At 31.8% G+C, this 288,358-nt stretch overlaps 21 protein-coding genes across 41 annotated transcripts; 10 read left to right on the top strand and 11 right to left on the bottom strand.

Moving 5' to 3' along the window:
- Window positions 1–87,782: 87,782 nt before the first annotated feature.
- LOC141459748 (EH domain-binding protein 1-like) lies at window positions 87,783–108,549 on the bottom strand. The gene is made up of 24 exons (XM_074139146.1): window positions 108,308–108,549; window positions 107,842–107,948; window positions 105,993–106,200; window positions 105,705–105,886; window positions 105,118–105,215; window positions 104,273–104,380; window positions 104,037–104,148; window positions 103,306–103,372; window positions 102,012–102,214; window positions 101,007–101,182; window positions 100,524–100,668; window positions 100,248–100,431; window positions 100,040–100,140; window positions 99,447–99,507; window positions 99,220–99,342; window positions 98,916–99,017; window positions 98,635–98,731; window positions 98,202–98,311; window positions 97,474–97,593; window positions 97,127–97,247; window positions 96,929–97,028; window positions 89,349–89,422; window positions 89,149–89,263; window positions 87,783–88,504 (listed from the first exon to the last, which is right to left on the bottom strand). Exons 1-24 carry the CDS (start codon window positions 108,311–108,313, stop codon window positions 88,423–88,425), a joined length of 2,802 nt encoding a protein of 933 aa, XP_073995247.1. The 5' UTR covers window positions 108,314–108,549; the 3' UTR covers window positions 87,783–88,422.
- Window positions 108,550–111,490: 2,941 nt separating this feature from the next.
- Window positions 111,491–122,685, bottom strand: mi (cyclin E-interacting protein minus). 3 transcript variants are annotated; one of them, XM_074139149.1, is made up of 12 exons: window positions 122,360–122,685; window positions 122,018–122,224; window positions 121,159–121,219; window positions 119,968–120,111; window positions 119,743–119,871; window positions 116,633–116,743; window positions 115,655–115,847; window positions 114,720–114,881; window positions 113,866–114,245; window positions 112,933–113,007; window positions 112,769–112,852; window positions 111,491–111,795 (listed from the first exon to the last, which is right to left on the bottom strand). In XM_074139149.1, exons 1-11 carry the CDS (start codon window positions 122,409–122,411, stop codon window positions 112,795–112,797), a joined length of 1,572 nt encoding a protein of 523 aa, XP_073995250.1. In that variant the 5' UTR covers window positions 122,412–122,685; the 3' UTR covers window positions 111,491–111,795; window positions 112,769–112,794. The 3 variants fall into 3 exon arrangements, with proteins under 3 accessions (XP_073995250.1, XP_073995248.1, XP_073995251.1); XM_074139147.1 differs by having other exon boundaries at window positions 112,769–112,833; XM_074139150.1 differs by lacking the exons at window positions 111,491–111,795; window positions 112,769–112,852 and having other exon boundaries at window positions 112,940–113,026.
- A 3,057-nt stretch (window positions 122,686–125,742) lies between these two features.
- On the top strand, window positions 125,743–129,182 carry LOC141459747 (uncharacterized). Its single transcript, XM_074139145.1, has 2 exons — window positions 125,743–126,011; window positions 128,737–129,182. The coding sequence occupies exons 1-2, from the start codon at window positions 125,843–125,845 to the stop codon at window positions 128,982–128,984; spliced, it is 417 nt and encodes a 138-aa protein (XP_073995246.1). The 5' UTR covers window positions 125,743–125,842; the 3' UTR covers window positions 128,985–129,182.
- A 759-nt stretch (window positions 129,183–129,941) lies between these two features.
- Window positions 129,942–139,926, top strand: Arglu1 (Arginine and glutamate rich 1). Of its 2 annotated transcripts, XM_074139143.1 has the most exons (6): window positions 129,942–130,101; window positions 130,185–130,298; window positions 130,404–130,541; window positions 132,064–132,289; window positions 137,304–137,387; window positions 138,459–139,926. In XM_074139143.1, the coding sequence occupies exons 1-6, from the start codon at window positions 130,085–130,087 to the stop codon at window positions 138,621–138,623; spliced, it is 744 nt and encodes a 247-aa protein (XP_073995244.1). In that variant the 5' UTR covers window positions 129,942–130,084; the 3' UTR covers window positions 138,624–139,926. The 2 variants fall into 2 exon arrangements, with proteins under 2 accessions (XP_073995244.1, XP_073995243.1); XM_074139142.1 differs by having other exon boundaries at window positions 130,025–130,298.
- Window positions 139,927–143,047: 3,121 nt separating this feature from the next.
- Window positions 143,048–146,394, bottom strand: icln (chloride nucleotide-sensitive channel icln). Its single transcript, XM_074139144.1, has 5 exons — window positions 146,149–146,394; window positions 145,810–145,955; window positions 144,544–144,720; window positions 144,380–144,457; window positions 143,048–143,307 (listed from the first exon to the last, which is right to left on the bottom strand). The coding sequence occupies exons 1-5, from the start codon at window positions 146,265–146,267 to the stop codon at window positions 143,210–143,212; spliced, it is 618 nt and encodes a 205-aa protein (XP_073995245.1). The 5' UTR covers window positions 146,268–146,394; the 3' UTR covers window positions 143,048–143,209.
- Window positions 146,395–147,208: 814 nt separating this feature from the next.
- On the top strand, window positions 147,209–153,780 carry LOC141459724 (origin recognition complex subunit 1-like). 2 transcript variants are annotated; one of them, XM_074139089.1, is made up of 15 exons: window positions 147,209–147,511; window positions 147,633–147,777; window positions 149,098–149,241; window positions 149,324–149,408; window positions 149,512–149,583; window positions 149,936–150,019; window positions 150,158–150,295; window positions 150,471–150,658; window positions 150,851–150,959; window positions 151,044–151,208; window positions 152,011–152,160; window positions 152,685–152,800; window positions 152,905–153,063; window positions 153,258–153,382; window positions 153,478–153,780. In XM_074139089.1, exons 1-15 carry the CDS (start codon window positions 147,502–147,504, stop codon window positions 153,633–153,635), a joined length of 1,848 nt encoding a protein of 615 aa, XP_073995190.1. In that variant the 5' UTR covers window positions 147,209–147,501; the 3' UTR covers window positions 153,636–153,780. The 2 variants fall into 2 exon arrangements, with proteins under 2 accessions (XP_073995190.1, XP_073995189.1); XM_074139088.1 differs by having other exon boundaries at window positions 147,210–147,511; window positions 149,089–149,241.
- A 946-nt stretch (window positions 153,781–154,726) lies between these two features.
- Sap130 (Sin3A-associated protein 130) lies at window positions 154,727–173,868 on the top strand. Of its 3 annotated transcripts, none has more exons than XM_074139085.1 (16): window positions 154,727–154,900; window positions 155,217–155,307; window positions 161,907–162,030; window positions 162,912–163,007; window positions 163,656–163,776; window positions 164,366–164,654; window positions 165,215–165,445; window positions 166,783–166,888; window positions 167,987–168,313; window positions 169,492–169,587; window positions 169,720–169,864; window positions 170,876–171,247; window positions 171,784–171,872; window positions 172,419–172,639; window positions 173,311–173,436; window positions 173,585–173,868. In XM_074139085.1, the coding sequence occupies exons 2-16, from the start codon at window positions 155,218–155,220 to the stop codon at window positions 173,732–173,734; spliced, it is 2,583 nt and encodes an 860-aa protein (XP_073995186.1). In that variant the 5' UTR covers window positions 154,727–154,900; window position 155,217; the 3' UTR covers window positions 173,735–173,868. The 3 variants fall into 3 exon arrangements, with proteins under 3 accessions (XP_073995186.1, XP_073995185.1, XP_073995188.1); XM_074139084.1 differs by having other exon boundaries at window positions 167,975–168,313; XM_074139087.1 differs by lacking the exon at window positions 167,987–168,313.
- On the bottom strand, window positions 156,283–160,780 carry Cep135 (Centrosomal protein 135kDa). Its single transcript, XM_074139083.1, has 2 exons — window positions 160,600–160,780; window positions 156,283–159,819 (listed from the first exon to the last, which is right to left on the bottom strand). Exon 2 carries the CDS (start codon window positions 159,585–159,587, stop codon window positions 156,549–156,551), a length of 3,039 nt encoding a protein of 1,012 aa, XP_073995184.1. The 5' UTR covers window positions 159,588–159,819; window positions 160,600–160,780; the 3' UTR covers window positions 156,283–156,548.
- A 1,471-nt stretch (window positions 173,869–175,339) lies between the features above and the next one.
- Window positions 175,340–184,617, top strand: LOC141459726 (endoplasmic reticulum-Golgi intermediate compartment protein 3). The gene is made up of 11 exons (XM_074139093.1): window positions 175,340–175,832; window positions 175,994–176,155; window positions 176,232–176,348; window positions 176,953–176,978; window positions 177,058–177,149; window positions 177,228–177,390; window positions 177,888–177,945; window positions 178,769–178,903; window positions 182,423–182,529; window positions 182,672–182,766; window positions 182,841–184,617. The coding sequence occupies exons 1-11, from the start codon at window positions 175,742–175,744 to the stop codon at window positions 182,971–182,973; spliced, it is 1,179 nt and encodes a 392-aa protein (XP_073995194.1). The 5' UTR covers window positions 175,340–175,741; the 3' UTR covers window positions 182,974–184,617.
- Window positions 179,419–181,430, bottom strand: LOC141459736 (reactive oxygen species modulator 1). The gene is made up of 3 exons (XM_074139114.1): window positions 181,272–181,430; window positions 181,035–181,188; window positions 179,419–179,870 (listed from the first exon to the last, which is right to left on the bottom strand). Exons 2-3 carry the CDS (start codon window positions 181,160–181,162, stop codon window positions 179,762–179,764), a joined length of 237 nt encoding a protein of 78 aa, XP_073995215.1. The 5' UTR covers window positions 181,163–181,188; window positions 181,272–181,430; the 3' UTR covers window positions 179,419–179,761.
- Window positions 184,082–193,690, bottom strand: LOC141459733 (uncharacterized). 3 transcript variants are annotated; one of them, XM_074139110.1, is made up of 4 exons: window positions 193,551–193,690; window positions 185,924–186,090; window positions 184,977–185,139; window positions 184,082–184,590 (listed from the first exon to the last, which is right to left on the bottom strand). In XM_074139110.1, exons 2-4 carry the CDS (start codon window positions 186,081–186,083, stop codon window positions 184,308–184,310), a joined length of 606 nt encoding a protein of 201 aa, XP_073995211.1. In that variant the 5' UTR covers window positions 186,084–186,090; window positions 193,551–193,690; the 3' UTR covers window positions 184,082–184,307. The 3 variants fall into 3 exon arrangements, with proteins under 3 accessions (XP_073995211.1, XP_073995210.1, XP_073995209.1); XM_074139109.1 differs by lacking the exon at window positions 193,551–193,690 and adding an exon at window positions 190,506–190,645; XM_074139108.1 differs by lacking the exon at window positions 193,551–193,690 and adding an exon at window positions 186,862–188,324.
- LOC141459725 (integral membrane protein GPR180) lies at window positions 191,918–203,075 on the bottom strand. 2 transcript variants are annotated; one of them, XM_074139092.1, is made up of 7 exons: window positions 202,469–203,074; window positions 202,188–202,353; window positions 201,504–201,737; window positions 200,591–200,728; window positions 199,408–199,663; window positions 198,352–198,571; window positions 191,918–197,105 (listed from the first exon to the last, which is right to left on the bottom strand). In XM_074139092.1, the coding sequence occupies exons 1-7, from the start codon at window positions 202,957–202,959 to the stop codon at window positions 197,087–197,089; spliced, it is 1,524 nt and encodes a 507-aa protein (XP_073995193.1). In that variant the 5' UTR covers window positions 202,960–203,074; the 3' UTR covers window positions 191,918–197,086. The 2 variants fall into 2 exon arrangements, with proteins under 2 accessions (XP_073995193.1, XP_073995191.1); XM_074139090.1 differs by having other exon boundaries at window positions 191,918–198,571; window positions 202,469–203,075.
- Window positions 203,076–203,385: 310 nt separating this feature from the next.
- On the bottom strand, window positions 203,386–208,105 carry LOC141459730 (succinyl-CoA:glutarate CoA-transferase-like). 5 transcript variants are annotated; one of them, XM_074139103.1, is made up of 4 exons: window positions 207,963–208,105; window positions 205,930–206,038; window positions 204,990–205,151; window positions 203,386–203,633 (listed from the first exon to the last, which is right to left on the bottom strand). In XM_074139103.1, exons 1-4 carry the CDS (start codon window positions 208,041–208,043, stop codon window positions 203,518–203,520), a joined length of 468 nt encoding a protein of 155 aa, XP_073995204.1. In that variant the 5' UTR covers window positions 208,044–208,105; the 3' UTR covers window positions 203,386–203,517. The 5 variants fall into 5 exon arrangements, with proteins under 5 accessions (XP_073995204.1, XP_073995206.1, XP_073995205.1 ...); XM_074139105.1 differs by lacking the exon at window positions 203,386–203,633 and adding an exon at window positions 204,190–204,492; XM_074139102.1 differs by lacking the exons at window positions 203,386–203,633; window positions 204,990–205,151 and adding exons at window positions 206,896–207,194; window positions 207,288–207,467 and having other exon boundaries at window positions 206,001–206,798; window positions 207,963–208,094.
- Window positions 208,106–208,254: 149 nt separating this feature from the next.
- Window positions 208,255–211,166, top strand: LOC141459732 (probable RNA-binding protein 18). 2 transcript variants are annotated; one of them, XM_074139106.1, is made up of 5 exons: window positions 208,255–208,389; window positions 208,692–208,788; window positions 209,675–209,886; window positions 210,122–210,195; window positions 210,313–211,166. In XM_074139106.1, the coding sequence occupies exons 1-5, from the start codon at window positions 208,369–208,371 to the stop codon at window positions 210,527–210,529; spliced, it is 621 nt and encodes a 206-aa protein (XP_073995207.1). In that variant the 5' UTR covers window positions 208,255–208,368; the 3' UTR covers window positions 210,530–211,166. The 2 variants fall into 2 exon arrangements, with proteins under 2 accessions (XP_073995207.1, XP_073995208.1); XM_074139107.1 differs by lacking the exon at window positions 208,255–208,389 and adding an exon at window positions 208,394–208,539.
- mRpS25 (mitochondrial ribosomal protein S25) lies at window positions 210,554–212,382 on the bottom strand. The gene is made up of 4 exons (XM_074139111.1): window positions 212,067–212,382; window positions 211,891–211,997; window positions 211,724–211,811; window positions 210,554–211,437 (listed from the first exon to the last, which is right to left on the bottom strand). Exons 1-4 carry the CDS (start codon window positions 212,201–212,203, stop codon window positions 211,266–211,268), a joined length of 504 nt encoding a protein of 167 aa, XP_073995212.1. The 5' UTR covers window positions 212,204–212,382; the 3' UTR covers window positions 210,554–211,265.
- A 154-nt stretch (window positions 212,383–212,536) lies between these two features.
- On the top strand, window positions 212,537–216,067 carry Tom20 (translocase of outer membrane 20). Of its 2 annotated transcripts, none has more exons than XM_074139113.1 (4): window positions 212,537–212,761; window positions 212,951–213,051; window positions 213,733–213,906; window positions 214,263–215,241. In XM_074139113.1, the coding sequence occupies exons 1-4, from the start codon at window positions 212,632–212,634 to the stop codon at window positions 214,266–214,268; spliced, it is 411 nt and encodes a 136-aa protein (XP_073995214.1). In that variant the 5' UTR covers window positions 212,537–212,631; the 3' UTR covers window positions 214,269–215,241. The 2 variants fall into 2 exon arrangements, with proteins under 2 accessions (XP_073995214.1, XP_073995213.1); XM_074139112.1 differs by lacking the exon at window positions 214,263–215,241 and adding an exon at window positions 215,935–216,067 and having other exon boundaries at window positions 212,538–212,761.
- Window positions 216,068–216,481: 414 nt separating this feature from the next.
- Window positions 216,482–228,777, bottom strand: Hmbs (porphobilinogen deaminase-like protein l(3)02640). Of its 3 annotated transcripts, XM_074139098.1 has the most exons (8): window positions 228,631–228,777; window positions 222,616–222,760; window positions 221,843–221,915; window positions 221,577–221,760; window positions 221,256–221,341; window positions 221,000–221,178; window positions 219,808–220,118; window positions 216,482–219,302 (listed from the first exon to the last, which is right to left on the bottom strand). In XM_074139098.1, exons 4-8 carry the CDS (start codon window positions 221,753–221,755, stop codon window positions 219,140–219,142), a joined length of 918 nt encoding a protein of 305 aa, XP_073995199.1. In that variant the 5' UTR covers window positions 221,756–221,760; window positions 221,843–221,915; window positions 222,616–222,760; window positions 228,631–228,777; the 3' UTR covers window positions 216,482–219,139. The 3 variants fall into 3 exon arrangements, with proteins under 3 accessions (XP_073995199.1, XP_073995198.1, XP_073995200.1); XM_074139097.1 differs by lacking the exons at window positions 222,616–222,760; window positions 228,631–228,777 and adding an exon at window positions 221,994–222,134; XM_074139099.1 differs by lacking the exons at window positions 221,843–221,915; window positions 222,616–222,760; window positions 228,631–228,777 and adding an exon at window positions 221,994–222,132.
- LOC141459727 (endoplasmic reticulum-Golgi intermediate compartment protein 2) lies at window positions 222,414–226,163 on the top strand. Of its 2 annotated transcripts, none has more exons than XM_074139094.1 (7): window positions 222,414–222,549; window positions 223,449–223,604; window positions 223,689–223,914; window positions 224,249–224,499; window positions 224,591–224,713; window positions 225,420–225,557; window positions 225,968–226,163. In XM_074139094.1, exons 1-7 carry the CDS (start codon window positions 222,432–222,434, stop codon window positions 226,120–226,122), a joined length of 1,167 nt encoding a protein of 388 aa, XP_073995195.1. In that variant the 5' UTR covers window positions 222,414–222,431; the 3' UTR covers window positions 226,123–226,163. The 2 variants fall into 2 exon arrangements, with proteins under 2 accessions (XP_073995195.1, XP_073995196.1); XM_074139095.1 differs by lacking the exon at window positions 222,414–222,549 and adding an exon at window positions 222,781–223,145.
- Fib (rRNA 2'-O-methyltransferase fibrillarin) lies at window positions 228,030–232,362 on the top strand. Its single transcript, XM_074139100.1, has 6 exons — window positions 228,030–228,182; window positions 229,355–229,627; window positions 230,011–230,153; window positions 230,267–230,440; window positions 230,544–230,789; window positions 231,933–232,362. The coding sequence occupies exons 1-6, from the start codon at window positions 228,170–228,172 to the stop codon at window positions 232,098–232,100; spliced, it is 1,017 nt and encodes a 338-aa protein (XP_073995201.1). The 5' UTR covers window positions 228,030–228,169; the 3' UTR covers window positions 232,101–232,362.
- A 2,457-nt stretch (window positions 232,363–234,819) lies between these two features.
- LOC141459769 (WD repeat-containing protein 82-like) lies at window positions 234,820–278,669 on the top strand. Of its 3 annotated transcripts, none has more exons than XR_012461611.1 (2): window positions 234,820–235,176; window positions 277,404–278,669. XR_012461611.1 is itself a non-coding variant. In XM_074139180.1 (2 exons), the coding sequence occupies exon 2, from the start codon at window positions 251,355–251,357 to the stop codon at window positions 252,303–252,305; it is 951 nt and encodes a 316-aa protein (XP_073995281.1). In that variant the 5' UTR covers window positions 234,911–235,176; window positions 251,056–251,354; the 3' UTR covers window positions 252,306–253,145. The 3 variants fall into 3 exon arrangements, 1 of the variants encoding a protein (XP_073995281.1); XM_074139180.1 differs by lacking the exon at window positions 277,404–278,669 and adding an exon at window positions 251,056–253,145 and having other exon boundaries at window positions 234,911–235,176; XR_012461610.1 differs by lacking the exon at window positions 234,820–235,176 and adding an exon at window positions 277,164–277,260.
- On the bottom strand, window positions 235,213–244,055 carry LOC141459770 (ras-related and estrogen-regulated growth inhibitor-like). Its single transcript, XM_074139181.1, has 5 exons — window positions 243,814–244,055; window positions 243,362–243,450; window positions 243,190–243,246; window positions 237,998–238,074; window positions 235,213–237,659 (listed from the first exon to the last, which is right to left on the bottom strand). Exons 2-5 carry the CDS (start codon window positions 243,441–243,443, stop codon window positions 237,147–237,149), a joined length of 729 nt encoding a protein of 242 aa, XP_073995282.1. The 5' UTR covers window positions 243,444–243,450; window positions 243,814–244,055; the 3' UTR covers window positions 235,213–237,146.
- Window positions 278,670–288,358: the final 9,689 nt, after the last annotated feature.

The raw sequence follows: 288,358 nt of genomic DNA, 5'->3' as shown, positions 1-288,358 counted from the left end.
TAATTGTGTAAAATATAGTAAAAATCTATCGAGCAGAAATGGAGATATTTAGTGTTAAAGTTTGCTTCCGTTTTACAAAGTGAAATCTTTGCTTTCAAATATTTCGTAAACTACTCGATAGATTTTGTTTATATTCCATCTGTATATGCAGACTATTATTGTCCATAATTGTGTAAAATATAGTAAAAATCTATCGAGCAGAAATGGAGATATTTAGTGTTAAAGTTTGCTTCCGTTTTACAAAGTAAAATCTTTGATTTCAAATATTTCGTAAACTACTCGATAGATTTTCTTTATATTCCATCTGTATATACAGACTACTATTGTCCATAATTGTGTAAAATATAGTAAAAATCAATCGAGCAGAAATGGAGATATTTAGTGTTAAAGTTTGCTTCCGTTTTACAAAGTAAAATCTTTGATTTCAAATATTTCGTAAACTACTCGATAGATTTTGTTTATATTCCATCAGTATATGCAGACTCTTATTGTCCATAATTGTGTAAAATATAGTAAAAATCTATCGAGCAGAAATGGAGATATTTAGTGTTAAAATTTGCTTCCGTTTTGAAAAGTAAAATCATTGATTTCAAATATTTCGTAAACTACTCAATAGATTTTGTTTATATTTCATCACTATATGCAGACAACTATTGTCCATAATTGTGTAAAATATAGTAAAAATCTATCGAGCAGAAATGGAGATATTTAGTGTTAAAGTTTGCTTCTGTTTTACAAAGTAAAATCTTTGATTTCAAATATTTCGTAAACTACTCGATAGATTTTATTTATATTCCATCTGTATATGCAAACTATTATAGCCCATAATTGTGTGAAATATAGTAAAAATCTATCAAGCAGAAATGGAGATATTTAGTGTTAAAGTTTGCTTCCGTTTTACAAAGTAAAATCTTTGATTTCAAATATTTCGTAAACTACTCGATAGATTTTCTTTATATTCCATCTGTATATGCAGACTATTATAGTCCATAATTGTGTAAAATATAGTAAATATCTATCGAGCAGAAATGGAGATATTTAGTGTTAATGTTTGCTTCCGTTTTACAAAGTAAAATCTTTGATTTCTAATATTTCGTAAACTACTCGATAGATTATCTTTATATTCCATCTGTATATGCAGACTATTATTGTCCATAATTGTGTAAAATATAGTAAAAATCTATCGAGCAGAAATGGAGATATTTAGTGTTAAAGTTTGCTTCCGTTTTACAAAGTAAAATCTTTGATTTCTAATATTTCGTAAACTACTCGATAGATTTTCTTTATATTCCATCTGTATATGCAGACTATTATAGTCCATAATTGTGTAAAATATAGTAAATATCTATCGAGCAGAAATGGAGATATTTAGTGTTAATGTTTGCTTCCGTTTTACAAAGTAAAATCTTTGATTTCTAATATTTCGTAAACTACTCGATTGATTAACTTTATATTCCATCTGTATATGCAGACTACTATTGTCCATAATTGTGTAAAATATAGTAAAAATCTATCGAGCAGAAATGGAGATATTTAGTGTTAAAGTTTGCTTCCGTTTTACAAAGTGAAATCTTTGATTTCAAATAATTCGTGAACTAATCGATAGATTTTGTTTATATTCCATCTGTATATGCAGACTATTATTGTCCATAATTGTGTAAAATATAGTAAAAATCTATCGAGCAGAAATGGAGATATAATGATATATAAATATAATATAATATACTTTATTAAAAAACACAAAATAAACATTTCTACAGCAAAACTGAAATCACTTGTGCAGAAATGGAAATATTTAGTGTTAAAGTTTGCTTCCGTTTTACAAAGTAAAATCTTTGATTTCAAATATTTCGTAAACTACTCGATAGATTTTCTTTATATTCCATCTGTATATGCAGACTATTATAGTCCATAATTGTGTAAAATATAGTAAAAATCTATCGAGCAGAAATGGAGATATTTAGTGTTAAAGTTTGCTTCCGTTTTACAAAGTAAAATATTTGATTTCAAATATTTCGTAAACTACTCGATAGATTTTCTTTATATTCTATCTGTATATGCAGACTACTATTTTCCATAATTGTGTAAAATATAGTAAAAATCTATCGAGCAGAAATGGAGATATATAGTGTTAAAGTTTGCTTCCGTTTTACAAAGTAAAATCTTTGATTTCAAATATTTCGTAAACTTCTCGATAGATTTTGTTTATATTCCATCTGTATATGCAGACTCTTATTGTCCATAATTGTGTAAAATATAGTAAAAATCTATCGAGCAGAAATGGAGATATTTAGTGTTAAAATTTGCTTCCGTTTTGAAAAGTAAAATCATTGATTTCAAATATTTCGTAAACTACTCAATAGATTTTGTTTATATTTCATCACTATATGCAGACAACTATTGTCCATAATTGTGTAAAATATAGTAAAAATCTATCGAGCAGAAATGGAGATATTTAGTGTTAAAGTTTGCTTCTGTTTTACAAAGTAAAATCTTTGATTTCAAATATTTCGTAAACTACTCGATAGATTTTATTTATATTCCATCTGTATATGCAAACTATTATTGTCCATAATTGTGTAAAATATAGTAAAAATATATCGAGCAGAAATAGAGATATTTAGTGTTAAAGTTTGCTTCCGTTTTACAAAGTGAAATCTTTGATTTCAAATATTTCGTAATCCACTCGATAGATTTTGTTTATATTCCATCTGTATATGCAGACTATTATAGTCCATAATTGTGTAAAATATAGTAAAAATCTATCGAGCAGAAATGGAGATATTTAGTGTTAAAGTTTGCTTCCGTTTTACAAAGTAAAATCTTTGATTTCAAATATTTCGTAAACTACTCGATAGATTATCTTTATATTCCATCTGTATATGCAGACTACTATTGTCCATAATTGTGTAAAATATAGTAAAAATATATCGAGCAGAAATGGAGATATTTAGTGTTAAAGTTTGCTTCCGTTTTACAAAGTAAAATCTTTGATTTCTAATATTTCGTAAACTACTCGATAGATTTTCTTTATATTCCATCTGTATATGCAGACTAGTATTGTCCATTTTTGTGTAAAATATAGTAAAAATCTATCGAGCAGAAATGGAGATATTTAGTGTTAAAGTTTGCTTCCGTTTTACAAAGTAAAATCTTTAATTTCTAATTTTTCGTAAACTACTCCATAGATTATCTTTATATTCCATCTGTATATGCAGACTATTATTGTCCATAATTGTGTAAAATATAGTAAAAATCTATCGAGCAGAAATGGAGATATTTAGTGTTAAAGTTTGCTTCCGTTTTACAAAGTAAAATCTTTGATTTCAAATATTTCGTAAACTACTCGATAGATTATCTTTATATTCCATCTGTATATACAGATTACTATTGTCCATAATTGTGTAAAATATAGTAAAAATCTATCGAGCAGAAATGGAGATATTTAGTGTTAAAGTTTGCTTCCGTTTTACAAATTAAAATCTTTGATTTCAAATATTTCGTAAACTACTCGATAGATTATCTTTATATTCCATCTGTATATGCAGACTGTTGTTGTCCATAATTGTGTAAAATATAGTAAAAATCTATCGAGCAGAAATGGAGATATTTAGTGTTAAAGTTTGCTTCCGTTTTACAAAGTAAAATCTTTGATTTCAAATATTTCGTAAACTACTCGATAGATTATCTTTATATTCCATCTGTATATGCAGACTGTTGTTGTCCATAATTGTGTAAAATATAGTAAAAATCTATCGAGTAGAAATAGAGTTATTTAGTGTTAAAGTTTGCTTCCGTTTTACAAAGTAAAATCTTTGATTTCAAATATTTCGTAAACTACTCGATAGATTATCTTTATATTCCATCTGTATATGCAGACTGTTGTTGTCCATAATTGTGTGAAATATAGTAAAAATCTATCGAGCAGAAATGGAGATATTTAGTGTTAAAGTTTGCTTCCGTTTTACAAAGTAAAATCTTTGATTTCTAATTTTTCGTAAACTACTCGATAGATATTCTTTATATTCCATCTGTATATGCAGACTACTATTGTCCATAATTGTGTAAAATATAGTAAAAATATATCGAGCAGAAATGGAGATATTTAGTGTTAAAGTTTGCTTCCGTTTTACAAAGTAAAAACTTTGATTTCAAATATTTCGTAAACTACTCGATAGATTTTGTTTATATTCCATCTGTATATGCAGACTATTATAGTCCATAATTGTGTAAAATATAGTAAAAATCTATCGAGCAGAAATGGAGATATTTAGTGTTAAAGTTTGCTTCCGTTTTACAAAGTGAAATCTTTGCTTTCAAATATTTCGTAAACTACTCGATAGATTTTGTTTATATTCCATCTGTATATGCAGACTATTATTGTCCATAATTGTGTAAAATATAGTAAAAATCTATCGAGCAGAAATGGAGATATTTAGTGTTAAAGTTTGCTTCCGTTTTACAAAGTAAAATCTTTGATTTCAAATATTTCGTAAACTACTCGATAGATTTTCTTTATATTCCATCTGTATATACAGACTACTATTGTCCATAATTGTGTAAAATATAGTAAAAATCAATCGAGCAGAAATGGAGATATTTAGTGTTAAAGTTTGCTTCCGTTTTACAAAGTAAAATCTTTGATTTCAAATATTTCGTAAACTACTCGATAGATTTTGTTTATATTCCATCAGTATATGCAGACTCTTATTGTCCATAATTGTGTAAAATATAGTAAAAATCTATCGAGCAGAAATGGAGATATTTAGTGTTAAAATTTGCTTCCGTTTTGAAAAGTAAAATCATTGATTTCAAATATTTCGTAAACTACTCAATAGATTTTGTTTATATTTCATCACTATATGCAGACAACTATTGTCCATAATTGTGTAAAATATAGTAAAAATCTATCGAGCAGAAATGGAGATATTTAGTGTTAAAGTTTGCTTCTGTTTTACAAAGTAAAATCTTTGATTTCAAATATTTCGTAAACTACTCGATAGATTTTATTTATATTCCATCTGTATATGCAAACTATTATAGCCCATAATTGTGTGAAATATAGTAAAAATCTATCAAGCAGAAATGGAGATATTTAGTGTTAAAGTTTGCTTCCGTTTTACAAAGTAAAATCTTTGATTTCAAATATTTCGTAAACTACTCGATAGATTTTCTTTATATTCCATCTGTATATGCAGACTATTATAGTCCATAATTGTGTAAAATATAGTAAATATCTATCGAGCAGAAATGGAGATATTTAGTGTTAATGTTTGCTTCCGTTTTACAAAGTAAAATCTTTGATTTCTAATATTTCGTAAACTACTCGATAGATTATCTTTATATTCCATCTGTATATGCAGACTATTATTGTCCATAATTGTGTAAAATATAGTAAAAATCTATCGAGCAGAAATGGAGATATTTAGTGTTAAAGTTTGCTTCCGTTTTACAAAGTAAAATCTTTGATTTCTAATATTTCGTAAACTACTCGATAGATTTTCTTTATATTCCATCTGTATATGCAGACTATTATAGTCCATAATTGTGTAAAATATAGTAAATATCTATCGAGCAGAAATGGAGATATTTAGTGTTAATGTTTGCTTCCGTTTTACAAAGTAAAATCTTTGATTTCTAATATTTCGTAAACTACTCGATTGATTAACTTTATATTCCATCTGTATATGCAGACTACTATTGTCCATAATTGTGTAAAATATAGTAAAAATCTATCGAGCAGAAATGGAGATATTTAGTGTTAAAGTTTGCTTCCGTTTTACAAAGTGAAATCTTTGATTTCAAATAATTCGTGAACTAATCGATAGATTTTGTTTATATTCCATCTGTATATGCAGACTATTATTGTCCATAATTGTGTAAAATATAGTAAAAATCTATCGAGCAGAAATGGAGATATAATGATATATAAATATAATATAATATACTTTATTAAAAAACACAAAATAAACATTTCTACAGCAAAACTGAAATCACTTGTGCAGAAATGGAAATATTTAGTGTTAAAGTTTGCTTCCGTTTTACAAAGTAAAATCTTTGATTTCAAATATTTCGTAAACTACTCGATAGATTTTCTTTATATTCCATCTGTATATGCAGACTATTATAGTCCATAATTGTGTAAAATATAGTAAAAATCTATCGAGCAGAAATGGAGATATTTAGTGTTAAAGTTTGCTTCCGTTTTACAAAGTAAAATATTTGATTTCAAATATTTCGTAAACTACTCGATAGATTTTCTTTATATTCTATCTGTATATGCAGACTACTATTTTCCATAATTGTGTAAAATATAGTAAAAATCTATCGAGCAGAAATGGAGATATATAGTGTTAAAGTTTGCTTCCGTTTTACAAAGTAAAATCTTTGATTTCAAATATTTCGTAAACTTCTCGATAGATTTTGTTTATATTCCATCTGTATATGCAGACTCTTATTGTCCATAATTGTGTAAAATATAGTAAAAATCTATCGAGCAGAAATGGAGATATTTAGTGTTAAAATTTGCTTCCGTTTTGAAAAGTAAAATCATTGATTTCAAATATTTCGTAAACTACTCAATAGATTTTGTTTATATTTCATCACTATATGCAGACAACTATTGTCCATAATTGTGTAAAATATAGTAAAAATCTATCGAGCAGAAATGGAGATATTTAGTGTTAAAGTTTGCTTCTGTTTTACAAAGTAAAATCTTTGATTTCAAATATTTCGTAAACTACTCGATAGATTTTATTTATATTCCATCTGTATATGCAAACTATTATAGTCCATAATTGTGTGAAATATAGTAAAAATCTATCAAGCAGAAATGGAGATATTTAGTGTTAAGGTTTGCTTCCGTTTTACAAAGTAAAATCTTTGATTTCAAATATTTTGTAAACTACTCGATAGATTTTGTTTATATTCCATCTGTATATGCAGACTATTATTGTCCATAATTGTGTAAAATATAGTAAAAATCTATCGAGCAGAAATGGAGATATTTAGTGTTAAAGTTTGCTTCCGTTATACAAAGTAAAATAATTGATTTCAAATATTTCGTAAACTACTCGGTAGATTTTGTTTATATTCCATCTGTATATGCAGACTATTATTGTCCATAATTGTGTAAAATATAGTAAAAATCTATCGAGCAGAAATGGAGATATTTAGTGTTAAAGTTTGCTTCCGTTTTACAAAGTAAAATCTTTGATTTCAAATATTTCGTAAACTACTCGATAGATTTTCTTTATAATCCATCTGTATATGCAGACTATTATAGTCCATAATTGTGTAAAATATAGTAAAAATCTATCGGGCAGAAATGGAGATATTTAGTGTTAAAGTTTGCTTCCGTTTTACAAAGTAAAATCTTTGATTTCAAATATTTCGTAAACTACTCGATAGATTTTATTTATATTCCATCTGTATATGCAGACTACTATTGTCCATAATTGTGTAAAATATAGTAAAAATCTATCGGGCAGAAATGGAGATATTTAGTGTTAAAGTTTGCTTCCGTTTTACAAAGTAAAATCTTTGATTTCAAATATTTCGTAAACTACTCGATAGATTTTCTTTATATTCCATCTGTATATGCAGATTATTATTGTCCATAATTGTGTAAAATATAGTAAAAATCTATTGAGCAGAAATGGATATATTTAGTGTTAAAGTTTACTACCGTTTTACAGAGTGAAATCTTTGATTTCAAATATTTCGTAAACTACTCGATAGATTTTGTTTATATTCCATCTGTATATGCAGACTATTATTGTCCATAATTGTGTAAAATACAGTAAAAATCTATCGAGCAGAAATAGAGATATTTAGTGTCAATATTTGCTTCCGTTTTACAAAGTAAAATCTTTGATTTCAAATATTTCGTAAACTACTCGATAGATTTTCTTTATATTCCATCTGTATATGCAGACTACTATTGTCCATAATTGTGTAAAATATAGTAAAAATCTATGGAACAGAAACGGAGATATTTAGTGTTAATGTTTGCTTCCGTTTTACAAAGTGAAATCTTTGATTTAAAATATTTCGTAAACTACTAGATAGATTTTGTTTATATTTCATCACTATATGCAGACAACTATTGTCCATAATTGTGTAAAATATAGTAAAAATCTATCGAGCAGAAATGGAGATATTTAGTGTTAAAGTTTGCTTCCGTTTAACAAAGTAAAATCTTTGATTTCTAATATTTCGTAAACTACTCGATAGATTTTCTTTATATTCCATCTGTATATGCAGACTACTATTGTCCATAATTGTGTAAAATATAGTAAAAATCTATCGAGCAGAAATGGAGATATTTAGTGTTAAAGTTTGCTTCCGTTTTACAAAGTAAAATCTTTGATTTCTAATTTTTCGTAAACTACTCGATAGATTTTCTTTATATTCCATCTGTATATGCAGACTATTATTGTCCATAATTGTGTAAAATATAGTAAAAATATATCGAGCAGAAATGCAGATATTTAGTGTTAAAGTTTGCTTCCGTTTTACAAAGTTAAATCTTTGCTTTCAAATATTTCGTAAACTACTCGATAGATTTTGTTTATATTCCATCTGTATATGCAGACTATTATTGTCCATAATTGTGTAAAATATAGTAAAAATATATCGAGCAGAAATGCAGATATTTAGTGTTAAAGTTTGTATCCGTTTTACAAAGTTAAATCTTTGCTTTCAAATATTTCGTAAACTGCTCGATAGATTCTGTTTATATTCCATCTGTATATGCAGACTACTATTGTCCATAATTGTGTAAAATATAGTAAAAATCTATCGAGCAGAAATGGAGATATTTAGTGTTAAAGTTTGCTTCCGTTTTACAAAGTAAAATCTTTGATTTCTAATTTTTCGTAAACTACTCGATAGATTTTCTTTATATTCCATCTGTATATGCAGACTATTATTGTCCATAATTGTGTAAAATATAGTAAAAATATATCGAGCAGAAATGCAGATATTTAGTGTTAAAGTTTGCTTCCGTTTTACAAAGTTAAATCTTTGCTTTCAAATATTTCGTAAACTACTCGATAGATTTTGTTTATATTCCATCTGTATATGCAGACTATTATTGTCCATAATTGTGTAAAATATAGTAAAAATGTATCGAGCAGAAATGCAGATATTTAGTGTTAAAGTTTGCTTCCGTTTTACAAAGTTAAATCTTTGCTTTCAAATATTTCGTAAACTGCTCGATAGATTCTGTTTATATTCCATCTGTATATGCAGACTATTATTGTCCATAATTGTGTAAAATATAGTAAAAATCTATCGAGCAGAAATGGAGATATTTAGTGTTAAAGTTTGCTTCCGTTTTACAAAGTAAAATCTTTGATTTCAAATATTTCGTAAACTACTCGATAGATTATCTTTATATTCCATCTGTATATGGAGACTACTATTGTCCATAATTGTGTAAAATATAGTAAAAATATATCGAGCAGAAATGGAGATATTTAGTGTTAAAGTTTGCTTCCGTTTTACAAAATGAAATCTTTGATTTCAAATATTTCGTAAACTACTCGATAGATTTTCTTTATATTCCATCTGTATATACAGACTACTATTGTCCATAATTGTGTAAAATATAGTAAAAATCAATCGAGCAGAAATGGAGATATTTAGTGTTAAAGTTTGCTTCCGTTTTACAAAGTAAAATCTTTGATTTCAAATATTTCGTAAACTACTCGATAGATTTTGTTTATATTCCATCAGTATATGCAGACTATTATTGTCCATAATTGTGTAAAATATAGTAAAAATCTATCGAGCAGAAATGGAGATATTTAGTGTTAAAGTTTGCTTCCGTTTTACAAAGTAAAATCTTTGATTTCACATATTTCGTAAACTACTGGATAGATTTTGTTTATATTCCATCTGTATATGGAGACTATTATTGTCCATAATTGTGTAAAATATAGTAAAAATCTATTGAGCAGAAATTAAGATATTTAGTGTTAAAGTTTGCTTCCGTTTTACAAAGTAAAATCTTTGATTTCACATATTTCGTAAACTACTCGATAGATTATCTTTATATTCCATCTGTATATGCAGACTACTATTGTCCATAATTGTGTAAAATATAGTAAAAATCTATCGAGCAGAAATGAAGATATTTAGTGTTAAAGTTTGCTTCCGTTTTACAAAGTGAAATCTTTGATTTCAAATATTTCGTAAACTACTCGATAGATTTTGTTTATATTCCATCAGTATATGCAGACTATTATAGTCCATAATTGTGTAAACTATAGTAAAAATCTATCGAGCAGAAATGGAGATATTTAGTGTTAATGTTTGCTTACGTTTTACAAAGTGAAATCTTTGATTTCAAATATTTCGTAAACTACTCGATAGATTTTCTTTATATTCCATCTGTATATGCAGACTATTATTGTCCATAATTGTGTAAAATATGGTAAAAATCTATCGAGCAGAAATGGAGATATTTAGTGTTAAAGTTTGCTTCCGTTTTACAAAGTAAAATCTTTGATTTCAAATATTTCGTAAACTACTCGATAGATTATCTTTATATTCCATCTGTATATGCAGACTACTATTGTCCATAATTGTGTAAAATATAGTAAAAATCTATCGAGCAGAAATGGAGATATAATGATATATAAATATAATATAATATACTTTATTAAAAAACGCAAAATAAACATTTCTACAGCATAACTGAAATCACTTGTTCAGAAATGGAAATATTTAGTGTTAAAGTTTGCTTCCGTTTTACAAAGTAAAATCTTTGATTTCAAATATTTCGTAAACTACTCGATAGATTTTCTTTATATTCCATCTGTATATGCAGACTATTATAGTCCATAATTGTGTAAAATATAGTAAAAATCTATCGAGCAGAAATGGAGATATTTAGTGTTAAAGTTTGCTTCCGTTTTACAAAGTAAAATATTTGATTTCAAATATTTCGTAAACTACTCGATAGATTTTCTTTATATTCTATCTGTATATGCAGACTACTATTTTCCATAATTGTGTAAAATATAGTAAAAATCTATCGAGCAGAAATGGAGATATTTAGTGTTAAAGTTTGCTCCCGTTTTACAAAGTAAAATTTTGGATTTCAAATATTTTGTAAACTACTCGATAGATTTTGTTTATATTCCATCTGTATATGCAGACTATTATTGTCCATAATTGTGTAAAATATAGTAAAAATCTATCGAGCAGAAATGGAGATATATAGTGTTAAAGTTTGCTTCCGTTTTACAAAGTAAAATCTTTGATTTCAAATATTTCGTAAACTTCTCGATAGATTTTGTTTATATTCCATCTGTATATGCAGACTCTTATTGTCCATAATTGTGTAAAATATAGTAAAAATCTATCGAGCAGAAATGGAGATATTTAGTGTTAAAATTTGCTTCCGTTTTGAAAAGTAAAATCATTGATTTCAAATATTTCGTAAACTACTCAATAGATTTTGTTTATATTTCATCACTATATGCAGACAACTATTGTCCATAATTGTGTAAAATATAGTAAAAATCTATCGAGCAGAAATGGAGATATTTAGTGTTAAAGTTTGCTTCTGTTTTACAAAGTAAAATCTTTGATTTCAAATATTTCGTAAACTACTCCATAGATTTTATTTATATTCCATCTGTATATGCAAACTATTATAGTCCATAATTGTGTGAAATATAGTAAAAATCTATCAAGCAGAAATGGAGATATTTAGTGTTAAGGTTTGCTTCCGTTTTACAAAGTAAAATCTTTGATTTCAAATATTTTGTAAACTACTCGATAGATTTTGTTTATATTCCATCTGTATATGCAGACTATTATTGTCCATAATTGTGTAAAATATAGTAAAAATATATCGAGCAGAAATGCAGATATTTAGTGTTAAAGTTTGCTTCCGTTTTACAAAATAAAATATTTGATTTCAAATATTTCGTAAACAACTCGATAGATTTTCTTTATATTCTATCTGTATATGCAGACTACTATTTTCCAATATTGTGTAAAATATAGTAAAAATCTATCGAGCAGAAATGGAGATATATAGTGTTAAAGTTTGCTTCCGTTTTACAAAGTAAAATCTTTGATTTCAAATAATTCGTAAACTTCTCGATAGATTTTGTTTATATTCCATCTGTATATGCAGACTCTTATTGTCCATAATTGTGTAAAATATAGTAAAAATCTATCGAGCAGAAATGGAGATATTTAGTGTTAAAATTTGCTTCCGTTTTGAAAAGTAAAATCATTGATTTCAAATATTTCGTATACTACTCAATAGATTTTGTTTATATTTCATCACTATATGCAGACAACTATTGTCCATAATTGTGTAAAATATAGTAAAAATCTATCGAGCAAAAATGGAGATATTTAATGTTAAAGTTTGCTTCTGTTTTACAAAGTAAAATCTTTGATTTCAAATATTTCGTAAACTACTCGACAGATTTTATTTATATTCCATCTGTATATGCAAACTATTATAGTCCATAATTGTGTGAAATATAGTAAAAATCTATCAAGCAGAAATGGAGATATTTAGTGTTAAAGTTTGCTTCCGTTTTACAAAATGAAATCTTTGATTTCAAATATTTCGTAAACTACTCGATAGATTATCTTTATATTCCGTCTGTATATGCAGACTACTATTGTCCATAATTGTGTAAAATATAGTAAAAATCTATCGAGCAGAAATGGAGATATTTAGTGTTAAAATTTGCTTCCGTTTTACAAAGTAAAATCTTTGATTTCAAATATTTCGTAAACTACTTGATAGATTTTCTTTATATTCCATCTGTATATGCAGACTATTATTGTCCATAATTGTGTAAAATATAGTAAAAATCTATCGAGCAGAAATGGAGATATTTAGTGTTAAAGTTTGCTTCCGTTTTTCAAAGTAAAATCTTTGATTTCTAATATTTCGTAAACTACTCGATAGATTTTCTTTATATTCCATCTGTATATGCAGACTATTATAGTCCATAATTGTGTAAAATATAGTAAATATCTATCGAGCAGAAATGGAGATATTTAGTGTTAATGTTTGCTTCCGTTTTACAAAGTAAAATCTTTGATTTCTAATATTTCGTAAACTACTCGATAGATTAACTTTATATTCCATCTGTATATGCAGACTACTATTGTCCATAATTGTGTAAAATATAGTAAAAATCTATCGAGCAGAAATGGAGATATTTAGTGTTAAAGTTTGCTTCCGTTTTACAAAGTGAAATCTTTGATTTCAAATAATTCGTAAACTAATCGATAGATTTTGTTTATATTCCATCTGTATATGCAGACTATTATTGTCCATAATTGTGTAAAATATAGTAAAAATCTATCGAGCAGAAATGGAGATATAATGATATATAAATATAATATAATATACTTTATTAAAAAACGCAAAATAAACATTTCTACAGCAAAACTGAAATCACTTGTGCAGAAATGGAAATATTTAGTGTTAAAGTTTGCTTCCGTTTTACAAAGTAAAATCTTTGATTTCAAATATTTCGTAAACTACTCGATAGATTTTCTTTATATTCCATCTGTATATGCAGACTATTATAGTCCATAATTGTGTAAAATATAGTAAAAATCTATCGAGCAGAAATGGAGATATTTAGTGTTAAAGTTTGCTTCCGTTTTACAAAGTAAAATATTTGATTTCAAATATTTCGTAAACTACTCGATAGATTTTCTTTATATTCTATCTGTATATGCAGACTACTATTTTCCATAATTGTGTAAAATATAGTAAAAATCTATCGAGCAGAAATGGAGATATTTAGTGTTAAAGTTTGCTCCCGTTTTACAAAGTAAAATTTTGGATTTCAAATATTTTGTAAACTACTCGATAGATTTTGTTTATATTCCATCTGTATATGCAGACTATTATTGTCCATAATTGTGTAAAATATAGTAAAAATCTTTCGAGCAGAAATGGAGATATATAGTGTTAAAGTTTGCTTCCGTTTTACAAAGTAAAATCTTTGATTTCAAATATTTTGTAAACTACTCGATAGATTTTGTTTATATTCCATCTGTATATGCAGACTATTATTGTCCATAATTGTGTAAAATATAGTAAAAATATATCGAGCAGAAATGCAGATATTTAGTGTTAAAGTTTGCTTCCGTTTTGAAAAGTAAAATCATTGATTTCAAATATTTCGTATACTACTCAATAGATTTTGTTTATATTTCATCACTATATGCAGACAACTATTGTCCATAATTGTGTAAAATATAGTAAAAATCAATCGAGCAGAAATGGAGATATTTAGTGTTAAAGTTTGCTTCCGTTTTACAAAGTAAAATCTTTGATTTCAAATATTTCGTAAACTACTCGATAGATTTTGTTTATATTCCATCAGTATATGCAGACTATTATTGTCCATAATTGTGTAAAATATAGTAAAAATCTATCGAGCAGAAATGGAGATATTTAGTGTTAAAGTTTGCTTCCTTTTTCAAAGTAAAATCTTTGATTTCACATATTTCGTAAACTACTGGATAGATTTTGTTTATATTCCATCTGTATATGGAGACTATTATTGTCCATAATTGTGTAAAATATAGTAATAATCTATTGAGCAGAAATTAAGATATTTAGTGTTAAAGTTTGCTTCCGTTTTACAAAGTAAAATCTTTGATTTCACATATTTCGTAAACTACTCGATAGATTATCTTTATATTCCATCTGTATATGCAGACTACTATTGTCCATAATTGTGTAAAATATAGTAAAAATCTATCGAGCAGAAATGAAGATATTTAGTGTTAAAGTTTGCTTCCGTTTTACAAAGTGAAATCATTGATTTCAAATATTTCGTAAACTACTCGATAGATTTTGTTTATATTCCATCAGTATATGCAGACTATTATAGTCCAAAATTGTGTAAACTATAGTAAAAATCTATCGAGCAGAAATGGAGATATTTAGTGTTAATGTTTGCTTACGTTTTACAAAGTGAAATCTTTGATTTCAAATATTTCGTAAACTACTCGATAGATTTTCTTTATATTCCATCTGTATATGCAGACTATTATTGTCCATAATTGTGTAAAATATGGTAAAAATCTATCGAGCAGAAATGGAGATATTTAGTGTTAAAGTTTGCTTCCGTTTTACAAAGTAAAATCTTTGATTTCAAATATTTCGTAAACTACTCGATAGATTATCTTTATATTCCATCTGTATATGCAGACTACTATTGTCCATAATTGTGTAAAATATAGTAAAAATCTATCGAGCAGAAATGGAGATATTTAGTGTTAAAATTTGCTTCCGTTTTACAAAGTAAAATCTTTGATTTCAAATATTTCGTAAACTACTTGATAGATTTTCTTTATATTCCATCTGTATATGCAGACTATTATTGTCCATAATTGTGTAAAATATAGTAAAAATCTATCGAGCAGAAATGGAGATATTTAGTGTTAAAGTTTGCTTCCGTTTTACAAAGTAAAATCTTTGATTTCTAATATTTCGTAAACTACTCGATAGATTTTCTTTATATTCCATCTGTATATGCAGACTATTATAGTCCATAATTGTGTAAAATATAGTAAATATCTATCGAGCAGAAATGGAGATATTTAGTGTTAATGTTTGCTTCCGTTTTACAAAGTAAAATCTTTGATTTCTAATATTTCGTAAACTACTCGATAGATTAACTTTATATTCCATCTGTATATGCAGACTACTATTGTCCATAATTGTGTAAAATATAGTAAAAATCTATCGAGCAGAAATGGAGATATTTAGTGTTAAAGTTTGCTTCCGTTTTACAAAGTGAAATCTTTGATTTCAAATAATTCGTAAACTAATCGATAGATTTTGTTTATATTCCATCTGTATATGCAGACTATTATTGTCCATAATTGTGTAAAATATAGTAAAAATCTATCGAGCAGAAATGGAGATATAATGATATATAAATATAATATAATATACTTTATTAAAAAACGCAAAATAAACATTTCTACAGCAAAACTGAAATCACTTGTGCAGAAATGGAAATATTTAGTGTTAAAGTTTGCTTCCGTTTTACAAAGTAAAATCTTTGATTTCAAATATTTCGTAAACTACTCGATAGATTTTCTTTATATTCCATCTGTATATGCAGACTATTATAGTCCATAATTGTGTAAAATATAGTAAAAATCTATCGAGCAGAAATGGAGATATTTAGTGTTAAAGTTTGCTTCCGTTTTACAAAGTAAAATATTTGATTTCAAATATTTCGTAAACTACTCGATAGATTTTCTTTATATTCTATCTGTATATGCAGACTACTATTTTCCATAATTGTGTAAAATATAGTAAAAATCTATCGAGCAGAAATGGAGATATTTAGTGTTGAAGTTTGCTCCCGTTTTACAAAGTAAAATTTTGGATTTCAAATATTTTGTAAACTACTCGATAGATTTTGTTTATATTCCATCTGTATATGCAGACTATTATTGTCCATAATTGTGTAAAATATAGTAAAAATCTATCGAGCAGAAATGGAGATATATAGTGTTAAAGTTTGCTTCCGTTTTACAAAGTAAAATCTTTGATTTCAAATATTTCGTAAACTTCTCGATAGATTTTGTTTATATTCCATCTGTATATGCAGACTCTTATTGTCCATAATTGTGTAAAATATAGTAAAAATCTATCGAGCAGAAATGGAGATATTTAGTGTTAAAATTTGCATCCGTTTTGAAAAGTAAAATCATTGATTTCAAATATTTCGTAAACTACTCAATAGATTTTGTTTATATTTCATCACTATATGCAGACAACTATTGTCCATAATTGTGTAAAATATAGTAAAAATCTATCGAGCAGAAATGGAGATATTTAGTGTTAAAGTTTGCTTCTGTTTTACAAAGTAAAATCTTTGATTTCAAATATTTCGTAAACTACTTGATAGATTTTATTTATATTCCATCTGTATATGTAGACTACTATAGTCCATAATTGTGTAAAATATAGTAAAAATCTATCGGGCAGAAATGGAGATATTTAGTGTTAAAGTTTGCTTCCGTTTTACAAAGTAAAATCTTTGATTTCAAATATTTCGTAAACTACTCGATAGATTTTCTTTATATTCCATCTGTATATGCAGACTATTATTGTCCATAATTGTGTAAAATATAGTAAAAATCTATTGAGCAGAAATGGATATATTTAGTGTTAAAGTTTACTACCGTTTTACAGAGTGAAATCTTTGATTTCAAATATTTCGTAAACTACTCGATAGATTTTGTTTATATTCCATCTGTATATGCAGACTATTATTGTCCATAATTGTGTAAAATATAGTAAAAATCTATCGAGCAGAAATGGAGATGTTTAGTGTCAATATTTGATTCCGTTTTACAAAGTAAAATCTTTGATTTCAAATATTTCGTAAACTACTCGATAGATTTTCTTTATATTCCATCTGTTTATAGAGACTACTATTGTCCATAATTGTGTAAAATATAGTAAAAATCTATGGAACAGAAACGGAGATATTTAGTGTTAATGTTTGCTTCCGTTTTACAAAGTGAAATCTTTGATTTAAAATATTTCGTAAACTACTAGATAGATTTTGTTTATATTTCATCACTATATGCAGACAACTATTGTCCATAATTGTGTAAAATATAGTAAAAATCTATCGAGCAGAAATGGAGATATTTAGTGTTAAAGTTTGCTTCCGTTTTACAAAGTAAAATCTTTGATTTCTAATATTTCGTAAACTACTCGATAGATTTTCTTTATATTCCATCTGTATATGCAGACTACTATTGTCCATAATTGTGTAAAATATAGTAAAAATCTATCGAGCAGAAATGGAGATATTTAGTGTTAAAGTTTGCTTCCGTTTTACAAAGTAAAATCTTTGATTTCTAATTTTTCGTAAACTACTCGATAGATTTTCTTTATATTCCATCTGTATATGCAGACTATTATTGTCCATAATTGTGTAAAATATAGTAAAAATATATCGAGCAGAAATGCAGATATTTAGTGTTAAAGTTTGCTTCCGTTTTACAAAGTTAAATCTTTGCTTTCAAATATTTCGTAAACTACTCGATAGATTTTGTTTATATTCCATCTGTATATGCAGACTATTATTGTCCATAATTGTGTAAAATATAGTAAAAATATATCGAGCAGAAATGCAGATATTTAGTGTTAAAGTTTGCTTCCGTTTTACAAAGTTAAATCTTTGCTTTCAAATATTTCGTAAACTACTCGATAGATTTTGTTTATATTCCATCTGTATATGCAGACTATTATTGTCCATAATTGTGTAAAATATAGTAAAAATATATCGAGCAGAAATGCAGATATTTAGTGTTAAAGTTTGCTTCCGTTTTACAAAGTTAAATCTTTGCTTTCAAATATTTCGTAAACTACTCGATAGATTTTGTTTATATTCCATCTGTATATGCAGACTATTATTGTCCATAATTGTGTAAAATATAGTAAAAATCTATCGAGCAGAAATGGAGATATTTAGTGTTAAAATTTGCTTCCGTTTTACAAAGTAAAATCTTTGATTTCAAATATTTCGTAAACTACTCGATAGATTTTGTTTATATTCCATCAGTATATGCAGACTATTATTGTCCATAATTGTGTAAAATATAGTAAAAATCTATCGAGCAGAAATGGAGATATTTAGTGTTAAAGTTTGCTTCCGTTTTACAAAGTAAAATCTTTGATTTCAAATATTTCGTAAACTACTCGATAGATTATCTTTATATTCCATCTGTATATGGAGACTACTATTGTCCATAATTGTGTAAAATATAGTAAAAATATATCGAGCAGAAATGGAGATATTTAGTGTTAAAGTTTGCTTCCGTTTTACAAAATGAAATCTTTGATTTAAAATATTTCGTAAACTACTCGATAGATTTTGTTTATATTCCATCTGTATATGCAGACTATTATAGTCCATAATTGTGTAAAATATAGTAAAAATCTATCGAGCAGAAATGGAGATATTTAGTGTTAAAGTTTGCTTCCGTTTTACAAAGTAAAATCATTGATTTCTAATATTTCGTAAACTACTCGATAGATTATCTTTATATTCCATCTGTATATGCAGACTATTGTTGTCCATAATTGTGTAAAATATAGTAAAAATCTATCGAGCAGAAATGGAGATATTTAGTGTTAAAGTTTGCTTCCGTTTTACAAAGTAAAATCTTTGATTTCAAATATTTCGTAAACTACTCGATAGATATTGTTTATATTCCATCTCTATATGCAGACTATTATTGTCCATAATTGTGTAAAAGATCGTAAAAATCTATCGAGCAGAAATGGAGATATTTAGTGTTAAAGTTTGCTTCCGTTTTACAAAGTAAAATCTTTGATTTCAAATATTTCGTAAACTACTCGATAGATTTTCTTTATATTCCATCTCTATATACAGACTACTACTGTCCATAATTGTGTAAAATATAGTAAAAATCAATCGAGCAGAAATGGAGATATTTAGTGTTAAAGTTTGCTTCCGTTTTACAAAGTAAAATCTTTGATTTCAAATATTTCGTAAACTACTTGATAGATTTTGTTTATATTCCATCAGTATATGCAGACTATTATTGTCCATAATTGTGTAAAATATAGTAAAAATCTATCGAGCAGAAATGGAGATATTTAGTGTTAAAGTTTGCTTCCGTTTTACAAAGTAAAATCTTTGATTTCACATATTTCGTAAACTACTGGATAGATTTTGTTTATATTCCATCTGTATATGGAGACTATTATTGTCCATAATTGTGTAAAATATAGAAAAAAACTATCGAGCAGAAATTAAGATATTTAGTGTTAAAATTTGCTTCCGTTTTACAAAGTAAAATCTTTGATTTCTAATTTTTCGTAAACTACTCGATAGATTTTGTTTATATTCCATCTGTATATGCAGACTATTATAGTCCATAATTGTGTAAAATATAGTAAAAATCTATCGAGCAGAAATGGAGATATTTAGTGTTAAAGTTTGCTTCCGTTTTACAAAGTAAAATCTTTGATTTCTAATATTTCGTAAACTACTTGATAGATTTTCTTTATATTCCATCTGTATATGCAGACTACTATTGTCCATAATTGTGTAAAATATAGTAAAAATCTATCGAGCAGAAATGGAGATATTTAGTGTTAAAGTTTGCTTCCGTTTTACAAAGTAAAATCTTTGATTTCTAATTTTTCGTAAACTACTGGATAGATTTTCTTTATATTCCATCTGTATATGCAGACTATTATTGTCCATAATTGTGTAAAATATAGTAAAAATATATCGAGCAGAAATGGAGATAATTAGTGTTAAAGTTTGCTTCCGTTTTACAAAGTGAAATCTTTGCTTCCAAATATTTCGTAAACTACTCGATAGATTTTGTTTATATTCCATCTGTATATGCAGACTATTATTGTCCATAAATGTGTAAAATATAGTAAAAATCTATCGAGCAGAAATGGAGATATTTAGTGTTAAAATTTGCTTCCGTTTTACAAAGTAAAATCTTTGATTTCAAATATTTCGTAAACTACTCGATAGATTTTGTTTATATTCCATCAGTATATGCAGACTATTATAGTCCATAATTGTGTAAAATATAGTAAAAATCTATCGAGCAGAAATGGAGATATTTAGTGTTAAAGTTTGCTTCCGTTTTACAAAGTAAAATCATTGATTTCTAATATTTCGTAAACTACTCGATAGATTATCTTTATATTCCATCTGTATATGCAGACTATTGTTGTCCATAATTGTGTAAAATATAGTAAAAATCTATCGAGCAGAAATGGAGATATTTAGTGTTAAAGTTTGCTTCCGTTTTACAAAGTAAAATTTTTGATTTCAAATATTTCGTAAACTACTCGATAGATATTGTTTATATTCCATCTCTATATGCAGACTATTATTGTCCATAATTGTGTAAAAGATCGTAAAAATCTATCGAGCAGAAATGGAGATATTTAGTGTTAAAGTTTGCTTCCGTTTTACAAAGTAAAATCTTTGATTTCAAATATTTCGTAAACTACTCGATAGATTTTCTTTATATTCCATCTCTATATACAGACTACTACTGTCCATAATTGTGTAAAATATAGTAAAAATCAATCGAGCAGAAATGGAGATATTTAGTGTTAAAGTTTGCTTCCGTTTTACAAAGTAAAATCTTTGATTTCAAATATTTCGTAAACTACTTGATAGATTTTGTTTATATTCCATCAGTATATGCAGACTATTATTGTCCATAATTGTGTAAAATATAGTAAAAATCTATCGAGCAGAAATGGAGATATTTAGTGTTAAAGTTTGCTTCCGTTTTACAAAGTAAAATCTTTGATTTCACATATTTCGTAAACTACTGGATAGATTTTGTTTATATTCCATCTGTATATGGAGACTATTATTGTCCATAATTGTGTAAAATATAGAAAAAAACTATCGAGCAGAAATTAAGATATTTAGTGTTAAAATTTGCTTCCGTTTTACAAAGTAAAATCTTTGATTTCTAATTTTTCGTAAACTACTCGATAGATTTTGTTTATATTCCATCTGTATATGCAGACTATTATAGTCCATAATTGTGTAAAATATAGTAAAAATCTATCGAGCAGAAATGGAGATATTTAGTGTTAAAGTTTGCTTCCGTTTTACAAAGTAAAATCTTTGATTTCTAATATTTCGTAAACTACTTGATAGATTTTCTTTATATTCCATCTGTATATGCAGACTACTATTGTCCATAATTGTGTAAAATATAGTAAAAATCTATCGAGCAGAAATGGAGATATTTAGTGTTAAAGTTTGCTTCCGTTTTACAAAGTAAAATCTTTGATTTCTAATTTTTCGTAAACTACTGGATAGATTTTCTTTATATTCCATCTGTATATGCAGACTATTATTGTCCATAATTGTGTAAAATATAGTAAAAATATATCGAGCAGAAATGGAGATAATTAGTGTTAAAGTTTGCTTCCGTTTTACAAAGTGAAATCTTTGCTTCCAAATATTTCGTAAACTACTCGATAGATTTTGTTTATATTCCATCTGTATATGCAGACTATTATTGTCCATAAATGTGTAAAATATAGTAAAAATCTATCGAGCAGAAATGGAGATATTTAGTGTTAAAATTTGCTTCCGTTTTACAAAGTAAAATCTTTGATTTCAAATATTTCGTAAACTACTCGATAGATTTTGTTTATATTCCATCAGTATATGCAGACTATTATTGTCCATAATTGTGTAAAATATAGTAAAAATCTATCGAGCAGAAATGGAGATATTTAGTGTTAAAGTTTGCTTGCGTTTTACAAAGTAAAATCTTTGATTTCACATATTTCGTAAACTACTCGATAGATTATCTTTATATTCCATCTGTATATGCAGACTACTATTGTCCATAATTGTGTAAAATATAGTAAAAATCTATCGAGCAGAAATGAAGATATTTAGTGTTAAAGTTTGCTTCCGTTTTACAAAGTGAAATCTTTGATTTCAAATATTTCGTAAACTACTCGATAGATTTTGTTTATATTCCATCAGTATATGCAGACTATTATTGTCCATAATTGTGTAAAATATAGTAAAAATCTATCGAGCAGAAATGGAGATATTTAGTGTTAAAATTTGCTTACGTTTTACAAAGTGAAATCTTTGATTTCAAATATTTCGTAAACTACTCGATAGATTTTGTTTATATTCCATCTGTATATGCAGACTATTATTGTCCATAATTGTGTAAAATATAGTAAAAATCTATCGAGCAGAAATGGAGATATTTAGTGTTAAAGTTTGCTTACGTTTTACAAAGTGAAATCTTTGATTTCAAATATTTCGTAAACTACTCGATAGATTTTGTTTATATTCCATCTGTATATGCAGACTATTATTGTCCATAATTGTGTAAAATATAGTAAAAATCTATCGAGCAGAAATGGAGATATTTAGTGTTAAAGTTTGCTTACGTTTTACAAAGTGAAATCTTTGATTTCAAATATTTCGTAAACTACTCGATAGATTTTGTTTATATTCCATCTGTATATGCAGACTATTATAGTCCATAATTGTGTAAAATATAGTAAAAATCTATCGAGCAGAAATGGAGATATTTAGTGTTAAAGTTTGCTTACGTTTTACAAAGTGAAATCTTTGATTTCAAATATTTCGTAAACTACTCGATAGATTTTGTTTATATTCCATCTGTATATGCAGACTATTATAGTCCATAATTGTGTAAAATATAGTAAAAATCTATCGAGCAGAAATGGAGATATTTAGTGTTAAAGTTTGCTTACGTTTTACAAAGTGAAATCTTTGATTTCAAATATTTCGTAAACTACTCGATAGATTTTGTTTATATTCCATCTGTATATGCAGACTATTATTGTCCATAATTGTGTAAAATATGGTAAAAATCTATCGAGCAGAAATGGAGATATTTAGTGTTAAAGTTTGCTTCCGTTTTACAAAGTAAAATCTTTGATTTCAAATATTTCGTAAACTACTCGATAGATTATCTTTATATTCCATCTGTATATGCAGACTACTATTGTCCATAATTGTGTAAAATATAGTAAAAATCTATCGAGCAGAAATGGAGATATTTAGTGTTAAAGTTTGCTTCCGTTTTACAAAGTAAAATCTTTGATTTCAAATATTTCGTAAACTACTTGATAGATTTTCTTTATATTCCATCTGTATATGCAGACTATTATTGTCCATAATTGTGTAAAATATAGTAAAAATCTATCGAGCAAAAATGGAGATATTTAGTGTTAAAGTTTGCTTACGTTTTACAAAGTGAAATCTTTGATTTCAAATATTTCGTAAACTACTCGATAGATTTTGTTTATATTCCATCTGTATATGCAGACTATTATTGTCCATAATTGTGTAAAATATGGTAAAAATCTATCGAGCAGAAATGGAGATATTTAGTGTTAAAGTTTGCTTCCGTTTTACAAAGTAAAATCTTTGATTTCAAATATTTCGTAAACTACTCGATAGATTATCTTTATATTCCATCTGTATATGCAGACTACTATTGTCCATAATTGTGTAAAATATAGTAAAAATCTATCGAGCAGAAATGGAGATATTTAGTGTTAAAGTTTGCTTCCGTTTTACAAAGTAAAATCTTTGATTTCAAATATTTCGTAAACTACTTGATAGATTTTCTTTATATTCCATCTGTATATGCAGACTATTATTGTCCATAATTGTGTAAAATATAGTAAAAATCTATCGAGCAAAAATGGAGATATTTAGTGTTAAAGTTTGCTTCCGTTTTACAAAGTAAAATCTTTGATTTCTAATATTTCGTAAACTACTCGATAGATTTTCTTTATATTCCATCTGTATATGCAGACTATTATAGTCCATAATTGTGTAAAATATAGTAAATATCTATCGAGCAGAAATGGAGATATTTAGTGTTAATGTTTGCTTCCGTTTTACAAAGTAAAATCTTTGATTTCTAATATTTCGTAAACTACTCGATAGATTAACTTTATATTCCATCTGTATATGCAGACTACTATTGTCCATAATTGTGTAAAATATAGTAAAAATCTATCGAGCAGAAATGGAGATATTTAGTGTTAAAGTTTGCTTCCGTTTTACAAAGTGAAATCTTTGATTTCAAATATTTCGTAAACTAATCGATAGATTTTGTTTATATTCCATCTGTATATGCAGACTATTATTGTCCATAATTGTGTAAAATATAGTAAAAATCTATCGAGCAGAAATGGAGATATAATGATATATAAATATAATATAATATACTTTATTAAAAAACGCATAATAAACATTTCTACAGCAAAACTGAAATCACTTGTGCAGAAATGGAAATATTTAGTGTTAAAGTTTGCTTCCGTTTTACAAAGTAAAATCTTTGATTTCAAATATTTCGTAAACTACTCGATAGATTTTCTTTATATTCCATCTGTATATGCAGACTATTATAGTCCATAATTGTGTAAAATATAGTAAAAATCTATCGAGCAGAAATGGAGATATTTAGTGTTAAAGTTTGCTTCCGTTTTACAAAGTAAAATCTTTGATTTCAAATATTTCGTAAACTACTCGATAGATTTTATTTATATTCCATCTGTATATGCAGACTATTATAGTCCATAATTGTGTGAAATATAGTAAAAATCAATCAAGCAGAAATGGAGATATTTAGTGTTAAGGTTTGCTTCCGTTTTACAAAGTAAATTCTTTGATTTCAAATATTTCGTAAACTACTCGATAGATTTTGTTTATATTCCATCTGTATATGCAGACTATTATTGTCCATAATTGTGTAAAATATAGTAAAAATCTATCGAGCAGAAATGGAGATATTTAGTGTTAAAGTTTGCTTCCGTTATACAAAGTAAAATAATTGATTTCAAATATTTCGTAAACTACTCGATAGATTTTGTTTATATTCCATCTGTATATGCAGACTATTATTGTCCATAATTGTGTAAAATATAGTAAAAATCTATCGAGCAGAAATGGAGATATTTAGTGTTAAAGTTTGCTTCCGTTTTACAAAGTAAAATCTTTGATTTCAAATTTTTCGTAAACTACTCGATAGATTTTCTTTATATTCCATCTGTATATGCAGACTATTATAGTCCATAATTGTGTAAAATATAGTAAAAATCTATCGGGCAGAAATGGAGATATTTAGTGTTAAAGTTTGCTTCCGTTTTACAAAGTAAAATCTTTGATTTCAAATATTTCGTAAACTACTCGATAGATTTTATTTATATTCCATCTGTATATGCAGACTACTATTGTCCATAATTGTGTAAAATATAGTAAAAATCTATCGGGCAGAAATGGAGATATTTAGTGTTAAAGTTTGCTTCCGTTTTACAAAGTAAAATCTTTGATTTCAAATATTTCGTAAACTACTCGATAGATTTTATTTATATTCCATCTGTATATGTAGACTACTATAGTCCATAATTGTGTAAAATATAGTAAAAATCTATTGGGCAGAAATGGAGATATTTAGTGTTAAAGTTTGCTTCCGTTTTACAAAGTAAAATCTTTGATTTCAAATATTTCGTAAACTACTCGATAGATTTTCTTTATATTCCATCTGTATATGCAGACTATTATTGTCCATAATTGTGTAAAATATAGTAAAAATCTATTGAGCAGAAATGGATATATTTAGTGTTAAAGTTTACTACCGTTTTACAGAGTGAAATCTTTGATTTCAAATATTTCGTAAACTACTCGATAGATTTTGTTTATATTCCATCTGTATATGCAGACTATTATTGTCCATAATTGTGTAAAATATAGTAAAAATCTATCGAGCAGAAATGGAGATATTTAGTGTCAATATTTGCTTCCGTTTTACAAAGTAAAATCTTTGATTTCAAATATTTCGTAAACTACTCGATAGATTTTCTTTATATTCCATCTGTATATAGAGACTACTATTGTCCATAATTGTGTAAAATATAGTAAAAATCTATGGAACAGAAACGGAGATATTTAGTGTTAATGTTTGCTTCCGTTTTACAAAGTGAAATCTTTGATTTAAAATATTTCGTAAACTACTAGATAGATTTTGTTTATATTTCATCACTATATGCAGACAACTATTGTCCATAATTGTGTAAAATATAGTAAAAATCTATCGAGCAGAAATGGAGATATTTAGTGTTAAAGTTTGCTTCCGTTTTACAAAGTAAAATCTTTGATTTCTAATATTTCGTAAACTACTCGATAGATTTTCTTTATATTCCATCTGTATATGCAGACTATTGTTGTCCATAATTGTGTAAAATATAGTAAAAATCTATCGAGCAGAAATGGAGATATTTAGTGTTAAAGTTTGCTTCCGTTTTACAAAGTAAAATCTTTGATTTCTAATTTTTCGTAAACTACTCGATAGATTTTCTTTATATTCCATCTGTATATGCAGACTATTATTGTCCATAATTGTGTAAAATATAGTAAAAATATATCGAGCAGAAATGCAGATATTTAGTGTTAAAGTTTGCTTCCGTTTTACAAAGTTAAATCTTTGCTTTCAAATATTTCGTAAACTACTCGATAGATTTTGTTTATATTCCATCTGTATATGCAGACTATTATTGTCCATAATTGTGTAAAATATAGTAAATATCTATCGAGCAGAAATGGAGATATTTAGTGTTAAAATTTGCTTCCGTTTTACAAAGTAAAATCTTTGATTTCAAATATTTCGTAAACTACCCGATAGATTTTGTTTATATTCCATCAGTATATGCAGACTATTATTGTCCATAATTGTGTAAAATATAGTAAAAATCTATCGAGCAGAAATGGAGATATTTAGTGTTAAAGTTTGCTTCCGTTTTACAAAGTAAAATCTTTGATTTCAAATATTTCGTAAACTACTCGATAGATTATCTTTATATTCCATCTGTATATGGAGACTACTATTGTCCATAATTGTGTAAAATATAGTAAAAATCTATCGAGCAGAAATGGAGATATTTAGTGTTAAAGTTTGCTTCCGTTTTACAAAGTGAAATCTTTGATTTCAAATATTTCGTAAACTACTCGATAGATTTTGTTTATATTCCATCTGTATATGCAGACTATTATAGTCCATAATTGTGTAAAATATAGTAAAAATCTATCGAGCAGAAATGGAGATATTTAGTGTTAAAGTTTGCTTCCGTTTTACAAAGTAAAATCTTTGATTTCTAATATTTCGTAAACTACTCGATAGATTATCTTTATATTCCATCTGTATATGCAGACTATTGTTGTCCATCATTGTGTAAAATATAGTAAAAATCTATCGAGCAGAAATGGAGATATTTAGTGTTAAAGTTTGCTTCCGTTTTACAAAGTAAAATCTTTGATTTCAAATATTTCGTAAACTACTCGATAGATATTGTTTATATTCCATCTGTATATGCAGACTATTATTGTCCATAATTGTGTAAAATATCGTAAAAATCTATCGAGCAGAAATGGAGATATTTAGTGTTAAAGTTTGCTTCCGTTTTACAAAGTAAAATCTTTGATTTCAAATATTTCGTAAACTACTTGATAGATTTTGTTTATATTCCATCAGTATATGCAGACTATTATTGTCCATAATTGTGTAAAATATAGTAAAAATCTATCGAGCAGAAATGGAGATATTTAGTGTTAAAGTTTGCTTCCGTTTTACAAAGTAAAATCTTTGATTTCACATATTTCGTAAACTACTGGATAGATTTTGTTTAAATTCCATCTGTATATGGAGACTATTATTGTCGATAATTGTGTAAAATATAGTAAAAATCTATCGAGCAGAAATTAAGATATTTAGTGTTAAAGTTTGCTTCCGTTTTACAAAGTAAAATCTTTGATTTCAAATATTTCGTAAACTACTCGGTAGATTTTGTTTATATTCCATCTGTATATGCAGACTATTATAGTCCATAATTGTGTAAAATATAGTAAAAATCTATCGAGCAGAAATGGAGATATTTAGTGTTAAAGTTTGCTTCCGTTTTACAAAGTAAAATCTTTGATTTCTAATATTTCGTAAACTACTCGATAGATTTTCTTTATATTCCATCTGTATATGCAGACTACTATTGTCCATAATTGTGTAAAATATAGTAAAAATCTATCGAGCAGAAATGGAGATATTTAGTGTTAAAGTTTGCTTCCGTTTTACAAAGTAAAATCTTTGATTTCTAATTTTTCGTAAACTACTGGATAGATTTTCTTTATATTCCATCTGTATATGCAGACTATTATTGTCCATAATTGTGTAAAATATAGTAAAAATATATAGAGCAAAAATGGAGATATTTAGTGTTAAAGTTTGCTTCCGTTTTACAAAGTGAAATCTTTGCTTTCAAATATTTCGTAAACTACTCGATAGATTTTGTTTATATTCCATCTGTATATGCAGACTATTATTGTCCATAATTGTGTAAAATATAGTAAAAATCTATCGAGCAGAAATGGAGATATTTAGTGCTAAAATTTGCTTCCGTTTTACAAAGTAAAATCTTTGATTTCAAATATTTCGTAAACTACTCGATAGATTTTGTTTATATTCCATCAGTATATGCAGACTATTATTGTCCATAATTGTGTAAAATATAGTAAAAATCTATCGAGCAGAAATGGAGATATTTAGTGTTAAAGTTTGCTTCCGTTTTACAAAGTAAAATCTTTGATTTCAAATATTTCGTAAAATACTCGATAGATTTTCTTTATATTCCATCTGTATATACAGACTACTATTGTCCATAATTGTGTAAAATATAGTAAAAATCAATCGAGTAGAAATGGAGATATTTAGTGTTAAAGTTTGCTTCCGTTTTACAAAGTAAAATCTTTGATTTCAAATATTTCGTAAACTACTCGATAGATTTTGTTTATATTCCATCAGTATATGCAGACTATTATTGTCCATAATTGTGTAAAATATAGTAAAAATATATCGAGCAGAAATGGAGATATTTAGTGTTAAAGTTTCCTTCCGTTTTACAAAGTAAAATCTTTGATTTCACATATTTCGTAAACTACTGGATAGATTTTGTTTATATTCCATCTGTATATGGAGACTATTATTGTCCATAATTGTGTAAAATATAGTAAAAATCTATCGAGCAGAAATTAAGATATTTAGTGTTAAAGTTTGCTTCCGTTTTACAAAGTAAAATCTTTGATTTCACATATTTCGTAAACTACTCGATAGATTATCTTTATATTCCATCTGTATATGCAGACTACTATTGTCCATAATTGTGTAAAATATAGTAAAAATCTATCGAGCACAAATGAAGATATTTAGTGTTAAAGTTTACTTCCGTTTTACAAAGTGAAATCTTTGATTTCAAATATTTCGTAAACTACTCGATAGATTTTGTTTATATTCCATCTGTATATGCAGACTATTATTGTCCATAATTGTGTAAAATATAGTAAAAATCTATTGAGCAGAAATGGAGATATATAGTGTTAAAGTTTGCTTCCGTTTTACAAAGTAAAATCTTTGATTTCAAATATTTCGTAAACTTCTCGATAGATTTTGTTTATATTCCATCTGTATATGCAGACTCTTATTGTCCTTAATTGTGTAAAATATAGTAAAAATCTATCGAGCAGAAATGGAGATATTTAGTGTTAAAATTTGCTTCCGTTTTGAAAAGTAAAATCATAGATTTCAAATATTTCGTAAACTACTCAATAGATTTTGTTTATATTTCATCACTATATGCAGACAACTATTGTCCATAATTGTGTAAAATATAGTAAAAATCTATTGAGCAGAAATGGAGATATTTAGTGTTAAAGTTTGCTTCCGTTTTACAAAGTAAAATCTTTGATTTCAAATATTTCGTAAACTACTCGATAGATTTTCTTTATATTCCATCTGTATATGCAGACTATTATAGTCCATAATTGTGTAAAATATAGTAAAAATCTATCGGGCAGAAATGGAGATATTTAGTGTTAAAGTTTGCTTCCGTTTTACAAAGTAAAATCTTTGATTTCAAATATTTCGTAAACTACTCGATAGATTTTATTTATATTCCATCTGTATATGCAGACTACTATTGTCCATAATTGTGTAAAATACAGTAAAAATCTATCGGGCAGAAATGGAGATATTTAGTGTTAAAGTTTGCTTCTGTTTTACGAAGTAAAATCTTTGATTTCAAATATTTCGTAAACTACTCGATAGATTTTATTTATATTCCATCTGTATATGTAGACTACTATAGTCCATAATTGTGTAAAATATAGTAAAAATCTATCGAGCAGAAATGGAGATATTTAGTGTTAAAGTTTGCTTCCGTTTTACAAAGTGAAATCTTTGATTTAAAATATTTCGTAAACTACTAGATAGATTTTGTTTATATTTCATCACTATATGCAGACAACTATTGTCCATAATTGTGTAAAATATAGTAAAAATCTATCGAGCAGAAATGGAGATATTTAGTGTTAAAGTTTGCTTCCGTTTTACAAAGTAAAATCTTTGATTTCTAATATTTCGTAAACTACTCGATAGATTTTCTTTATATTCCATCTGTATATGCAGACTATTGTTGTCCATAATTGTGTAAAATATAGTAAAAATCTATCGAGCAGAAATGGAGATATTTAGTGTTAAAGTTTGCTTCCGTTTTACAAAGTAAAATCTTTGATTTCTAATTTTTCGTAAACTACTCGATAGATTTTCTTTATATTCCATCTGTATATGCAGACTATTATTGTCCATAATTGTGTAAAATATAGTAAAAATATATCGAGCAGAAATGCAGATATTTAGTGTTAAAGTTTGCTTCCGTATTACAAAGTTAAATCTTTGCTTTCAAATATTTCGTAAACTACTCGATAGATTTTGTTTATATTCCATCTGTATATGCAGACTATTATTGTCCATAATTGTGTAAAATATAGTAAAAATCTATCGAGCAGAAATGGAGATATTTAGTGTTAAAATTTGCTTCCGTTTTACAAAGTAAAATCTTTGATTTCAAATATTTCGTAAACTACCCGATAGATTTTGTTTATATTCCATCAGTATATGCAGACTATTATTGTCCATAATTGTGTAAAATATAGTAAAAATCTATCGAGCAGAAATGGAGATGTTTAGTGTTAAAGTTTGCTTCCGTTTTACAAAGTAAAATCTTTGATTTCAAATATTTCGTAAACTACTCGATAGATTATCTTTATATTCCATCTGTATATGGAGACTACTATTGTCCATAATTGTGTAAAATATAGTAAAAATCTATCGAGCAGAAATGGAGATATTTAGTGTTAAAGTTTGCTTCCGTTTTACAAAGTGAAATCTTTGATTTCAAATATTTCGTAAACTACTCGATAGATTTTGTTTATATTCCATCTGTATATGCAGACTATTATAGTCCATAATTGTGTAAAATATAGTAAAAATCTATCGAGCAGAAATGGAGATATTTAGTGTTAAAGTTTGCTTCCGTTTTACAAAGTAAAATCTTTGATTTCTAATATTTCGTAAACTACTCGATAGATTATCTTTATATTCCATCTGTATATGCAGACTATTGTTGTCCATAATTGTGTAAAATATAGTAAAAATCTATCGAGCAGAAATGGAGATATTTAGTGTTAAAGTTTGCTTCCGTTTTACAAAGTAAAATCTTTGATTTCAAATATTTCGTAAACTACTTGATAGATTTTGTTTATATTCCATCAGTATATGCAGACTATTATTGTCCATAATTGTGTAAAATATAGTAAAAATCTATCGAGCAGAAATGGAGATATTTAGTGTTAAAGTTTGCTTCCGTTTTACAAAGTAAAATCTTTGATTTCACATATTTCGTAAACTACTCGATAGATTTTGTTTATATTCCATCTGTATATGGAGACTATTATTGTCGATAATTGTGTAAAATATAGTAAAAATCTATCGAGCAGAAATTAAGATATTTAGTGTTAAAGTTTGCTTCCGTTTTACAAAGTAAAATCTTTGATTTCAAATATTTCGTAAACTACTCGATAGATTTTGTTTATATTCCATCTGTATATGCAGACTATTATAGTCCATAATTGTGTAAAATATAGTAAAAATCTATCGAGCAGAAATGGAGATATTTAGTGTTAAAGTTTGCTTCCGTTTTACAAAGTAAAATCTTTGATTTCTAATATTTCGTAAACTACTCGATAGATTTTCTTTATATTCCATCTGTATATGCAGACTACTATTGTCCATAATTGTGTAAAATATAGTAAAAATCTATCGAGCAGAAATGGAGATATTTAGTGTTAAAGTTTGCTTCCGTTTTACAAAGTAAAATCTTTGATTTCTAATTTTTCGTAAACTACTGGATAGATTTTCTTTATATTCCATCTGTATATGCAGACTATTATTGTCCATAATTGTGTAAAATATAGTAAAAATATATAGAGCAGAAATGGAGATATTTAGTGTTAAAGTTTGCTTCCGTTTTACAAAGTGAAATCTTTGCTTTCAAATATTTCGTAAACTACTCGATAGATTTTGTTTATATTCCATCTGTATATGCAGACTATTATTGTCCATAATTGTGTAAAATATAGTAAAAATCTATCGAGCCGAAATGGAGATATTTAGTGCTAAAGTTTGCTTCCGTTTTACAAAGTAAAATCTTTGATTTCAAATATTTCGTAAACTACTCGATAGATTTTGTTTATATTCCATCAGTATATGCAGACTATTATTGTCCATAATTGTGTAAAATATAGTAAAAATCTATCGAGCAGAAATGGAGATATTTAGTGTTAAAGTTTGCTTCCGTTTTACAAAGTAAAATCTTTGATTTCAAATATTTCGTAAACTACTCGATAGATTTTCTTTATATTCCATCTGTATATACAGACTACTATTGTCCATAATTGTGTAAAATATAGTAAAAATCAATCGAGTAGAAATGGAGATATTTAGTGTTAAAGTTTGCTTCCGTTTTACAAAGTAAAATATTTGATTTCAAATATTTCGTAAACTACTCGATAGATTTTGTTTATATTCCATCAGTATATGCAGACTATTATTGTCCATAATTGTGTAAAATATAGTAAAAATATATCGAGCAGAAATGGAGATATTTAGTGTTAAAGTTTGCTTCCGTTTTACAAAGTAAAATCTTTGATTTCACATATTTCGTAAACTACTGGATAGATTTTGTTTATATTCCATCTGTATATGCAGACTATTATTGTCCATAATTGTGTAAAATATAGTAAAAATCTATCGAGCAGAAATGGAGATATTTAGTGCTAAAATTTGCTTCCGTTTTACAAAGTAAAATCTTTGATTTCAAATATTTCGTAAACTACTCGATAGATTTTGTTTATATTCCATCAGTATATGCAGACTATTATTGTCCATAATTGTGTAAAATATAGTAAAAATCTATCGAGCAGAAATGGAGATATTTAGTGTTAAAGTTTGCTTCCGTTTTACAAAGTAAAATCTTTGATTTCAAATATTTCGTAAACTACTCGATAGATTTTCTTTATATTCCATCTGTATATACAGACTACTATTGTCCATAATTGTGTAAAATATAGTAAAAATCAATCGAGTAGAAATGGAGATATTTAGTGTTAAAGTTTGCTTCCGTTTTACAAAGTAAAATCTTTGATTTCAAATATTTCGTAAACTACTCGATAGATTTTGTTTATATTCCATCAGTATATGCAGACTATTATTGTCCATAATTGTGTAAAATATAGTAAAAATATATCGAGCAGAAATGGAGATATTTAGTGTTAAAGTTTGCTTCCGTTTTACAAAGTAAAATCTTTGATTTCACATATTTCGTAAACTACTGGATAGATTTTGTTTATATTCCATCTGTATATGGAGACTATTATTGTCCATAATTGTGTAAAATATAGTTAAAATCTATCGAGCAGAAATTAAGATATTTAGTGTTAAAGTTTGCTTCCGTTTTACAAAGTAAAATCTTTGATTTCACATATTTCGTAAACTACTCGATAGATTATCTTTATATTCCATCTGTATATGCAGACTACTATTGTCCATAATTGTGTAAAATATAGTAAAAATCTATCGAGCAGAAATGAAGATATTTAGTGTTAAAGTTTGCTTCCGTTTTACAAAGTGAAATCTTTGATTTCAAATATTTCGTAAACTACTCGATAGATTTTGTTTATATTCCATCTGTAAATGCAGACTATTATTGTCCATAATTGTGTAAAATATAGTAAAAATCTATCGAGCAGAAATGGAGATATATAGTGTTAAAATTTGCTTCCGTTTTACAAAGTAAAATCTTTGATTTCAAATATTTCGTAAACTTCTCGATAGATTTTGTTTATATTCCATCTGTATATGCAGACTCTTATTGTCCATAATTGTGTAAAATATAGTAAAAATCTATCGAGCAGAAATGGAGATATTTAGTGTTAAAGTTTGCTTCTGTTTTACAAAGTAAAATCTTTGATTTCAAATATTTCGTAAACTACTCGATAGATTTTATTTATATTCCATCTGTATATGCAAACTATTATAGTCCATAATTGTGTGAAATATAGTAAAAATCTATCAAGCAGAAATGGAGATATTTAGTGTTAAGGTTTGCTTCCGTTTTACAAAGTAAAATCTTTGATTTGAAATATTTTGTAAACTACTCGATAGATTTTGTTTATATTCCATCTGTATATGCAGACTATTATTGTCCATAATTGTGTAAAATATAGTAAAAATCTATCGAGCAGAAATGGAGATATTTAGTGTTAAAGTTTGCTTCCGTTATACAAAGTAAAATAATTGATTTCAAATATTTCGTAAACTACTCGGTAGATTTTGTTTATATTCCATCTGTATATGCAGACTATTATTGTCCATAATTGTGTAAAATATAGTAAAAATCTATCGAGCAGAAATGGAGATATTTAGTGTTAAAGTTTGCTTCCGTTTTACAAAGTAAAATCTTTGATTTCAAATATTTCGTAAACTACTCGATAGATTTTCTTTATATTCCATCTGTATATGCAGACTATTATAGTCCATAATTGTGTAAAATATAGTAAAAATCTATCGAGCAGAAATGGAGATATTTAGTGTTAAAGTTTGCTTCCGTTTTACAAATTAAAATCTTTGATTTCAAATATTTCGTAAACTACTCGATAGATTTTATTTATATTCCATCTGTATATGCAGACTACTATTGTCCATAATTGTGTAAAGTATAGTAAAAATCTATCGGGCAGAAATGGAGATATTTAGTGTTAAAGTTTGCTTCTGTTTTACGAAGTAAAATCTTTGATTTCAAATATTTCGTAAACTACTCGATAGATTTTATTTATATTCCATCTGTATATGTAGACTAGTATAGTCCATAATTGTGTAAAATATAGTAAAAATCTATCGGGCAGAAATGGAGATATTTAGTGTTAAAGTTTGCTTCTGTTTTACGAAGTAAAATCTTTGATTTCAAATATTTCGTAAACTACTCGATAGATTATCTTTATATTCCATCTGTATATGTAGACTAGTATAGTCCATAATTGTGTAAAATATAGTAAAAATCTATCGGGCAGAAATGGAGATATTTAGTGTTAAAGTTTGCTTCTGTTTTACGAAGTAAAATCTTTGATTTCAAATATTTCGTAAACTACTCGATAGATTTTATTTATATTCCATCTGTATATGTAGACTAGTATAGTCCATAATTGTGTAAAATATAGTAAAAATCTATCGGGCAGAAATGGAGATATTTAGTGTTAAAGTTTGCTTCCGTTTTACAAATTAAAATCTTTGATTTCAAATATTTCGTAAACTACTCGATAGATTTTATTTATATTCCATCTGTATATGCAGACTACTATTGTCCATAATTGTGTAAAGTATAGTAAAAATCTATCGGGCAGAAATGGAGATATTTAGTGTTAAAGTTTGCTTCTGTTTTACGAAGTAAAATCTTTGATTTCAAATATTTCGTAAACTACTCGATAGATTTTATTTATATTCCATCTGTATATGTAGACTAGTATAGTCCATAATTGTGTAAAATATAGTAAAAATCTATCGGGCAGAAATGGAGATATTTAGTGTTAAAGTTTGCTTCCGTTTTACAAAGTAAAATCTTTGATTTCAAATATTTCGTAAACTACTCGATAGATTATCTTTATATTCCATCTGTATATGCAGCCTACTATTGTCCATAATTGTGTAAAATATAGTAAAAATCTATCGAGCAGAAATGGAGATATATAGTGTTAAAGTTTGCTTCCGTTTTACAAAGTAAAATCTTTGATTTCAAATATTTCGTAAACTACTCGATAGATTATCTTTATATTCCATCTGTATATACAGATTACTATTGTCCATAATTGTGTAAAATATAGTAAAAATCTATCAAGCAGAAATGGAGATATTTAGTGTTAAAGTTTGCTTCCGTTTTACAAAGTAAAATCTTTGATTTCAAATATTTCGTAAACTACTTGATAGATTTTCTTTATATTCCATCTGTATATGCAGACTATTATTGTCCATAATTGTGCAAAATATAGTAAAAATCTATCTAGCAGAAATGAAGATATTTAGTGTTAAAGTTTGCTTCCGTTTTACAAAGTAAAATTTTTGATTTCTAATATTTCGTAAACTACTCGATAGATTTTCTTTATATTCCATCTGTATATGCAGACTATTATAGTCCATAATTGTGTAAAATATAGTAAATATCTATCGAGCAGAAATGGAGATATTTAGTGTTAATGTTTGCTTCTATTTTACAAAGTAAAATCTTTGATTTCTAATATTTCGTAAACTACTCGATAGATTAACTTTATATTCCATCTGTATATGCAGACTACTATTGTCCATAATTGTGTAAAATATAGTAAAAATCTATCGAGCAGAAATGGAGATATAATGATATATAAATATAATATAATATACTTTATTAAAAAACGCAACATAAACATTTCTACAGCAAAACTGAAATCACTTGTGGAGAAATGGAAATATTTAGTGTTAAAGTTTGCTTCCGTTTTACAAAGTAAAATCTTTGATTTCAAATATTTCGTAAACTACTCGATAGATTTTCTTTATATTCCATCTGTATATGCAGACTATTATAGTCCATAATTGTGTGAAATATAGTAAAAATATATTAAGCAGAAATGGAGATATTTAGTGTTAAGATTTGCTTCCGTTTTACAAAGTAAACTCTTTGATTTCAAATATTTCGTAAACTACTCGATAGATTTTCTTTATATTCTATCTATATATGCAGACTACTATTGTCCATAATTGTGAAAAATATAGTAAAAATCTATCGAGCAGAAATGGAGATATTTAGTGTTAAAGTTTGCTTCCGTTTTACAAAGGAAAAAGTTTGATTTCAAATATTTCGTAAACTACTCGATAGATTTTCTTTATATTCCATCTGTATATGCAGACTATTATAGTCCATAATTGTGTAAAATATAGTAAAAATCTATCGAGCAGAAATGGAGATATTTAGTGTTAAAGTTTGCTTCCGTTTTACAAAGTAAAATATTTGATTTCAAATATTTCGTAAACTACTCGATAGATTTTCTTTATATTCTATCTGTATATGCAGACTACTATTTTCCATAATTGTGTAAAATATAGTAAAAATCTATCGAGCAGAAATGGAGATATTTAGTGTTAAAGTTTGCTCCCGTTTTACAAAGTAAAATTTTGGATTTCAAATATTTTGTAAACTACTCGATAGATTTTGTTTATATTCCATCTGTATATGCAGACTATTATTGTCCATAATTGTGTAAAATATAGTAAAAATCTATCGAGCAGAAATGGAGATATATAGTGTTAAAGTTTGCTTCCGTTTTACAAAGTAAAATCTTTGATTTCAAATATTTCGTAAACTTCTCGATAGATTTTGTTTATATTCCATCTGTATATGCAGACTATTATTGTCCATAATTCTGTAAAATATAGTAAAAATCTATCGAGCAGAAATGGAGATATTTAGTGTTAAAATTTGCTTCCGTTTTAAAAAGTAAAATCATTGATTTCAAATATTTCGTAAACTACTCGATAGATTATCTTTATATTCCATCTGTATATGGAGACTACTATTGTCCATAATTGTGTAAAATATAGTAAAAATCTATCGAGCAGAAATGGAGATATTTAGTGTTAAAGTTTGCTTCCGTTTTACAAAGTGAAATCTTTGATTTCAAATATTTCGTAAACTACTCGATAGATTTTGTTTATATTCCATCTGTATATGCAGACTATTATAGTCCATAATTGTGTAAAATATAGTAAAAATCTATCGAGCAGAAATGGAGATATTTAGTGTTAAAGTTTGCTTCCGTTTTACAAAGTAAAATCTTTGATTTCTAATATTTCGTAAACTACTCGATAGATTATCTTTATATTCCATCTGTATATGCAGACTATTGTTGTCCATAATTGTGTAAAATATAGTAAAAATCTATCGAGCAGAAATGGAGATATTTAGTGTTAAAGTTTGCTTCCGTTTTACAAAGTAAAATCTTTGATTTCAAATATTTCGTAAACTACTCGATAGATATTGTTTATATTCCATCTGTATATGCAGACTATTATTGTCCATAATTGTGTAAAATATCGTAAAAATCTATCGAGCAGAAATGGAGATATTTAGTGTTAAAGTTTGCTTCCGTTTTACAAAGTAAAATCTTTGATTTCAAATATTTCGTAAACTACTTGATAGATTTTGTTTATATTCCATCAGTATATGCAGACTATTATTGTCCATAATTGTGTAAAATATAGTAAAAATCTATCGAGCAGAAATGGAGATATTTAGTGTTAAAGTTTGCTTCCGTTTTACAAAGTAAAATCTTTGATTTCACATATTTCGTAAACTACTGGATAGATTTTGTTTATATTCCATCTGTATATGGAGACTATTATTGTCGATAATTGTGTAAAATATAGTAAAAATCTATCGAGCAGAAATTAAGATATTTAGTGTTAAAGTTTGCTTCCGTTTTACAAAGTAAAATCTTTGATTTCAAATATTTCGTAAACTACTCGATAGATTTTGTTTATATTCCATCTGTATATGCAGACTATTATAGTCCATAATTGTGTAAAATATAGTAAAAATCTATCGAGCAGAAATGGAGATATTTAGTGTTAAAGTTTGCTTCCGTTTTACAAAGTAAAATCTTTGATTTCTAATATTTCGTAAACTACTCGATAGATTTTCTTTATATTCCATCTGTATATGCAGACTACTATTGTCCATAATTGTGTAAAATATAGTAAAAATCTATCGAGCAGAAATGGAGATATTTAGTGTTAAAGTTTGCTTCCGTTTTACAAAGTAAAATCTTTGATTTCTAATTTTTCGTAAACTACTGGATAGATTTTCTTTATATTCCATCTGTATATGCAGACTATTATTGTCCATAATTGTGTAAAATATAGTAAAAATATATAGAGCAGAAATGGAGATATTTAGTGTTAAAGTTTGCTTCCGTTTTACAAAGTGAAATCTTTGCTTTCAAATATTTCGTAAACTACTCGATAGATTTTGTTTATATTCCATCTGTATATGCAGACTATTATTGTCCATAATTGTGTAAAATATAGTAAAAATCTATCGAGCAGAAATGGAGATATTTAGTGCTAAAATTTGCTTCCGTTTTACAAAGTAAAATCTTTGATTTCAAATATTTCGTAAACTACTCGATAGATTTTGTTTATATTCCATCAGTATATGCAGACTATTATTGTCCATAATTGTGTAAAATATAGTAAAAATCTATCGAGCAGAAATGGAGATATTTAGTGTTAAAGTTTGCTTCCGTTTTACAAAGTAAAATCTTTGATTTCAAATATTTCGTAAACTACTCGATAGATTTTCTTTATATTCCATCTGTATATACAGACTACTATTGTCCATAATTGTGTAAAATATAGTAAAAATCTATCGAGCAGAAATGGAGATATTTAGTGTTAAAGTTTGCTTCCGTTATACAAAGTAAAATAATTGATTTCAAATATTTCGTAAACTACTCGGTAGATTTTGTTTATATTCCATCTGTATATGCAGACTATTATAGTCCATAATTGTGTAAAATATAGTAAAAATCTATCGAGCAGAAATGGAGATATTTAGTGTTAAAGTTTGCTTCCGTTTTACAAAGTAAAATCTTTGATTTCAAATATTTCGTAAACTACTCGATAGATTTTATTTATATTCCATCTGTATATGCAGACTACTATTGTCCATAATTGTGTAAAATATAGTAAAAATCTATCGGGCAGAAATGGAGATATTTAGTGTTAAAGTTTGCTTCTGTTTTACGAAGTAAAATCTTTGATTTCAAATATTTCGTAAACTACTCGATAGATTTTATTTATATTCCATCTGTATATGTAGACTAGTATAGTCCATAATTGTGTAAAATATAGTAAAAATCTATCGGGCAGAAATGGAGATATTTAGTGTTAAAGTTTGCTTCCGTTTTACAAAGTAAAATCTTTGATTTCAAATATTTCGTAAACTACTCGATAGATTATCTTTATATTCCATCTGTATATGCAGCCTACTATTGTCCATAATTGTGTAAAATATAGTAAAAATCTATCGAGCAGAAATGGAGATATATAGTGTTAAAGTTTGCTTCCGTTTTACAAAGTAAAATCTTTGATTTCAAATATTTCGTAAACTTCTCGATAGATTTTGTTTATATTCCATCTGTATATGCAGACTATTATTGTCCATAATTCTGTAAAATATAGTAAAAATCTATCGAGCAGAAATGGAGATATTTAGTGTTAAAATTTGCTTCCGTTTTAAAAAGTAAAATCATTGATTTCAAATATTTCGTAAACTACTCGATAGATTATCTTTATATTCCATCTGTATATGGAGACTACTATTGTCCATAATTGTGTAAAATATAGTAAAAATCTATCGAGCAGAAATGGAGATATTTAGTGTTAAAGTTTGCTTCCGTTTTACAAAGTGAAATCTTTGATTTCAAATATTTCGTAAACTACTCGATAGATTTTGTTTATATTCCATCTGTATATGCAGACTATTATAGTCCATAATTGTGTAAAATATAGTAAAAATCTATCGAGCAGAAATGGAGATATTTAGTGTTAAAGTTTGCTTCCGTTTTACAAAGTAAAATCTTTGATTTCTAATATTTCGTAAACTACTCGATAGATTATCTTTATATTCCATCTGTATATGCAGACTATTGTTGTCCATAATTGTGTAAAATATAGTAAAAATCTATCGAGCAGAAATGGAGATATTTAGTGTTAAAGTTTGCTTCCGTTTTACAAAGTAAAATCTTTGATTTCAAATATTTCGTAAACTACTCGATAGATATTGTTTATATTCCATCTGTATATGCAGACTATTATTGTCCATAATTGTGTAAAATATCGTAAAAATCTATCGAGCAGAAATGGAGATATTTAGTGTTAAAGTTTGCTTCCGTTTTACAAAGTAAAATCTTTGATTTCAAATATTTCGTAAACTACTTGATAGATTTTGTTTATATTCCATCAGTATATGCAGACTATTATTGTCCATAATTGTGTAAAATATAGTAAAAATCTATCGAGCAGAAATGGAGATATTTAGTGTTAAAGTTTGCTTCCGTTTTACAAAGTAAAATCTTTGATTTCACATATTTCGTAAACTACTGGATAGATTTTGTTTATATTCCATCTGTATATGGAGACTATTATTGTCGATAATTGTGTAAAATATAGTAAAAATCTATCGAGCAGAAATTAAGATATTTAGTGTTAAAGTTTGCTTCCGTTTTACAAAGTAAAATCTTTGATTTCAAATATTTCGTAAACTACTCGATAGATTTTGTTTATATTCCATCTGTATATGCAGACTATTATAGTCCATAATTGTGTAAAATATAGTAAAAATCTATCGAGCAGAAATGGAGATATTTAGTGTTAAAGTTTGCTTCCGTTTTACAAAGTAAAATCTTTGATTTCTAATATTTCGTAAACTACTCGATAGATTTTCTTTATATTCCATCTGTATATGCAGACTACTATTGTCCATAATTGTGTAAAATATAGTAAAAATCTATCGAGCAGAAATGGAGATATTTAGTGTTAAAGTTTGCTTCCGTTTTACAAAGTAAAATCTTTGATTTCTAATTTTTCGTAAACTACTGGATAGATTTTCTTTATATTCCATCTGTATATGCAGACTATTATTGTCCATAATTGTGTAAAATATAGTAAAAATATATAGAGCAGAAATGGAGATATTTAGTGTTAAAGTTTGCTTCCGTTTTACAAAGTGAAATCTTTGCTTTCAAATATTTCGTAAACTACTCGATAGATTTTGTTTATATTCCATCTGTATATGCAGACTATTATTGTCCATAATTGTGTAAAATATAGTAAAAATCTATCGAGCAGAAATGGAGATATTTAGTGCTAAAATTTGCTTCCGTTTTACAAAGTAAAATCTTTGATTTCAAATATTTCGTAAACTACTCGATAGATTTTGTTTATATTCCATCAGTATATGCAGACTATTATTGTCCATAATTGTGTAAAATATAGTAAAAATCTATCGAGCAGAAATGGAGATATTTAGTGTTAAAGTTTGCTTCCGTTTTACAAAGTAAAATCTTTGATTTCAAATATTTCGTAAACTACTCGATAGATTTTCTTTATATTCCATCTGTATATACAGACTACTATTGTCCATAATTGTGTAAAATATAGTAAAAATCAATCGAGTAGAAATGGAGATATTTAGTGTTAAAGTTTGCTTCCGTTTTACAAAGTAAAATCTTTGATTTCAAATATTTCGTAAACTACTCGATAGATTTTGTTTATATTCCATCAGTATATGCAGACTATTATTGTCCATAATTGTGTAAAATATAGTAAAAATATATCGAGCAGAAATGGAGATATTTAGTGTTAAAGTTTGCTTCCGTTTTACAAAGTAAAATCTTTGATTTCACATATTTCGTAAACTACTGGATAGATTTTGTTTATATTCCATCTGTATATGCAGACTATTATTGTCCATAATTGTGTAAAATATAGTAAAAATCTATCGAGCAGAAATGGAGATATTTAGTGCTAAAATTTGCTTCCGTTTTACAAAGTAAAATCTTTGATTTCAAATATTTCGTAAACTACTCGATAGATTTTGTTTATATTCCATCAGTATATGCAGACTATTATTGTCCATAATTGTGTAAAATATAGTAAAAATCTATCGAGCAGAAATGGAGATATTTAGTGTTAAAGTTTGCTTCCGTTTTACAAAGTAAAATCTTTGATTTCAAATATTTCGTAAACTACTCGATAGATTTTGTTTATATTCCATCAGTATATGCAGACTATTATTGTCCATAATTGTGTAAAATATAGTAAAAATATATCGAGCAGAAATGGAGATATTTAGTGTTAAAGTTTGCTTCCGTTTTACAAAGTAAAATCTTTGATTTCACATATTTCGTAAACTACTGGATAGATTTTGTTTATATTCCATCTGTATATGGAGACTATTATTGTCCATAATTGTGTAAAATATAGTAAAAATCTATCGAGCAGAATTAAGATATTTAGTGTTAAAGTTTGCTTCCGTTTTACAAAGTAAAATCTTTGATTTCACATATTTCGTAAACTACTCGATAGATTATCTTTATATTCCATCTGTATATGCAGACTACTATTGTCCATAATTGTGTAAAATATAGTAAAAATCTATCGAGCAGAAATGAAGATATTTAGTGTTAAAGTTTGCTTCCGTTTTACAAAGTGAAATCTTTGATTTCAAATATTTCGTAAACTACTCGATAGATTTTGTTTATATTCCATCTGTATATGCAGACTATTATTGTCCATAATTGTGTAAAATATAGTAAAAATCTATCGAGCAGAAATGGAGATATATAGTGTTAAAATTTGCTTCCGTTTTACAAAGTAAAATCTTTGATTTCAAATATTTCGTAAACTACTCGATAGATTTTATTTATATTCCATCTGTATATGCAAACTATTATAGTCCATAATTGTGTGAAATATAGTAAAAATCTATCAAGCAGAAATGGAGATATTTAGTGTTAAGGTTTGCTTCCGTTTTACAAAGTAAAATCTTTGATTTGAAATATTTTGTAAACTACTCGATAGATTTTGTTTATATTCCATCTGTATATGCAGACTATTATTGTCCATAATTGTGTAAAATATAGTAAAAATCTATCGAGCAGAAATGGAGATATTTAGTGTTAAAGTTTGCTTCCGTTATACAAAGTAAAATAATTGATTTCAAATATTTCGTAAACTACTCGGTAGATTTTGTTTATATTCCATCTGTATATGCAGACTATTATTGTCCATAATTGTGTAAAATATAGTAAAAATCTATCGAGCAGAAATGGAGATATTTAGTGTTAAAGTTTGCTTCCGTTTTACAAAGTAAAATCTTTGATTTCAAATATTTCGTAAACTACTCGATAGATTTTCTTTATATTCCATCTGTATATGCAGACTATTATAGTCCATAATTGTGTAAAATATAGTAAAAATCTATCGAGCAGAAATGGAGATATTTAGTGTTAAAGTTTGCTTCCGTTTTACAAAGTAAAATCTTTGATTTCAAATATTTCGTAAACTACTCGATAGATTTTATTTATATTCCATCTGTATATGCAGACTACTATTGTCCATAATTGTGTAAAATATAGTAAAAATCTATCGGGCAGAAATGGAGATATTTAGTGTTAAAGTTTGCTTCTGTTTTACGAAGTAAAATCTTTGATTTCAAATATTTCGTAAACTACTCGATAGATTTTATTTATATTCCATCTGTATATGTAGACTACTATAGTCCATAATTGTGTAAAATATAGTAAAAATCTATCGGGCAGAAATGGAGATATTTAGTGTTAAAGTTTGCTTCCGTTTTACAAAGTAAAATCTTTGATTTCAAATATTTCGTAAACTACTCGATAGATTATCTTTATATTCCATCTGTATATGCAGCCTACTATTGTCCATAATTGTGTAAAATATAGTAAAAATCTATCGAGCAGAAATGGAGATATTTAGTGTTAAAGTTTGCTTCCGTTTTACAAAGTAAAATCTTTGATTTCAAATATTTCGTAAACTACTCGATAGATTATCTTTATATTCCATCTGTATATACAGATTACTATTGTCCATAATTGTGTAAAATATAGTAAAAATCTATCAAGCAGAAATGGAGATATTTAGTGTTAAAGTTTGCTTCCGTTTTACAAAGTAAAATCTTTGATTTCAAATATTTCGTAAACTACTTGATAGATTTTCTTTATATTCCATCTGTATATGCAGACTATTATTGTCCATAATTGTGTAAAATATAGTAAAAATCTATCTAGCAGAAATGAAGATATTTAGTGTTAAAGTTTGCTTCCGTTTTACAAAGTAAAATTTTTGATTTCTAATATTTCGTAAACTACTCGATAGATTTTCTTTATATTCCATCTGTATATGCAGACTATTATAGTCCATAATTGTGTAAAATATAGTAAATATCTATCGAGCAGAAATGGAGATATTTAGTGTTAATGTTTGCTTCCGTTTTACAAAGTAAAATCTTTGATTTCTAATATTTCGTAAACTACTCGATAGATTAACTTTATATTCCATCTGTATATGCAGACTACTATTGTCCATAATTGTGTAAAATATAGTAAAAATCTATCGAGCAGAAATGGAGATATAATGATATATAAATATAATATAATATACTTTATTAAAAAACGCAACATAAACATTTCTACAGCAAAACTGAAATCACTTGTGGAGAAATGGAAATATTTAGTGTTAAAGTTTGCTTCCGTTTTACAAAGTAAAATCTTTGATTTCAAATATTTCGTAAACTACTCGATAGATTTTCTTTATATTCCATCTGTATATGCAGACTATTATAGTCCATAATTGTGTGAAATATAGTAAAAATATATTAAGCAGAAATGGAGATATTTAGTGTTAAGATTTGCTTCCGTTTTACAAAGTAAACTCTTTGATTTCAAATATTTCGTAAACTACTCGATAGATTTTCTTTATATTCTATCTATATATGCAGACTACTATTGTCCATAATTGTGAAAAATATAGTAAAAATCTATCGAGCAGAAATGGAGATATTTAGTGTTAAAGTTTGCTTCCGTTTTACAAAGGAAAAAGTTTGATTTCAAATATTTCGTAAACTACTCGATAGATTTTCTTTATATTCCATCTGTATATGCAGACTATTATAGTCCATAATTGTGTAAAATATAGTAAAAATCTATCGAGCAGAAATGGAGATATTTAGTGTTAAAGTTTGCTTCCGTTTTACAAAGTAAAATATTTGATTTCAAATATTTCGTAAACTACTCGATAGATTTTCTTTATATTCTATCTGTATATGCAGACTACTATTTTCCATAATAGTGTAAAATATAGTAAAAATCTATCGAGCAGAAATGGAGATATTTAGTGTTAAAGTTTGCTCCCGTTTTACAAAGTAAAATTTTGGATTTCAAATATTTTGTAAACTACTCGATAGATTTTGTTTATATTCCATCTGTATATGCAGACTATTATTGTCCATAATTGTGTAAAATATAGTAAAAATCTATCGAGCAGAAATGGAGATATATAGTGTTAAAGTTTGCTTCCGTTTTACAAAGTAAAATCTTTGATTTCAAATATTTCGTAAACTTCTCGATAGATTTTGTTTATATTCCATCTGTATATGCAGACTATTATTGTCCATAATTCTGTAAAATATAGTAAAAATCTATCGAGCAGAAATGGAGATATTTAGTGTTAAAATTTGCTTCCGTTTTAAAAAGTAAAATCATTGATTTCAAATATTTCGTAAACTACTCAATAGATTTTGTTTATATTTCATCACTATATGCAGACAACCATTGTCCATAATTGTGTAAAATATAGTAAAAATCTATCGAGCAGAAATGGAGATGTTTAGTGTTAAATTTTGCTTCTGTTTTACAAAGTAAAATCTTTGATTTCAAATATTTCGTAAACTACTCGATAGATTTTCTTTATATTCCATCTGTATATGCAGACTATTATAGTCCATAATTGTGTGAAATATAGTAAAAATCTATCAAGCAGAAATGGAGATATTTCGTGTTAAGGTTTGCTTCCGTTTTACAAAGTAAAATCTTTGATTTCAAATATTTCGTAAACTACTCGATAGATTTTGTTTATATTCCATCTGTATATGCAGACTATTATTGTCCATAATTGTGTAAAATATAGTCAAAATCTATCGAGCAGAAATGGAGATATTTAGTGTTAAAGTTTGCTCCCGTTTTACAAAGTAAAATATTTGATTTCAAATATTTCGTAAACTACTCGATAGATTTTGTTTATATTCCATCTGTATATGCAGACTATTATTGTGCATAATTGTGTAAAATATAGTAAAAATCTATCGAGCAGAAATGGAGATATTTTGTGTTAAAGTTTGCTTCCGTTTTACAAAGTAAAATCTTTGATTTCAAATATTTCGTAAACTACTCGAAAGATTTTGTTTATATTCCACCTGTATATGCAGACTATTATTGTCCATAATTGTGTAAAATATAGTAAAAATCTATCGAGCAGAAATAGAGATATTTAGTGTTAAAGTTTGCTTCCGTTTTACAAAGTAAAATCTTTGATTTCAAATATTTCGTAAACTACTCGATAGATATTGTTTATATTCCATCTGTATATGCAGACTATTATTGTCCATAATTGTGTAAAATATAGTAAAAATCTATCGAGCAGAAATGGAGATATTTAGTGTTAAAGTTTGCTTCCGTTTTACAAAGTAAAATCTTTGATTTCAAATATTTCGTAAACTACTCGATAGATTATCTTTATATTCCATCTGTATATGCAGACTACTATTGTCCATAATTGTGTAAAATATAATAAAAATATATCGAGCAGAAATGGAGATATTTAGTGTTAAAGTTTGCTTCCGTTTTACAAAGTGAAATATTTGATTTCAAATATTTCGTAAACTACTCGATAGATTTTGTTTATATTCCATCTGTATATGCAGACTATTATAGTCCATAATTGTGTAAAATATAGTAAAACTCTATCGAGCAGAGATGGAGATATTTAGTGTTAAAGTTTGCTTCCGTTTTACAAAGTAAAATCTTTGATTTCTAATATTTCGTAAACTACTCGATAGATTTTCTTTATATTCTATCTGTATATGCAGACTACTATTGTCCATAATTGTGTAAAATATAGTAAAAATCTATCGAGCAGAAATGGAGATATTTAGTGTTAAAGTTTGCTTCCGTTTTACAAAGTAAAATCTTTGATTTCTAATTTTTCGTACACTACTCGATAGATTTTCTTTATATTCCATCTGTATATGCAGACTATTATTGTCCATAATTGTGTAAAATATAGTAAAAATATATCGAGCAGAAATGGAGATATTTAGTGTTAAAGTTTGCTTCCGTTTTACAAAGTGAAATATTTGATTTCAAATATTTCGTAAACTACTCGATAGATTTTGTTTATATTCCATCTGTATATGCAGACTATTATAGTCCATAATTGTGTAAAATATAGTAAAAATCTATCGAGCAGAGATGGAGATATTTAGTGTTAAAATTTGCTTCCGTTTTACAAAGTAAAATCTTTGATTTCTAATATTTCGTAAACTACTCGATAGATTTTCTTTATATCCTATCTGTATATGCAGACTATTATTGTCCATAATTGTGTAAAATATAGTAAAAACCTATCGAGCAGAAATGGAGATATTTAGTGTTAAAGTTTGCTTCCGTTTTACAAAGTAAAATCTTTGATTTCAAATATTTCGTAAACTTCTCGATAGATTATCTTTATATTCCATCTGTATATGCAGACTACTATTGTGCATAATTGTGTAAAATATAGTAAAAATATATCGAGCAGAAATGGAGATATTTAGTGTTAAAGTTTGCTTCCGTTTTACAAAGTGAAATATTTGATTTCAAATATTTCGTAAACTACTCGATAGATTTAGTTTATATTCCATCTGTATATGCAGACTATTATAGTCCATAATTGTGTAAAATATAGTAAAAATCTATCGAGCAGAAATGGAGATATTTAGTGTTAAATTTGCTTCCGTTTTACAAAGTAAAATCTTTGATTTCTAATTTTTCGTAAACTACTCGATAGATTTTCTTTATATTCCATCTGTATATGCAGACTATTATTGTCCATAATTGTGTAAAATATAGTAAAAATCTATCGAGCAGAAATGGAGATATTTAGTGTTAAAGTTTGTTTCCGTTTTACAAAGTAAAATCTTTGATTTCTAATTTTTCGTAAACTACTCGATAGATTTTCTTTATATTCCATCTGTATATGCAGACTATTATTGTCCATAATTGTGTAAAATACAGTAAAAATATATCGAGCAGAGATGGAGATATTTAGTGTTAAAGTTTGCTTCCGTTTTACAAAGTGAAATCTTTGCTTTCAAATATTTCGTAAACTACTCGATAGATTTTGTTTATATTCCATCTGTATATGCAGACTATTATTGTCCATAATTGTGAAAAATATAGTAAAAATCTATCGAGCAGAAATGGAGATATTTAGTGTTAAAATTTGCTTCCGTTTTACAAAGTAAAATCTTTGATTTCAAATATTTCGTAAACTACTCGATAGATTTTGTTTATATTCCATCTGTATATGCAGACTATTATTGTCCATAATTGTGTAAAATATAGTAAAAATCTATCGAGCAGAAATGGAGATATTTAGTGTTAAAATTTGCTTCCGTTTTACAAAGTAAAATCTTTGCTTTCAAATATTTCGTAAACTACTCGATAGATTTTGTTTATATTCCATGTGTATATGCAGACTATTATTGTCCATAATTGTGTAAAATATAGTAAAAATCTATCGAGCAGAAATGGAGATATTTAGTGTTAAAGTTTGCTTCCGTTTTACAAAGTAAAATCTTTGATTTCAAATATTTCGTAAACTACTCGATAGATTTTCTTTATATTCCATCTGTATATACAGACTATTATTGTCCATAATTGTGTAAAATATAGTAAAAATCAATCGAGCAGAAATGGAGATATTTAATGTTAAAGTTTGCTTCCGTTTTACAAAGTAAAATCTTTGATTTCAAATATTTCGTAAACTACTCGATAGATTTTGTTTATATTCCATCAGTATATGCAGACTATTATTGTCCATAATTGTGTAAAATATAGTAAAAATCTATCGAGCAGAAATGGAGATATATAGTGTTAAAGTTTGCTTCCGTTTTGCAAAGTAAAATCTTTGATTTCACATATTTCGTAAACTACTCGATAGATTTTCTTTATATTCCATCTGTATATGCAGACTATTATTGTCCATAATTGTGTAAAATATAGTAAAAATCTATCGAACAGAAATTAAGATATTTAGTGTTAAAGTTTGCTTCCGTTATACAAAGTAAAATCTTTGATTTCAAATATTTCGTAAACTACTCGATAGATTTTCTTTATATTCCATCTGTATATGCAGACTATTATAGTCCATAATTGTGTAAAATATAGTAAAAATCTATTAAGCAGAAATAGAGATATTTAGTGTTAAAGTTTGCTTCCGTTTTACAAAGTAAAATCTTTGATTTCAAATATTTCGTAAACTACTCGATAGATTTTCTTTATATTCCATCTGTATATGGAGACTATTATTGTCCATGATTGTGTAAAATATAGTAAAAATCTATCGAGCAGAAATTAAGATATTTAGTGTTAAAGTTTGCTTCCGTTTTACAAAGTAAAATCTTTGATTTCAAATATTTCGTAAACTACTCGATAGATTTTCTTTATATTCCATCTGTATATGCAGACTATTATTGTCCATAATTGTGTAAAATATAGTAAAAATCTATCGAGCAGAAATGGAGATATTTAGTGTTAAAGTTTGTTTCCGTTTTACAAAGTAAAATATTTGATTTCTAATTTTTCGTAAACTACTCGATAGATTTTCTTTATATTCCATCTGTATATGCAGACTATTATTGTCCATAATTGTGTAAAATACAGTAAAAATATATCGAGCAGAGATGGAGATATTTAGTGTTAAAGTTTGCTTCCGTTTTACAAAGTGAAATCTTTGCTTTCAAATATTTCGTAAACTACTCGATAGATTTTGTTTATATTCCATCTGTATATGCAGACTATTATTGTCCATAATTGTGAAAAATATAGTAAAAATCTATCGAGCAGAAATGGAGATATTTAGTGTTAAAATTTGCTTCCGTTTTACAAAGTAAAATGTTTGATTTCAAATATTTCGTAAACTACTCGATAGATTTTGTTTATATTCCATCTGTATATGCAGACTATTATTGTCCATAATTGTGTAAAATATAGTAAAAATCTATCGAGCAGAAATGGAGATATTTAGTGTTAAAATTTGCTTCCGTTTTACAAAGTAAAATCTTTGCTTTCAAATATTTCGTAAACTACTCGATAGATTTTGTTTATATTCCATCTGTATATGCAGACTATTATTGTCCATAATTGTGTAAAATATAGTAAAAATCTATCGAGCAGAAATGGAGATATTTAGTGTTAAAGTTTGCTTCCGTTTTACAAAGTAAAATCTTTGATTTCAAATATTTCGTAAACTACTCGATAGATTTTCTTTATATTCCATCTGTATATACAGACTACTATTGTCCATAATTGTGTAAAATATAGTAAAAATCAATCGAGCAGAAATGGAAATATTTAATGTTAAAGTTTGCTTCCGTTTTACAAAGTAAAATCTTTGATTTCAAATATTTCGTAAACTACTCGATAGATTTTGTTTATATTCCATCAGTATATGCAGACTATTATTGTCCATAATTGTGTAAAATATAGTAAAAATCTATCGAGCAGAAATGGAGATATTTAGTGTTAAAGTTTGCTTCCGTTTTACAAAGTAAAATCTTTGATTTCACATATTTCGTAAACTACTCGATAGATTTTGTTTATATTCCATCAGTATATGCAGACTATTATTGTCCATAATTGTGTAAAATATAGTAAAAATCTATCGAACAGAAATTAAGATATTTAGTGTTAAAGTTTGCTTCCGTTATACAAAGTAAAATCTTTGATTTCAAATATTTCGTAAACTACTCGATAGATTTTGTTTATATTCCATCAGTATATGCAGACTATTATTGTCCATAATTGTGTAAAATATAGTAAAAATCTATCGAACAGAAATTAAGATATTTAGTGTTAAAGTTTGCTTCCGTTATACAAAGTAAAATCTTTGATTTCAAATATTTCGTAAACTACTCGATAGATTTTGTTTATATTCCATCAGTATATGCAGACTATTATTGTCCATAATTGTGTAAAATATAGTAAAAATCTATCGAACAGAAATTAAGATATTTAGTGTTAAAGTTTGCTTCCGTTATACAAAGTAAAATCTTTGATTTCAAATATTTCGTAAACTACTCGATAGATTTTGTTTATATTCCATCAGTATATGCAGACTATTATTGTCCATAATTGTGTAAAATATAGTAAAAATCTATCGAACAGAAATTATGATATTTAGTGTTAAAGTTTGCTTCCGTTATACAAAGTAAAATCTTTGATTTCAAATATTTTGTAAACTACTCGATAGATTTTCTTTATATTCCATCTGTATATGCAGACTATTATAGTCCATAATTGTGTAAAATATAGTAAAAATCTATTAAGCAGAAATAGAGATATTTAGTGTTAAAGTTTGCTTCCGTTTTACAAAGTAAAATCTTTGATTTCAAATATTTCGTAAACTACTCGATAGATTTTCTTTATATTCCATCTGTATATGGAGACTATTATTGTCCATAATTGTGTAAAATATAGTAAAAATCTATCGAGCAGAAATTAAGATATTTAGTGTTAAAGTTTGCTTCCGTTTTACAAAGTAAAATATTTGTTTTCAAATATTTCGTAAACTACTCGATAGATTTTCTTTATATTCCATCTGTATATGCAGACTACTATTGTCCATAATTGTGTAAAATATAGTAAAAATCTATCGAGCAGAAATGGAGATATTTAGTGTTAAAGTTTGCTTCCGTTTTACAAAGTAAAATCTTTGATTTCTAATTTTTCGTAAACTACTCGATAGATTTTCTTTATATTCCATCTCTATATGCAGACTACTATTTTCCATAAATGTGTAAAATATAGTAAAAATCTATCGAGCAGAAATGGAGATATTTAGTGTTAATGTTTTGCTTCCGTTTTACAAAGTGAAATCTTTGATTTCAAATATTTCGTAAACTACTCGATAGATTTTGTTTATATTCCATCTGTATATGCAGACTATTATTGTCCATAATTGTGTAAAATATAGTAAAAATCTATCGAACAGAAATGGAGATATTTAGTGTTAATGTTTGCTTCCGTTTTACAAAGTGAAATATTTGATTTCAAATATTTCGTAAACTACTAGATAGATTTTGTTTATATTCAATCTGTATATGGAGGCTACTATTGTCCATAATTGTGTAAAATATAGTAAAAATCTATCGAGCAGAAATGGAGATATTTAGTGTTAATGTTTGCTTCCGTTTTACAAAGTGAAATCTTTGATTTCCAATATTTCGTAAACTACTCGATAGATTTTGTTTATATTCCAACTGTATATGGAGACTACTATTTTCCATAATTGTGTAAAATATAGTAAAAATCTATCGAGCAGAAATGGAGATATTTAGTGTCAATATTTGCTTCCGTTTTACAAAGTGAAATATTGATTTCAAATATCTCGTAAAGTACTCGATAGATTTTGTTTATATTCCATCTGTATATGCAGACTACTATTTTCCATAAATGCGTAAAATATAGTAAAAATCTATCGAGCAGAAATGGAGATATTTAGTGTCAATATTTGCTTCCGTTTTACAAAGTGAAATCTTTGATTTCAAATATTTCGTAAACTACTCGATTGATTTTGTTTATATTCCATCTGTATATGCAGACTATTATTGTCCATAATTGTGTAAAATATAGTAAAAATCTATCGAGCAGAAATGGAGATATTTAGTGTTAAAGTTTGCTTCCGTTTTACAAAGTAAAATCTTTGATTTCTAATATTTCGTAAACTACTCGATAGATTTTCTTTATATTCCATCTGTATATGCAGACTATTATTGTCCATAATTGTGTAAAATATAGTAAAAATCTATCGAGCAGAAATGGAGATATTTAGTGTTAAAGTTTGCTCCCGTTTTACAAAGTAAAATCTTTGATTTCAAATATTTCGTAAACTACTCGAAAGATTTTGTTTATATTCCACCTGTATATGCAGACTATTATTGTCCATAATTGTGTAAAATATAGTAAAAATCTATCGAGCAGAAATGGAGATATTTAGTGTTAAAGTTTGCTTCCGTTTTACAAAGTAAAATCTTTGATTTCTAATATTTCGTAAACTACTCGATAGATTTTCTTTATATTCCATCTGTATATGCAGACTATTATAGTCCATAATTGTGTAAAATATAGTAAAAATCTATTGGGCAGAAATGGAGATATTTAGTGTTAAAGTTTGCTTCCGTTTTACAAAGTAAAATCTTTGATTTCAAATATTTCGTAAACTACTCGAAACATTTTGTTTATATTCCACCTGTATATGCAGACTATTATTGTCCATAATTGTGTAAAATATAGTAAAAATCTATTGGGCAGAAATGGAGATATTTAGTGTTAAAGTTTGCTTCCGTTTTACAAAGTAAAATCTTTGATTTCAAATATTTCGTAAACTACTCGAAACATTTTGTTTATATTCCACCTGTATATGCAGACTATTATAGTCCATAATTGTGTAAAATATAGTAAAAATCTATTGAGCAGAAATGGAGATATTTAGTGTTAAAGTTTACTACCGTTTTACAGAGTGAAATCTTTGATTTCAAATATTTCGTAAACTACTCGATAGATTTTGTTTATATTCCATCTGTATATGGAGACTATTATTGTCCATAATTGTGTAAAATATAGTAAATATCTATTGAGCGGAAATGGAGATATTTAGTGTTAAAGTTTGCTTCCGTTTTACAAAGTAAAATCTTTGATTTCAAATATTTCGTAAACTACTCGATAGATTTTGTTTATATTCCATCTGTATATGGAGACTATTATTGTCCATAATTGTGTAAAATATAGTAAAAATCTATCGAGCAGAAATAAGGATATTTAGTGTTAAAGTTTGCTTCCGTTTTACAAAGTAAAATCTTTGATTTCAAATATTTCGTAAACTACTTGATAGATTTTCTTTATATTCCATCTGTATATGCAGACTATTATAGTCCATAATTGTGTAAAATATAGTAAAAATCTATTAAGCAGAAATAGAGATATTTAGTGTTAAAGTTTGCTTCCGTTTTACAAAGTAAAATCTTTGATTTCAAATATTTCGTAAACTACTCGATAGATTTTCTTTATATTCCATCTGTATATGCAGACTATTATAGTCCATAATTGTGTAAAATATAGTAAAAATCTATCGAGCAGAAATTAAGATATTTAGTGTTAAAATTTGCTTCCGTTTTACAAAGTAAAATCTTTGATTTCAAATATTTCGTAAACTACTCGATAGATTTTCTTTATATTCCATCTGTATATGCAGACTATTATAGTCCATAATTGTGTAAAATATAGTAAAAATCTATCGAGCAGAAATGGAGATATTTAGTGTTAAAGTTTGCTTCCGTTTTACAAAGTAAAATCTTTGATTTCAAATATTTCGTAAACTACTTGATAGATTTTGTTTATATTCCATCAGTATATGCAGACTATTATTGTCCATAATTGTGTAAAATATAGTAAAAATCTATCGAGCAGAAATGGAGATATTTAGTGTTAAAGTTTGCTTCCGTTTTACAAAGTAAAATCTTTGATTTCACATATTTCGTAAACTACTGGATAGATTTTGTTTATATTCCATCTGTATATGGAGACTATTATTGTCGATAATTGTGTAAAATATAGTAAAAATCTATCGAGCAGAAATTAAGATATTTAGTGTTAAAGTTTGCTTCCGTTTTACAAAGTAAAATCTTTGATTTCAAATATTTCGTAAACTACTCGATAGATTTTGTTTATATTCCATCTGTATATGCAGACTATTATAGTCCATAATTGTGTAAAATATAGTAAAAATCTATCGAGCAGAAATGGAGATATTTAGTGTTAAAGTTTGCTTCCGTTTTACAAAGTAAAATCTTTGATTTCTAATATTTCGTAAACTACTCGATAGATTTTCTTTATATTCCATCTGTATATGCAGACTACTATTGTCCATAATTGTGTAAAATATAGTAAAAATCTATCGAGCAGAAATGGAGATATTTAGTGTTAAAGTTTGCTTCCGTTTTACAAAGTAAAATCTTTGATTTCTAATTTTTCGTAAACTACTGGATAGATTTTCTTTATATTCCATCTGTATATGCAGACTATTATTGTCCATAATTGTGTAAAATATAGTAAAAATATATAGAGCAGAAATGGAGATATTTAGTGTTAAAGTTTGCTTCCGTTTTACAAAGTGAAATCTTTGCTTTCAAATATTTCGTAAACTACTCGATAGATTTTGTTTATATTCCATCTGTATATGCAGACTATTATTGTCCATAATTGTGTAAAATATAGTAAAAATCTATCGAGCAGAAATGGAGATATTTAGTGCTAAAATTTGCTTCCGTTTTACAAAGTAAAATCTTTGATTTCAAATATTTCGTAAACTACTCGATAGATTTTGTTTATATTCCATCAGTATATGCAGACTATTATTGTCCATAATTGTGTAAAATATAGTAAAAATCTATCGAGCAGAAATGGAGATATTTAGTGTTAAAGTTTGCTTCCGTTTTACAAAGTAAAATCTTTGATTTCAAATATTTCGTAAACTACTCGATAGATTTTCTTTATATTCCATCTGTATATACAGACTACTATTGTCCATAATTGTGTAAAATATAGTAAAAATCTATCGAGCAGAAATGGAGATATTTAGTGTTAAAGTTTGCTTCCGTTATACAAAGTAAAATAATTGATTTCAAATATTTCGTAAACTACTCGGTAGATTTTGTTTATATTCCATCTGTATATGCAGACTATTATTGTCCATAATTGTGTAAAATATAGTAAAAATCTATCGAGCAGAAATGGAGATATTTAGTGTTAAAGTTTGCTTCCATTTTACAAAGTAAAATCTTTGATTTCAAATATTTCGTAAACTACTCGATAGATTTTCTTTATATTCCATCTGTATATGCAGACTATTATAGTCCATAATTGTGTAAAATATAGTAAAAATCTATCGAGCAGAAATGGAGATATTTAGTGTTAAAGTTTGCTTCCGTTTTACAAAGTAAAATCTTTGATTTCAAATATTTCGTAAACTACTCGATAGATTTTATTTATATTCCATCTGTATATGCAGACTACTATTGTCCATAATTGTGTAAAATATAGTAAAAATCTATCGGGCAGAAATGGAGATATTTAGTGTTAAAGTTTGCTTCTGTTTTACGAAGTAAAATCTTTGATTTCAAATATTTCGTAAACTACTCGATAGATTTTATTTATATTCCATCTGTATATGTAGACTAGTATAGTCCATAATTGTGTAAAATATAGTAAAAATCTATCGGGCAGAAATGGAGATATTTAGTGTTAAAGTTTGCTTCCGTTTTACAAAGTAAAATCTTTGATTTCAAATATTTCGTAAACTACTCGATAGATTATCTTTATATTCCATCTGTATATGCAGCCTACTATTGTCCATAATTGTGTAAAATATAGTAAAAATCTATCGAGCAGAAATGGAGATATATAGTGTTAAAGTTTGCTTCCGTTTTACAAAGTAAAATCTTTGATTTCAAATATTTCGTAAACTTCTCGATAGATTTTGTTTATATTCCATCTGTATATGCAGACTATTATTGTCCATAATTCTGTAAAATATAGTAAAAATCTATCGAGCAGAAATGGAGATATTTAGTGTTAAAATTTGCTTCCGTTTTAAAAAGTAAAATCATTGATTTCAAATATTTCGTAAACTACTCGATAGATTATCTTTATATTCCATCTGTATATGGAGACTACTATTGTCCATAATTGTGTAAAATATAGTAAAAATCTATCGAGCAGAAATGGAGATATTTAGTGTTAAAGTTTGCTTCCGTTTTACAAAGTGAAATCTTTGATTTCAAATATTTCGTAAACTACTCGATAGATTTTGTTTATATTCCATCTGTATATGCAGACTATTATAGTCCATAATTGTGTAAAATATAGTAAAAATCTATCGAGCAGAAATGGAGATATTTAGTGTTAAAGTTTGCTTCCGTTTTACAAAGTAAAATCTTTGATTTCTAATATTTCGTAAACTACTCGATAGATTATCTTTATATTCCATCTGTATATGCAGACTATTGTTGTCCATAATTGTGTAAAATATAGTAAAAATCTATCGAGCAGAAATGGAGATATTTAGTGTTAAAGTTTGCTTCCGTTTTACAAAGTAAAATCTTTGATTTCAAATATTTCGTAAACTACTCGATAGATATTGTTTATATTCCATCTGTATATGCAGACTATTATTGTCCATAATTGTGTAAAATATCGTAAAAATCTATCGAGCAGAAATGGAGATATTTAGTGTTAAAGTTTGCTTCCGTTTTACAAAGTAAAATCTTTGATTTCAAATATTTCGTAAACTACTTGATAGATTTTGTTTATATTCCATCAGTATATGCAGACTATTATTGTCCATAATTGTGTAAAATATAGTAAAAATCTATCGAGCAGAAATGGAGATATTTAGTGTTAAAGTTTGCTTCCGTTTTACAAAGTAAAATCTTTGATTTCACATATTTCGTAAACTACTGGATAGATTTTGTTTATATTCCATCTGTATATGGAGACTATTATTGTCGATAATTGTGTAAAATATAGTAAAAATCTATCGAGCAGAAATTAAGATATTTAGTGTTAAAGTTTGCTTCCGTTTTACAAAGTAAAATCTTTGATTTCAAATATTTCGTAAACTACTCGATAGATTTTGTTTATATTCCATCTGTATATGCAGACTATTATAGTCCATAATTGTGTAAAATATAGTAAAAATCTATCGAGCAGAAATGGAGATATTTAGTGTTAAAGTTTGCTTCCGTTTTACAAAGTAAAATCTTTGATTTCTAATATTTCGTAAACTACTCGATAGATTTTCTTTATATTCCATCTGTATATGCAGACTACTATTGTCCATAATTGTGTAAAATATAGTAAAAATCTATCGAGCAGAAATGGAGATATTTAGTGTTAAAGTTTGCTTCCGTTTTACAAAGTAAAATCTTTGATTTCTAATTTTTCGTAAACTACTGGATAGATTTTCTTTATATTCCATCTGTATATGCAGACTATTATTGTCCATAATTGTGTAAAATATAGTAAAAATATATAGAGCAGAAATGGAGATATTTAGTGTTAAAGTTTGCTTCCGTTTTACAAAGTGAAATCTTTGCTTTCAAATATTTCGTAAACTACTCGATAGATTTTGTTTATATTCCATCTGTATATGCAGACTATTATTGTCCATAATTGTGAAAAATATAGTAAAAATCTATCGAGCAGAAATGGAGATATTTAGTGTTAAAATTTGCTTCCGTTTTACAAAGTAAAATGTTTGATTTCAAATATTTCGTAAACTACTCGATAGATTTTGTTTATATTCCATCTGTATATGCAGACTATTATTGTCCATAATTGTGTAAAATATAGTAAAAATCTATCGAGCAGAAATGGAGATATTTAGTGTTAAAATTTGCTTCCGTTTTACAAAGTAAAATCTTTGCTTTCAAATATTTCGTAAACTACTCGATAGATTTTGTTTATATTCCATCTGTATATGCAGACTATTATTGTCCATAATTGTGTAAAATATAGTAAAAATCTATCGAGCAGAAATGGAGATATTTAGTGTTAAAGTTTGCTTCCGTTTTACAAAGTAAAATCTTTGATTTCAAATATTTCGTAAACTACTCGATAGATTTTCTTTATATTCCATCTGTATATACAGACTACTATTGTCCATAATTGTGTAAAATATAGTAAAAATCAATCGAGCAGAAATGGAAATATTTAATGTTAAAGTTTGCTTCCGTTTTACAAAGTAAAATCTTTGATTTCAAATATTTCGTAAACTACTCGATAGATTTTGTTTATATTCCATCAGTATATGCAGACTATTATTGTCCATAATTGTGTAAAATATAGTAAAAATCTATCGAGCAGAAATGGAGATATTTAGTGTTAAAGTTTGCTTCCGTTTTACAAAGTAAAATCTTTGATTTCACATATTTCGTAAACTACTCGATAGATTTTGTTTATATTCCATCAGTATATGCAGACTATTATTGTCCATAATTGTGTAAAATATAGTAAAAATCTATCGAACAGAAATTAAGATATTTAGTGTTAAAGTTTGCTTCCGTTATACAAAGTAAAATCTTTGATTTCAAATATTTCGTAAACTACTCGATAGATTTTGTTTATATTCCATCAGTATATGCAGACTATTATTGTCCATAATTGTGTAAAATATAGTAAAAATCTATCGAACAGAAATTAAGATATTTAGTGTTAAAGTTTGCTTCCGTTATACAAAGTAAAATCTTTGATTTCAAATATTTCGTAAACTACTCGATAGATTTTGTTTATATTCCATCAGTATATGCAGACTATTATTGTCCATAATTGTGTAAAATATAGTAAAAATCTATCGAACAGAAATTAAGATATTTAGTGTTAAAGTTTGCTTCCGTTATACAAAGTAAAATCTTTGATTTCAAATATTTCGTAAACTACTCGATAGATTTTGTTTATATTCCATCAGTATATGCAGACTATTATTGTCCATAATTGTGTAAAATATAGTAAAAATCTATCGAACAGAAATTATGATATTTAGTGTTAAAGTTTGCTTCCGTTATACAAAGTAAAATCTTTGATTTCAAATATTTTGTAAACTACTCGATAGATTTTCTTTATATTCCATCTGTATATGCAGACTATTATAGTCCATAATTGTGTAAAATATAGTAAAAATCTATTAAGCAGAAATAGAGATATTTAGTGTTAAAGTTTGCTTCCGTTTTACAAAGTAAAATCTTTGATTTCAAATATTTCGTAAACTACTCGATAGATTTTCTTTATATTCCATCTGTATATGGAGACTATTATTGTCCATAATTGTGTAAAATATAGTAAAAATCTATCGAGCAGAAATTAAGATATTTAGTGTTAAAGTTTGCTTCCGTTTTACAAAGTAAAATATTTGTTTTCAAATATTTCGTAAACTACTCGATAGATTTTCTTTATATTCCATCTGTATATGCAGACTACTATTGTCCATAATTGTGTAAAATATAGTAAAAATCTATCGAGCAGAAATGGAGATATTTAGTGTTAAAGTTTGCTTCCGTTTTACAAAGTAAAATCTTTGATTTCTAATTTTTCGTAAACTACTCGATAGATTTTCTTTATATTCCATCTCTATATGCAGACTACTATTTTCCATAAATGTGTAAAATATAGTAAAAATCTATCGAGCAGAAATGGAGATATTTAGTGTTAATGTTTTGCTTCCGTTTTACAAAGTGAAATCTTTGATTTCAAATATTTCGTAAACTACTCGATAGATTTTGTTTATATTCCATCTGTATATGCAGACTATTATTGTCCATAATTGTGTAAAATATAGTAAAAATCTATCGAACAGAAATGGAGATATTTAGTGTTAATGTTAGCTTCCGTTTTACAAAGTGAAATATTTGATTTCAAATATTTCGTAAACTACTAGATAGATTTTGTTTATATTCAATCTGTATATGGAGGCTACTATTGTCCATAATTGTGTAAAATATAGTAAAAATCTATCGAGCAGAAATGGAGATATTTAGTGTTAATGTTTGCTTCCGTTTTACAAAGTGAAATCTTTGATTTCCAATATTTCGTAAACTACTCGATAGATTTTGTTTATATTCCAACTGTATATGGAGACTACTATTTTCCATAATTGTGTAAAATATAGTAAAAATCTATCGAGCAGAAATGGAGATATTTAGTGTCAATATTTGCTTCCGTTTTACAAAGTGAAATATTGATTTCAAATATCTCGTAAAGTACTCGATAGATTTTGTTTATATTCCATCTGTATATGCAGACTACTATTTTCCATAAATGCGTAAAATATAGTAAAAATCTATCGAGCAGAAATGGAGATATTTAGTGTCAATATTTGCTTCCGTTTTACAAAGTGAAATCTTTGATTTCAAATATTTCGTAAACTACTCGATTGATTTTGTTTATATTCCATCTGTATATGCAGACTATTATTGTCCATAATTGTGTAAAATATAGTAAAAATCTATCGAGCAGAAATGGAGATATTTAGTGTTAAAGTTTGCTTCCGTTTTACAAAGTAAAATCTTTGATTTCTAATATTTCGTAAACTACTCGATAGATTTTCTTTATATTCCATCTGTATATGCAGACTATTATTGTCCATAATTGTGTAAAATATAGTAAAAATCTATCGAGCAGAAATGGAGATATTTAGTGTTAAAGTTTGCTCCCGTTTTACAAAGTAAAATCTTTGATTTCAAATATTTCGTAAACTACTCGAAAGATTTTGTTTATATTCCACCTGTATATGCAGACTATTATTGTCCATAATTGTGTAAAATATAGTAAAAATCTATCGAGCAGAAATGGAGATATTTAGTGTTAAAGTTTGCTTCCGTTTTACAAAGTAAAATCTTTGATTTCTAATATTTCGTAAACTACTCGATAGATTTTCTTTATATTCCATCTGTATATGCAGACTATTATAGTCCATAATTGTGTAAAATATAGTAAAAATCTATTGGGCAGAAATGGAGATATTTAGTGTTAAAGTTTGCTTCCGTTTTACAAAGTAAAATCTTTGATTTCAAATATTTCGTAAACTACTCGAAACATTTTGTTTATATTCCACCTGTATATGCAGACTATTATTGTCCATAATTGTGTAAAATATAGTAAAAATCTATTGGGCAGAAATGGAGATATTTAGTGTTAAAGTTTGCTTCCGTTTTACAAAGTAAAATCTTTGATTTCAAATATTTCGTAAACTACTCGAAACATTTTGTTTATATTCCACCTGTATATGCAGACTATTATAGTCCATAATTGTGTAAAATATAGTAAAAATCTATTGAGCAGAAATGGAGATATTTAGTGTTAAAGTTTACTACCGTTTTACAGAGTGAAATCTTTGATTTCAAATATTTCGTAAACTACTCGATAGATTTTGTTTATATTCCATCTGTATATGGAGACTATTATTGTCCATAATTGTGTAAAATATAGTAAATATCTATTGAGCGGAAATGGAGATATTTAGTGTTAAAGTTTGCTTCCGTTTTACAAAGTAAAATCTTTGATTTCAAATATTTCGTAAACTACTCGATAGATTTTGTTTATATTCCATCTGTATATGGAGACTATTATTGTCCATAATTGTGTAAAATATAGTAAAAATCTATCGAGCAGAAATAAGGATATTTAGTGTTAAAGTTTGCTTCCGTTTTACAAAGTAAAATCTTTGATTTCAAATATTTCGTAAACTACTTGATAGATTTTCTTTATATTCCATCTGTATATGCAGACTATTATAGTCCATAATTGTGTAAAATATAGTAAAAATCTATTAAGCAGAAATAGAGATATTTAGTGTTAAAGTTTGCTTCCGTTTTACAAAGTAAAATCTTTGATTTCAAATATTTCGTAAACTACTCGATAGATTTTCTTTATATTCCATCTGTATATGCAGACTATTATAGTCCATAATTGTGTAAAATATAGTAAAAATCTATCGAGCAGAAATTAAGATATTTAGTGTTAAAATTTGCTTCCGTTTTACAAAGTAAAATCTTTGATTTCAAATATTTCGTAAACTACTCGATAGATTTTCTTTATATTCCATCTGTATATGCAGACTATTATAGTCCATAATTGTGTAAAATATAGTAAAAATCTATCGAGCAGAAATGGAGATATTTAGTGTTAAAGTTTGCTTCCGTTTTACAAAGTAAAATCTTTGATTTCAAATATTTCGTAAACTACTTGATAGATTTTGTTTATATTCCATCAGTATATGCAGACTATTATTGTCCATAATTGTGTAAAATATAGTAAAAATCTATCGAGCAGAAATGGAGATATTTAGTGTTAAAGTTTGCTTCCGTTTTACAAAGTAAAATCTTTGATTTCACATATTTCGTAAACTACTGGATAGATTTTGTTTATATTCCATCTGTATATGGAGACTATTATTGTCGATAATTGTGTAAAATATAGTAAAAATCTATCGAGCAGAAATTAAGATATTTAGTGTTAAAGTTTGCTTCCGTTTTACAAAGTAAAATCTTTGATTTCAAATATTTCGTAAACTACTCGATAGATTTTGTTTATATTCCATCTGTATATGCAGACTATTATAGTCCATAATTGTGTAAAATATAGTAAAAATCTATCGAGCAGAAATGGAGATATTTAGTGTTAAAGTTTGCTTCCGTTTTACAAAGTAAAATCTTTGATTTCTAATATTTCGTAAACTACTCGATAGATTTTCTTTATATTCCATCTGTATATGCAGACTACTATTGTCCATAATTGTGTAAAATATAGTAAAAATCTATCGAGCAGAAATGGAGATATTTAGTGTTAAAGTTTGCTTCCGTTTTACAAAGTAAAATCTTTGATTTCTAATTTTTCGTAAACTACTGGATAGATTTTCTTTATATTCCATCTGTATATGCAGACTATTATTGTCCATAATTGTGTAAAATATAGTAAAAATATATAGAGCAGAAATGGAGATATTTAGTGTTAAAGTTTGCTTCCGTTTTACAAAGTGAAATCTTTGCTTTCAAATATTTCGTAAACTACTCGATAGATTTTGTTTATATTCCATCTGTATATGCAGACTATTATTGTCCATAATTGTGTAAAATATAGTAAAAATCTATCGAGCAGAAATGGAGATATTTAGTGCTAAAATTTGCTTCCGTTTTACAAAGTAAAATCTTTGATTTCAAATATTTCGTAAACTACTCGATAGATTTTGTTTATATTCCATCAGTATATGCAGACTATTATTGTCCATAATTGTGTAAAATATAGTAAAAATCTATCGAGCAGAAATGGAGATATTTAGTGTTAAAGTTTGCTTCCGTTTTACAAAGTAAAATCTTTGATTTCAAATATTTCGTAAACTACTCGATAGATTTTCTTTATATTCCATCTGTATATACAGACTACTATTGTCCATAATTGTGTAAAATATAGTAAAAATCTATCGAGCAGAAATGGAGATATTTAGTGTTAAAGTTTGCTTCCGTTATACAAAGTAAAATAATTGATTTCAAATATTTCGTAAACTACTCGGTAGATTTTGTTTATATTCCATCTGTATATGCAGACTATTATTGTCCATAATTGTGTAAAATATAGTAAAAATCTATCGAGCAGAAATGGAGATATTTAGTGTTAAAGTTTGCTTCCATTTTACAAAGTAAAATCTTTGATTTCAAATATTTCGTAAACTACTCGATAGATTTTCTTTATATTCCATCTGTATATGCAGACTATTATAGTCCATAATTGTGTAAAATATAGTAAAAATCTATCGAGCAGAAATGGAGATATTTAGTGTTAAAGTTTGCTTCCGTTTTACAAAGTAAAATCTTTGATTTCAAATATTTCGTAAACTACTCGATAGATTTTATTTATATTCCATCTGTATATGCAGACTACTATTGTCCATAATTGTGTAAAATATAGTAAAAATCTATCGGGCAGAAATGGAGATATTTAGTGTTAAAGTTTGCTTCTGTTTTACGAAGTAAAATCTTTGATTTCAAATATTTCGTAAACTACTCGATAGATTTTATTTATATTCCATCTGTATATGTAGACTAGTATAGTCCATAATTGTGTAAAATATAGTAAAAATCTATCGGGCAGAAATGGAGATATTTAGTGTTAAAGTTTGCTTCCGTTTTACAAAGTAAAATCTTTGATTTCAAATATTTCGTAAACTACTCGATAGATTATCTTTATATTCCATCTGTATATGCAGCCTACTATTGTCCATAATTGTGTAAAATATAGTAAAAATCTATCGAGCAGAAATGGAGATATATAGTGTTAAAGTTTGCTTCCGTTTTACAAAGTAAAATCTTTGATTTCAAATATTTCGTAAACTTCTCGATAGATTTTGTTTATATTCCATCTGTATATGCAGACTATTATTGTCCATAATTCTGTAAAATATAGTAAAAATCTATCGAGCAGAAATGGAGATATTTAGTGTTAAAATTTGCTTCCGTTTTAAAAAGTAAAATCATTGATTTCAAATATTTCGTAAACTACTCGATAGATTATCTTTATATTCCATCTGTATATGGAGACTACTATTGTCCATAATTGTGTAAAATATAGTAAAAATCTATCGAGCAGAAATGGAGATATTTAGTGTTAAAGTTTGCTTCCGTTTTACAAAGTGAAATCTTTGATTTCAAATATTTCGTAAACTACTCGATAGATTTTGTTTATATTCCATCTGTATATGCAGACTATTATAGTCCATAATTGTGTAAAATATAGTAAAAATCTATCGAGCAGAAATGGAGATATTTAGTGTTAAAGTTTGCTTCCGTTTTACAAAGTAAAATCTTTGATTTCTAATATTTCGTAAACTACTCGATAGATTATCTTTATATTCCATCTGTATATGCAGACTATTGTTGTCCATAATTGTGTAAAATATAGTAAAAATCTATCGAGCAGAAATGGAGATATTTAGTGTTAAAGTTTGCTTCCGTTTTACAAAGTAAAATCTTTGATTTCAAATATTTCGTAAACTACTCGATAGATATTGTTTATATTCCATCTGTATATGCAGACTATTATTGTCCATAATTGTGTAAAATATCGTAAAAATCTATCGAGCAGAAATGGAGATATTTAGTGTTAAAGTTTGCTTCCGTTTTACAAAGTAAAATCTTTGATTTCAAATATTTCGTAAACTACTTGATAGATTTTGTTTATATTCCATCAGTATATGCAGACTATTATTGTCCATAATTGTGTAAAATATAGTAAAAATCTATCGAGCAGAAATGGAGATATTTAGTGTTAAAGTTTGCTTCCGTTTTACAAAGTAAAATCTTTGATTTCACATATTTCGTAAACTACTGGATAGATTTTGTTTATATTCCATCTGTATATGGAGACTATTATTGTCGATAATTGTGTAAAATATAGTAAAAATCTATCGAGCAGAAATTAAGATATTTAGTGTTAAAGTTTGCTTCCGTTTTACAAAGTAAAATCTTTGATTTCAAATATTTCGTAAACTACTCGATAGATTTTGTTTATATTCCATCTGTATATGCAGACTATTATAGTCCATAATTGTGTAAAATATAGTAAAAATCTATCGAGCAGAAATGGAGATATTTAGTGTTAAAGTTTGCTTCCGTTTTACAAAGTAAAATCTTTGATTTCTAATATTTCGTAAACTACTCGATAGATTTTCTTTATATTCCATCTGTATATGCAGACTACTATTGTCCATAATTGTGTAAAATATAGTAAAAATCTATCGAGCAGAAATGGAGATATTTAGTGTTAAAGTTTGCTTCCGTTTTACAAAGTAAAATCTTTGATTTCTAATTTTTCGTAAACTACTGGATAGATTTTCTTTATATTCCATCTGTATATGCAGACTATTATTGTCCATAATTGTGTAAAATATAGTAAAAATATATAGAGCAGAAATGGAGATATTTAGTGTTAAAGTTTGCTTCCGTTTTACAAAGTGAAATCTTTGCTTTCAAATATTTCGTAAACTACTCGATAGATTTTGTTTATATTCCATCTGTATATGCAGACTATTATTGTCCATAATTGTGTAAAATATAGTAAAAATCTATCGAGCAGAAATGGAGATATTTAGTGCTAAAATTTGCTTCCGTTTTACAAAGTAAAATCTTTGATTTCAAATATTTCGTAAACTACTCGATAGATTTTGTTTATATTCCATCAGTATATGCAGACTATTATTGTCCATAATTGTGTAAAATATAGTAAAAATCTATCGAGCAGAAATGGAGATATTTAGTGTTAAAGTTTGCTTCCGTTTTACAAAGTAAAATCTTTGATTTCAAATATTTCGTAAACTACTCGATAGATTTTCTTTATATTCCATCTGTATATACAGACTACTATTGTCCATAATTGTGTAAAATATAGTAAAAATCAATCGAGTAGAAATGGAGATATTTAGTGTTAAAGTTTGCTTCCGTTTTACAAAGTAAAATCTTTGATTTCAAATATTTCGTAAACTACTCGATAGATTTTCTTTATATTCCATCTGTATATGCAGACTATTATAGTCCATAATTGTGTGAAATATAGTAAAAATCTATCAAGCAGAAATGGAGATATTTAGTGTTAAGGTTTGCTTCCGTTTTACAAAGTAAAATCTTTGATTTCAAATATTTCGTAAACTACTCGATAGATTTTGTTTATATTCCATCTGTATATGCAGACTATTATTGTCCATAATTGTGTAAAATATAGTCAAAATCTATCGAGCAGAAATGGAGATATTTAGTGTTAAAGTTTGCTCCCGTTTTACAAAGTAAAATATTTGATTTCAAATATTTCGTAAACTACTCGATAGATTTTGTTTATATTCCATCTGTATATGCAGACTATTATTGTGCATAATTGTGTAAAATATAGTAAAAATCTATCGAGCAGAAATGGAGATATTTTGTGTTAAAGTTTGCTTCCGTTTTACAAAGTAAAATCTTTGATTTCAAATATTTCGTAAACTACTCGAAAGATTTTGTTTATATTCCACCTGTATATGCAGACTATTATTGTCCATAATTGTGTAAAATATAGTAAAAATCTATCGAGCAGAAATAGAGATATTTAGTGTTAGAGTTTGCTTCCGTTTTACAAAGTAAAATCTTTGATTTCAAATATTTCGTAAACTACTCGATAGATATTGTTTATATTCCATCTGTATATGCAGACTATTATTGTCCATAATTGTGTAAAATATAGTAAAAATCTATCGAGCAGAAATGGAGATATTTAGTGTTAAAGTTTGCTTCCGTTTTACAAAGTAAAATCTTTGATTTCAAATATTTCGTAAACTACTCGATAGATTATCTTTATATTCCATCTGTATATGCAGACTACTATTGTCCATAATTGTGTAAAATATAATAAAAATATATCGAGCAGAAATGGAGATATTTAGTGTTAAAGTTTGCTTCCGTTTTACAAAGTGAAATATTTGATTTCAAATATTTCGTAAACTACTCGATAGATTTTGTTTATATTCCATCTGTATATGCAGACTATTATAGTCCATAATTGTGTAAAATATAGTAAAACTCTATCGAGCAGAGATGGAGATATTTAGTGTTAAAGTTTGCTTCCGTTTTACAAAGTAAAATCTTTGATTTCTAATATTTCGTAAACTACTCGATAGATTTTCTTTATATTCTATCTGTATATGCAGACTACTATTGTCCATAATTGTGTAAAATATAGTAAAAATCTATCGAGCAGAAATGGAGATATTTAGTGTTAAAGTTTGCTTCCGTTTTACAAAGTAAAATCTTTGATTTCTAATTTTTCGTACACTACTCGATAGATTTTCTTTATATTCCATCTGTATATGCAGACTATTATTGTCCATAATTGTGTAAAATATAGTAAAAATATATCGAGCAGAAATGGAGATATTTAGTGTTAAAGTTTGCTTCCGTTTTACAAAGTGAAATATTTGATTTCAAATATTTCGTAAACTACTCGATAGATTTTGTTTATATTCCATCTGTATATGCAGACTATTATAGTCCATAATTGTGTAAAATATAGTAAAAATCTATCGAGCAGAGATGGAGATATTTAGTGTTAAAATTTGCTTCCGTTTTACAAAGTAAAATCTTTGATTTCTAATATTTCGTAAACTACTCGATAGATTTTCTTTATATCCTATCTGTATATGCAGACTATTATTGTCCATAATTGTGTAAAATATAGTAAAAACCTATCGAGCAGAAATGGAGATATTTAGTGTTAAAGTTTGCTTCCGTTTTACAAAGTAAAATCTTTGATTTCAAATATTTCGTAAACTTCTCGATAGATTATCTTTATATTCCATCTGTATATGCAGACTACTATTGTGCATAATTGTGTAAAATATAGTAAAAATATATCGAGCAGAAATGGAGATATTTAGTGTTAAAGTTTGCTTCCGTTTTACAAAGTGAAATATTTGATTTCAAATATTTCGTAAACTACTCGATAGATTTAGTTTATATTCCATCTGTATATGCAGACTATTATAGTCCATAATTGTGTAAAATATAGTAAAAATCTATCGAGCAGAAATGGAGATATTTAGTGTTAAATTTGCTTCCGTTTTACAAAGTAAAATCTTTGATTTCTAATTTTTCGTAAACTACTCGATAGATTTTCTTTATATTCCATCTGTATATGCAGACTATTATTGTCCATAATTGTGTAAAATATAGTAAAAATCTATCGAGCAGAAATGGAGATATTTAGTGTTAAAGTTTGTTTCCGTTTTACAAAGTAAAATCTTTGATTTCTAATTTTTCGTAAACTACTCGATAGATTTTCTTTATATTCCATCTGTATATGCAGACTATTATTGTCCATAATTGTGTAAAATACAGTAAAAATATATCGAGCAGAGATGGAGATATTTAGTGTTAAAGTTTGCTTCCGTTTTACAAAGTGAAATCTTTGCTTTCAAATATTTCGTAAACTACTCGATAGATTTTGTTTATATTCCATCTGTATATGCAGACTATTATTGTCCATAATTGTGAAAAATATAGTAAAAATCTATCGAGCAGAAATGGAGATATTTAGTGTTAAAATTTGCTTCCGTTTTACAAAGTAAAATCTTTGATTTCAAATATTTCGTAAACTACTCGATAGATTTTGTTTATATTCCATCTGTATATGCAGACTATTATTGTCCATAATTGTGTAAAATATAGTAAAAATCTATCGAGCAGAAATGGAGATATTTAGTGTTAAAATTTGCTTCCGTTTTACAAAGTAAAATCTTTGCTTTCAAATATTTCGTAAACTACTCGATAGATTTTGTTTATATTCCATGTGTATATGCAGACTATTATTGTCCATAATTGTGTAAAATATAGTAAAAATCTATCGAGCAGAAATGGAGATATTTAGTGTTAAAGTTTGCTTCCGTTTTACAAAGTAAAATCTTTGATTTCAAATATTTCGTAAACTACTCGATAGATTTTCTTTATATTCCATCTGTATATACAGACTATTATTGTCCATAATTGTGTAAAATATAGTAAAAATCAATCGAGCAGAAATGGAGATATTTAATGTTAAAGTTTGCTTCCGTTTTACAAAGTAAAATCTTTGATTTCAAATATTTCGTAAACTACTCGATAGATTTTGTTTATATTCCATCAGTATATGCAGACTATTATTGTCCATAATTGTGTAAAATATAGTAAAAATCTATCGAGCAGAAATGGAGATATATAGTGTTAAAGTTTGCTTCCGTTTTGCAAAGTAAAATCTTTGATTTCACATATTTCGTAAACTACTCGATAGATTTTCTTTATATTCCATCTGTATATGCAGACTATTATTGTCCATAATTGTGTAAAATATAGTAAAAATCTATCGAACAGAAATTAAGATATTTAGTGTTAAAGTTTGCTTCCGTTATACAAAGTAAAATCTTTGATTTCAAATATTTCGTAAACTACTCGATAGATTTTCTTTATATTCCATCTGTATATGCAGACTATTATAGTCCATAATTGTGTAAAATATAGTAAAAATCTATTAAGCAGAAATAGAGATATTTAGTGTTAAAGTTTGCTTCCGTTTTACAAAGTAAAATCTTTGATTTCAAATATTTCGTAAACTACTCGATAGATTTTCTTTATATTCCATCTGTATATGGAGACTATTATTGTCCATGATTGTGTAAAATATAGTAAAAATCTATCGAGCAGAAATTAAGATATTTAGTGTTAAAGTTTGCTTCCGTTTTACAAAGTAAAATCTTTGATTTCAAATATTTCGTAAACTACTCGATAGATTTTCTTTATATTCCATCTGTATATGCAGACTATTATTGTCCATAATTGTGTAAAATATAGTAAAAATCTATCGAGCAGAAATGGAGATATTTAGTGTTAAAGTTTGTTTCCGTTTTACAAAGTAAAATATTTGATTTCTAATTTTTCGTAAACTACTCGATAGATTTTCTTTATATTCCATCTGTATATGCAGACTATTATTGTCCATAATTGTGTAAAATACAGTAAAAATATATCGAGCAGAGATGGAGATATTTAGTGTTAAAGTTTGCTTCCGTTTTACAAAGTAAAATCTTTGATTTCAAATATTTCGTAAACTACTCGATAGATTTTCTTTATATTCCATCTGTATATGGAGACTATTATTGTCCATGATTGTGTAAAATATAGTAAAAATCTATCGAGCAGAAATTAAGATATTTAGTGTTAAAGTTTGCTTCCGTTTTACAAAGTAAAATCTTTGATTTCAAATATTTCGTAAACTACTCGATAGATTTTCTTTATATTCCATCTGTATATGCAGACTATTATTGTCCATAATTGTGTAAAATATAGTAAAAATCTATCGAGCAGAAATGGAGATATTTAGTGTTAAAGTTTGTTTCCGTTTTACAAAGTAAAATATTTGATTTCTAATTTTTCGTAAACTACTCGATAGATTTTCTTTATATTCCATCTGTATATGCAGACTATTATTGTCCATAATTGTGTAAAATACAGTAAAAATATATCGAGCAGAGATGGAGATATTTAGTGTTAAAGTTTGCTTCCGTTTTACAAAGTGAAATCTTTGCTTTCAAATATTTCGTAAACTACTCGATAGATTTTGTTTATATTCCATCTGTATATGCAGACTATTATTGTCCATAATTGTGAAAAATATAGTAAAAATCTATCGAGCAGAAATGGAGATATTTAGTGTTAAAATTTGCTTCCGTTTTACAAAGTAAAATGTTTGATTTCAAATATTTCGTAAACTACTCGATAGATTTTGTTTATATTCCATCTGTATATGCAGACTATTATTGTCCATAATTGTGTAAAATATAGTAAAAATCTATCGAGCAGAAATGGAGATATTTAGTGTTAAAATTTGCTTCCGTTTTACAAAGTAAAATCTTTGCTTTCAAATATTTCGTAAACTACTCGATAGATTTTGTTTATATTCCATCTGTATATGCAGACTATTATTGTCCATAATTGTGTAAAATATAGTAAAAATCTATCGAGCAGAAATGGAGATATTTAGTGTTAAAGTTTGCTTCCGTTTTACAAAGTAAAATCTTTGATTTCAAATATTTCGTAAACTACTCGATAGATTTTCTTTATATTCCATCTGTATATACAGACTACTATTGTCCATAATTGTGTAAAATATAGTAAAAATCAATCGAGCAGAAATGGAAATATTTAATGTTAAAGTTTGCTTCCGTTTTACAAAGTAAAATCTTTGATTTCAAATATTTCGTAAACTACTCGATAGATTTTGTTTATATTCCATCAGTATATGCAGACTATTATTGTCCATAATTGTGTAAAATATAGTAAAAATCTATCGAGCAGAAATGGAGATATTTAGTGTTAAAGTTTGCTTCCGTTTTACAAAGTAAAATCTTTGATTTCACATATTTCGTAAACTACTCGATAGATTTTGTTTATATTCCATCAGTATATGGAGACTACTATTGTTCATAATTGTGTAAAATATAGTAAAAATCTATCGAGCAGAAATTAAGATATTTAGTGTTAAAGTTTGCTTCCGTTATACAAAGTAAAATCTTTGATTTCAAATATTTCGTAAACTACTCGATAGATTTTGTTTATATTCCATCAGTATATGCAGACTATTATTGTCCATAATTGTGTAAAATATAGTAAAAATCTATCGAACAGAAATTAAGATATTTAGTGTTAAAGTTTGCTTCCGTTATACAAAGTAAAATCTTTGATTTCAAATATTTCGTAAACTACTCGATAGATTTTGTTTATATTCCATCAGTATATGCAGACTATTATTGTCCATAATTGTGTAAAATATAGTAAAAATCTATCGAACAGAAATTAAGATATTTAGTGTTAAAGTTTGCTTCCGTTATACAAAGTAAAATCTTTGATTTCAAATATTTCGTAAACTACTCGATAGATTTTGTTTATATTCCATCAGTATATGCAGACTATTATTGTCCATAATTGTGTAAAATATAGTAAAAATCTATCGAACAGAAATTAAGATATTTAGTGTTAAAGTTTGCTTCCGTTATACAAAGTAAAATCTTTGATTTCAAATATTTCGTAAACTACTCGATAGATTTTGTTTATATTCCATCAGTATATGCAGACTATTATTGTCCATAATTGTGTAAAATATAGTAAAAATCTATCGAACAGAAATTAAGATATTTAGTGTTAAAGTTTGCTTCCGTTATACAAAGTAAAATCTTTGATTTCAAATATTTTGTAAACTACTCGATAGATTTTCTTTATATTCCATCTGTATATGCAGACTATTATAGTCCATAATTGTGTAAAATATAGTAAAAATCTATTAAGCAGAAATAGAGATATTTAGTGTTAAAGTTTGCTTCCGTTTTACAAAGTAAAATCTTTGATTTCAAATATTTCGTAAACTACTCGATAGATTTTCTTTATATTCCATCTGTATATGGAGACTATTATTGTCCATAATTGTGTAAAATATAGTAAAAATCTATCGAGCAGAAATTAAGATATTTAGTGTTAAAGTTTGCTTCCGTTTTACAAAGTAAAATATTTGTTTTCAAATATTTCGTAAACTACTCGATAGATTTTCTTTATATTCCATCTGTATATGCAGACTACTATTGTCCATAATTGTGTAAAATATAGTAAAAATCTATCGAGCAGAAATGGAGATATTTAGTGTTAAAGTTTGCTTCCGTTTTACAAAGTAAAATCTTTGATTTCTAATTTTTCGTAAACTACTCGATAGATTTTCTTTATATTCCATCTCTATATGCAGACTACTATTTTCCATAAATGTGTAAAATATAGTAAAAATCTATCGAGCAGAAATGGAGATATTTAGTGTTAATGTTTTGCTTCCGTTTTACAAAGTGAAATCTTTGATTTCAAATATTTCGTAAACTACTCGATAGATTTTGTTTATATTCCATCTGTATATGCAGACTATTATTGTCCATAATTGTGTAAAATATAGTAAAAATCTATCGAACAGAAATGGAGATATTTAGTGTTAATGTTTGCTTCCGTTTTACAAAGTGAAATATTTGATTTCAAATATTTCGTAAACTACTAGATAGATTTTGTTTATATTCAATCTGTATATGGAGGCTACTATTGTCCATAATTGTGTAAAATATAGTAAAAATCTATCGAGCAGAAATGGAGATATTTAGTGTTAATGTTTGCTTCCGTTTTACAAAGTGAAATCTTTGATTTCCAATATTTCGTAAACTACTCGATAGATTTTGTTTATATTCCAACTGTATATGGAGACTACTATTTTCCATAATTGTGTAAAATATAGTAAAAATCTATCGAGCAGAAATGGAGATATTTAGTGTCAATATTTGCTTCCGTTTTACAAAGTGAAATATTGATTTCAAATATCTCGTAAAGTACTCGATAGATTTTGTTTATATTCCATCTGTATATGCAGACTACTATTTTCCATAAATGCGTAAAATATAGTAAAAATCTATCGAGCAGAAATGGAGATATTTAGTGTCAATATTTGCTTCCGTTTTACAAAGTGAAATCTTTGATTTCAAATATTTCGTAAACTACTCGATTGATTTTGTTTATATTCCATCTGTATATGCAGACTATTATTGTCCATAATTGTGTAAAATATAGTAAAAATCTATCGAGCAGAAATGGAGATATTTAGTGTTAAAGTTTGCTTCCGTTTTACAAAGTAAAATCTTTGATTTCTAATATTTCGTAAACTACTCGATAGATTTTCTTTATATTCCATCTGTATATGCAGACTATTATTGTCCATAATTGTGTAAAATATAGTAAAAATCTATCGAGCAGAAATGGAGATATTTAGTGTTAAAGTTTGCTCCCGTTTTACAAAGTAAAATCTTTGATTTCAAATATTTCGTAAACTACTCGAAAGATTTTGTTTATATTCCACCTGTATATGCAGACTATTATTGTCCATAATTGTGTAAAATATAGTAAAAATCTATCGAGCAGAAATGGAGATATTTAGTGTTAAAGTTTGCTTCCGTTTTACAAAGTAAAATCTTTGATTTCTAATATTTCGTAAACTACTCGATAGATTTTCTTTATATTCCATCTGTATATGCAGACTATTATAGTCCATAATTGTGTAAAATATAGTAAAAATCTATTGGGCAGAAATGGAGATATTTAGTGTTAAAGTTTGCTTCCGTTTTACAAAGTAAAATCTTTGATTTCAAATATTTCGTAAACTACTCGAAACATTTTGTTTATATTCCACCTGTATATGCAGACTATTATTGTCCATAATTGTGTAAAATATAGTAAAAATCTATTGGGCAGAAATGGAGATATTTAGTGTTAAAGTTTGCTTCCGTTTTACAAAGTAAAATCTTTGATTTCAAATATTTCGTAAACTACTCGAAACATTTTGTTTATATTCCACCTGTATATGCAGACTATTATAGTCCATAATTGTGTAAAATATAGTAAAAATCTATTGAGCAGAAATGGAGATATTTAGTGTTAAAGTTTACTACCGTTTTACAGAGTGAAATCTTTGATTTCAAATATTTCGTAAACTACTCGATAGATTTTGTTTATATTCCATCTGTATATGGAGACTATTATTGTCCATAATTGTGTAAAATATAGTAAATATCTATTGAGCGGAAATGGAGATATTTAGTGTTAAAGTTTGCTTCCGTTTTACAAAGTAAAATCTTTGATTTCAAATATTTCGTAAACTACTCGATAGATTTTGTTTATATTCCATCTGTATATGGAGACTATTATTGTCCATAATTGTGTAAAATATAGTAAAAATCTATCGAGCAGAAATAAGGATATTTAGTGTTAAAGTTTGCTTCCGTTTTACAAAGTAAAATCTTTGATTTCAAATATTTCGTAAACTACTTGATAGATTTTCTTTATATTCCATCTGTATATGCAGACTATTATAGTCCATAATTGTGTAAAATATAGTAAAAATCTATTAAGCAGAAATAGAGATATTTAGTGTTAAAGTTTGCTTCCGTTTTACAAAGTAAAATCTTTGATTTCAAATATTTCGTAAACTACTCGATAGATTTTCTTTATATTCCATCTGTATATGCAGACTATTATAGTCCATAATTGTGTAAAATATAGTAAAAATCTATCGAGCAGAAATTAAGATATTTAGTGTTAAAATTTGCTTCCGTTTTACAAAGTAAAATCTTTGATTTCAAATATTTCGTAAACTACTCGATAGATTTTCTTTATATTCCATCTGTATATGCAGACTATTATAGTCCATAATTGTGTAAAATATAGTAAAAATCTATCGAGCAGAAATGGAGATATATAGTGTTAAAGTTTGCTTCCGTTTTACAAAGTAAAATATTTGATTTCAAATATTTCGTAAACTTCTCGATAGATTTTGTTTATATTCCATCTGTATATGCAGACTATTATTGTCCATAATTGTGTAAATTACAGTAAAAATCTATCGAGCAGAAATGGAGATATTTAGTGTTAAAGTTTGCTTCCGTTTTACAAAGTAAAATCTTTGATTTCAAATATTTCGTAAACTACTCGAAAGATTTTGTTTATATTCCACCTGTATATGCAGACTATTATTGTCCATAATTGTGTAAAATATAGTAAAAATCTATCGAGCAGAAATGGAGATATTTAGTGTTAATGTTTGCTTCCGTTTTACAAAGTAAAATCTTTGATTTCTAATATTTCGTAAACTACTCGATAGATTTTCTTTATATTCCATCTGTATATGCAGACTATTATTGTCCATAATTGGGTAAAATATAGTAAAAATCTATCGAGCAGAAATGGAGATATTTAGTGTTAAAGTTTGCTTCCGTTTTACAAAGTAAAATCTTTGATTTCAAATATTTCGTAAACTACTCGATAGATTTTCTTTATATTCCATCTGTATATGCAGACTATTATTGTCCATAATTGTGTAAAATATAGTAAAAATCTATCGAGCAGAAATGGAGATATTTAGTGTTAAAGTTTGCTTCCGTTTTACAAAGTAAAATCTTTGATTTCTAATATTTCGTAAACTACTCGATAGATTTTCTTTATATTCCATCTGTATATGCAGACTATTATAGTCCATAATTGTGTAAAATATAGTAAAAATCTATCGAGCAGAAATGGAGATATTTAGTGTTAAAGTTTGCTTCCGTTTTACAAAGTAAAATCTTTGATTTCAAATATTTCGTAAACTACTCGAAACATTTTGTTTATATTCCACCTGTATATGCAGACTATTATTGTCCATAATTGTGTAAAATATAGTAAATATCTATCGAGCGGAAATGGAGATATTTAGTGTTAAAGTTTACTACCGTTTTACAGAGTGAAATCTTTGATTTCAAATATTTCGTAAACTACTCGATAGATTTTGTTTATATTCCATCTGTATATGGAGACTATTATTGTCCATAATTGTGTAAAATATAGTAAATATCTATCGAGCGGAAATGGAGATATTTAGTGTTAAAGTTTACTACCGTTTTACAGAGTGAAATCTTTGATTTCAAATATTTCGTAAACTACTCGATAGATTTTGTTTATATTCCATCTGTATATGCAGACTATTATTGTCCATAATTGTGTAAAATATAGTAAATATCTATCGAGCGGAAATGGAGATATTTAGTGTTAAAGTTTACTACCGTTTTACAGAGTGAAATCTTTGATTTCAAATATTTCGTAAACTACTCGATAGATTTTGTTTATATTCCACCTGTATATGCAGACTATTATTGTCCATAATTGTGTAAAATATAGTAAATATCTATCGAGCGGAAATGGAGATATTTAGTGTTAAAGTTTACTACCGTTTTACAGAGTGAAATCTTTGATTTCAAATATTTCGTAAACTACTCGATAGATTTTGTTTATATTCCATCTGTATATGGAGACTATTATTGTCCATAATTGTGTAAAATATAGTAAATATCTATCGAGCGGAAATGGAGATATTTAGTGTTAAAGTTTACTACCGTTTTACAGAGTGAAATCTTTGATTTCAAATATTTCGTAAACTACTCGATAGATTTTGTTTATATTCCACCTGTATATGCAGACTATTATTGTCCATAATTGTGTAAAATATAGTAAATATCTATCGAGCGGAAATGGAGATATTTAGTGTTAAAGTTTACTACCGTTTTACAGAGTGAAATCTTTGATTTCAAATATTTCGTAAACTACTCGATAGATTTTGTTTATATTCCACCTGTATATGCAGACTATTATTGTCCATAATTGTGTAAAATATAGTAAATATCTATCGAGCGGAAATGGAGATATTTAGTGTTAAAGTTTACTACCGTTTTACAGAGTGAAATCTTTGATTTCAAATATTTCGTAAACTACTCGATAGATTTTGTTTATATTCCATCTGTATATGCAGACTATTATTGTCCATAATTGTGTAAAATACAGTAAAAATCTATTGAGCAGAAATGGAGATATTTAGTGTTAAAGTTTACTACCGTTTTACAGAGTGAAATCTTTGATTTCAAATATTTCGTAAACTACTCGATAGATTTTGTTTATATTCCATCTGTATATGCAGACTATTATTGTCCATAATTGTGTAAAATATAGTAAAAATCTATCGAGCAGAAATGGAGATATTTAGTGTTAAAGTTTGCTTCCGTTTTACAAAGTAAAATCTTTGATTTCAAATATTTCGTAAACTACTCGATAGATTTTGTTTATATTCCATCTGTATATGGAGACTATTATTGTCCATAATTGTGTAAAATATAGTAAATATCTATCGAGCGGAAATGGAGATATTTAGTGTTAAATTTTGCTTCCGTTTTACAATGTGAAATATTTGATTTCAAATATCTCCTAAACTACTCGATAGATTTTCTTTATATTCCATCTGTATATGCAGACTATTTTTGTCCATAATTGTGTAAAATATAGTAAAAATCTATTGAGCAGAAATGGAGATATTTAGTGTTAAAGTTTGCTTCCGTTTTACAAAGTAAAAACTTTGATTTCAAATATCTCGTAAAGTACTCGATAGATTTTGTTTATATTCCATCTCTTTATGCAGACTACTATTTTCCATAAATGTGTAAAATATAGTAAAAATCTATCGAGCAGAAATGGAGATATTTAGTGTTAATGTTTTGCTTCCGTTTTACAAAGTGAAATCTTTGATTTCAAATATTTCGTAAACTACTCGATAGATTTTGTTTATATTCCATCTGTATATGCAGACTATTATTGTCCATAATTGTGTAAAATATAGTAAAAATCTATCGAACAGAAATGGAGATATTTAGTGTTAATGTTTGCTTCCGTTTTACAAAGTGAAATCTTTGATTTCCAATATTTCGTAAACTACTCGATAGATTTTGTTTATATTCCAACTGTATATGGAGGCTACTATTTTCCATAATTGTGTAAAATATAGTAAAAATCTATCGAGCAGAAATGGAGATATTTAGTGTCAATATTTGCTTCCGTTTTACAAAGTGAAATATTTGATTTCAAATATCTCGTAAAGTACTCGATAGATTTTGTTTATATTCCATCTCTTTATGCAGACTACTATTTTCCATAAATGTGTAAAATATAGTAAAAATCTATCGAGCAGAAATGGAGATATTTAGTGTTAATGTTTTGCTTCCGTTTTACAAAGTGAAATATTTGATTTCAAATATTTCGTAAACTACTAGATAGATTTTGTTTATATTCAATCTGTATATGGAGACTACTATTGTCCATAATTGTGTAAAATATAGTAAAAATCTATCGAGCAGAAATGGAGATATTTAGTGTTAATGTTTGCTTCCGTTTTACAAAGTGAAATCTTTGATTTCCAATATTTCGTAAACTACTCGATAGATTTTGTTTATATTCCAACTGTATATGGAGACTACTATTGTTCATAATTGTGTAAAATATAGTAAAAATCTATCGAGCAGAAATGGAGATATTTAGTGTCAATATTTGCTTCCGTTTTACAAAGTGAAATTTTTGATTTCAAATATCTCGTAAAGTACTCGATAGATTTTGTTTATATTCCATCTCTATATGCAGACTACTATTTTCCATAAATGCGTAAAATATAGTAAAAATCTATCGAGCAGAAATGGAGATATTTAGTGTCAATATTTGCTTCCGTTTTACAAAGTGAAATCTTTGATTTCAAATATTTCGTAAACTACTCGATTGATTTTGTTTATATTCCATCTGTATATGCAGACTATTATTGTCCATAATTGTGTAAAATATAGTAAAAATCTATCGAGCAGAAATGGAGATATTTAGTGTTAAAATTTGCTTCCGTTTTACAAAGTGAAATCTTTGATTTCCAATATTTCGTAAACTACTCGATAGATTTTGTTTATATTCCAACTGTATATGCAGACTATTATAGTCCATAATTGTGTAAAATATAGTAAAAATCTATCGAGCAGAAATGGAGATATTTAGTGTTAAAGTTTGCTTCCGTTTTACAAAGTGAAATATTTGATTCCAAATATCTCGTAAAGTACTCGATAGATTTTGTTTATATTCCATCTCTATATGCAGACTACTATTTTCCATCATTGTGTAAAATATACTAAAAATCTATCGAGCAGAAATGGAGATATTTAGTGTTAATATTTTGCTTCCGTTTTACAAAGTGAAATATTTGATTTCAAATATCTCGTAAAGTACTCGATAGATTTTGTTTATATTCCATCTCTATATGCAGACTACTATTTTCCATCATTGTGTAAATTATCGTAAAAATCTATCGAGCAGAAATGGAGATATTTAGTGTTAAAATTTGCTTCCGTTTTACTAAGTAAAATCTTTGATTTCAAATATTTCGTAACCTACTCGATAGATTTTGTTTATATTCCAACTGTATAAGGAGGCTACTATTGTCCATAATTGTGTAAAATATAGTAAAAATCTATCGAGCAGAAATGGAGATATTTAGTGTTAAAGTTTGCTTCCGTTTTACAAAGTAAAATCTTTGATTTCTAATATTTCGTAAACTACTCGATAGATTTTCTTTATATTCCATCTGTATATGCAGACTATTATAGTCCATAATTGTGTAAAATATAGTAAAAATCTATCGAGCAGAAATGGAGATATTTAGTGTTAAAGTTTGCTTCCGTTTTACAAAGTAAAATCTTTGATTTCAAATATTTCGTAAACTACTCGAAACATTTTGTTTATATTCCACCTGTATATGCAGACTATTATTGTCCATAATTGTGTAAAATATAGTAAAAATTTTTCGAGCAGAAATGGAGATATTTAGTGTTAATGTTTGCTTCCGTTTTACAAAGTGAAATCTTTGATTTCCAATATTTCGTAAACTACTCAATAGATTTTGTTTATATTCCAACTGTATATGGAGACTACTATTGTTCATAATTGTGTAAAATATAGTAAAAATCTATCGAGCAGAAATGGAGATATTTAGTGTCAATATTTGCTTCCGTTTTACAAAGTGAAATTTTTGATTTCAAATATCTCGTAAAGTACTCGATAGATTTTGTTTATATTCCATCTCTTTATGCAGACTACTATTTTCCATAAATGTGTAAAATATAGTAAAAATCTATCGAGCAGAAATGGAGATATTTAGTGTTAATGTTTTGCTTCCGTTTTACAAAGTGAAATCTTTGATTTAAAATATTTCGTAAACTACTCGATAGATTTTGTTTATATTCCATCTGTATATGCAGACTATTATTGTCCATAATTGTGTAAAATATAGTAAAAATCTATCGAACAGAAATGGAGATATTTAGTGTTAATGTTTGCTTCCGTTTTACAAAGTGAAATCTTTGATTTCCAATATTTCGTAAACTACTCGATAGATTTTGTTTATATTCCAACTGTATATGGAGGCTACTATTTTCCATAATTGTGTAAAATATAGTAAAAATCTATCGAGCAGAAATGGAGATATTTAGTGTCAATATTTGCTTCCATTTTACAAAGTGAAATATTTGATTTAAAATATCTCGTAAAGTACTCGATAGATTTTGTTTATATTCCATCTCTTTATGCAGACTACTATTTTCCATAAATGTGTAAAATATAGTAAAAATCTATCGAGCAGAAATGGAGATATTTAGTGTTAATGTTTTGCTTCCGTTTTACAAAGTGAAATATTTGATTTCAAATATTTCGTAAACTACTAGATAGATTTTGTTTATATTCAATCTGTATATGGAGACTACTATTGTCCATAATTGTGTAAAATATAGTAAAAATCTATCGAGCAGAAATGGAGATATTTAGTGTTAATGTTTGCTTCCGTTTTACAAAGTGAAATATTGATTTCAAATATCTCGTAAAGTACTCGATAGATTTTGTTTATATTCCATCTCTATATGCAGACTACTATTTTCCATAAATGCGTAAAATATAGTAAAAATCTATCGAGCAGAAATGGAGATATTTAGTGTCAATATTTGCTTCCGTTTTACAAAGTGAAATCTTTGATTTCAAATATTTCGTAAACTACTCGATTGATTTTGTTTATATTCCATCTGTATATGGAGGCTACTATTGTCCATAATTGTGTAAAATATAGTAAAAATCTATCGAGCAGAAATGGAGATATTTAGTGTTAAAGTTTGCTTCCGTTTTACAAAGTAAAATCTTTGATTTCTAATATTTCGTAAACTACTCGATAGATTTTCTTTATATTCCATCTGTATATGCAGACTATTATAGTCCATAATTGTGTAAAATATAGTAAAAATCTATCGAGCAGAAATGGAGATATTTAGTGTTAAAGTTTGCTTCCGTTTTACAAAGTAAAATCTTTGATTTCAAATATTTCGTAAACTACTCGATAGATATTGTTTATATTCCATCTGTATATGCAGACTATTATTGTCCATAATTGTGTAAAATATAGTAAAAATCTATCGAGCAGAAATGGAGATATTTAGTGTTAAAGTTTGCTTCCGTTTTACAAAGTGAAATCTTTGATTTCCAATATTTCGTAAACTACTCAATAGATTTTGTTTATATTCCAACTGTATATGGAGACTACTATTGTTCATAATTGTGTAAAATATAGTAAAAATCTATCGAGCAGAAATGGAGATATTTAGTGTCAATATTTGCTTCCGTTTTACAAAGTGAAATTTTTGATTTCAAATATCTCGTAAAGTACTCGATAGATTTTGTTTATATTCCATCTCTTTATGCAGACTACTATTTTCCATAAATGTGTAAAATATAGTAAAAATCTATCGAGCAGAAATGGAGATATTTAGTGTTAATGTTTGCTTCCGTTTTACAAAGTGAAATCTTTGATTTCAAATATTTCGTAAACTACTCGATAGATTTTGTTTATATTCCAACTGTATATGGAGGCTACTATTTTCCATAATTGTGTAAAATATAGTAAAAATCTATCGAGCAGAAATGGAGATATTTAGTGTCAATATTTGCTTCCGTTTTACAAAGTGAAATATCTCATTTCAAATATCTCGTAAAGTACTCGATAGATTTTCTTTATATTCCATCTCTATATGCAGACTATTATTGTCCATAATTGTGTAAATTATCGTAAAAATCTATCGAGCAGAAATGGAGATATTTAGTGTTAAAATTTGCTTCCGTTTTACTAAGTAAAATCTTTGATTTCAAATATTTCGTAACCTACTCGATAGATTTTGTTTATATTCCATCTGTATATGGAGACTACTATTGTCCATAATTGTGTAAAATATAGTAATAATCTATCGAGCAGAAATGGAGATATCTAGTGTTAATGTTTGCTTCCGTTTTACAAAGTGAAATATTGATTTCAAATATCTCGTAAAGTACTCGATAGATTTTGTTTATATTCCATCTCTATATGCAGACTACTATTTTCCATAATTGTGTAAAATATAGTAAAAATCTATCGAGCAGAAATGGAGATATTTAGTGTCAATATTTGCTTCCGTTTTACAAAGTGAAATATCTCATTTCAAATATCTCGTAAAGTACTCGATAGATTTTCTTTATATTCCATCTGTATATGCAGACTATTATTGTCCATAAATGTGTAAAATATACTAAAAATCTATCGAGCAGAAATGGAGATATTTAGTGTTAATATTTTGCTTCCGTTTTACAAAGTGAAATATTTGATTTCAAATATCTCGTAAAGTACTCGATAGATTTTGTTTATATTCCATCTCTATATGCAGACTACTATTTTCCATCATTGTGTAAATTATCGTAAAAATCTATCGAGCAGAAATGGAGATATTTAGTGTTAAAATTTGCTTCCGTTTTACTAAGTAAAATCTTTGATTTCAAATATTTCGTAACCTACTCGATAGATTTTGTTTATATTCAATCTGTATATGGAGACTACTATTGTCCATAATTGTGTAAAATATAGTAATAATCTATCGAGCAGAAATGGAGATATCTAGTGTTAATGTTTGCTTCCGTTTTACAAAGTGAAATCTTCGATTTCAAATATCTGGTAAACTACTCGTTAGTATAAATATAGTAAAGAATGGTAGCATTTCTGCAAATGCTATAGTTTGAATTTGTGATATAAATTGGAAATTGTACGTGTGAGAGTATGAAAATGGATCCCAAGATACTTCCTTGCTGGGCATCAACCTAGACGTGGTAAATGGAAGACTTCATGTTTTGCGGACTGTTGCATAACAGATAAAAAACAAGAATCGGCTGGGAGATGGGAGAATCTGTTTTAAATAATAAAAAAGTCCTTGAAAACGTTTTTAAATTATACATTGCTTTATTTTGAATTACTGCAAAGACACCAGAACTTCATTTTTATGGCTTTAAATTTGTTTAACTTTATGAAGTCAAAAATAAACATTAAAATTTTAGGAAACACCATAACCATCGTTGTAAATTTATTAGTTTAGTAAAAACTTAAGATTTATTTTTCATTGGTTTTCGTTTTCAAAATTTGGAAAAACCATATACTGCTAGTAATATTCTTTTATATGTAACCTTAAATTTGGGAAGCCTCAAAAGTATTTTGACTTATAGGCCAAAATGATGGATGATATGAGTAGAAAACTGAAATCTAGTCTGAGAAGATAAATAACAGCTAATTCTAATTTATTGGAGAAACCAATGGAGAGACCAGTATTTTATGGTTAGCTGATGTGAGCAAATACTCATTGCTTGGCAGTGCGCTATTTGTTTCCCACACCAGTTGAAATAAGTAAGCAAATGGAATAAGTTATAAAAATAACCACTCACCCTTATTAAGGAATTAGCTACGCTCCTTTATATTTCTAAGAAAAAGGATTATCCTCACCTAACACTTGAAATGGTGAGGTATTTGAATTATATGTCTCAATTTCAATTGAAATTGGAGTCAAAATAAGGGGCTCCTTTCTTAAAGAGCTGAAGACACATGCTCTGTAATACTGATGAACCAGGACTTAATTCTTTATATGCGACGCCTGAATGGATATTTTTGGGAAAATGCCCCTTAGAAAATTTACTCATTTTTGCAAATAGTTTACCAAAATCGTTGGAGCCGTTCCACGAAAAGTTCACAAAAATTTAAATTAATTCTCTTCTCCAGTCAATAAATTTATTTCAAAATTTCAATTACGATTCCAAATAGTTTTCTATTCATATCGTCCAATAGTATTTGTTTTATTCCTAAGTTCCCAATTTTTTAAAAAAAAAACAAGACCTCAAGATCTAAAAATAGTTATTTTTTCCAAGGATGCTAATGCTATTAATGTAAAACAATTACTTCCGAGAGAGAAAAACAAAAATTTGTTATATTTTCCGAGGTTGCTGTTTGTTTTCACTCTGATAAAAAGCGCTACATTCAGCACTTTTAGAACTGACAATAAATTAAAGTTAAATAAATTATTTAATGTAGAAAAACAAAAATTATTAAAAAAAAAAAAGTTACAGATACAAAATTAAATGCACTTATTTTCACACAACACAAGCACAGACTGATTACAAAATTAAGCATCAATAGTAGTGGGGAGTCCGCCAAAAGCAATACAATTAGGTTTATTATCAATAATAATTATTAAAAGAAAAAAGTATTTACTAAAATAAAAATGGTAACACAAAAATAATATTTAAAAGAAACATATCGCATATAAACATTTAAATTATAAATATATACAATAAATACATTATAATTAGTCTGAACGAGTTTTTTTTATTTAATATCAATTAAACTTTTGTATTTTTGATTTTGTTTTTCATTGTTAATTACATTATAAGTTTTAAGGCTTGTATAGTTAGACGACTTAACGATTCGAGACAAATATCAGGAGAGAAATACAACTTCACTGGGAGGAGGTTAAATTCGACAGCTGTTACATTTATTTCAGTTTAATGGAGATATTGCTTGCTAGAACTTTGTTGGAAATTTACTGTATACAACAGTTGTTATTTTTTTGGGTAAGTCCAGCTCGACTTAGATCCCTTTCAATTTTATCATCATCTTCAATTCTGTAAACGGAAATATGTTTACTTTTAAAATAGGATTACACCAGTTTAATATTTTAGAATTTTGACGAATTATGAATTTACCAATTTTCTGAAAAAACTTTTAAAAATATTTAATAGGTGACAAGTCATTAAATTACGCTAAAATGTCCCTTTATAAGAAAGTCTAACCAATCCTAAGTCCACTTCCCAGACAAATCTTTAAAAGTTACAGAACTACTGGTGCGCAGTAGAGATAACAAGTTTAAAGAAAAGCGGAAGAATCTGTATCGGAAAAGAAAAACAACTAAATATTCTGTACTAAAGTGTATCAATTTTAACAAAAACCTCTCGAAAGCCTGACAGAAGCTAACTAAAATACCAAATTTGGACTTTGTGGTATTGTTGGGATAGGTGAGGATCTTAGGTAGCTCATGCCTGGGATTAGATTTTCATCCCAGGTTGGCAGGCAGTTGCGGGTGTTCTATTCGTTTGGAGTAGTTATATAAGCCCAGAAAGGTAATGGATAGCGTAGGGTTTCATCCTCCCCACGGACAAATATTATAATACCATGATACTAAGATAATCTTTTTAATGGTGGAAGGAAAAAAGAAACTGACAGCCACCTTCTATAGTGGAGAAATAGAAAATACACAAAAGACACTTACGCTCTTTCTTGAGAATCCAGGTGATGAACCAACTCATCTCGCTTGTTGACAATATTAACCAATTCCGTTAACAATAAATTTTCGCGGAGCTTCTGTTCTTCAGTTTTCTGCCAATCTGATGTGTATCAAATGACAACAAGAAATTAATAAATACTATTTGAGAATCGTTGAAGCCATTAAGTTGTTATAGTTTGTTATACCTTCCATGGAGAGAATGCTTCTTAATTCACGATTTAACAGCTCAAACCTTCTTTCAAGATCGTCTTCTTTCTCTCTGCAAAGCAAATTTTCAGTAAAAGGAAGACTTGAAGTGAATATTCATACTACTTTTTCTTATGTTCGTACATTTATATACTGACACATTTAGTGAGACAAAAATATTAAGTTAAAAATTAATTCGGTAAACTAGTTATTCTGGTTAGGGGAATCTAAGTTACTTATCTGGATCTCTGCAGGGCTCATCTAATCTAAATATAAAGTTCTTAGCTTCCAGCGATTTATTGTTCTTCAGATATTTAATTCATTCACATCCATTAAGACACTTTTTCTGACTTGGGCAACATCAATACATACATTTCCGCTATAAACTTTTGTAACTGGGCACTAGAATTAGTTGCTAGGTTTATGAGCACAGCTGGGTTTTTATTGGAAGAAAAGTATTTTATTGAATTTCGAGCATTCTGAGTTGGGACTTGCTGGAATACAGACGAGGATTGAGAGTTTGTAGAAAAGCCAAGTTTCCCTCTTGCTGACCTGCGACTTTTCTTGTCTGCGGCCCATGCGGCGTATGTATGTTTATTCATGTACCAAATATTTTGTTAAGTAAATCCGTTAAGTAAATTCATCAGACTTATTGTTATCATAGCTTTGTTCTAGTAGTTTAGTTGTCCTATCTATCTGTGAGTGTATGTACGTGTGTGTGAGTGTGCGCTTGAGTGTGTGTAAGTGGCTCTCTATAGAAGTGTAGTTCGTACGAGGTAGCGGCTGGCCTACATTGGTGTCAGGTGTGGGGTATAGTCGGAAACCCGTAACGTTTCCCCGTCCTTAGTATTAGTGCTCTGGAATTATGGAAGAGGTGAAGGCACTAAAGGAGGAGGTAGACAGGTTGAAAGAGGAGGTGCGCTGGATGAACTCCCAAAGGGAAGCAGCAAGCTTATCCTCTAATGAAGGGGGGGTTAAGCGAGATCTTTCCCTTCAATCTTTAATCATGCCTTGGAGTGGGGACATATCAGATAGGCCTATTGACCAATTTCTGCAAAATTTTTCCTTAGTGGCCGAAAGAGGCGGGTGGTCAGAGGCGGATAAAATTATGATATGTCGTCTTAAACTAAAAGGGGCTGCAGCAGATTGTGTGGCTTGTCGACCGGAGCTATTGCTACCCACGGCGACATTTGTGGATATGGTTGATGTGATTAGAACTCGCTTTGTGGGGGAGGCTACGCCTGAGCAAAAGCTGTTGGAGCTTAACTCTCTTGAACAACTGTCGGGTGAAGATGCGCGTCAGTTTGCAGATCGGTGTCGGCAAGTCGGGGAGAAAACATTGCCTATCTCGGCATCAGTAGTGGAAGCAGGGTGGGCTAGGGCTCAGCTTGAAAGAATTCTTATGGCTGCCTATATAAAAGGGCTCAAAGGAGAACCAAGCCGACAACTACAATACGATCCCCCGAAAACGTTTCACGAAGCGGTGGCACGGGCTTCGCGTATTGAGCAAGTGAGGGTGAAGTCAACCTCTCCACGGGAAATCTGGGCTGTGCAAGGAAGTTCCGGTCTAGAAGGGAAGACAACAGTGGAGCCCCAACGATCAGGGAGCATGTGCTTTCGTTGTGGGAGACCGGGACATTTTGCAAAGTCATGTGATCTGAGAAGGAGGAAGAGCCTTGGGTGGGGTAACCAACGCAGTGAGGCTGCTCCCTCAAAAAGGGAGACAGCCTGTTTTGTTTGTGGCCAAAGGGGACACTATGCGCGAGATTGCGCTCGACGAGCTACCTTAGCAAAAGTCAGGACTTGTTATGAGGGAACAGGCCCGCACCCAAAAGCGGAGGGCTCGACCGATGGCCCGACGTCGAATGCCCGTTAAAACCGAGGGCCCCTGCCCTGGTGCCAAGTGTAGCAACGGGGAAGTCTAAGGGTTTAACAATACCTGTGTTTACAGGAAAGAGTCGGTTGGAATTACTTGTTGACAGCGGGTCAGAAATTTCCATTTTAAAACAAGCAATTCCTGGAGTGGTAGTCAAGCAGTCCCGTATTAAAGCAACAGGAGTTACGGGGAGTTCGGTACCCATTAGAGGTGAACAGGAACTGGAGTTCTTTGTAGAGGGGAGCCGGGTGAACCACACCTTTGTGATCGCTGCGGTAGCCACTCGCGGGGATGGTCTCATGGGTTGGGACCTAATGAGGAAACTAGGGTTGGTTGTAGACGCTGGCCGAGGTCAGGTCACAATTAAACCCAGAAACCCGTCAGTAGCACTGGTGGAGAATGGCTGCAAGGAGAAAGCAGTGTCCTATGGGACGGACAATCAGGAGAACAGGGAAAGGCACCCTAACAGGTCTCGGGAAGGCAGTGCAAGCGAGATCGGCGTGAAGGTAGCACGCTGTCAGAAGATACCAGGTCACAGCGAATGCTTAGTGGAGGGGAAGATAGCCCGTGACCTGGAAGGGGACATTCTTTTAGAACCCCTGATGCCGATTGAAGGGGGCTTGAGGATAGCGAGGAGTTTAAACCGGGCTGAAGGCCGCCGGGTTTGGGTGAAAGTGATAAACCTAACGGAGTCAGAAGTGAATGTTGGGAAGGGTCAGTGGGTAGCAACAGCGGAGAGGGTGGACTTAGGAAGCGAATCGTCTCACTCGAAGGTGGTAGGTGCCGTGGGTCAGGAAGTGGTCCCAGAGGGAGAAGTGGAAGTCGAATGTATTGGGAAGTTAAGCCACTTGGCCGAGGGTGATCGCGGTAAATTGATGAAAGTGCTACGAATGTATCTACAAGTCTTTGTGGAGCCAGGGCCAGAAGGGTGCAAGTTACCTGTGTATCATAGAATTAAGACAACAGAGGAAGGCCCCGTTATCAAGCGTCCCTACCGGGTACCCTATAATCAGAGACCAATTGTAGAAGAACATCTCCGCGAAATGCTAGATAAGGGGGTAATTGCACCTTCAAGCAGCCCATGGTCCGCCCCGATCGTGTTAGTTCCAAAGAAGAGTAGGGATGGCACGTGTAAGTACCGTTTCTGTACTGATTTTAGAGGGCTTAATAAAATCACGAAAGTAGACCCCTATCCTTTACCACTGATAACGGAAACGTTGGAGAACTTGGGTAGAAGTCGGTACTTTTCCACTATCGATTTGGCCAGTGGGTACCACCAAATCCCCATCCACCCAGAGGATTGCGAAAAAACCGCTTTTTCAACTATAGGGGGCCATTTTGAGTACAAACGGATGGCTTTTGGTCTGGTTAAGGCGCCGGCTACGTTTCAACGATTAATGGACCAATTATTGTCGGAAATCAAAGGGGAGGAGTGCCTGGTTTACATGGATGATATAATTATCTACAGTCCTACTCTCGAAGAACATTGCCGACGATTAAGTAATGTACTACATCGCTTGGAGCGTGCGGGGTTGAAAGCAAATCTTGGGAAGTGTGCTTTTGCACAGCGAGAGGTGCAGTACTTGGGGCATATTGTATCTTCGGAAGGCGTAAAGCCAGATCCGAACAAATTGGTCGCCATCAACTCGTATCCCGCCCCAAACTCTGCGAAAGAAGTAAAGAGTTTCTTGGGTCTTGCGGGGTATTACCGCCGCTTCATAAAGGGGTTTGCTGACCTTGCGCAACCACTTACCTCGTTACTAAAGAAAGATGTGGCATTCACTTGGGGCAAGGAGGAACAGTCTGCGTTCGAGTCTTTGAAGGGTGCACTGTGTTCATCATCAGTGTTAGTATACCCAGATTTTCGGGACAGTTTTATATTAGCGACCGACGCTTCGGGGATAGCGCTAGGAGCAGTACTCTCCCAAATGTGTGCGGGGCAAGAAAGACCAGTGGCTTATGCTAGCCGTCAACTAACACCGGCTGAGCAAAAGTATTCCACCACTGAAAGAGAATTGCTAGCAGTGGTCTGGGCCACAACCCAATTCCGTTGCTATCTTTTAGGTCGGAAATTTAAACTCGTCACAGACCATGCTGCTTTGAAATGGATGCTAAGCCTGAAAGACCCCTCCGCGAAATTGACACGTTGGTCCCTAAGATTGTCCGAATTCGTGTATGATGTGGAACATAGACCAGGGATTAAACACCTTAACGCTGACGGGTTAAGTCGAAGGGTCGCTTCAGCTTCCAAGCCAGAGTTGTTCGGTGAAGTGCAGTGGGCCACGGGGAAAAGCGACCAGTTCGGGCAAGAGCAGTCTAAAGATCGCTGGTGTAGCCAAACCAGGAAGTCCTGGCCGGAGAAAACCTATGTTCACGAATCCGGGCTCTTGTACTGGACGGATGGTAAAGCCCAGGAAGACCAGTGGCGAATAATGGTACCAGCTAAACAGAGAATTCGTGTAATCAAAGCCCATCATGACACCCCCTGGTCCGGCCATCCCGGTATAGAGAGGACGTTAACTCGTATTAAAGAAAACTTTTTTTGGCCCGAGATGGCCAGAGATGTGGAACTGTACGTCAAGAGCTGCCAGTCGTGTAACGAACGTAAAACACCGAGTGGATTAGCAGTACCATTGGGCCGGGTAAATGAAGCCACTTATCCTTTCGAGCTGGTCTCCCTCGACGTGGTGGAGTGCCCGCTAAGTAGTAGGGGAAACCGCTACCTCCTTACTATGGTTGACCATTTCACAAGGTATGCAGAGGTTATCCCCATGAGGACGCAAACGGCTGAAGAGACTGCTCGGGCATTTGTTCATAATATTATTTTAAGACATGGGGCCCCTCGTCAGGTTCTGACCGATAGAGGTACGAATTTCCTGTCCAATTTGTTTAAAGCTGTCTGCCACTTGCTGCACATAAAGAAACTGCAGACCACCGCCTACCATCCCCAGAGCAATGGGATAGTGGAGCGTATGCATCGGACACTAATTGACTCTCTTTCCCACTTTGTTCGAAAGGACGGCCGGAATTGGGATCGATGGGTGCCATTTGTTGTGATGGCGTACCGCTCTACTGTGCATTCGTCAACAGGGTTTACTCCTCATTATTTGTTATATGGGCGAGACTTTGAAATGCCATTTGATTTTCCGTATACTTGGCAGCAACGGGCGGCGTCAGTGGAGGACTATGTGATGCAGTTAAAAGAGAGGCTCTCTGCGGCGTATGCCCAGGCCAAAGGGAGTGAGGCTAAAGCCCGAGAGTCGTGGACCCGTTTCTATGACGCGGGGAAGAAGGACCGGGTATTTCGCGTAGGCGACAAAGTGTATTTATTGGAACCGGCCGTACCACAAGGTCAGGCGAAAAAATTTTATAAACCGTGGACCGGGCCACATGAGATAAGTGCACAACTTCCTCCCTGTGACTATGAATTGGCTCTGAATACAGGGGGTCGATATGTGGTACATGCCAACCGCCTCAAACCTGCCTATCAGGCCAGAGAGGACCATGGTAGTGGGCAAGCAAATGTAGAGGCTCACCCCTCAAGGGTTGCAGAGGAACCAACCACCTCAGGTAGTAATTCCCCGGCGGATAATGAACAAGGGTGGTGGGAAGACTTGAGTGAAACCCCTCCCAGAGTCTCCCTAGCACCATCCACACCGGGTGAGGCGGTAGAAGAGGGGGAAGAAGACGCCCCCGAAAGTTCCGAATCTACGTTGGCAGAGGGAGATTCATCGTGGCATCCCACCTCCGGGGAGTGGGATCCAACAGAAAACCCAAGGTCTCCTTATTTGTTACGTGGGCAGGAGAGCGAGCAGGAATCTAACTCCATTCCTAGGGAGGTTAGGATCAATCTGCGGCCGAGGCATCGTCGAGAGTGCATGGAGGATGAATAACGGCGAACTACCAGATTCGGTTCTCATACCTACTGATTGACGGCAAAACTATTGGAATATAAGCTTATGAAACAAAACCAAAGTATTAGTATTGATAACTCGGGCTCAGATGAGCAGTATATGGATGGGCGTGTGCGGCGGTGGGGATGTGGACGGAGAAATGGCCGTGGGAAAATGAGAGGATCTACAGAGTAAGCTCAAAATGGATGTTCCACAAGCGGAATACCAGCAAAGAGAGATTTTGGTAGGCCAACTCAGAAATCCAGTCAGCCATCTAAGAGCGGAGTATCTTTGAGCAGGGGAGATCATATGGCTGAAGATTGCCTTACGTAAGCCACAAACATAGGCAATGAGATCGTCGAGGCACCTAGGAAGAAAGAAACTCACCCTGAAAACCTTACCCGAAGGGAGGATTAGCGTTGGAAGCTGTGCGGGAAAAATGGTAGGGCAAGAGGAGCCCTCGGAGCGATAGCTTTCCAGATGTTAGAGTTCGAGAAGTGGCAATATCCTCGCCAATGGGATACACCTACATCGCATCAACTGCGAAGAGAGCTACCAGGAAGATTCCAGGTTCAGCTGCCCATGTGGAGGGGCACTAGGAGTGAACCAGAAGCTGCGGAGTCTACTACCTCCCCTGAGCTTGAAAAGTGGAGTCCACTTTTCTTCAAAGGGGGGGATAATGTAACTGGGCACTAGAATTAGTTGCTAGGTTTATGAGCACAGCTGGGTTTTTATTGGAAGAAAAGTATTTTATTGAATTTCGAGCATTCTGAGTTGGGACTTGCTGGAATACAGACGAGGATTGAGAGTTTGTAGAAAAGCCAAGTTTCCCTCTTGCTGACCTGCGACTTTTCTTGTCTGCGGCCCATGCGGCGTATGTATGTTTATTCATGTACCAAATATTTTGTTAAGTAAATCCGTTAAGTAAATTCATCAGACTTATTGTTATCATAGCTTTGTTCTAGTAGTTTAGTTGTCCTATCTATCTGTGAGTGTATGTACGTGTGTGTGAGTGTGCGCTTGAGTGTGTGTAAGTGGCTCTCTATAGAAGTGTAGTTCGTACGAGGTAGCGGCTGGCCTACACTTTCATTTGAAAATTTTGTATGATCGCAATACGTTTTTTGCTGAATGTCAAAATGGGTCTCAAACTTTTTAAAAGTACATATAAGGCGCTAATTTTCTCTGATACTAATTCCGTGAATGACACTCTCTAGAATTTATTAAACTTAAGCCCAACTTTTATAAAACTGCTTCCAAATCTCGAGACCAGATCTTGTTCCTGTTTCCAGATCTTGGTCTGTCCTCCCAACATAACATCATCAATATGTTATACCCAACATCCTAAGTTTAAAGTAAATATACCAAGCGCTCGATTCGCCCAGTTATTAAAATAAAATAAATAAGGGGAAAAAGATAACTGCCAATTTCAGTATATAATTTTATATATTAATTTTTTTGCCAAGATTTTGACCAAAGGAAGTGCACGTCATCCTCAGGCCGTGGAACTTATTTTTTTACAGAAACATCTAAACTAAGGATAAGGGTAAATAAACACTGAGAGCTATTTTCTATATCACATCAACGTACATAGTAATAAGTTTCAGTAAAACATGTACACTAACCCAAAGATTACCTAGACCCTAGGTCGAAAGCTTGGCAACATGCATAAATAAAATTTATGACTGAAATTGAAAACAACCTTACACTCCTGAAGATTATCAGTCCCCCCCCCCCAAAAATGACCAATACTACTCGTAAAATAAAATATGTTTCTGAAATTGTAAATATATACTACTAAAGTAGTGCATACAGAATGTTAAGTTGCATTTGTCTCCTGAGAAGTGCATTCTTTTTGTTGACCAAGGTGAACCATTTGATCATTAACATCTCTTCTAGTTCCTTATTATCAGCTGTAAAAAACCATTCTACATTATGACTAAAATTCTTCGAAACAGGAAAACAAAAGAAGTATATAATTATGCTAAACCGGGAAGAGAATACTGCTTACCTAGTTCCATGACGTTTCTTAGTTCCTTCTCTAAAACTGCAGCCTGTTTGTCGATCTGCTTTTGTTCTCTCTCTAAGGCGTCCATTTCGTTCTGTATGTAATTCACTACATCTTTACCAAACTGAAACAAAATTTATATCCATGAGATACCAAAACGAATTATAAAATAAAAACTAGCTCAGATTTTCATGATCTAAATTAATATACATTATGTATACATAAACCATTTTATTTAAAAAAAAAAAAAAAAACATTTCTGGTGAAAGTTTAAAACCGAAAATTTAATAAAATGGAATCCAAGATCCAACCTACTTAAAAATGAATCCAAGAAACAAACTCTTTCTTACCTGACTGTTTTCTGGGGATATTCTTTCCATCAAAGACGTGAACGAATCCAATCTTCCTCCAACACCATTGTATTTAGTTGGACTGTTTCTTTGGCTGTTACCATTGGTCTCGCCACAATTCTGTACATATCAATGTTTGTGTTTACATTATTTTTCTTTAAATTAAAAACAAGCTGTAAAATTTATAAGTTTTTTCCCTTATTTATTTATCACCAAAGTATGCATTCTTTGAAGCATAAGAATCAACGATAACATCCAGTACCGCGCACTCACCCACTCACATTTTTTTCAAGGAGTGCCTTCTTAAAAGGAAAGAAGACCATATTTTAATCGAGCAACACATCAAGGCGATAGTTTTTTTTCTGATCTGTGGTCAGTGATCTTTATATATGCCGTAGTGGACATACCACTCGTCTTTTATTTCATCAGAAAATTTACTACAGATTTGAAAAGTTGTGATTCGAGATGGGTTACATCCGAACTACCTAAGAGATTGATATTTCATCCTAATGTAGAAATACGAAATAAAAAAAAGCTTAAACGTAGCATGAAATTCAGTAGATATCCCTTGTATTATCAACAATAAAATATTGTTTAAATCTATCCATTAATCCTTGATGAACGATACTGTAATTTACAACAAACACACCTTTTAAGGAAGATTTAATCATAATCTTGGTCATAAATTTGATGCCCATTGTAATTACTGTAAACTCTAGATAACTAACCTTGACGGGAGATGAATTAGTGCTGGTAGACATACTCTTCAGAGGTGATGACTGCCTTAAGTTTGTTTGGTTCTCAGATATTACCTCTTCAGGAGGCATTTTATCCGTACCTTGGCAAAAAAAATTCGCGATGTTATTCATAATAAGGAAATTTTAAATTAGAACATTACTCTAATATTTCAGAATTTCCTAGTGTTGTGAATCAAGCGAAAATCTACCATTTCTAATAATGCAAGTTTCATACTAATTGTCAAATTTTGTAATTTACTGATTACTGATTAAGTTTATAACCTAAAAAAAAATTATTGTTAAAAGCTGAAAATACTAGTAAAGTAGCAATCTGATTTGAAATATGCGAGTTTTATATCAGATTAAAGCTTCCAATCGATATATATATATATTGTTCCCTCAAAGTAAGGGAGGGTGGTGTTACCTGGAGAGAGAGGTGTGGAATTAAGTACTCCCATTTTCGCTTCTGCAATCAATCTGCGCGCTCTCTCCCTCAACTGGGCCTGTCTCTCTTCTTCCCCCTGTCAAATACACAAAGAGCTGTTATTTTTGTAAGTGTTTAGTAGGAATTATAAGCGTACTCCAATTTGGATTTTGAAAAAAGACTTAAGTAACAAATACTCAGTATCCAACATCTTAACTATGGACTTTCTCTCTATTCTTTCTTAATAAACTTGTTCTTATAGAATACTTGCGCAAGGCTACCTGAGTGGGGGAAGCTGGCTGAGATTTGGAAGCATCTCTCCTGGCTTGATCCAGCAACTGCCTCGCCCTCTCCTTCAATTCATCGTGCCTAGATAGTAACCTCTGGAACAAAACAAACTCTAGCATGGAAAACACACCAAGACTCTTTGTAACTCTAATTTTCACAGTTAAAAGTGACAATATTCTGTGAGAACTTAGATGAGAACGGGTTAGCCCGTTAAGACCTTAACTGACCATATATGGTGATCACTAGATTTTTTTTTTTTTACTCATTTCTTAAACAACAATAAAAATTGATGAATACCTGTTGATGGCGAGGTAAATGATGGCTATTAGTTAAGGGCAGATGATTAGGCGGAGGGTTTGAAGTAAGTCGTGTTTGTGAACCTTCCCTACTGTTAGAACTTGCAGCGGACTTGACTGAATTCTTTATGGAAAAACAGAAAACATCAAGATTAATTAAAGATATTTTCTTAAATATTTTTTTCTTAAAAGCTTCTGTAATGTAAGCTAGAAAAAGCTTGCACTTACACTATCCTGAGAAGAATGAGATCTGTCTCTACTTTTAATTCCATCTTGTCTGGTTAAATTACTGAAAATAAAAATCATAAAATTTAATAATCACAGAGTTAGCACTAACCAGTCAGCAAGTGTAGTAAGTATCTAGTAATCAATCAACTTAATGATTTTTCTTTAAGAAGTTGGATAGGTTACTTTGAGGTTACTTTTTTAGTACAATGTACGGATTTAAAAAGTTCCAAATTTTGGTAAGGATTAAAAATCGTATTACTCAAATTTTCGGAATTCATTTCAGAAAAAAGAATAGTTAGAATCTTGTAATGAGTCGGCTATGCTTAATGAGAACCGTAGGAGTTGTTTTAGAAAAAATTCCCTCAAAAATTAAACAAATCAGAGAAGGGCTACTTCGGTTGGCAGTTCATCCACAGCTTACTGCTGGTCCCGTGGTGGCATCAAAATCAAATATTAATTATTAAAGATCTACATTTTTCTAATTCTGAACTATGTTGACCACAAACATGCAAATGTGTCTGTAAACACCATTTTTACCGCGCCAAGAGAGTTTCAAAATGGGTAAGAGAGGAAAAACTGAAAGAATACATTACCTATCCTCATCTTCTTCATCTGAACCAAATGGGTCTGTTAACTGCCGGCGAGTCATCAATATTGGACGGTGTTGCTGGGGTTGTTGTACTGGTGATTTGTTCTGTAATTTTTTTTTTTTAAACGTTTTTTGTAGAAATTAATTTTCTAATATTAAACAATATTTTGGCTATTGTAACTAATCGAATATCTAGATGGATAATAATTAACCTTTTCTTTAACTTTGTCTTTGGTGGGGGTTAACACTTTACTCAGTATGATCTTCGAACTGGACAGAATCTTGTCTGTAACATCTTTGACAGAAGTTGGGGTACTTGATGTCTCCTCCTCGGCTTCGTTTTTAAAGTCACCAGTTCCTCCACAACCACCACTTCCTACGCCGCTTGTCGAACGGCTAGACATTACAAACATAATCGGACAATATTGCTAATTCTTCCTTCACAATCGAAATTACATCATAAGTGTACTTCCTTCAGTAACACTAACCCCTTATTTTTAGTTCTGAGATGGTTGATTTCTTCCCTGAAAAGCTGTACAGTGATGTCCGTATCCGTGTCTGTATTGAATCTGCCGATCATGTATGACGATTCATCAGTGGTCTTCCCAATTTGTTGGACTTCCAGTTCATGTCCTTTAAAAATATGAAAAAAACTGCTTAATGGGTCTATCGAATCAACAGTCTAGCTCAACATCAAACACAAGTCTTAACGTACTTTGAGTTTATAAGTCGAAAGTTAGGCAAAATAAATCATAAAAAAACAGTGGCTGAAATGGACATTATTATTATAAACCAGTCATTAAAAAGATGAACGGTACTCCACAACCGATGATGAGCATAAAATGATCCCCTTTTGAAATGTCAGAAGAAATGAAATGTGTATGATAAACCCTGAGTAAAAGGCTTTAAAAGTTTCATCCAGCAAAACAAACAGACTTTATCTAGTGTAAAAAATAAAGATAAAACCCAACCTTGGAAGTGAGTACGTAGTTGATAAAGGTATGTTAGGACAGATAATTTATCTGGTACAGTGCACAGACTCATCTGGTTTGGGTCGATAACTCTGGATATGCCTACAGCTTCGCCAGCGTCCAGGGCTCGTTTACAATTACCTTTGATGTCATGAGGTGAAAGTCCTTCAAATTCTCTGTAGAAAAAAAATATTAATAATAAAATAATTTGAAAAATAACAAATTTTAAACAAACTATAGTTTGTAATTTTGTAAATAGATTTAAAAATCAAACTTTACAATGTGATGACAGTAAAAAGAAAATTAATTTCTCAAAAAAGAAAATCCAAACTACCGTTTAGATATACTTCCTAGCTACAAATGTAAGAGACTAAGAATTGTTAAGAAACAGGTCTTCAGTTTAAACAGTAGTTTCCATTCGGGAAACGTAAACTTTGTCGAAATAAATCCAGAACTCCCAATTCAAATAATTAAAAAAGGCACATCTACATAAAATTCCGAATCGAATGACACCTCATTCATGAAAATCGGTTCACGCGTTTAGGCGCTACGTTGTTTACAAAAAAGGTAACAACAACAAGAACAACAACAACAACAAGAACAAGAACATTTTTTGAAAAAGCCGTTTTTGCTCATTTTCGGCAACTTTTTTCTCGAAACCTATTAGATCTGGGTGGTTGCGAAAAAATTACAGTTATAAAGGAGGGTTTGGAGTAAGATTTAAAGAAAATTTGGGAATTTTATCTTTTATAGAAAAAGAGAAAAAAATTGTCAAAGTTGGGTGTTTTTCAACGTTACGCTTTTTCGTGCAGTTTTTGATGGTCAACCCTTATACAACTGTCCTACCGGACAGTTTTAATTCATAAAAGCCCAGCTCCTGGATAGCAGACGATTTTCCTTCTTTTCCAACTATTGTGATAAATCTTTATTACTGCTATTTAAATCACTATTATCCAATTTTACCCCAAATTCTAGGCTCAATAAATACAATCAGTTGAAACTTACATAAGATCCGGTCTGAAATGATGAATAATAGCACAGAAGGCAAGCCCATTTCTCCAGGAAGTCGTGAAATTAGTAACCTTGACGCCAGGATATCCTCTGGTCACCTCTTTGCACCAATCAAGAAGGTCTTGTCCAGGTGTGCTTTCCTCATTCATACCGCCCATAGAAGATGTCATTTTTTTACTGCTGTCCTGAGATGTCACCTTAAACAAAGATGTATTGTAAGTTGAAGTAATGTAACCAGAAACGTTATGGCTAATCTGCCGCACAGGACGCGAAACCAAAAACGTTCAAGTTTCTATAAGCAGTCTTAATTAAACTTAACTTCTGCTAATGACTAACACATACATAATTTTTGCAACATCAGAAATAAATCAGAAAATATAGAAAAGGTTGTAAAATGTGGCAGTTTGAGAAACCAACAGGACCGTTATTGGCAAGATGGGAAAAGTACTTGCTTTCTTGGCGAACCTACGTTCGCACCAAACGAACAATTGCTAAAACAAGAACGTATTAATGTGTTCATCTGGTGTAAACGTTGCTCTTTTAGTTAGAACTTTCTTGCTGTGCATCGCTTTCGAGCACACCGTTTACACTAAAAGAATATTTTTAAAAACTTCATATTGGTAGAAAAGAGGGAATCCTACACATCTCCTCGTACAGATGTACCCTTACATCCTTACCTGGAAATATTGTACAAGTAGAAGGCAATAACCTAGATGCGCCATGTTTGCACTAAGTTCAAAGGAAAAGAAATACTAGGAAGAAAGCGAACTAAATATAAAGTTTGGACTATCTACCTTTTTTCGTTTTTGGGCTAGTGTGTTCACATTCTCAAGCAAGCATTCTCTAAACACCATGTTTTGAATTCGAATAAGTAAGCGAAAGTAAAAATAATTGTTTTACAAAAATTAAAGATATGTTGGCTTGCACCTTAAGATGATAATGAAAGATTTCTTAAATCAGTAATGGGGCTCGGAAAGGCAACATGTGATTAGCGTTTTGGTGATACTCTCAAAGAGTTCATGGAGGTGATTCTGTTGGATTGGTCGGCAGTAGGCAAAGCTTAACACAAAGTCTTATTAGAGCTCCTTAATAATTAGAACAGTTGGAAAGGATGAATTTGAGCTCTGTCCTTGCACTTCAAAGTTAACAATACTCCCACAAGGAATAATAATTCAAGTTTATTCAAACATCCTTGTTGGGCCGACCGAGATAGAATCATCTAGCTGTTCGGTTTCAATCACTGCAAACATTTAGTACTGATCTAAACTGACACAAAGTTTTAACTTACCACGTTCAAACTTAACGGTTGTAAATTTAGCTGAACATTCTTGTCGTGTTCATTTTCAAAGGAAATGCTGAAATGGAAACAAACAAAAAACTTACTAAAAATAGAGAAAAGAATATTTGAAATTGATAAAAAGAGGTTTCACACAATGAAATTTTTCTTAAAACTTAAAATTTGAGGTGAAAAAACACTAAATTTATTTAGTGAAGTGTCCTTTGTCGCTAGATTTTCTTCTAAATATTAAATATTTAATACTAATAAATACTATGCAGGTAAAGATGTCGTACTTTAATACTAAATGTCCCTTTAGGGGGAAGCTCTATTTCTCCTCTAGAGTTTCCTTAAGTAACTTTTCCCTGGGAAAATATTTCAAATAAAAGGGAAGTTTTTCGAGAGAATTATCTCTTAAAAATATTTTTTTTTAAAAAAAGTACTAATCTAGAGAAGTGCAAATTCCATGGGCTGACTTTGTCAAAAATTTGAAATTTCTGCTATTTTCTGTTTTTCAGCCAAACTAACCACAGGTAGGTAAATTTTTTAAAAACTTTATTTGGTCTCAGAGAACTTCTAAACCTCAAAATAAAAAAAATTTAAAAAAAAACAAGATGGCAATATTTTCCTTTTAATAGGAGAAAGAGAAAGTAAAACTGATGATACTTCAACAAAAAAACAACAGGGAATCGTCAATCTTTTGCTAAGACCAGTGTTAAATATAGGAATAAAAATTTACTAACTTGTATTTATCACAGATCGGCGTCAGACTAGACTCTTGATTATTCATTTCGGGTGGGGAAGTCCCATCTTCAGCAGGTACAGGTGTTGCAGCATCATCTCTTAAGCTTGCCACTAGAAACAAAGAACTCAGTGAACAAGATGTCAATTAATAATAATCTGTTAATTTAAAAAATGTATTTAAAAAAAATCTATACAAATAAACAATCAACTATAGATTTCTATATAAGACACTGACCACTGATTGGAGTGCTGGCAAATTCTGATCCGCTCAGGCTATTTGTCATCATTTCCAGCTGTTGAGTGAGATCAAGAACTTCGCTCAGACTTTGGGGCTGAGACATCTCTATAAAATTAATAAACAATCATTTACGTATTTAAAGAAATAAAACTATATGAAATAGCAATAACTAGACAAAGAATATAAATTTTCTTTGATTGGTATTACTTTAATGAAGAACGTCAACAAAATAAGTTTTATATCAATGACGTTTCCATGCAGTCCTTAGTCTACCTCAAGTTCTAAGTAATCCAAGACTATGGTTGAAAACTTCTTAATTACAGAAGAATGGCTCATATTTGGAAAATGGAATACGAAATCTGGGAAATCTCAGTAAAAAAAAAGTCTATGAAGACTGTTATAAACGGTTGGTTTTTTATGTAATGCATTTAATTAGCTGCAAATATTAATTTTTACTTTATTTACGAATTTCGCTAGCGCATGCAATGATGCAACAAGCAAAAATGCAGAATAAGTGAGAAAATACAGTGACCGGTGATGGACAGTGTTGTCTGTAACGAGTGAAAACTGTCCAGAGGCCGGCAGTGACTGAAAAAGCTCCGGGCACCAATAACCACAGATGATGACGCGTCTTAAATACAAAACATACACCAACGTATAATCAGCAGCTGTAAGAGCGGACATTTCAGCCAACCTAGGACCACCGACGTTTGTTGTTAAATGGCAAAATGTGGTTAAAATTAGAAAATCTATCAAAATATTGACATAGAAACATGTAATTTTTTTGTATTTTCGATCGAAAACAATTTAAAAAAAACAATCCATATTTTGTAATCACATACCTATGCTGTCCTCCTCTTCATCGAAATCCCCCATTGTGGCAATGTCACTGTTGTTGTTGGTACTCATTAAACTAGCCATACTTTGCATATCCTCATCTCTGAAATGCATTTATTTCAGTTTAATTTCATTCTAATAAAAAACAAAAACAAAAAACTAATATTTTACTTAAAAATTTTCAAATAAGGTTTGTTCATAGCACGAAACTTTCACAATTTACATAAACTTAAGTAGTAAATGTTTTCCAACTAATTAATAATAATTCTAATAATTATTATCACTTATTTTTTAAAGAATAAAATGTTACTTCTTTATTTTGACGGCTTTCTTCCCCTTCAACTCTCTAAAATATTTAGCTGACTCTCTTTCTAGGCGAGAAGCTGGCGTCGCCCATAGCAATAGATGAGCAAATTTTTTATAGAACCATTAAGGTATCCCTTTAAATAAAACTTACACTGACAAACTTTCTCAGTCAGAAAGAGCCTGAAGAGGTGTTTGAGCCATGCAACTAGTTGAGAACGCACAAGCAAACTAGCTCACCAACATAGAACTTAATATATTTACTAATTTTAATTAAAATCTTTCTTACGTAGCTTTTCCTTCTCTGAGAAACACGGAAGATAGAGTACATTCAAGCGAGGCTGAGATAATTTTCTTAGAAATAGGTTTTAAGACTAGATTTAATTGATGCTGGGATGAATCAACGCTTGCGTATTTACGCATGTTTACATTAGCGGAAGCAAGTTGGCGACGTTTACCAGTGTTGCTCACCTGAATACAAAATTCAAAAGATATTAAACTACATTTCTTTTGAAAGTAACTAAATAGCCTTCTTTAAAAAAAAAAAAATTAATAAATACAAAAATTCGAATCTAACCTCTTCTAAAATAAAAGTCCAACTTTTATCTTCCAATTCATGTGTTCTAGGATCTTTAAAAAGAGTGACAGTAACCTCTTTGTTGTCCGGTACCGGCCATACGGCGTATCCCAGGTTGGGATCTTTCATCGTTGGCTCCCACAGCTGTGACGAGGAAACTACTCTTCTTCCTCGACGTGTCCAAACTATACTTAACTTTGTTGGCTTCCTATTAGAAAAAATAGCCAAGATAAAGTACATTATTGATTCTAGCGTGTGCTTGTTCAACATCTAAGTGACAGCTTTAGAAAGGGAGCTCTATAGGAAAAGATAAGGATAAGAGAAATGTTTAAAGATTATTTCAATAAAAACTTATCTATCATAAAATATATTAATGTTAAGGAACCATTTTGATTAAGATTATCAGCTATTTCTTTTCGCCCACACCATTTGATTCCACAATGAAATGCTTTAAAATTTTGTTTCAGAATTATTCTGATACTGGTGACATTGGTTGAAATTCTTGAATTTTTGCACTTATACGTAGAAAGAAATAATGGGAAGAATAAGAACAGGAAGACGCTTTTTGGAGAAAAGGATAAATGATTCGTGAACAATGGGTCTGGAGGCAAACATCTCTTTGTTCTCGTTAAGACACAGCGGAGCATATTAAAAATATGTGAAGAGTTGGGAGGTGGACCTCGGTTTTTGTGTTCTATCCAATAGAATTGCTCCAAAATACTGTTTTGTCAAGCCTTTCTTAGTTGTTATTCCTGTTAGTCTGGATCGTTCCTGACAAAACATTTTGTGCGGTATACATACTGACAGTATGTGTAAAAAAATATGTGCCGAAGTGTTCAGGGGACATTCACAAAGTCTGACATTTCGATAGGCCTATATAGAACAGCCTTTCAAACGAAACTCCAATGTTCCTTTTTGCTGATGACATTATACAAGACGAGACACCTTTTCAAAATGCCCGACTACAATAAAGGCTAAGTCCCTAGGATGTCTGCTCCAGGCTAATGTGTAACTGCTGGGAGTTCCTGAAGAGAATCGGTAACCGGAATAAGAACATTCGGATATGGAGGCAATGAGACGTTAGATTGCTTTTGAGGTTTTTATAGCCAGTTTCGTACAATAAATATTTTAGTCTTAGATATGAAATAAACTTATTTTGTGAATTTACTGGAAACTGATTCCTGTACTATCTGCATAAGGAAGGAAATGTATATTTTGGGCTTCCTACGTAATTTACAAGTGTTCTGAATTCTAAAATATTATTTCCTTATTTGATCAAGGCACTCCCTTTAAAAATAATAATAATTAATTAATAATCTATATATTTATAAAAAATAATGCCGGTAATACGATTTCCAATAAATCAATAATGCACACGAGGAGTCAAAACCTTTCTTATTTAAAAAATACTTTATAATTGTGGTAAAATACTTCCTCGATGTTGCAATTGAATTTAAATTAGCAAAAGCTTTGGTGTTATTTTGGTAAGTTATTGCGTCTTTTGAATTGTTGAACAATAAATAAAATATAATTTTAAGGTGATGACCGCTTCTATTAAGAATTATCACGATAAAACTGCTATGAATGAGTTTTTACTTAGAATTTTTAATGATAATAATATTGAGTTTCACTCAGTAACAATAAATCTCTATAAATTTGCTGATGTTTGAGCACTTTTAATGCTTTTTTAATACGAAAAGCAAATAAATAAAACAATTAGCACAGTGAACATTACCAGAAACATTTTATTAAAAGGAAACTTCGACTTGTAAAGTTTACAATGGCTAAACTTTAAGTAATGAGAAATAATTTTCTATGTTATCAAGCAAATCAAAAGTAGGAATCTTACCATTTTGGTGTAGTTTCAACAGTGATTTGATGATATGAAACGGTGAACTGAAATTTTGCAGCTCTTTTGTTCACCCTTTGTAACCTTTTCCACACAGACCCCATCTGCTATTTGGGTAAAATATAACCAAACAATTAAAGATACACAACCATACAATGAAAAGATGAAATATACATAATTAAAAGTATTCAAAAATTAAAGTAGAATGCATTTTATGATTTTCTAGAAAGAGGAAAATAGTGTGCAATTCACAAAATACATAACCTTCACCTTCAGTTTTTATCGATTGTAATTTTTTTTTTATAGGAAGCGAATTTGTATTAACTTTGGCTAAGGTTAGAAGAGGGTTATTATTTTAAAACAAATTTATATTATACAAATAATGTGATAGATTTATAATTTTCAAAAAGTTATTTCAATATTTTAAATTTGCGACTCAGTTATAAAAACAATAACCAGTACCTACCACCATTCAAACAAAGTAAAACCAGGCGAATTCAACTAACAGGACAAAGTACATAAATTCTGCATTTCTTTCATTGTATTTCTATCGAAAAGAAGTAATTACACGAAAAAAAAATCCAGCGAAATTCAATCAATAGATAACTAAAAGCACACCCAATCACAGCGCCACTACTCGCAAGTCACTTCCACAATTACTGCCTTCACGACGTAGTGCAGCCCGTCACTAGTCTGCTCGCACTCACTGGCACCTTTGTGGCCCTGGAGCAGATGTTCCCCCGCCATTCGTCTGACGTATGTTCAGATTGGATTACTGCGATGTTTAGCATTAGGTACGCATGAAGGAGCCAAGATGTCATTAATTACCCACTCATTCCAAAATTCAATTCAATCTTACAGACATTAAAAAATCTGGCGTGAACACGCAATTAGATTACATACTTCCTAGGAAAGAGAATTTTTAAACCTCCTTCTGTTTTATTTTAGTGTAAAGTAAATTTTTGTGAAATGATTGTTGTTTTAATCTAAGTTCACTGTAACAAAAGGGCTTTTAAGAGAAGTGTAACGTTCTAGCAGGAGCGCCTGTAGGGTCAGGCAATTGCCTTCGCTCCATTCTTTCTAGAGCTCCCAAGCGTTAATTTCTTTTGCTTACCAAACATGAAGTATTTCATGCCAAATCTTGACACATTCCTTATTCACACATACAGGTCAACTTTTATTTGAAATACTTTCCCAGAAAATTAGATTACGACACTTATTAGGAAAGAGAATTGTTAAACTTCCCTCTAATGTTTTATTATACTGTAAAGTACGGTCGTACTTTAAAATTATTAGACTGTCATTACTGTTAAAAAATAGTAAAATGTATTGCTGAATTTCCTAGGTAGACAAAATTCTTAAAAAAGAAACAATCAGTTCACAAAAAAGCTTTATTTGCGGTTTTTCTAGAGTAGCTTTTTTTAAAAATAAATAAATAAATAAAAGGCGACTTTTCTCTATATTCCATCTTATAAATTACGGAATATTTTGTTGGGCAATTCGCCTTAGCGCAATTTTATGGAGGAATGAAGGTGAGCTTCACGCTAATATTTAATTCCGTTTACCATTTTAAAAATAGGGTAAAGTTCCTGAGAATTAAATATGTTAGCCGGGCGCAAATGTCGCCAATTGTGGACCAAACGCGAGCCAAGTCAACGGAATAAAAGTCGAAAAGGTTCAACTATCAACAAATATTAATGAATTGTAAAGAAAACAGTTTTATCCAGAACTGTTTTTCGCTTGCGCCCGGCTAACGGAAAAGTACCTTAAATATGTTTTAAAATTCGGAATTTAAAGAAATTTGTGTTAGAACTGAGACTTGTAAAATGAAAAAGGTAAGTGAGTGTTCACACCTGACTTATTGTTTTTTAATTTTAATTTTATTATTGTTTTTGTTTAATTCACTTGGTTTCCGGGTTACAAAATTGTTTAGTTGGTTGCACCTGAATTTGTGTGATTCATCTTCCCCTCAATTTTCGAGGACTTTTTTAAAACGTCAAATGCAATTTGTCCTGATGAATCATTACATATGCAACGACGGCAACGAGTACCACTACAAAATTTCTCTAGAAATTACGTATTACTTTTCTACATTCAAGGGTTTATGAAAAAATTACATAAACGAATGTTAGGCCCTTAAAAAATCTAATTGATTGAGAAATTTAATAATCCTGAGTTAGCATGTAGAATGTTGCAAAAACAAAAGTGTTAAAAAAAATCTTTCAAGTTGATAATTCAATCTCTGAATATGGATGAAAATCGGAAGAAAAAAAGCATATTTGCTAAGGCGGATTAAAACTTTGGTTTATAAAACATTGTTCCTTTAACATTTATTTAACTATGAATATTTAATTATTATGAAATAACTTAATAATTTATTAAATAACATGTTAATGCAGAATAATGAAAACCTTTAAATTGAGAAATTAATTTAATTGCTTTTGTACATCAATTTCAATTGCATGAAAAATTAGATATATGATAAGAATTATCAGTTTTATTACATAGTAATGGACACATCCTGGTCGGTCCCACTTTGTGACATCATAGAACTCATGTACATGTATATTCTTGATAAGGATAAAGTGTTTCTGTTTTCGTGGCAACACAAGTTTGAAACAAATAACGTTATTATTATAATTATTAAATAATGTGATGCGGAATACTGATTAGAAGTACAAATGATGTGTGATGCACAACAGATTAGAAGTAAAAATCAAAAGTTACATACAGCCGAATGTCAAATTTGTCTCATTCAAGGCTTAATTTTACTTTTCTTAAAACTATAACGATGTTTCATTACCAATACATAAAAGAAAGTTATTTTTAAAAAAAAATCGAGTAAACGTTGAATATATTCAAAAAATACTTTGAAATAAAATGAATTATTATTTTAAACTATCAATTTCTTTTACATTAATGTTCAAAGCTTTATTATCAATGAGTGTGCTTGATACTGTTTCATTTTCATCACAAAAATAGGTTTCTTTCATTTTGGTCTTATGAAAGACCGATATAAAAACAATGATGCAGTAAAGAAAATGTTTCTTTGCATTTAATCTGTTATTAAATCTCTACTTACTCAACTTTGTATTAAAATATAAAAGTGCAAAAAATAATTCGTAGAAATTGCTACAACTTAAAACAGATTCCCATAAATAATGTTCATTCCCAGTTTTAAGGCTGTTGATTGTGGCCTTCCGAATCGTTGCAACAAAGTTCTTTTAGTGGAGCAAGATGTACACATTTTTAGAGTACACAATAGAGAAGATTGAGAACATTTCTTCATGACTTACCTCCTTCCTGAATACTTTTCATCCATTTCTCTCAAACGATATCTGTCAACTAAGGTTTAGTGAAACAGCTCGAATTTCAAAAAGCTTAGTCAACAAGTTTTCTTGAAAGGCCTAGATTTTCTTAGAGCATTCAAAGCTTGAAGAGTTAGTTTATCGTCAAAATATAGCAATCGGTTTCCAGATGCAACGTTTGAGCTACAAGTTCTGGATCATGTGTTTCATACTTATCTAGATTTACAAAAACTTGATTTTTGCGCCACTGTTTTATTATTATCTCAACAATAATTATGAAAATGATCACAACAGAATAATAAAGATGACGACTAAATTTGCAATAAAAAAATAAAAACAATTTTTAAAGAAATCCTTTAATAAAATCCCATATTTACATAATCACTGTATTATCCCAAGGTCAAATTATAATCATTCTCTTTTTTAATTTTAATTAAACATTACTGACTGCTTTCCAGCAACATATTTATAATAAGATTGTAAATTTTGTAAAATAAATTTCGATTATCTCATCGCTCGTTTTTACGAAGAAATAAACCTAAGTAAATATCATATAAATGATTTCGGTAACTAAAGCACTGTAGCTCAGCCAATGCTTAATGGTTGCGATTTCCCTAGGTGCCATTTGTTGTCAATTTGCTAAATCCTGTCGTTATAACAAAAGAGAAATTAAAAATCATTAGTATGACTTTAAAACAAGTATATTGCAGCTTATAAGAAATAAATGTTAAAAATCTAGTGATAACACCCATATGCCTTATTTTACTACAATATGGGGGTTCTAACACTTTAAAACATATTTAATTCTATGTATTCCAGCTTAAAACTGCACATTACACCGAAATGAGCTTTAGAGATACCTTCATGAATTTGGCGAAAAGAATTATTTAAAGGAAAGTTATAGATCTTCATTATGTAATGTAAACAAGTTTGGAAAAAATCGTCAGAGGTGTTTTTGAAAATCTCAGAAAAATGAAAAATCCATATATTGCAGTGGTATTTCCGATTGTGGAATTTTCTCAAACATGAAACTCGTACAAAATGTATTGACACCCCATCTCATATTTAAATATAAGTAACACATTAAACAAATAAATCAATTTAAAAAACAATTCCAGGTTTGGTTTTTGTCGTAGATACGACTTCTACGTTTTGTACTTCTTTAATGGAGAATTTCAATTGACCTGAGATTTCTTACAACGTTGGATTACATTGTATAAGCTTTTTTTTTTTTTTTTTTACTGACTTCTGGTTTGTATTAGATATCCAAATTTAAAGATGAGAAATGCACATCTTCCACTCATAGTAAACATTAATGAACCAAAACAACAAGATATATAATAATAGCAAGGTTTTAGGGAAAGGATTAGCTATGCGGTTAGCATACTGGACTCCCACGCGGAGGTCCCGGGTTCGAATCCAGCAGCTGACCCTTAGATTTTCTCTTCCTAGGAGCTTCTTACAGCTCACTGTCCGGTGATGGACAGTGTTGTCTGTAACGAGAGAACACTGTCCGGAGGCCGGCAGTGCACTGGAAAAAGCTCCGGGCGCTAATAACCTCAGCTGTTGATGCGCAAAAAAAAAAAAAAAAAAAAAAAAAATAGCAAGGTTTGCTTTACCTGTAGAGGTGCACAATTTCGCTGTTTTACTCAAAGGGTAACAGTCTAAATCCTCCTCTTCTTCGCTGAAAAAGGTAACAACCTCTTTTGGCAACATTTTTTTTTTTTTAAATATAATATAATAACATTAATATATTATTTTGTATTCAAAATAGAAATCTTACAGATTATTCCGTTTCCTTTTGTGATTCGAGCTTCTAAATTCTTGTGCAATGCTAGGAGTAGAATTATTTTTATCTCTAAAACATATTCAATCCCCTGTCAGTGTCAATGTTAAAAAAAAAGAAGAGAAAAAACAAACAAAAAATAAATTAATAAAAAGTTTGTTCCAAGTTTGTTAGGCAATTGTAGATTCTTAGGTCAACTCTCTTGTTATCAAGTAGGAAATAACATTTTAAATTTTTTTTATGTTTCCAGCTGTTCGCAAATATAGCAATGATATCATTGATTATTTAAACTTTAAAAACAAATTGAGTAAACAAGCAAACTAACTTTAATAATCGAAAAACATCAACTTTTTTATTACTCACTCTTTGAAGTCTACTCATTTAATTATAATTATATTTAATATTTTTATACCTAAATCAATTCTATCTACATATCACGTTTTCAGGATGTATCATTCTCAAATCTTTCCATGAACTCCAAACGGTCCGTCGACCTTGTTAATTGGCGTAATTCATCATATTTTTAATTGACATTTTAATATTGAATAAATTATTAAATTAAATTCGCATTTCTGTTGGTGATCCCTTAGATGAAGAAACCGTGAAACGCATCACGTGATGTAAAAACTGTTCAGAAAAAAAAAACATTTGAAGGAATGCAATCGATGTATCGATGCAACAATACTTGTAAGGCGAATCTACTGTAGATGTGAATCTACTGGGAAAAGTGGTTACTGGGAAGGGTACGTGAGGTTGCACACAAAATTTATAATTACCAAGATAGCAAAACCACAAAACAGATTCTATTGATCTGTCCACTGTACAGTGAAAGCTATTTATCTCTTAACTGATAAACCAAGAATATGTTAAATTCTATCAGCAACCAACAAGTCAACAATAACCAAATATAAAACATTTGAAGTTGTATACCTTTCAGGCGAAGGTAGCAACGTCTGTACCGTAGAAGGAGTATTGCGCTTAAAGTCAGAATCTGATTCCTGTTCATTACAATCTGACTTGAGAGAAACATTTGAACTGGTCAATTCTGAGAAAGTGCGCTCAGATAGAAGACTAACGACCATTTCATAATTAGGAACGTTGCTTATACCGCCGGCAGGCATTCCTCGGAGATCTTTATTGCTAGTAACATCTTTTACTGGAGTAGTACATATCGTCGAACAATTACTGGCTAGCAGAGCCTTGTCAGACAATGAAGCGCTGGTTTCCATTGAATCCTGTTTTCCTTTGGATAACTCCAGTTCAGGTATGATTACTGAATCAAGTAACGATTTAGCCATTACCAACATTGCCTGAAAAAAGTTACTTGTGTCAAAAGAATTAAAACAATCAGAAGCTTAAAGAAAATCGTGGGCACTAATTTCGAGAAAATCTCTGCAAACTGGAAAAATTTAATGCAGTGCTTCCATCCAATCAAGGATTTTGATGAATAACTTTAAGGTGTTTAACTGAAGTGCTTTTTTCTTTCATTTGAGCTAATAAATTTGAATTCTCTGCAGTTTTCTTTTTTCTTAATTGCTACGGTACATATTCTAAAATCTCCTTAACAAAAACCACTTTTCCCCAGCAAGGAAGCCTTAAAACGGCTATTTCCTCCATGTTAAAGTAATTCATACCGAATTCCTGCAAATGATTTCAATAAAGTATACCGCCTAGGTATCTATCTACGAAGTACGCAATATAATCTTTAAGTTGCTTAATTAAAGTTTTATAACATTGGCAGGTAATGTCCAGTTACATCGTTCTCCGATTCTCGTATGACTTACCTCACTGGTGGAATTCTCATGGGTGGTTTTTCTTTCATTTTTTTTGTCATTCCACTTCGCCAATGACGCTTTAAAAAGTTTGTTCATGCACAACTTGAACTTACTATGTGAACTTGTCACCGAAACACTTTTTAATGCAGTAGAAACAGCCCACAATAATTTCTAAAAATTAATAAAAAACAAAAAAGTTTCTTAAAAATCAATAATATATATATATAGTAGAGCAAACATCTTAAATGAACATCCACGGCTTCATTTTCTTGAAAAAATGAAATAAACAAAGGTGCCAGATCTCAAGGATGACCGGCCTCCGAAAGTGCAACAGATCAGAACAGCTTTTACAATTTTGTTTAATTTTTCTAATTAAAACAAATTTTCATTTAATTTGAACATTGTGTGAATTAGGCATATCTCTTTGGTTAATATTTTTTTACTTTCCCTTACGATTTTTTTTTGGGAACATCATTCCAGCGTGGCTTTGAGGAAAACTATGACGTCATGTTTCCTCAACTAATTTTTCTCTATATGAAGGGAAAAATAAATAAATATAATAAACTAAGGAATGAGAAAGCTGAAAGTGTTCATACAAGAATTTCTCTTCTTTGAAGTATCAGTCTTAATCATTTCAAAATTAATTAAATTAATACGTTTTTCTTTTCATTACTGATTGCTTTGTTACACTTCATTCACGTTTTTGTTACACTAAAATATATCTCCGTCTTCAGCGTTACTGGCGCTTACACACTAAGAATAACCACTCGCCAAAATAACTCTATCTTGAATATCAATAAATAAATCAAAATCGAACACGATCACTCTTCTAATCTTCCAATATGAGAAACTTAAGAAATAGAAAAAAAAAAAAAGTGGTAACGTCAAAATATTATCCAGTTACGATTACTAAAACATCCATACAAACAATTCTATCATTTTACCCTTTTGACATGTTTATCCGATGAATCATTGTTACGTTCTACAGATTTGTTTAAATCGCCAGCAAATTCTAAACTCTTTCTGCAATTTCGTGGTTTTTTCTTGTCCTGTGGTGATGGCAATTGCTGCTGTGGTAATTTGGTAGTACGAGGACTGCGCATTGACAATCTGCGCCAAGTTCGCCTCCTCTTGTCACTAAACATATTGTTACATACATAATTAGATCATACATAATCATAAAGAGTGACCAGTAAGTTTTCCAGTTTAAAAACATCACTTAGTAATTTTCTCCCAAAAATATTACTGTCACTATCCTATGTTTCAAATAAACGTTATTTGAAATTTATTACTCCTTTGCCATTGTAAGATGTCTCACAGAAGGTGGTTAATAAGTTGCAGGAATGGTGAGTAGGTGAAAGTTTCTTAAAAGCTCACTATGATGTTATTTCAACTAAACCGGACAGCAATGGTCGAGGCTCCTGAAGGATTCGTATAAAATCGAAAAATTCACGTGTATCACACGAATCTGCAAGGTAGCCTATGTAGGTTTACTCATAAATAAGTTGAAACGTTCCTCCTCCTGTGAAGTCAGTGCAAAGCGGTCAGAGTACCGCTCTTCGGAAAAACAGGCGATGCAGTTTAAACCTAGTATTAAATAAAGTGATAAGCATAAAAATTAGGAATCTTACTCTTGAGGAAACTGCTGAAGCTTTTTTTAATTAAAAATTACGAAATCATGAAAAATCTTATAAAGACCTACCTCGGATATTATTTTAACAGCAACATCAAATCCCAAGTTCTCGGCAAGTCTAAATGGAATGTATAGTTTAGATCTTATCAAAATTTTATTGGTATTGACATCGGAAAATTCAAGAATAGTACTTTTTCTGATTTTTAAAAAGGAATACGCTCAAGAGAATTGGAGACATATTCAGTTAAAAAGAAATCAAAAAGATAACTAGGACGATTAATCAACTTACGCATCTGGTGTCCTGTACGGGTTATTCTTCTTTTCTTCGTCAGGGCTTTGGAAGAGAGCTCGTTTTGGCTTCAAAGGAACTGATTTTATACCCTTGGTAATGATAAGATCTCTGTAACAAGTGTAAGAAACTTAAAAATTCATGGTTAGGGTGGCAAAATCAAAAAGTATTTCGTTGAGGATATCCGAGCGCTATAGCGGATGTAGGATAACCTACAAAAAAAAAAAATCCTGAAAAATCAATTAAATAAAATGGAAGTTCCAGTTATTCGATTTTGACAGAAACTTATCTTCGTCTCTCCTGAACCAAACAATCAATCAAAAGATCTCACCGCGATTTTCTGTTTTTGAGTTATATGTGTGGTAACAACCATTCATCAATTTGCAAAAGCCATTTTTTTGTTTTCAAAACGTGTATTTCAGGTGAAAATTCCGCTCGATCTTATTAATTTAAACTGGATAAGGAAGGCCTAATCTTATTTAATCGATCTGTAGTCTACCTCTCAAACATTTTAAAGTGTATTTTTTTCTTTTATGATGAAAACATAATAAACATTAATTTAAACTGGATAAGGAAGGCCTAACCTTATTTAATCGATCTGTAGTCTACCTCTCAAACATTTTAAAGTGTATTTTTTTCTTTTATGATGAAAACATAATTAAAACTGTCCGGTAGGACAGTTGTATAAGGGTTGACCATCAAAAACTGCACGAAAAAGTGTAACGTTGAAAAACACCCAACTTTGACAATTTTTTTCTATTTTTCTATAAAAGATAAAATTCCCAAATTTTCTTTAAATCTTACTCCAAATTCTCCTTTATAACTATAATTTTTTTGCAACCACCCAGATCTAATAAGTTTCGAGAAAAAAGTTGCCGAAAATGAGCAAAAACGGCTTTTTCAAAAAATGTTCTTGTTCTTGTTCTTCTTCTTCTTGTTCTTGTTGTTACCTTTTTTGTAAACAACGTAGCGCCTAAACGCGTGAACCGATTTTCATGAATGAGGTGTCATTCGATTCGGAACTTTATGTAGATGTGCCTTTTGGGGGTCTCGGCCCTGTACATCGAATGGGAGAGGAGTTAGCCCCCTTTATGTAAGGCCCCCTCCAAAATTATTATTACTAATTACTCTGTAAATCTTGGCCCTATTTTGATAAAATTTGGTAGGATGATAGGGTTAGGGCTCCCCTACCTAACAATAAAGCGACGATCTGCTCTTACACTTGTTAAGGGGAAGTATAGCAATCGTTTCAAATTATCGACACGTGAGCCGATTTTCATGACTGGAGTGTCAATCGAATCGAAATTTTGTACAGATTTGTACTTTAAAAGTCTCGACGCTATGCCTCATAAGGAGGGGAGTTTGCCCCACCCAAATAAGGCCCTTTCTAAAACTATTATTACCAATATTTCTACAAAGCTTAACCCGATTTTGATAAAATTTAGCACGAAGAAGTGATTAAAGCTCCTCTACGTGGCTGTGAAGTGCCATCATGCTCTTACACCTACTAAGAGGAAGTACTGCAATCGTTAAAATTATCAATGAGTGAACCGATTTACATCAATGAATTGTCGTTCGATTCAAAATCTTTGCCTTTTAGAAAGAAGTACTGTAATCGCAGTTTATTTTTCTTGCTCCTCTTAAAAGGAAGTACTGAAATCGCAGTTTAATTTTGCTATTTACGTACAAATACCTTCCTATTTTATATAAAAAGGCTTTCTCAAAAAAATTGTTATTGAGGATGGTTTGGGGACCGCAACTATAACCATTCTTTAAAAAGATCTCTCCAGTGGTAGTTACGGTTCCGATTTAACACCTTATCAGGTTATAATGATAGAATAGCTTATTCCAAATTTTAAAAAAATCCAATCTGTAAAGCAGATATGTAACTTTGCTAATAGACAAAAAGGAAAATCTGTCCAAAAGGTACAAAAATCTCCTTAACAAAAACTTACAGTTTAAAAAGTTAAGTATAAGGGTTGATTAAACGCCAAAAGGTACACAAATCAGCAAGTACCCAACATTTCATTAATACTTCATTGATATTATTTAAGTAATTTTACCGCATTAATTTTCATTAATATTTTTTAAGAATTTATTAGATGTCACATACCCTTATGCTGGCCAGTTCATTCATAATAGTTATAATTGTGATAAAATGTATATTATATCTTCGTATAAATAGGTACTTTATTTTAACTCTATTCCAAATTATTCTTCTGATTCTGAAGTTGTCACATATACATGCATGTTAAATTAGAAAAAGACAAATTTAGAGTCGGCTACTGTTTAAATTTGAATCACGGAGGATTTAAAGCAATATTTCAGTCTTGAATTCGTCTTACCGAAATATTCGTGAGGACAAATAACACACAGTTAATAACAAGTAGATTATTCAACATTATTTATTCATTTCTCAATTGTAATTTAATTTAGTTCCCCTAATTTTACTTATGGTAAAATACTGGAATAATTAGCTGTCCTAAAAATATGCATATCTTATTTATTTTATATTACATATACACAACATTGTGGGAAGAACACCTAGATGGAGAATGTAATTGAAGAAAACTATATTATTTGCGATAAAGCCAGATAATTATTACCTATTACTATAAACGTTTGACTACTTCATAAAATAACAATTACTTTAATCGAAGAATGAACTTAAACCGACGATTTTTATTTAAAAATAAAAATAAATAAAATCATTGATGTATGTTGGTGTGAGCAATTTTTTAAAAAAGTTTATGAATTTTTTAGCCTCATATTTTTTTATTTTTTATAACGTTTTCTTTTTCACCTGTAATCAATAGTTTGATTATTATAGATAAATAGATATTACAGTCAATCTAAGTTAAATGGTGTGCTACTTGAACAAATATTTTGTAGATGAAAATGGCCAGCATAAGGGTATGTGACATCTAATAAATTCTTAAAAAATATTAATGAAAATTAATGCGGTAAAATTACTTAAATAATATCAATGAAGTATTAATGAAATGTTGGGTACTTGCTGATTTGTGTACCTTTTGGCGTTTAATCAACCCTTATACTTAACTTTTTAAACTGTAAGTTTTTGTTAAGGAGTAAACATTAATTTAAACTACCTTTGAAGTAAGAACTGTTTTGACGATGCTGGTTGGCCTAGTTTGGAAACCTGATCAACTGAAAATGTGCTTTTCCTTCTAGCTAAGTATGACAGGCGAGATCCGGGACTTGTTGCCCAACCGTTGCATCTGTAAAACAATTGCATTATTGTGGGGATAACCTCTTCAATCTTTGTATGTAATAACAACAAGGAATTTAGGAATAAAAAAATAAATAAATAAAACCTCCTTCTTTTCTTGGCGGAAGCCGTGAGATGGACGTATGAACTTGGATCACTCAATGTGGACACCGTTTCACACGGAAGATATTTTTCAATGTAAAGAGCTCCAAGTCTTTCAAATTCTTCACAAGAATGGTCCACGTTTAGACTGCAACAAAAAATAAAATGTGACAAAGTTATACCTTTTTGTTACATCAGTTAGTACAGTCCCGTCCAATAACGTCTAAATACGACTTAGGCCCATAAAGTAAATGTATCGTACAAAAACTAGAACTCCTGGAAGGAACGTCAAAACCGAGGAGAGAAGTATGCACGCGGCTGGACTCCTAAAGTTGATAAGAGGATGTATCTAAGGGCAATACTTCTGACTAAGAGTACAGCACGAAACGTAACGTATTTGAACATACACCTACACTGATGGTTCAGCTATGAAGACAAGAGGAAACGCTGTGGAAGGTATTTACAACACCAAGTTCCAGATCTTAGAGCCTGTCAAACGGTTAGCTTCAAATTTCGAGGAAATAGTAGCTGTAGCCTTGAGCCTCGAGTAGTTGTGAGAAAGGCCTCCATCGCAGATTGCCCTTCTCTGTAAATTCACCGACTGATATAATTAACGTTAACTCGATGGCAGACAGTGAATCAAATGGTGTTTTTTAATGTAGGAGAAAACTCAGCTTTAGGCTGAAGTGTCGTCCTACAGACATTATTGACAGAGAAAGGGAACAATAAGACGGAACGTCGGACTAAAAACTGTCTTTAATTCCTAACAAAAGAGGCCGACTACCGCCGACGTAACTAGGAGAATTCTTGGGTTGTTTTCGGCTTGCTAAGGGTCTTGACTACTTACAGCCCCGCCTTTTCCAAAATGGAATTACTACACCTCAAAATTTGCCCAAAACTTTTAACCGATCGAAAAATGATAATGATGGCAACACGATAATATTCTTAAAAATAAGGCATCTTTACCAATAATCGGTGCGATATTAATTTATCAGTAAATACTATAAAACATGAACAAGTTCTTCTCTTTGGTCATTGAACGATTACCAAATTAAAATATTTCACAATTTGTCAAAATTATTGTCAATATGAAAAAATATAATCACTTTTGATGATTATAGAGCCCTATTAAAAATTAATAAATCTAATAATCTGTTCCCGAGCTTTCTTCAACTAATAATGTATGCTTACTTACTATACTCCACATGGCCTGCTTTCAGTTTGATTATTTTCTTTCTTCTTGCAAGTATCACCTTCTGCAAATAAAATATACTTGTTATACTAAAAAAAGGGGTAAATAGTAAATTAAATCAAAATAAAATCTCCAATCCATAACTAGATTTTGTTCTTCCAAACAAGCTTTTTGTTACAACTTATAATAAATTAATAACCAATACACCCCTTGGAATCAGAAGTATCAAGAAGTGCAACGTCTCTGGCCATAAGCCTTACCTAGAGGCTACATCAGCTGTAACTGCAACAAGCGAACACATATCAACAGAAAAACTCCTACGCTATTGCACCTCTCCTGGTGTTCGCCTGCACAGTTTAAGGTTTCAGCTAGTGAACCGACTTCACACATTTCAAAACAAAACTTTTCGTAACTGCTCTAAACGCCCACTGGATCAGCAGAAACACACCATTTCATTGTCGAACATTCAAGATATTGGCCACCAAACTAACAGACCTCTTTTAACAATCTCTACCGTTTTCTCAGGTATCCAGTATCCTTTATGCGAGGCCACTTCTTCAAGACTGACACCTAGACTATATGAGAGCTTTATTGGTTATTTGATACCAACACCTTCATCATTAGGTGTAAAGAGGTAAGTGAACTGGCCCTTATTTTATATTTTGTAATAAATGCAATGCTGATATGATAAAGATTCATTGTAAGGCTACCTCATCTACATCTTGAAAAGGAAATGATTTTACAGCAATTCAACGACATAAGAATAGTCACAGTCAAAACCATTATCATCGCATGCAATTGAATATACATAAAGACTATCTTATTACTGCAGGCAAACGTATAGATGTTACAATTATATTACCTTCAGTTTGTACTTTACTTGAAGTAATGAACAACTGGACATCTTCCATAGAAAAATAAACACTAACAGGCTCAACAGGAGGTCGAGGTATACCATTCAGACAAGATTTTATTTTTTTTACCATGTCTTCATATATTCCCTGAGTATGGATTGCATTTTGTTGCAGACTGACTCTATGTCTACCACTCCTCCTCTTGTCAGGAGAAACTGAAGTAAATAAACAAATAATTAAACCAAAACAGCTTATGAGCGTAATTAAAATAACTTTTCAATGGGTTTGGATTTCTTTAGATTTTTAAAAGAACACTCATATTCATTCATGAAAAACATGGAATAACTTACGAAATATATCATCATCCGAGCAGTCGTCCTCAAATTCATTTTTTGACTCCATTTTTCAAGTATCAATGAGCACGTTTACCTTTAGACAATCCTTATGATGATGAATTACAATTGAACAGAGTAAAATAGATTGTAGCATGTCGTCATTGAACAAATAAACATAATACAGTTATTTTGATAAACATTAAATAAATAAACTAGTTTAAACGGGAAATATAACATAAACAATTAACCCGAAGTATTCAAAGCATCACGAACCAAAAAACCTCCCCATACATGTTGCATACACAATTCAAATTTACTGCGGGATTCATCTACAATTATGGCTGTGCTTAAAAAGAGCATTTTGATAATCGAACAATCGAAACATAATCTATTTTAAATTACCTAAACCATCGATATTTTAGCTATCAAAGAAATTTACGTTATGTGAATTTGAATTTGTTGCTAACAGAAAAAGATGTTTTAAAAATACGGCGAAATAGTAGAAAATCAAAGAATACTTGTTTTATTTACGAATGTACGCGAATTTTAATGTACGCATAACAAGATATTGTTTCTACTTAACAAAAACTTGAAAAGTTGACAATAATAGTTATTAAACGCAAAAGGTAGACAGATCAGATAATACCCAACATTTCATTCAAGTTTAATTGGTATCATTTTAGTAATTTTGCTGCTCTAACTTTTCATTAATATTTTTCAGAATTTATTACATGTCACCGATCCTCATGCTGGCCATAAAAATTGTTGTTGAAACCTAATAACAAAATTACATTACATTTTCATAAATAATTAAGCACTTTATTTTAACTCTATTCTAAATTATTCTCCTGATATATCATAATGATGCCCTTTCTTCCGAGAAATCACATACCCTTGCACATTAAAATTAAAAAAGACGTTAGTGTTGCTTATTATAGAATAGGAATCACGGAGTTACTATTATAATAACATAACTATAATAGCTATCTCCTTAACAAAAACTTACAGTTTAAAATGTTAAGTATAAGGGTTGATTAAACGCCAAAAGGTACACAAATCAGCGAGTACCCAACATTTCATTAATACTTCATTAATAGTTAAGTAATTCTACTGCATTAATTTTCATTAATAAGTTATTTTTTAGAATTTATTAGATGTCACAGACCCTTATGCTGGCCACTTCATTTATAATATTTTTTTGTTATAATTATTTATTTATTTTTAAATAAAAATCGTCGGTTTAAGTTCATTCTTCGAATAAAGTGATGTTACTTTATGTAGTAGTCAAGCGTTTATAATAATAGGTAATAATAATCTGGCTTTAGCGCAAATAATGTAGTTTTCTTCAATTACATTCTCAATGTAGGTGTTCTTCCCACAATGTTGTATATATGTAATATAAAATAAATAAGATATGCATATTTTTAGGACAGCTAATTATTCCAGTTTTTTACTATAAGTAAAATTAGGGGGACTAAATTAAATTACAATTGAGAAATGAATAATTATAGTTGTATAATCTACTTGTTATTAACTGTGTGTTATTTGTGCTCACGAATATTTCGGTAAGACGAATTCAAGACTGAAATATTGTTTTAGATCCTCCGTGATTCAAATTTAAACAGTAGCCGACTCTAACTTTGTCTTTTTCTACTTTAACATGCATGTATATGTGACTACTCAGAATAAAGGGCATAATAAAGATAAATAGGAAGAATAATTTGGAATAGAGTTAAAATAAAGTACCTATTTAATAAAGAAGATATAATACACATTTTATCATAATTATAACAAAATAATATTATGAATGAACTGGCCAGCATAAGGGTCTGTGACATCTAATAAATTCTAAAAAATATTAATGAAAATTAATGCTGTAAAATTACTTAAATAATATCAACGATGTATTAATGAAATGTTGTGGACTGCTGATTTGTGTACCTTTTGGCGTTTAATAACCCTTATACTTAACATTTTAAACTGTAAGTTTTTGTTAAAGATTAAATATAGTAGGAAGAGATTAATAAACGTTTGAAATTTGAACGACTTGCAAAACCTCCAAAATTTAACCTCTTATATCTCAATAACTATTATGGCTTAAACATATCTGTTATACAGTCAACTTTTCTCTACAATTTGGTAAAGAATTCATTAAAATCGGAAAAATAGGAACAGAGATATAAACGTTTGAAATTTGAACGACTTGCCCAACCGCCAAAATTTAACCTCTTATATCTCAATAACTATTACGGCTAGAACATTGCGATTGATACCAGTTATAGAGTAAAGTTTCCTGTATAATTTAGTAAAGAATTCATTAAAATCGGAACAATAGAAAGAGAGATATAAACGTTTGAAACTTGAACGACTTGCAAAACCTCCAAAATTTAACCTCCTATACATATCTCAGTAACTATTACGGTTAAAACATTGCTATTAATATCAGTTATAGAGCTTTCGTTTCTATACAATTTTGTAAAGAATTCAATAAAATGGGAACAAGACGAAGAGAGATATAAAGGTTTGTAATTCGAATGAATTTCATAACCTTCAAAATTTAACCTTCTATATCTAATTAAATATTATTACTAAAACAATGAAATTAGTGCATCTAAAAACCTAACATTTCTCTACAATTCGATGGAGAATTCATTTAATTCTAAACATTACAATGAGAATTATAAGGTTGGAAATTTGAACGAATCTGAGAGTAGAATGTCGCTTCATTGTTACATAGTGGAGCCGTAACCCTTTTTAATTCTGCCCGATTTGGTCAATATTGGGCAATGATTTTCTGAGTTAGCAATAATTATTTCGGTGGGGCCTTACATACATGGGGTTAACTCGTCTCTAATTTGATGTACGAGGATTGTATGAGTAACGTCCATTGGTTTTACGATGTTTTATGGCTGTGATATTTACATTGTAACATGGCACAAAAACTGCATTTGCTCTTTACCACAAATTAGTTACATATATAACTGTTATCTAACGGCCCTTCAATTTCATTAGATGTTTTAAACTGCAAATTTAAATATAAATGTCATGAATTCAATTTCTTAAATTTTATTCAATAACATTTATTTAAAACCAGAAACATACACATTTATTTGTTTAAATGGATTGATTTGTTCATAAAAGTGGGAATGTAGTAACTAGATAAAGTGAAGCGTAATGATTTATCTTATATCCGAGAATTATCACTTGTACACTTTTATATAAATCTTCAAAACTGTCTAAAATTCAGTAGAGAAAAATTTGAGATCGCCTTTACCTACGCAGCACTGTTGCTAAATTCCATAAATTTTACTGCAGAGCGAAGAATTTTATTTGGCAGGCGTTATTTCATCGTATTTATTTAGCTTTCATATGAAATATGAGAATTTTAGAAAATGAATGAGGGTGCATCAGCTGAGAAATTATGTGTTTGCACAAAATTAATAACTTTAAACAAATTAGCTGTTACATCATTATGCATTGAAGTTAGTCAGTTTTTTAATGGTGCTAAACTCTGGTTACTGCTCTTGTGAAACATGTACATCGCAAGGTCTTTTCGGATGCTTAAAAAACGCTGCAATTACTGTAGCAATATTGGTACCCCCCAGCTTCGCATTTTATTTCTGGGCGAAGAAAAGACGTCTAAATAAACAACTATTCAGAAAAAAAGGTAAGTTACATTAAAAAGTGAAGAAAACTGTTATTTATATCATTGGAGGTTCATAAATGTCCTGAAATATTAAAATTAAGGGGTGATCTTAACGAACTCATCCCACAGAACCTTTACTCCTGGAGGCGTGCGTAAATGTGCTTATAAAATTATAAGCACACTATCATAACTATGGAACGGATTCGTATGTATTTACATATTTTTTCTAGGCAATTTACAGACGTTTTTCAACTAGAAGTATTCATACTGACACTTTTTAAGCCGTTTGAGTCTACTTTTATTTCACATATTTCCACATATTTGGGTGTTATCGCATATTTATACATATCTGATTAAAATAAATAAATATTTCTACATATTTAATCAAAATATGTACATATTTTTTCATATTTTTCATTTTGGGCATATTTTCATAATTGGGAGGTGGTTGACAGGAACTGTGAACCACAGACTGTAGGGCTGTGAATCACAGTGGGTACAATGGTTATTGTAATTTTCACAGAATGCTGCTAAACAGTGACGGGCACTTGTTAGTTCTTTGAAGTTGTCTGACGTTGTCTGTTCTTTCAGCTCGTTCGTTGAAGTGTCCAATTCATTTCGTCCGGTCACTTAGTGTATTCTTTTTGGGGTGAAATGCCACGAACATCGGCCTCAAACAAACAACTGGTTGCTAAATATCTTCGCGAGTTTCCAGCAGAACTTTTTCGAAGTGATGGAGACATTTTGTACTGCACAGCTTGTGACAAGCGCGTTTCTTGCTCTCAACGTTCCCAAGTCACCCAACATATTGCCACCGGATCGCACATTGAGAATAAAAACAGAAAGAAAGAGAGGACGTCCTATCAAGCCTTCCTTACATCTCCATCATCAAGTAAGTCTACTCTGAGTACAGATCTGTGTCGGGCTTTGGTTAGAGCAGATATCCCTTTCCACAAACTTAAAAATCCTCATTTCAAAGGATTCTTAGAGACCTATATTGGGAAAAAAAATGCCTGACGAGAGCACTCTGCGGAAAAACTACCTGGAAGATATCTATAAAGATTTCATGTGGTTGCAAACAATTTCGAAGAGTGAAGTTTTCAAAATTGAAAATTTAACACATCTTTTTATAAATAGTAAAAATGTTCTTTGTTGTATAAATCATTATAACTTGTAAAAACCAATTATTTTGTTCCTAATAAATTATTATAAATTGTAAAAATGTTCTTTTCTTGTATAAATAATTATAACCCCCCCCCCATTCCATTTTCATAAAAAAAATGTCCATTTTACTTCAATATTCCAGAAAATATTTTAAGAAAATCACATATTTTCCACATAATTGACGAAAATAAATGCATATTTTAATTAAATATTTGACATTTTTAAATACATAAAAATCCGTTCCTTAATCATAACCTTGCTTCATTTAGGGTTTTTATTTAGTACTTCTCACCGAAAAGAGAGTGAGGACTTATACCACTTTCTGACTGCTTATCCAGCGTTGGGTGAACTCTGCCGGGCTTCGTTTGGCTCCTTGACTCTTTCTAAAAACCGTTTGGTAGAGTACTTGAATGGTAAAGATTGGTTGGCCCTTGTAAGATACTGTATTACGGCCTATGCTCGCCGAACACAACTAAGAATTATTTCTTACTACATTATCGTATCTATGCTCTCTGTATTTAAAGTATCGGAATGAAATGTGATGTTAGTTACCATTTGATTAAAAAATATATTAACATTGATAATATATATATGAGTGGGAAATCAATAGAAATAATTTATAACTGTGTTTAAATTTGAATAATAAGTAGAATGTATGCGCGACAAAAGTAATGAACCCATTTATATCTTGTCTAATTAAACTTAATATATAGTAAAATAATATATTCTGTTAATAAATTTCTTGATGTATAAAAGTAAATATTTTGGTTTAGATGTTTCCAAAACATAGACTCACGGACGGTCATGACCATGCTGCAGTCTTTATGGAAATATTGTTTTCTTACTTTATATTTATGTTATAATTTTGTTTTTTCACACGTATGTAAATCTGCTTTTATTTTTTGTAAAGACTTTCTTCTTCTTCTTAACTTCTGTTTTAAAATCAAAAAACAATTTTACTCAAGAAAACAATTTCTTGGATTTTAATGCTGATTTATGAGATGTATTATAGTTATTATGGTCCTATAAGACAGACGAATCTGCCATAAACATTTATTCTAGATATATACGTTTTAAACAACTAATATAAGAGGAGAGAAATATCCAAACTTTTTATGTACAATCCCTACCCCCAAATTTTATAGTTTTGTAAGTTTATTTGTCTAAGCTGAATGATTTCTTATCAAAAAAAGGACACATCCCTTGTTGACAGGAATCAAACTTATAGTTCTTCCTCCAAAAATTTAGATGTCGATTATTTTTTTTAGACAAGAAATTTCAAAATAAAATATATTTCTGAAAAGTTGGAACACTTTTTTTTCGTAAAAGTAAAGAAAAGTTAAGTTACGTTGTCTGGGATTGTATTAGAAATCAGTGGCCGCTTCATTTATCAATGTGCAACACAACAAACATTGTTTATCATCTTTCTTTAGATTGGGATCTCTGTCATTCAGTTTGAGCGATTTGGAGTCGGTCGCGGGGGCCAGCAGTGACGAAAAACAGCGGCTATTCCTTAGCAATTAACCTGTTATTTCAAAAAATAAGTTTTACTAAAGTTATATCCATAATCTTTAATTTGCAGATGAGACGAAGATCCCTAATCAAACTTCTGAAATAGATTACAATTATTCGCCTAAATCAATAAATAACAATGAAAAAAGACTGGAAACGGCCGTAGATACCCTAACTCGTGGAATGAAGATCACTAACAAGAGATTATTACAACTAAGTGAACAAGTGCTTACTCTCAGGAGAAGATTAGAGGAAATCTCTACTCAAAAAGAGAGGCGTCAAAATAAAAATGTAGCAAATTATATTTATGATAATTAACTATGACTTTCTTTTCTTACAAAAAATAAATAAAATAAAATAAAACAACAAGCATACGGTACATATGCTTTTTAAATTCATAGTTGTTATACATATTGCTCCCATAGATCAATGTATTTCAGAAAAAAATCTAAAAAGATTGATTAAAATAGAGATATTTAAGAATTCATCTCATGAATAACAAAGTAATAATAAAAATATCTGAGTTTTAACTTAACAATACTTAGTGATACGTCTAATCTACAATCATTCTTTGAAATATTAATGTAGGACAGTTCATTTTAGAGCAGTTTTGTGGATAAGAAAGTTTGACTTTCATCCATAGTATTACTACAATCTCTTTGTTACTAAGAATTAATATGTTGTAAAATTCAGAGCTTGATACTATTGTTTCTGTATTTAATATATTTCCCTATTTACTATAATGTCAAACTTCACGCTAAAGGTGTTATCCTAAAAGCATTATGTAAATAAATAAAATAAAATTCAGAGCTTGAAGAAAAGTATACGTTAGGATCTTGAGAATTTAAAGGGAAGGAATTAATAACAAAGAAAAAAGACTGGAGTCGGCCGTATTGCTTTTTTAAGGCTTGAAAACTGAAAATTAAGATTTCGTAACTTCTAGAACATCCAGATTTTGTGAATGCAACAAAAAAAATGTTAACATTTATAAGTTGTATTTCTCTAATTATTGAAATGAACTATTTATAACTGCATCATAAGGGAGGGCGGGGCTAAATTTGTTCTCGGTCATTTATAAAAACGTCTGATTGCGTCGTGTTAGTGGAGATAAAGATCACTGCCATTAAGAACTCAATAGTCTGACTTTTAGGTTAACTTCTGTTCTGAAATTATTGAAAAATGGCAAATATTTCGACATAGAATTTCGTATTATTACCTACTATACTTAAAATGTAAATGTCATGAACTAATTAAAAAAAAAAGAAAAGAAAAAAACAGAATTATATCATACTAAAACTCGCAGCTTAACCTTACGATCATGGTTAGAGTGTTGTAAATTCGGATGGCTGAGTGTAATTTCTCAATGTAAAGTGTAAATCGTAAACAGCTGTGTATACAGTGGTGTCTGTGCGTGAAGTATGAAGGCATTACAGTTGTAATTATAATTTACTTAGGAGTTTGTGTCTAAATAGCATAGAGGAACTTATAAAAGTGTATAATGGGAAGATCTCGTTCCAGAAGTAAATCGCCCAGAAGGCGTCATAAGAAGAAACATTCCCATAAAAGGTCCAAATCCAGAGATCGATCACATAAACATCGCGAAAAGTCACGGGAAAGATCTTCTAAAACAAGGTTTATAATTATAATTACTTTTAATCTAACACATTTGATTCGTTTTTCCCTAAATTATTTTTAACTAAATGTCAATTATCGTTAATACAAATTATTTCAATACAGAAAAAGGTCGCGGTCAGCATCATCCAGCAGTAGTACAGATGTGTCGGAGAGTAAAAATGTTAATTCTCTCAAGAAAAAAATATTTAATTCTGGAAAAATGGATGAAGTTGAAAGATTAGCCGAACTAGAGAGGCAAAGGTTGGTTTGATTATCTTAACTTCTTTTCCAATTAGGAAGGCCTTTCTTTAATGGTTCTAATTAAATGTGCAGTGCGTTATTATCTTTTTCAATATTTGAAAAACTCTTTACTAAAGTATTTCTGCTCGTAATGTTGCATAATTTAATTTGGCCTATTTACTTGTAACTACTAAATATCTGACTGCTTAATTTAAAAAATTATAAATCAAATTCTAACGAAAAGTAGACTGAGGCCTCGCATTTATAATTATACGAATTTTTGCATGTTCGGCTATGGTTTGATATTTTACTTCAACTCATTAAGTAAGTTTTTTAAAATTATACAATATGAGCGTCTTTATGTTTTAATGCATTCTTTCCAGCTCCAAATTATGCAATTTTATTAGTATTGTCACCTCTGTTTTGAGTATTTGAGTGATGACTAGTTATGTAGTCAGAAAGAAGTGCTATTTTGGTTATAAAAGAAGTCAGGTAATTAAACAAAAATAGTCAGCATGCTTCTGAGTTCATGTAGGGTTCGACGGTTAACGTTGCAGTTGTTTTTTTTCTTGAACTGGAATTTCTTATCTTGGCATTTTAGTCGCAGCTGGTTCTTCACTTCTGTTAATTATAGACTTTACGTTTATTAGATGATATGCAAATGAATAAATGAATGTATTATAAAAATAAAACCACTCCGACCTAGAATATTATGATATTCTCATGGTTCTTTCGGGTTTTGATGATAGAATATAATTATCTACAGCAAGAGTTTGGTTAGAGTGTGATAGTTCAGAGGCCTTTAGAAGTATGGCCATGGGTTTCAGGCTGATATCAATGGTTTAAATGAATGCCGCTGCCAATGGGAGAAGTGGCAGGAGAGTTTTAGAAGAGATGGGAATGTTCTGGCTCAGGATTTTCACCAAAACTTGGAGTTCCAAGTGTTGCGTAAACCTCGGAGAAGATTCAGTGACCTTGCTTAGAGGTGTCCTGGGCAAGTAGGTATAGAGGAAATCTGAGAGCAGAATAGGTTCAGCTAAGATGGGATTCTGTATTCTCTATAAGCCAAACAGAGGCAACAATGCATGTAGATTAGTTTACATCTTTACTGTGCTCGTAGCTTTTAATTTGGCGACTATAGAATAAAAGTAAAAGTAAAGTAATCGCCTATTTTTTCAGGCGGGGCTTAATGTCCAACTACCAATTAGGTGTCGTGGACGGAGGCGACTAGCAAACATACTTCACTGTAAATTTCTATTATTTACTATTAAATCGACCGGGAATCGAACCCAGTACCACAATACATAATTAGCTTTACAGGTCTCGCCTGTAACCGCTCGCCTACCGTGGCGCCCTCGACTTTAGAATAAATGGGGCCAAAATTCATTTCCCTCTATAGAAAGTCCTCTGTCTGATTGTGGAATATTGTGGCCTTTGCGTAATAGGGTCCCCTTTAGTATATTAAGTGCAGGATAAATGCTTCATAATTAAGAAGTAAAATATTTATGGGAGAAGTGACATAAGTGACTTTCTTTATGTTCAGGCGTCAGAGAGAAATGGAACAAAAAATAGTTGAAGAAGAGACAGCTAAAAGGATAGAAGTTCTTGTTAACAAAAGAGTTGAGGAAGAGTTAGAGAAACGCAAAGAGGAAATAGAAGCTGAAGTACTGCGAAGGGTTGAGGAAGCCAAGAAGGAAATGCAAAGAGAAATGATGTTAGAAATGGAACGTAGGAAACAACAACTCCTCGACGAGGAGAAAAGAAGAGAGGTATTGGACAATAGTTTAAACTTTTCTAGCTTTAAGAATTTATTAAATCTTTACAGCCAGTACCTTTTTCTTCATCCATTCTCCATTTTTTATCCGTGTCATATGGATTTGGAGAAAATATTGTATTAATTAAGTTAAAATATTCCTTTGTATATATTTAATTTTTATTTTATTTTTTTGTTTAAATATGACTTTTCCTTCAGTTCCGTTTGGAAATGATCAATTAACTTTTTTTCTAGTTTCGACAGATTTTTATTTTATTTAAAAAAAAAAAAATTGTACAGTATAACCAACTTATGTAGATCGTGTACACTTAAATGTCGTAACTTTTAAATAATTTACTAAGCTATGGTTTCATTGAGATTTACTTTTCTGTATGGTTTTACGAATTCCAATTCAACAAACAAAATTGTTCGTTTCTTTTTAAATGTTCTTTTAAAATTCATTTAGCGTCAAGTGAAAAATAAAACAGTTTACACCTGTACAATAATTTGGTACTTAGGAGATACATCTTTAGCGCTTTTGTTAGTCCTAAAGATGACTTTAATTAAGAATTTTCTTGCTGAACATTTGTTCATGCCCTTCAAGGGCAATTGCTTCCCCCCCCTTACTGCATCGTGTTTCTTTTTTTAAATCATTAATTTAAATATAAAGATAAAAATCAGAATTCCGCGTAATGAATTACTTAACACACGTTTTGCAATTATTTTGAGGTATCAATCGCTGAAGTTCAGGAATTTACTTTTAAAGATACCGTGTTTGTGTTTTACTTTTTCTTTACCGGATCGAAGAAATGTTATCAACTTATTTTATTTAATTTTTTTTTCGACCAGAAATTCACCATATTTGCCAATTACGAACCATAGCAACGAGTAAACTTAAGGTCAGAATAAATATGCTTTATATTTTTTTGACAGAGGAATTCTCGCTTGAAGGTTTCTTTACCAAAACATAAGAGTGAATGAAAGAAACCATCTCTACCTAACATGATGACGTATTTCTGCCCCAATTCTTAGTGTTGCTCTCTCCTCACCAGACTTCTGTGTCATCTAACCCAAGACACAGTGGCAGAAATACTTATGTCAACGTTTGAAACACACCCATATAGAGGCATTTGATAATAGTAATTAGGCTTTTTATATCTGCAAACAAGTTCACAAACAGAATTTAACCATATTATACACACTGTTTCCTCTTCATAAAAGTTTCAAAAATATGAGGGAAACTTTTATTTCTTTACAACCATCGAACTGGCTAGAGATCTTTCGCATTGTAATACTTGGCATTATCATTAATCATTTTTCCAGGGTTCGTTATCTGTTTGAGTAAAGGAGTTAATATTTATTTGAGTAACTCACTTTAGTGAAATATCTCTGCTTGCTTTAAAATGTAACCAAGAAATTATGGTTAAGTGAAATTCTTAAAATTGTATTTCAATAATATTACCCTTCTCGGAGTCTACATTTAATTTTTATTTTCCTGTTTAATGGGCGCAAAAACCTTCAGCCATATCGTTACATTTCATCGCCTACTTTATTAGAAAGTCCACTCTTTTGTGATTCTTGTAATAATCATAAAACAATCCTTTTGATACAGGACATTAGATTACTCTTATACTAATAAGGCTTCCTGGAAGCCGGGAGAAGGTTACAAATTTCGGCCTACAGAACGCAATCTATCGCTTTGGCAGAGACAGCATGATTGTCGCTTCGGTACGCGATATGGGAACGTTAAATTGGAGGCGATGTCTTTGTGAGCGATCCAGTTTGCTTATTAGCGATTAGATCAGTCTAGTTTTTGTTATAATCTACAGGTTTCGTTAGGAAATTATTTCAGCACAAGATAAAGTACCAACATTATGTAAAATTATAATTATTTCTTTGCGCAAAAACAAGAAATAACACGTGATGTATTATTTCTGTTAAAGTGTAGCTTATTTTTTTCGTCTTAGAAATAAGAATGTTGCGCAGTAAAAGAAATTTAGCAGATGTTACCTCAGACTCCTAAAAAAACCCACAGCTGTTCGGACAAATCAAGCTATAACTTTCAAGGGCGTAGTCTTTCTCGTAACTCTCCGTATTCCAAGTGACTTTATAAAAACGCATATTTGCGTACTTTTACCATCGAAAGTTACACTTTCTCAGAAATTGTGTACTTAGCTGATGGGAAGATGGCGTGACTAGTTTGTAATCATCAACTGGATCGTCTCCTACCACGATAAAGAGTGTGATGATGCTACAGATGATCTCTTTATGTGTGACAGATTGATGACTTATTGCATAATATAACCAGATCGCCAGCGGTCTGCTGCAATCAAGAGACCGCTGCCGCCGCAATAGATCGCGTTCTATGTGCCGTTCCTTAAAATCTAGGCCATGTTTTATTTCTCCCCCCACGGACCTCTGGTAACCCATAGCGAAACCGATTACATTTTCATTTCTCTTGGATTACTAGTCATCTTTTATTTTATTTATCAGCATTATTATTATTATTATTATTCGATTCTAATGAACTTTTAAAATTTTATTTCTTTTTTTTTTTTTTTTTGTTGCCAAGGTTATTAACTGAACAAAAACAGTTTGATAATGTGTGCGCTTGATTTATATGTATTCCTTTTTTGTTTTACAAACTCATTTGCAGGCTTCACACCTAAAACGACACAACAGCGAACTAAGAGTCTGCTAAAAATCCATGGGACACAATGGTAAGTAGATCATTAACCAGACATAACCACACAACCATCGCTACATTATAAAAATTATGACGTCTCTGAATTATGGAAGACTAAAAATATCTTCTGGTGTGGTTACAGTGTAATTTTTATTTTTAATATTCTGTAAATACATATATATATATATATAATTAATATTATTTTTTATTGTTATCAAACTTTTATTTTAGTATATGTATTTAGTGTTTTGTAAAATTTAGTTTTAAGATTTGCTTATTTATAAATGTTCCTTTAATCATAGTTCAGTTTTTATCTACTATATATTGACATTTAATAAAAATGAACACTAATTTGAACACTTCTTTTTCTATTTCATTTTTTCTTTTAACTTATTGAGTTTACGATTACTTGATAAGTACATTAATTATTTTACATTTAGAATGTACTTTTTAAATTTGCAAGCGCTATGACCTGAAACAGATAATATAACCTTCTCCGTATTTATTTCAATGTATTAGTAAAATTAACTGTTAAGCGATAGTAATTTTATCTGGTAGTAGTTTAAATTTGTGAACATCTTACTTTATTCACTAATACATCCGTGAAATATGGAAAAAGTTTTCAAAAATGAAATTTTTTGTATAGATCCCAAATTTTTTAAAAATTATCCATTTTTTTTTATTACGAGTAGTATTATTTAATTTTTTATCTGTAGTTTTAACATGGTACAGGAAGTACTACTTTCAAAAACTTTTTCCACTTAACTTGGAACAGGAAGTACTACTTTCAAAAACTTTTTCCACTTGACAGAATAATTTGACTAATAAAAACCAATTGTAAACGTATAGGTTTTTCTGATGTTTTACATAATTAATTTTATAATTTACAAAATAATGGGACAAACACAATTATATTTTGAAACTGTTAATAATTGTTAGGTTACATAAAAGAAAATTATTTCTTTGTAAACGTTGATTAATGTTAGTTGAGTTTTTTCCTAAATTAATTAAATGATTGAGCCCAAAACACTACTACTTATAAAGGTACATTGGAGTTTCCTTGCCATTACGTAGTTTTCAGAGAAGCGTATACCGGCTATCACCCACTTTAGAAATCTAGACTCGCCTGTGCCTTCAAATAGGATCTTCCTTTTTTTTGTTTTTTTTATCATAGGCCTTGTTGAAGTCTACTAACACTGAATGTATGTCTGCATTCTGTTTACAGCACTTCTAATGCTGCAAATTAGGTTAGTGGTAGTTAGACCTCTTCTTGCCTTAAGCCACAGTAGAAATAATCCCAGAACTGACTCAGCCTTTGAATTAATCTCTTGTTCTGATCATCACTTAGGCACAAATGGACAAATCTGAACTCGTGAGTGAAAAACTCTCTGTACTTGTGCAGTAAATAACTATTTTTCTTTATCTAAAGAAACTTTATCTCTTTGTATATCATAAGAAAAATAATTTCTTATGATGTTATCTAAGGTAATAAGTAGTTCTTAAGTCCCGAAGTGTGTGTTGAAGCGGCGATTTTGCTCAAGAAAAACTCAACGGATCTAGTAAAAAGACTGTAAGAAACGATGTAAAAGACCATTTCGAGATTGAGGACGGAGACGCTTAAACACTGATAAACTGCGTAAGATCAATTTCGTGAAGATCATGAACCAATTTCCTACAACCTTACCGGAATTCGAAGACATATTCAGGTGGCTAGCAAGAGACACAGACTTGTGATTGCGTCGACATCTTATTTTGCTGCATCAATGGATATGGATCCTATTTTTTAGATGAGTCCCAATTCTGGCTTCAGTGATCATCATAATAACACAAAAGGATTTGAACGAGCCTAGGATTTTCCCTCTGCACCTCTTGAATCTTTCGTAAGACAATTGGCGAATACCAAAATAAGTGGGCCGTTCTTCCCCCCCCCCCCCCGTAGCGAGTGTAATAGAAAATAGAATCTTTCCTTCTGAATCCCTTAGGGATTTGCCTGTTCACGAAACAGGATATACACTAAAAGAAATAAAGAATATCCATAGTAAGCGAGCCATTAGAATACTGAGTTTTGTGGAGGGGGTTGGAAAATAGATTTTCACTTGTAATAATTACTATATTTCTGTTAAATAAGAGAGAAACAATTTAAAAAGGTTATTGGAAAAGAAGCTTTTATAACTTTTTCTTTTATCTTTACTTTCTTAAAAATACAATTTGATATTAATTTTTTTCTTTATTGTTTTTTGTTTGAAGTGCAAAAATGAAAACAGAATGTACACCTTTCTTTGTGGTGGTGAGGCGTTCGCAACATTTAACATATTTTATTAATGAATTGTTGTCTGTTTAATAGGAAGAAGAAAATAAGAAAAGAGAAGCCCTTGAACAGATTATGGCGGAAAACAATCGGAAAATTGAAGAGGCCCAAAAGAAATTGGTTTGTTGAATTTCTTTATTTTTATAGGTTAACCTAATGGTTCACATAATGGGGGTGCCGGTCAGGCGAGCGCTTTTAAGCCCACACGATTTTTTATTTTATCTTAAATGTTCTGTAAACTGGAGCGGATATGTTACTATGGTGATCTTTTCAAAGACTTTTTCACCTGTACGTCCACGCAACAAATATGAAACAAAGGAGTCGGGATTCCTTAAATCACCAATGTAGTGGCTTGAAGTTGATGTCAAAACATTATATTTTTTATGAAATATTAAGTGTGAACCCATAGAAATAATTTGCATATCTGTTAGCTCGCATATTCCCGGTAAGGGGTCTGTATGTATGGAGTAGAGGATAATACTCCATGCATGAATCTTCGACTTTCACTTGGTATAAGACGCAAAACTTGGCGGAAGTTGACAGTAAACACGAAGTTAAATCTAGAAAAAGTTCGTCAATAACTGACAGAAGTTCTTTAGGAACCATTTAATAAAAGTTCTCTCTTCAATTAGATTGGCTTCTTCAGAATTTTCCTTTATTCTTGAAACTGATATTTCTTCTGTCTTCAAGAAGATTAGCAGGTAGCTACTGCAAATTGTATCATAGGGAGAACAATCTCTTTATTTACTTACGAAAATATAAAAACTATATGAACGCAAAGAAAGATCCACTTAATGCGTTGCTATAATCTTGGAGTAGACGCACTAAAGGCAGGCGGTTTTCAAAAACCACCAGCTTTAGACGTAATTATTTCAAAAATGGAAAGTTTGGCGGTTAAAGAATTCTCAGTCGGGCTAAAGATAACGCGTACAAGGGAGGCTAATGGTTACTGGGACATTTTATTAAAAAGGTTTTTATTTCCTAATTATTTACCAAAATCAGAAAAAACGAATTAGATTTTCTTTGACACTAAGCTTAATTAATTAGCCCATCGGTTATGGTGAGTATACCAGTGTAGCAATTCAAGATAGTCGTGTTTTTTAAAATTACGATTTTTAATTAAAGTAATTGTTTAACTGTAATTATATTTAAATCTGAAAATTTTATATGAAATTAATATCCAATTTCCAGGCTGAAGAAAGATTGGCCATGGTTGAGGAACAAAGAAAGATGGAAGAAGAAAGACAGAAGATGCGCAAAGAAGCGGAAAAGCGGAAAAAAGAAGAGCAAAAAAAAATTTTAGGCAAAAATAATTCCCGGCCAAAACTGTCATTTTCGTTGAAACCAATTACGTGATATCCTTGGACTATAAATAATTGTTTTATGTTTATTTTTCTCTATGAGGAAATGTACCGGTAACTTTTTTTGAACCGGCATGATGAAGTTAAATTTACTTTCTATTTCTTTTTTTTAGCCTTATTACCAGTTTTAAATTATTGAAACAGTCTAAAGAGGTAATTTTGGGAACGGGACAGTAATGGTACATCTTTCTATGCCATAATTTATTTTAAAATTGAAATAATTTTATGGCACCTCTACACTATCTTTTTTTTTTAAATATTTCCCGAACTGAGTAAATTTAATAACACCAATGAAAAGAACATAAAATTTCCCCCAAAAAGTGTCATTTTCCCATTAATTATATAAGAGATGGTATTCATTGACAACTTGGAAATTAAATGTTATCATTTTTTAAAATTTGAAATTACTCAACTTTATTTTTTGTTAGTAATAAGTTGTAAAATCTTAGTAATTTCTTCGACTAGTAATGTTCCACAAATCAAGAATTTCACATTTTAAGAAATGGCTATACCACCTACATCTTTAAATTAATTTACAACAATCTGGTAATTTGGAAGCTAAAATAGGTAAAAGATAAGCCTAAACCCATTTTTCGTTTTCATTTTCAATTTTCAGTACAAATAAGTAAGAAAAACTAAACCTGACATATTTTCTTCGTTATTCACCTCGTCCAACATTCCAAAAAATAAATTTGAACACAGGAATTTTCTTGGTTATTAAAATTGGTCCCTTTTTTTTTCTTTTAAAATGCATTCTTTAATTTATTTTCCAACTCAAAAATATTTGAATTCCTTTTATGTATTTTATTTAATTTTTCTTTGCCTCAGGTTCGATTAATATTAATAATTAGAGGGAAGAGATTTTTTTCCAATAATGAAAATACCCATCTTCATGTCACTGAATATTGCTCACTTTAAATTCTCCATACCATTAGAAAATTTCAACTCCCAAAATCCTTTTTGTGGGCAACGGTTTTCCATTTCCAGCAAACTATTTCCTTTTTCTAATCTATAGATGTTGGTTTAAAGATTCTTAGAAAAGTAAAAAAGCCAATTAGAGCTAATGGATTAACAGGTATTTTGGGGAGAAATGTTGTTTTATTTTTTGGAAGCAGATCTTTTGATAATTGTTTCAATTTTGATTTTTTAAAAATATTAAGACATTTATTTATAATTTTATTATTTAGTCAAGATTACGGTTTGTTTTATTAGAGTCATCATCACTCCGCTAGTTTAAACATCAGTCAAAAAATAATCTTTACAAAAACTATGGAACTTATTAAAAATTTTAATTTTGCCCCCAGTTTTTAATATATAAGCAAACAATAAGTAATTTAAAAATAAAAATCCACTTTTTTCTTTTCATTCATCTTTATTAACGTACTCTTGATTTCTTTATTTTCTAGCCACACACTTCAGAATATTAAAAGAAACAGACAATGGTAGTAAGTCCAAAACAAAAATGGAGGACATTTTTGTTCTTAAGGAAGAAAATAGACTCCTTTAGGAATTTCCCTTCCTAATAGACTGTACTACATCTCACGGTTCAGAGTTAGATAGTGTTGTCTGTAGCGAGAGAAAACTGCCTGGAGGCCGGCAGCGCACTTAGAAGGCTCCAGGCGATAACCCTTAGATGTGGATGCGCCTTAAAATTAAAAAAATGAAGTGACTTCTAAATTTAATTCTACCCTTAGAACATTCCTTATCAAGCCGAAGCACATTTTAACAATAACTTTAGTCTGTATCTTGTTGAAAGTAGAAAGCATTCTGATGTGGAGTGGTAAGGGATGGGAATTTCTATTTGGGGTGTGGCTTCATTCTGGTTCCACTTTCCCACAAATCTTACCTAGCAAATGGGAATTTTTAAAATGAAAACTTTTTTTATAGTCTTAAAAATCTTTTATTCATTTTAAGCTTCTTGGAAAATTCCCCAAATTTTTATATAATTGGGTACTTTTGTTTTTTAAAAAAATAGAGTAAAGATGAAATGTACGATCGGAAAATCATTTGAAAATGGTTTATATTATAAAAGCATGGAATAAATGAGTTTCTGGGACTAAAAAAAGGTTTTTATTTTGAAAATTCCCATTAAATGGAAAACTGGTTTGGAAAAAATAAAATAGATGTAGATATTTTTTTTTTTACGTTTTAAAATGATTTACAATACGGATGAAAAAACCACGAAATAATATTTCTCCTCCCTAAAATTCCTTAATTATGTCTTAATTTTATGATTTTTATTTATTTCTTTTTTTAATTTTCAGGGCATGGGCAACCTGCAAACTCCCTGAGTAATCAATCAATAACCATTATATGTTATACATAACCAAAAAAAAACTAATTTTACTTTTATAGTCACCAATTTTTTATTTCTCACCAATTCATAATGTTGGTTTTCATAATTTTAAAATTATGTAGTATTAGATGTAACCTATAATTTGGCCAAAATCCAAAAATCTTTTTAAATATATAATGATTTGATCAAATTATTATTATTATTTGTAAATTTTAACGGTATTAGGAGTTTTCGTACAAAAATATAATGCTAGCTTAAATTTTTCTGCTTTCAGTTTATTGTCGCAACAGTAAATGTTTTCCTTCCTGCCAATTGGTTCATACTAATGTCAATTTTTTTTTTTTTATTAATACATTTTCTGCCTCTAAAGCGGCCTACCGACAAGACTTTGTTTTCAACATGGTTGATAACTTGCCACGTTGAAAACACTAATTTTGACAAACGTAGTTTGCAGTGTTTGTCGTGAATATTACTTTTAATCCAAAAGGGAAGAAACAACATTGTCAGATTCAATAATTATGTTATACGTATATGTATGTTTCGTTTTTACTTTACTTTGATTTTCGATCTGTATAGTCACTTAGGTATAGTTTGAATTTATCCGAAACAAAAATAATTAATTTTAATTTGAAAATTATCTGGCACTAGTGTGCATTTGTGTTTTTAGAACTGTCGGTGAAGGTACGAACTGTCGATGTTTACAAATCGTTCTACGCTACAAATTGTCTGAAAATGAAAATGTTCAGTCTTGGTGGAAAGCGTTCTTTACCACAGCAAGGTATTGTGAGTTGGAAATTTTGTCATGGCATTGTGTTGGAAACTTTTCATGGTTTTGAGTTTGAAATTTGCTTCATGAATTTGAGAACTTATTTAGTTCGATTTGGCCTATTTGCTTCAATTGAAAAACATTTTTTTAATCGATCTATTTTATCAATTCCAATAAAGATATTAATATAAGCCATACGATTTTTGAAAAGGATTTACTTGTTACTCACGTTAATTTTTGTTACATAGTATGACTACGTAGGTAACCAACAGACTCCACTCCTGTAAAATAACAATTTTAATTGTAACTACTCACGAACAACTTCGTTGTCAACTTAGCAAATTTCTTGTCTAAGGGCCGCTTTCTGCGAGATAAAATATATCGTCCAGATATACCATTGACACCCTACCTAATAGACCAGTCCATTGTTTCAGCATCTGATTGGTTAAGGTTGCCCATCCTTGATAAACAGGCTTGTTTTGTTAAGATTTCTTTTTTTTTTATTATTATTATTAATTTAATTTTGTACATATTCAATGTTGGATTTTTAATCTCTATTATGGATAAAGAAAAGATTATGCTAAATGTAATCCATTTTATATATTTACAAAAATATGATTCTTCATTACAATCAGTAATTTGTAAATCAAATTTCATTGTATCATATACAGCTGTTTTAGTAGACTACATTTATTTAAATGAGAAATTCTTTTATTTTTTTGTAACCCAGTTATAAACCGTCTGATGCTTGAAGATAATAATCATAATTAGCTTAATATTTAAAAGAAAGTGATGTAAAACTCTCATTACTTCCTTCAGCAGCCATTGTAATTGATGGTTTTTAACTTTCTCTTCCGTAAAATAAGTACAGATTTTTTATCACACACAGAAAAATAATTTTTTCGATTCGGGGGCCTCCAAAAAAATTGTGAAAAACTCGAAAACTAAAAATTTGATATCTCAATACTTTGTTCAATGATTTTGGATTAGCTAGTAAGAGGAGTAAAGTAGTGGTAATTGCCTATTTTTTCAGGCGGGCTTTACGTCCAATTGCTCTAATTAGGTGACGTGGACGGCCAACATACTTCACTGTAAATTTCTTTTATTAACCATTAAATAAAATCCAAGGCCTAAGACTGGGAATCTAACCCAGTACCACAATGCATATTAGCTTTGCAGCTCTCGCCTATTAACCTCTCGGCTACCGTAGCGCCTAGTAAGAGGAGTAAAAATAACTGAAAACCCAGCGGCTACAAATCAGTATAGCCCTAATTCCTCGCTTCTACATTATATTTTAATCCATCATCATTGAACTACCACAAGATTCTGGTGGAAAAAACAGAAAACATTTCGAACGTAAAAATCACAAACTACGATTTATTTTTCTCACAAAAAAAAAATACGATAAAGTTATGCACATCACAAATAGTTACATTTTTGTGTCAATATTCATTGGGAACAAAAAATCAATATTACAATAAATTCCTGACATTTCAAGTTAACAAAATAAGAATTTTTATTAGCTTTCTTCAACGAAACCAGATTCTGCTTCTTCAGCATCATCAAATTGTCCCTCAACTTCCATTTTCAAATGATCTCCATTCTTTGTTGCAAGCTCTACAAAAAACAAAGTGCTTTTAAAACTCAATGTAAAGGACATATATTGGAATCGTGAAATTATCGATTTCTAGTTTTCACAAAAAAACAAAACAAAAAAAATCAATTTTAAAGTCTCTTGAGTCAGATTTTGTTTTTGTGCAATTTCAAAAATAATAATAATAAGGGGAGGGATTAGCTATGTGGTTAGCGTACTCGATTCCCACGCGGAGGTCCCGGGTTCGAATCCAGCTGCTAACCCTTAGATTTTCTCTTCCTAGGAGCTTCTTACAGCTCACTGTCCGGTGATGGACAGTGTTGTCTGTAACGAGAGAACACTGTCCGGAGGCCGGCAGTGCACTGGAAAAAGCTCCGGGCGCTAATAACCTCAGCTGTTGATGCGCAAAAAAAAAAAAAAAAAAAAAAAAAAAAAAAAAAAAAAAAAAATTAGTCATATCCGAGCTTTAAAAAGTTAAAATATGCCAAATAAACAACCGCATCAATCTTAATGTTTGTCTATAACCGTCAAAGATATAATCTGAAATCTCTAAAAATTGATATTTCGAAAGAATTAATCTTCTAATTCTTATGCTGCTTACTGTAAACATGATAAACTGTGATTCTTCAACTTTTTTTTTTATGAAAATATGAAGGAGGTGTTTGATTTTGATGAATGAAATGACATTCGATTCAGAATTGAATATAGATTTGCCTTTAAGCTAGTTTCATTCATGGGGGTGTGGGCTTTAGGAAGGAACTGATTAAGTCTTGCTAAGCTTAATAAAATATGATATCAATAAATGTTACAAAATCGCACAGCTTAGCATTTATTTTCTTCGTTGGAGTAGATTAATAATACCATCAGAAGAACTACAGAACAATCCAGGTTGTATGCCCTCATCTCTTATAAGTGTAGAAGAAGATGAGTTATCTAAGATTCAGTTTTGACGGTCTCATCAAATATTTTGCAAATTAATAAAAGTTGGAGAATACTTTTCAAACATGAAGTGGAAAAATACAATTTTATATATAATGTTTAAGTAATTGAATTATGTATAATTACATAACCATGAGGCAAGCTATCACTACTTACCACCATTTGCATCTACAAAATCCTCATCATCATCCTCATCTTCATCATCTAAATCTTCCCCTTCATCGAAATCTTCTTCTAAATAACAGAGAAAAATTCAAATTAATCTCTGAGCAGAATTTCCAGATAAGAGAAAAAAAACTGCATCATAGAAACAAACTTACCAGGAGAGAGTGAGTCATTAGGATCTGGATGTAACGCCTGGCAATCATTCATTGCCACGAACATAGCGTCTAAAGCTTCGTGATCATCAGGAACAAATCTAACTTCAGTTATTTGATCATCCTCGTCCTCAGTATCATCTCCTGAACCATTGCTATCCGCATTATTGCTGCTATTTTCTATAAATAAAAGAAAACACAGTTAACCCTTTAATAGTCAAATAAATAGGGCCGTACATTATGAAAAAAGGAAATATCACAAATCGAATTTACCAGAAAATTGGGTCAAAAGTTATTGAACTACATATGAACAATTAGTAAAAGTTTTTGAAAAAAAAAATCTTAAGAGCTATTTTTGAGAATATTTTCAAATTGAAAAAGTTAATTGCTGAGTGCCAATTAGGTCAGTCGATTTCCTCAAATTTAGACATTTATTTCCAAACATGATTACAAGGAAGCCAAACCCCTTATTCAGAAGTGTCCATATTTAATATCATGGGATAAAACTTTAAAAGAATGTTAAAGATCTATGTAGTCAATATTGAAAATAGACCATTTTTTAGAAAGTCTTCAAGAAATGAAAAATGATCAGTAAATAAGTACTTTCAGTAGATGGTTTTGACCAAAACCTTACTTTGGCATCCTCTGTTGGCAGCTAAATTTGAATTTTTTCTAAATTTTTCATTTTTAGGTAGCTGTGGGATCATAAAATACTCAACATTTAGTAAATACCACTGTTTCGTACTCTGATGACATATATTTTTTTGAGAAAACTGAAAATTTAAAATCTGCAAGATCTTACTACTAGGAAAGAGAACATAAGCAAAAATTAAATGAAAATTGTACACAAAAACATCAATTTTAAACATTAAACGTATATTAAAGGAGTGTGATGCTTTATTGTTTGATAAAAACCATCCAAACATCTAGTTGTACAGCATTTAATAATGTGCGACCATAATTCCTTATCTAAAACTAGTTTTTAAAGATGGGAGATGAACCAGTAAAGTACGACTCCGGTGTTACAAGATGAAAATACTTGGATAAGATGTATTTATCAAACTTTAAAATTTCTAATAGTTATTTTCCGACCTCCAAGTGTTCTTATTACATAATCACCTTCGCATAAGCCGGGTGAAGAAGTGACAAGTAAGAGAACGAACAAAATTTTATTTAACTCATTTGTTTTTTAGCCAACAGTAGATGCCATAGAGGGTTTCTACTCGTTCAACAAGTTGATGAATAAAAATACATATTGATGTGACTTACGAGTAAAATCAACATTTGTATCAACCATAACATATAAACATTGGTGAGGATATGATTGTAGGTCTCTGGAGACAGCGTGAATACTTATATGAGGATATTCCAGAGAAAAACCACGACCTGTACTACTGTCAAGCCAGGATAAACGACTGTAAAGAAAAAAAACTAAAAAACTATGAAAATTATAATGCACATTTTATAATGTTTTTGTAAAGACTAAAATCTATGGTTAAGTTCGTCAAAAATATAAATCTAGACAAATTCTAATCAGTTACAACTTTTTGTAACTATTACTGAATCAATTAATAACATAAAATCAAAAGATTTTCAGTACTACAGTACCTTTCGGCAATATACAAAACTCCTTTTCCCAATTCTTTATCGTTCATAAAAACACGAGTAGAAGGCTGTTCAAGCTTTACACCTTCCACCGGCGGTGGAAGCGATGATATTACTACCATTTTAAATAAAAGCACTTGTCACAATATTACATCAAATTTCGGCACGCTGTACCTCTTAATGTTTTGTACATTGTTTACATGTTTCCTTGATACTTAAATTCTGAATCTGAACGTGAACAAGTAAAATAAAACAGTATTGCCAACAGACTTTCTTATGATATATATTGTTTCATTATTCACACTTTAAACTAAGAAAAAAAAATATCTAAAGCAAATTGGCTAAATTTAATTCTTTAAATATATTAAATATTTTTAGATTTATACCCCGCTAATGTTGACTGTCTTAGAGTTTCTAGATTGGCTTTTCTTTCATATTCAATTTGAGCAAATTTTACATTTGAATTTTATAAAATTTTGTACTATTTGGCTTACACAATATCAATTTAGCCGTTTACGGAATTTTTTTTATTGATTTGGCTTCATTAATATTATATTGAAGTTTAAAATAAATACAATTGTGCGACTTTTTAACTTATAACTTAGATATTGGTTAGATTAAGACGATCATGTTATACAGTTAATAAACATACAATTAAACTAAATTAAAAATACAATAATTGAACAAATCAGATCTATCAAAAGTTTATCACTTTATTAATCAAGCCAAAAAAAATACTTCTTTAGGCCTTTCTACTTACCTTATGAATGATTTAAATACTTATACTTATATTGGAAGTTTTATTGTGAAAATTTATTTTTATCTAATTAAAACGATTTAATAAATAATATGAGTTTTGATGATTACAAATGCACAGAAAATTATAAAAATCTAAACAATAATGACAAAATTCTACCCATAATTATCAAACAATTAACAAAATTTTTATATATTTCTTAACATTTTGCGTTCATTGGATACATTTTTTACACATTTTGTGACAAAATATAATATTAATCTGGCAACCTTGGGGCGCTGGGATGTATGTATGAATTCTACGAATTAAAATTGCACATTTGGCGGGAAATAATACATCACCCAAACACTAATATTTTGACATTACGACTAAATGTAGTTGTTGTTACTTGCGTATAATTCTATTTTTATTTTTACTATACTATGTACGATGCATTTTCCTCAAGTTAAACATACTCTTCGATTTTAATTATCTAATTTAAATAGTTTCGGCATTGACTTGTCACGCTTATATTCTAATTTATATATTGCCGTAACAGCATCAATGAACGTACATCATGCATTTTTAAAAGTATAAAATCCCCTGTTATTAAAGTTATAATGCCACAAGGTATTGATTTTGATTATAAATGATCTATTATTAATGTAGTATGCAATAGTATATTCATGAAAGTGTATTTGAGGTTGATTAGTTGTAACTATTTTTCACAAGAGAAAAGTTTTATGTGCAGGTAAAAATGTTCAATCTGTCAGTAATGAAGGTACTGGTCACTCTTTAATTGAGTTCCTCAACAGAAGAAGTGTGACTCCTCCTGCTTTGAGCTTACATTTACAAAACAATTCTGAAGCAAAGGAGAAAACACCGTTGCGACACAGGTCAGTTTTATGAAACTTACCGGCGTTTCACTAGACTTTCCCTCTACTAAATTTCATTATAGGCTTACATTTTCAAGGCTATTTCTTTCTGTAGTACATGGCCTCTATGTCATTCACCAGGTTTTCTAGACCTCTTCTCTTTTCTATTTGCCAGTTGTAAAAACATTCCGTAATGACCGTCACCCTGTACCTGCACTTCAGATAAACGAATAATAGTATTTTTTGTTATACTATTTCTTTCAATAAAAAAGTAAAAGTAATGCAATGCCTATTTTTTTTTTACGTCCAACTACCAAATTAGTTGTCATGGACGGAGGCGACTAGCAATATACTTAACAAAGTAGTCATAAACAAAACATTAAGTACTCATATTAAACATTAAATCAAGGTCTAGCCCGGGAATCGAATCCAGCACCACAATACATCTCAGGTCCCATATTTCTTTTAATATATTTTTCTTAATATCAATCACTTCTATAATCTGTTCGATTTTTTTTTAGCTTAGATTCTTCTAGTGTTGGCCAGGAAACTTTTGCCAGTGAGTTTATTGTGACACTAGACTTTTCTTAACGGTCCATGTTTTGGCCCCTTAACTTATTATGTGCGATACTGTGAAGTACTAAAATATTCAGTATCATTTATGGACATTGTACTAAACTATAGACTTTCTCAAAAGCCAATATTGAGCAACTAAATAACCACTTGTGGTCAATAGACGTTGAGCAGAGTTTGCTGTATTTTACATCGTAAAGAAGTTTTTTTTATGTTGGAAAACTTACAAGACAGATGATTGCCTTATTATCTTGATAAATTTTTTTTAGAAACACCCGTAAAAGAAATTGCTCTTCCTTAACCCAAGCTTGCCTCCTTTTTCCATCGCACACCAGTTCGATTTAAGAATACTAGGTTGTACAGGAAGATTCTTGAAAGAGGACAGTAGTTACTGTTGACTATCCCTTGACGCTCTTCCTACACTTTTTCCTGGTGATCGAAATATCAGTCATAAATAAAGTTTTTGGAGAGAACATCTTAATGTACTCGAAAAAAGCGCCATAATGTCTTACCGGAGGGGATTGTAACTCACAAATGTGTTTGCAAACTGCGTTTATAGTAGTATTAGTTTAGTTATAGGTCTTAGTTTTATTTAAAATTAGTCTCGAAATTACTAAGTATATTATGTTAGCCTACTTACCTCTGCCCTAGACACTAAATTCAGTTAAGTTCATCTGAAAAAAATATGCATTGAAAATGCATGTCTAGCTTGTAATTTTTTCCTCCCCACTACACATTTAATTAAATAACAAGTTATAGTCGGTGTAGGAGGTTACTACAAGAAGATGGACTAACAGATAACAGCAGCCCTGAATGGATGATACTTCCCAAGAAAAGCCCATCTCATAAGAAATTACTTGAAAGTAATAGTAAGAAAAATGTATCATCTATTACGGATGCCGAAAGTTCAGTGTAAGGTCTTATTAATTAATTAATTACATAATTTGCGTTCTCATTTTTATACTTTTTGGAATGATTTATGTACCTTATTCAGAACCGACAATTGCTTGGTGTCACCAATTCTTTTAAAAAAGAAATCTACAAATAATGTTCGGGATAAATTTAAAAAACAGACTGATGTAAGTTCTATTACATTATTTTTATATATTACAAATTATTTATATTTTTATTGCATTAAGTTAAATGTATAATTAAATAGCCAAACTATTTTAAAATTTTTAGGGCTCAATGAAGATGTTGGTTGACGAACATTTAGAATCTGAATTTTCTTCTTTAGATGTTAAAAAATGCCAGGTATAGATTTATGTAACATTTATCTTTATAAATTGTATGCACATCCACATTCTTCATAATTTAGGAGTTTCTCCTAAAGAAACTTATTGTTTAGACAATTCTTATTATAGTAGTAATGTTACTATAGTTATTATAGTAGTAATGTAGTAAACCTCTATCAACATGCTGTCATTTCTGATGTGATTGATGGTTACCCAATTAGAATTTAGGATGACCCCAGAGGGGCCCAAAACATATTCCAACCTGATCTAATTAAAGATAGAAGTATGAGACTGAACATCTTATATCACCCGCCATATCGCATATCTTGTTTTTTTATTTCTTCCCGTGCAGTTGTTTGATTACTTTGTAGGTCGTGTTGTCCAGGGTTCAACTTTTAGACGAATTAGCAACAGATGATAGGTCTAATTGCTTAAATATAGACAAAAATACGATAGTAAGTTTATTTCGTTTATTTATTATTTGAATTATTACAATTTAAATTTTGATCCATCTCTGAAATTTTTATTTTTAATATAATTAGCAAATAATTTAATCTAATAAGATATGATAGTGTGATTTTTTGTTTTTGAAGGTGCTTCGAAGCAGGAAGACACCCAAAAATTCAGTACCTTATGCAAATGACAGCCCACGATCTTCAGATTTACCAGCGAAAGGGATCAAATTGAAATCTGCAAGAAAGAGACTTGATCTCACACCATCTTCTAAAAGGGTAATTAGTACCACTAATGAAATTACTAGAAAGGAAATGTTTGTATGCATTTAAACAAAGTCACTTCCCTTCATAACTGTCTCTGTCAATATTGCTGGACTTTTAATTACTTTATAATCCTTTATTAAACAATAGTAAAGTAAATATTCTATTAATTTTAAGACTGCTTGTACAGGAAGTATTAACTCCTACATTCTTGGAAGCAAGAGAAAGAGTTTTAACAACAAATCCTACGTCTATGTTAGATCAAGCTAGAATCAGTTTACAAATACTCACTACGTCAGGATCATTACCCTGCAGAAATGCCGAATATGACAATATAAGGACTTACGTGTTGAGAAAAATTCTGGATGGAAGTGGAGGGTAAATATTTCATAATTATTGAGATGACATAGTTTAAGTATGCTTCAGTTTTTCAGCGTTATTGTACTGTTCCAGAATTGGATGATATTGAAAAGTAGCTAATTCATCCGCAAAAGTTAAAATCGGAAGCCATAGTATTAATTACATTTACTTGTGCATGCAATTTAACAGTAATTCATTTATTTGTTGCAGTTGTATGTACATTAGTGGAGTGCCTGGTACTGGAAAAACGGCAACAGTGCATGCTGTAGTGAAGAGTTTACAGCAAGATTCCCAACATAAAAAGATCCCCAGTTTTGATGTAAGTACGCTGGACTCAGCAGTTTGTAAAACTAAAACTGTAAATATCACCTATAGTTTGCCTTTTTTTGTTCTCTTCCTCTAGTTTGTGGAAGTGAATGGTTTGCGACTGACCGAACCAAGACAGAGTTATGTTCGTATATGGCAAGCGCTCACAGGTAACAAAGTAATTATGGAACTTGCTTTAAAAAATTTAGAGAAAAAGTTTCTAGGGAGACCAACGCGTACAACTCTTTTATTACTAGATGAGGTTAGTAAACAATATTTTAAAACGGACATTTTTTTTTTTTCTGGCTCAGTTCAAAAACAGCCCCATACTTCTCAGACATTCTGCCCAATAAATGCGAACTTCATCTTCCTGCCCTGATCCTACTTGAAGACCTGCTTACTGACTTGATAACCAAGGAAACACTTTTTGTTACAAATTTTTCTAGTAACTGGGTTAATAATTTTTTGTAGTTGGACGTTAAGCCTTGCCTGAAAGAAGTTGGTGATTATTTTTATTTATTTAAGAGAGAGATTATTCTGTTTTATATAAAGGTAAATTTTTTGTTGCTTTTAATGGATCTAAGTTTCAGAGAATAATCTCTCTCACTTTCTCTAATAATAGTGCAAGGAAGGGATTAGCTCAGTGTTTATCGTACCATTACTCTCAAGGAGTCCTATTTTTTGTCCTTTCTACCCTTAGATTTCCTCATCTTAGTAGCCTCTTACTGCTCACTGTTCGTCATGGACGAACACATAAGAGACAGTGTTGTCTCTTATGAGAACACAGTCCGAAGGCCGGCAGTGCACTGAAAAAAAACTCTGGCGCCATAGATCTGAGATGTTGACTCGACTTAAATTAATAATAATAACATACAAATGGCGCTAATGGCCACAGACGTCGATGCGCCAGAAAAAAAAAAAATAAAAAAAAATAACATACAAATACTAGGTATGCTAGAATAGAAAATAAATTATCTAACCCCTTCAGTGGAAGAGCAACTGTAACTGAACTGAAGGTGAAATATATTTTTCTAATATTATTATTTTTTATGGACCTTGCTTAGTTGGATTACCTATGTAACAAACGGCAAGATGTTATTTACAACCTGCTGGAATGGACAACCAAGCATCATTCCCGACTTGTAATCCTTACCATTGCAAACACCATGGATCTTCCGGAGAGGACTTTAAAAGGAAAAATCACCAGCCGTATGGTACTTAGCCTATAAATATAAATAAATAAGCCCACCTATAAATATACAACACAAAGTCAAAGTTGCAAATTATTATTAAGATACCAGCTTGTTTTGAAACACTGATGACTTTAATACTAGGATAAGTTGAAAAAATGTTGGCATTGCACTCAGATGGCATAGCTGTTAATGTAATTTTTGTTTTTGTTGTAATGGTACACTTATCACAGTAACGTATAACAAATAGAACAACTTCATCAGTTGAATAATTTTCTGTGTACAACTTCTGGATAATATAGATGTGTAGTGTAAATTTGTTGGAATGGAATAGACTTCAGGAAAAGACTCTATTCATTAAAAAATTAAAAAACGTTTCGACAAAATGCAGTGAAAAAAAGGGGAATTCGTAGAAAAATTAAGCCATCTTTGAGGTAAAATGCCAATCACTGCCGTCAGGCCAAGAAAGTCAACCTCGCCCGTGTGCAAGATTATTTAGGTGAATTAAACATTTATAAAAATTCTCGATTAGTATATAAATATTACAGGGTTTAACAAGATTGGTTTTTCAACCCTACACTTATCAGCAACTTCAAGAAATAGTGATGAACCGGTTAGGAAAAAATGAGAAATTTCATGCAGACGCTGTTCAACTTGTGGCAAGGTAACAGAGTGTCACTATATATTTATTGAAATAATATAAATTAGCTAACAGTTGTCAACTTTATCTAATATTCTAAATTCAATGTTTCTCTGATTACTTAACAGGAAGGTAGCGGCTGTTTCGGGTGATGCACGTCGTGCATTAGATATATGTCGTCGTGCTATTGAAACTTTTGATTCGGACTCTGATAAACCAATAAGTGTTTTTGACATTGAAAAAGTTATTAGTAATATTTTTACAGGAGTTAGGGTTCAAGCTATAAAGTTAGTACCCGTTCATTTTTTTTTTTTAAGTTAGTTCTTTAAAGTAGTTTTAAGGTTTTTCATAATGGAGAAATTCTTATAAAAAATCTTAGGTTTACCTAAAATTACGTTTACTAATAAATCTAGTAGATATATTGATATATTATCTTCCATTAATATCAGTAATTTGAATTTATCTAGTCTGTTTATTGTAGAAATTGCAGTAATATGTGCAAACTAATTTTGAGAGCAATTAAAGACGAAGTATTACGAGTTGGTGTAGAAGAAACCACATTAGGTGCTTTGTTAAATCAACTTGATACAATTTGTTCACTTGAAGGTTTGTATTTAAGTATGAATTTTAAAAGTTTTTTCTGTCTATTGTTGTAAATGCTTTTAAATTTATTAGTGTTTGTATCTGTTTGTTTCTCACAGGTATTTTGGTACCAAATCCCGGAGAAGTAGCGACATTGTGCAATGTTCTGGCTGATTCTGGCTTAATTGTAGCCGAATGGGAACACCGTACAGATTTAAAACGTAAATTATCACTTAACGTAAGCCCTGATGATATACATTATGCTCTAAACTGCTGAATAGCAATTGCAGAGAGTATGGGAGTACTTTGACTTTAAGAAATAAGTTATATTTAAGTTTTTAAAAAAATAATAATTAATTTAGAAAAAGGATTATAAATAAATATATATTTTTTACTGTTAAACCAAAAATAAAAAATATTGAGAGCCACAGATCTATCTTTTAAAATTTGAATTAATTACGTTCCTTTATTGTTTTGAGATTAGAGTTGAATAAATTATGGTAAGAAAACAAAATTGAAATGAATTGTAATAACTAAAATAATTATGTATTTAGAAACATTTTAACGAATAAACGTATTTATAATTTTTATAACGAATAAACGTATTTATAATTTTTATAACGAATAAACGTATTTATAGCAACAACTGGACACTTGCAGCCACATCTAAGCGATTTCATGCGTTAAGTGCAGTCAAACACCTTTTTCTTAGATTTTATTTTTTTGAACTGAGAAAAGAAATCTGTCTTTTGGTGAAAACACAATATTTAAATGAAATATCAGTATTCAATGTACAACAAGGGTTCTAGAAAAAGTTTATTAAAATTAAGCAATAATAAAGTTTACTCGATTATAGAGTTTCATCTAACAAGTATTTGAATTTTGAAGAATAAAGTAAAGATTGTAATGGAAAGGACGTTATTTTTCTACCTATATCTTGTGATAATTACTGCAACAGTTTGGAAATCATTCAATCGAATTTAAATAAGGTAAGAGTTCATTTACTGGTGACATTTTTTTTTTTTTCTATCGATTTTAGATTCTAAACGAAAATCTATAATATATAATAGATTTATAATAACAATAGTAATTTAGTGAAGTATAATGCTAACTTACAGAAGGAAAATAAGGATTTCGAAGCATGAATAATTGGTGAATAACATCTACGTCAGGAAGAAAAACTTGTTTGTTTCATGGAAAATAAAAACTTTTTAAATGGCAGTTTTTAAATTATTTCTCAACTAATGTATGTATTAGCATATGTTTAATCACTTTTAAAATAATATTCTACAATGTAATTGTCTGTTAAAATGCGATTGGCGTCCTTAATTAAATATAAAAGGCTGTGGCCTATTCAACATATGATATACCGCGGTGTTTGTGCAGCTAGATTCATCTGACGTTTGTTTTTTAATTAATAATGATGTCCTTTTTTAATATTAGTCTATTTCATAGAATCTAATTTTGTTATCTATCTCTTTAGATCGAATATTTTTATTTTCATATATGTGTTCTTCAGTTTTAGCTTTCTTCGTTATTGAAGTAAGTCCTTTTTTTGTAAAAATATTTGTTTGAATTCCCCAACTGGTTTCATTTTTAGTTATATTGTATTAAATGAGGTATAATTTGTATTCATACAGCATAATGGTTAATTATATGGTGTTATAAATTTTCACAGTCAACATGATAACTAAAAATGATGACAAGTTCTAATGTACAAACATATTTAGCTTAAAAGCACTCTTAGTTTTTACGTTTTGCATTTATTGAGAAGTTTTCCTCTTACTAGTCAAGATAAGATCTGATTCTATTATAACTCCATATTTTATCCTTAATTGAATTTCTTACATTTTTTCAGAATGGCTGAAAACAGAGAACTACCTGAGAGAACTGTTCATGAAGTAGTGAATAACCCTGTGAAATTGGATCAAGTGAGAAATATCACTGGGGTGAGTGTAAAAAAAATCTTAACAGCTTTTATCAGATACAGAATTACCAAATCTCTTTGGTATCCATAGCTAACCTGGGCGATTAAATTTCTTCTGGAGCTCATAAAAATTTATGAGATTAATGTTTTTTTTTATAAGCTTTGGATTTTAAAAAAAAGTGCTTCAAATTCAGTAGAATGTCTGCTTTTGAATTCATTCTAAAAGATATTAAGTTTGTATTAGTTTTTAAAGTTTAGTTTAATGATAAAAAGGTGAATATTTAAAATTAAGTAAAATTATTCTAGTACAATATAAACAAAGTAGTATATTTGAGCTCCGAAATGAATAAATAACTGATTGATCTTCCTCGCATAAATACAATAATTCGTTAGACTTGCCCTGGCTTTCCCATTTTCATATGTGAAATAAATTCGGTATGGTCTGTTTTTTAATTATTAGTTAAATATTTTAATCGGAATTCTGATAAAATACAAGTGCAAATTTATTGCCTGGTAGTAATCTTATTATAAACACATATTTGACAATATTTTGGAACTTTGTAGTAGCCCAATTGTGGACAAGAGTAATAAAAATTATTGGCGTTGGGGAGACTTTTGCTCACTTTTATCCAAGTAACTCATTTATTCGGTTCTTCACAGAGTGTACTAAACTGCTCAACAAATAGTGGCTGGGAAGGGTTAATATTTGAAGCATGCTTGCAAAATCGCTTTGCGGAAGACATCTATGACCCTTAGAACCACTTTTTGGAAACTCTGAGCCGGACTTCGTTCCAGCCTATAATTGAGGCCCGTACCATAATGTGTGTGATTGGAACATTCCAAAATGAATTGTTCTAATTCTTTGTCTATCCAATAATTTCGAAAGTTTTCTGAAGAGAAGACTTCTCCTATTCCATCCAGTAATCTCAAATTGCTGCCTGGTGATTTTCTCTGTTGACATGTAGAGAATTTTTTTTGTTGAATAAAAAAAACTAAATTATTTCATAACGTTTTATTTATATAATACATAATTACAATAAGTTTTACATGTGCATCAAATGTATAATTATTCATTAAATTGAAAAAGCATGATCAAATGTCTTGCCTTCCGTTTAGACACTCTTATTTAAATAAAACTAATCTAGTAAAAGAAATTAAAAATTATTATTTTTTAAAAGGCATTTTCAAAATATTTTCCTCCCGTTAATCTAAAAGATCTTCCTATTTTAGAAAGAAAGAAAGAAGACGTTTAAAATGTAATCTTTAAAGCGAAGTGCTGTTAGAATCTAAATCCTTCGCTTTTTCGAACTGTGCATTAGTCACCTGCCTTCTGAGATGTGTATTCTGCGTATGATATTCAGCGCATGCACTTTGGCAATCTGAAAGTGCCGAAGTGACCGAATTCAGTTTACTTTCCAAAGCTATGACAGTATGTTTCATTTTCTTCATTTCACCGGTCAAGTCTTCATTATATAAAGACTTCTCCATGGCTTCATGTCTGGTGTTTGCCAGTAGATTCTCTAAAGTGTAGCTACTTTTTTGTTCTTGACAAAGTTGGTTATGTAAAGCTTCATTTTCACAAGCAATGCGGTCTAACTCTTCGCGCAAAATTTGTTCACTATTGGTCATTTCTGAAATCTGATTACCATAATATTGTTTTTGTTCTTCTAGGGTACTGCAAAGATGACGTGCAGCATCCAGATCAGAGGCCAGCATCAGCTCACGATCACTCATTTCTGATACCTTTGCCTGCAATTGTAGTATCTGATCCGTTAGTTGTCTAATTTGACTTTCCATACCGGAGACAATGGAATCCTTGGCGCTAGCATCCTTTTGTAGTAGGCTAAGTTTGTGTTGCGTATCTCTTAAGTTATCCCTGGCCAGATTTGCTTCACATTCAAGACTTTGTTTGTTACTTCCTAAATGAGATGCTTCCACGCTCAGAGCGTTGAATTGTTCCAGTAACGCTTCTCTTTCACGTTCTTTTTCTAACAGAATGTTTTCTACCCTCCTTACCTCATCCACGTATGTTTGAAGTTCCCTTTTTAGGTTTTCGGACTCATTACGTGATTTTTCAAGTGCTTGACTTAGTGAAAGATTATCTTGACTAACGGCTGCCAATTCTCGTTTCAGTGTTTGATTTTCTCGCGATAGGTCCTCATTACAAGATTGCATTGAAAGAATTTCCTGCTCTAACTTCCTATTTTTCTTTGCATAATCTTTCGACTTATCTTCAGCAACATGTAGCATTTTTTCTACTGTTTGTAGCTGGGCTTGTAATTTACATTTTTTATTGTCGATCTGTGCAATTTGCGAATTTTTACCTTGCAATTCTCTATCCAATTTGGATATAATTATAGTTTTATCGTCTATTTTTAGCAAAAGTTCATCTTTTTCGCTGTCAAGTCTGAGCAGGTTCTCTCTAACCTCTTGTTTTTCTTTTTTAAGAAGAATGATCTCTTCTCTGGTCGATTTCAGTTCCTTTTCTAAAACATGCAGCCTAGCCATGGATTGATTTAAATCCAGTTCTGTTTGTTTTGCCGCAGCTTCATTATTCTTTAGTGATAAGTCTAAATGTAAATTGATTTTCTTCAAGTGATTGTATTTGACCTTGTAGTTGTTCAACTCTTGTGTCAAAAAGGATATTTTTTCAGCAAATTCATGGATCTTATCTTCAGTTGATTGTAATTTGCTCTTCAAGTCACTGTTAACAGAAGTAAGTGTTCCTTTGTCATATTCTAATTTTTTTATGTGATTTTCAACCAGTTTATTAGAATCTTGTTTATAATTTGAAAATTCTTTCATTTGATTCCTTAGGCAGACTACTTCCTCTTGAAGGCGTTTATTCTCTTCTCTGGCAATGTTCATGTCAGTTTGCATTTTTTTAAGTAGTGTGAAATCTGATAATCTGTCGGTACGGTTACAGCATCTGAAATCATGTATACGTTCCGCATTATAGACTTTCTCTTGCAACCGATGCAATTCATTGCAATAGTAATCTCGTTCAGCCTTAATTTCTTCAGATTTGGCTTCATAGTCGCACCCACAGCGACTTACATTCTCCAATTTAGTTGTATCTTCATCTGCATATACAGGACTTGTTTGTTTGGACACTAAGTCCAGTGATCTCTTGTCTCTCTTCTCTAATGCCAACACCTCATTTCTCAACTTAGCGTTACTTTGTTGCAGCTTCTCTATTTCTGTTCTTAAATCTCTTTCAATAATTTTTACTTCTCTAAGCTCATCATTTAATTTGTCTTTTTCTTTTCCCAGATAAACTGCTCGTTCATCTGCAACGCTTTTTTCTTTAGTTAGATTGGCAATGAGTGTCTGCAAGTTTGTCATTCGCACTTCCATATCTTTGATCTTATTTAAAGTTTCATTGTGTTGTTTCTGCAAAAAAGTAATATTTTTGCCACATATACACTCTTGGCTGTAATCACATCTACTTTTTAGTCGTATAATTTCCGATTCTAACTCTCTGATTTGATCCGCTAAATAAATGGCTCTTTGCATTGCCTCGTGCTGTTTCTCCTGGGCTGCGTTCACTTTGTCATGCATTTCCACGGGAGTCATAATGTCTTCAGTAAGTTCAAATTTTTCGTGATGACATCGGCATGTTTTTTTAATGTTTGATTCGCTGTAAGCGTTGTGTTCTTCCAGTTGATGCCCTAGCCTGGCTATCTCTTCATCCCGAAGAAACAGACGATTATTCAGCATTTCAATTTCATCCAATAGTTGTCGATGTTTTTTCTTATAATTTTCTACCTCTTTTTCATTTGACATGCCATTATTTACAAAAGAATTGTCCCTGAGAAAACAGCGGTTGTCTTTCGAGTGGCTATCCTCTACAATATCTGTATCTATCCCTGCATCATATAATTTATGGTTTTTTTCTAAAAGTTCTTGGCGTAATACACCCAGACTAGTCATCTGCTCCATGTAATTGAATTCCAAATCTGAATAAGAATTTTCTAAATCGCTGATGCGCATTTTTAATTGCTTGATTCTCTCTTCTGAATCTTCTTTAAATTGAATCGCTTCTAAGTGCATTTTATTATTTTCCTTCACTAGATGTTTATTTTCTTGTTTAACTTCGACAAGGGCTGTTTCCAGCGTTTCACATTTCGTCAGCGTACTCTTTGCTAAATCTTCGTACATTAATAGCTTGTCATGAGTACGCAATAAATCGTTGAATAATTTCTCGACCAAAAGCAAGGATTCGGTGGAACATGGTTCATGGTAACCCATTTCGTCCAGTTTCCTGCGAATATCCTTATATTGTTCTTCTACCAACACCATTTTTTGTTTTGTTTTCTTTTGTTTAAAATTAAATACAATATATCCTTACATTTGTTTGTAAAGAAAAATGTTAATTAGTAAATAATTATTATTTTCTCTCAATGAAATAAGTAAATAGTTCACGATATTTTGACTTTCTTGTGTTCGTGTAATGATTAATTCTTTTTTTTCTTTCCATAATAGAATCCTTTGCGTTCTAGCGGGCAGACAATCTGTTGAAACAGCAACTTACCTGCATAAGACAAAATGAAATGAATTAGATTCAACATATCACCTTAATCCCCAGTATAATGGAACACACAACTTTCCCTTACTACAATTCTTCGCGTTGTAAGTAAAACATTATTTGCAAACTCGGAATTGTGAGCAACAGTATTTTATTCGCATAACAATATGTAAGTTAGTAAAAACGTAAAATATAAAGAAATAATACTTTAGAAGAAATCTCTAGTCCTGTCCTTCATGTCAAACACAATGGTTCTACCGTAATAAAATTAAAAAAGTTTAAGCTTTCTGCTATTTTTGTTTTTATAGCATTTTGTTCACGTAGATAAAACATAATATTACACACCATTTCTTATTAGGATTTGGGGTTGGGAAGAACTCCAAATCAGCATTTTCGCCAGAAACCTAAATTATTAAAATGAACGCAATAATTCCTGTCTCAAGTATGAGAAAGTGATATAAACTTCTGATTAATAGATTTTAATTCAGTAAATTTATTACAGTTTCATTTTTATTTATTTTTACGGGATACCATTTTCATTCTTCTCTTAAATAATTTTTCCGTATTAGTGATCAAATAAAAAGTTAAGCTTTTGTCTAAGTAAATTATTGAATCGATTTTATCTGTCAGCAAACCAGGAGAAAGTTGTTGTTTAAGAAATAATTATAATTCCAATTGTAAATAGAGTAGAGAGAAAAATAAAATTATAAAAGACTTGAAATTGTATTGATAGGATGCTAAAGAATATTATAATAAACAAACAAGCCGTAGACAAATAAAAGTTACCTGATGGAAGTTTCGGCGTCACTTGCAAAAATAGAAAAAGAAAATCAATTATTTTGTGCTTCACACTAAACTTACATACTGTGGATACATTTATACGTAATGTTTGTGTGTGTGAAGGTTATTTCAGGGTTTGAGTGGCTATAGCAGATTGAATATTAGCGTCCTCTTAATTTCAGTTAAACTATCGATACATTGTTTAATAAAACTCGCTTACAATCGAAATAAAGATTTCATCAATATAATCTAGCTGGCTGTTATTGTTTCTAAATTCATAATGTAGTTTTACTTTCTCTTCCTATCTAATTGCGATCATTTCCATAAGATCGATTTACTACTGAAAAATTACATCTTTTATGCCTCTAAGAGCCAAAAAGAGAAAAAATGTGTTAAGAACACTTACGATCGAGTTTTTAGAAAACAAAATTTCAAGCAAAATTTTTAGATTAATGTGTTTCTTGTCTCTAAGCTGTTTACATAAAATCGTAGTAGCAGTTTTCGAATAACATCTAAAAATTCTAAAAAAATACCATTTGATGATTTTCTCCAAGTTTAAAAATATAATTCCACTTTGAATCTGATTAATATTGTACAAGGAATAACATTTTAACATCTGTACATAAATATCCCTTAGGAGAGAAGCCTAACTACCCTCACTTAGTTCTTAGACGAATGTTGCTGGAAAAAAATTTCAAATCAGCTTTATAGATATACTTTTATAAAATTGGTACACTAAGTTTAAAGAAAATCGTAGGAATCGTTTTTCGGGGGGGAAAAAGTCGCAAAAATCCGAAATAACGATTCATTAAATCTGTTCCAAAACCTGATTCCTGCAACCTCTTGGTATTACTTATGCGAAATACAAATTTCAGCTTTCTGCGATTATCCTTTTGAGATATGGTGGATACACACACTGACTAATTTGTTAAAAACAACTTTTACGAATTCTTGGGATCTTAAAACGAATATTCCCTATGAACTTGGTATACATCCCTAAATGTAGAGAGCAAAGGAGCTGTAAATTACTTAAAAATTTCGTCGTTCTATTTTTCAAATTTAATCATAACAATAAGTATATTTCTAGCAATTAAGTTGACAACCATCACTTTATATTGCCATAATAACTTTTTAAATGAAATCGTCATAAAATTTGCAATAAAATTATAATAAATTAATTTTTATAACAATTTTTTTTAATTGTATATTGTACAAATGGTTTATTAGTTTAGTAAAAAGTGAAGTATTTTTTCAGATGGCTTTCGGTTGATTAGGATAATAATTTAGTATTTATATTTTCCTAATGTCACTAGGGCACGTTACTAAGAACGATTCCTGCAAATCAGCAAACCAGATTCGTGATGGCCGCTCCAGTACAGTCTTCTACTGCGTTGATCAGTACAACTTCAACTATTCAAGCGCAAGTTCTGCCGAAAGGTAATCATGCTTTGGCCTATACTTCTTAACTAGCTTCATGATGATAGGTTTGTCTTAGGGGGTGACTCTAAAGCCAAATCTACTAATTCCTTTTAAGATTTTTAGAATCTACCTAGTTGTCATTGTTAGATCGTCAAATATATATGCTCCACATGTATACATCAGCTACCTCCACAGCTCCTTAGAAGTGCATTGTGTAAATGTTCAGGAGTCAGAATGTTTTTTTGCCGAGGAGTTAAGATTTCTGAGGGACTTGATAAACCATTCTCTTTGCGGAGAAGTTTAGACAAATGAAAACAAGTCTAGTCATCTGTAGTGCCGATCATGGAAACACACTTCAAATTATTTGATAAGAAAATTTAATCAAAACATTTAATTTAGATAAGCAAATTTAAACAAGATATTTAGTTATTGAAACAACTACATTTAAACATTTATATTCATAATATGCATTACATACATCAATCATTAATATAAATAATCCTAATATAAATGGCACATTGGTAAAAATCATTAAATTTTTCGAACTAGTAATCCGAGTAAATAAAGTTTAAATCTTTGTAAACCAGAACTTGATTATTCTCCATCCAAATATTTTTTTAAAAAAATATTAATTTTGAACGAAAAAAAAACCAAAAGAATGATTCAGAAAAGTGAGACTGGTGATAAACATTTCGAAGTCGTCGCGCCCTATTGAGGCAAGAGTAGAAATATCAAAATTTTGAACTTTTTAAATGGAAATCCAAAATAGAACTTCTAAAATATTTCAAAACGAAAATATTCAATATTGGAGGTTCAGTGAGATATGTTAGCTAGCTCCCCAGTTAAAATTTATCAATCCCTTTAATTTCTACTTAAGATAATGTCTGGCAATTTTCTAGCAACTGTACAGGGAAGTGCTCAGACCCAAATGAATCGAATTAATCCTGCAGTTCCTATACAAGCTACTTCAACAACTGGATACCATGTTCCTAGAGGTAATAACTACTTTATTTTATATACTACATATATATGTAGCACCTTATGTCGTTTAATCAACCCTTATACTTATTTTTTTAAACTGTAGTTTGGTTAAGGTGGTACTATACATAATGTTTTGAAGATTAAATAGTTGTCAATCATTTTCCACTGCTTTTCTCCAAATATCTGCTCGACTTAGACTTTCTTAACTTTTTCAGAAAAAGTCGGATCACTAACTTGTTTACGCCGCACTATTCAGCTTTCCTGAAAGTAGAAAAAGAGATATGTCTAAATAGAGAAAGACTACAAACTTCTCTCCTCCCAAAAAGCGGGATCGACCCGGCTGTGACCTCCTAACTATATAGCATGCCCTCCAGTCTAATACAAAACAAGAAAAACTAAGAATCTATGATATAGAAGGAAAAAAAATCTTATTCCGGGGGACCTATTTTTTTAACATTAGCCAGATAAGAAATGAGTGAATTAATTTGACCAAAACAGCTGGTGGAGTTGTTTTTTTGGTAAATTCAGTTATAAGTTTTTTTTAATCGTGTTTAAAATTCTCTTTAAATAGTTTGATGATATATTATTTTCTTTAATTAACTAAATCTGATGTTCTCTTTTCACTTTTTTCTGAAAGTTAATTAGTTATTTGATTGATTTAGGCGCCGCTGCAGTTGCAAACATTGCTGTACCTAGGTCTTCCGTGGCTACACCAATGGTTAGAGGACCAGCAACCCTGCAGACCATTGGAGTTGCTACTGCTCCAACGCATCCAATTGCCGCGTAAGATTTTTAATAATTTTATTGTTTTTTCTATGCCGCCTCTTTTATTTCACAGAATGCTCCCAGGTTGAACCTGGACTAATCACTTCTCCATAAATCGTTTCATCGCCCAATTTCGAAACTTGTATTAGAGATCCTTTCTTTCCCACTGTAACACCAGTGTTCAGCGCTACTGTAGACAATGGAGCAGCGGTGACATGAACGTGATCTTTGTAAAAAATAATAAAATCAAATGTTCAATTCAGTTATGAGGGAAGGGTTAGCTTATTGGATTCCCACACGGAGGTCCCGGCTTCGAATCCAGCTGCTGGCTCTTAGAGTTTCTCTTTCTAGGAGCTTCTTACAACTCACTGCCCCTTGTTGGACAGTGTTGTCTGTAAAGTGAGAACTCTGTTCACAGGTTGGCAGTGCATTGAAAAAAAGCTCCGGGCGCCAATAACCTCAGATGTTGATGCGCCTTAAATCATCAAAAAAATAAAAAAACTATAACTGGTTCATTTCGAAGGATGTATATTTTTTTTAAGTTAAATAATTTATAATAATTTAGGTAAATTTATTGCTTTAATGCAATCAAAATTGTGATCCTCAGAGGGACCGTGGCAACTACGGGCCCCATTGTGGGAAGATCCGTTGTGGGAGTAACTCCGTGGGTTGCCACCTGCCTGGCCCAGCAGGCCACTTCCAGACAGACTCCTCCTCCGTCTCAACACCTCGTTCGACCTTCACCACCTTCTACTCAGCAGATTCAGGTGAACACGGGCTCTCGACTTGTTAGCGGTCAGATGCGGCCCGTCGGCGAAACCAGTCAGCAGACCAGACCGGTGCTATTGCATGCCACACATAAACAGCTCACCCTTACCCAACAGGCGCACCTGCAGGTAATCAATTATGAAATTTTAGTTTTAGCGTATAAGAAGTGGATTTCATATCGTATTTGTAGATAATTTCCAATACGAATAAAATCCTGTAGTGATATTTTCAGCGATATTGTATCACAAATGATGATAATTTTTTCGTACGATAATTTTCGCATAAGTAGTTTTTAATTGGTTAATTTCAAGAATTCTCTCCTTACTGGAGTAAGCTAATGCATTACTTATGGAGAGAGAGAAGGAGTGGTACTCGTTAAATGCGCGGTTCGCAACCTGCATACTAAGGGGCCTAAAAGTGTTAGTCATTTGCATATTTGAGGAAAATCGTGGTTAATAAAGATGCAGTTAGTAAACTCAGTTTCCAATTTGTGATTGCGCTGTAATACGTCAATTAGTATTGTTCAAAATTGTTAGATTAGAATGTAAAGGCAACTTCAATTATCTCTTATGTAAGGGTATTTAAGCACGTTTAGAAAAATGAAGTATTAGTAGAATTTTTGCTCTTAGACTCAGAATAGCAATAATTGCTGGAAAATTTTAACTCTAGGCTTTGTTTTTCTTATCAGAGTTTTGTGGACGGAGTCGGCCAACAGAGCAACAGTGATAAGCCCATGACAGTGAAGAGTTATGGAGGAGCAAGTTGTAGCCAGGGTAATAGAAACAGTTCGGGCGCAACGGCAGGTCTTTCCAGACTAACCACAGCCTTACCACCGGCCGTGGTGTCACTACAGCCGGCGGTCATCGTGCCTACCACACAGACATTCCCCATCAAGGGAACTACAACCACCCAGGCAAAAGTAAGTTAATAAATAAGAGAATAGGCTTACCTCCAAGACTACCAACTACTTCTTTCAGTTATAGTTTATTGAAGTTGGCGTACGTAGTGAAACTTAGGATTATAAGTGAAGAATTTTAATACCTTAAATTATAGAGCTTTGTTTTCCCTTATTTGGAATTATGAACAAAATTAAAAAAAAAAAAAAAAAACTAGCTGGATTAAAATCTATCGGATTAATAAGTAAAATTGGAATAAAAATTAAAAGACTGAAGGCTATGTTCCAGGAGTCTTCTTGCTCAGATTGTCGATTGTTTTTCGGTTTAGTTTTCTTTTAGTTCAATTAGTTCGAACAGCTGTGAATCTTAAGGCCTGGGACTGGATTTTTTATCATAGGTATGGACTCAGAATAGTTTTGAATATTGTAAGGCCCCCAGTGACGAAATAGATGATTTTCTAAAGTAAGCTACTGTGAATTTCTAAGACAATTATTCGCATCTGTTGGCGTTGCAAAGCTTGATATTTATTACTGAGGTCTATTACAACTGTGTACAAACTGCGACCCGCCATTGTGATCTCTACTACTGTATATTACTCTGAACTTGTTATACTTCGCAAATGCATACTCTTGTAGTTTTTTACTTTAAAGAAATTCCTGGAAAATCCTGGTGATGGGTTTATTTTGGCAAGAGTGAGGAAATATTTGTGAAAGTTTAGTGGAGGGAAGAAGAATGAGGGCCTCGCAGGCCCAGAATTCAGGCTTTTCAGGCAAAAAAGCAAAGCAAGCAGGATGTTTATAATGTACGGTATTGTATCCTTCATAGAATAAAGGATGGTTAAAATATTGGTTAAAATCCCAGTTTTCTTTAAACTTTGACTTTGATTGGACTAGTGTTGCTCTAATACTTTCATCTGAGAAATTTTCTAAGGATTAGGGAACCTCTTATGGGAGGAGATGGGTAGGTATTCTTCCTACGTAAGTACTATCTGAGTAAGATGTACGGTCCCGAGTGTTTTACTTTATAAAGGAGGTGTTTAATGTCTTATTAAAATTCTGAGTAAATTGAAAATTCCTTAAATTAATCCTAGCCATTATATCAATATGGCGAACACTTTTATTTACCAAAAAAATTGTAAATTCGAACTCCGTAAAACTACGTACGAGAACGTCTTGTAAGTGTTTTTCACCAGATGTTTTCTTAACGTTTAAACAATCGTCTTAATGGCTTCTCTGTACCCACTAACAGAGTATCTCTAACAAACAGTACTGCAATTCTATATTCATCGATAATAATGTTGTTTATAATGTTTTACAGCTGATTTTATTTAGTATAACCTGCATTATGATTTGCTAAATAGGTTATAACTCAGCAAACTCATGGCACTACAACCATGCAAATTTCTACAGTACCTGTCAGTTCTGTACAGCCAACGATCGCCATAAATTCCGTAGTCTCAAGGCCAGGTATGTGTCATTAATTTTTAATTTCTATTACAATTTTATTTTTAATTAACTCTGTCTTGTCTTTGTTATCTATTTATGCTTTAACAATATCAAGGTTAACAAGCATAAATTACTAGCAATTAGATAGCCAAACCTATTAATTAGGAATGGGTCATCTTTTCTGTCGGATAAATGTTTAGTATTTACTTCTAAGATCTAGAGAGTGAAAATATAAGAAAATTCGGTCATATTTTTCACTTCCATAGAATTCGCAAAATTTCTCGTTCGTTTCAGAACACTAAAGTATTAGGAATGAAAATTTATGCAACAACATTTGAATTCATTCTAATTAAGAAAAACTGCTAAACTTTTTATTAACTAAATTTCAAGCTACAAGTATAGCGGAGTCGCCATTAATTTTAAGGACAACACAGAAACCGGAAATGCCTCATCTATTTGGAGGCTGCAAGTTGACTCACTTTCTTTGTAGAATATAGGTTTTTTGCAGGTTTGTCTGCTTGACGTTTCGATCTTAGAAGTAAATTTAGTTAAACACCGGACATTTCGAACAAATGCCGTGCAATCTCGTATAAATGTTATGAACTTTTAAAAACTGAATTATAAATATAAAAATACTTGAAAACAAGAAATTTTATTAAATGTAGGGAATTATAATCCTACTTACTTTTTTGTTAATCGACCACTTTATTTACATGCTGTCATCCAAACTTAAATTATTTTCGTAAGTCTTCTTCCTTTCCCAGTTATATTGCATTAAATCCTGTTGATTCCGGGGAACAATCCATGTAGGAGACATAAAACAGATTAAGATTAATCTACCAGACGAATGATTTGCTTATAGGGCACGATAGGCTTTGAGAGCACTTTCACGAAGTAATAGTTATCTAACTTGGTCTTCATATTTGGCTACCTAGTGTGGTACCCAATAGATAACACAAAAATATCCCTGTGCAGGATTTAATGTAACTAAATAGGAAATTATTGCTCTGCCTCCCAGTTTTGTCTTTAAAATTTCGAAATTCCTCATTTTCCCTTGCGCTCTTTGAACTGAGCCAATGCTACAGCGGGGGTCTTCTGTACGCCAAGGTGTTGTTGCAGTTATGTTAGCAAATCAGGCTACAACCAGCGGCGGCGGTTCAACAACCGCACCCTCAGCGGTGACAATGCGAGGAATCGCTGCTGCACAACAGCATGTCAAAGTGTACAGTAACAATCAGTCAAGCAGCGCCGTTGGAAACAGCAACACCAGCAGCAACCCAGGGGCGGCAAACATAAGCGTCGCTGATGCCACTGGACCTGTCTCGGCGCCTGTTTATATTCATGCAGCTCCGCATAAACCTGGAGTCAACCCACAGGCGGCTCAACCTGGTGCCATACTTGTCCGTCCGCCACATCATCAAGTCAAAGATTCTACAGATCATCCAGGTTCGTCTCGCCTTAATTATCCTGTAGATGCACCTACATAAAATTTAGTTTCTTCTCTTTGCTTTGTCTGCCTCTCCTCATGAGGAAGTTTAGTTATTTATTTATTTTGATAAAAACTACATTTTTGATGACCCCAATAGTCGATGCGATTTTTGGTTTCCCCCTGAACACGAAAAACTAAGTTTTACAAATTTGTTTATATTTGAAAATTTGGTTAAGTGTTGGATAATATCGTTGACTATATCCGTATACGTCAAGTACTCTTGTTTTACCATAATCAGAGGTAGATTCATCAGTTTAGTGCAGAGAATCTTAACTTCCACTATGTTTCTGTCATATACTGCACTTGCTGATATAATATTTTAAAGAGAGAGCACGATTAATGTATGACAAGAGGTTTAAGCGGAAGTGAAATTTTCAGGGCAGGATCTAAGTTCTTTTAGAAATTTTCTTTCGTATCTGAATGGATTTTTGTAATTCATCTGTTTAAAACAAATAAATAACTAATGCAGCAAACATTCTCCATTAGGACTGTACAAGATAGCAGATAATGAAATACTCCGCTCGCTAAAAAAAAAAAAGTATCCTCTTTTGTCATTCCAAACCTCTACTCCATTACTTCATCATCTTTGGCCCTTCCGATGCAGCTTATTAACGTCGGAATTCCTCGTCTATAGAGATCAGTAGATAATAAACCTAGACTAGTTTTGTCACAGTACATACTTACTGATAGAATAGCTCATGGTTGCAGTAAATTCCAAATGAATATTTTCGCTATGTCGTTTACATTCATATATTATACATCATGTGTACAAAAACGAAAATTATAGAAGCAGCTGTTTTAAGAAGAAACAAATAATGAAAAAAAAAACTTGTTAATTTAAACTTGCTTTTCTCTTGAAAGCTACGAATTATATAAAATACAGGTTAAAATAAACATAACCACAAATTTGATGGAACCGTACGAAATCGGATTTGTCTTAAATCACAGAAATTAACTTTCTTATCTGCATGTTATAAAAGAAAATTTCACTGTAATCTAAGTTAATTTTTGTAATTTTCAATACTGTAAAAAGGTAATTTTGGGTTTTGTGGTTTTATGTTCAAAAAATTAAAATATTCATTGTGCTAATTAAACTACTGTATACTATTTCAATAATTAATATCGATATATTTAGGGTTGTTACCGAGTAGCCAAGGGATGAGAATAAATTCTGTGATGGTTGTTGATTCTTCAAGAGTTCAAGTGCATCCATTTGTTGCAGCTTCAGAAGGTAAAGTTATGATTTTCCCTTGCCAAGTTTGTTTTTGCCCTTCACTTTTATTTTATTTGTCTGTTTTTCTTTTTCATTGTGTGAGTTTTTGTTATTTTTAATTAAACGATAATATATATTAATACACTTCAGGTGTGACAATGGTAGCTGATGGTGGTATTGCACCAACTGCAATGGGAACAATTTCAATTACAGGAAGTCTATCGCATAGCCTAATGCCTAAACAAAACACTTCACCAAGACCTAGTATATTAAGGAAAAGGGATCCACCTGAAGGGTTAGTTTCTAACTTTTAACTTTTAATTACTAATAAAAAGAAGTAAGTGTTGCTACCATGTCAAATTTACAAATTTCGAATAACGAACAGGTTATAATCCAACAAAACCTTCGTACTTTTTGATATTGTTGTTGGTAATTTTCGAAGCATTATATATTACTCCGTAATTATTTCGTAATAATTCCACAACTAGTTAATTTAACCTACCAAGATTCTGAGCAGTTGCAAATAAGCACCAACAAAAAAGTCAGTAAATAGACCTTAAGTCACATTGACTTGTCCACAGCTATTTATAATTTTTCACAATAATTATTAAATAATTTCGAGAAAAAAAAAATTATTCTAATTTTTCAAAGAAAAAGTGGCCTTAAATGAAAAATTTAAAATGCGAATCTTTGTAATAAACTTTTGGAGAACTCAATGATTCGTTCAGTCTTTAAATCAGACAAATGGATTCAACTTAAATTTGCTATCTCTCATTTCATCCTAGAATAATTGTCAATTATCTCTTTAGTTGTATTCTTTAACTCAATAAAACACATTTCTTATAGTTTTCTAATAATATACAAAATTGGAGAGCTTCGCCTGCAGCGTCACCATTGTTGCCAATTTTCCAATTTAAGTTTGTAACGGAAATTGACCATTTCTTTATATGTGACAATAGGTTTGGCAATTTAGCCTTAGTGTATATATCCGCTGTAATTCAGATACTAAAAATCGCAGAAAATTCAAATTTGATATGTCGCTTTTAGGTGTCACCAGAGGATGGGATTGTTAGATTTTTGGTCAAAATTGGTTCGATTTTGCAGAATCGATTTTTTTAGTTATATAAGATTTGCTCGAATCCTCCTACGTTCCTTTTAATTTTACTGAATGGACTTAGAATTGGCTAACAGGAATTTTTCGTTTTTGATAATAGACTTTTGCTTTTTTTTAGAAAATTGTTTAGGTATTTAGTTTTTTTAATACAATTAAGGTTTTTTAAAAACATTTTCTCCTTTATTATTGCAGGTCTCCAATGAAAGCACAAAAGAATTTGACTCCAGTATTAGCTAACATGGCCAGCTCCGGCAGTATATCCTCCAGTTGTTCAGTTTCACCACCACCTGCCAATCCATGTAGCACATCAGTGGCGACTCCCGGCTCGCCGCGATTATCTGAATCCACCGGGATAGTGGGCAGCGGTCAGTGTTCCAGTGGCAGCAGCGGTGCCGGCTCCACCACACTTTCTGCTAATTCCAGCCCCGGCGAGTCACCACCAATCAAACTTGAATCTCAGGACGATCTGGATAATACTACGGCACCACCAGTTGTTGCTACACCTACCGTAGTTCATCAACACCAAGAAATGAGCCCCAGAAAGAAACCTCGTAAACAGCAACTGTAAGTTGATTACTGTTTTTACCTTGATCGGTTATTGATTTTCTATCATCTTCTATAAGAGCAATGATTGGATACAATCTTGAGGTTTTACTGGAAATATTGTTAAGGAAACCGCAGTACGAAAAAATGCTCTTCACAGATAGATTTGTATATAGCGCACTTAGTGTGGTTAGCACAACTCCAAAACGGAAATACATAAAAGCTTCAAATTATATTTCGATGAGTGTCAACAAGGGACACTAACAATAAGCTAGTAGATAAAGTCTGCCTACCGGGATTATATTTATTGGATCATCCATTTTTTTTAAATTTTTTCGCCCAACTTGGGATACTAATTGCCAGCGTATAGTGTTTATGATAATTTCTCATTTGAAACATTTTTTATGGAAGATTCATTTAACACGGCGATTTTAGGAAGTACTGGAGTTAGTTAAGTTGTCTTCTAAATTACTGTTCAAGTATATTGCTCGTTTAAACACCTATTTGTTTTTGTCAGGATTATAAAAAACCATATTTATTTACTGTTGTATGTCCAGGACTGGTAATCAGATTACGGAACCAGCATTTAGTGAAGATGAAATGGAATTTATATCTGATGAGAAGATCAAAACGGATCACAAAGCCGGTAAGTGGTGGAAGAGAATTTAGAAGCAGCTAAATAAATTGTATTATTGATCTGGCAGTGGTTGGTAAATTCAAAAAGACTCTTTGGATATAATTTTACTCCGAACTTTTTAGATCTTTTGTGTACTGTATACTGTAGGGAGGTAATCCCTACAACAACCCCTCCAATTTAAGATATCTAAGAATATCTGATACATCGGAAAGATCAGAATCAGTGCTTGCTTCAATGCCTCCTGGTGTTCAGCTTCGAAGAAATTTTCTTGACGAAGTTGTATCTTTTGTGAATCCCATCAATAGAAAAGTTTCGGAGGGAGGAGGAGCATAGGGTATGATACTCCGCTACTGCCAGTGACTCCTTTTCTCTCCAGAATCTTCTCTAGTTATCTTCTGAGAAAAAAAATCTTCTTTGTCTAACTTTCCTCTCTAGGTGGAGAGGCTTCAGGAGAGAAAGAATTACCTCCATTTCAGCTGTGTAGCAGATTCTCATCGCGCACATCATACCTAGACTAGACCATACACTTTGTGGTTAATATAATTATTATTTCAGATGAAAATGAAGAAAAATGTTTACCAAAAAAGACAATGTCACTCTTGAACGGATATAGGCACCCATGGAAATCAAGAAACAATCATTTTCTAAGATATTCCGACCTACGACCTAAGGAGGAACGTAAACCCACTCTAAGTGAATTAGCCAATCAGAAACATGCATTACAGAAGTTAAATGGATGGAAAATTTACCATCTTAATTCACAAATGGAGGATATGGTAAGTGCTGTATTTGATAGAAACATACCCAGAATGCACTTCAGTCTTGTTTTTATCATCGTATTAATGGCCATTGTCAGATTCCCTATCAGGAAACTAATCAGGAATATAAATAAAAAATTTGCGCTACGACTTATAAAAATCGATGATATTATAGAGTTTTTCATTTATTAAATACGGTAACAGATTATAATAATAAATCAGTGGAGAGTTGCTTCCGGGTGAGGGATTTTTGGTCTCGTAAGTTACGTCATATACACTAGCTGGGCCCAATGGAAATATAAAAGTTCATTTACCTGATATTTTAATTTTTCCGCATAGTACACACGCCATTCAATTATCTAAAAACCACTTATTCCGATCCAGGGTATCCCAAAACTGATATTTTCGGTTGCTCAAAATTCGAAATTGAAATTTGCCATCTCAGTACTGCTCGCTTCTCGATTTTTTTTTTTTCTTAAGATTTCATTTATATCTCGAACTTATTCTGAGTGGGAGTTGATTTCATTGTGTAACGTCTGGCCGTTAGAGTGCACACTGGCAACCTGTCCCTAATGCGTGAGGAACATGGTGCCTTATTAATAATACTTTTATAGTCTGTAGGGGGGAAAAAACAGTTAATAATTATTATGAGAATTAGTATATATTACGATCATTTTTTTAAATTTTAGGTGAATTCTGAAACAGAATTTTTTGGGTTATACACATCTTTACTGTCTTCTCTGGAAATAAAACAGAAGAAATGTAAAAACAAGGACATTGATAGAGAAATTAGCAGAATTAATGAAAGAATAAGGGTAGGTCAGATTGTTAACTTTAAGAAATTTAAACGGAAATGGTAATTAAAGCAAAACTTGGTATCAAAAATGATCTTTTTGGAATTTAGCTTAAGTCAAATTTTTGATTATAGTAAACTATTTTCTTGTATTTTTGTATCCGTTATAGGCTAACTTCCAGCGCAGTAAGGTGGTCAAAGATCAGATCCAAGAAGCCAAACAGCAGGTGATGAAATTATTTGAACATAAAAGCTATGTAGCTGACATTATCAACAGAAATGTAACCAAACGACCGGTGAAGAAGAGAGATCGTATATAAAAAGATTTCTCTTCATTGGAAATTCTTCACCATTATTTTTCCCCAATGTTTGAATAATGACAGTTTTTTTTTTTAAATATTTTTAAAATGATTATTAATAATATTCTGTAAATAAAGTTTTGTAATTACAATAATTATTGGTTACCTACTGCCGGCAATTATTACCACAGGTAAATGCTGTTCAACACCTTGCTGATCTTTCTGAAACGAAACTGTTTGTTTACTATGGGCAACACTGCCAAGGATAAGCGTTAGTTAAAAATTTAGCTAAAATATTTTGAAGGTTAACTGAAAAAGTTCGATTTTTTTTTTTTTTTTTTTTTTTTTTTTTTTTTTTTTTTTTGCGCATCAACAGCTGAGGTTATTAGCGCCCGGAGCTTTTTCCAGTGCACTGCCGGCCTCCGGACAGTGTTCTCTCGTTACAGACAACACTGTCCATCACCGGACAGTGAGCTGTAAGAAGCTCCTAGGAAGAGAAAATCTAAGGGTCAGCTGCTGGATTCGAACCCGGGACCTCCGCGTGGGAGTCCAGTATGCTAACCTCATAGCTAATCCCCTCCCTGTAAAGTTCGAATTAATAGAGCCATCATTACACGATAGACACATATCAGCATAAGTCGCCTGCCAGAAGTTCGTCTGCTTCAAATTTTGGAATTATACAGTGATTGAACCAACTTAGTCAATGTTTTGAAATTTATTAATAGATAGCACAAACCCATACTTCGAGGTAAGTGAACAAGGCAAAGAAATCAAGAATTAAAAAGAGGAAGATAGATTTTATTGGAATACTGACTAGTTTAATTGAGTCAAAATTATTATTAGTCCTTTAAAAAAGAAATATGGTGTGAATACTCACTCGACTTTCTCAATCTACACGAAAGAATAAAGAAAATTAAGAGGTAATTTTATAAAAAAATGCAATTAGTATTTTTTCTTTTTTGAAACTGCCAAGTTTTTTGTAACAAGCGTAATAATTATACTGAAATGGTAGATTAGAGGGAAAACAACCAATTCTGGAAAAATTTCTCAAAAGTTGTAAAACAACACATACTAAGTAATGATACAAAGTTGAAAGAATTTTGGTAGCCCCACTCGAACTCTAACAGGATAACTTTTCTTAAACTTTATAGTCACTTAATAAATAAAAGCATAGAATAGTTCGACTTTACGTAAATTTCATTGTAATTCTTTAAAATTACTTTATTCCTTCATTGTAATTTTCTTTCTGTAGAAAAGCGGCTTAAATATGTTTTCTTGTCATTTATAAGTAATATTTGATATATCGATTCAGCACTACCTTACCCTTCCAATAAAACGCGCCACGTTAGCTGCCAACTATTCATTTTTTGCAGCTTAATTTTTTAAGTGGAAATTTGAAAAGGAAAAACTAACATTGTATTAGCCGAGTAATACTGCAGTGTTTACTGACATGCCTTAAAAAAAAAAAAAACAAAAGATGAGCTTTCAACAAATAGAGCCTGGTATGGTTCTGAGACCTGGCTTAACATTATTATAATTGACCAAATACTAACGATGACTCAAAAATTTGAAAATGTAATAGATAGATAAGAAGTTAATTGAATTTCATTACTCAAAATTCGAATTCGAAATAGCAATATACGTCTGGTTTTTATGGATGGTTTCTAATGTCATTATCAAAGGCAATTGATGTTGGAAACATTCATTGACACAAGTTTGTTTGAATAAAGAATCTATGTATGTGTAGTTTTCTACATTAGCATCGTACATATACATATGTACATGTATGTGTAACCTGCTCGGTGTCAAACTTCTCTGAAGAGTAAGGTGATACACAATTGCGGCTAGTTTTTTTTAGTGTTCCAGCTTGTATGCAAATGAAAGATTTTGCTTACAACTGTTCACTGTTTTGCTTTTTTAAGGGATAGTGTGTGCACTATGATGAGATAACTCAACATAACTTATAAGGACCAAATCCTGTTTTAACTGAAATAGGTAGCTAATCTAAGTGAGCCAAAGTAAATTAAAATGAAGAAACACTTTGAAAACTTGAAAGAATTCGATGCATATTACAAGCCGATAGATGATTATCACGAAAGGACGTTAGTTGGTGGTACTGGTAAGTTGCAATTAGAAAATATGAAACAAAGTATCTGTAGCAGTTTAAAATGGTAGGTTCTATTTTTCAAAATATTGTTTAGATTAAAACAAGCTTTTAAGGTATTCTTAATGCAAGAATTCCAACCTTTGTTTTACTAATTTGCAACTCTTATTGAACAGTTTCCATTCTTAGTTGGCTTACAATCATACTGCTTGGTTCCTTAAGAATTTACGAGCACTGGACAGTCCAGGAAACTACTGAAACTATTTTAGTTGATTCATCCAGAAATCCAAAATTGTTTATTAATTTGGCCATCGTCTTGCCACATATATCATGCGACTGTAAGTACCTAAATTTGTTTTAAATTGTTAGTTTTTAGGGAATTATTTTATTGGATATTTTTTGTTTTGTTTCAAGATTTATCGTTTGATGCAATGGATAGTTCAGGTGAACAGCATCTCCATATTGATCATAATATTTATAAAACTAGACTCGATCTTGATGGAAATGCTATCGAAGAGCCAAAAAAGGAGGGTAAAGTTTCTTTCTTTCTTTTGAAACTATTTTACTTATTAGAATAATGATGAGCTAGTCTTGATATAAGTGGATGACGTCGGAGGGTTGCTGTCTTTGGGTAGAAACAGAGGAGGGCCAAACTTATGTCTTACAATTTTGTTGGAGAGAGAGAGAAAGCAAAAGATAAGGTGAGTACCAGGCTACATGGTTCTCTCACCTCATCTTTTCTCTTACTGTCATCGTTCTCGTACCCATATAATCGCTTGATAACGGTGGTTCACGCTTCCATGCTTTCGTATCCAGAAAAAGAACTTTGAAAGGCTTCTAAAAACAACAAAATTTTGGGTTATAAAAATTTGTAGGAACCTTTTTGATGGAAGACTCACTCAGAACGGACCCTCTTCCGTGCTATAGAGAGGATATAAGTAGTTTTATTTAAATAGAAAAGTAACAAATACAAATTTCTCGATATTAGTTCAAATAACTGACATGAATTAATGTTTTTTAAAGATTATTTGAAGTAAACTGCTTAAAATATTTCAAATAATACCGAACTCTGTCCATCTCTCTTCATGTGTTGTGAAGTTATCTTAAAAGAGTAACCAGTGATTGTTTCTTTCAGAACTTGTTAGCAAACCATTGACCACCGTAAGTAATTTTTCTCAATATTTCATTCACCACTTTTACTTTATAAAAAACATTAAATTAATTATTTTCGTTACTTTAGGAGAGTGTACTTAGTGTTGAATCCACGACACCAAAGTGTGGCAGTTGTTACGGTGCTGAAGACAGTAATCATCAAGAAAAGCTGAACATAACGTGAGTTTTAAAATGAAACTATTATCAACATATTAAAACTAGAAATATTTAGCGTGTAACCATTTTGAATTTTACTAGATGTTGCAATACTTGCGAAGACGTGCAAGAAGCTTATCGAAAGAGAAGGTGGCATATGCAAGAAAACAAAGTTGAACAGTGTAAACATTCTCCCAATGTTATTCAAATGGAGAAAGCGTTTCAGGAAGGATGCAAGTTTGAAGGATTTATGAAAGTTAATCGGGTAAGTTACTTTACGGGACGCGGTGCTGTTATGCCGCTCTTTAAAAGCGTTAAGCTAAAGAAAAGCTCTAGAGGATTCTAATTGCGCCCTCTCCTGCCACGCGATCTGTTTAATGTCCCAAAAACCCGAGACAAATCTCATTTAGACTATTAACATTCGACCTAGAAGTTCAAAAGTCTGCATAAAATGCCAGAGAATTGGCTGGATGGTTAGCTGTGGCTTTCTAATAATGCTGCCTAACCGCCCGAGGAGATGCCTGGAGGATTGGATAAACTTACTAACACTTTGAAAGTCCTTACAGCTGCCAAGATTTAGCCTCTCTCTTAAGCAACCAAAATCTATTCATTTCTCTTCCTACAGCTGCTAAAACCGAATCTTGGCTCTCCTATTTACCCTAAGCCACATTGTTCTGAAAGCCACAGCCATCCATATAAGCCATTGAAATGCAGTTTCTTTATTTGGCTACAAAATTCTAACTTCAAATGTTTCAATTACAGGTCGCTGGCAGTTTCCATATTGCACCTGGTCAGAGTTTCTCAATCAATCACGTTCATGGTAAGTTTATGTGTTCTTTTTAAATTCCGCAAGTTCTACATTGCAGATCTTTAAAAATGGCAATTCATTCGTACGCTGAGTTGACTGGCTCACTAAAATATGAATAATGAATATATGTATAATTTTAGAAGTTTTTGATATATTTTTACCGTTTATGCCTTATTTCAATTTTTAGGTTATACAAAACCCATTTTGAAAATTTATGATTAAATTTTAAAAAACCGGTAATGTTTCTTATTAATTATTATTATTAATTGAACAAATTATCTTAGAATATTAATGCAATAAACGAAGTATTTTGTCTGTTGACATTATTAAAAAGAATGTTATTTGCTATCAATTAGTCTCAGTTATTTGCTTTTATTCTAAATAATAATAATTACATTTTATTTTAAAATATTTGAACCTAAGTGTAAAAATTCAATAAAAACTAAATAAATAAAAAAGAAAATTTCAGACCCGACTTTTTTTTTGTTTTTTAATAAAAGTAAAAAATACACAGCCACTAAATAAGTCAGGTTTGCATTTACTTACAGGTTTGTTATGACAGTAAAAGTTTACAGTTACAAGTAAATCGCTGGGTGGATGATGAAAATAATAATAATAATGCGTTAAACCTTGGTTTTTATGGTTTTAGTACCTGTTTCCGTATTTATCATATTAAAAACTTCGAAACCCTGCTAGAAGGCCTCTTTTGATTTTTATTAGTGAAGGGAAAAAATTTATTTTATTAATGTGAAGAAGTGATATCTGACTAAAAGTGATTTGTTAAAAATCATAATTAAAGAAACTAGACCTAATATTTTATGTTATGTTTTCCTAGTTCACGACGTACAGCCCTTCACCTCCAACCAGTTTAATACCACGCATCATGTAAAACATCTCTCCTTTGGCCAGACGCAGATGACATTTCTTAATGTGAGTCCACTCGACGGAACTGTTGGAGTTGCGCATGAGGGTCTGTATGCAAGAATCAAGATATTAAGCTAAAATTACTATTAATTTTTGGTTTCTCTCACTCTTGCAGATGTTCAACGGTCCTCTTTTATACTGTTCAGTCAGGCTAAGTGAATTACTAAAATTGAGTTTAAAGAAATTCCTCTCCTGGAAGTATCTCTAATCTCGAATAGATCGTTCACTGCCTTGAAGATAGTTCCTATGCTTTTCTGCACACTTTCTATATTCATAATGTAGATTAAACTCGCATGCCATTTTCTTTCACTTTAGCAGTGCATGTGATAGTTTCTTAATTGACGCCCTAAAACTATCGTATAGACTCACAACTTTGTTCCTGTTCGCCAAGTGGTTCTTGGGTTATAATCCTGCATCTCTAATTCCCAGTATCTGTCTGTATAAAACTAAAATATTCTTTTAATATCAATAAGAGCGCATTCTCAAGCCTTCTCTCACATCGTTCTTTCATCTACAAATTTTCAGGAGAAATAATTAAGAGGGATGTAGAAAAACATCAGATAGAAGTTTAAATATATAATATGCGTATAAATAACACTAGCAGTTTACAAACTTTATAATACAAAATACTAAACGATCCTTTTTAATTACATATTATATGAATTATCTATAATCTTTAAATTACTTATTAAATAAACCAAGCAAAATATATGATTATTTGTTTTAATTTTAATTGAAAAACATATTTTACTTTTAAAAAAAAATCCATTCTTGTGCTGTGGTCTGAGAGATTTGACTGTTTTGATTGTGCTTCTAACCTATATGACATCTGATTGATGATAAATTATGTAAAGTTCTTGTTTTGCACCAGCTGGACTTTCTTTTATTTATTTATAATAATTTTTCAGCATCTGATTCCTGTACCGATTGCCATAAACGTGCCGAATGTCCCGCCACTTTGTAGCATTGTTTTGGCAAGATTGTTCACCAATTCACGCCCTCGTAATCCGTATCTAAATAAAACATTTTTTGTTTTTAATTATTCACAAAGAAACATTTAATATAGTACAAATTGAGTCAACAATTTGAGTAACTGTTGATGTCAGATGAGATTAGAACATAAATCTTGTGTGAACACCCTCTATTATGTATTTTTCTTAAGCTACGTTTAAGAAAACCGGAACCTCAATTAAGCCGGTGTTCTTCAAGATGTTGTTAGAAGTTTTTGCTGCATGTAGTCTTTCCAACGTTTATACTAAAAGAATATTTTTCATAACTTATATTCACTAAAAAAAGGCAAAATGTGTAATTTACAAAAATAAATAAATCTTGGACAATTTATTGACACGAAAGGGAAGTCTTCGCACCTCCTCAATGAACCCTTAATAGAATTTTTCTGCAAAAATATTTTGAAGTTGTGGGTACAACCTTATTATTTTGAAAGAAAAATCGTTGAAGCCGTTAACAAGAAAATCTCCAATCACTCAGTAAAGTAAAAATTTGATCATTCATGTAAATTTTTACAAAATTGTATGAAAATAATCTGTTAATAATAATTGTACAGTTTTGTTTAAAAAAGAAAAAAGGTTTTAATTAACATTCATACTTCAACTGATTGATAAAACGCGAAGCTAGAATAAATTTTCGTGTACTGCTGCATGGAGGAGGACACAGAATTTTGTTTGTTTGTTTAGTTTGAGAATTTAATGCATTACTGTTCGAGATAATGTGTTAAAATAAAAATCGCTTCATGATCTCTTTAACATACAAAATTAACATTAATAATTAAATTATTGTTTTATCATTATGACTTTTTGAGTTACTAGGTCGGTTCCAAATGAATGGGCCGGAATAAATGAACTCTGAGTTGATGAATGTATCAAATTGTCAAAGTTGGGTGTTTTCAAACGTTACACTTTTTCGTCCACTTTTTGACGATCAATTCTTATACAAGTGACCTACCGAACAGTTTTAATAAGCCCTGAAGAAGACCTAACCCCTAGGACGAAAACTCGGCAAAAATAATAAAAAATAATGGACCGAAACTGGCATTATTCTTACTTCCTTTATGATCTTCATTTTTCGTTTTCATTACTCATACTGTACTGAAAATTATTCCAACTCAGTACGAAAGCTTAAGTAAAAGTACGTAAACAAAAAAAATAGAAATAAACTACCTGAATGCTGTGAACCCACCAAACAGGGCTCCAGAGGCAATTCCAACGCTAAATCCAATGAGAAATCCCATTCTCATTTTGTCCCAACAAGTTGGTCCCGACTGATATCCTCCGACAGGTACTGGCATTATTACTGGAAGCGAATCCTAATGCACTATTTAAAATATGTAGAAATTAAAAGTTTGTATGAAATAACAAGCGCGCTGTTAACATAACAATAAGGATAAAATTGTTTACCGAGATTGTTTAATGTAAGTAGGCTGAACTGGATTTAGGTATTTGTTTGATTTTTTTGTTTGATATAGATATTTGTTAGGACTATCAATTAACCTAGCAACATATTGCACTAAGGTAACCTGCTCAATGGAAATTTAGTTTATTCTTTTATCATCAGAAAGCGCTCCAGACTAATACGCAAAACAGCCGTAACCATGCAAACCCGCGTAGTATCTGTGTGATTTAAAAGCTCTTGTGTGACCATTAATTTAAATTTCTTAAGGTTTTAACGCGTAATTTTTTTCAGATTTCATTACTGAACGTTTAAGAAATTACAAACCTAAAAATAAATCTGCTGCCGAACCTATTTATGAGCAGTCGTTGCAGATATTTTAGTTAATGCAGTTCATCTGTAGAAGTTGTATATTCTCTATTCGCTCGATACTTCATACATTACTATGTATCTAATTGTTGTGCCAAGTTTAAAGAAATTCTTTAGCGTAACTTTCTAGAAAATCTCAAAAATTGAACAGCAATGAATAAATTTAATCTTTCAGATATCATCCATGTAAAAGCTAGCAATTGTGTTTTGCCATTAAAATAATGTACTTTTTTTCTGTGTAATTCTGATATGGAAATGAGTGTAGGAAAAACAGAATCTCTGTTCAGAATGGTTATAATGAAAAAATAAAATATAAATAAATAAATACAACTTATTAAAAACAGTAAGATTAAAAATTAAACTCTTCAGTGAGCCACGGGCGATATCTCCACGCTTGGCAGGAAAGCTTGCTTTGTCAACAGTTTGCTTTTTTGGGGAATTCAACAGATGTATGAGCTTTTGTCAAGGAAGAAATGACCAAGATAGTAACTACGACCAACATCTTAACGAGACAATATCCGGCCCAAGAGTTACCCAATGAACACATATCAATCTTTTATCCCAAATTGGAGAAGTATTGAGCTGCAACAACTCTCCTTTAATGTTAAACAACCATCGTAACTCTCTCGAAGTAAACTCATTCTAGCTCTCAGAGATAAAGCTGAATAATTTGAGCTCTGTTTAATAGCATATTAAAACCGATTGATTGAGTATGCGCGCCTAAAGATATAAATGATCCAACTGATATTTAAATTTGATGGTTTTCACGGTTGCTTTGTAATTGTTACAGGTGCGAAGATGTTCAGCTATTATATAAAAATTGTTCCAACCATGTATGTTACCGAAGATGGCCAAACTGTGCATACTAATCAGTTTTCAGTTACAAAACATGAAAAGGTTGGTGCTACCGAATAATTTTATGCATTCTAAGTACAAATACAACACCTGAGCTTTCTACCAAAACTTCTATCAAAAACCTAAAGCTATCAAAAACGCCCAAGTTTTCAACCCATATTTTCTATTTTTTAATTTTGTTTAGGTAATGACAGTGCCAAATAGAGATTCAGGCATGCCTGGGATTTTCTTTAGTTACGAACTGTCAGCAATGATGGTGAAAATTTCAGAGAAAAAAATGTGAGTTTTAATAGATTAAAGATGAATTTAGATAAGATGTAAAAAATAGTTCATAGGTAATTTTTTATTTGCAGACCAATCAGTCACGTTGTAACCGATCTTTGTTCCATTGTTGGTGGTGTCTGGATTGTTGCTATGTTCATTGATTCAATATTCTATCGATCTTCAAAGCTTCTTCATAAGATCGATCTGGGAAAAGCTAGCTAATTAGTAACAGTTTTTTATTATCTTTAGAATTTTAATCTGTTTTATTTATTATCTAAGTTTTGGAGTTAGTTCTAGTTCGGGCTAACCGAATTATCTCAGTTGCAAATTGCAAATGATTAGCTCAGCAAAACATTTTATTTTCCACAATCTAATTAATTTATTTTCTAATCATAAACCAAAATAGCTCTTTAATTTTAACTGGCTATCATTGGGAATCTTTGCAAAATTAATAAAATTGCAAAATGGTGTATATCAATCTCTCAGTGTTTTGTAAATGCAACGTATTTGTTAAAAAATCGAATTATTCAGCTTTACTGCTATAACTTATTACTGAAATACATACCTAAGTTGATTTAGCAGACATAATTATTATTGATTTAGTAGGGTTTTGGGAGAAGCTGTGACGAAACGCTCCCTTCAAATGTAATTATTTTATTAAAGTGAACACGCAAAATATTGAAGTCAACTTGCTTTTATGTACCAATTCCAATTTTCATTAAAATTTAGTTACATTATTAACGGAGGGTTTCCACAACAGATTTACTTTGCTTTCGTTCCGATAAGCATTAAATTCTTTAAAATCGTAAGTGGGTGTCTAAAGTAGATTTACGATATTTATTCGTTAATCAGAAGTTTTCACCTGATCATAAGGAGTTAAATAATCTCTATGTAGATGTTTAAAGAGTTTTTTACTTCGTAGTTTGGTGACTGCTAAGCGTATATTCTCTTGCTATACATACTGTTTGTAACCATTGGCGAGTTCTTTTATGTAAGACATGAAATTACAAAAGAACATTTTGTTTAGATGTTCTGTATTTTATATATTAATAAATATGAAATTTTATTTAAAAGTTGTTTGTTTTTGGTTGGTATTGGAGATAGCGTAGTAGAAATTTGAATGCTGGATATACCTTCAGTTTGTCACAATATCTCGTATCGACTGAATTGTTATTAAGATTTGACAATTCTATAATTAAATGGCTGTGAAATAAAAAACCTCTCGCTTAAAATATTTCAGTACCCTGGAGGTACACAACACTAAGTCCATTTTTACTAAATTTATTTTTTTAATGTTTCTAATACAATATTTCTTTTTTTATTACCCAACCATCATTTACGGTGCATCCATGTTACTTATTATCGACCAAAGATTTAAGCAAAATAACTTCTGTGGGCTTATAAGCAAGAAAAAACCGCGAAAAAACTCTTTCATTTGCTCTCTTGTAAAAAATTTAAAATTGGACATATTGTTGTGTACCTCCAGGGTACTGATTTGATAAAATGTAGTAAAAAATATTATTTTGTTTATTAATATTTTAAATTTATTGTATAAATCAATATAACTGTTTTTCAAAATCAAATAATACTTTTTTTAATGAGCGATTAGTAAGGTAACTGACAGTCGTCCAGCACAATAGTATCGTAAAGTATGGAAAAAACTTGTTTGTTTGAACTTGGCTGATTGATTTAATAGGTGCAACTAAATTTGTTAACAAAGATGAACATACAACAGCGAAGCCAATGAATCGTTTGATATTTATTGTACAGTACAAAATGGCAGCCAAAGACCCAAAATGCGCCATTTCAATCACAGATATTTTTTCTGTATTTGAAAATCTGCAAAAAATAAAAATGTGTCTATGATTTGGCTGGTAATTAATTTAATTTTAATTTAGCTTACCTCTCGCCAGTGGGATTGTTGTTATGAAAATTTTAGTTTACTAGTTTTTAAAGGAAATGCTTTACTAAGGTTCCCTTAGAAACTAATTTTTTTTTTTTTTTTTTTTTTTTTTTTTTTTTTTTTAAATTGGTCAATATACATGGATAGTGAAAACTGCATTTCTGGAACTATGTTTATTAGCGATTTTTGGGACTTTTTGGGGCAGCTGTGGATGCTTGGGTGATGGGACACCCACTATAATGTGGAATCATTTGACCGTTCAGTAGTTTTAATTTCTTAATTTATAATTATAATTAGTTAAGAAGTACTTTAATCCTTCGACCTTAGGAAATAGTCAAAAACTGGAATAACGAGGTTGAGGTAAGCGACAATGTCTCGTACACATGTCGAAAGACACATTTCAGTGGCAATCAATGGAATAGTTATATAATAATACAATCTTGAAACTTCCTTGCGCAATTTGACCACAGATGAATCTTCATCAACTGAAAATCATGGAAATATTTATTATTGCCAACAATTGAAATATAATATTTTGTACATTAATTATGCTTTTCCACAGTAAACATAAAGGTGGCGACGGACACAAGATTTAAGAAGACCCCCCTAATATTTGGGAATCGTTTTTTTTGATAAATCTGTAATTTGACCTTGAGCGACCAATTAATTTGGCCATTCCTGTATTATTAACTGTTATGACAGTCCCAAACGACATATAGATAACTACAAATATGACCTGTATTTTACGATATTTTACCCATCTGGTTACTGCGACAACTACTTCTATATTTCTGTTGAATCGTTTTTCTACAGTGTGTTTAGTTTTTAGGGATGTCTCATTCAGTTCTGCTACATGCGCATCACATTGCATTCGAGCTCCCAAGCATGGCCAGAAGTTGAGAACTGTTTGTATCTCATATCTGATGTTATATTGTTGAATCTTTCATGGACAGGCCTTCCGGTTGAACCCCTATTTTCGACATTTTGGTTTGAAGAGGCGAAGTCATTCTCTACATGACGTAGTTAAGACAGAACTTCTTTAAAGAATCTGTATTTTACCAATCATACGTAAGGTTTTTTTTTTTAATTATAACAAAATTTTGGATCTTTGGCAGGAATTTGGAAGAGCTTAATATGTACTTCTGGCAGGTCGGTTCTTGTCGACTTTTATTGTTGGTTTTACTTCGGATATGCAGTCCCATTGGGACTATAGATCGCACCTAGCCTACAAACATTAATCATAAATAGGAAGAACTTGGAAATACTCACCGTTTGAGATGAAACTTATCAAGGCATTGATGCAGATCAAAGCGAAAGCAGCCAAACAAAATGGAAAGTTTTTCTGGACCTTTAGGGCTGCAAAACACGATACAATAGCAAGAAGCCCATTGCCTATTGCTTCCACGTTGGTATCCGAAATAGCTGGCATTATTTAACTAGAAATGTATACAAATAAATATAAATTAAAATTCAAGTTATGGAGTTGATTAAGAGTCAGAATACGCTGAAATAAAGTGCACGTTATTCGCCTATTCAACTGTTGTGCTGTAAATCTGGCAACTTGAACATCCACAAGTGTTTGAAACGTTTACATCGACTGGCTAATTACAAAGTTGCCTTATTAATAAATTATTGCTGTAAGGGTCAGTAAGTCAATGAATAAGTTTTGGTTTAACTAAACAGTCTGATCAGTGATTTGTAGAAAGATTTACGCGTTCTTAACAAATTGCTAAGTAATTACAGTAAAAAATTAAATTGCCTGACAAATTATTTTCATCCGTGAAAAAGGAGGGGATCAGCTCAGTAGTTAGAGTACTGGGTTCCCTTTTAGGATTTAAGGTTCGAATCCAGATACTAGCCCTTAGATTTCTCTCTTCCTAGGAGCTTCTTATGGCTCACAGTTCGATGAAGGAAAGTGTTGTCTGTAACAAACGAACGCTGTCCGGAGGACGGCAGTGTAATGAAAAAACACTCCGGCCACCAACGATCTCAGACCTCGACGCCTTAAATTAATAAAACAAACAAAAGGAGAAAACAGAGAGAGAAAACAGGCTGTTCTGAAACATGTATAATATTGGAATTAGCCATCTTTTCGGTATTAATTTTAAAGTTTATCACGCGAACTGCAGTTATGTAAGGGTTACACTAGATTTTTGTTTCTTAATATATATCATTAAATGGCCAGAATTTATTTAAATTTGACTTACATTCTTTAAATACTGACTCGCTTATTTTAAATTAGAATTTGAGCGCATTTTAATTTCTATTTACATTTTTTTTTTAACAAATAATTTTGTTTATTAACTTAAACAGATGATGTAATAAAATAGGTCTGTTCCAAGGAACCTCTGTTTAGTTAGTAATTATACGGAGCCTGTGCCATGAGACTTGGGTGTTCAAACTCAATTCATACTGATTTCCAAGTTTTTGTGGGCTGTTGCATTAGAACTGAAACCAGTTTCAAACTTATTTGTGATCGTTTTTGAGCAGTCAGAGAATCAAATCATGAACTGAAAGTTCGGGTCTTGCCCAGGAGTTACCTGCTATAGGAAATTTTCAAAAAATCTGTCGTGCATGCGCAAAATATATTCAATTGTTCCAATAGAATTTGAAATTTAAAGAGAATTCAACGGCTACAGAGATCGCGCAAGCGCGCTAAATCACAAAACAATTGTCTATTGATGACCCATTCGCCTCATGTAACAAACCTAAAATGATATATCTTAAAAGATTGTAAATTAGAATTATCTCATTAAACAACGTATGTCCCAACAATGAAAAGGTAAGTATCTTTTCGTAAGAGAAACCTGAAGTCGATTTTTAGACACTAGTAACAGTGGTAACTTATACCTAAGTCTACAAGCATATTTGTTAAGGAGCGAAACATTCTTAAGAACGTAAATACGAATCCTAGAAATGAAAAAAAATGCACAAATATCAACAGGTAGTAAAACTGGACAATAGAAGACAATACAGGAAAGGTATTAACTGAATGGTTAGCGAATACTGGATTCCAACAAGAGATCCAGATTTCGAATTCAGCGACTACCTCTTAGATGAAATATATTGTTTATAACGAGAGTATATTGTACGAAGACAATGAGAGTATCGCAGGATCTAGGCAATAGAGATGTTCTTTGGGAAATCGTGAAATCCAAATCCACTTAAAATGGAGCTTGGATTTCATGTAAAATAGTCCAACCAAACTATGAACCGTTTAAATCAATTTAAAGAATTCAGAAAAGATGACGAGATATGTTTATTAAAGCCGTGTTAAATGAGAGAGAGAGAGAGAGAGAGAGAGAGATAACATAGTAAAATGGAAAAAAGCATAAACACTAACGATTTGATCAATTTTATGCAACTATAAAAAAAACAATGAACACAAATCCCAAATAAAACAGTAAAAATTTTAAAATCAGCTTTCAACTGAAATTCTCAATTTTTGTTTTTTTGGGAGGGGGGAGACAGAAAGATGAGATAGATTTAAAACAGCAAAAAATTACTCTTTTCAATAATTTAGTAATAATCAATTATATTTTGGATTAATTTCCACACAAATGTGCCAGGACTTTTTGTTTAAAATTTATTTTAGTATATACACGTACATTTTATTTTATTAAAGTGAGATCCTCAATTTAAAATTTACATCTATTGTGTCCTTAAATATATAATTTACATTTGCATCTTTTATTAATGTATTTCTTCTTTACTTATGTATTTAAGTAAATAATTTTAATAAGTAATGATTTATTAATTACTTAATGCTTATTTTAAACGCTAATCTGAGCAACCATGGTTTCTTTTTCGAGAAAAAAAAAATGAAAAGGTTTAAAACATTTGGAAAGATGCTAAACTGTGAATAAAACTGTACATCACCCACGCTTCTCATGCAGTACATTTGTCGTTCGCAATGAAGAAACAAGATCACACATTGGAAAAGCTTATCTCTTCGTAAACCGATCATAATTCTTATTTTGCAAACATAAAAATTGTAATAAAAAAAATGTTTGGTTAGGAATAGGGATAGAAATTGTGATAAGAATAAATTTACAGTTTAAAAAGTACGACAATTATTATGAGATGTCTTCTTATACAAAGAAAATTAATAAAACTTATGCTGAGTGCGTTCCCAAAGTTATTGCAGATTTGATATTCATGGAAATTCCTGTACAACGTTGTTCCTGAAAACTGTTCCTAGAACAGGGATAGTGTAGGATAATATAAATGAATTTAATGCACATACGAAGCTGAAAAACACATGTAAGGTACCATATTCTAGAAAGTCAACACAAAATGACACTCTACAGGGAATCTAACTGTCCCTTATTGAATTTTCCAAGAAAAATGTTGCAAATAAAACTATAGATCTGGAACACTAAATTTAAAGAAAGTGGTAGGAGTTGTTTTCGAGAAAATTTCAAAATTGTAAAAAAAATCGACAATTTCTATTTACTTCAAGTTTGGGAAATTTTGTACCAAATTTGATTCTTTCTATTATTATGAATGTGATAAGACAGTGTTATGCACGAAAATGGCATGTTAGAGGTAAGCGTAACCATTCCTCCCCCAGAAGTGCCCATAATCGTAACTTTCTAAGAAAAATGTTTTAAACACAAATTACAGAACTACCTAAGTACAACAAAGTTTGAAGAAAATCGAACCCACTGAACCAAGTGATGATACCTCCGGTTGATCTATTTTTAAAAACCTTATTGCAGCATCCTTCTAAACCTTGGATATCACTTCCTAAACTTTCTGCATTTTTCAATTTTGTAAATGAATAAACAATCGCACATAACATCTGTAACTTAACTTCTTCTGTATCTGGTAACTGCTTAACTTTTACACACTCAGGACATTTATGGTAAAAACTGCCATAATTATTGATAATCCGCAGGATTACTACCACTTCTTCTCTCCATTACTAGTAAATTTTTCATTTTATGAAATATTTTCTGATTATTGAATAAATTGCCACAATGATTTTCCTTAAAGTTTATGTCCTCATTATGTGTACTTGTAAGATCTACAATATTTTTAGTAATATCACATATTAAGTGTAGCAAGTTTGCAATTTCTAAAATTTTTTGCAAGCATGAAATATAAATCAGAAATTTAGTGTTAGACAAACATAAGTTAGGGGGCGTAGAAGATAAAATAATTTGAAATTTAAGTTCTGTAATAACTTTGTGAACAAACCAATGGTTGGCTAGATAAACGGATTCTTTTTTAATTCTGTATAAACATAATGTTCAATTTTTTTGTTTTAATTTTGATTGTTCTACTTTAAAATATATTTTCTAAGTTAATTTATTGTTATAAATTTATGGTTTGATACAAATTATGAACAATTCTTTTTTTTCTCTCTATATTCATTTTAAGCCTAAAATTCTATTTTCTTTTTGTTTATTAGAACTCTATTTTTGTGTTCTACCAATATTTCTTACAAATTAATGTTTATCTAATAAGAATATTTTAACTAAAGTCAACCCATTAGCGCTCATTCTATTTATAATTTCCTCGCTATCAGTTTTGTTTTTATACCGTTCGTAAACTCTTGCCTATGACGAGAAAACTGTTCTCATTGGAGGAAACTGGGCATTAAGGCATGGGAGAATTTCAGTTAAAAATAGTGGCTCTTTACAAAAAAACATGAATGTGTTAAATTATAAAATTTTCCGTCCACGACACCTATTTGCAAGTTGGACGTTAAGCCCCGCCTGAAAAAATAGGCGATTACATTACTTTACTAAATTATAAAATTTAATTCACAATTTGAATTGCTTTTTTTAAAAAAGCACTATTGAAAAGAAAACCTTGCAAAGATAGTATTAACTTGTCTTCCAACCTGTAAGAGGATTTCCGTTGAACCCTTGTCTACAATTTTTTCTTAAGTGATTACGCCCATCCAATCCGGTAACACTTCAAGAACTTAGCGTGGATCTTCATGAATTCTCGCTTTATACCACAATTACGTCGCATCTCTTCTCAAGCACTTTCTGTAAAGATGAATGCGTTGGCTGAGTCATATCCATGGGAATAACCTATTGAAAACATCTCTTCTCCCTAAGTTTACTGTTCCAGAAGCCTTTCATTTGTATAACAACTAGATTATAATTTCTTCTTTTTTTTTTATCAGTGCTTTGTCTTCAGACAGTCTGTAATAGGTTTATTATTCTACTGAATGATCTGTACTTTAATCTCTATCCCCAGTTTTACATCCTATGATGAACATTTGCCTTTCCTGCTTTATTTTCTTCCCAATCGGTGTTAAAACTTCAGCTTTGACAGTAATTAATGTTCCAGTTCGAACGATATTTTTTTTTTTTTTTTTTTTTTTCATAACTGCCCAGCAATAAATCCAAAAAAATCTGGTGTATTTACACGATTTTCTCTTATCATAGTTTATGTAAATTTTCTTGAAAGTAATAATTTTTCACGAAAAATTTGTTAAATAACATACATGTTCCTTTAAGTGCTAACAACAAAAACCAAAAAATCAAGATATTTTGGTCAACTAATTTTGTTCATATTTGGAGTTGTGGTAACTTTTTTAAAAATCTGAACAAGATTTAATCTGAGACAATTCCAAAGATTAAGCAGAAATAACTCTTTACAGGAAAGCCTAAACACCTACTCACCCATAAGTGCCTATGATCGAATTTTTCCGGGAAAATATTTCAAACAACAGTTGAACTGCTAATATGCAACAATATATGTACAAAGTTAAAAGAAAATCGATAAAAATAATTTTCGATAAAATCTGAACAGAATGTATAAATATATAAACTGAAAAATCGATTCTGTCACGAGGCACATGAATAGGTTATAAACATTTTTTGAACTTAATTCGAAATTTGTTTTTTGGTAAATAGGAAAAACAACTTTTTTATAGGTAGACAACCTCGAATCGGATGTCCAAATACGGAGAAAACTCGAAATTAAAATATGATTCTATCGCTTTACTTCCTCTTACATAGAACAGTAAGAGGAAGTAAAAAAATCATATAAAATACGCAAAGTCAAAACATTTCTGGCCTCAATTTAAGAAACACTGCACACTAATGGGTTAACACATTTAAAACCTACCTTAAGAAAATAAATTTACAAAAATTTAATACCAATATACTCATTAATCCTTCTCAACTACGATTTCGTTTTTTTTTAAGAAATAAATTTAAAACAATCGAAAGTTATTCCAAAGACATTCAAAAAAAAAAAAAAATTATATGGGAAGACATCTTCTATAAAAAACGTAGATAATGGACGAAATTATTTATTTACAATCTTTTCTAAAAAGTTTTTTTTTTTCTCCCTCTCGAATATGTTTCGTCATTTTGTTTATATTATTTTAATATTTACATTTATACACATACAATTCCATACTGTTTGGTCTTTTTTTAGTTAATGATAATAATTTTAATCAGCAATGATGTGGAATGCTTCAACAATAAAGTTTAAAATAAATAATAATGAAAAGATAAGTATTTTACAGTTCTTTAGATTTGAAAAATAATAGCAACATCCACAATTAAGCATTTCTGACTAATTTATATCTAACTTGCTATTATTATTCTAATTGGAATTTCGAATAATAAAAACTGATCAGAAGTACAATGTTCTCACAAAGCACCAGACGATGGGTTTATACTTTTGCTGTATTCTGATCTTACAAAATAATAATCATAATAATAATTTGTACAATGACATTTTTCTTTGTGCATTTAAAAAATATTTTCTTATAAACATTTATTTCTGTAAAATTCTGAACGCTTGATTATCATCAATTCTTTACAAAGACAATTTCCACAGAGAGCAATCTTAATGAGCAAATCTTCTGTTTCTTATCAAACAAATATAATTCGTGATTTATTACTTTATTTGAACAACATATTTAAATTTATTTAGTAATTTTCCATTAATTACTTTACAAAAGGTCTTTCCTTTCATATTGCATATAATAGTTATTATGTACTCGGTACATATTTAAATTTACAGTGTATATTGGCGTGGATTAAACGTTTTTTAAGAGTTTAAGGGGAGACTATATAAACATTAAACAATTAAATGGTTTCAGTGTTTTTAAGACACAAATATTATTACAAGTCCACGAAAGACTGGCTCGAAGCAACGTACTTGTATGTGATATATCTTTTTTTTTTAATTTACGTCAATGGTTCTCAAAGTGGTTCCGTAGATCCTAAATGTAATTTCCTCACCTCCTGGACAGTCAGTCGTAAAATCGGATGATCACAAATCCAACAGAAGGAATCAGACATCAGGCCCATTATATAGTCAGAACTGACCCAAGACGGGCGCGCTGACACTTAACTTATACAACAACTTAGACTTTCGGTAGCCATCACCTAGTTCTGAACTGACGAGCGGGGAATAAGGCTTCCAATTTGGTCAACCTGGCCACCTCTTTGTTTCCCGAAATCTCCATATGACCCGTCACTGAGACCAGAAGAACATCTTCAACAATAGCCAGCTCTTTTAGTCTTCTACAAAATTCTACCACCATCTGGAAGCGAAAACGCATGAATTCAGCGCGTTATCAGCGCAGCCCGACTATCCGAATAGATCCAAAACCCTTTTAACTGAAATCCAAAGCTTGTTGTTATGGTTTGGTATTTTCAAAACTGCCGATATTATAGCTACTGGGAACACTTTTAGAAGGAATTTCTCTATCCAGATCTACAAAGAAAGGGTCAGCAGAATAAACCCCAAAATATTTTTTACCGCACTGGAACAAAAATTATTCTAAATGGTAAAGCGACATACATGCAAAGCATTTATGAAGAATGATGACCAAAAAAGTGATTTTAACAGAAACAACAATCGTCTAGAAAATGTCTGTTGTAACATCAGGACGTATCATTAGTATATTTACCAAAAGCACTGAAGCAACCTTGAAATCTCTGGAGTACATCCTAGGCCAAACTTCATTAAAAATATAACTTCATAATAGTCCCTTGTCCATGCCGTTTAAAGTTTTTTTTTGTTCTGTCTCAAAAATATTATACCTTGTGTTTTGTTTTTTTCATTTAAATAAACTTTATTACTACTAATAGTCCCTTGTCTCTTGAAAATGTTGAAAAAACATTCCCGTTACCGCCCTTAAAAACGTTTTAGTACATTTTATTTTATTTTTTTTCAATTATAACAAAACGAAAAAACAATACTAAAAAAGAAGGGAACATACACCATTTTGTATATACAAATATAGTAAGAGCACCACAGCTTACATAATATTGAAGACCTATTGGAAACAATTGACTTATCAAATATCATTTATCATTCCTTAATACTATTTTTTATTTACATTGAATATACTAATAAGAATTTTTAAAAATAATATCTCGACTACTAATTAAAAATTCTGAATAGGTTATAATAAATTTGACGAAATACAAAAATAAAACGAGAAATGGAATATAAAAATAAATAGAAAAATAATGTAAAAACATAATAAACATTAAAAAATTTCTTACAATATTTGAATAACTAAGTTTAAAAAAATATATAAACCACATTAACATAGAAAATAGAATACACTTATATCACAAAAATAAACAAGTATTTCACATCCAATAAATCTAGGAGCAAGTTCCTAAGTATTTATTAATGTAAAAATCTCCCCTTGCCCCTTACCCAAAGAAAAAAAAGATTTGAAAAAATTAAACAAACTGGCAGCGAAGAAAAATCTGGAAATTTAAATCCTTCTAAACTGCTTATAGCACAGAACTGAGTTTTTTTCATAATTTTTTGTTGAGTTTTGAGGTCTACTGAATGGTTCTGCAAGAGAATGAGAACAAAAAATAAATAAACCTAAAAGACAGACCCAAAACTTTGTAACTCGGTATTCCGTTTGGAAATTCGAGCCGTTTCTGAGTTCTTTATTATTTTTATTAAAATCTGCCACCGAATGTGAGAGACTTTTTCGAATGGATTTTTCAAATTTTTCCGAGAAAATAACTACAACGAAGTTTTTTAACTTCTTTCTGCTTAATCAAAACAGATAATGCATTATAACGCATTCTAGACACAAGCTGAATCGATTGTGAGGCGATATGTCTATACGTAAGATTTCCATTCCCAGATTACAGACGTACCAAGTTACACACCTCTTACATGTAAATAATAATAATAGCCATTGAAAACTTATTCTAACCTTAATCCACTACATATCATGCTGACTAGATATGTCAAAATGGAAAAATAGAAAAAAAGATATAATTTTTAAAAATGACGATTACTAACAATTTCAAATTCAAGTAAAACTAATATCCATTCTGTCTTTTCTTTTTTACTACCATACAATTTCCAAAAATTATTTTACTCTACCAACAATCAATTTTTTTTAAATACAAGCAACCCTCTCTAATCCTAAATTCCAAGGCAAAAAAAAAGTATTCTCTAAAAATTAATTATGATAGTAAATTTTTTTCTAAACATTTAAAATTTATACAATTCAACTATCTTTTAAAGCAATTCTAATATTAATGATTAATAACTAATACAAAAAAATCTCTTATTTAAACATACAATAATTATTACAAATTATTGATGAGTCTGTCGATTAATAAGGCCAGTTATAAAACAGATTTTATTGCTGTTGAAATAAGTTGAAAGAAAAAAAATTACTTGCTTAAAGACGTTAAGTATTGAACTAACCGGAAGGAACTTACAAGTTTTTGGGTGGATAGTATTTTAAGCAAGAAAAAATGTTTTTGAATTCTTTTTTATACAATTGAAAAAAGTTTTCAGTCAAGTTTTGCGTTTCTATTTGTCATAATGTTTGGCTTTTCACATCAAGATAAAATGTAGACTTCTTCTTTTCGAACTTCTCTTTCAATTGTCGAAGTTCTTTCATTCCCCCCCCCCAAATACAATTTTAAATCAAATTTATTTACAATGCGCTAAGACGATTTTTCATAGAAAATTATTGAAATGAAAGTTTTAGTTGTACATTTATGTAGAACAAACTAAGTTTGCAAGAAATAGTAAGAGTCACTTCCGAAAAAGACCCCGAAAAGAAATTTTACCAAAATTTAAAGTTCAAAGAATATCATCAGCTAAAAGAAAGTGTGACTGACCGTGACCTTGGCTTTTAAATTTTTCTGTACTCTGACAAGACAGTCGCCAAAGAAATTCAGCTGAAATTTTTGTGGGGGAATTTTGGGAGGGGGGTTCAGGAAAAACTGTGGTGACACATTTCATTCAACATATTATTTCATTATAGTGAGCAGTAATAACACTGAAGTTTGCTTTTTTTAAGTACAAACTTCAAGTTTCAACAAATTGAATTACGTCACCTACGTAAGAAAAAGTAATATTGGTGTAGTGTAATACCTATTTATTATATTTGTTCAATACATTAATGATGGACAGTGTTGTTTGTAACGAGAGAACACTGTCCGGAGGCCGTCAGTGTACTGAAAAATGCTCCAATAACCTTAGATGTTGAAGCGCCTCAAATACAACACAAAGAACAGTTGAATCATCTTAAATGTAAATCGTTCAAATCATGGACTGTGAACAGAATATTCCAATATTTTGGAATAAAAACTACAATTTTTGAAAAATATAACCAATCGAAACATTATTTAATGGGAAATGTGGATCTGTTTTCCCACAATTATTAGCCTAAACTTTGACAAAAATGTCGCTACCAATATCGCCCAAGTGCTCCACCCAATCAATTCAAAAAAATCTTGTTTGCAATTCATCATAGCTTTTCCAATGAGTAATTATTGCTTAATTATCAAGATATTTATATTTTTTCTTCCTCCAAAAATAGATTTAACAATTAATACTCTTCAATCTTGGTCTAACATTAAATTACTAAATGACGAGTGCTGCTAACATTAATTATTGTAATATATCTTTCTCGGAAATGTGATTTTTGTCCCAAACAAAATCTCTTTCACAGAATTAACAATCGATAGCAAAACTTGACTGAAACAGACATTGAATCAATATTACACTCACATTTTTCTACTACAGTATAAATTATTATAAATATAATAAAGTAACAATTCTTGGAAGCTCCGTAGTTAGAATTCAAATTGGTTTCCATTTCTTTTCTTTTTTAAACATTCATTAAGCAACAAAACAGACCTAGCCTAGCAATTTCATAAAAACCCGGAATATGGCAGGTTAAGGTTATTTTTGGATGAAGGACAAACAAAAATAAAATGATTGTTAGTTAATATACATGCTTATTCACTCTTAACCATGATTTTTATTTTCTTGCTACTTGCGCAGCTGCTCTACTTGGAATGATGGAGAGGAACGCCGTAGTTTACACAGATTCACCGCAAACTGCTTCTCTTCCTTCCTTCTTTTGTATTTTCTTTATTAAGTAGACGTTTTTTTCCTTTGGACACTTCACCTATTTCCACCTTCACAAGCAGCCCCGACTGGCTAGGTCCTCACATTGCCACTAGAAGGGCAGCAAGTCTATCAGAACTCAGTTATTAACAACAATAATCCAAACTATCACCTTATTTTTAGTAAGGTTAGTTTTATAGATATACTCTAAAGTTATGTTAATATGTTTAAGAAAAAAAAAATAAAAAAAAAAATCTTCAACTTTAAAATAGGAAAAAAAAAAACAATATAAAATATTATCGATAGCAACAACAAAATCGATGTTTTTTAAAAGACGCTTTCCCAAAAACAGGTTGAATACAGAATATATCCATATTTATTACTGATGTATAATTTTATTAATACATTCTAAATACTGCCTGATTGGTAGTTGGACGTTAAGCCCCGTCCGAAAAAATTGGCAATTATTGCCCTTTAATTTTTTACAGTACTATACTTACTAATTACAGGTTAATTTGAAAAAAGATGAACAGAGCCGTTAAAAAAATATAAGAAACCAAGATGTGAGAATTAAAAAATTGATTAAAATCAACTTGTAAATGGATTATGCAGGGGAAAAAATTGGCAAAAATATTTATGTTGAACTGAATGACACGGATAATGTTTGTTTTCTCGTATCCTCACTGGACGAATTATTTCGCATGATAAAGGAGCTTCTAAAACAAGAAGAAAATGCGGTTATTGAAAATAAACGTAAGAAAACGAAGCTGATGTCAATGGACCGAAAAGATTCTATTTCTATAATAAATGGAGGGAGGAAGAACATGTTCTCTTACAAAGGTGAAGTTCTTTCTTCAGTGAGTTTGGTAGTTCGATAGTAAAGGGTTAGCGGAATCACTATTTGGAGTAAGGTTTTTGTCTGGGTCGGGACGTTTGCTTACTGGGCCGATTTAAGAGAGGAGCCTTTAGGACAGCACTGGGTATTTAGCATTGTGCGTGAACACGACTCAAGCCTAGTACGATTATATAGTAACTGTAGGGTATATTGTATCAGATCAAATCATTAATATATATCTAAAACAGATGACAGTTTTTCTAGGCCGTGTTGATCTAGAGTGTATAGTTCAAGCAAAGTAATCAGTTCTCTATATTTATGCTGTAGATCAGGATAGCAATTATTAGATACTACAGATTATGCCGCGATTAAGTTTACAGAAGAAAAGAAGTTATTATTCTGATATGTTCATCTTAACACGATCGAATATAGAAACAAAATAAAATAAAATTCCGAAGAGAGGTTATTTAAATGAAAACAAAAATTAAAAGGTTATGAAATGATAGTATGAGTTTTTGGATACTTGTCTTCAGCTGACAGTTGGTCCCAGGGCACTAATTGCTGGCGATCATTGGTTGGTATATCTGTGCCATGTATTACGTGTGGTGCTTCATTGAATTCATCCAATTCTTCAGTTGGATCAAGTCGATGTGAAGTTAATAAGAAATACTGCTCAGTTCTGGTCGGCCATAATAGATGCGCCATTACGATATAAGCTAAGCAGTCCGCTGAGTATGTTATTCCTAGAAAGAGGAAGATAAATCTGAGGTGAGACAGTTGCACTGTTATTAGTATTTTTACAATTATTTCAATTCTAATTTACGAATTTCCTTATAATTCTTTATAGGTAAACATCGGTAGGTTTTCTCAACACGCTCATGGTTCTATTTTCATTTCCGTTCAGAGTTCGAAAAAAAATTGTTTTTACAAGTCGAAACTCTCAAAGAACTCAAAATCTCGCCATGTAGGAATTTTATACTTCGAAAAAATATGTAACCACCAGAAAACATGCGAGAATAAGTTTTGGTCACAAACCGTGCAATTGAAGTCCAATAAATTGGGTTGATTTTTTTTATTATTTCAAAGATTAAAACAAAATCTGGTGACAACACTAACTACTTTCTCTTACTACTATTCCCGCGTTGTTTACTCACAGGATGTGCATCAAAATGTTGAGCTGCTCTTTATCACTTTTATATTACTATGAACATAAGTATAACTCTAAGGTTCGATATTATCTCACTATCAACTGCAAGTAATTGATTTCCCCATAATACCATTTTTAATCGATTGATGTGCGTAGTACTACCGTACGATTAGGATGTACTTTTCTCCTTAAAAAAGCTTCTGGCGATAGGCACCAATATTATCCAAAACTAGTAGAAGAAATGATACAAGAATTTGAAGATAAGTAGCTCGTTAGATTAAACCTTCTTAATCATAATTTTTTAATTCCTTTAATAATAACTAAAATAAATCTGCGAACGGTTTGAGGTCACGGGTTTTATGGCCTAAATTTAACTCTCTCGCTTCCTAATCGAAACTTTTATCATAACTAAATTAAACATTTACTCCATACCTAAAAGTAACTTGTACCTCCAAAATGGAGGTATTTGTAGCGCGACTAGAGCAACCACTGGTAGATAAATATACCAGACCAGTGCAGAAGCTCCAAAATGTAAGAAAAAATGTAATTTAGTTTCGTTGTGTTCATATCGCATGGTTGACCGCAGCTCCAGAAGAAACCAAACAATTATTAAACATCTCAACGCCAGTATTAACCATCCGGGCCATGTTTCGTATTCATCAATATCCTCTATGATATCCACTTCCGTCTGAAACAAAGAAAATATAAAACAGGGGAAAAATAATTCTAAAATAATCTTATTTGGTAAACCAGTAACATATGTTATAAACCAGTGTCGCTCTTGGAAGGTGTAAACGAATGGTGCTGAGCCAAAAGAGTCATAGGGAGGCAATATCGGTTCATTAAGACCCCGCAGGTGGGAGCGGTTGTAGTACGAAGGCTTACTTGCTTCAGCGTGACATGCGCCAATAGGGCATGAACTTACCATCTCTTCACAAACACAATTAAGGTGTAGCCAGAGCTGAGGTTGGGAGTTAAGCTCCCAATTTATCCAGATTTTCTGAGCAAGTCAAAGGGATAAGGAGATGAAAATAGACCGGGTTTTGGGTCTCCCTTTTGATAGCATAGTTGCTAAACACAACTTCCTAAAGCTCTTAAAGTTCATATATCTGACAAAAGGCTGGGAAGAGGAAGTTAAGTTTAGTCTAACTTCTCCCTTAGCCTGGATAGGCCAGCAAGGTGAAGCTAGACGTAACATTTCTTTCCGCAGCTGAGATGATAAAGCAAAGGGATTCAATATATTATAAAAGAGTCATCGTCTTAAAGGTAATAAGGCAGGATTACTTGGAGTTCCAGAATAAATAAATAAATTATTGGTAGCCAAAATATGACTTTCTCGACCGACAACGTAAGCATCTTAAGAAACACTGCAAACGAAGGAAAGATAACATCGCATGGGCCTAACAGCAGATAGCCCGTATATATTCGGTTTTTTCTGAAGAGAAAATGGCGATGCACGTGTTGTGCCTTGGCTGGAGATATACAACTTGGAGTTCGGGTTCGAAACCAAGCCTTTTTGCTTTGCTCAGGACGCCTCATGCGTACTCCTCAGATTATTAAAATGACAGGATTGAACGAAATCCTTTGGACCTAATTATAAGTACAAGCTAGTTACCTTATTCCAAACGTATAAAATGATATGTACGACGCCGTAAATGAACCAAATGGTGAATAAAAGCGGCTTCCAAGTGAATTCCTGCCTTGTTACGGCCCAACCTTTTGCGAGTAGTAGAAGTAACAGCATAAAAGTGGTCTGAAACAAATTTGAAAAAAAGATATACTGATTTTCTCAATTTGTGTGTCGGCTTTCAGGGAATGGCTGTTTCACATTGGTTATCACTCCTCTGTGATTTCATCAACTGAAAGCAATCCATTTTAGTAACTTATTTAAAAACCAAAAAAAGAAATTTAACGCGGTTGGCTCAATGCTAACACTGCTGGACCCCTTTACTAATTGAAAACCCATTTGATGATAAAATTCTAAATGTTCAAAAATCTATAAATGATGTTATTTCCTCAGTATTAAATATCAACTTTACATTAGCTTTGGTAAACGAACATAAATAAGTTGCATATTCATGAACGGTGACTCTCACTGAATGCGCAACCAAAACAAATTTTTTATTTTGTAAAACTAGTGGTTTGACAACCTGATTTGACCTCATTACCAATATATTCTTTCTAAATAGAGGGTTAAATATTCCATATTTGTAGATTTTTTTTGTTTGCATTATCTCCTTTTCTTACAAAGACAGAAACAACGTTTTGCCAATCAATAAATTGTTTTGTAATTTACTTAAATTTATAAAAACCTTCCAATGTGAAACAATTTACACTTTTTCCATTAGCTTGATATTCAATATTAAGGGTGAAATTGCTTTAGTAGTCAATGCTCTTAGAGAAGCGTTGCTTTCCAAAAAGATAGGAATGTATTCTCCCTCAATATCTCAATAGGAATGTTTTCTTCAGAAAAGGTTATAATGGAAAAGAATTTAACGTAAATAAGCAACACTGTAAAAAACACTTACCCTGGAAAGTATGTCAAGAATATCTCCAACAACGGCTAAATCTGGATATCCAATTCCGTCAATTGTAAATTTAATCACATCAATAAGATTGAAGATTAGCCCGCAAAATTCTAGCAACAGAGAAGCGGTAAAAAGTCTGGTCACTGGATGGCGCTGACGCACGACAGCGTATAATTGTAAGGGTACTAGTATAAAATATAATGTAAAGAAGAGTAAATATAATTCTACGGTGTTCTGAAATCATAAAAAAAAAAAACTTTAAAGGCTTTTATTAAATAAGTTATGATAAAAAAAGAATTACGTTGTTTTATCGGTGCTTATTGATAGATGGTCAAACCTTTTACATTCTCAAAATTTTTTTCCACAACTTAAGAAGGGTGTCTCAAGATTTACAATAAACTGTTTTTCGCACACATCATTTTTTAACAGAATGTTAAAAATCAATTATATAACTATTGTTGGTATTAAGACCACTAAATAAAAATATATATAGATAAGTTTTCTGGGCAAAAAGTTTGTAATATGCTACAGAAACCTTATTTACATACAGCAATGTTTTCATCAAAATTTGTAGTGACCCGCTTTATGTTATCTTTAGAAGTAGTAAATTTAAGATTATTTGAGACATATACTGATCATTTCTGAATAAATATTTTTTAAAAACTAAATTTTAAGCAAACAAACCTGACGGTCAAAAGAGAACTGATACACTAGAGGATTATAACCGCTAGTATTTGGATTTCCATTGACAAGCCAGATATCGTATTCTACTTCGATATCGTACGGCATGTGGTGCCATTCACAAGTGGTGTTACTGCGATAGCAAGAGACAAGGCTCACGTACCAAAACCTTCATACAATAAGAGCAAACCAAACATTAATTTTTATCATTGAAAGTTAATTCACATGACAAGTTATACTTGCAGATTTTTTGTATTTAATATTACTGTAATACAATCTCTTACCTAGGTTCACTCAAATCCTTAATATTGTAGGTAAACTGCGAATGTTTTACCACATTCCACGGAGAATCTTCATCCACACAAAGTCCACCTTTAGGACAAGGAACTCTTCGGAAAAAGTCCAAACCCTCTTTATAGCATACAGAATCATATGCTACAAATTTCAATTTATTGAACATATACGAGCATGCTTTCTCTTTATCAATAATTGTCCTATTACCGTAGTATTCTAGAAAGAAAGTTCTTTCTAATACGGCAAGCGTTATATAATGACTAGAATTAGATTTGGTAGTAATATTACCAAATATATAGCCTAATGTATCTTTTTCGTAATGTAAATCAGTTTTTTGTACACCAAATTTTGATAAGAATTTAAAGAATTCTGAACTATGCCATGTTCCTTTGAGATGTGTACTATGTACCTGTTGTACGAGGAAAATAAAAAGAAACACACAACTACAAATGTCAGTAGCTAAAATATTGAATAGGAGCATTTTTAAAATATGCACTAAATTCGTAAACAATTTAACCTAGATATCACACTATCCTTCTCACACCTTTCACATCTCGCTCTCACGTCTGACCATCTTGTTTTCTGACAAGCTAGACATGGAGCAGGAAACCTTAAAAAAATAATAATTTCTATTACACTTTGTTTGGAATGCATTTCAGATTTGCATAATAATTATTTTTTTGATTTTTACATTGCATTTAATTTACTGCAAATGTCAAAATTTATAACATTAGGAATTCTCTTCGGAAGGGGGCGACGCTAATATAGCCAAGCCATATTTATGTTCCTTATAACTTCGTGACTTGTTTAAGATCAGAAGTAGGGTATACTAAATGAGTGCAATAACAATAAAATCATAATTTCAATTTATTTTATAAAATCAAAGTTTAATAATTAAATCCGCCTTTATAATCAAAATTTCTCTTAACAAATGTGACTTTGTAACGTAAGAGAATATTACTTGGCTTGACCTCCTACAGGGCTTTCTTCTAGAGGCAATACAAAATATTTTATTATCTTCTTGTGATACTTTAAAAACTTATCCAGCATCTTGTACTAGAAGAGTGACAACTCTTAAAGTCAACAATTGAATTGCGGCAAATAGGATTTTGTTTCTCCTTTGCACATCAGCAATAAAAAGTACTTTCAGATAACCTGCAAAAAACTGATACTTTTCAGGGCATATTTATTCTTATAATACCATTATTTTTTTTGAATAAGATTTAAATATTTAAAAAACAAAATCCAATTAAAATAATCCAAGTAAAAGAAGCCAAATGGCTTGTAGGAAAGAAATTATTGGCAAATTCAGTAATATTTTATTTAATTTACTGTGCCGAGCATACTACTATCGTACTGGCCACTTTATGGCGTATTTTGATTAGTATTTGTTCCCGTATATTCAAAACGAAAACAAAGAAGTGTGTAGTGCTAGACGGTGACGTAATTGAAGTCGAAATCTCCTCAACTCTGATGATGGATGCAATTCCGAATACGGTCAGGTATACAATATACATGCGTGCTACGGCGGATAAAATCAAAGTTGTACTATATAAAAAACATGCAAAAAACTTTGAAGATCCTAAGTCGAAACTTGGGAAAAGTAAATGGGAGGGGGGAATTGAAAAATAAATTGCTCTTCGCTCTTGATTAGATATATCAGTTCCCCAAAAATAAATGATAAACAATTCCTCACAAATGAATCTTTAGATTACTGTGAAAAATTGTTTTTAATGAAGTAACAGGTTTACATCATGTATAAAGAGAATTATTGAAAACTTATTGATAAGTAAATGCGATAAAGATATAGGCGCTTCTGGAGAATTTTGTTTTCAATCGTCTAGACTCTAGGGCTTCCTGAACAATAAAGATGGTTTCTTTTCAAGAGTATCTTCCTTATTCATACTGCCACTCTTGCATAACAGACTAAAATCCGAAAATTTGCGTCTAAGGTTTTTAGAGTAAAAGGTTTACATGGACATCCAAATTTTCGGATGATGGCAATTAAAAGTGCCTGAAAAAAAAATCATTTATTTACTTCACTCATCAAATCAAGCCAATGCCAATATGATGAAGAGGATTTAGGAAAATTGAAGCAAATTTAATGGAAAATATTAAAAATAAATAAATTATTAAATACTTTTTATACACAGAAAGATATATCTTTTGACAACGCTATTTCTGTGCTTTTTATGATACGCATTTCCAATTATTATTATTATTATTTTAAATCTCTGAAGCAACAATTTTTTTAAATATTAACATTCAAAAATATTTTTAACATCCACAGTGAGCTGAACAAGAAAAAAAAGTACATTAATTTGCTATTAGCAAAAAAAAAAAAAAAAAATTCAAAGGTTTAGTTTGCTTTTTTAATTTACCCATGCAGTCAAATCTTATTTTTAATATTTAGTATTTATCCAACAGAGTCGGATGGTATTGGATTGTCCGAGTGGCTAACATTAGAAGATTTACTACTTTCGCCGCCAGCGGCACCATCTTTACTGTTACCTTCGCCATCTTCATCGTCATCGTCGGACGTTGATGTAGAATCATCTGGTGGACGTTTGTTTTTCTTTCTTAATTCTACATGGCCGAAACAATTTTCACATTCATCATCACTCTCCGATGAACTTTCACCAAAATTTTTGGGCTTTTCATAAATGCAACAACCTGTAAAAAAAAAAAAGAAGAATATTACACATGTACAAAAAGAAACAGTTTGGTTTTAGCAAAATCACCTTAATAAATGATAAATGAAAATTGGCCAATGATAAAGAGTTTGGAGGTTTAAGAGTTTTAATTTTAACAAATGACACAATTTTCAAACTGTAAAATGAATTCATATAGCTCTTCTTTCTTCATACATCTTCTTTCGGAGAAATAAGCTGTCAATCCATCAGTTCTTAAAATGTCGTCAACTGATGATCCACCAATCCATACGCTCTTTTCGCATTTATTTCAGAATATTGCTTTATCAAATGCATTTTTTGCCAAACAGCATTGAGAAATATAATAACAAAAATAATTCAAATAGGTACAGAATTAAAATAATTATATATTTTTAAATTTCTGGCGCGACCACATCTGGTGTCTTTGGCGCATGAAGTCTTTTCAAGCACTGCCTGTCATCACTGGGAAAAGTGAGCTTTAAGAATCTCCTAGGCAGAGAAACTAAAGAGGTCCCAAGGGACGGCAACTAGATTCGAACCCCATATTTCGGCAAGCAAATCCAAGCAATACTTTCCTCACCAGAGGTTACAGACAGTAAATGAAAAATTTAAATGTGCATCTTGATTAATTTATACTTCTAATTATTCTCTTCACAAAACTGATCAATAAATCACTGAAAATGAATTGAAAATCCAAAAGCAATTTAGATTAAATGGAATAAAAATATCAATGATATCCAGCATTATAGAACCAACCGCTAAAAAAAAAAAAAACTTACATTTTGATTTTTTTCTGTTTAAATGTTCATTGTCAACAGTTTCCGTGGACCATTTGACTTGTTTTGCTGGCTTGGTTTTCCTTAGAGTTAACCTTACGGTTCGCACTTCCTGGAAATAATACCAAATAAAAATTATGAAAATATAACATTTGTACACAACAATTAAACAGTGCACCATTCTAGGTATCAGCTTAAATCCAAATTCCATGTAATTATTTTTTACAGCTTATAAGTACGGTATTTTTAAAACACAAAATCAGAGAACAGATATTAAGTGCGAAGGGCAATTACCACACGTAAATGATCTTGATTAGTTCTATTTATTTTTTTAAAATTTAATTAAGATACAAAATCTGTAAAAGTAAAGTGATGCACGACTTTTAAATCAATTTAAGATGTTAAAAACACTGCGACGAACACATTAGAATAAAACTAAAATTAGAATTTGAACTAAATACTTACGAGTTCTTATACATTTTTTGGGGGAGATTAATAGCAACAAAATTCTAAATTAAAAATAATACAATGTATTTGATAAATATAATTATTTTTTAGGTATATTAAATTGATTAAATTGTAAACACTAATTAGTTAATAGATTAGATACATCTAGACAATATGGACATATTTCAGTACAATTATTGCACTACTTTCTCTTCATATAATTTTTGTATTAAAGGTTCAGGATATTTCAGTTCTTGAGTAAGTATTTCTCGGGTATGTTGACCTAGATATGGTGGAGGAGATCTAACCGCGTTTTGGCTCACAGAATATACCACTGGTGGCCCAACCATTCTTACTCTTGTTCCTTTGGAGGTTTTCGTCTCATGCACAAGATCAATCTCCTTTATATGTTTGTCGTTAAAGACCTAGGAACATAAACACAAACGTAATTAAAAATATATTTCGATAAAACAAAACAAAAACATTTTGAAACTAAGGTCATTTGTTTGCTTGCCTACTTACTTGTTCAATTGTGTTCACTGGTCCAAAAGGGCATGAACCACCATCTAATATTTTCATTAATTCTGCAGTAGTTCTTTTGCGAAAATATGGTTTAAGTAATTCAATTAAAATGTCTCTATTTTTCACACGAAGTTCATTAGTTTTAAATCTTTCATCAACAGCTAATTCTTCTACATTTAATTGTTTACAAAGTGAAGTGTACTGCGCATTGCTGGCTGCTGCTATTGTGATATAACCGTCTGATGTTTGAAAAGCTTGCATTGGAACAATACTTTCATGGGCTGTACCATAACGTTTTCCTTCAATGTTTAAATTCAAATAATTACTTCCAATATTTATCAAGCCAGCTACCTGGGTTGATAAAAGGTTACAATCAATTTTCTGTCCTTTACCAGTTTTATTCCTTTCATAGAGCGCAGCAAGTATTGCTCCATGGGCGTAAAGTCCAGTCGCAATATCGGTCATCGCAACTCCTGGTTTACAAGGTTCGCCACCGTATGGGCCTGTAATCTGCCACAAACCACCTACGGATGCTGCTATTACATCAAGCCCAGGTTTAAATTTGTATGGTCCTTGATTTCCAAATCCAGTCAATGAACAATAAATCAAACGTGGTACTTTAGCTTTCAATTGATCATAACCTAATCTCAATTTATCTAATTTGCCGGGTACAAAATTCTCCACTAAAACATCACACTTTTCTACAAGATCGCACATCACTTTTATACCATCATCTGATTTAAAATTAATACAAATACTTTTTTTATTTCTATTTAATGAGGCAAAATAGCAAGTCATTTCTTTATTGTCACTGTTTAAATACGGTGGCCAATTACGAGATTCATCGCCGGTACCTGGCACTTCAACTTTAATAATTTTTGCACCAAGGTCACTTAATATCATAGTACATAATGGGCCTGCAACTAGTCTAGTCAGATCTAATACTTTTATCTGTTCCAGCGCGGTGGAAGAATAGAACCGAAAAGATTGCTTGTTGCAATGTTTCCACATACTTTCCTAATTTTGTTTTTACAATTTTTAAGCAATTAAAACAATAAACTACTTACTTGAGGAGCTCTCTCATCAACGTGCTCAAGTGTTACCGTCTGTGTGCTAGTTCCCACTGCTTCACTCGTTCTTTCAGCCATAAATACAAATATTTGTATACAGGTTGCAAAGAACCTTGGTAATTTTATCTAGTACAAAAATACAATGAACACTAATTTACAATTTGAGATAAAATCATTATCTCTTTTTGAGTATTTGCTCTATACTTAATGAATCAACTATACGAACAATATTATTCACAAAATTTTGAAATCTAAATAAATGTAATCATAATCACACCCTCCTGCGACAGTTGTTTATAAATACCCTTGGTCAGGTTTACCACGTTCTCGTATTATTGGATTACGGCACTGCCATCCTAAGTTATGCCTTTTAGCAACCATCAACTTATCTGGAGGTTATGGAATGGTTTTATTAAATTTTAATGTTAGTGCTAGTGCTTAATACCGTTGTTCATTGTGTATAAATCCATTATAAAATGTGGCGCTTTACAGTTTCATAGGACGAAAAGTGCAGTTCGTAAAACTGATAATTTCTCATCATCGGAAAAGATTCCTTAATTTTTAGAAAATAATGGTAATAAAAAATCTATGTTAAAGAAGAAATTGATATAAGCCAAGTAGTTTATATACGCATTTGTCGTTTTAACATATAACTTGTTTGAGCATTATTAAAATGCTGTGTTTTAGTCTTCTAAGTAAATTTGTTTTGTATTTATATTCTCACAGCCATTAACGACTGCAGTTGTACCTATTCCTCAAAAAGAAGTTGTCGACGAGGATAGACGAGTTTGGATTGGGAATCTAGACACAAGAATAACTGAGTGAGTATTATTACTAAGTATATATTACTACTTAAACATAAAAAAAATTCAAGTATCCTAATTTTAATTGTTTGAAAATCTAACTAACAAACAAACCGTAATACCACGTTAGTAAACTTCTGTTCTCAATACTCAGCTCTTGTAAAAGTTGAAGATATGAGCAAAAAGTATTAAACGTGAGTGCCTAACAAAGTTACAAAGAAAGTGGTTCTCAAGAATATCCATTTATCTTGCTGGAAGTAAGTAATTCACTGGCCCTAACCTTCTCGTTCAGTTGCCTGTAAGTTCATTAGGAAGTGATAATGAAAAAATATACGCCCTTTACTAGGTTGAAAAGTTTCTGGAGGGTCATCACATAGCCGCGCAAATATCTCCTCACTAGACAAAAATTAACCAAGAAGAATAATTGTAACAAAGGGCATCACTCCCATGTAGATGTTGATGTAAGAAACCAGGTGTTCAGGAGGCATCTGTCTGGCCTAAATACATCGTTCCACTTATGAGGGCCAATGGGAGAATGGGTTCAGAATTCCATGAGGTAAAAGTTGGTTCATCGCATTCATACTTCTACTCTGCATCAGAAAATTAAATACAGTATATATATTTACCAAAAATATATCATATACAAGGTCACCTAGTGGTACATAAACAAACTCTCAAATTTTAACTATCTGCGATATCCTTCTCTTTTTCTTTGTTGATGCTGGCCCCACAAATACAGGCAACATTGTAAAAATCACAGTGTACTGATTCATATTTCCGGAAAAAACAAATTCTGCATATTCGTATTACCTTCTTTTTCTAAAATAAGAAAAAAGAATAAAAATTAAGAATTCGTTTAATTTACAGTTTTAAAAAAAAATTTACCATTTTTCTTTGTTTATGGGTTTCAACTTCTGAAAATTGTGCAAAAATATGGATCCATCGATAAGTTTGACCTAATGTACCACAAGAGTGGACCATTGGCTGGTCAGTCACGAGGATTTGCCTTTGTAACATTTACTGAAACTTCAAGAGCGGAAGTTATGATGGAAGATCTAAATGGCAAAAAAGTTGGCAACAAAGTGGTGGTTATCAAATGGGCGCACACCTTGGGCAAAGTGAGTTACTATAATGTTAATTATTTTCTAAATTCACTCACTTTGCGAAAAGTGAAAAACAATAACATATCTTAATTGTCAAACATTGTATGATGCAAGCACGTCAATAAAAGCAAATACAATTACTAATAAAAGATGCCTAAGAATTAATTTCAATAAAAAATACATTTAAAACATTGCTGTACAGTTTTTTGCCCTGAACCAATCAACTAAATTCAAATATTTTTTTGAACAGGAAGTGGAAAAAACTAAGTCAGAAATAATAATACCAGCGTTAGGCCAAAAAGAAAGAAAAGAAAAAAAAATAAGGTATTTTACTTTTGCGTTTTCGTTAAAGGAAATTCTTCTAAATTATTTCCTGGACTGTATATTAAAAATTTTACGTTAAAAAATACGTTTTTATTAATATATTTCTTCTTTTTTCAGTCGAGTCTCACAAATACATGCAATAGAGTCGAAATTAAAAATGATGCAGCAATTACCATCAGAAGATTTTCAAATATCTAATGAACCGTCTACAAGTGGTTGCCTTATAAATGTATATAATCATAGTAGACAACATAAAACTAACGTATTTCAAAAGACTCGAAACAGAAATCATAACAGAACTGATACTAGGAATAAGCCATATTTTAGGAAGTAAATTGTAAAGCAAGAAAAAAAAAAATGTATTTAAAACTCGTTTTTTGTATTTTATTTATTTTACTTCACAATAGAATCGGTTCACTTTACAATTTTTGTTGTTGTTTCCTACAAAAACATTCTTGCATACAACATCTGCCAAGTTGTAAAGAGTTTGTACAAGAAAACTGTGCTGTGGTTTGAACATAAATGATAACCACGAACTTTCTTTGGTCGCAAAGGATTCATATTTTTCCTACATTTTTTTTTTTTTTTGAACATTCAAATAGTGGCACATCTAAGATAGGAGGGAGTTAGGCTTCTCTTCAATGTGCCAAAACTGTGTACTATATTAGTTTTCAATCTATATAATTATAAGAATCAATATTAGGATTGAAATTACAAGAGTCAGCTGACAGGAAGTGCGGCTTTACCGAACTGATTTTCCATTTTTCAAGATTTTCTTGCAAACGAATCCTCTGATTGGAAGATCGATTTGGTCTAGCGTACGAATGGTCCTTTGGTTCAATAACAATAAAGGTACTCTGAAACCAAATAACTTGCCCCCTTCATGATACATTAAAGAATACAGATTGGAGAAAGCAAGTTTAGACCTTTATTTCTTTTTAAATAAAACTTTTTATATTTACAAAAAAAAACCCTACTTAAAAAAAGACACTGAAATCAACTAAAAGTTCTGCAAAGGCTTCCACGAAATCACTTGAGAAAATCCACACTTAAAATTTATGGTAATTCTATCACTCTTTGGCGTATTTGTACTTTCCTCTCATTTCTTTAGGCAGTGGTTTAATTCCAGGACATGTAACCTGGCCAGGAATCTCACAAATACAATGACGATCACAATAATAACCGAAATTGGCCGGATTTTCTGTTTTCTCTTTCAATTGAGCTTCTACATTTAATGTATGTCTGCAAATAAAAGTTTTTGTGTGGTTTAATTTTTCTTATTTAACAACAAAATGTTATTGAAAAATATATTTTTTAGTAAATAAAAATCTTCATCAGCCTCCAAAACTTTTGTACAATTCTGTGTGTGTGGGTGTAAGTACTTTAACCGTGTAGATTTTCGGTTTTGAGTTTTCTTTAGAAATATAAGTATTTAATCTCATATAAAATGGTTTTACCAGAAAAAATCTTTTTTGAAGCGGATTTTTGATGACTGATAAAGGTTTATAAATTTATCAATAGAACTTACTCAGATTTACCGACAACTCTAATAACATGATCTAATATTTCTTCTTTCTTTTTACCAAAAATATCTAAGAGTAATTTTTCTCCATTACCTGAAATGAAATATACAAGGTCTTACTATCAAAACTAAGAAAAAAGGAACATTTTTTTACTTTACTGCTTTTAACTGACCAAAAAAACAATGAATAAACGGTGTTGGCGTCATATTTTTGAAAGTTATTACTTGTACGCTTGGGTTTTTATACTGAATTTGAGGCAAATACCAAAAGACAAAGTCCCTTAAAAGATACACAATTAAAAAAAATGAAACAAACAATATAAAAACCTGAATTTAGAGATATGTATACCTAGCACCTTCATGATGATTTCCCGAAGTATTGTAGTTGATTGAAAATATTTTAACTGATTTTCTGAAGAATAATTTTCCAGATTCTAAATACTTTAATGTTCTCCTAATTGGAGCAGGACCTTTCATAAAAGGCATTCTTAATTTTTTATTTTAATGAAATCTCTACCAGCTAATAAAGAATAAGAAATTATTTAATTCATCATACACACATCCTTGAATTGTACGAAATGTTTTCAACAAAACAAGGTTATAACCTTCTCATGTTAAATCGCTACATGTGTAGACACAGAACGAAGATCGATAACTTGTTCATTTTATACATTAATAATTAAATAAAATATAACATAATTCCAAATTATTTTTTAAACAATTAAAATGTATTAAATATGTGAAAAATATGTTTGAACAAATTGGATTTTTTTTCTCGGATGATAGTTTATTGTAACCTAGAAACTGATTTTTTTTATTATCTGTATATAGAGAAGGCCATGAAAACCAATGATGGACGTTTGGACAATCTTTTCATAGAACCTATCGAAATTTTTTATTAATTATCTTCCCAAATGACCATGGTATCGAAGACAGCTTTAGGAATAGCGGCAGGTATTTTCGGAACTCTATTCGTTGGATATTGTGTGTATTTTGACCGGCAAAGGCGAAAAGATCCTAATTTTAAGAAGAAGCTGCGTGAACGTAAGTTTGAGTCACTTTGTGCTTTATGAGTTCTTTGTGTTAACTTATTTAAATTGTTATTTATATTTTTAATGTTTTGTAACCATTTTAATTTATTGCCAAAAAGAGTTCTATTCAAAGTTTTATTTTATCTGAATAAAGTGAGATTTTTCACTGATATCGCAAAATAGCTTACTTTCTTCGTTGCAGGCAGAAAAGCAAATAAAGTTAAGTGCGCTGCAGCAAAAGAGAAAACCAAATACCCTGATCTTAGAGACCACGAAGCTGTACAGCAGTTTTTCATACATGAGGTAAAGATTACAATTTTTTAGGTTTCTTGCAACGGGTTACAGGAGCCAAAAGCTGCATGTCGCTAGATATTTTAAGTCTCGCATCATTGTAATATTTAAATATGTGGACGAAAAACAGGGATCTGAACCCACTTCACCGCGTCCCGGTTGGCATAGAACACATTTGCTAGTTAGCACAATGCTCACAAGTAGGTTCAAAAGCCACCTGAGAGGCTTTTCGTATAGTTTCATGCAAAGGACGTTTGAGGAACCTCCCTTTTACCAAATTCTCACTACATCAAAGCACTTGGAGCGGTGGTACTTTTTCATTAAAGGAAATACTGCAGTGACTATTATCAATTAAACCAGCAGAATCTAATGTCTTGTGAACCTGCAGTGGCCAGTGACCATAACTTTTAGAGTCATCCGGCTCTGACTGAGCAAGAATGCCGTAACTTTCAGCCGCGGTCCTTGTATTATCTCTTTCACTAGTGTGGACAGTGAGTGGTATTATGCCACGTTATAACTGTAATAGAGCGAAGTATCTTCGAAAAGACCTAGATTTATTATATATTTATTTTCAACAACTTCTATGGCTGATATAACCATGTCTCGAATCTTAAATTATATAGAAACAGACTTAAGTTCCTTTAATCACTTAATAAAAATAGCTATAAGTATAATCGTATATTTCGGTTTTAGATACAATTAGGCGAGGAGTTGCTGACTCAAGGAGATGTTGAAGGAGGTGTAGAACACCTTGGAAATGCTGTGTCAGTTTGTGGACAGCCAAACCAGCTGTTGCAAGTCCTACAACAGACCCTTCCACCAAATGTGTTCCATTTATTGCTAGAAAGGTTACCAGTGGTAACCCAGGTATGAAGTTATTATCTACTATAAGCTACACAGTGGGCCAAAAATTTTTTTTTAGTTGAACAAAGTATTAATTATTTTAAATGTTTTAAAAGCTTTTGATTACTAGTATTCGTCTAGATTGTGGGCGTGAAACCAGGTAGAGTTTGTTGCATATTAACAGTTTATTGTTCAAATATATTTGTGTGTTAAATCTGCCATCTTCTTCACCTTACTTTTCGACATCCCTTTATTTCCAAAACTTAAATTACGGTGCAAACAGCTTCAAGCGCGGTACCGGCTTGCGAATCATCCATCATTAAATCGGCGTAACAAATAATAACTTAATAATAATTTCTGTCTCTATTTCTTTTTTACAGGTCTAATCTTAAAAATTATTTGACGCACTGTGGATTTTTAAAAATTCGAATTGAGCTAATGTTTGTCAACTTGCCAGGTTTTTGGCCATCACATCACTTTAAATTTGAAATTATTGAGATACTGATGGTAAAAGTGTGCATCGCACCTAGTTGAACGGTAGAACATTCATTGCGTACCTCTTTTCGATTTTATCAGATTCATGTAAATAGTGTTTAAGAAATATGTGCCATAAGAAATGTATACTGTATTTATATGATACTATATGAAATTTGGCTAATCGAAAGAATATTATAAAACCTGAACTGTTTAATCCAGAGTTTGACAGTTTCATTAACACCAGAAGGGTGTTGCAGCATCAGATAGATTCGCGTGTTTTGGGCCGGTCAGTTTAAACTTTTCCCTATAAAAATAAGGCCCCAAAGCGGCTATTTCTTGAACTTTTCACCGGGTCAACTGATGAACAGAGCGTTTAGTGAACTATTTAATATTCAGGATGCCCAGAGCCCTTCCCACTGCCCAAGACATATGTATCGTTAATCTGGCTCTTGACTGCATTCCGCTGCCATCCTTAAATTTTCTGTACATTCCCCCATCTCGTCCTTCTGGCCTTTACATTCCTACCTCCCAGGACAGCAGCTGTTTACAAATCTTTCTTCAACCGAGTATCTTCACTTAGGAACTCCTTACCTGTTTGCATTCAACACTCTTCTATCAGTTTTCAAAACCTTCCTCCATCATCACCTCATCAATTTCCTGCTTGTTATTTTCTTTAAATACATGTTATATTACTATGTTTAATGTATGAAACGTATATATTACGATAATTTACCTTTAATTTTTTGTTTTTGCTGTGTTTTTAGTAGAAATAAGTTTTTAGTGATTAATTTTTGTTAGCCAGATTTAGTAATTATTTTAGTATTTGTTTTTTTTTTTATTCTTAGGGGACCTGTGTCCCAGAATAAAGACATTTTTCTTTCATTCATTCTTTCATTATTTCCTATTTTGAAAGCAAAGGTGGGCAACTTGTTAAGTTAGCTGGGCGAATGAAATTTTCGTTACATGAAACGGATTGGACAAGATTAAAGGAATTTAACACACAAAAATAACAGAACTTTAAAAGTGGTTGGACTGGCTTTAATCAACCGCAGGTCTAATGAACTTGAAACTTTCATTACCATTGCTAGAAAATATAAACAATTATTAGGTTTCCATGTGTGTGGTGGATCAAACTGCCGTCAAAAATCAGCGATACTTTCGACTTTACTTAAAAGATTTTTTTTCAGTGTCAAAGGATATTGACTGAACACGGTTCCAACTTGTCATCTGTACTCCATGAATAAAGAAAAATCATTGAAACAATATTTTTATCGCGATAATCAGCGAAAAATGTACAATCTGTTGAGAAAAGTAGCACTTTTGGTTGGCCAATTTGACCAAAACCTTATTGTCAGCTATCATCGTGGCACTTAATTCAAATGTATAATTTTTGTGCTATCCACATTGAACGTTTTTGTGATTCACTTGCACACGTCACAGAATGTGCGATAATTTTTTTTTTTTTTTTGTAATTTGGTGGACCTCAAAACTTAAATTTCCGGTTATAATACTTCCTTTTTTGAATAAGATTTTGAAAGAGAGAAAGTTACTTAATAATATGTGTTCTGCTTGCAGAGGATAATGGATCAGCCGACCGGAGGTCCAGTTGGAAGCAGCGGGAATCTGGTTGAAGATGATGTGGAATAAGAATAAGTAAACAAAGTAGAGGACAATAACTTTACCAAAAAAAAAAAAAAGTTTAGAAAAATCAACATCTTATCTTTTACTTGGTCCATTTTCTTTCTCTTTATTGTTTTTTGTTTTACTGTTGTTCGTTGTCTTTTTGCTCTTGTTTACTGATTTAATAATGTAGGTTATGTTTTCTCTAAGTCATTATTGTATCTCTCTCTTCATTTTATAAAAATAAACCAACATAATGGTGAAAATTATAGAAGTTATATTAGTTTTATTTTTTTTTTTACTTTTCTAATTTTTAAAGACATTAAAAGTCGTGCGTTTTTAAGTACTTCTTCAACACTTAATTATTAATGAATTTTCCTACATCATTTTTAAGTATTCAAGGTTTAAAAAATATATACATTTATATTATTCCACATGATTTAAGTGAAGAAAGAATTTTCAATTCTGAGAAAGAGGGATGGTAGATAGTTTGGAAAGTATGTAACAAGTTAAATATTGATTTTCCTTTTTTTATGTAAAAATAAATAGTTTTTTTTTCTAATTTTTTAAATTAAAATTCAACTTTAAGTTGCTCAGGTTATAAAAAATGTAGTCCCTGGTTACTTCATTACACAAATTTGCCCAATTGTTTGAGACACAGAAATATTGATACTGAGTGCAAAAAAATGTGCTTTAATTTTTTACAACAACAAAAAAAAATACAAATATATATTAAAACTGTGCCCTCTACTATTTAAATAAATATTCTATTTTATATTTTGAAGTTATAAATAATTGAAAATCCACCAAGTCTGATCTTAAAAAATATACACGAAAAGTTTATGAAGTTGATTATTGGGTTTCTTGTCTCCTAACTTGTACAATGCTATATTAAACAATATATTATGATAATGTCACACTTGTACAATGGAAATATATTTCCACAAAAAAAAAAAAGAGAAAAAAAAATGTTATAAATAAACAATTCTATTCATTTACAATTGTTGTTTTGTCTGATTGTTGTCCACAGTGAAAATGCTTCGCCGGAAACATTCATTTTTCTAAAACTTTCCAGGAAACATTAACTGGTCGCAATGAGTTCTACGAAATCTTTTTCTAACTTTGGTAATAGACTTTAATCTGAGTACGAATTGTGGAAATGCCTCCCATTTCGCGAATTTCTAAGTACATGAGTGGTGAGCTCTTGGAATTAGAGTTCTCAAAGAAATTTTACGGTAATAGGCTGACGAAAACACATCATAAGGCACGGATTTAAATAGGTAGTTATCCACCGAGAATGTTTCAAAACTAGTTTTGAAAAAAAACAAAATCTTTTTGCGTCATTAATCGGATCAACATAGTCCAGCTATATTTGCTCCTTTAATCTACCTTATTTTCATTAATACATACTTAAACTGCCATCACTTCATGCTGATTTCTCTTCAATAATATTATCAATATCAAAGCATATTCGAAATGATGTTGGTTTTTATCAGGCAATCTTTGTCTACTTGAGAGACACGCGCGTTTTCTGTACCTGTTTGAATTTCGAGTTCCGTTGGTAAACCTTTAATTACTTTGCGCACGACTAAAAATTTGAAATTTTCTGAAACTCTACTGCTGGTAATTGAAGCGGATTATATGACATTAGAAGGTGATCATAGGGTTTCGTGTTTGATAAGTCTGAAGTCCGGGATCGTTTATCGTATCCCTAGACATTCCTAAATCTCATTCCCCAAACGGACGTTTTTTATAAGACGCAGAAACGAAAATTTACTTCAGTTGAAAACCTAAAATCAATTTTTTACTTTCTTTTTTTTTGCCGAGAAACTTACGAACAAATATAATGATAGGTCTTATGCAAAGTTAAAGTAACCCTGGAAGTAACTTAGAAAATAATGTCTTTCAAGATGGATGCTTATTTCTAACAAAAACCTGCACCAAAAATTATTACATTTATAACAAACACCAAATATTTTATTATTCCTAATTTCACACAAAAAATCAACAATAATTAATTAAATTTTCGGCCTCTAGAACGACAAAATACTAGCTTTCAATACATAATTTTGTGTGTGTGTGTTTAAATTACTTAAAACTATAAATTTTGCTTGTCTTTTATTTTTATTGTCCCTATTCCATCATTCAACTTAAATAAATTTGAAATCAACCTCAATATTTCACTTCAGATAAACTTTCTATGATATGAGAAGGTTATACTATAGAAATGGCTCAAAGTGAAAACAAAATCTGGAGTGCACTCTCATGACTTCCTTATACTGCAATTCTCGATGTTGTAAATTTACATTTTTTTTCAAACTTCAGATAGAGAGCATTCTTTCTTTTTCTTACATTCAATGTAAAGACATTCCCTAACTAGATAATGACAGTATTGCCAACTTGTCAAATTCTTGATTTTGAGTTTTTACCGGGGAAACATCCGTTTTGAGGTCCCATAAATCCGAATAAGTGGAACACAGGAAGTTATGTTTAAAATTACGTTAACTAATTCTACGTTTTTATTTCGAAAAATATCTGCTAAATTTTCACTTAAATTGCATAACATATTTATATCAAAAACTTTATTTGAATAATTTCTTTGGGACAATTCGTTTTGGTCATTTTGAGGAGTGTTAAAATGTTCCTCTAAATCAAAAACTCGGGAATTATAGTAAGAGAAACGTCGTGTGAGTGTCCATACCAGAATTTTTAATTCAGAAAGACTTGCTCGGGAGTGGTTTACTTTGATGTCTAATTCATTCAGGCGATTCTCTATAGACGATTGCTTTCTTCTTAACATATTCTTTTACTTATGCTTTATCAAATAATTTAAGTCTTTTGTACTATAAAAATACAGCGTAAAGTCTACTTTAATTACTTAAGAGGATATTGCGTTTCAATTTTTTGGTATACAGTACATTTTATATTTTATTTTTAAATTCAATGTAATTCATCTGAACACTGTAAATAATATTTAAGTAACTTTTCTTTCGTAAAACAGAAACTCTCTCTTAGAGAGAGTTTCTGTCAAAGTGTCGCTTGACTTTTTATATGTTAATAATTATTTACTAAAAGTAATCTTATTCATGGCACTTGGTTGTTTTCTATTTAAAAAGTGAAAAATTTCTTCTATCCAATAATATTTTGTCAATATTATCCATCATCTTTCTGTAAGAGTTGCATTTTTGGCATCTTCTATAATTTTTAAGGCACCTTTTTCAATTAAATCGTTGGCAACATCCACACCTAATTTTACCGCTTGTCTAATATGATACTTTCCAAGGCATTCTACTGTAACGCCACAAAATGATATTTCGCTTAAGCTGAAAAAAGAAAGAAATTAACATTAGTTTCTCTTCCTAAAATTTTCAATATTCTAGCTTAAAGACTGTCTTATTAAATAAACGCATGCATCGCCAGGCTATGGACAGCCTTTCTGTGGGATCGGTCAGAAAGGTGGTGAAATATCCTTACACGAATTGTCTTAACTGTGAAGGGCTAGTTCGGCTCTTCGGGAAAGAAAAACCCATTCCTTTATTGTTTGCAAAAGAGCCTCTCACCAAACTCCTTAGTTAAATAGACAGGACTGGAAGGAATGCTCTAATTGTGGGTGCCACAATATACCCTCAGAGTTTAGAAAGAGGAGTAGGCTTCTTGTCCTACTCTTGTCGTATCTATTCTAATCTACAGACTGCCTTCAATCTTCGAATGCTTACAAAATTGATGATGGAACAGATTTAGAAAAACGTTACATATAAACACTAGATAAAAAATCACAATATAAAAACACAATACAAAAACTACAAAATTCAAAAGACTGTGACTCACTCATCTCCACTTTGTAAATCTGGTTTGATGACCGTAGTGCTAGCAGTCTTCTGTAAAGTTTCACTTCCGTCTAAACTCCAGACAGCAGCCGTCAGATATAGTCTTCCGTCAGAAGTTTCTAATCTTGAATGTACAGCTACTGGTGCGCTACATCCCCCGCCCAACGTGTTCAGCAAACTTCTTTCAGCAATACAACAGAATGCCGTATCAACATGATACAGTCCGGCAAACAGTGGGCAATCCTTTTTCCTGCATTCAACAGCCAGCGCACCCTGACCCACAGCGTACAGCATATCTGTTTCAAGCAGGACCTGTAAGTAAAGATTTTTTTTTTGTATGATTTAGTGTATAAAACCAATTTTGTAGAATTATCACATGAAAACTAATGGAACACAATACTAGTGTGGAAAAGTCACGCACTTTTCGACAACAAATCTTCTAGATGTAAATTTCCTTCAGATTTTTGTCAAATTGGGAATTTTAACAAAAAAATTAATCTCCACTAACTATATTTAAGTGATAAAACTCAAAAGTACATAATTCTCTAAAGTAGGGTTCAAAAAAGCAAAATTGATGGATGCTTACATTAGTGTAACGAGTTTAAATTTAAAATGTTTAGCTTTTGTGAGGGTGGCTCTCCTGGATTAAGAGAACCAAGCGTTCCAGGGAAGTTCCTGGTTAGATTAATATCCGTTAGAAATTACTGCTCCCTAATACAAATTACTGCAGCCTTCTTCAAACACAAGGTCATGTACAAAGGAAGGGAAGAGAAACTGCTTTAACTACTTAGTGTATGTTAAGAAGGTATTCATTCAGTCACTGACATTGAGTTCCGTCAAGATAACAAAATTGACCAGCAGGCATTGAATTATTCACCAAATGAGCTCTCCCCCTGATTGGAAAGCGAGTGGTGAGCGTTGACCTTGGTGCTGTAAATCGGTGTTTCTACCTCTTCTTTTAATGTGAACAGCACTAGATAGACTCGCTAGCAAAATAAACGCTACAGAGATGCTCTTTAAAAACATATTACCCAGGAGTAATATGACAAGAGCTGATAACACTATTAGCGCGGTAAAGTCTAAAACTCGGTAATCTGAAATGATATAGCCACGTTAACTGGATCTACATCTACGCGCCTCATGGCGCAAAGAAGATAGGAACAGAAGATAAAAGAAAAAAAATTAATACCAACTTGGGATATACGATCTTCCCAGCCCATTCTGTGTACACCAGCAACCGCCAGAATAATGCCATCATAGATTCCTTGGTTTAATTTTTTTAACCGCGTTTGTAAGTTACCTCTTATATCTTTTATTGTGAGCTTAGGAAAGTTACGCTTTAATTGCGCCGCTCTTCTAAGTGAACTTGTACCTACAAACAAAAATACCTCCATAAAATAAGCACTAAACAATTATAAAAAAAAGGTTCATTCTCCTAAAAAGTTTTACCAATAATACTATTCTCAGGCAAACTGGCTAATGTTAAACCTCTGTGCTTGGGATGTAAAAGAAGCGCATCTCTTGCATCTTCACGCCTTAAATTAGAAATATTTTTGTCAGTCACATTTAATTAATTAATTAATTTAAAAGTAAGTTAATCTTCATTTAACTAAAGTGTCTGAAGAGAACATCGGCGTCTGTAGCCTTTTCAGAGCTCCTGCCGGCTTTAAGAACTTCCCCTTTGATACAATTCTCAACACTTTTCAATGAAGTGTATGGCTCCTAAGAAGACAAATATAACAGCATACTTCAGTTATAAATGCAACTTACTCTAAAATAGCACCCAGCGCTAATCCTGAAGGAAGTACAGTCGGCAGATCTTTCAATGAATGCACCAGTAGATCTACTTCATCATTCAATAAAGCGGTTTCTAATTCTTTGGTAAATAAACTTTTTTGGCCTATTTTAGGCAAAGGTTTATCTAAAATCTGATCTCCAGTAGTGGTCATGGTAACTGTAAGAAAAAACATTTAAACTGATAATTTTTGATAAGGCATCAGCTCACGTTTTACTTTGTATTCTTTTAAATTACCTACCTATTTCATACAAGTAATTAGGATAAATTTTCTTTAACTCATCAATTACAATGTTAGTTTGTATTAAAGCCAACTAAAAAAAAAACTTCTTTAAAAACTGCAAACTGGGCCTAAATCTTAATACTTTTTAAAGATAATATTTAAATTTTACCTCACTTTTACGGGATCCAATTTTGAAAACAGGTTTCCCTTCTGACATTTTTTAATTACTTTAGTACTGTAATATATATTTAATAGCTTAAAACACGAATCGGCGACCTACTTTTACTAGTGAACTAATCACATTTAATGAAAATTTCAACAGAAAACATTTAAAAGAATATCTACATGTTTGTAAGACTGGGATTATATTAACTCAATTTTTCCACCTTTAAAGATGAAAATAAAATAAGTAACAAACTTAAAAGAATGACTAGTCAAAAATAACTTTCTGCAAAACGTCCGCTATACCCTTCCATTCGTAACATAATCTGGAAGTGTGGCCAAATCATGTTATGGAACTGATCAAATACTGGCCAACCAGACATGCCATCACATCTACACGTACGTGGCGGGGAGGTTTCAAGTTTAAATTATAATTGTTAAAGTTATGTTACGAAATAGGAAAAAATCATCGTATTATGGTGTAGAAGTGGTTAAAAAGCTAGATTCATTCCCAAAAGTAAATAAAGATGAATATGTGGAAAGATCGAGCATAGGAGGTATCGGTAAGTAACAATTAATATGATCTCTTTACCGGTCTATTTGTTTACATATACTAACTTCTCACATACCTTTTCTTATATTTTTCTTATCAGTTTATTATCTCAGAGATTATCTTCGTTTGAGATAGCATTCAGAAATTCAAAACTTGTCAGTAATGAAAATTTTACCTTCTGCAGGTTATGATTGTAGAGTCTTTAATTTATTATTTATGATCTGATTGGAATAGCAAAATGAATTAATTAGACGAATATATCAAAAATATTTTATGTTTTAAGTATGAAATGTCACAAAGTGCCTCAAAAATGTATATACATAAATACATTTGAGCATGAAACTTTCTGTACCTTGAAAATAGATTCTTTAGAAAACCCTGAAAATGAAAATCAGGCTATTTATTTTATCTATTGTGTAAAACGAAATTTAAAAAAAGAAAAAGAAAAATATCAGTCAATTCATAGTCTGATACGTTGCTCCTAAGTGTGTAATATTTGAATGCATTCACTAGTGTACAAACATAAAGGTACATTCCTTTCATACAGTAGTGTTCCTGCTAATGACTTCGACATTCTTGGGAGGGCTTTACAGTTGATACTCGCTAGTAAGAAAATTTGTATCTTCCATTTACACAGAAATTGGTTCGCATTTAAACCCAGCAATGATTATTCTTTTTGGACTTTCAATGATCGGGATGATGTAACTTATTTTCTCGGGTCCAACCTAGCCTTTTCATTCTACTTTTTTTGGAAATTAAGTTTAGCATAAAGCTGCTCACTACAGATTCTAGTTTTAAGTAGTTTGTCAAATTTAAACGTTTTTCTCATTAAATGTAGACCCCTTTTCATGACAAAAAAAATTATATAGTTATGTAAAATAGACTCATATCTTCTTTTTTATATTTTAGTTTCAGTTGTAACATTTATAATTATTTTTTGGATAATCATTTATGAAATTAAATATTATTATGGGAGTAATGTGAATTTTAAATTTGCACCCGATACACAGTTTGATGCCAAGTTGAAGCTTAATTTAGATGTAACAGTTGCAATGCCTTGCCATAGTAAGTTGAAAATGTTTATTTATTTTGTAAAAATGATAACTCCTTAGGATGATTGAAAATTTTCTTCTCTTTCTGTTTAAAAAGGTATTGGAGCCGATATTGTTGACTCGACAAATCAGAATTTATTAATGTTTGGCAATTTAGAAGAGGAAGATACATGGTTTGAAATGAGTGAAGAGCAGAGATCGCACTTTGAAGACATTAGACATTTTAATTCCTATCTAAGGGAAGAATACCATGCAATCAATCAACTGTTATGGAAATCTGCTCATTCTTTTCAACCAACTGGAAATAGTGGCTTCCCTCAAAGGTTGATCATTGAATGCCAATTGTCAGGTTTGTTCCATCAGGCAATAAGTGATCAGTTGCCAATTGGTTTGTAATTATTTAGAGCATATGCCTCTACAATTTTGTTTTTTTTTTTCAACTTCCAAGAGCAGAGCAAAAAAGCGGCCTATTGTACATGTCCTCTGTTGGTTGTCAGATTGCTTTGATCGATATTAGGATCAGTTTGAAATTTGAATACTTACTCTCATTATGCTACTTACAATTACAAACCAGAAGTTCGGATGGAACTGGCCTCCCTTGTTTATATTGCTAATAATACTTTTATATACCTTTTTTTTATTTTCTTTTTTTTTAAGACATGACAGTCCTGACCAGGAACCTGATGCTTGCAGAATTCATGGTTCGTTGGTGTTAAACAAAATCGCAGGAAACTTACATATAACCGCTGGTAAATCGTTTCAGCTTCCAGATGGACATATTCATCTGCCAGCTTTTATCTTACCATCTTCATATAATTTTTCGCATCGTATTCATCATTTTTCATTTGGTGATTCCAGTGCCGGAATTATTAATCCATTGGATGGCGATGAAAAAATTACTGATGAACGTTAGTATAGTTTATTTTTTTTCCGGTTTTTCTTCTTCCCAGAAACATCTTTTCTTGCAATCAAGTCATTCTTTGATTTTTTTTTTTTTAGTTACTGCAGTTTTTCAATATTTTGTCGAAGTAGTGCCGACTGATGTTGAAACGTTTCTATCAAAAGCCAATACTTATCAGTATTCAGTTAAGGACCACATGAGGATTATTAATCATGAAAAAGGTAATTTTCTTCATTTTCAAACAACTTGATGTTATCAAGAATGTAGAACTGCCCACCTCCAAAGGTAGAATAGAAACTTTTTTGCATTAAAAAAAACAAAGTTTACGAAATGATTTAAGACATTTTCCAAACTAGTAAGCAAGTAGTGGCAGTGAGGGGTGAATATTTGAAGTTTCTTAATGCTTGGCTTTGTTTTTTTTTGTCTTAGAACAAAGCCCCACACTTTCTGTGGTCGAAAATGGGCACTCAGAGCGTGCTTCTATCCTCAGTACTGTGCAGCAGATGTGGCATAAATAGGCCAAAATAAATGTTTTTTATTGTTTGTATATCTAAACACTTCTCAAGTTTTCTGAAGAGGAACAGAATACTATTGCCTCGGGCACATTACAACCTCATGGCTTTTCTCAGAGTTTGATTCACATCCTAAAATGATGGACTTTCTTCAGTTGAATCAATCTTTTACAAGATTCTAGCTGTTTTTTTTCTCTATTGATAAGCAATTACTCGTCGAATCTTTCTAATTGTAGCTTTTCTCTCTATCTGTTGGAGCTTTTTTGCACTTTTTTTCATCACTTCTTGTGTGTACCTCTTTACAAACAAAAACGTTGTATCATCTGAGTGTATGATTAACGATTACTCACCGATACATATAGCTTTGTCAATCTGACAAAATAAAATTTCCTAATTGATACTTTATATTTCTCAGGTTCTCATGGAGTACCAGGTATTTTCTTCAAATATGATGTGAGCGCTTTAAAAGTAATTGTAACACAATCTCGAGAGCCATTATTAAAATTTTTTATAAGATTATCATCAACCGTTGCTGGAGTTTTTATAACTGCAGGTACAATTTATTATTAAGCTACTCCCTTCCCTTAGTTGTTTAAATAAAACTAGATTCACAAGTTATTAATTCACCTAATGATTAGATCTGTATTAACAGAAAGAAAGAAAAAGTTTCTCTTTCCTCAGTTTATGTAATTAATTTTGTTTAAAACATCGACATCTTCTGAAAAACGTGCATTTCCTGTGAAGACATGATTTAAAAAATTTGATATCGTAATACTTCCTCAAACCAGGAGTTGAAGTAAAAAAATAAATAATAAAATATACGCGTAATTAATTAATTTACATTATTTTATTTGATTTTCAAAATTAATAATTTAATTATTAATTTTTTTAAAAAATAAGAAATTTATTTATTTTTTTAATTTTTAAGATGTACATCGCCTAAAGATGATTTTTGTTTTTTAGGTTTTATTAGCAGTTTGGTGAATATTTTAATAAATCAACTAAAAGGACTGAATGAATCACTAAAAGTAATTCCTCGCGAACAGACTGTCAACCACTGCGCCAATGTGGCACATCCTAATAATAAAGTAGCTGAGGAAGAGAAGATAATTATTTAATTCCAATTATGTATGTTTTAATACATAATTTTATTATATAACTTTTATTTTTTACGGTCCCATATTTTTTCCTACATCAGTTGTGTATGAGTCGATAATCACAATTGAGGTATACATCAACTCCAGCTCCTCTTGTTTCTTTTGTCCTTTATTACAAAGGAGTCTGTTGTAAAGTTAAAAGATGGGAAGAACGACTGAGGCATTTACACTCTCTGGTGATGACTTACGATACGTAAATGAGTATCTAGTCCGTGCCGCCTAACAAAACTTAGTCAGAAGAGTATGTTTGACCCCTATTGAGTCAATAGTACTCCAAATAATCCAAACTTTATAGCCTACAACTGCTACTATCGACAATAAGTCTTCAAGTGAGCAATGGCAAGTAAGCAAAGACATCCAAGCGGTAGTTGTGGCAGTAACTTATAAGGACAAGGTGATTTTAGAAGAGAATACCCTCGACAGATTTTAATTAGTGATAGTTCGGCGGCAATCGAAGCTATTAGATTTTTTATCAGAAACTTAACAATACGGCAACTCTTCCAACAACCATTGAACATATAGCCTTGAGCTGTATAGCCTTGGAAAAGGTAACCATGTGCGAAAATTTAAGGCTGTTAACTTTAGAGGTTCTAGTCGAACCTGCAAGAAGCCGGATTGGTTTCATGTTTTGGGTTTAGTAACACGTTAAAAGAAAATGAAGGCACAGGAATTTTCAAGTGGATGCCCCGGTGGGTAAGAATTCGACCAATTTTGAAGAAGTCTACCTACGCTGAATGGACGCAAGTGAGTTAAAGGATTAAAAACTTAGAAGTTGGTCGTAATGAAAAGATTGTACTAGCTGACTTCTAGGCTGAAATTGTGGCCATGATCAGGCCTTTAGAATCGGAAAGTAACATTATAGAGAGTGTCAATAGTATTTATACACTAAAATGAAACGCTGATTACAGCTGGTTTCTCAGTAGATTTCAGCGATAGGATAAGCAATAGAAACTTTAACACAGGGGTAGGCCCCTGTTTTCGCTACGTTTCCTAGAACCTAGTTCATGCTTTCAGGACACTTACAAGGCGTGCTTATTTCCAGCAAGACTAGCATCGAGTAGGTTTGTGTGTGCTTTGCGGAAATATGCTCAATAGAGGGGGCTTGACAGTTAGCTAGCTTACTAGAAGTTGTACCGTACTAATTCTACTAGCGCTAATTAAATTAAATAATGTACCTTATAATTTTTTCGCACTATAAGAGAGAATCTATTTCTTACAAACAGACAATCTAAATGTGTCACGCTGCATTTTTCATTCTGACATTTTCTATTTTGTTTAAAGGATTTGAATTTTGTTAACATCTTCGTAGCACATAAATTCTGAACTTCTGCACTTCCGCTTTTTTCATTTGTTGAAATCCAGAAGCCTAGTCTTGGAATGTGTAATTGCATACACCGAAAGCTTCTAGAAGGGAATATTTCATTCCTTAATAAATGAGGCCAAGAACACGTTCGGCCGATTTTGAGTATAATATACGTACCTAAAGTACTCTGTCGACTACATAAATACTCATTTATTTTTAAAGATTAGTAGAAGCATGTTTGATTTATGTTTATGTCTTTAATATTTGTTCAACTTATTATAATCTGCCCCCTCCCAATAACTTCTAATGTAATTTGAGATATATTACTTTTGCTGTACTTTTAATATTGAAGTGTTCATGTTAAAAAAATTTCAATCAGTATTAATATCATCATATTTCTCCATTTTTTTTTAACTCTAGTGTAAAAATATTTAAAATTGCTTCCTCATTAATCGCATAATAAAAAACATAAATGAATATAAAATAACAACTATGTAAGTAAAATTTTAATCTAATAATACTGCTATTATTAACAAAAAGTTTAGGCTTAGAAGCCACTGTAAAAAAATAAATAAATAAAAGAGTCTATTGATAACACTGCAGCTATAGGAATGTTTACATTTTGAGAAGCTCTCACGCTGTCGGCTTGCTAGCTGTTAGTTTGAGTTACCTACCACGTGTTAAGTTGCGTTAGGCAGCGTGAAAATGGGAAAGCCGGGTAAGTATTTTGTCTATGAATTTATTCTGTTTATGTCAGTTGTTTTTAAAATTGGCATACAATTTGAAACACACAATACTAAACCTTTAAAGTTATTTCGTCAATTGTTTGACATACCTCTACCATGCTTTTCAGTGTCTAATCCTGAAAGCCTTTTGTAAGAATTACAAATGTATTTGAAGTACAAAAAAAATTTTAATTTCAAAATACAAAAATTGGTTTAATTATTTTGAATTAGTTCATATTAAATAAAATACATACATAAATAATGTGAGGTTAGTTTGTTGGTTCGTTGAATTTTGTCAGTTTTGAGCTAGTTATGCTTATTTCTTTTTATGTAATTAATGCTGTTTTTGTGACAAATATGTTTTAAACTAACATCGTCATTCATGCTTACAACCAATTTTTTGATTTAGTAAATAAGTAAAACAAAAATAAACCATTTTACCTTGTTAGCCATATATTTGCTTCATAACAAAAGACTTGGATTTGTTGTATTGTTTTGGGGAAAAAGTGGCTTCTAGGAAATGTTATTTGTTTCAATGTTTTTGCGAACAAAATATCCCATAAACTAAAAATCGCAAGCAGCTGAACTTTTTAATTTGAATTGGCTCTCATCAGGAAACCCTGTATGTAGCAATCAAAATTTCATAACCGAAATTGTACCACCTTATTTGCTGTTTTAAGAATTTGTCGGAAAGTGCTCTGACGATTTATTTGTAAGGTTAAGAATGTTAATCTGCAATATTTATTTGAAAAATATTTTCGGGGAAGATCGATTAATGATACTTTTAGGTGAGAGGTTGATATTCTTCCATCTAAAGTGTATTTTCTCTATAATATGTGTGGTATATTGCAAACAGCGTATTAATGTGTTACTATGTCGAGATTTTAGAAAATTAAAACCAAATTTTTTATTGAATGGTTTTTCGAATATGTATGCTTCGATTTTCTCTCTAAAAGAAAAAGTATTTGAATATTTTTTTTTGAAAATTATTTTTGGATATTTTGAGGTACAATTTGAAAGGTACTTGTAGTCAGCTCTATGTATAAGGCATTCATAAGAAATGCTTTGGTTCTGTGATAAATGAATATTTGTATTATAATTCTGCATATTTCTCACATGTTGAGAGAACATTGCTTACTGTTTTTTCAATTTTTTTTTTTTACAGGATTTAGTGGAGGCGGTGGAGAAAGGCACAGCTTTGGTGGTTTTGGAAGTCGTGGAGGAGGAGGAGGAGGTGGTGGTGGCCGCGGAGGCGGTGGAGGGCGTGGCGGTGGAAGAAGATTCAGTGAGGGTGGCGGCCGTGGTGGCGGAGGAGGTCGTGGGGGTGGCCGTGGAGGCGGAGGAGGTCGTGGAGGTGGCCGAGGAGGTGGATTTGGAAGAGGAGGTGGTCGTGGTGGCGGCAGAGGCGGAGGCGGAGGCCGTGGAGGCGGTCGAGGAGGTAAATTATCTTCCATTTTAGTGCACTTAGTTTGTTTGCTTACTGTGTTCAGAAACTATCGCCATCTTGGCCAACTCTTGTGTTTCAATTTAAAGTGAATAAATTCATGTGATATCCCCTAATTCATTCACAACAGTTATTAAGGACCTACTTCATTGGCAGATTTCATTGACCGACAGTGCCAGTTTGCATGAATAGAATGTTCATTTTTAACTTTTTTAAAACATTTTACAAGGTCTCGTTAAAGTGATCGTATGAAGTCAATTATCCATTTTTCTAGTGTAATTTATAAGTTTTTTGTTTTTAAATTATTACATAAATGGTTGTAAGAGAAAGGGGTGATAGATGTACACTGTTAGTAACCATATTTACTTTATGTGCAGGTTTTAAAGGAGGTTCTAATGTATTAATTGAACCACATAGGCATCCCGGAGTATTCATTGCCAGAGGTAAAGAAGATGCTTTAGTTACTAAGAATTTAGTACCTGGAGAAGCGGTCTATGGTGAAAAGAGAATCTCTGTAGATGTATGTATTGTTCAGATTTATGTTCTTTGTAATCATAACATCAATCAACATTATATGTATGCATTATAAATGTAAATATATTTCTACATTTTTTTTTTGTTCTACAAATTAAGGAAAGCGACGGTACAAAAATTGAATACAGAGTATGGAATCCATTTAGATCAAAATTGGCTGCAGCAATTCTAGGAGGAGTAGATCAAATACACATGCCACCCGGATCGAAAGTATTGTATCTGGGCGCAGCTTCTGGCACAACTGTATCTCATGTGTCTGATGTCGTTGGTCCAGTAAGTAGATATTTCCATGACCGGAATTCTGCACGATTACGATACTTCCTCTTGGATAATCACTTCTTTAAATAATTTTGTTACTTCCTATTTGTTTTTACAGGAAGGACTGGTTTACGCTGTAGAATTTTCACATAGATCCGGAAGAGATCTGCTGAATGTTGCCAAAAAACGTACCAATATCATACCAATAATAGAGGATGCCCGACATCCTCACAAGTATAGAATGCTAGTCAGCATGGTGGACTGTATCTTCGCAGATGTCGCCCAACCAGATCAAGCCAGGATTGTTGCCATTAATGCGCACAATTTTCTGAAGAATGGCGGACATTTTGTTATCTCCATTAAGGTAATTTCAGTTCAGATGTGTACCATTAACAGTGTAACTAAATATTACTCAGTAGTAAGGGTTTTAAAAAGTTACAGTTTTTTAGAACTCTAACTTGAGAAAGTATTGCGATCTAATTAAATGTTGGAAATTGAAACTCAAAAGATTTACGCAAGGCTTGTCTGACAGTGCTTAAGCTCTTTCTTTTAATTCACCTCCAGATTTGGAGCGTCTGCCGGAATAATCTAGAAAGAAAGGAAGAATAGGTTCGGTTCTTCCTCGCCAGGGAGTAATAGTGGTTTAACATATTTTGGATCTAACGCCCAAGACTCGTTAACACCGGTCATTAAGTGTTCATAGTTTGTACCAGTGAAGCTAAATTTTTATTAAATCCGTAATTAATTGGCATCTTTAAACCTTGATCAATATCATGCTGGAGCTGAAGAGCTCTCGCTGAAAAATCGGTGCCTGTCTACTGCAAAGAAGTCTTAATCGAAAATGTTCAGTGTAAAGTTGAGCCATCGATCTTGTTTTCTGCTCTTAAGGGGTGCATCCCCTGTTGCGAAAGTGCATTTTGTATTACGATATCATTTCAGAGTTATAAGCGGATATACAGTACATGTAAGTTCCTTCTTTTTTGATTATAATGCAAAGCGTTCCCAAGTTAGTCGAAAAAAAAAATCAAAGAAATGTCAGAAAACACGCAATCTGTTTTGGGGTGGATTTTTGTGAATTTTTCTCAGAAGTAACAAGTTTTTCTCTCCTGATTTAACCTGCACAATTTAAATTAAAATTGTTATTTCTCTTTCCTGTGGGCTCCATTAATTCTTTTTAAATTTGTAAATTATAATATTTATTAATCCTTTTATAATATTTTTTTTTTATTGATTACTGATATTTTTTTTTAAGAAAATGAACTGGCAAAAGATCTGTATCATACAGGACCTTGCAAATCTGTATCATCCACTTGTAATCGTGTGAAATAGTTCATGACTATTTCATCAAGTTGTTCTTGCTGGCCATTTGGTGTCATTGAATGATTTGAATTGAATTATACGTTGATACATCAAATGGATACATTTGGCTTCAAAAGTTTTTTAATGATTCTAAACATTTTTCATAAATTTATATAAAAATTTATGTATATATTTTGTTTTTTTCTAGGCAAACTGTATAGATTCAACTGCCCAACCAGAAGCGGTGTTCGCCGGTGAAGTGAAGAAACTTCAGTCTGAAAAATTAAAACCACAAGAACAGTTAACCTTGGAACCATATGAGAGGGACCATGCGGTGGTTGTGGGTATTTACAGGCCGCCAGCCAAGAAGGCGTAGTCCTTCTGCTTGTAGGAAGTGAACTATAAAATTGATTTCTCTTTTTATGTTTAGGGGGGCGCTCAAGTTCCAAGAGAAGAGAGGGTCCACTATTATGTGGTCCGTGACGTACAGAAAATGTAATGTCTTTCTTTTTTTTTTTTTTTAAATTAATTTTGCAATTCTTCATTGCAAAAAGATGAATATTTTTAATTGTTCAAATTGTTTTTATAAATATTATGTAAATTAGACTGCAGATTAAAAAATATATTTTAAACCAAGATTTATTTGTTTTGAGCTTTATTACTTCCTTTTGAATCACTGAGAGGTTCTCTTTCGCAGTGATCACACTTATCAAGTACTTTGTGAAGTGGCCATACCTGTTTAGATAGAGTTCTAAATGTGAAATTGAACAAATCTCATGTAATATGTTTATGTTAGCCTTCACCCCTGCATATTAAACAAATGTGCCCTTTAGTCCATAGAAAACTTAAAATTTCATTAGAGTACCTCAGAATTCAGTTTGAAGGTAAGCACTTGTGATTCTCAACAAGTAACCAATCATGACTCGGAATTGAAAAAAATAAATAAATATTGTGTAAATTCATTGCTGACACTTGGGGAGTCCAGATCTCACACGGGTAATTAAGAACACTCCGTCATCGATACAGGAATGCATTTCGTTTCCCACGTGTCAGATTCAATGTCTTTCAGTAGTGAAAGAACCATAGAGTACAACAAAGTACCTTGTGGCTATCTTAGAGAAGCGAAGAGGTAAAAAAAAAGAAGATTCAGGAATCTGAAATTATTAACTATTATTTAATTGTTTAAGATTTAAGAATCCTATTGATTAACTGTAAATTAATTTAACATTTTCACTGAGTATAATAGCCTTATTGTAGGCCTTAATAATTTTTACCTTGCTTTATCTTTACTACAGTCTTAACGGATTTTACTGTGTGTAGTAGTAGTGAAAACAGCTGATATTTCAACAGCTTGTCAAAATAAACAAAAAAAAATTCTGGGATGTTCAGGCCGGTCAGTTCAGCCCATTATTCTAATCTACCATGTCTGCCCTTCTGTTTTCGTTATTCTGTACCCTATAAATTACAATTTAAAGGAGAATTTACGTTCGAAATGTTTGTGCAATTTAATTATTTAATATTTATTTTTTAACTTAATTTGTCAGCGTATTTTCTCAATATTTACTTAAGATTGATATTATTTCTATAATAACAAAAAAATTAATAAAATATCAGAAAATAATAAAAGATTTAGAAAACTGAGCGTAAGGTATTGAAGTGCTTTGACCAGCCGTCATGAATAATTTTCATTGGACGGGGCGTGAATACGCTAGAGGTGGGCGTGTTTATACTAGTGGTGGGCATGACCCGCCCACAGTAAACAACCATACTACGTTGTGATTGGCCAATACTTTAAACCTAATAATTTCTATGAAATAATTAATTTAAAAATTTTTTTCCAACATTTCTCCCATAGGTATTTGATAAACTTTTGAATTAAGCAAGAAAACAAATTTCCCTTTATAAATACGATAAATAATATTTCTTTCGGGATAATACTTTATGTCTTACACAATTATCGTTAACAGAAACAAAAAAGTTGAGAATTTGTATTGTTTATTCGTGAAATAGATAGATAAAAGAGGAATGGGCATACTGTAGACTTGTTAGCCGCCATTACATTAGGCTGTAAGCTTACTTTATACTCCATCTGGTGGAGAACTCTAGTGGCAATTTCTGCAAACATAAATGCAGTTTCTACATTCATATTTAACCGTGTTGACGACTCACTAACTTATATAGGACCATCCTACACTCTTAACTAATTTTTTACCGCATTACATGTAACTTATTTATACGAGTATATTAGTCAATAATTTTGTCAATCTATCTACTACACATCTCTATGTTAATGAAGTAATTATCCTGAGCAACTTCTTTTTCTCTGATGTAACCTCATTTTGTAGGACGATCCTGGATTAGAAAGATCTCTTGAAAAGCTCAGTTAATTTGTAATTGTTTTAGACTTATGCACACATTACAGTAAATCTCACTTTATGTTACATCGAATCAACCTTGGATTGACTAGTCGCTTATAAAGTAGGCGAATACTACTTTAATGTAACCTTCTTTTTCATCTTTTTGAACCAACTTGGTTACTCAATTCGGATGGAGAGGATTCCTCATTTATCGGTGTTTTCCATAAGCATTTTGCAAACTAAAAGTATTACTTGTAAACAGTAAACTATCTATTATGGCTATTTGTTTTACAGATTTCAATGACAAAAATCCTATTGATCATGGTGCCCCCCACCAAACAATTGCTCCAGCGATACGTCGATTGAGACATCATCAGAACTTATTCCAGATTGTGATAATCTTCAAGAAAGCACTCTCCTCAACAGTATATTGAGATCTGAACAAAGGGAGTCAACCTCACAATTGGTAGATTGAAGTTGTAGTGTTTTGAGAACAGTGATAATATTGATGGTAATGAGGCACCAGCTAGACAGAATGATTCTGGTTCAACCATTAGCAAAATTGTGGTTAAACAAATTTAATCACTTATCCGATTTCCACTCTATAGATATATGATAATTAACCAAAAAGCTTACTCCAATGCGAACTATAGAGTCTATTGTGGCACAATTATTTCTGTAAGGTTCAAGCATTGTCTAGTCTAATGAAATTGCAGCGTAAATAAATTGTAAATGGCTGGCGTTTCCTTGGTGATCTACGCTACTAGTACCGCCTCTCGACGGCAAAGGGTCACACTAACTGTCCGTTTGTTTAAAATTCTAAATAAAAAAAAACAATTACATTTCATTCTTCAATTTCTTCTTTATTTATAAGTCTTAATGATCTCCTCTATCTGCAGGTTCGTTATATTTTTTGTAATATTGTTTGTCTCATCATTATTTTTAAATTCTTTTATTAGCTTGAATCTAATTACTTACAGTTCGTTGATTATAAATATGACTATTTATCGATTTTTAAATTATCGAATAAACAGTGTTCACAACAGATATTTTAAAATTTGAATTACGGGTTGTGGGATAAATAATACAAATCAGGTACGATATTTTTTTCATAATTTCTTTTTATTTATAAAAAAACTTATCTATAAAAAACTCATTACCAAAGTACAGTCATGTTCATTAAAATTATGGCATTAAATAAATAATTTCTGTAATAAAAACAATTAAATATTTTCTATTCATTTAACATGTCTAATACCTTCCATTACTAGTAAAGTAAAGGAAGGCAATAAACTGGTTGATCTATATTACAGGAGAATGACATTTATCTCCTCCCTCTGAAAAAACAATATTATTTCACTTTTATTACAATCACAGCCATTTACAATAATTATAACCTAACTGAAACTAAAAAGTACAAAATGTAACCTTACAACAATTAATTATTACTTATAGATGACTAATTTCTGTATTGATATTATTGTAGCCAAATCGGGCATGACATTTTATTTGTTTATTTTTTTTTTTTAGTCCATACAAACAACATAAATCTATCTCATATCTTATGTAAACATATTGGTCAATAACCTTTTGTGCGTAGTTAGTTGTTTGTAAGGTTTTGGCAGATTGTTGTCAAATTCGTTAATTAAAGTTTCCCCAACAAGCATTTTTCTGATTTACTATTTATCTGAATTGAAGTTAATTTTACATTCATTTATACTCCTAATAAACGGAAGTATTGTGACCGAGCCAAATTTAAAAGTTTTAAAAAATACAAATTAATTTTTGTATCAGTAAATGTGAATACAATATCTAACAAAACAAATTATTATTTTTTGGATATACTAACATTTTTTCAAGATATGCTAAATGACTCAACGATTTTCTTCATCGATTTTTGATTTACTTATAAGTCAAACTTTTATTAGCATTTGAAGTTAGGGAGGGAGAAGAATTGACATATTCAGCTTTCATTGAAAGCATTACTTGTCAAAGAGTGTTTAGCGGAAACCCAGGTTGGGTGTTGAGAGGGATTGGTTGGGCTTCCTTCCGGTATGTACCATTGTCAAGGAGAATTCAATGATTTTTAAAAAAATTACGACAATTATTGTGATCGGTCACAAATCAGACCAAAGCTTGCTGGGTCAATATTTTTTTCTAATACGATAAGTATTCAATGAAAGTAGTTGAACACATACAATGAATATAGCACCGTGTTATTATTTAATAATTTTTGTCTGTCCGTGTATAGGTTGGTAGTACTGTTCGGAAACATTAAGGCCTTCCTTGGTAACTTCATGCTTTACTTCCTCCTCTTTTCTATTTACATTCCATACAAATCTTTGGCATTCTTTTATTTAAAATAATAACATAAAGATACAAAGGAGTAAAATTTTTGAGCTTAATCATCTAAAAAGAGAATCAATCAATTGTAAATTAACCTACTTTGTACTATTATAAAATAATTCTAAGAATACAAAATAATCTACAAAAAGTAATTACAGTTTAAGTGCCAATAATAGAAAATAGTTGATGGCTTCACCAAAATTCACTCGACTAGTTCGGCTGAGAATATTCGACGTCTTTTCCCGGGTCACTGGATAGAAATGAATCCAGCCAGAACGCCTGGAAGCTCTGCCAGGAAGAGCTGGAGGTGAAAGGTAGATGTTAGTTACTCGATAAACTCACGAGCAAGAAAGGGATCTTGTCGTGAAGCAGAGTCCAGGATAGACGATTAAAGCAAATAACTTAGCCAAACAAAGTTCATCCAGACCGTGGAGTGAAGAAATTTTGGTCGCCCAAAATACAAGAACATTAAGCTGGCTATGGCAACAAATGATGGTAAAAAAACAAGTAAATCTTGTGCGCCAACTTCCCTCCGGAGATCATCCAAGACGGTGCTTTCTCTCAGTTAAACCGTCTGCCATACATGTTGGGGGTGTTTCCTCCCGGAAATTCCTCTTTTAGAGTAACCCAGTTTTGCTCCAAGAACGAGGAAGAACCAAATGATACAACAAAAACAGAAATCACGCAGAAGTATCTGCAGTGGGCAGAGGATTGCTGAGTCACAAAGATGCTGTGGCCGTGAAATTCTGTCGCCGCTTCAGCACTCGACTTCTGTGCAGATCCGACTTATGGCAGACAACTACCGTGCCGCCATGTTGGCCTGCCCCATTGCTGCCGCCCCCACCGCTGGCGCCGATCAGCGTGCCAATCATCTTGGTTACGGAGAATTTGCGCGACTTACCGCCGTTACCCTGTTGACCTCTCGTCTCGTTCAAGAGCGTTTCAAACGCTTGATACAAATCCGCACTGTTCTCTGCCACGGATACTTCGTAGAATGGACATCCGTTTCGTAACGCTACCGATCGGCCTTCTTCTTCCTTCACTTCCCTCAGGTGTGCCAGGTCAGCTTTGTTGGCCAGCAATGTGGCTGGTACTGAGGATACTGATTTCAATTTCTGGATACTCTCCAGTGCATCTACGGCATACTGGAACGATTGGCGATCTGTTATGGAATAGACAATCACACATCCGTCCGCCCACTGGATCTGTTCTACGGGAAAATTGGAGTCTCTCTGTAACAAATAAACAAAACAAGACATTATAACTACTGGATATAAAAGCTTCAACAGCGTGGGAAAGATGTTTGAGTAGAGACACTAATTGTGGGGACTGTTTTCCATCGGAGCGGCAAACTCCCTAACTACACTAACCGTTGGAAGGACGTTGATTCTAGGGGGTCAAAGTTTTATTTCCGGATTCTACGCATACTAAATATTATAAGCTATTGAATACGTACTAATTCATTTGTACTTCAATTAGTTTACTCAAACACCGTCAATATTGACGTCCCCAGTTTTCCTTACAGTTAACTTTATTTGAACACTAAGAGATAACCTTTGATGCAACCTACCGTTTCTCCAGAGACATCAATAATTTCCACTTCAAGCGGGCTGTTGTTTATGGTAACAGTTTGGCGATACAGCAGATCTGTAACAGAATAGAAACATTTTGATGAGTTCAAGTAATAATTACAGAAAATAAAAATAAACAAGATTCCAATCCCTAAAGCTGACACCATTTTTAGTCTGTCTTACTTCGTGTGGGTAGGATTACAATATGGCGGATGCTCTGTGGCCGAGGTAAACATTCGCTTTACTTTCTCTTGTAATTTCCAAGATTCTAGTATTTTACCCCCAAGTTTTGAACTAACATTGTGCAATAGTTTTAGAACCGTACATTAAACTGAAATGACTCACTATAGGCAAGCGTACCTCCTTGCCTTCTCCTAAAACTCTCTTAAACTTTGTTTTGGTGAAGAAAACGTTTGAATTCTTTTTTTTGAAAACTTTAATAAAGTTAGCTATTGACGGCAAAGTTGAAGCACATGGAAGCGAGTATCTTGTGTGGGCGGCTAAATGTCCCCCGGGTAATTTCAAGACTTTACAAGGCAAACAATCCAGACGGCCCATGATTAGTGGCCAATGTCACTCCAGTTGGGCGCACGTGTGCTCGCCAAATAAAGGTGGTAAATTGCACGCTGCCATCTCCATGTTTTCGCATGTTTCATTCATCTCTGCAGAAAGTTACCGGTGATTATGGAAATTATAATTTGTTTTCTTTACATCACTGTGAAATGGTGAACAGGTCACCACGCGCATTAAATTCTTTCTATTTCCTTTATCAAATTGTCGATCTTTTCTTTAAATAGAACAGCTCAAAACCAGTAAATCGTAGCAAAATTTGATATTACGTATTCTCACACCAGAGTAAACTCTGTGAAACTTGGCATACTCGTGAAATGTAATTACATCTACACCAAGTACATGTCAGGAAGTAACACGATCTAGTGACAAGGCTTTCCTCTAGAGTGCAATTACAGTATATTGTACGGCTTCACCACTTACTAATATATTAGTGAGAATTGAACTTGTTACTAAAACTAATCCGTCTTCGATGAAAACCTCTTGAACGCCAATATCGATTTCATCCACATCGATTGCTTTAAGGTTTTCGCATGTAAGTGAAAAAATCTTTTACTTATGTTTGGTGCAAATTCATTTTTAAGGATGTATCTGAGACGCAATATTCCTTCATTCAAGTGAACCTATTAAAACCAATTAATATTTAATACTAAGTGTAGGTTTGATAAAAAAAATCAACAAACTGTAGCAAGAGAAGTCACTCTAGAATGTTTACATTCTCTTAGCCGTTAGAGATGGTATCCAGATCTGGAGTTGACCGGAGCGCGTGTAAATAAATTTCGTTACAATTTTAGTAGAATTGCGTTGGCCAATGTAGAGAAATTAGTTTTTATCAAATTTTAGTGAGGGTATTAGAATGGCGTTGGCCAATGTGGGATATCCTTATTCAGGCATGCTTCCTGGATTATACAATCCGTTTTAGGATATACGATAAGTCAATATGACAATATAAACGTAATATGATAAACGGTCACAGACACTTAATTCTGGCGTCACTATATTCTGGTATATTTGATTATAATTTACTTCCTTAATTCCCTATTTCATTTTCTGATGTGTCGGCAGTAGTGTGTTCGCATTACCTTTTCGAAAATAGTGTCTCACCGAGTATCGAAGTTCCGAGAATACACTGGGTTCGAAAAAGGTAGATTTTAGTTTTACATCAGAGCGATCAAAATTTCCGACCGAGGGCATCACTTTTTCGGGAGATATTTCTCTTTTCTCTTTCTTTAAAGATTTCCTCGGAACAGACTCCCACGATTTTTCCATAAACTTGCTTCCGTCTAGAAGTGTCATTTCAGCGAAACCTGGGACTATTTCAGCAAGAACTAGTCTTCGTTCACACTTCAGATTTTATAAAGAAAATAATTTAGGAACATCATAAACCAAAGAGGAATGTTATTAGCAGAAAGAGAAGAGCTAGGGGAGCCGCTGGCCAAGGCCCAAATCGAGGCGCATAGTTGAGGATAAATATAGCACTCAGGCCTCAGCGACAGTGGCGCGCCCAGTCACTCATTCAAATGCCAAACATTAGCTTTTCGAAGCTTTCGAAAGTTACTGTCACAGTCTCCCTAGAACCTGGACCATCCCAAACAACTGTCGTTTGGTGAATATTCTCCGAAAAAGACGCGATCAGTTTCAAGAAAATTCCAAGTATTATTTCCGAAAAAAAAACGGAAAATCTTTGAACTCCAAGGATTCGGCTCTCCTCTAAAGAGCCAGTTTAGTATTGGTCAATATAATACTGACCGGAAGTGCTTCAGATTCTTGACTTAATGCTTAGGGAGGCATGTTTTGCTTTGCGCATTGTCTGTCTGTGTGTTTCTGGCCTTCCGAACTGTCACTCTGACGTCAAAATTTGTCAAACGGAAGTGTGACTTTATGATTTCTCAGTTCTTGATACAGTTTCTCGAAATTAGCTGCATCGATTTCCATTATACTTAGAAGGATAATCACCCACATCCGTTTCATTAACTAAATTTGCTAATTTATTTCTGGGAAACAAATGGTTTTTATGGAATCATTCGTGAACATTTTGTGTTCGAAATCAAGGCTGGAGAGTGAATCAGTTTGTAACCGATCGATCATGAATTGTGAATCGAACAAAATCTATCTAGAAAGCAAATGATCTCTTCTATTTATAAGTTGGTGCGCGGCAGTTGGAGACAAATTCCTCGCATACTTCCGCTTCAATACCTCTCACCAAACTAATCTAATACAAAATGGTGGGGGCACTCAGACGACTTGCGCTTGTATTACCTCACTCTCCCTTCTAACACCTTTTTCTTTAAACGATCACTGTTTGAAACGCTCTTAGCTGAGATCGTTCAGATTGTGAAAGCTATCCTCATCACTTCTGGCGCACGTAATTAGATAATCAGCAATAAGTTGGTTTCTTATAGCCGGGAGATCTGAGAGTGATTTGCCCCGACTTTCCGTCCCTAAGTCATACTAAAGTTTCTGGGATATTTGGTTCGCCTTGCTCTCTCTCTAACACAGATTACTTCCTGCAAACCATTTTTCAGCCTTAAGGGACCTCAAAACGGATGTTTGCATGAAAAAAAAGCCGCCAACTCAAGTTTGGGGAAAATCACGGTAGAGGAAGGAAACAGAAGAAAGAAAAAGCCCAAGTTGACTGCTGTGAACAGACGCACGCAAAGCTGCGATTTAGACGGAATAGAAACTGGACAAAGTTCTCTTTAAACTTTCGGAGAGTTAGTGGGTCAGAGGAACGGTGGGCGCTTTTAGAAGGTGGCTCCACTCGGTCAATCCAGAGCACTAGGTAGAGGTCCCGCGCCCGGATCAGTGCAACTAGCAAAGTGGGTCGGACCTGCTGTTTCTCTGGACAAGAAACACCCACGGGGTCCTGCTCTAAAACGGACAGACCATATACCGTTAGTGCCCTCTCTCGGCATTATGTCCGCTCACTGGGAAGACAAATTCACCGCGATTTCCTCTAGTTGTACGTTTTCTTTCTACGAGCCTAATTTTCATATTACGGAGCTCAGTGTCACCAGTTTTCACCTGGCCAGGAACCAAACTAGCCTACGGGATAGATGGAATTCATTTTGAATTTTTCACTTATTTCCTCAGTTTATCTCTCTGGATCTGATAGAGATTTGAGCTTTAGAAAACTGCTCACAATTACCCCCGCGAGACCAGCAAGTTAGTCAGGAAAATTGCTCTGCCGGGAAATTCAGATCACTCATTTTGAGGTTTTCCAGGAATTTCTTTAAAGTTGGCATATTAGTTGCCCCCCCCACTACATGTTCCCCAGGAAAATTCTAAGAAGGGCATTACTGGGACAAGGGATGGTGGACTTCCCTCAAGACAGCTCCTTAGTGAAGGCACGGCCCTTGCACATCATTAAAGGAACTGCTCGAATTCCAAAACTAGATATGCCCCTTTACACAGTTTCTGTTTCTTAACTCTTCGACATCCCATCGTACTAAACAGGACCACCGCAGATTGCCATTACCAAACTATATCAGTTATTTCTAACGAACACCTAATTTTTTTTTTTTTTTGCAAAGTTTAATTCTTGCTCTATATTGACAATGTTGGTCACACTGTTATATAGTTTCACAGCAGAGGTTTATGCTCTGAACATAAACTACGAAGAACAGTTTTCGAGATAATCAGCTCAGAGAAAAAACAAACAAGAAAAATAGATTCTATGGTGTTACACTTCCGTTCAGATTGTTATCTAAAAGCTAAATTGTTTTTTCCGGAATTAAGCTAAGAAAAAAATATTTTTTAAATAAAAATCAAAAGAAAAACGCGAAAATTCACTTTCTGAGAACTCCTGAGCAAAGAAAACTTGTATTTTACAAATAGGTGTTTGCTTTACTGCAGCATGACTCCAAACTGCACAAGTAATTAATAATTAGTGAGGTCTAAGCAGGAGATTTACTGTAAGCTTTACCTCAGAACCAATTAATCGGAAGTAATAATTTTAAAAAAATAATTTCTGTACGCAGCATACTCATGGACCCATCATTTTAATTTTAAAAATGTTTTAAAATTTATTCTTTTTTATTAGCGGTTTAGGAGAAGTATTAGGCACTTTAGGCATTCCTGTAAAGAGCAAATTCAGCTTATTGTGCGGTTCTAGGTCTTGTATAATGAATAATAAAAGAAATTTCAGGTGAAAAATCCAGAACTAAACGATTACTCTGTAAAATGCACATTAGGCGGAAGTCAAGTAAATCCCTGGCTCGAAAACAATTTCCACGGAACACATCAAGGAATACGATAAAAAAGGAAGAAATTTGCGCTTAAGGTAATTGTCATCTCCATCAAGACCGCGCATTACGCTGTGACGGCACTTCAGATAGAACGATGTAATCGAACTTTTCCCGGCAAATCGAGTTTTTTAATAATAAATTGTAGATAGATCTAGTAGTGTGCAATAAACTGTCGCAAGTTTAAAGAAAATGAGAAAAAGCGCTTTTCCCGACTCATAAATCTCCAGGGAAAACTAAATTGATTTGCTTTTTAAAGTTTGGAAGCACACGAAGAGAAAGTAAGTTGTCTCCTCGGTTATCCCACTTTTAGCAGTTAAATATTTCTAATAATACGTAATGGTTTTAACAGGAACCAAAGAAAATTCTTTACTCACCGGTATTCGAACGATATTCCCCAATGTACCTTCTGGTCAAATAGCGGACTGTCAGAGCTGAACACAAAAAACAAAATATAAATTAATAAAAACGGCAGATAATTTTGGAATTTATGCCAATAAAACAAACAAAACATAAATTTCTATTCTCAAATTTCTCTTAGTCACTTACCAGATTTCCCAACGCTAATCATGCCCAAGACAACAATTCTGACCCTAGGGGAATTGGCACAATTCCTTTCCTCAGTTTTCATGCCTGATCTGCCAAAAGATAACACAAATTAGGTTATAATAAGAATTAGGTTTATTATTTTTTTTATTGACGGCCATTCATTAATCCATATTTATTTTATTTGCATAAAAAATTTTAATTTTCTAGAAAAATAATTTACCGATTCTATTCATCTTAAATTTTCACGCAAATTATTATAGAATTTAAATATTTTACTTTCCATCAAATTCAAGATTTTATTCCCCCTTCCCAATTTAATTAAACTTGATTTATCTTAAAAATGTCACTTGAATTGTGCAATTATGCCTTTTTATACAAATATAGACAAATTAGCGAATTTTATTTCATTCGTGCGGGGGAATTAGTTAAAATAATTTCTCCATTAAATTTACCTGAATTTGTATCCAAGACAAGATTTGAAGCAAGAAAAGATGTCACACCTAAAATTGGTCAAAAATAAGAAACACGTGATCACAAATTCACTAATTATGTTTTCAAATTTGTTCAATGTTGAGTCAATCACAAAACAAACAATAAACCCCTTTGATTCACGATTTTAGAAAAAACTATTTAGATAAAAAGTGCCAACGTGCAGCTAGCTAGTTTACAGTTTAACTGGTAAGTGGCCGGCTTTGGGTGGCCTATTTATGGCTTCAAGCCGGCTGAGTAGTGCGCATGCGTGTTCACACGGACTGGTGTTTGCTATCTGTAGAGGTAGAACAGTTTGGCCTAGGTATTCGTACTCTGCGCATTAAGTTAGGAGGAGCACGACTTGTTTTCATTTTTACCTCTTGTTTTACGATATATTTCACCCCATTAGTTTCTCGTATTTGAAGTAGAATTTGGAAGTTTAGTAAATCGTACAGATTTTCAATTATGAATTTTCTTGGAGAATATAAATTTTTAGTTTCTTGATTTGGAATAAGTGTTTTTTCTAAACATAATGTTTGTAAGCTCACTCTACAGTACTTAACTCTGTATTTCGTTTGATTGCTACCCATGGGAACTCACAGTTACTTCCCCACCTTTTTACTGAGTAGAATTTTCACTTATTCTTTAAGATTTTCTCAAAAATGACGCCTAGGATTTCCCACAAACTACGTATGTACTTTATATTAAGAAATCTGTAAATTTTATTTAAACATTATTTTTCTAAAAATGTTTTAGGGCACTTTTCATGGCGGTGAAATAGAATTGACTTTACTGTAGTGTTATTTCATTATAGTGTACGGTTTTACCAAACTGAGTGGTCTAATTATTTGGTATTTCAAGCAGATTTTTGGGTTAGATCTTTATGAGTAGCAAGATGAAGTCTTGAGATTTCCACCAGATTTTTGTTTTTAAAGTTTTCCGCGGTTTTCTCTTCCAAGTCAAAACCACGCAAGCTTGAAAATTTAGTGGAATAGTTGTTTGAAGTAATGTCAACAATGGTCTTGCGATAGAAATATTAGGTTAAAGTAATAACCTAATTAATACAGCTAATTTTGGACTTATAAAGGTTATGTTGGCCAGAAGACTGTAAACATCTTCTCAGAAAGAATCACACTAAGAAGCGATGGCGTTGTTTACTAATTGAAAGAATAGTTGATTAAAGCAATCTGGTGCAACCTTCCTTTTACCATCCCCAAAGTATTCCCTTTAATCTCGTAAATATTCTTCCAACTCCCTCACATTTGAGTCACATGTAATTCATTTTCACTTCAGAAGCAATCCCAATCAGAGAAGTACCCCTTATCGAATTTACAGCCAAAATGTTACCTGTACAAGTTGTAGATTTATGAGTTAGTAATCACTTCGTGAAGTTTAAATAAAATTGTAGAAGATATTTGAAAGAAAAAATCTTAAAATACTGAAATCTCTACTCAATACAGTGACACTTCTGGTCGGCCGATTTCTGCCCAAACCTTATTGTCTCATACACTTTTTTTTGGACGCAAGCTTAATATTAAATTTCAACTTGCTTTGATTTTTGGTTTCTGGGTTAAACACAACACCAATTACTAACAACTTATAGCTTAGAGGACCTCAAACAGATATTCCTGGTGCAAAAAATCAAAATGAAGTGCACGGTTATTTCCTCCTTTACTTACTAGAGTAAGAAAATGTAAGAAGGAATGATTCTATTTCTCAAAGCTACAGGTTGTGAACCCTTCCAGTTAGCTTCTGATTTGGCAGGAAGTTAGCTGGGTTAGTAGGGAGAGTTCTCGGCAACGTTCTGTCTTTTCTGGAGCTCAAACTGTCTGCTCAGGGAATAGCAGGCTACACGGCTTCAATGGGCCAATCTTCCCACTTTCTAGCCGTCTGCGAGTGGAGATCCACCTGGCGGCAGTCTGACCAAGCTTCTAGCCAGGCGGCATCTTGTCCGCGGCGGCAATACATAAAAGTGAAAGCTGTGTGACTCTCCGCATCTTTCTAACTGCACAGATGGAAGATTTAATGCATTTAATTGCTGGCACGCTACATACGGCGCGCTACAGTTTTTACTCGAAGCTCAGTGATTTTGAATATCAGACAATCAAGCGCTCGTGCGTTTATCATGGAACCAATTCAATCAAAATTACCGGAGAAATGATCAGTTTTGTCAGTCAGTCCGTATCCAAGGCAACTCAAGATGGAAACATCGCCGAAACCTTGAATTCAACATTTTCGTTAGCTGCCTACAGTGGATGCCACAGAGAAGTTTGGTTCGGTCCACCGGAAACTACCACTTCACGAAATCAATTTCGTTTCCAAAATCGGTTCCTACGATTCTCTTAAACTTGGCGTTCTAATTGCATCTAGGTCTAAAACTTGGATTTTTGAAACATTTTCCTAGGGAAATTAGATTAAGGGTCCTTCCGGACACTGGCTAGACTTCCTTCACAGTGCCATTGCTACTCATTGTACTACCTGGTAATCTGTAGAGTACAGATAACAATCAACGTTGAGACTAAATTGCCACTTCCTCGTACCGCTTTTATCTGGAACCTTTCCCGTGTAATTTGATTGGCGGTACTTCTGAGAGGGGGTGAATAGATTCCCTTTAAAGAGTCATATTTTGTTCGGCAGAATACTGGCTGAGATTTCTTTCTCTCTGATGTGGACCTGTCTACCGGAGTAGCCGAACTTGGACTTGACCTAATTTAGGCTCTTCACTCTTTGGTTTGGAACTTTACGCAGGCAACATTGTTGATTGTGGTAGCGCTCGTAGGAGCTTTGGTGTTCCTCAAGCTTTCTTCACGATATCATACTCTAAAAGCGAACTCGAATTACTAAATACAACCATCTACTTGATCTTTACCAGGAATCAAAGTTCCAAAAAGAGGACAATTACGTAAAGCACGTGGAGAGAGTGACAGTGGACTCCAGCGAAATGGTGTTCACTTTAAATTCACCAGATATTTTGAAACCAGCTCCAAGAAGACAGCTCGTTAGCAAAACTTATTGCCTCTGTTTCCGCCTCTCAGCTGATAATTTATTGTTATTATCATTTTAGTATTCAATCTTGTTTTCTGCAAACCGGATAAGCGGATTAATTTCACTTTTTTATTTGTCGTCTACATTTCTAGAGAAACATGGCCGGCCTTCGTTTCACCTGGATAAGATTGTCTCTCAGTTTATTGTTATTCACCTTTACTGTTTTCTTTTTTAGCGCATATTTTGCACTCCGACTGGGTGAAAGTTATCGGCCGGCCAGAAATATTCCATAACTTATGATGCAATTATTTATATTAAACAACTATTTGATCCTTCATTACAGAGTTGCTGGGTATTACTTGCAACTGGCATTATTTACAATTACCCAAGGCTACCTTAAATACAGTCACTTCATTAGGACTTACTTTAATCGGTGAATTTAAGCATCGACTGATGACAATACTGATCAGCTTGCCCCAGCTTGGATAGTCGCACATTCTTTGTTTCTTTCGGATATGACGTCACCAGTTAAGGAAAGTATTGCGATCTTGCTGGTTTTGCAAACTTCAGCTTCACTGGACACATCCCTTTTTGAAATCCACAGTCCCAAAAGAAAATTGGTTTTCACAAGAGAAATCTGGTCTGTTTGTGGTGAAAATTCATCACCGGAAGCTGAAACTTTTTATGTAGATTTGGTTGAACCAGGGGTCGCTAGCTATCTAAATGTCTTTACCGGGAAAACTCATTAGATATTCCCACTTTTCTGAATCTTTTCGCAAATGCCTCCTACAGTTTTCTTCGGTAACCTTCCTGTATACGCTACGTGTTCTTTTCGAACGGAAATTGTTTACAACATATTTTAAGGGGAGACTAGGCGTGCCTCTAAGGTTTCATTTCGGGGTCATGTGCAGTTCTACAATCTGGATAGTCAGTATTAATTTGGTTCGAAATTCCAGTTTGAAAACATATAAGTCATGTGAGTGTTCCAATCAGATTTTTTTAAAAAATAGAATCCGTTGAAAAAAAATAAGGGTAGAAATAAATCAGTGACGCGAACACCACTTTGATATTGAAACATCAAAGTGAGACTAGGTCAGAAATTGTGGATCCCGAGGAAGAATTCATTTCCAATAATCAGAGGCGATGAAAAGTGGGGCAATATCCCTTGGACAGAGTGGCGCATATCTCCTGCGTTACTAATATTACACTCTAACTATATTTATGACATACATGTGTTGTTATTCTTATGAATAATACCGCAGTGACGTCAGGGAGAGTAACCTTTTAACTGGTTATATATATATAAATATAAACTACATCGTGCTCTATCGTGTTTGTTTATCGGGCTGCAGTTGAAATCTCAACTAGTTATGCATTCGATGTAATGACGGGTATGCAGCTCTTTGCTTGCAATTTGATTACTGCGTCACCCTGTGCCATTGTGCCCAGGTAGTCCGGGCTTCTGGTTGAGTTATGACCGGAAATAGCAGAGTATTGTGATCGTGTCAGATTTTCACAGAAAGTACGAGGGTCGTTTGAAAAGTCCGTGCAAAAATAAAAACTACTTAATTTTTTGGGGTAAACCTTTTTTATTTTTCAACATAGTCTCCTTTTAGGCTTATACTCTTCGTCCAACGCTGCTCTAGTTTGTTGATCCCTTCCGAATAATAGGATTTGTCCAAGTCTGAAAAATAGCCATTCGTTTCTGCAATCACCTCCTCGTTTGAATAAAATCTTTTTCCCGCCAGCCATTTCTTCATATTGGGGAACAAATAGTAGTCCGAGGGAGCCAAGTCTGGAGAATAGGGGGGATGTGAAACGAGTTGGAACCCTATTTCCATTAATTTTGCGACCACAACTGCTGAGGTGTGAGCTGGTGCGTTGTCGTGATGGAAAAGGACTTTTTTGTGGGCCAATCGTGGGCGTTTTTCTTGCAGCTCGGTTTTCAAACGGTCCAATAACGATGAATAATATGCACCTGTAATAGTTTTACCGTTTTCCAGATAGTCGATAAGGATTATTCCTTGCGAATCCCAAAAGACAGTCGCTAAAATCTTTCCGGCCGAAGGAACGGTCTTCGCCTTTTTTGGCGCAGATTCCTCCTTGGTAACCCATTGTTTAGATTGTTCTTTGGTCTCAGGAGTGTAGTGATGTATCCATGTTTCATCCACAGTGACGAAACGGCGCTTAAAGTCCCGCGGATTCTTCTGGAACAGCTGCAAACCGTCCTTGCAACACTTCACACGATTTAGTTTTTGGTCAAGCGTGAGCAATCGCGGCACCCATCTTGCGGATAGCTTTGTCATGTCCAAATTTTGATGCAAAATATTATGTACCCGTTCATTCGAGATGCCCACAGCACTAGCAATCTCGCGCACCTTCACTCTTCTGTCATCCATCACCATATCATGGATTTTATCAATGATTTCTGGAGTAGTAACCTCAACAGGGCGTCCAGAACGTTCAGCGTCACTTGTGCCCATATGGCCACTCCGAAAATTTTGAAACCACTTATAAACTGTTCTAATCGAAGGTGCAGAGTCACCATAATGTTTATCAAGCTTCTCTTTAGTCTCCTGAGGCGTTTTGCCTTTCATAAAGTAGTGTTTAATCAACGCACGAAATTCTTTTTCGTCCATTTTTTTTGAAAAATCACTCGACTTCCTCGATTCAAACGAATGCCAAACACAAAGAAATAGACCGATCTGGCTGAAACTTGGTGTGTGTTCTTCCAAGAGATGCTACTAACTAAACATAACCTCGATACGCGCCAGTAGTGCTATCTCTCTGACTTTGCACGGACTTTTCAAACGACCCTCGTACAGAGGTTTCATGATGATCTGAACACGTAAACAAATCTTATCTGTACTCACTTGACTTCCTCTCGTGAATTCTCATCTTTCTAACGCTTAGATTCTCTTCAGATACAGCTGGTTAATTCTGATTTAAATTGATAATCAAATTGACCTTCAAAATAAAAATATTATTTCTTAGAAAAATTATTGCAGTAAAATTTATAGTTCTGGAGAAAGATGTAAATGCTCGCAGAATGCGCAGGCTTGGCATTTTATGTAACGCCTAGTTATTAAAATTTACCTAATTGCCTAAAAGGCTAAAACATAAGGTGAGCTATTATTTAGGCAACGGACATGAAGTCCATTCGAAAAAGTAGGTATTTCTTTACTTTTACTAACATTTTAAGCAATTTGTAGAATTTTATAAAATAACTCGGCATTAGATAAAGGAGCGGCCAATAAATTGTGCGATGAAAATTGATTTTTGACCGGATTATAATAAATTTATAAAAAAAAAAGCTACACTTAGCAAATTCGCTGAACCAACTTCCGCCATTTTGGATAATCTTCTAGTTGTTTAGGCTTCCTGTCTCCAATCGATATCATTCACTAATTATACTGGTGTTCAGAGAAGCGTGGGCAAGCAAATTAAAAGTAGCTCCAGGACATTTGTCTCGATTTTGTTTGATATGTATGGCACTGATTGCGTATTATTATCGATAGATTAATCATTTACGCGGAACACCTGATCATGCGGATTACATAATTGGGCCCATGTGTGGGTCTTGATTGTGAACAAGGCAAACTGTAATGCTCTTGGTAATTAGCATTTGATAGTAACAAAACAGGATATTACGTCACAGGGATTCAGCATATTCTGAAAGATGTTGCTATTTGAAATTTTTTATGTAAGCTTAATCTATCGATTGTTGGAGACTCACCAGACAGCAACATATCGATCAAAATTCCACAACCGGAATTACCCATTTTATAGAGTAGCTTTCCAGCTGGGAAATTGTTGCACAGATTTTCTCTCATCACTGAATACGCTCAGTGGTCGGAACGTTTATTTGGGAAAGTCATTTTTCTAGAAAAAGTTGATTAAGGAACTACCGGGAGAGGAAGGTTAGGGCTTCCTTCCATTGCATCATTCAGTATGTTGTGCGGTCCTGTGCCTCATACTTACTACAGCCACTTAGATCTAAAACTTTTTTATTTGGATTAATTTTGACTGAATGGAAGATCTTTATGTCATAACTGAGATACATGAATAGACAGACCGGAACTTAAAGCACAACACTCGCGTATTACAGTCTGCAATACTAAACTTAATAAAGTATGTTGAGAGAGTTAAAATGGCAGTGTTGAGTTCACTATCTTAGACTTAAAATCGGTAATGGATTTTACTAATCCTTAAAATGTTTCTTTTATAATCCATTTTAGAACGTGCCGAGGAGGGAAGAAATAAATATCTTCTAAAAAATTTGGAGAATGAACAAATGTATAAGTTAGAAGCTCTAAAACTGTGGAAAGAGAAAGATTTTAAATTCACAATTAAAATTTACCAGAAAATCTAATATTTCTAAACAGCTGATTGGAAATTAATGTCAATTTATGTTTACTAAACTGAGATTCGTTTCATGATATGGAGTTGATTTCTTGTTATTAAACTAATAATCGATCGATTAAAAAACTTTTGATAAGTTAAATCGTGATTTTGTGTAAAAACTGTAGACAGAAAGATGAAACTAGTGGACGATTTGGTGCGAACGTTTCGTGTGGCCAAAGTGTTCAGAGAGAATACGGATGCTGTAAGATGGATGAACTTTTCACCAAATGGTGAACGATTGATTTCCTGCTATCATGATGATCAGATAGAGTTGTACAACTGTGAAACTGGGACTGTGATGAAAACGTTGCAAAGTAAAAAATATGGCGTTGATTTGGTGAATTTTTCACGCGATAATACCACAGCCATTCATGGTTCCACAAAAGTGGACAACTCGATACGGTATTTGTCATTGCTGGATAACAAATATATTCGCTACTATGCTGGCCACACGAAGAGGGTAGTTTCGCTGGGAATTTCACCGACTGATGATTCTTTTATCTCTGGCTCGTTGGACAGATCGTTGAGGTTCTGGGATCTGAGGACACCGAGTTGCCACGGACAGTTGCAACTAACAGGGAAGCCGCTCGTCGCGTACAGTCCCGAAGGATTAGTTCTTGCAGTAGGACTAAACAATGAGGGCATACAACTCTACGACATCAGATCCATTGACAAAGGTCCGTTCATTACATTTCAACAATTCGTTACCAAGGAAGACGACTGGACAGCGTTGAAGTTCAGCTCAAATGGTAGAACTCTGTTAATATCCTCGACTAGTGCATACATCCGTCTGGTAGACGCATTCCATGGTACTCCGTTGCAAACGTTTACCGGACATCTCAACAACCACAGCACGCCTGTGGAAGCGTCTTTCAGTCCTGATTCCCAGTTTGTGTTGAGCGGATCCAGTGATGGCCGAGTGCATGTCTGGAATGCCCGTACTGGGTACAAAGTGTGCGTCTTCAATGCTGGCCACACAGGACCGGTTTATTGTGTCCAGTTCAATCCGAAGTTTATGATGTTCGCTTCGGCCTGTACAAACATGTCTTTCTGGCTCCCACTAATCCAGGACTTTGAATCCTAACAGCATCCATTACCGTTTCTAGACGAGATTTATTATGTAATTACTATTTTGAATATATTTTAATAAAGCAGATTCCAAGTGTTGTTCTTGACCTTCCTGTCCAGACATCTTGACCTTGAGGCTGAAAAAGGTCGGGAGTGAACACTCACTCTTTCTTTCTCTTTCATCCTCAAAGTTCTAACCCTTAAACTTCCTGCGAATTCGAACACTTGAATGATTGATGGCAAAGGGATCAGAGATCCGCAGAGTTAGATAATAGCTCCGATTCTATCCGCAGTAGCGCGCATGCTCTAACTACTTCTGACCAGTTCTGAACTTTCATCCATTGTTCCGGAGATTCAGTCTTAATTTTGCTGTAGAGTATTTGATTTCAAATTAAGTTAGCACTAAGTAGCGTCTGACAGAAACTTCTCAAATTCTCTACACCAAACTAATGAATCAACCTCTCTAATGATGGATGAAAATACGAAACTGGTTAAAAATAGAAAAAAATAAAATGTGCTATTGATCATATTTAATTCTTAGCTAAACAGTGTGTGCAACCATCACAGAGCAGATCGATGAAATATCTGTATCCCGAACTCCTTTCCTAGAATTGCCCTAGAGTAACAGATTTTGGTCTAAGATCCCGGAAAATCCAACAAGTTATCTGGAGAAAACTTCCGATAACGTAGTGTGTATGTGGTGCTTGAGGAATTCTGTTCCAAGTCCTAACTCAAGCTATTGTACATAGAGTGCGTGTCAGTGTACAATCGCTATTTCAGAGGAAAGGTCAAGAGGTGAAAAACCGATCAGTAAAGTAGCACTTCCGGTTGGAGGATATTGCTGACTAAATCACAGTCCTCAGGGTCTCCTGAGCAATCATACGCAATATGCAGTTACAGTTCAATGTGATTTTCATCTGTTTGATATATTTCCTATATAAACAAATATTTTCCGTCTCAGCGCCAAGAAAACTCGATAAGTCTAGGGAGGTATCTTTCGCTACTCCATAACCGTCCCTTTTCTTTTAAATTTTCATTACTTCGTCTTTTCCTCATGTATTTTTCTATTCTCTTTAAAGTACAATTTGCCTTATTTTTCTTACCACAATACTATTGTAGATGGTACATTTAGTACACATGTTATTACCGATCTCCAGCTGTCAGATCCGTTTCGTTGTTAGACAGTACTTATGAATTACAATTTTTGTAATGTAAACCTTATTACAATAAAGTATCTATACAGTACTGTCGGCCATTCTTTTGCGATTAGCCCTAAAGAATAATAATAGTACGGAGAACATTATGTTTCCTCTTTAGAATCGCCGCTAATCCCAGCGCCCATTGGACCAGTCAGCTGTTCGCTCATCCAGCAACGGTCGTTTAAAGTTGTTCCTTACAGTGTTGCCAGAAAAATAATTCAAGCGAACTGCTAAACTAGAATATTCTCGGTAATAATACATTCAATTATCAACTAAATGATTAACAATAAGTGCGGCATTTTGAAGTTTAGTGACTTTGGGCTGTAGTCACTTTCAAGGACTTCTATGTTGCTTCCAAGAACTTCTTGATTATTGCTAAACTGTATAATTTAGTTTTTCTTGGAAATCAACGGCCGTTCGCTTTACCCGCTTGAAATTTCCACCAATAAACTCATTCAGCTCATTTCCTTGGCAATTTAATATTTCTGATCGTCTAGATTCTGAGAATACATCTGAACCAATGTTACCATTATTAAATCTATTTTTCTCCTTCAAATAAACACGCGTCAGCAATTAGCACACCAGGTTTGAAGGAAAATCTCCAGGAAGGAAGGAGAAAAACTCTCTGAAATCGTCAAGATCCGTTGAGTGAAGAGGTAATTCCGGTAGTCCAAAACCTTGTTGAGGGATGCTGTGTGGGCATCTCAGCCAAATATCAAATTGCATCTTTCTGCGAGTTCCCGTCTTTGAGTTATATACACCTAGACAATGCAGGCCAATTTGTAAGAAATACTCTTTGTAGACCGGATCTCTCAAAAATCCTTATTTCCTGTGGAAACTTAAAATCTAAAAACTCTTTTAAGTGAAAAGCGTCTGTGAGTAAGTCGGAGGAGTTCCTGTGAATAGTGGTTATTAATTGAACGAATCTTAACACTTGTAAATGGCACGTGGGGACTCTTAATACAATTAAATATGGCGAATAACGTGTTTGTTATTGTTGTCTGGTAATTTACTTGGAGATCACCGGTCTGCTGGCGCCACCGAGAATCGTGGACTCAGCACTTTGCCTATCGGGAACTACTCGGGTTCACTTCGAGGAATCATTAGCAAAGCTTTATTAGTATCTCATTTCCAAACTGCCATTTACTGTAATTTACTGTCCAATTATTCTATAAAGTTTCATTTACAAGGAAAAAAGATCGTTCTTGGGGATACGGAAGTGTAAACATCTATCATCACCACTGCCAGCACGATAATTAAGCCAACCAAATCCAGTGTAAATTTGGAAAAACAATTGACCGCCATAATAAAGTGTGCTCATAATTTACGTCTTTCAGTAAGGTTGACCAACATGACAATAATTTATAAAATTATCGTATCTTCTTAGTTTTTGGTGGGGGGGGGGAATCTACAGCATTATTAAGAATTGATCATTAACAAGATCATAGTTAATGGTGTTCAATTAATTAAACAAAGGGGACAGCAGGTGTTTGCCCTCCTGCTGGAATCTCACAGCTGTTTTGAATAAAAATAAAAACTTTTACAAGTAAAATATGTTTTTAAATCGTTTACACGAAAACTAAGTATGAAAGATGCCATTTAAGTTCATGGTATTTTAACCATGCAAAACCGAAATACATTGTTTTGGACACAATCATAACCTGACTCAGTGAGTAGAGGAAGGTAACAAAGCCTGGTGGGTTAGAAGAAGTAATTTGACCTTGAGCCGCCAGTTCATCGCTGACCATAGGGAGTTAGTTTGAACACAGCAAGAGGAAGTAAAACTAGACTCAGTAGAATAGGGGGATGGAGCAGCAACCAAACATTTTTTTTAAAGAAACCTTATCAAAGTTATGGCTATAATTTTATGTGCATCCAGACTGCAGTATCCAGTTACTCGCACTCGCAGAGAGTGGTTTTGCGTGATTGCGGCCACCCAGGGTAGGTCATCAGTCATCGCGACTCGCAGGACAACATTCTCCCCTGGGCATACAGAACAGGGATATTGCCAACTCCTAGACTGTTGTGGTCGTAAACAGATTTTATACGAACAATTAATAAATTATTATGCTTACAATTACTCATTGCTTTTATTTCCTTATTTATGACGTCACTGTAACTTCCTCTTACACAACAATTGGTAAAGCCTATTAATGCGGAAGCGCATATTGAGTGTTTCCTGTCAGCGTGAAGGGTGATTACGACTGAGAGTTCTTTGGAGAAGACAAACTTGTGCATTCCAGCTTTATCCAGCAGTTCCTCGCCAGACTGTGAGGACTAATCAGAGACACAAGACTGGAGGGATGCTCCTAAATGGCGAATTGACGGAGGCATTGAATGCGACTTAAACATTCGGAGTTTGAATAACCTTGAGAGAATGGTCAGGCGAAGTTCAAAACAGTTTTATTTTTAGGGCCAATTAAGGCCGACTAAGAAGACAGTCTACCTCGGGCAAGCTGCGTGCTTATCGAACTTCGTTAACAAGTTCAACACAGCGCTAGCTTTGATCGCATCGTTGCGCTCTAGTTAGCCTCCTCAGCCACAAGTTTATAAATATAATAAGAATTGGGACAGAGTGTATTTCTGTAAACAGAGAGGAGTATGTGCTACTACGTTACGACATGTAAATCCCCGACCGCCTGGGGGCACTGCCTCCCCGCCTCAATATGTCGCCTGTAATCTACATTCCACAACATCTCATCTTGGGTGACTGCGCTGGTTTTTTTTTTGTGCATATCCAGGTATGGTATGGTCCCTCACACGGCTTTCTAGATAGATTATAAAGGGAAGCGTGGCCATAAGCCAAATACTCTACGACTGAAAAGAGATCTATTGCGGCTGCTTAATGTAGCAGTGTTGGTGTATAAACCACTATTAAATGTGGAAGTGTGAATTGAGCCCAAGTTGTTTCTTCGTGAAGCGTTGGAAAGGAGGAGAGGGGCGACTACTGTCGCCGATCTTGAGCTTTCAAAAGAAATGTAAACACTTAATAAGAGGAATTATTGATGAAATCGTGCGGATTTTCTATTTAGAGGATTTCACCGGAAGTATTCGTCTCGAGATTTTCTGAACCCCTCCCAAAAAAGGTGTGTGTGTTTTTGTGAACCCACTGCAATTCAAAAACGAAAAATCGCAGATCGTAAAACTTTGTATTTCGTTTGGGAACCACCGCCGGATACCACAATAAGGTTTCGGCAAAAATCAGTAATCCCAAAAGTGACACTTTACTGAAGAAACTGTTTGCTAGAACTTCGAGACTAAGTAGCAAGACCAAGTCGTGTGAGTGTGCTCATCAGATTTCACATTCTTGAAGTTCTTAGTTTAGAAATAATTACTGATTGATTATTCAATCAGACTAGCTTGGTTGTCATGACACTGAGACAAGTTGCAGCCTGTCAATCGATCACATATAAATGTGTTATGGCGGAACTATCGAATAATTATCTAGTCGCACACACTGTGACATTTATATGTGATTTATGGTTTGAGTTCAATTTGAAAGTGATAAGAAATTGATTAATCGCAATATTTGCTTTATTGAATGCAATTTTACTCATGATTTCGTTGGCTGCAAGCAATTTCGATGCATATACCATTTTCATTATTAAATTATCGGCAATGTAGATACCACTAAAGTAGCAATTTTGAGGCAATACTACTAACATCCCGGTTAAAAACCTTTCGCGGGAAACTATTTCCAATTAAAATGCATGTGTGCAATGTGAACTCGATATTTAGAATCAATTAACCAACTGACATGAAAATCACAATGTAATAAGGGAGATTATTTCTCTCAGTAAGGTACCACCTCTACTTTCCGCTAGGTTATGATTGATTCCCCTAGTGCTATTAGTGCTTTCGGTGATTTCACGATTTTCGAACTAGTGGCGATACAGTTTTTCGCATTCATGGGACTACACTAAAAACTAATTTTCGAAGATTTGACGTTGCTGTTACAAGTTACTAAGGTAGAAAATTTCAACAGCAACAGCAGTGCGTGTTACAGTCGGTAATTCTAACGATTCACTTGTCACGATGGAAGTGGCTAATGGTTTGCATATTTGGAACTGAAATGAGGCTACTAATCGCCTATTAAGTTAGTCCACCCCAAACTAACTTTCATCTGTCCCCTACGGCAGACCAGGTATAATGTGCTACGAAAGGTTACATCTGTGCAGGTACATTTGTTTATTTTCCTAATGTTCTCTATTGTTTCAACCGTCAGTTCTAAAAAGTATGTCTTGTGTTGTGTGTATTGGTTTTGTGTATTGTACACCCACCAGGGTGGCAGTTCTGCAGAAGAAGATCCGTTACTGTCTCCACAGAATACTTTTACTTGGAATCCCTGTCGGCTGTGTTCCTCTCTTAGCCACATATTTACACCCCCACAAAGAGACTTGTATTTTATTTATAAAAGACTTTCTACTGTTCCCCCCTCCCAAAATGGGAGGATTATTAGCAAAAGTATTACGGCTTACTTTCTCCAAATCGCTGTCGACAGCTTGTGGAGCGATCTTCTCTAATATTCGTGCATATGCATTTCTAATAGTATTAAGTGACAAATACTCGAGAACAGTTTTGGGAAATCATCCCAAAAACTGAAATCTGTAAATTTTCACTTCCTACATTGTCGCCAACTTCTGAATCTCCAATTTTAATAGCTTTCTTGATTGCAACTTTAATTAACCCATAATTCCATAAAGTACTGCACATCAAAATTTGAGTATGATGTCATGTGTTTGAAATTCTAGGCTTGTCTCGCATCTATTATGATCCTCTATAATAGGTCCATCCAACATGTGATAAGCCAATCATTGGCAGCATTGCGGCAAAAGTAAAACGCGTCATTCAATAGCCAGGAAGTCCGGGTTAGTTCCTTATTCTTGAATCAGTACTTCTGAAGAGCAAAGGCAAGCTGCTGTGGGATTTTACAGACCGTACAGCTGAAGCTAAAAAAGCCAGATTAATCCAGTGATCTCGACAGAAGAGACAGTCTCGCCAGCACTGAGACCGTCGTTATTGCGGAGGATAGTCCTCGGAAATCGGCACATTCGCGGATAATGGAAAGCTTTCTCGCCGTGTAAGGGTTTTAGTAGGATAAACCCTTCAGTTTATGGATAATGCAAGCGATAATTCAGGTTTTTTGCCTCTTATAGATCCTGACCCAGCTTAATCCCTTACTAACTCCTTCCTTCTCCTTGAATCCCCTTCTCAGCTTTGTACTCTCAACATTTGCTGCGTTCGTTGCTCATCCTGGACATCTGGCCAAACTATCTTATCGTTTCTTTTCAAATAACTATTCAGCTGCTTTGACAGTTGATAGTTGTGCTTCGTATCCAGTCCTGTTTTGTTTTATCTTCTTTTACTAAGGAACCATACCTCCATGGCCTGCAGCTGAATAACGGGCTTCTTTGTCCAATATCCACGATTCACTAGAAAAATGGGGAAATGTGTTCCTATGGATCCTTTTTTTGGTGTTCTTAGCCTCCTCTTTCTTAAGGATTCCCTCCTTCAAACCCTGCCCATCCAATATTCTTCAACCTTTCTCTTACCTCCGTGCCCACTGCGCATCCATTCTTCTTACTATCTCCCCTATTTCTACCAAATCTCTTCACTTTAGGCTTCAGGATACTGACTGAAGATTTTCCCTCTAGAGCCTTACACAGTTTCCCTTCTCTTGTCAAATCAAACCATTGTTTAGACTCACAAGACTGGCACACTTAGAGAAAGTAATTTAAAAAAAACAAACAAAAAATGCAAAATCGTCCATAAATAAATAAAATCAATCAGGGATATTGCTGGTTAATTAATTTAAAATTAATTAAGATTTCAAAGCAGAGATCTTAATCTGAGAGATTTACATAAATAACGGTTAGTTAGACTTGCTTGCGAAACTGACAATACAGGTTGCTAAATTGGTCCACAAACATCTGGATGTCTTGATCTGCAAACAAGATTAATACTTATTTAATCACCACCATACAGACCAACCATAATTAAAGATGAAAGTTTTTGTTTATGGTGAGTTTTTGTGAACACACACACACACACACAGTGTTCTTAACCGGAAATCAAACCGTACAACTACCGATTAGTCTACCCCTGATGATGGATGAAAGTCCAAAACCGATCATGCGGCTATGACGGGCAAAACCGAAGATAAATTCCTTAAGTTTTATGAAGTTATACTTGGCTATTTTTAAAGAATGATTGCAGTAGTGAGCTATTTAATTCCTAAATTATCCTGCAGACGACAGCAATCCGATACCAACCTTCATTGACAAGAATTCAAACTGTCCATCTTTCGGATAGTACCTTCTTAGCGCAATGGAAGTACTCTAACCTATATTGTTGCATCCACACTGAGCAACAATTCCATACCTGGGTCTTGTGCTGTTGCTGGGCTAGCGACGGGCCCAGAATGAGAGGCTTTGCATGGTGTAGGATTTGCCTCCTCGATAATAAGATTTCACTACCACATCGCCACTTGGCTTGGTTCACATCAACTTGAATAGCTATCAGAATCGTAATTCTCGGCGAGGCGAGCACTGCTACTTTAAAACGGCGTAGTGAACACTCAAGGTGGCCGTGAACAGTTTGGGGCAACACCTGTTCGTAATGTTTGTTGGTCACTTCTTACTGCGCGCATATTTTGTATGGTCACACTCTTTTAATTCTTAATTGGGTCCAGGTCTTCGGATTTGCGTCATAGGAGCTCGCGCTTGGCAAGCGACACCATTTTCATGTAAACAACATGTACTGAGTAGATTTGGGTCTGAACACTAGCTGGCTGTTTAGTCATTGATTTCCCAATTAGTTTGGTTTGTCTGTAATGCTCACCCATCGCTTCTTCTACGGCACCTTCTACGGCGACTTCCTCATACCGCTATTTAGGTAATTAGATTTTCTGTAACCTTCGAATTTGTACTAAAAAGAAGTTGATTTCAAAGTTGTTAATCATGATCACTAGCTCCCGGTAACTGCTGAAGGAAGCGCAACGTCACGGCTGCACCAGAACCAAAATAAAATTGATGATATTCTCTCTCATGGGAGTTCAAAGCTGATACTTCTGGTGAAAAATGAATCGAAAATTCGACAAGACTGCATTACTTCCTCCAATTGTAGTGAGATGATGTAAAGAGAACTTCACCGAAAATGCGCGTTTTTTTGAGATGCCCAGAGTTGTGTATGTGTGAGTGAGCTCAAAATAGCTCAACAATGAGGAAACTCAGACGGTCAAACTGGATACTTTGTTCAGATTTCTGCCAAGATATCGATTGTAAATTTACAATCGAGTTACACTACTGATTGTATTATACACTGTTTAGAGACCTTATCGATAGTGGACACAACGATATTTTTAACGCTTGGGTTGGCTAATTGGATGAAGGATGGTAGGTTTTGCCTCTAAGGAGCCATTTCAAGGTGACCTTAAAAAGGGTTAAATGTCACAATTCCAAAATCGAAGAAGAAAATTCTTCCACCGTAGGTAAATACCAATTAAAAATAGTAATTTTGTCAATTTTTGTTTGCAATTTTCTCAAAATTGGCTTCAACGATTTGTCTCAAGCTCAAAAAAATATTACGCAAAAATTGATCTTTAAATTTAAAGTTAATTATTTTTTTCAATGAAGAAAGTGTAATTAGAACTGCAGCAAGAGAAAATGCTGTTCTATTGAGAGCATGCTAACCAGATTTGTATTCTAACATCACGTTTTGTTGGTAGACCGATACTTGATGGAATGTCAAAACAGCTGATGCTGTTGACACTTGATGAAGGTTATGTGACAGTTTAACCGACGGTTACACAGCGTTTCTAAGGGAATTTAATAATAGTTAATCATTATAACACGTACGACCTACTTGAGACATGATTGCCAGTACCACCGGAAATGCTGGGACTCACGTGCTTGTCCTGCACAGGAAGTACTTGTCAATTATTAATAAAGCACCACAGCCAGCCGATTGCAAGTATTTGATACACTTGCGGATGCAACCTTCCATATCTAGGTGGCAACTGGGACACCAGGAGTTTCTCCCGCGCCCCCTCCACTGATCATTGCTAACTGCACACACAGAACTAAATCAAGTTGCTCTCTAAGGAAGCATCTCTTGCCATTAGACAGAGCAATTATTGAGAATTATCGAAATCCAGTTTACAACATAAATAATATTCTTATTTAGATTTCATGGATACGACAAAGAGCTGGGTTGAAACTATTCTCGATTCTCCTCTGAGAAATTCAAACCAGAAGAATAGCACTAACAGGAGTTCGTAACAGCAAAATTGAATTCACTTCCTGCAGGCAAGAGTTATTGTCAGTGGATAAAGACGCAGAGATTACAGGCTCACCTTTTCATTGTAATTACTACTGAGGTAAATGTCGCCATTTAGACAGCTTAACTTCTGCAAACACCTGGAGGTTATAATTGAAAAGGTTATTGCATAACCTTCTCACCAAAAACATGAACAAAAATTCAGATCATAAATTCTCTAATATTCCCTTCCTCATGCAAATTGCTTTCTGCCAGCTGATTATCTTGGATTTTTTTTTTGCAAAAAAATAAAATAAATATATAAATAAAGGCAGTCTCACCACTAGATTGGGAAAAAAAACAAGTTGTGATTTATCGAGACGTGTTGTTACACCCGTCAGTATTACCAACACACACGTGTTTTTGTGGTCTCTATATTTTTATGGTTATATAAAGTATCGTAGGTGGGTTTAAGTGTTTTCATTTATTTTAATTTTTATCTTTTACATTTGTTATGTCAAAATGGATATGTTAATTCCATTGTGGGGAAATTTGTAAAGAGAAGTTTGGCAATACTTGGCAGACATGGGAATATTTGAGGCTAGGTGAAATAATAAATCTGCCTTTGAACATTTACACGACTTCCTCTGAAGTTCAAGAGTCTGAACTGTATCAAGTTTGAAGAAAATCATTTGGGGTGTGGGGCCGAAAAACTGATTGAGTGAAGTGGGATTTCTCGTTGACGATCGATACGCTTATCAGGTCGAATCGTTTAACAGCAAATATCAAATGCGTTTTTATTTTTGGGTTGCAAAAGTTTTTAAACGCATAATAACCTTTGTAATGTGAAATTAAAACTGGTGATAGTAGGAAATATGAAGGTAACTGTTGGACAGGTTAGTTGTCTGCCCTATACGTGGGTGGTATTGTTTTTCTTTATATTTAGACAGTTTTTTTTTTAACTTAAGGATAATAATAGTAAACGCTTTTAACTTTTTTTGTATAAAATAATATAGAGAAATATTATTTATAAGACTCTGTACAAACTGTTTGCGAAGAATTAAGTTCTTCTTGCTTTACTACAGAAGAGAAAGTTATTGTACTATAAATTATTTAAATTAATGACTAATTTTATTTAATAATTGATATCACATTTCGTAAATAATATAAATTTAGAAATATTAATAAGCTGAAAGTAAATTTAACAGCTAATCAAGCAGACAGTGGGCCCATTTGACAGTTAATTATGTAGATGCGTTGTGAAGGTTAGGTGACGTCACTGTTTTTTTATTTTTTATTTATTTAAATATCAACATGACAACTACAAGTCAATATTTGCTCGCCACAACACATTGAGCCACTGTAAATACAAGCATATAACTAGTGATCTGTTTTTTGTAAACTATTTACAGTTAGAAAAAATAGATTTGGCACAAGATAGTTTTTAGGAGTTTGAACCAAGTTCAACTATTCGCTTTCACAGCCACATCTGTCACTTTTCTGTTAAATTGGTTTGTTTTGTTTTTTCTTCTTTAAAGAGATTTCCAACCATGATGATATCATGAACGGAAATTCAATGTTAGTTTCCTGTTTTCTTAGTAAATCTCACACTATGATAGGCCAGGGTGATCCGGAGTGACAAATCCATGAGTTCTTCTCTGAAACAGGAAACTGATATAAATATGTGAACTTAATTTGGTAGTTGGATGTTAAGCTTCGCATTACTCAATTTTTTTTATTTTATCTAGAAGCTTAAATTTAGATCTGTTACACTATAAAATATTCAAGAGAAAAACCTTACTTAAATAATAATAAAAATAAAATAGAACTACGTGAGTGCAAAGTATGAAAGAAGTTTAGACTTTTAAATTGTAGGACCTATTTTTCAGGAAAAAACCTGAACAGTAAATGGTACTTCCGGTCCAGGAATTTGGATCATTAAGTTACAGCCACGTCATCTGGTGTGGGGCCCAATCTAATTATGATATTTCAGCTACCTACGATTTTCAGTATTTGAGATATTTTATCCATATACACACACCATTTTTCTTGAATAAAACTTTTTCTGTCCATTCTGGAAACCTCAAAAGGGAGATTTCCGGTGATACGATCACACAATGCTAACCTAGAAAGAGAGAGAAAGTAATCCGCCAAGCGCTAAACTGATTCCACTATTTACTCAGCAGAAAGTTCTGCAGTTTACTCTGTAATTATTTTTAAATTAAATAAAACTAGGAAAGTAAAAAATAAATAATTCATCACAATTAAAGAATCAACATTCGTGCTAATAAATTAAGGAAATAAAACTTAGTCGAAGTATGTAATAAGTAACAGAGCAATAAAGATTAACGGAGAGGTTAATCAAGTTTATGGAAAGGTTATATAGAATGTAGAAAGGTTATAGTGTTTACAATGTATAACCTGTGTTGCTATCAAGTTGGCATACTTTTAAAGTAGAAATTAGCCACTCACTCGCCTATTAGCAAGAAAGTAAACTAAAAGTGAATGAAACTAATTCCTTCCTCTAACAATCAGAGCCGCACAATCACCATTATGCCGTTATATGTATTTGTACATTTATCTAAGGATGTACAAGTACTTAATTAAAGTGTGTATTTGTTTTAATTAAAGTTCTTGTATGTTTACTTTGTTACAATGAATTTAAAAATACAAAACAAAGTATTTGTGTGATTCAGTCTGTCTGTGGTTAAAATAACTCAAATACCATTATCCCTCATAAAGTTCAAAATAAGCTTAACAGTAAAAATCCCATGTTTTAGAAAAGTGTGCCCACGTTAATAAATGCACTAAAAAATATTTGATTACGATACCTCCAGCATTTAGGCCACACGTCATGTTTGTAATCAAAGCTGCTGCCTAATAATACCATTTTGTTCGTTATTTGCTATGAGCTGATAATTTTCAGCCTTGCCTGGTGACGTCACCAAGTTACCATGAGAATCTTTTTTTTTGAACGCATCAAATTGTTAACGTTTCTGTTTGTCAGTCTGTTATTTGCCAACTACGTACAACATTTCACTTGTTACGTAGTAAATCATCTTTTGTTTCAAGATTGTTTACATTTTGAGCAACTTATCTGGTTCATTACAAAATTTGTAATCCTATTCGACTAGATTCATGAATAATTACTAGATATTTGATTGTAGAATTTGACGTAAACAATGTCAGTTTTCTTGCAATATAGTGCAGACATGCGCAGTAGCATCAGGTTTTATTGTACTGTCTAAGGACTCAAGATTATTTTTACCACTTCACAACAAAAACATGTCGATATTTACAGCCGTTTGCTCTAAACAAAAAACTAAAGATATTTTATGTGCACACAACTTTCAATATTATCAAATTTATTAATTTCTTTTTTAAAGTCCTAATTTGTAAAACGTAAAATTGTACATTTTAAGGAAATGACGCATTCAGCAACCCCTGAATCCAGATCTCAAAACAAATGTCCCTAAAAACATCATTCCAATTAAAGTTATAGATTTAGTAGTGTGAATTATTTTTCACATCGCATTCGCCATTTTCGCGAAAAGTAATATTTCATCGATAAAGTGAACTTTCAACTTTTTGCAACCTCCTTCAAACTTGAAATTTCAATTCAACATTTAACACCCTCCTTTGCAGTACATTTTTATGGGAGGGGAAATAACAAACATACTTAAGCTAATGCAGAAATGGAACAGAGTTTGATGAAATTCACCTGTCTACTTTACAAAAGAAGCAAAAAGATAACTGATTGAAAACATTGACCTTGTTACCTTGTTTATATTTTAAAATGTGGTTAGGTCCGCAGTGCTGATTTTATCCGTTATACGAGTAGCTACCTTTTCTTATTTCTATTCCTGACTAGTTTCGAACTTTTGAGTCTGATTTTGAAGGTTGATTACATTGGCCTGTTATAGAGAACTTAACTTAAACAATTCACTACAACTTAACAACACACTACACACTTGCTGACTCAGTGAGGAAGGTTACACAGTGTGCACTGTGTTAATAAAAATAAAATATTAGGAAATATTCATTATTTAATTCAACATTTTTAAAAATGGAATTTAATAAGAATCACTTAATAAATAATTAAGCATAATAAGTAAAATCTTGAAAAGAGTCATTAAATTAAATAGTATGGTAGATGCAGTATGCTTGTATACTCCTGCAATTTTATTATTATTATTTTTTTTTTTTTGGCGCATCAACAGCTGAGGTCATTAGCGCCCGGAGCTTTTTCCAGTGCACTGCCGGCCTCCGGACAGTGTTCTCTCGTTACAGACAACACTGTCCATCACCGGACAGTGAGCTGTAAGAAGCTCCTAGGAAGAGAAAATCTAAGGGTCAGCTGCTGGATTCGAACCCGGGACCTCCGCGTGGGAGTCCGGTATGCTAACCTCATAGCTAATCCCTTCCCTTATTTTGATTATTATTATTATAATTATTATATTATTAGTATTGTTAATTTTATTATTTTTCTTTTTTTGATGAGAATTGTTGTGACACCATGAGTAACACCATCCTATATTTTTCTGTTGTATAAATTTTTTAAGAATTACTCTTGAGAGAAAATGAAGTCATTCCAGGTGAGAATATATTGTGCAGTTATTATTGTGAACTTAATGAAGTAAGTAGAAAAATGAAATAGGAAATTCTTATTCTCGGCCATCTTTCAGGAGAAAGTTCTATTTCCTAAATTTGATGCGATTGCAAAAGCAATCAAATTTATCGTAAACTAAATAAGGTTTCAATTGCATGCTGTTGTTACCTGTTGGTTAAACTTTGCTGCAAAAGTAAAGAAATTGAATAAACGCAGAGAAACGCAATTCACAGCCAATCTTTTAAATTCTTTTTTCGCTAGTCATTTTGTTTTTGTTTATTTCTTGAATCCGTTTTCTTTCTTAAGGAACTTTTCTTCCCACTATTTGGGAATGTTTCTTAGTAAACAGTTCTTGGTAATGACAGGATGTCAGTTTGCCAGTTGGTGGACCGGATGTCACTAAATCCACTCGTAAACAGATACTCACTATTGTGTTGATTTAAGTTGTAGCAAATAGAATAGTTTCAAGTAAAACCCAGCTCGGAGAATCATCTTTCTTCTCTCTCTTTAAAAAACAAAAAAATCCGAGTACGTAATTAGTTTAACGGAACCCTTTGCTTGAGTCTATAATTTTTATTGAATTTATTGAACAGTTCTAAACTTTGATGAGTTATTATTCTTTTTGTGGCGATGGATAGGTAGACCAGGTGTTTGTTAATATTTGAGAGGCAGCCACCAAAATTAGTTTTCCTGTTGATTTCTAATTGTATCTCTTCACATGATGAAAAGTATTAAGTGAATTTTTGCCGGAAATAGATTATTCGAAACGATAGATTTATAACTTCCCCATTTTTATTTTCTGGGAAAAATTTGTTTTTTTTTGGGGGGGGGGCGACGAGATGAGGTGGGATTTCGTGTTAGTTTAATTTAAGTTCAATATAAGTACGGACCTTATAAACTCTACAATGTTAGCTCAAAATAGCGACAATATGACTCAAAAAATTCTAAATCTAAAGAGATAATTTAAGAGTTAATCGTGTGAGCGATTGCATCAAAACAAATGTAACTTACAATTAAAATCGATGTCACTGAGCGTAGTCCACGATTCTGTCACCCATGCTTAAATGTCGGTCTTTTAAATTTTAAACTTAAAGAAAATTTGACCGAAGAAATAGGAGTAAAGTCCAGCGAATGTTTCCCCCACCCCCCCGGAGCTTCTATCGATTCATCACATTCAATTTAGACAAACTTTAATCGATAAATCATTACTTAAACAAGTTTTAGATCAAGGTAAAACAGATTATGTTGCAATTGCAATAAGTAGACAGAACAGTATAATAACCAGTGGTTTTAGTTGTGCTGCAAAAGTGCACGCCGCGCACGTTTTTCCGCTGATAGCAAACCAATTAGAGTGTCCTACAGCACACACATACTGCAGCAATAGGTATATATCGATCGGCATTACTATAACCTTCGTTTAATGCTTTAATTTGAAAACAATTATTTTTTTTCTCCCATTCATGAGGCAATGGTTTTGCTCCATTACAGCTGTTGAGTGTAATAGTGCAAATGCAAAATGTTATTGCAAAAAAATTGGATTTAATTTTATAAATAAGAAAAAATTGATCACTTACAAAACTTATTTATTCAATTCAAATAAAATAGTCACTTTCTTAAAAAGATAATATCGAAGACCAGATTCCTCAAAACAGATAAAACAGCTAATAATTGGTTACTGAATATATCTCGTACTGTAATATTCTATAAAGTTGAGCAGTTTTGGCTTTTGGAGAAGGTTATTTTAGTGAACTTCGATAGCACTTTAGTGCTAAATATAGCCTGTAGATAGTGTGGCGTGTTTTAACAGTTATTCGCATTAAACACAATTTATTGTTTTTGAATTTTAAATTTGGAAAACAATTATTATATTTAGTTATCAACTAACAAATGATTCTCTGATATTTTAATATTTTTCGAAATGAATAATTATTATTTTTATAATACCTAAATTTATTTATTTATTTTTGTCTGCCGATCGTAAAGAGATGAGGGAAAACGGCATTGCCAACCTGTAATAGTTTACGTAGATCGATTGTTTAAAAATTGTCATCAGGCACTTTTTTGTAAAACACTTTTTTTTTGTTGTAAGAATTGAGGTTGGCCCTCCTCAGGGTCAAAATGGTAAGTTTTTGGAGCGTGTCCATTACAAGTGACTCTGTTAAGGTGTTTACAGTAATTTTCCTAGAATTATTTGATACCTCTCTTATCAACCACCTCGTTCGTGTTCGATTGGTTGGTAATAAGATCCTTTCACCTTGGGTATAGATGATTTAAAATACAAAATGTGAACATTGGATTGCGTGTCTAAATTAATTCTATGGCTTCTTCTTCTTACAGAAGTTATCGTTGACCATGATAGCTCTTAAAGTTGGTTAGCCACTTGTGGGGGGCTCAGATGAACCACAGAAATGAGACACTTGTACAGCATCACAGACCCACTGAGCCGATGCTTATTTCAATATTCAATTTCATTATTTTCCCCTTTTTTGGGGGGACGTGGCCCTTTCGCCCCTCTCTGAAATATCATTTCTCTCGAGGAGGTTATAGTAGAATTGCAGCTGGTAAGGGGAAGGTAATTCGATGTTTTGTCTGGTTAAGGTTATTTTTATTTTCAATTTGTTTTCTTTTCTTTTCCGCAGTTTCTGTTATTGTTTACTTTAGCCGCAGAGTGGAGGGGGTTAGAATGTTGTCGACACGTGTTTTCCCCCACTCTCCTATTTTGCATTCTTCGTTTAGTAGGGTCACGACGTAATTGGCCAAAATAAATAAAACGAGGAAATAGTCTGAAGCTAAAAGAACTAGGTAAATAGTGGTGTTGGTAGCAATTTCTAGATTAGCTCCATCGATTTCATTTCTCTCAATTATTTCCTTCCTACAAGAAAATAATGTGCAGAATTTTCCATGCTCAAGGAGAACTCGGAAAAATGATCGATTATAATATAATGAAAAATCTATTTAGTAAAGGGACACTCACGGCCAAAAGCTTACTGTGGTATTCTTCGACTAAATACTTTTTTCAAAATGTTCTATTTCTACGGAAACTCAAAAACTCAAATATTTCCGGTTTAAATTGAAAATCGCTTTCCGCTTCCAGTAAGTGCTCTCTATTTCCTACTTTCTCTTACCTTCGTAAGAAAAACATGACGAAATCGTGCAGATATTCGAATATTAGTTTCCACTTGAGCTTACGCAATTCGGTATCCAACTGTGTCTGTATCCAAAGTAACCAAAATGATGGAAGAGGAAATCCTGGATTGGAAAGTAGCTGCTGGCCACTCAGTGTTGTGCAGATCGCTCTACAACCTTCGCTACAACCATTCTCCAGGTAAAAACAGCAAAGTGGACGTTGTGGTTGACGGCTTCGTTTTAAATCGCTCGCCAATGAGCTTCAAACTCTGTAGACTTCCTTATTTATGTCTAACAATAGAAGAAAAAATGTTTTTCTACGCAGCACTGTCCAGATGTAGTGGATTGATTGTTCCCTACCACTGCACCTCCAACACCAAGTATCATTGACGAAACATTCCATTAAGAAATTTTGCCTCCCCCACTGTAATGTCCATTCTAAGAGACACTGATGAGAGAGCGGCAAGAGACTTGCTGTAAATTCAATGAAGATTAGGTGAGCTAGTGCTAAATACATCGGCGAGAGAGACGTCAAGGACAACGTAGTCATTCTATGGCGAAGGCAGGTTGCCAAGATGAAATTGTACCAACAACAAGACAGTACTGTTACTTTAACCAAAAAATAACTCAGCGATTACGTAAATCGCAGAAAACTGGCGTCAGCTATCTTAATTTTAAAAAAATAAATAGCGAATAATTTATTGTTTGTTGAACTCTGTGCTTACTGAGAAGCTCATGGGTTATGTATTTTTTTCGAAACTGAATTCGTATATAGTTGGTGCTAAAATAAGTCTGGATTTAAAGACCTGGTCTCAAGCCCCCCAGTAAGCACTTTCTCTTTACCAATCGAGAAAATAAGTCCTAGGCCGTCAACATGTTGGCACTACCGGCCCCCGCATAGTGTTCTCTTGTTACGGACAGTCGTGAGAGTATTAACAACTAATATTTTTTTGTTTTTTAAATCTATTACAATTGTGAATGAATTCAAATCATTTTATAGAAAAGTTCTTTAAAGTTTGGTGAAGAAACCATTAAAATCTGACCAATAGAAAGAGAGATATTAAGGTTTGAAATTTGAACGACTTTGAAAACCTCCAATTTTTAACCTTCAATATTTCATTATCTATTATCACTAGAATATTGTGGTTTATACTGGTTATAGAGGAAACTTTTCTCTACAATTTGGTGAAGAAATCATTAAAATCTGACCAATAGGAAGAGAGATATTAAGGTTTGAAATTTGAACGACTTTGAAAACCTCCAATTTTTAACCTTCAATATTTCATTATCTATTATCACTAGAATATTGTGGTTTATACTGGTTATAGAGGAAACTTTTCTCTACAATTTGGTGAAGAAATCATTAAAATCTGACCAATAGGAAGAGAGATATTGCGGTTTGAAATTTGAAAACCTTTAAAATTTAAACCTCTGTATCTCGTTAGCTATTATCACTAAGACATTACAATTTATGCCTATTATAGAGGAAACATTTCTCTACAGTTTGGTAAAGTAATTTATGATTTCTGAGAAATGCAAACGGTGACATGAATATTTTAAATTTCCACGAATATATAACCTTTTTTATATCACGAACTATAATATTATCACTAGATGCACATTGAATTTTATATTAAATTAAACTTCATTAAGTTCTTATAATTTATGTTATTGTAATACTTCCTTTTCCGATTTAGTACGTTTAAGAGCAGGATTGCACTATAACGTTAGGTCCGTAAGCCTTAATGATTTTATAAATGTAATTTTTAATGATTTAAAATTATTTTTTAATGATTTTGATGTTATAAAAATGTCAAAGTTGGGTGTTTTTCAACGTTACGCTTTGTCGTGCACTTTTTGACGATGAACTTTTATACAACTGTCCGGCAGGACTACTGGATAGTTTTAATAAAGAAAGCATCTGAAATTTGGGAGGAAGTGGATTCATCAGTTTGTTGTAAGAATTTAATTTTAACTGTGTTCCCGGCTCATAATAACTGAGAAGGATAATTGTACTTATGTACAATTTTATACGACTTTATAGTCGTAAGAACTATTTTCGAAAGAACCTCAAAGAAGCTTAAATTCGAATTAGTAAAACGGCACTTCCGTTGAGAAATTTTCTTTTATCTCGGAAAGTTTGCAATAGCATCTAAGTGTTGAGGATCTAACTCTGAAGTATTAGCTCTTAAAGGCGAGCAAGCATCTTTAACACCTTACCAATTATTTAAACTTAATATCACAATACGTGTATTTCCGGTGAAAATTTTGCACTTCCGCTTTACTTCTTTTAACGAGAATTTAGTATGAGACACTTCCTGTCAGAAACCGGAAGAAAATAGACTTAGATTAACAAATTGTACATCCGGTGATTTTTTTTTCCAAACCTATCATTCTGAAAACGCATTTAATGTGTTATAATTTCATTTTAATCCTATTTTTGATAATATTACGTCAACACATCCGGTGGTTCTATTTACAAACAAATATTATTTACATCTTTTAAAGTCTTCTTGACCTGAATAAATGTTTTATCTGATGTAAACAATGAATAGTCCTATTTATTTACTATCAGTCAATTCTAGTCCCATTGCAGTTACAAAACATTAACTGGGACTGCTGTCTAACTTTTATATTTCGTTTAACAAATTTTATAAATAAACACATTTAAGTGTGCAAGGACACAATTGGTGCCCTAACTGTTTATGTCGAGGTCTTACCAAAGCGGCCGTCTGCTGTTATTTACATAATTAATAAACAACAGCCTTTGCCTACCTAATATGGTAGTAAATAATTTGATTTCTACGTTCTAATTTCCTTTACACTTCAGCAGGAAGTAGCCGTAGGCTTTCCAAAATACGATTTCCTTTAAACTTCCGGTACTCTATGAGGACTCTTGAAAAAGTTTAATCAATTTTCATTGAAAACCTTTTCCCAGGGAAATTGATTCATTGCATTTTCTTGAACCTTAAAAGTGCGGCAGTCGGGCAGTTGAATTTCCTTTGGCAGTTGTTTTGAAGTCTCCTGAGTGCTTTACTCTGGTTGTGAACCCTGACACGACTTCCTCTGACTGCAATGCCCCCATGTTGTGGTCACCTCAAAGTGACCAAAATGAATTTTGTGAAAGAATAAAAAAATAAATCAAAGAGAAAAACTAGGTGCCACGGTAGTCGAGCGGTTTGAGGCTCTACGAATTTGGATTCGATTGCCAGTCACTACTCGGGATTTTATTTAGATTGAATATGAGAAATTTATAGTAAAGTCTCCATCTACGACACCTACTTTGGTAGTTGGACGTAAAGCCTACCTAAACCCAATAGACCACCTAAATAAATAAACCTAAACCTAATAGACCATCACAGTGTCCTAGAATTGCCCTTAATCGAATTTCCCTCGGGAAAAGCATAAATCTAAAACATTTACCCCGAAAATTTACGAAACTTCTGATAAGGAGGAAGTAAAGACATTCTCTCTAAAGTGTTATTTCCGTATAATGTACGGTCCTACCTCTCGAGTAGTGTTAAGGAGAGGATAATCTGTTACCAAAATTATAACTCTAAAGAAAATCGTTTAGCCGGAAGTTCCTCTTGACTCAATGAACTGGCCACTTTGGTGATTCGCGAAAATGAGTTTAGGATTTCCGGTCAACTTTATGCAACACACTTTTACAACTTTTATGAAACCATTTTTCAGAGAAAAATTTATTTTTCTTAAGAAAGAATTAGGGAAGGCTTCCCATTAGATAGATAGATAGATTAAACTAGGGCGGCCTCAAGGCCTACGCCACTGCGACCTTTTTGGATCTATTGTGGCTCCACTCGTCCTCCAGACCCGTCCTTTTGATCAGACTCTTAATTCTAGAAAAAGCTTCCCATTTATATTTCAGTGTAATGTACGGTTCTGAATACTGTTGGTAAGAATTAGATGTTGGGAGTTTGAAGAATATTAATGAGTCAGTAGCTTGCGTATTATCAGGAAGTCATGGGAGTAGTCACAGCGGAGCCATGGGTAGTTCGGTGGGTTTATGTTCATTGAAGTAGACGGCAGATGGAAAACTGCGGAAGCTAGCCCGTTTGCAGACTAGCGTATCCTCATTGTTCTCCTGTATGTGTAAATGTGGTGTCATCAACAGAGAGTCGTAATAAATCAAGTCGAAATACAGCTTTCACACGTTCTGTAAACACTGGACCACTATCTATAAACCATGGGCAAGTTCGTTCAACTCATTCATATCTTTGGAAAGAGACGCTAGGAACTCTAGCGTAAACAGTTTCATTCCTCTTTGGGACCATTAAACACTTACAAATATCAACTGGTATAAATTAATTTTTATATTTATTAAAATATATTTTTAAGAAAAATTATTATTTTTTAAATAAAAAGATTTATTGGTCCATCAATAAACTTTTATAATAAATAATCGAAACGGAAAATGGTTGCCAAAGAATGTGGATTTTATTGCTAATGTATATTTGTGTGGCATTTATGTGGATTCCAGAGGCTGTGGTGAATCTGCTGTTAGCTGAAACAGCTGTTCGCTATCTCAGTGCTACTTTATTGCCAGCACAGGAAATACTGAAAGAGTTTCTAGATTTGACTAACTAACTTACAGCTTCCTCTCGAATTCCACAAGTTACTCGTGCGCAAAGACAAAATATCAGGTGTGGTGGCCCAACTTACATTTACTGAGATTATCTTTAAACTTAGAAAGTGAGCTATCGAAGATTGCACATCTCTAAACTCCAAACTGGATGCCAGAGTGAAAGAGAAAACCTAATCATGGTTGTAACAAAGTTAAAATGCTTCCTTTGGGCCACTGCTTAGAAAATTACAAAGCCTCTTCTGTGTATGTAGCATTTCCTAACTGATATTCTCGCAGACATGAAATTTTGGGTAAATATTTACATTCTTACAAGATTTAGGACCGTACTATATACTGAAAAGGTATTTTATACATTTGAGAAAAACTTTACATAATTATTTAAATCATATTCGAGAAAAATAGCTAAAAATTGGAGGAAGTACAAGAAACTTACTTCCGGATATCAAATTGAAACTTCCTGCGGTTCTCCGTGTTAGGCAGACAGGCCAATTTGTAAACAAAAAATTGGGCGCCGTGAATCTCAAAACGGAGATTTCCAATTTGAAATTCAATTTATAAAATTCGAAAAGTCGTATTACTCATTCTCTTATTATTTGTTAGAGAGAGTAAATATTATCCTAGGAAGCCCGTCAACCAACTATGACAATCTTTGGGAATTTAAACAATTCGTACCGGGACAGAGGGAGTTCTATTAAAAAGTAGCATGGAAGAGGAGACGCAAACTGGGAGAAGTTATGTATGTTGTCGACGAGTCCTTAAAAGACTTATGGGCATCGCGTAGTAATTTGAACAGCCCCCAGGACCTGTTAGAGTGACGAGTTGGACCGGTCTTTGCGGGAGTTGGCGTCTGGTAAGTAAATCTAGTCTGACTATAAAATTAGGCAACACTGAGGGGCGATGGGGGAACAAGGGACAGGAATGTGAGCAAGAGGATGGAATGCCTGGCGCCTTAAACTCTAACCCCGGTGTCCCCCCAGCAAGAGGGGTGAACATACGGCCAAGTTGGTTTGTCAGCGAGAGAGATTGTGGGTGGGGGCATCCCCCACTCCGCGCGCTCGCTCAGAAATGAAGTGATTTAGTGATATTTTTGGCGGCAGTCACTGGAGGCTTGGTTTTACATCTTTGCGCTACCTTGTCACACAGTTCCTTGTTATTTCAGCTGGGTCCCAGAATGCTGCAACAAACTGGGCCTGGCATTCCCTAAACGATCGGCTGCTAAAAACACTTTTTCAGAATCACAGGTATTTCCTGGAAAACCCAGAAATCTGGAAATATAACACGATCACAATACTTTTACTCACCTTGTGAGCGAGAGTAAAGTTTTGCCCTTTGACGGATAAAATCAACTTCAGCGGCCGGAGAATCTCACATTACAAAATGATTTCCTCTAACTCCACTTTTCCTTACATTTCCCAAAGTACAAGCGCCGAAGTTTAGAAAACCATGATCCAGTTCTCAGAGAGAGAGAGAGAGAGAGAGAGACCGTCACCTCTAGAGCTTACCCTAGAATTGATATGAACAGAATTTTCCAACCAGAAAGTTTCTCTGTGGTGGTGTAGGTAGAAGAAGGACCAGCTGTTCCTCTGAATTCGAAGCGGATCGATACTCTACATCCAGAAATACGCTGAGTGAAATCTTTTGTGATACATTCACAGGAAATGGCTCGCCTGGGAATTCCCGTGGAAATTAATGATAGGTTTTCCACTGAAGTGTCGTACCAATTCAATTGCAGGGTATAAACGTTAGAAGTGTGTATTAGGTCTCCTGAATTCTGAGTTACAATCTAGAGCAGTGATTATCAACCACTGAGCCGCGCGGCACTTTTGCGTGCCGCAGAAAGTTGTTGAAGTGGGCCGCCAAATTTTATAAATACATACAATAAAAATGACGATATGAGAGTAGCATTAACCCATTTATACGACCAAATATAAACTGTAATTATCAAAAAACATCAAGCTCAAATTTCTCATTAAAAGTATTCTTATTATTAACTTGTAATTAATCCCTTAATAGAACATAAACTGTTGTTTTTGTAGTACATATTACTTTATTTTATATTGAAAATAAACATAAACTATTTTACACAGTTTATTATGGGATAAGTAAAATATTTTTGAACTCAACTTATTGTTAGGGTGCCGCCAAATATTGAAATTGTTAAAAGTGTGCCGCCGCGGCAAAAGAAAAAGGTTGAGAATCACTGGTCTAGAGAGATCTAGTAAGAGCGAGTCGTGTGAGTCTTCACTAGGTTTTCCAGAATTTTCTCAAAGACCTGACCGAGGCTTTTCCAGGAATTCAATTTGTTTTACCACGAATAGCTTTTTTGCTCCATACTTTCAGCTTACATAAATGAAGCTTAAAATAAGTTAAACAACTCTATTCATGCACCAATACTTATATATTTACCTCGCAGTGCATAAATATATTTGTATAAAACCCTAAAATTAATTTACCGTCGGCTGGAATTTCCACGTAACAATGTTATGCAACAAAGTGGAAACTTTTAAGGAAATTAATGGGCGACAATGTTTGCAAAGAGCAAAAGCTTTAGAATGCTGATCCCTGTGAAGTGCGGCTATTTCAGTGCTTTGTATGGTTCCGCTATTGGGTAAGAGAAAGCTTTCAACTTAGGAATTGTGTAATAGACTGAATTTTCTTAGTCAAGTTTTCCACAAGTGATTTCTCCCCGATCAAGTTCGATTTCAATGCTTATTGTTTCTTACGATTGCTTAGAGGAAGTTCCGCAATTGCATCAAACGTTTGATTGCAAGTTTTCACAGGTAAGTATTCATTTTAATGAAACCTGAGTCCAAAAAATGTGGTTTTTCGAAGATTCTCTTCCCTGTGTGTATGTGAGTGAGCTAGTCTAAAAACCAAAACATCGTGGGAAAGTCGATGGAATATATTTCCGGAAAATATCGGAAAAAGGAAAAGCTTATTTGGTTTAGGTGTCACCAGCTGATACGTGTCCTACGGTTTTAATTATAATGTTAATTAAATATGTAAAACTGCCATCAGAGGGTGCTGTGACGACAACGCGACACAACCCGAATGTTAGGTTATAGTCTGGGAAGGTTTGGCGTCACTTTTGAGTGTTTACATTACTTAGTTGGACAGTGCTTTCATAGTGTTTAGTGACGGTGACATATAAATCGAGTAATTTAATTATTCTTTACAGGTATTATATTGTTTTAATTATTTATTTATGTATGTATTAATTTATCTATAAAATTATATTCTTTACAGAATAATAAAATCTGTTTCAAAAAAACCGTCTTACAAATAGATTCGTAAAACCCAATTTTTTGTTTTTTCCTTTAGATAATGCGGAAGGAAATTAATGAATAAGAACTGTAGTTCAGAGGAAGTCGTGCGAGTGTCCATTCAATGAAGAATTGGGCTGAAGTTTCAATGTCGTTCATTGGTTAAAACTTTTTTATCTCTAAACAGCCAATAATGCACATAGTGTATGTAGCAGTGTTTGCTAGCTCAATGTCACCGTTTAATACCACTTTACCACTCATCCACACTTATCATCAACATTATGGCGGTGTTTTCGCAGAAAAATGTCAAGGACCGCTAAAACGGCAGAAATGGTTCACAATGCAATCTGACCGGGTGGGGCAGGGGCAGATAAAATTCTAAACTTTATTGTCAGCAATGCCATATGAATCTGGAATGTTCGGCCGGCCGGCCCGGAGTTTAATCACTTGTGAGATAAAGTTACGTGAGAACTTGAGCATTGTCAGCAAACAGCTGATACCCAGGAAGTGACGTCATACTGTACTGCATTGTTGGTGCAAGGGACACACCAGATAAACGCTACTTATTGTGAAGGAAGAAAAATTATTGCCAATTTTTAAGACACAATATTTTTATTTTTTGCCGGGCTTTCGGCCCAGGGGCTTCGTCATCTTCAGGGCTAATGCTTTTGATAATTGTGGTAATATTTTTTTTACACTGTTGGTGTGTCTTCCGCTCTGTCTGCTTATGAATTGGTAATTCACTTCTGTATTTCAAACATCTTCCAGCGGGAGAGACTTAAGTAAAAATAGGCATTCCCGTGCAATGTACGGATGTACAGTATTTAAGCAGGATGAAAGAAATTGTTGAAATTCTGCGTTTGAAGACTTTATTCTGGAATCTTTCATGGTACCTGACATCCCAATGTACGTGCTTTGCCCCGATCTAATATTAGTGAACATTTAATATTTTTGCAGTATTTATACAAATAGAAACGTTTTAATCTAATGGCTGCAACTATTCAACAAGTGGACTCCAATTTCGATAAAACACGCCTGACCTTTTCTTATTATGATTTATAGTATGAATCCATTATTATAAACGCACGGGACAATTAAACAACAAAACTGTACTTATCAGCTCCACTATTTCTCACTTGGAACTTTAAAGGCTGACTGGTGTTGACCATGCCCGTCACCACATTCCAGAAGAGAACCTTCGAAGTGGTCAATGAAGAACTTGAGGTACCAGCTCTTCGCAAGGAATAGCGCCCGCACATACACAACGTTTGCACACTTGGGAACTTAATAATTTATTTAAAGTGTTTGTTTAAATTAAAATATAAAAAGAATATGATTTTGTTAAATTTATAGCAATAAAATGATTGATTTTAGGAGGATGGTCAAAGTCCGGGACCGCTTTGGAGGCAGAGTTCCACTGTTCGAAAGAATATTATAAGAACAAAGCCTCCAAGGGAAGGTAGAAAAAGCCTATCTGCTGTAGGGGAAGTTAAGCTTGCCGAATGGAGGTTAAAGTATTTTGTAACTGCGATTGGTTAGAGGAAGGTAAATGCTTTAGGGCTGGGCGAACTGACCAACTCTTCGAACTGACTAACTCTTCGAACTGACCAACTCTTCGAAATGACCAACATCTCAACTTTCTCCTACTTTAGTGCATTTAAATGGAAATACCTGACGCTGCACGTAATTGATTTGGCACCATATGATTATAATTAGAATTTTGTAATGATTCTCATTTTCAATTTTAGGTTATATTTGTTCAAAACCTATGCTAATTTTCTTACTTTTCTTTGCAAAGAGTCACATGTGGACCCACTCTAAACCTCTTTGGAGTAGAGTCACCCATTGAGTCAGGAATCATGATTGAAAGGGACGGGGATTAGCTGTGCGGTTAGAGTATTGGATTCTCACGTGGAGATCCCAGGTTGTAATCCCAGCTGGTGACTCTTAGATTTTCACTTCCTAGGAGCTTGTTACAGCTCACTGTCCGGTGATGGACAGTGTTGACAGTAACGAGAGAACACTGTCCGGGGGCCGGCAGTGCACTGAAAAAAGCTCAGATGTTGACGCGCCTTAAATCATGAAAAAAACTCTCTTCTGCTATGGAGAAGGTTTACGGAACGCTTACGATTGCCTTTCCAAGGGAAGGTAATGTGACTGTTCAGACCATAACCGTGCTGAAGTTGAGATGTCACTCTGTCAGTGCACAAGAGTCGCTGATGTCGTCAGGCCGCCAACCCCCATCTGTTACTACAAAATTAATTTCATTCACAGTCATGCCAACATAATTTATAAATATCCAATATTTTCTCAGAATTAGTTATTTAAAGATTATTTTAATTAGATTTTTATTAATCTTATAAATATATACTTGAAAATGGGAAACTAGTAATTTTTTTTTATGGCGGGGAGGATGTTTATATTTAGCGTTAGTTTAATTATGTAGAAAATCTCTGTCTAAAATAGTTGTTCATTCATTTAGCGGGAACAGCTCTAATTGGTCAGGAAGCAGTGCGACTGTCAGCTGGCACCGCTATGACCTTCTAGATCGCGACCCGTTTATAAATAAATATCATATATCATATACATTAGATAAATTCCTCGTAATGATTACAATAATACTTGGCGTTCAGATGCACTATTAACAAGTTGGCCAAAACCGTGCGGTGTCTTCATTTACTATTGGACTTTTATCTCCTCTAAGTGATGGTTCTTCTATTTCTGAGACCACCCACAATAATAATTAATCATATCTCTCATGCTGGCGGAGCAATCATAGTTGGCATTCATGTAGAATCACATTGACTTCCTCATACCCCCATTCGGAATCCTATTTAGACAATGTTTCCAATAATATTGAATGTAACTGTGAACTAGACAGTTCGTCCTGCCATAAATTACACGAATAGATTGTAGTATGCGTCCTTGGAGAGGAGCAGAGCCCACGCCTCTGGCTCCCAATCTTTCTGCACTCCGCTTTTTCTGCACAATAAATTGTCCCGCCCACAGCGTTGTTCTACAGTTTAATTTTTATAAAAACTGTTCTTAACAGTTAACAGGCGCCACGGTAGCCGAGTGGTTAAGAGACTAGACCCGCAATGCTAAGATGTATTGTTGGTTTAGTGGGTTCGATTCCCGGTTATAGGCCTTGGATTTTATTTAATGGTTAATATGAGAAATTTAACAGTAAAGTATGTTTGTCAGCCTGAAAATATCGGCATTATTTTACTTTAACTTACTATTCTTAAATTAATTTAACAAAATATCAATATTATACATCAGCCGACTAGATGTGACACTCTATCATTCAATCAGCGCCGGAATAGGAGTGGTCCACCGTCACCAGTACTAAGTGTGTGGCTGAAATATAATTTAAAGGAAATTCGCTTTGAAGAAACTCAATGAGTTTGAACCTTGTGTGAGAACGTCTTGTGGGCGGCCATAGCAGACATGTCACAACCTGTCCATTTTATTTATCGTACGGTCCATACTTTCCAATCGATTAGCGTAAGTTTATTTGGAACAGACACCAGCCAATAGGCGAACAGTTTCTCGGAAAAAAACCCACACAAAAAGAAATTCCCGGAAAAATGCAAAAATAAAAAATGTCAGAATTTTGAGTACATCCTTATTGTGCGAATTATTAACAGCCTATTTCAAACAGAGCCTGCTGGAGCCAATCAGATCAAACGAAATATATTCAGCACATTAAATGTGTATATTTGCGTTTATTCACATTTATTTATATACATCTAGTTCTTTATGTATGTATTTACTTTTCAATATTTCCCCATCTTCATTTTTTTTTATGTATTATTTTGAGACATTGACGTCAAATTTCCTTTATTTTATCTATTTAATCTTTTTTTCTTTTTGAAATAAATTAATTGGGTTGTACATTATCTATACTTTTTATATTTTGATTCTTTATTTCTCAGTTTCCCTGGCAACTGAACATCCGTCATTGGCTAATTATTTCTAGATTATTTCCGCTATTTTAGGGATAGTGCCAGGATGGAGGTATTTATTACCAGCAGTCAGTCAGTGATGAAGAGATTGGGACAGTGGTTCTGCCATCTTGACGATCTAGTGGAGAGCAGCGAGTGAGGGGATCTCAGATTGCTGGAACGGTTCCACGATCCAGGCCGTGGAATGCTGCGCTAACCCTCTTCCCCTCCCTGGGTTCACTTCACTATTCCGGTCTCTCTCTTTCATGGGGGGGGGGGGTGCATTTCTGGAAAGAGAAACCATTCTTCCTTTACTAAGAGGAAGTATTGCAATCGTGCCATATTTGAAATTTCATATTAGATGTCAGGTATCATCCTGCCAGACCTTTTGGCTATACCAAACTATGAGGAGAGGACTATGGTCTTTGACCAGTCCAACTCGTTCAGCAGTAATCAATATCGTTGAAACAATGTGCTGAACTCTGCAAGTCCATGTTCCGGGGGCTCAAAGGTGTCTTTTTGTTGTTTTGCTTTTATTTCAACGAATGTAAAGAATTTGCTGAATTCAGCCAGTTCTACTTAATTAAACTGACCACCAGTATTTGCTTATTGTTCATTTTGTAATTATTTCTGCCTTAACCCTGTCGTCGTTATGAGTGCTCTTCAAATAGATTCTAAATTTATATACATAATTCCTATGGAGAATTCCCTAATCCCTTGAGTTATAAATCGAATTCCTCTTCTCCTGCTTTTCGAAAAAGCTCCTGGTGAGCCCATATCTTCCTGTTATGGAGTTATGTTGCCCTTTACTACATCAGCGTCGTACTGTAGTCTGAGTTTTCTCAGTTTGGTCGCAAGATCGATGATCTCCACCATTTATTTTTGTGAAATGATGAACTTCAGTTTAAATCACTTAAATGCAAGAACATAACAGTGAACGGAAAACTTAGCACTTTCGTTTCATCGCAACCACAACCGGAAAACAACGAAAACTATAGAATGGCGTTTTTAATTTCCATCAAGTTTCTCTAGATTGTGGACAAAGTCAAATAAAATAATAATTACGTCACTTAGCACAGTGAGAAGCATGTATTGTACTCTCTGCCTGTAAACCGAGAAATCCCCTGAGTTACTCCCCCGTGAGAGATTCACAAAGGGGAATGACCCAGTAAGTAGGTCATCCAGTCTGAATCAATATCGGTCACATGGACCGAAGTTATTGGGTCTCTAGTGGATTTATGGTCGACCCGACATGAACTTGTTGCGAACAGAATCAAAATGTAAAGTTCCTTTTGTTTTTTTGGTTCACCATCTTTGACTTTAAAATAAGATGTGCCACTAATTCGATTCTTCAAGGGTTTCATTGGAGGGCAAGAATCCAAAGGTTTTCATTTCTTCTTCCGTTGTAAAAATTGACCCATTGCTTGGAATCAATCGGAAGAAACGAGTTCTGGGCTTTGAGCTGGTTGAGGAAGAAGTTTTGAGGTGGTCTGTCCGGAAGTGGTTCCTGTTGTAGATCCTAATATTTGCAACAGGAATTTGGGGCCTAAAGTTAAGCTGACAAATTGGAATCTGTTTAATCTCTCCACAATCTTCACCCAAAAGTGTCCAAATTTTGTTTGACTCGAACGTAGAATCTATTTTTTAAAAATGTCTCAAAATGTGCTCCTGTTTGAAAAACTCCTAAACTGGACAATTGGACAATGCATAAGTGCATTGAATGCTCCCAAGATTGGCGGAGAGCTAATTTCTTGAACGGAAATCAACCAACTATTTCCGCTTTCGGTTTTTTTATTTTCTTTTTTTTAAAAAACATTTTGTAACGTACTTCCGCAGAAATATTAAATTAAAAAATATCAATTCGACTTCAGAACTCACTGCTTGGTTGAATTCGAGGAAGGAAAAGTAGAATATGGTCGTGTAAGATTAAAGTTCTTTAATGAGCAACGGTTGGCTGAACGTAATTAGAATTTTGCCTAAAGACCATGACCTTGCAAATCAACGAGAGGAAGGTTTGGCGAGCGGATATCGCCCTGGCCATGACGGAGTGTGAAGCTGCTCCATCACGAGACTGACCCCCAGACGTTCGGCCGAACGGGGACGTTCTTCATTCGGGGTGGTGCAGAGAGGCAGAGGTCAAATTGGATCGTGGTTGGCGCAGAGTCCATCCTCTGAGGTGAAACCATTAAACACCTTCACCTCGCATCATCCAGAGCTTCGTGAATTCTCTCTCTCTATCTGCGCCTCAGCATCGTACGGTCCAGATCTTGCTCTTCACTTTCCCAAATAGTGTTTACTTTCTCTTATGGTAAGAGAGATGGAGTGGTAATCGTGCTGATGTTCCGGTTGGAGATTTCGCCGGAAGTATCCTCTTTGAGGGCCCAAAAAGTGGTCTTACATCCTGTCTCCCCCCACACACTTTCCTTCTCTGCCCGTCTTTTGTACACCTACATTTTCCCAGAGATTTCCATTTAAGGACACTCCTGGAGGTGGAAGGGTGGTCCAAGCTTCTCTCTAACGTGCCATTCTGGGAGTTCTACGATTTCACCATCTCTACAGTATTTGTGAATTATTTAGCTGAACTGTAGGAGAGTCGGTGAAAGATTTCCGCTCACAGCTGTAAGAATACTTACTAGAGATGTTAGTTAGAGTAGGGGACCACCCTTTATACTTTTATAGATACTATTATAAGTTATATTATATTATTATGTCCGAACAGAGGAGACGCTGGTTACGCAACACTATATTTACAAGCTAGAGTAACAGTTCTCTGAGAGATATGTGGCCACGCCACGGTGCGGCGTCTTTGGAGCGTTGAGGAGGTTCACGTTAGGTAACAGTGTTGCCAACCCAAGGTGGTAAGTGAGAAATAATGTTGGAGAAAGAAGGAAAGAAAGGGCCACTACTAGAAGGAGGGGATTATATAAAAATATTTGCACATCCCACATTCGAATGTGGGCAGCCGGGGAAAGAGCAAGCAGCTGCCGATCTGTCTCTGCTGGTCTTTGTTATGACGTCTGTTCACTTTGTTAGGAGATCTGTTCACTTGCTAATTCTATTTTTAGGATTCCTTTCTTATCACCTGCAATAGGTAGCATTGCAATCGTTCAAAATTTGTTGATTTAACTTTTACTTCTACACACTGAACACGGTGAACACCCTCTCACGACTTCCTCTTGAGACTTTCGTCTACTTCCTCTTACTCTACCCCAGTAAGAGAATGTATTTGTAATCGTGCAGATTCTCTATTATGGGATATCACCGGAAATATCCATGTTGAGGATCCCTGAGTGAGTGGGGATGAAAATAAACAATTCACTTCCGGATACAGTATTTTGACCGCTAGGTGGCAGTCAGGTCTCTTGGTGAAGCCTGATCTCTAATTATCAAGTCTCAGTTTCCTGCGAGTATTAGTTTTTTGAGATATTTCGTTCATAACCACACACACACACAGACCACTTTCTAAAAACCACTTTTTTCGGACCAAATCTCAAATCTGACCCGATCCCAATACTTTCCTAGCTCAGTAAGAGAAACATCTTAGATATTTTTTGACTGATCTGATCATTTAAAAAAAATTATTTTGTTATTTTATCTTCCCTGCATGCAGTGAAGTCTCTTAGTTGTTTATATTTCTATAAAAATATCTTTTGGCGATGTCGGTAGGCTTTGTTGGCAGCAAATCAGCGTTTTGTTTGGATTTTATACTAATATTGTTGTGTGGAGAAGTAAATCAGCCCACCTGACCGGCTGCCCAAATTTCACACTGCCTTCTATATTATATTATCTCCATTTGTCATATTACACAATATAATAATCGGACACACCTTGTTGGCGCCTAAACAGTCCATCTACTGCTGCTGATAGTCTAACCTGCTGTGAGGACGCGCCAATTCCAAGTGCCCTTTTTAAAACATACGCCTAGCTAGACTGTCCTTCTTGCGGCCACTTGAGTTTTCGTTTAAAATGAACAGATAGCGTTATTGATTGCTACTTAAATTTTACCATCTCTGGTGGTGAGCTGCAAGAATTCTGGAATCTAGAACTTTGATACCAACCTATTTTAGGGCAACACTCAGATTTTGGCCATTGTTACTCTTTTTCAAGGAAGTATTGCAATCGATCTAGATAGTCGATTTTTATAATACACTAGAAATGTATATTTTAACCATTCTATAACCAGAAGATATTCGTCATGAAAAAAGTGTAAAATTTTGTGTTATGTCGAGTATATTCGTCATGCGTTTTCAGTAGTGACCATCGGCAGTTAATTTTACAGTTTTAATTAAAACTAAAATATATTCATAAGCTGCAAGAAGTTTGGAATATTTTGAGGCATCTCGAAATAAAAAGAACTAATTAAAACTGTCCGGTAGGACAGTTGTATAAGGGTTGATAGAAGATATAGGAGATATGAATCAGTCTTCGTAAATGTATCCTTGTCTTTTAACATATTAGTCATCACTGAATCAATAACGAATTCATAGATTGTGTTAGGTTAGACTATGCAGTAAGTGGCACGTCTGGTAATAAAAACGGGATGAGGATTCTTTTGTTCCCTATTTACCTGTATTCAAGAAGCGGAGCTCTTGGCTCATGTGCAAGGTTCAAGATTTAGCGATCATCCAAATTGCTGAGTGGTGGGCTACTAACCTGCCAAGATATTTCCCAGCATAATTGTTTGTGTTTTATCATCTGGTCAGGGATTCATTTCCATAAATACCAGGTCTGTAATGGTGCGTCCTACTCGGGATAATTGCAGCAACCCAATATCACATATCAAACATACTCTGGGTTTGACGAATATATTCCTCATCGCTTAATTTGTACGACGCACATAGGGGACACATTTGCCAACAAGGTCGGAACAGTTGACTGGTTAAGAATACCTTCTTACAGGAAATGAAGAAAAAAAAAAAATAGTGAGAAATTGATTCAGTAAATTCACCGACTTCCGGTTGTTTGAATTTGAGCCTTATCACTGGTTCCCATTGGTCGAAATAACATCTTTAAGCTTCCTGGAATTCTTAGTTATGCGCAAAGCAGACCCATTGATCCGGTCTTACAAGAAAAACCATTAATCGTGTTTAGAGTATCACGTGGCATTTTCTCATGAAGACTCATTATTGAAAAGCTCTACACGAATGCAATATGTCCCTGTGATGAGTTGAAAGCGAAAGGAAAATCCGCAATGGATACCGCAACCTCTAGTTTCGGAAATCAAACTGCGATGTTGTTGTGGATGTGCAACACATGTTGGTTTGTATTAGAGAGATGTTGATTGCAACAGTTTGTTGCAGTTGTTCAAAGCTAGTTAAGAATGGTTTTGTTTAAAGTATAATTTATGTACACAAAAGTTCTCTTTGGGGAGAGGAGAGACGAGCTGCTGAGAGATTGGGCCAGCTTCCATGTATTTCAGGCGGTGACCCAATTCCAAACTCATGTCTCACGCACACACTGCTTCAACTTCATCCAAACACACACTAATATTACGAACTAACTTATTTTATTAAATATTTTTTATTGTTAAATTTTATTTGATTAATGATTGGGTGTTGGATTTAGTATAAATAAATGTTAAAAAATGATCTGTGTTTATCATTAGCCAATTGAAAACATCTGCTGGGGACAATCACATGATACTACGACTCCACAGTTCTACCCACCCCCACTCCTTGTAAACAAATTTTTTACTTTGAAAAATATTTCAAATAGAATTTACAGAACTACGCATGCGCAGCAAGTACATAAATTTTAAACAAAAATATTGGAACCATTTTTCGAGAAAAACACTCAAAAAAATAAACTTTACTTCCTTCCGTTGGAGATATTTTCTTCAACAGCTCCCATTGGTTCATCACCAATCAGCCAATTGGTTCATCGTCAGGAAATATTAAGTCGCCCACCAGTTTATAGAAAAACAACTTTTTCATTTTCGGCCCAGCGAACCGACAACGTTACGGACATTCATAGTAAAAAACTCGCAATCGACTTTTTTATTTTGCTTTTTATTTAACTCAAGGGGGGCACCATCATCCTAGGTCGGTGGTGTCTCATTCAGTGCCATGGCCAGTCAAAAATACCAAAGCATAACTTTTAGTAAAAACTCTGCGTTTTGTGGAAAATGTATAAAACATTTAGAATTATGGAAAGAACCGTGACGTGCGAATGTGTAATAGATCGTTTTGGTTGTCTTCATTAATTGCAACTTCCGCAGAATTTCGATTTTTCCACAAGAATTTGGAGTTCACCTGAGGAATAGTTGCATACATAAAGGATAAGCCCTACATGTGAGAGATTTATGGAAAGTGAGCAAATAAAGTGCAAAAGTAATCGGTAATGGGGCACTGCCGGCAGAACAGAACTTTGATCTTAGCAGCAGTGGCGGTAAGAATTGTAGTAATGTTTCATTGAACGCCAAATTTGCGTTTCTAGCTTCGTTTGCGTTCCATTTGTTCCCATGCAGACACGATCAGTTAACCACTATTAGCGCACCTAAAGACCCGACTTATCTTCACCAAGCATTGTTTCATTATGTTGGTATTCATGTTCGATTTGTAAGAGAAAAGAGAGAGAGAGTGGGGGTTATAAATCTCCGTTTGAAGACAGTGCTACCAACCGTGTCTACACAGACATCTACACTAAACATCTCCCCATTAGTGTAGTAAAAAGGGATTTTAGTGGAGACTGAAATAGCCGCTCCACTGGGCAAATCTGTTGGCTGGCATCTCTAGTATTGGCAATTAGGGTCTGAATTCTGTTCCCAGAGAGCACACTGTCCAGGTACCTTCTCTTATTGCAAAAGATAAAGTCGGCAGCGTTCCTGCACGTCCAGCTTTGCGAAACTGTTCTCTAAGATGGCATTTCCAACGAATGGTTAGGACCTAGACTGCACGCTAACTACCATACTCTACCATATTCAGTTTGTCAGTCGGTTATCCATGTATTTGTATATCCAACAATCACCTCCATAGACCCCCCTAGCTAATTACCTGAGATGACCTCCCAGGTTGGCCTTGAACTTACAAATCGTTTCCTCTTCATTTCATTTTGAATGACAAACTCC

This window comes from Rhodnius prolixus, unplaced genomic scaffold (genome assembly GCF_049639745.1).
Source record: "Rhodnius prolixus isolate KJV_2025 unplaced genomic scaffold, Rpr scaffold_17, whole genome shotgun sequence".
Lineage (NCBI taxonomy): Eukaryota > Metazoa > Arthropoda > Insecta > Hemiptera > Reduviidae > Rhodnius > Rhodnius prolixus.
This window is presented reverse-complemented; position numbering and strand designations above follow the sequence as displayed.

Coding starts and splice junctions, on each gene's coding strand:
- LOC141459732 (XM_074139106.1), top strand. CDS start 208,369: ATGGTTTTATTAAATTTTAAT. Junction 209,887..210,121: donor GGGCGCACACCTTGGGCAAA/GTGAGTTACTAT, acceptor TTTTTTGAACAG/GAAGTGGAAAAAACTAAGTC. Junction 210,196..210,312: donor AGAAAAGAAAAAAAAATAAG/GTATTTTACTTT, acceptor TTCTTTTTTCAG/TCGAGTCTCACAAATACATG.
- mRpS25 (XM_074139111.1), bottom strand. CDS start 212,203: ATGCCTTTTATGAAAGGTCCTGCTCCAATTAGGAGAACATTAAAGTAT. Junction 211,998..212,066: donor AATCATCATGAAGGTGCTAG/GTATACATATCT, acceptor GTATCTTTTAAG/GGACTTTGTCTTTTGGTATT. Junction 211,812..211,890: donor GTTTATTCATTGTTTTTTTG/GTCAGTTAAAAG, acceptor ATTTCATTTCAG/GTAATGGAGAAAAATTACTC.
- LOC141459725 (XM_074139090.1), bottom strand. CDS start 202,959: ATGCTCCTATTCAATATTTTAGCTACTGACATTTGTAGTTGTGTGTTT. Junction 201,738..202,187: donor AGTTCTCTTTTGACCGTCAG/GTTTGTTTGCTT, acceptor TTATGATTTCAG/AACACCGTAGAATTATATTT. Junction 198,572..199,407: donor GAGGTACAAGTTACTTTTAG/GTATGGAGTAAA, acceptor TCCTCTTTCTAG/GAATAACATACTCAGCGGAC.
- LOC141459747 (XM_074139145.1), top strand. CDS start 125,843: ATGGTGCTAAACTCTGGTTACTGCTCTTGTGAAACATGTACATCGCAA. Junction 126,012..128,736: donor ACAACTATTCAGAAAAAAAG/GTAAGTTACATT, acceptor TTTAATTTGCAG/ATGAGACGAAGATCCCTAAT.
- mi (XM_074139147.1), bottom strand. CDS start 122,411: ATGGAGTCAAAAAATGAATTTGAGGACGACTGCTCGGATGATGATATA. Junction 122,225..122,359: donor CTCGGATGATGATATATTTC/GTAAGTTATTCC, acceptor TATTTACTTCAG/TTTCTCCTGACAAGAGGAGG. Junction 116,744..119,742: donor AAACAGTTCTTACTTCAAAG/GTAGTTTAAATT, acceptor CACTTGTTACAG/AGATCTTATCATTACCAAGG.
- LOC141459733 (XM_074139110.1), bottom strand. CDS start 186,083: ATGCCAGCTATTTCGGATACCAACGTGGAAGCAATAGGCAATGGGCTT. Junction 185,140..185,923: donor GATAAGTTTCATCTCAAACG/GTGAGTATTTCC, acceptor CATGATTTTCAG/TTGATGAAGATTCATCTGTG. Junction 184,591..184,976: donor GTTTTTGACTATTTCCTAAG/GTCGAAGGATTA, acceptor TATTTTTTGCAG/ATTTTCAAATACAGAAAAAA.
- Fib (XM_074139100.1), top strand. Junction 229,628..230,010: donor CCGTGGAGGCGGTCGAGGAG/GTAAATTATCTT, acceptor CTTTATGTGCAG/GTTTTAAAGGAGGTTCTAAT. Junction 230,154..230,266: donor AAAAGAGAATCTCTGTAGAT/GTATGTATTGTT, acceptor CTACAAATTAAG/GAAAGCGACGGTACAAAAAT.
- LOC141459727 (XM_074139094.1), top strand. CDS start 222,432: ATGTTACGAAATAGGAAAAAATCATCGTATTATGGTGTAGAAGTGGTT. Junction 223,915..224,248: donor AATAGTGGCTTCCCTCAAAG/GTTGATCATTGA, acceptor TTTTTTTTTAAG/ACATGACAGTCCTGACCAGG. Junction 224,714..225,419: donor GATTATTAATCATGAAAAAG/GTAATTTTCTTC, acceptor TATATTTCTCAG/GTTCTCATGGAGTACCAGGT.
- LOC141459769 (XM_074139180.1), top strand. CDS start 251,355: ATGAAACTAGTGGACGATTTGGTGCGAACGTTTCGTGTGGCCAAAGTG.
- LOC141459724 (XM_074139088.1), top strand. Junction 150,960..151,043: donor AAAAGATCCCCAGTTTTGAT/GTAAGTACGCTG, acceptor CTCTTCCTCTAG/TTTGTGGAAGTGAATGGTTT. Junction 153,064..153,257: donor GTTAGGGTTCAAGCTATAAA/GTTAGTACCCGT, acceptor TGTTTATTGTAG/AAATTGCAGTAATATGTGCA.
- LOC141459726 (XM_074139093.1), top strand. CDS start 175,742: ATGAAGAAACACTTTGAAAACTTGAAAGAATTCGATGCATATTACAAG. Junction 176,349..176,952: donor CGAAGAGCCAAAAAAGGAGG/GTAAAGTTTCTT, acceptor TGTTTCTTTCAG/AACTTGTTAGCAAACCATTG. Junction 178,904..182,422: donor TGTTGGAGTTGCGCATGAGG/GTCTGTATGCAA, acceptor TAATTGTTACAG/GTGCGAAGATGTTCAGCTAT.
- LOC141459730 (XM_074139101.1), bottom strand. CDS start 207,360: ATGACCGATATTGCGACTGGACTTTACGCCCATGGAGCAATACTTGCT. Junction 206,799..206,895: donor CAGTGAACACAATTGAACAA/GTAAGTAGGCAA, acceptor TTATGTTCCTAG/GTCTTTAACGACAAACATAT.
- LOC141459770 (XM_074139181.1), bottom strand. CDS start 243,443: ATGAAAACTGAGGAAAGGAATTGTGCCAATTCCCCTAGGGTCAGAATT. Junction 243,247..243,361: donor GATTAGCGTTGGGAAATCTG/GTAAGTGACTAA, acceptor TTTTGTGTTCAG/CTCTGACAGTCCGCTATTTG. Junction 237,660..237,997: donor TTGATGTCTCTGGAGAAACG/GTAGGTTGCATC, acceptor TATTTGTTACAG/AGAGACTCCAATTTTCCCGT.
- Tom20 (XM_074139112.1), top strand. CDS start 212,632: ATGACCATGGTATCGAAGACAGCTTTAGGAATAGCGGCAGGTATTTTC. Junction 212,762..212,950: donor TAAGAAGAAGCTGCGTGAAC/GTAAGTTTGAGT, acceptor TCTTCGTTGCAG/GCAGAAAAGCAAATAAAGTT. Junction 213,907..215,934: donor GGTTACCAGTGGTAACCCAG/GTATGAAGTTAT, acceptor TTCTGCTTGCAG/AGGATAATGGATCAGCCGAC.
- LOC141459736 (XM_074139114.1), bottom strand. CDS start 181,162: ATGCCAGTACCTGTCGGAGGATATCAGTCGGGACCAACTTGTTGGGAC. Junction 179,871..181,034: donor GGTGGGTTCACAGCATTCAG/GTAGTTTATTTC, acceptor TGTTTTATTTAG/ATACGGATTACGAGGGCGTG.
- Cep135 (XM_074139083.1), bottom strand. CDS start 159,587: ATGGTGTTGGTAGAAGAACAATATAAGGATATTCGCAGGAAACTGGAC.
- Hmbs (XM_074139097.1), bottom strand. CDS start 222,041: ATGTCAGAAGGGAAACCTGTTTTCAAAATTGGATCCCGTAAAAGTGAG. Junction 220,119..220,999: donor GGGAAGATCGTATATCCCAA/GTTGGTATTAAT, acceptor CTTTACTTACAG/GTCCTGCTTGAAACAGATAT. Junction 219,303..219,807: donor GATTTACAAAGTGGAGATGA/GTGAGTCACAGT, acceptor TTCTTTTTTCAG/CTTAAGCGAAATATCATTTT.
- LOC141459748 (XM_074139146.1), bottom strand. Junction 99,018..99,219: donor ATTTACCTCGCCATCAACAG/GTATTCATCAAT, acceptor GTTTTGTTCCAG/AGGTTACTATCTAGGCACGA. Junction 97,248..97,473: donor TATCCCCAGAAAACAGTCAG/GTAAGAAAGAGT, acceptor ATTTTGTTTCAG/TTTGGTAAAGATGTAGTGAA.
- Sap130 (XM_074139084.1), top strand. CDS start 155,218: ATGGCTGAAAACAGAGAACTACCTGAGAGAACTGTTCATGAAGTAGTG. Junction 164,655..165,214: donor CCCAACAGGCGCACCTGCAG/GTAATCAATTAT, acceptor TTTTCTTATCAG/AGTTTTGTGGACGGAGTCGG. Junction 169,865..170,875: donor AAAAGGGATCCACCTGAAGG/GTTAGTTTCTAA, acceptor TTATTATTGCAG/GTCTCCAATGAAAGCACAAA.
- icln (XM_074139144.1), bottom strand. CDS start 146,267: ATGGTAGTAATATCATCGCTTCCACCGCCGGTGGAAGGTGTAAAGCTT. Junction 145,956..146,148: donor GTTTTGTATATTGCCGAAAG/GTACTGTAGTAC, acceptor TTTTCTTTACAG/TCGTTTATCCTGGCTTGACA. Junction 144,721..145,809: donor TACAAATGTTGATTTTACTC/GTAAGTCACATC, acceptor TTTTATTTATAG/AAAATAGCAGCAATAATGCG.
- Arglu1 (XM_074139142.1), top strand. CDS start 130,165: ATGGGAAGATCTCGTTCCAGAAGTAAATCGCCCAGAAGGCGTCATAAG. Junction 130,542..132,063: donor GCCGAACTAGAGAGGCAAAG/GTTGGTTTGATT, acceptor CTTTATGTTCAG/GCGTCAGAGAGAAATGGAAC. Junction 137,388..138,458: donor AAGAGGCCCAAAAGAAATTG/GTTTGTTGAATT, acceptor TCCAATTTCCAG/GCTGAAGAAAGATTGGCCAT.